This window comes from Stenella coeruleoalba, assembly GCF_951394435.1.
Source record: "Stenella coeruleoalba genome assembly, chromosome: 20".
Taxonomy (NCBI): Eukaryota; Metazoa; Chordata; class Mammalia; order Artiodactyla; family Delphinidae; genus Stenella; species Stenella coeruleoalba.
This window is the reverse complement of record NC_137166.1, coordinates 15,318,299-15,606,656: the sequence shown is the minus strand read 5'-3', so window position 1 is coordinate 15,606,656 and position 288,358 is coordinate 15,318,299. Positions and strand designations below refer to the sequence as shown.

The window sequence follows — 288,358 nt, the reverse complement described above, 5'->3', positions numbered from 1 at the left end:
TGCTGTGTATTTTTTCCTTTTCTCAGGGACTTGCAGTGGGAAAGGAAGCTGTGCCCCTGAGAAAGAATTCTCAGTATGCACCATGATTTGTGCTACCTTTGAGGCCTCTGCTCATTAAGAACACCTATGAGTTTCTTCTTTGTTTTTTAAGACGGCAGAATCCAGTAATAACTCAAGCACCCAGACCTCTCCCCAGACATCATTTTTAACAGTCCAAGAGGAGCTGATTCAAGGTCAGAGGTCATAGACTGTGCTCCATTTGCCAGCTGGCAGTAAGCTCCAAGGACAGAGGGTGCAAGAAGCGTGACGATTCCTCAAGATGCTCATTCACAGAGCACTGAGAATATCCCCACGGATACCTCAGAAATACTCATTTTATCTCAGTTTGGTGGGCTGGGAGAAAAGGGGGTCAATTTTCTGGGGTAGCTTTGCAGATCTTCACATGCTATGATCCCACCTCACTGAAACTGACTTTATTTTACACTAGCACAATAAAGCTTAAGAGAGGATACAAAGTTTCTATTATAGATAAACATTATCTGCCCTGTGACTCAGAACAGAGCAACACTAACTAAAAGGCAAACATCTGGAACCTCAGTTAAGGCAGAAACAGTGGCTAGTGTAAATACTCTATCTAGAATGATAAGGAAATTTGCAAACAGAAGGAAATGGTGATATTAAAACGTTGATCTACAATTATTTTGGATGAATTCTTTTCTCTCTCAAACTTATTCCCCTGTTTTTGCACTGGCTCTGTATCACATTCAGAATTTGACTGTTTTTCCTTTCCTAAATGGCTAAACTGAGATGTTGTGTGTAAGAAATGGAAAGTGACAAGATATGACTGAAGCATTGGAAATCAATCCAAACTAAATGTGCTTCTTAACTATAAGTGAACAGTTGAAAACAATCCTCTTTTATAGCCATGGAGATAAATACTCTGTTTTTATTAGGAAAAAATTGCTTTGGACTGAATAAAGTCTTTTGATTAACAAGTCAAAGCAGATGGTTTATTGATATTTCAGAAAGGAGTTTACAAGGTCTAGTGAAAAAAGAGACGCAGCTCTGAATTAACAAATTACCCTGGTATATAGGACATTGACAGTTCACTGCTAATAGATTTATGGGCTACTGCTGGATGTTTCATCCCTATTTGGTTTATTATGATACAATATTGGGGCATGGGTAACCTATAGCCTTATTGCAATATACTATATTGACCTTTGACCTTTAGGACCTGACAGCAAAACTATGTATTAGATTTTTAATTTGTCTTAATCTAACAGGATCAACATCACTGTTGTGTGGTTTACTTTGAAGAGGCTATTCAGTGTAACTAACACAAGGCATGCCGGCTTGGGATTTGCTAGAACTCAGTAAGTTAGCTCTCAGAGGTTATGAGAGTCCCATGGATAAGATCCAGAAGTCACTGGCAAAATGGCATGTGATTTGAGTAAAAAAAAAAGTGTCTATAAGGAATCTCACTGTTCAACACAGAAGGAAATTATTTTTGTCTCTGAAGTTTCAGACTCTTTGTATTTGAACATAAATCTTTTGATTTCAATGAACTTAATCTTTTAAAAAAATCAATTTAATTTTTTATCTCTATAAGTTCTTTTTTTAAAAATCTGCCTGGATATTTGATACTATCTGTTCTTTTCTCATGTTTTCCATTATTTCTGTCTTTAAGTATTTAGAACAGTTATTTTATATTCTCTAATAATGCTATTATTGGAAATTCTTGAGCATCTGCTACTGCTATGTTGTGTCTGTTGATTCTTAAGATGGACTACTTTCTTTATTTTCTAAGCTTGGGTTATGCGCTCATTTTTAATGGGGTTCTGTTTTTGGGAATCCCTGGATGAGGGTATGTCTCTCCAAAATTTTTGCTTTTGATTTTTATAGGTGCTACAGGGATCTTTCCAGCCTAGGTTGACTTTTTATGACAGTTTCTTAGTTTGGGAATTCCTGAACAATGCAAGCAAGGTAAATTTGATCCCAAATCAAAATGAGGGTAGGTCTGTGGCAATGGATACTAAGGAGAAACTAGATATTTATTTTCTCTCTGTTTCTTTCTCTCTCCCCTCATCCTCTTAATCCAGAGCCCAGGGCTAGTTGGACAACTTTTCTTCAGCTCTTACTGTCCCCAAAAGAAGATTTTTTTTAATGTCCTCCCTCTCACCTGAGATGTCTTAGAGGATTTCACTTTTATATATGGTGATCTTAGCTACAATTCTGTGCCATTCACAGCTCCCAGTCCTACATGGCACTTAAAACTTTAAACTCTTGGGTACTGAGACTGGCAAACTGCTCCAGGCAGCTACATGTTGGCTCATGCTTACTCAATTTCTTTATAATCTTTGTTTTGGGCCCCTGGAATATAATTTTTCTTACTTTCATATTAACCCATTTATGCATTCAAAAGGATTTTTTAAATAGTTTACCCAGAAATATTTGATAGTAGTTTTCAGGTTAACACATCCACCAAATTGTCAGGATTGGAAGTCAGAATCTTGTTTTAGAAATGTCCCTTTTCACATAAATAAATAAGGTAAAAGCAGGTAGGAAACTTAAGGCTCAGAAAATTTGTCCTACCAACTTTACTCACTTTATAATATACTTGTGAATAACCTGATTTATTGCATTAGCCTACGTATCTCAAAATTGCATGTTTCTTCTATTCAGTCTTTTTAAAAATATCCTAGATATTGTGTTCAATATTTTGGGACAGCATATAGAATGACACACTAACGACAGTATACAGCACTTTCTAAAACTCCCATGCAAGGCAACCTACTGAATGGGAGAAAATATTTAAATCATATATCTGATAAGGGTTTAATATTCAAAATATATTAAAAAACTCATACAACTCAATCACAAAAATAAACAATATGATTGAAAAATGGATAGAGGATCTGAATAGACATTTTTCCAAAGAAGATATACAGATGGCCAACAGGTACATGAAAAGATGCTCAACATCACTAACCATCAGGGAAATGCAAATCAAAACCACAAGGAGATATAACCTCATACCCATTAGAACAGCTATCATCAAAAAGACAAATAACAAGTATTGACAAGGATGCAGAGACAAGGGAACACTTGTGCACTGTTGGTGGGAATTTAGATTGGTGCAACCACTCTGGAAGAGTATGGATGTTCTTCAAAAAACAAATAATAGAAATATGATATAATGTAGTGATTACTCTTCTGGGTATGTATCTAAAGGAAATGAAAACACTAACTCAAATGGATATACGCACCCCAGTGTTCACTGAAGCATTATTTACAATAGCAAAGATGTGGAAAGAACCTAAGTGTTCATCATCAGATGAAAGGATAAAGAAAATGTGATATATATATAATATATATATATTTATATATATATTATATATATATAGACATTATTCAGCCATAAAAAATTAGGAAATATTGACATTTACAACAATATGGATGTACATTGAGGGCATTACGCTAAGTGAAGTAATTCAGACAGAGAAAGACAAATACAACGTAATTCAACTTATACAAAGAAACTTAAAAAAAAAAACTCATAGATACAGAGAACAGATTGGTAGTCGCCAGATTTGGGGAAAATGGGGGGGGGGCAAAATGGGTGAAGGAGGTCAAAGGTACAAATTTCCAGATATAAAATAAATAAGTCCTGGGGATGTAATATACAGCATGGTGACTAGAGCTAATAATACTCTATTGTATATTTGAAAGTTGTTAAGAGAGTAGATCTTAAGATTTTTCATCACAAGAAAAAAATACTGTACTACGTGTGATGGTTGTTAACTAAACTTATCATAGTGATCATTTTGCAATATATACAAATGTCAAATCATTATGTTGTACAGCTAAAACTAATGTTATATGTCAATTATTTCTCAATAGTAATAAAAACAACCCCTCCTATCCTTGAAATACAAGATCTTCTTTAAGTGGGCCATTTTATGTAAATTATCAAATCATCGAATTTTCATAGTATAGTAAACATTTAGCTTGGCATGGTATTTTCAAAGGGATTTTACATGGAGCATTCCAAATATGGAAATCATTGTATTTAATGAGCTCACAGATGTATTTTAGAAATCTGCAAGCCTTTAAACATTTCTGCTTTTCCATAGGAGCAATGACCAACCAATAAATACAATTAATGCTTCGATCTTTGTGACTCCCATATTCCTTACTGCCATAATACTGGATACAACAATTTCCTTGTGGCATAACGTATTTGGACACTATAGATTACTAACCAAAAGATGATTAAAAAGAAGTGATAGAAGGTAAGATTGAGAATTAAAGTTTTGATAGACATCCATACTCCTACCAGACGGAATAAAGATTGAAATGTGGATAAAAGGAAGAAGCCAACAAGGAATAAAATTAGAAAAAAAAAATGATGAACTAATACATTTATCATAGGTTTTCTTCCAGGAGATCACAGACATGTTTCAGAAAATGTTAATTTTATGGCATGTTCTTTAGTATAAAATATTTAAATTATTTTTCCTACTCTGTGCTTTTGGAATAGAACTTATTACAAAAATGAGAGAGAAACCACTTACTAATAAAGTAATTCAAGGGCTCTATAAAAACTGTTTTTGAAGTACAAGCAGTGAAGTTATTGTTGCCTTAACCATGTGATGAGTGAGACTATATCAATGACATTTTTCTGACCTCTCCTCTCAAAATTTTGCTTTGAGCATTCCTTGGATAGTAAGGGAAAAGCATTCATTTAGCAAAAATGTCATTTCAAGTTTTAGTTTTGTAAATATGAAAGCAAGATTATTGAATTGAATGGGAAAATTGGTACATAGATAATTCTATTCTTGCCCATTAGACTATCCCAAATAGCTCTTGCTTAGTAACTCAACTTGTTACTTGGGTATAGGGTTCTTATTCAACTTTGACATTTATACTCATCATCTGATGATTTTTGCTTATGGTTCAGTCTCTGGTTCAAAACACACACACACACACACACCTTACATACTTTATACTGAAGCTTACACTCAATTCTGCCATTAGTTTATTGCTTTCTGCTTGGTCCCCTCAAAATACTAAGAATGAAAGTAGGGCAGTTTAAAGAACATGTCCAAGAAGTTGTGACATTTTATTACTAAAGCTAGAGGAAGCAATGGAATAGAAGAACAGGTGTTGCCTTTCAAAAATTATACCACAAACTCAATATTAACTCTGGTGCAAGAACAAAAACTCACTCCTACATTTTGAAAATTTGTCTAAAAGAAAATGAATCAGATGATGTTTTCCTTAGGAAAATAAGAGGAAAAGCCTGAGTTATTCTGAATTGGTGGAAGGGAAAATATCAGAAATCCAGAAGTACATGCTAATTTGTATCAAATTTTAGCTCTGCAGTGCGGCTAAACATCATCTGCATCTGATGGTGACATAGTGATGAATGGGACGTGAATACATCTTTTATTGCCTCTACCAGTTTTCTTTAGTGGTTGGTGGACAGCTGGATACAGGAATTCTTATGATTTGTTCTGTAGGCTTTTTTCAACCCTCTACTGTAATAGGATCTGCAGAAATAATTTAAAATGCTGAAAGATAATTTAGTGTTTTCTCTATGCCTTCTCTCTTCCACCTCCTTTACACTTTCCACAAGCACTAGGTACCCTCCAAGTGAACTAATCCTACTGTAAAATATTATTTCTGTTCTTTATTCTTCTAATCTATCAACTGTCCTCAGTTTTATTTACAAGGCTTTAGATTAACTGTGACAGAAATAACTGTTCTTGATTTCTGTCTTTTCTTCAGACTTTACTCTTCTCATTTATTCTTTTAAAAGCTGCTATTTTTTCTCTCTCTCTCTCTCCACTTTTCTGTTTGTCCATGAGAGTGGTATTATATAAATATAGAATTGTAGAATTTCAGTTTTCATTCTCTCAAAATTTTATTCAAGAATTCTTACTCTTTGGAAAAATAAACCCCAATTATCAGTATGGTTTTAAATATCTGGGTAAATACATTTTTTGTAAATGAAAATGTTTATTTTATAATTGCAAATTGAAAGTGAACCTATAAAGTAATAATAAACAAGACTTGTTAAATGATATAGCCCACCTGAAATAAAATGTAGGATAAGAGGAGACGTGAACAGCTAAGAAGCTGAACATATTGCTAGGTGACTCTGGAGCACAATCTGCTATGGTTCAAGGACAGAACACTGATAATGTGATACCAAGTCTACAGAGTTAGCCTTAAACAATGGAGAGATGCAAACCTAAGCATTTTTGCTTCAGTGAAACCACTTCTAATGAGATCATAAATGTGTTTTAGAAAGGAAGTGAAGCATTTCGAATTGTGTGTATCTTTCAGATCTGAACCACTTGTCATGACTAGGGTACCTCTAGTCCTTCCTCCTTTTAAGCAATCTTTAGGAGTTGAGATATGCTTATGGAGGAATATACAATGAGCCTCCAAGTCAAAGCAACTCAGTTTTAAGAGCAAGAGTTGTGATAAAAGGCACAGGCAGATATAAGTGCCAGTATAAGTGATGCACTGAATAACTGTTTGGGTTAACGAAGTCCACCAAGTAGCTCTAGGAGGAACCATAATGCTAGCCCAATTTTCACCACTCCCAAATTGGCATAAATTCCCTTTTATCAGTTGCCCATGGCTTGTCTTTAATCTTGAGTTTTTAACCTCTAAAGATAAATGAAAGCATATTTAAAGGCAGGAAAAAACGTGGGGGTTGTAGTCACAAATTAATCAAATTTATGATGTAAAGGAGGGTTGCAGTTACAACTGTATACTTTTTGAAAAGCATACAGTTAAAATGAAGAATATTATAAATGAAATGAATAAATGAGAAATGAATTTAAGAAACTGTATAGGAAATAGAAAAGGGGAGAATGAAAGGACATAATATGCTAATCATCAAGGAAAGCAGACTTAAAATAGGAGACAAAAAACCAAAACAAAATAATGCTCAATATGGCAGTTAAAGGAAATCAAAAGGGATTAAAAATAGATTCAGAAGAGAGTGGGATAGGACACTACAAAGCACAAAAAGTGAGATCTGGTAGGAATGTTAAATAGCTCTTTTGCTTAACTTTCTGTAAAAAGGTTAATAATAAGAAAATTAAGAACATTATACAAGACACCAGCAATTGCACCCAAAAGTTGAAAAAAACTATAAACCTAAAGGGTTAATAAGGAGATTGTAAAGAACAATTTATGTAATTATATTTAAATCTACAGTTTTGTATGAAGTAGTCTCAAGAATGAAACTATGGAACACCCATAATTAATCTTGGAGTCCAGTGTTAAACCCATTATGAAAGGACAAACAAAAAACTGACAGACAAAAAGATTCTACTTCCACATTCTCAAGGTAACAGAATTTGAAACCTTGTGTTACATAGCCTGGCATAAGTTCCATGAAAACTATAAACTCATTGCTAATTCATATGTAAAGAGCGAAGAGAAAGATGACTAATTGATTACTAGCAACCCGAATTTTTCCTAAATAATCCTTATCAAATAAACCATATAGGCTTTTCATAAAACTTGGAATTTACTTAATGACAATTTAGAATGGAGAGAGCAAGAATATTTGGACATCATGAGGTATTTTGCAATACTGACTTATTATTTTAAAAACCTCTTGTGATAATGAATAGATTCCAAGAAAATAAAAGTATCATGGGCTGATTTCTACATGACAGAGTCTGTAAAGGTGACACTGAAGTCCCAGTATTTCATTTCGGTCACATATTGCCTGATTACATGCAGTTGTAATGAACTGAGCGCAAAAGAAAGTGAACTGAAAGCTCATCATACCGTATGTTAGAGTTTGATTAATAAGCCAAGAATAAGGAATAGTCATCTACGGTGAAAGGAATAATAATAGAAAAACTATGAGAAATGGAGTTAAACCCTACATTACTTTCCCTTTTTATCAGTGTCTAAACTAAGCATTGACTCTTTTTTTTTAAGTTAATGGAACACATATCCTACTCCTAGATTTTATGCACAAGGAAAAGATGCGACTCTTTTGAAATTTCTCATCAAAATTTTGTGGAAAAGATAGAGTAGTATGGGAGGAAATGAGTTGGGAAGAAAAAAAAAAACATTTTAAACTGGCATTTAGAGATATTTGTAGAACTCAGGGATGATTCAGAAATCTAAATGGGAACACCAATTTGAAAGATATTATAGATTCTATTATGAATACCTTTAATAAATGTCAACATCCCTATAAAGTAACAATAACTCAGTGAATTCAAATTATGATGAAAAGATTAGAAGATAAATAGTAGATAAAGTTTTCCAAATGATCTAAATGGTGTTACATTTTGTAACTCGAAGTTTGGAATACTTGCTTGCTTTTTTTCTACATAGTATAGGAAGTAGATTACAATAATACAAAAAGAGTGCAGAGATCTCATTTAATGATTAGAATATGTGAATGACAATAATAATAGAATGGAAATCTAATGTCATAATTAGGACAATTCCATAATTATTTTAATATTTGGTTCTAAATAAAAGTATGAAAAATAAGCAGCAATAATCTGTAGTTAGGAAAAAATTCTTAGGGAGATTCTCTGAAGAGACAGAACAACTGAGTAACATAAAAGATGAAGACAAAAATGGAAGAGCCAGACTCAAAACAAATTACCTATTTGTTAAAGTGAAATAGTAATCATATCTTTAAAATGATGAATTTCTGAAATAACTAGACAAAATGAGGCAATCAGTAGTTCTAATCTTAATTTTCATAGAAGTAGCAAGAAAATATCCCCCATCATCTTCCAAATGTTCCCTAAAAATACTTTTCAGAATCTAGGACAAACCCATATAGTAAGGTAAAGTAAATTTATATAATAACTATGGTTCCTAAACTTAATTCATTACCCAAAAGCAGTAGTAGGACCTGATAAATTAGAAAAAAAATTTACAGGTCATGAACGTCAGATCCATAGTAAGTTATAAGGGCTCCTAGAAATCTCTAACTTTCTGAGATTTGAAGGGTGGTGAACAACTAGTGACTCCCACAAATATACTTTGGCATTACTTCTGGAAACTGAGTACCATGCTGGTTCAGCTATAGGTATGACAAAGTATGGCAAGTCACATGTTATACTTATATCATAAAGCCTGTTTATACATTATGACTATATTGATTATATTCAGAATGGAATGTTGGAACATATTCTACCAAAATCTACATGAAAAACCAACATCAGAATCCAAAAAATCCAGGTCTAGCAGCAAATTTCTTGACCTATATCATACCAACTCCTTTTCCTCTTAGGCCTTTATTTCTAAATCAGAGATGTACATACAAGTGTTTGTCTATTTTAGCTGTTGTCAGGACTGAAGTTTTACAACTTCAGAATTACTGTAGTAGCAAAAAGAGAGTATTTCTCATCTTTGTGCACATTATAAAGAATCCAGAGCTTGTGTTATACTTGGCAGTAGTAAGGATGTTGGAAATAAACATACTCTACATTTAACCAAAACCTATCTTGAAGTTTACAAATATAAAATACATTTTAACAATATAGTTTATTTAAAGATGCCAGTTACATGAGATTATCCCAATCCATGCCTATATAAAGATCAATACATCACAGGTGCTGACAGCTCAAGTAAAGCAAGAAGGATGATGAAAACGAACAATGATAGCTAAGCTTCAGAGTGAATGAAAGACACAGAGAAATCTTAAGACTTCTTAGAGGGTGGATATGGATTTTGACTGGTTTATTATGGAGAGGATCAAAAGTCATAGGCTAAATGGGTCTTAGGATGAAATCTGAAGAGTCAGGAAGGCTACTCAATACTTCTTTTCAAAGGTGCTTCCAGGTGGTGGAACAAAAAAGAGAAATCTATCACCTACCATGATACAAAGATTAAAGGAAAATCCAGAGAAATCTGGAAATTTGCAAAATGAAATGGACTAATAAACTCTTCCTCCTGTAAAAAGCAAAGGAAACAGTTCAACAATTTAATTTCACTACTGTTTAACCAAGTTTGCATTCAATTGTAACAAACATCTTGCTGCTCAGTTTTTGTTTAACAATCCATCATAAAAGTTATTTGATGGAAATACAGGAAGCTGGTAAAGGCCAGAATTCACGGCTGTCATTTTAATGAAGAATAATAGGGAAATGATTAAAATGAAAGATAACTGACCCTACCTAAGATCAGGAGCCCTTCTCAACTATAAGTAGTCAAAATGGCTCCTAATATTTTGACTATAACATGGTGAAAGATTTCAAGATAAAAAGACATGCTAGGCAGCAAAGAACTCATGGTCAAGGGAACAGTCTTAGTTTCTAAGGAAGCGATACAGACTAAATAAAAATTTTAAAATAGTAACTAATGGCATCTAGGATGACAAGGATATTGAGGAATATGAAGCTTTCTAAAGAAACTAATTACATTCTAGATGAGCAAAATTAGTAAACCAGATTCTTCTATGCTTTAAATTGGTGGATATGATCAGTTTACTATCTATTGTTGAAGTGACTGTAGAAATGACAACTATGCCTCTGACAGATGGGTGAGAATAAAATTATGACAGAGTTACCTCAGGAATATAAAGAAGGTATCTTCTTGGAGTTTGCTATAAAAATATCTAAGACAATAATGAATAGTGTGAACAGTTCAGGTATAGAAGCATCATGCCCCTTTTTTATTTCTTATCATGAAGTTTTTCAAAGAATTAATGATAAAGGTGCTTATGTCTAACCTTTTAACCTCACCATCCTTCTGATATTTGGAATTCTGAATTTAATTAGAGTTAAGATTAGGCTTTCTAATAATGAATAATGTAATACCAAGCATACCACCAAGGCAACTAGAGCCCAAATTAAGGGAGTTCTTATTGTACTTTATATACTCTTGCTGTATATTATATGTGATATTTGCTATATTTTATTTTGAAGAGCTGTTCTCTAACAGTGGGGAGGTTTACTGAAATAAGTGAATGAGTGATATTCTATTTTGTTTTGTAAAGATTTCAAAACAAGCAAATTGTGTTTATACTTACAGGTATTCAAGTAGCCAAACGATTAACACAAAATATCCTCAAAGCATGAGAAGGGACCTTAGAAATGATTTGGTCCAGTCTTCCATCCAGTGTAGGATTCTCCTCAGTTTCTCAAAAACCAAAAAATCAATTTATTTTATGGTCTAACACCCTTTCACCAACCATGTGGGGGTGGTCTTTCCTTCAACTCTGTGCTGTCCACGATGTTAGGTATAAAAGGAGGAGTTTGAGACAAGATCTCAAATATTCCTTTACACTCATTGATTCTCATATATTTGCTGCCACCTGCAACTTACTGAGCTTAAACATTATGTGTGCTCTCATTATTATGAATATTTTTAAGTGAAAAGGTTAAAAGAGTATTCTTATTCTAAAACCATAAAAAATGAAGGCTCGGGCTTCCCTGGTGGCACAGTGGTTGAGAGTCCGCCTGCCGATGCAGGGGACACGGGTTTGTGCCCCGGTGCAGGAAGATCCCACATGCCGCGGAGCGGCTGGGTCCGTGGGCAATGGCCGCTGAGCCTGCGCGTCCGGAGCCTGTGCTCCGCAACGGGAGAGGCCACAACAGTGAGAGGCCCACGTACCATAAAAAAAAAAAAAAAAAAGAAGGCTCATACAGACTTTTTCATGTTGAGAAAACTTTTAAAAAGCATCAAGACTTTCCAAGATGGTGGAGGAGGAGGAGGACGTGGAGTTCATATCTCCCCACAAACGCATCAAGAATACATCTACATATGGAACAATTCTAACAGAGCACCTGCTGATCGCTAGCAGAGGACACCTAAAAGGACAAGAAAGATCCACACGTAACTGGGTAGGATGAAAGAAAGAAGAAGAGAAGAGGAAGAGGAGAGGAAACGGAACAGGACTTGCACCCCTGGCGGGGAGCTGGAAGTGACCAGAGGTTCCCGCATCTCAGGAAGCTCCCTCCCTGGCAGGGAGATCAGCGGGGACAGAAGAGGAGCTTCAGAGGCTCAGAGGAGAGACCAGCAACCGGCCTGTGGCAGACAGGACAGGCTGAGACTTACACAGATGGTCAGTGCCACAGTCCTGCACACCCCAGCCTGAGAAGGGTGTCTGCCAGTGCACACAGGGGTGGGGTGCTGGAACATGGGGCTTGGAGAGCAGACCCGGGGAGGGGACCATTGTTGGCTGGGAGGAGACAGCCTAAGGGGATGGGAGTGAGGAGTTCTGCAACTGGAAATGCTCGTGGAGAAAGCCCGGATGGCCACAGAAGAAAAGTGCCATTATTGAGTGACGTGCAAAGGTGGGGGGGGGGGGGCGCCACTGCAGCTTCTCTCCTCACATGCTGGCCCCTGCCTCCATGGGCAATCAGGGAGGGCTCCCACAGTAGCCGGCTCACATGCCACTGGCATCGCCTCCTCTGCACCGCCCCCCCCTCCCCCACCGCTCGCTACCCCAGCACCATCCTGCCTGGGCAGTCCACTCACCCCGACTGCCGCCTGATGGGCTCGTGCATTCCAATCGCTACCCTAGCACCCTCCAGCCCGGGTGGCCCACTCACCCTAATTGCCTCCTTGGCTCTTTCCTGCCTGATGGGCTCCTCCTGTGCTCTAGCAACCTCTGGAGCAGACTCCAGTGTAAGGAATACAAGCAGAGGTGGGGCTGAAATCAGAGCTGAGCCCCAGGAGCCCTGTGACTAAGGAAGAAGAGCTGAAATCTCTCCTCACAGCTGCACAAACCACAGAGCTACACCTCCCCAGACGGTCTCCTAAATTCACCACCTGTGAAACAGCCAAAAGGACAAGTGCTCCTGCTGCTGGGACAGGTCTGGCTTTAGCAGCTGTGAGCTTTGTGGGCACGAACACATGGAGGTTTGGCAAAGCCAGAGTCTGAGCTGCCTCCATAGCTCCCACTGTGGGTCCAAGTGCACAACTACTGCAGTCCTGGGACCTGACCTCAGTGGATATGCACTGGTGGCTTGGTGAAAACAATGCCTGAGAGTCACCAGGGCCAACTGCCAGCATACCCACAGATAAGGTGGGACGGAGAGCAGTGTCAACAACAGTGTACTTTGTGAGCCCACACAATGGGTGAAAGGGGACACAACAGAGCACATTCACAAGTGAAGAGCTCCAAAGGAGAATACCCAGTGGTTTCTCTCCCAGTGGGAGGGCTCCAATCCCACCTTCCGTGCACTGCAGATCAGAAAGAAAGCTAAGAAACAGATATGGGGCCTCTACTCCAACAACTAGAGAACAGACCCTGCCCCTGACAGGGCAGTGACAACCACAGAGCAAAGTGGGTGCCCTGCTCAATATCCAGGGTAGGCTCTGGTCACCAAAACATCAGTCAAACCCCCTATGAAAGGTATAATGGTACAAGCCTCTGGACCAACCTCACCCACTAGGGGGGAAGACACCAGAAGAAAGAGGAACTACAATCCTGCAGCCTGTAGAAAGGAGACCAAAAACACAGTAAGTTAAACAAAATGAGATGACAAAGAAATATGTTGCAGACAAAGGAAAAAGATAAAAACCTTCAAGAATTACTAAATTAAGGATGATATAGGGGGCCTTCCCTGGTGGCACAGTGCTTAAGAATCTGCCTGCCAATGCAGGGGACATGGGTTCAAGCTCTGGCCTGGGAAGATCCCACATGCCACGGAGCAACTAAGCCAGTGTGCCACAACTACTGAGCTGCACTCTACAGTCCGCAAGCCACAACTGCTGAAGTCCGCGCAACTAAAGCCCATGCTCCGCAACAAGGGAAGTCACTGCAATGAGGAGCCCGTGCACCACAATGAATAGTAGCCCCTGCTTGCTGCAACTAGAGGAAGCCCGTACACAGCAACAAAGACCCAACACAGCTAAAAATAAATAAATAAATAAATTCAAAAATAAAGAGAGGATATAGGCAATCTACCTGAAAAAGAATTCAGAGTAATGACAGTAAACATGATTCAAGGTCTCAGAAAGAGAATAGAGGCACGAATTGAGAAGATACAAGAAATGTTTAAAAAAGACACAGAGAAACTAAAGAACAAAGAAACAGAGATGAACACTACAATAACTGAAATGAAAAATACACTAGAAGGAATCAATAGCAGAATAACTGAGGCAGAGGAACGGATAAGTGAGCTGGAAGACAGAATGGTGGAAATCACTGCTGTGGAACTGAGTAAAGAAAAAAGAATGGAAAGAAATGAGGACACTCTCAAAGATCTCTGGGAGAACATTAAAAGCACAAACAATCGAATTATACAGGTCTTAGGAGAAGAAGAAAAAGAGAAAGGGCCTGAGAAAATATTTGAAGAGATTACAGTGAAAAAATTCCCTAACACGGGGAAAAAAATATTCACTCAAATCCAGGAAGTGCAGAGAGTCCCATACAGGATAAACCCAAGGAGGAACATGCCAAGACACATATTACTCAAACTAACAAAAATTAAATACAAAAAAAAAATTAAAAGCAACAAGGGAAAAGCAGCAAATAACATACAAGAGAATCCCCATAAAGTCATTAGCTAATTTTTCAGCAGAAACTCTGCATGCCAGAAAGAAGTGGCATGATATATTTAAAGTGATGAAAGGGAAAAACCTACAACCAAGAATACTCTACCCAGCAAGGCTCTCATTCATATTCTATGGAGAAATCAAAAGCTTTAAGGATAAGCAAAAGCTAAGAGAACTCAGCACCACCAAACCAGCTTTACAACAAATACTAAAGGAACTTCTCTATGCAGGGGAAAAAAACATAAGGAGGCCACAACTAGGAACAAGAAAATCACAAGTGGGAAAGCTCACGCATAAAGGCAAAGATATAGCAAAAGCAGGAAATCAGCCATACACAAATATGATAACAAAACAAGCAACCATGAGATGAGGAGAGAACAAAGGCAGGAAATGGAAATTGCATTTGAAAATAAGAGACCAGCAACTTAAAACAACCTTGTATGTAGACTGCTTTATCAAAACCTCATAGGAAATGCAAACCAAAAAACTACAATAGATGCACACACAAAAAGCAACCTAAACACAAAACTAAAGATGGTCATCAAACCACGAGAGACGAGAACAAAAGAGGACGGGAAGAAAAAAGACCTATAAAAACAAGCCCAAAACAATTACGTAAATGGCAATAGGTACATATGTATCGAGAATTACCTTAAATGTAAATGCATTAAATGCTCCAACCAAAAGACACAGAATGGCTGAATGGATACAAAAACAAGACTCATATGCATTCTGTCCACAAAAAACCCACTTAAGATCTAGGGACACATACAGACTGAAAGTTAGGGCATAAAAAAATATATTCCATGCAAATGGAAATCAAAAGAAAGTGAGAGTAGCAATACTCATATCAGACAAAACAGACTTTAAAATAAAGACTGTTACAAGAGACAAGGAAGGACACTACACAAGGAATAAATCCAAGAAGATATAACAATTGTATATATATATATATATATATGCACCCAACATAGAAACACCACAAAATATAAGGCAAATGCCAACAGCCATAAAAGGGGAAATTGACAGTAATACAATAATAGTGGGGGAATTTAACACCCCACTTTCATCAATGGACAGATCATTCAAACAGAAAATTAATAAGGAAACACAAGCCTTAAATGACACATTAGACCAGATAGACTTCATTCATATTTATAAGACACTCCATCCAAAAGCAGCAGAGTATATTTTTACTCGAGTGCAAATGAACTTTCTTCAGGATTGATCACATCTTAGGTCAAAAATCAAGCCTCGGTAAATTTTAGAAAATTGAAAACATATCAAGCATCTTTTCCAACCACAATGGTATGAGATTAGAAATCAATTACAGAGGGAAAAAAACTGTAAAAAACACAAACACATGGTAGCTAAACAATATGTTACTAAATAACCAATGGATCACTCAAGAAATCAAAGAAGACATCAAAAAATACCTAGAGACAACTGACAAGAAAAACATGACAATCCAAAACCTACGGGACACAGCAAAAACAGTTCTAAGAGGGAAGTTTATAGCAATACAATCTTACCTCAGAAAAAAAGAAAAATCTCAAATAAAAAACCTAACCTTACAACTAAAGCAACTATAGAAAGAACAAACAAAACACAAAGTTAGTAGAAAGAAAGAAATCATAAAGATCAGAGCAGAAATAAATGAAATAGAGACAAAGAAGACAAAAGTAAATACCAATCAAACTAAAAGCTGGGGGCTTCCCTGGTGGCGCAGTGGTTGAGAGTCCGCCTGCCGATGCAGGGGACATGGGTTCATGACCCGGTCCAGGAAGATCCCACATGCCGCGGATCAGCTAGGCCTGTAAGCCATGGCCGCTGAGCCTGCGCATCCGGAGGCTGTGCTCCGCAACGGGAGAGGCCACAACAGTGAGAGGCCCGTGTACCGCAAAAAACAAAAACAAAAACAGAAACAAAAAAAACTAAAAGCAGGTTCTTTGAAAAGATAAACAAAATTGATAAAACTTTAGCCAGACTCATCAAGGAAAAAAGGGAGGACTCAAATCAATAAAATTAGAAATGAAAAAGAAGTTATAATGGACACAACAAAAATACAAAAGATCAAAAGAGATTGCTACAAGCAGCTATATGCCAATAAAATGGACAACCTAGAAGAAATGGACAAATTCTTAGAAAGGTATAACCTTCCAAGACTGAACCAGGTAGAAATAAAAAAAGTGAACAGACCAATCACAAGTACTGAAATTGAAACTGTGATTAAAAATCTTCCAGCAAACAAAAGCCCAGGACCAGATGGATTCACAGGTGAAATCTATCAAACATTTAGAGAAGAGTTAACACCTACACTTCTGAAACTATTCTAAAAAATAGTACAGGAAGGAACACTCCAAAGCTCATTCTATGAGGTCACCATCACCCTGATACCAAAGAAAAGAAAATTACAGGACAATATCACTGATGAACATAGACAAAAAAATTCTCAACAAAAAACTAGCAAACCAAATCGAACAACACATTAAAAGGATCATACACCATGATCAAGTGGGATTTATCCCAGGAATGCAAGGAGTTTTCAGTATCTGCCAATCAATCAGTGTGATACACCAAATCAACAAATTGAAGAAAAAATCCATACGATCATCTCAATAGATGCAGAAAAAGCTTTTGACAAAATTCAACACCCATTTATGAGAAAAACTCTCCAGAAAGTGGGCATAGAAGGAACTTACCTCAATAAAGGCCATGTATGACAAATACACAGTAAAAATCATTCTCAATAGTGAAAAACTAAAAGCATTTCCTCTAAGATCAGGAACAAGGATGTCCCCACTCGCCACTATTATTCAACACAGTTTTGGAAGTCCTAGCCATGGCAATCAGAGAAGAAAAAGAAATAAAGGGAACCCAAATTGGAAAAGAAGAAGTAAAACTGTCACTGTTTGCACCTGACATGATTCTATACATAGAAAATCCTGAAGATGCTACCAAAAAACTACTAGAGCTCATCAATGAATTTGGTAAAGTTGCAGGATACAAAATTAACACACAGAAATCTCTTGCATTCCTATACACTAATAAAAGATCAGAAAAAGAAATTAAGAAAAAATCCCATTTACCATCACATCAAAAAGAATAAAATCCCGAGGATATTCTACCTAAAAGGGCAAAAGACCTGTACTCAGGAAAATATAAGATACTGATGAAAGAAATAAAAGATAACACAAACAGATGGAGATATACCATGTTCTTGGATTGGAAGAATCAATATTGAGAAAATGACTACCCAAGGCAATCTACAGATTGAACGCAATCCCTATCAAATTACCAGTGGCATTTTTCACAGAATTAGAACAAAAAATTTTACAATTTGTATGGAAACACAAAAGACCCCAAATAGCCAAAGCAATCCTGAGAAAGAAAAGCGGAGCTGGAGGAATCAGACTCCCTGACTTCAGACTATACTACAAAGCTAGTCATTAAAACAGTATGGTGCTGGAACAATAACAGAAATATAGATCAATGGAAAGGGATAGAAAGCCCAGAAATAAAACCACACACCTATGGTCAATTAACATACAACAAAGGAGGCAAGAATATACAATGGAGAAGAGACAGTCTCTTCAGTAAGTGGTGCTGGGAAAACTGGACAGCTACATGTAAATGAATGAAATTAGAACATTCTCTAACCATACACAAAAATAAATTCAAAATGGATTAAATACCTAAATGTAAGACTGGATACTATAAAATTCTTAGAGGAAAACATAGGCAAAACACTCTTTGATATAAATCAGAGCAATATCATTCTGGATTCACCTACTACGGTAATGAAAATAAAAACAAAAATAAACAAATGGGATCTAATTACACTTAAAAGCTTCTGCAAAGCAAAGCATACCATAAAGAAAATGGAAAGACAACCCACAGAATGGGAGAAAAATATTTGCAAATGAAGTGACCGACAAGGGATTAATCTCCAAAATATACAAACAGCTCCTGCAGCTCTATTTCAAAAAAACCCCAAAGGACCCAATCAAAAAATGGGCAGAAGATCTAAATAGACATCTCCTCAAAGAAGACATACAGATGCCCAAGAGACTCATGAAAAGATACTCAACATCACTAATTATTAGAGAAGTGCAAATCAAAACTACAATGAGGTATCACCTCACATTGGTCAGAATGGCCATCATCAAGAAGTCTACAAAAACTAAAGTTTGGAGAGGGTGTGGAGAAAAGGGAACCCTCCTACACTGTTGGTGGGAATGTAAATTGGTACAGCCACTATACAGAACAGTATGGAGGTTCCTTAAGAACCTAAAAACAGAGCTACCACATGACCCAGCAAACCCACTCCTGGGCATATATCTGGAAAAAAACATGACTCGAAAGCATACATGCACCCCAAAGTTCATTGCAGTGCTGCTTACAGTAGACAAGACATGAAAGCAACCTAAATGTCCATCTACAGAGGAATGGATAAAGAAGATGTGGTAAATGTGTACAAGGGAATATTACTCAGCCTTAAAAAAAGAATGAAATAATGACATTTGCAGCAACAGGGATGGACTAGAGATTATCATACTAAGTGAAGAAAGTCAGACAGAGAAAGACAAATATCATATGATATCACTCATATGTGGAATCTTAAAAAATGATACAAATGAATTTATTTACAGAACAGAAACAGACTCAGAAACTTCAAAAAGAAACTTATGGTTATCAAAGGGAAAAGGTGGGGGTGGGGAGGGATAAATTAGGAGTTTGGGATTAACATATACACACGACTATATATAAAACAGATAATCAACAAGGACCTACTGTATAACACAGGGAACTGTACTCAATACTCTGTAATGGCCTATATGGGAAAAGAATCTTAAAAACAGTATATATATATATATTTATATATATATATATATATGTATGTGTAACTGATTCATTTTGCTGTACACCTAAACTAATACTACACTGTAAATCAACTATACTCGAATAAAAATGTTTAAAAAAGACACCAAAATTTTAAAAAAGCATCTATTTTATAACACTTAATAAGCATATGTAGTCATCCTGAAAAAGAGATTTCTTTATTTATTATTCTGAAAAACTCCTTGCCAATGGGTGATAACATCTTGGGGCTACCTGATTTATGCTGTGACCATTAGAATATTGCCTTGCTAATGGAATTCTGATCTGTATTTATTTAGGTTGTTATTTACTCAGATATCAATTCCAATACTCTCCTCAGATGTTACTCTTGCTTATGCTCTTTGTACTATGGCTGCTGGTGGGGGGACAAGCATGTATTTGCAAATAAGGCTTGCAGCACTGAGATGTAGATGTGACAGAGGCAGAAGTCAGTTTTGAAAAGCAATCAAGGAAGCTTTTATTTTAATATAAATTTAAATAAGAACATATTAGAAAGAAGCAATTTGTAAATTTAATTTGGGAGAGAAGGGAGAAGATTAAAAAGAGTTAGGGAAGCTGCTCTGAGGCTTAGTATAAGTTATATATCTAAGCAAGGGTCACCTACATGGGACATGAAGTAGATCAGCAGTTATCAATGGAAAGACTAGTAAAATAGCTCAGTACAATTTGCTGAAGATCAATATACTTGTCTGCAGTGTTCTAAGGCTTAATCATTTTTATTGCTACTTCTACTTTGTCAACAGCAGTTAAGTACCAACTTGACACAAAATGAGTTCTGTCTACCTGATGTCATTTTACTAGAAGTACGAAGAACGGACTATTTTATTCTTTCTCTGTGGCATGCAGTATATGTAGTCATAATCTTCAAAATCACTATGTCATAAATTCATATCTACTTTGTTATTCATTTTCACCCTTAGGTCTTTTTGACCGTTTGACGACTTTCAGATTTCGCTCCCTTTGAATAGCTATTTTTATTGTTTTTCTCCTAAAGCACTTGTAGTTTGTATTCTGAAGAGACAGAATCTCATTTTGTTGTTTTCACTCCATATTTCTAAGCTCTCTGGGTACCTTTATATTGCTTTGCTGTCCTTACTGTTGTTTGCATCACCTCCCAATTTAATATCATCTGTGGATTCCATTAACATTCATTTTACTCCCTATTCTACATCATTAATGCAGCAGCTATATAAGATAGGACAAAACACTGATCTCTGCAGCACCTAGACGTATTCCCCAACTTGATACATTTTCCATTTATGGTTTGTCAATATTTTTTATGGTTCTCCAGCTAGTTTTGAATACATGTGACTCTGCTTATATCCAGGACCATCTGAGTTAATTGTGCATAGATGTCATGAGATACTGCATCATAGGCTCACGAAATTTCATAAATACTATATCTACCATATTTTTTCATTTACTAATATTATATATAGAAAACTCACATTCTCAGAGTACTAGCTCAATGTTTATATTCTAGTAATCTCTACATATTTATTTCTCTTTTAATATTTGCACCATTACTTTCATGTAATGACTACAAATGACACAATGATTTTTAATTTTTTAACGCTCTTTAACTTTTAATTTTGGAATAATTTTAGACTTACAAAAGAGTTACAAAGACAGCAGAGTGAGCTCCCTTATACGATCTAGGACACCACATTGCAATTAGTGGTCATGTCTCCTTAGTCTCAATGATCTGTGACAATTTCTCAGTCTTTCCTTGTTTTTCATTACCTTGACATTTCTGAAGAGTGCTGGTCAGTTATTTTATAGAATGCCCCTCATTTTCGGTTTGTCTAATGTTGTCTCACAATAAGACTGGGGTTACAACTTTTTGGGTAGACTATCACAGAGGCTAAATACTCTTTACATTTCATCATACTGGGGGTATATGGCATTAATATGACTTATCACCACTGGTGATGTTAACTTTGATCACTTGTTTAAGATGGCGTCTGCCAGCTTCCTCCAGAGTAAGTTAGAAATTTTCCCTATCCACACTCTGTCCCATGCATTCTCTGTGAGGGTTATTATAACACACCCAAATGAATAAAAGTTCTTGGGGGGAAAATTTACTTTTTCATGCATAAAACATGGATATACATATAACACATAAACAGATATAAAGTATATTTGTGGTATTAAAAATTTCATCAGGAGTGTGGGGGAGGGTGTTAAGCAAAAATGTCTAAAAAGGCTCATGTGTGTGTCTGTGTGTGTGTTTGGTGGGGGCGGGGTGATAAAAAAGAAGAAGAAAAAAAAGGACTAACAGATTCTTCTCTATTCACTGGAATCAAGTTACTAAGCCCAGCCTACATCCAAGCAGAGGGAAATTAAGTTCTACCTCCTAGAGAAGGGAGTATCTACATATGCTATTTGGAATTTTTCTCTAAAAATATTCTTTTTTTAAAAGTCAATTTTGGTCAATTTTCCATCAATAGTTTGGGTCTGTGTATTAATTTGGGTCTCCCAAAAAGTAGATGCAAAGATGGTATTAAACATGCAAGAGACTTACCTTTGAAAGACAACAAAGTGGGAGCAAGGGAAGGCAAGAGAGCCTTAGGATACGTGTGATGGAAAAATGGAAGGATGGAAGACTGGGTAGGAAGAATCGCAGACTGCAACACAGTTCTAAGAAGGTTTTGGCCCAGTCAATTGGGAGTCCTTTGCAAAAATATTCCATTAAAGGAGTCCTGTATCTCACAGAAAAGAACCTGGATTACAACCTCCACCATATGGACTCATGGCTTGGAAGGATCACTTAGGAATCATGGCCTTGGCATGAACTTGGGAATGGGTTCTAAAAGACAGCAGTACCTGCAGCCATCAATCAATTATGTTCCCTACAGCAGGAGGTCGAAGTAGTACATCTTCATGGCCACTGCAGTCAATATTTTACACAGTCTTATTAAAACACCAGAAATTATTTTTGAAATAATATTACCTAATTCTTTCCCCATTCTAGCAGGTATCTTTTTACGTCTCTAAATATAGCTGCATATAATACAATAACCAACAATTTCTTAGAAACCACACTTTTGTTTTTCCATTTAAAAATACTGCTTTAATGATTTCTGGCACTTATAAGTAGTTAAGTATCTTAAACTAGATAACTCTCCTGACAATGACAATTATAAATTCTGACTAAAAGTAAACAACTATTTGAAGGCACTGTGGAGCAATCAATAGCAGGTAGAAACTGAAGGGGATATGACCCTTGAAAGAAAGGAAGCTAATAAAACAATATCTACATTTTTCTGATTTTTCTGGTAAGATTATTTCCTTCTCTGCATGGTACATGTGGAATAGAGCTTAATCAGAAAGCAGCAGTTTTGGGGGCTGAGGAATCAGAAGTTAGAGTTTGAGGCTGCTGGAGCACCTGGAAGTTGAAAGAGGAAGTCTCCAAAAAAGGGAAGCCACCGGGGATTGAGTGAGGGGGAAGGGTAGCTCCAAAATCTGTATAATACCTCTCCTCAAATGCTTGGCTGACTCCTGAACTGTGCATGTACAAAGTGATAGCCAAGAAACCTAGAAGAAAGCAACAGCTAAAAGACTAAAATAACTAAGCAGAAATTTCAGCAGTTTGCAAGTGATGATGAGTCAGAGTTTGGAAAGTGAATCCCTAAAGGTAGAGGGTCTTGGTAAACACCTCAGACTTTCTAGAAACCCCAGAAGGGGCAGAGCTTAAAAGTAAGGTCCATGCCTAAGGCTAGGAGAAAAACTGAAATAGATAAATTTGAACCAAGTCTAAAACCAAGCATCAATAAATTCTACCAGTAATTTAACCACCTCCTAAACAATATTCAAAACACTCTTCAGAGGAAGGTAACATAATCAAGTTGTTAAACATATTATCCACAATGGTAACATACTATCAAAAAAATCACAAGCTAAGAGAGAACTTGGGAAAATACAACCCATAGTCAAAAGAAAAAAGTCAACAGAAATGGACTCAATATCTCAGATATTGGGATTAACAGACAAATATTTTAACATAGTATGATATATGTTAAAGAATGTACTGGAAAAACAGGACATAATAAGTAAAAGCATGAAGAATTCCAGTAGATATAGGAAAACCAAAAATAAAAATCAAATGGAAATACTAGAACTGAAAAATATCTGAAATGATTAAAGAAAATCACTGAGGGCTTCCCTGGTGGCGCAGTGGTTGAGAGTCCGCCTGCCGATGCAGGGGACACGGGTTCGTGCCCCGGTCCAGGAAGATCCCACATGCCGCGGAGCGGCTGGGCCCGTGAGCCATGGCCACTGAGCCTGCGTGTCCGGAGCCTGTGCTCTGCAACGGGAGAGGCCACAACAGTGAGAGGCCCGCGTACCACAAAACAAAAAAAAAACAAAAAAACAACAACAACAAAAAAAAGAAAATCACTGAATGGAATGGCAGAATGGATAGTGTAGAAGAAAGGCTCAATGACCTTGAAGGTAACTCAATAGAAATAATCTAAACTGAAGCACAGAGAGAAAAAAAGTATGAAAAAAAATAGCAGATCATCAATAATGTGTGTGTTCAAAATTAAACAATCTAGCACGCTTATAATTGGAGTCCCAGAGGGAAAGGAGAAACAGAAAAGTGCAGAAAAAATATCTGATAAAATATTGGACAAACTTTCCAAAATTGATTAAAACATAAGCCTATAGATCCAAGATGCACAGCAAACCCCAGGCAGAATACATAAACATAAAACCACAACTAGGCATATCACAGTCAAACTGCTTAAAACCAAAGATAAAGAAAAAAAAATTTTTAGTAGCCAGAGGGGGGTGGGATGGGGGAGTCTATCCAGGGTAACAACGATAAAAATGGTGATTGACTTCTCATTACAGATTACACAAGACAATAGAACCACATCTTTAAAATGATGAAGAAAAAAAATATCAGCCTAAAATTCTATTGTCAGTGAAAATATCCTTCAAAAATGAAGGTGAAATAGATATTTGCTGATAAATGAATAATGAGATAATACATTGTCAACAGACCTGCTGTACAAAAAATACTACAGGGAATACTATATTAAAATTCAGTCCTACAGGAAGAATAAAAAGTAGTAGAATAGTAAATATATGGTAAATATAAAATGCTCTTTCTTACTTTTCTTAAATTCTCTAAAAGTCAATTGACCTTTTAACAAATGGTGCTGGGAAAAAATGTATATTCACAAGCAAAAGACTGAAGTTGGACACTTACCTTACACTACATATAAAAATTAGCTCAAAATGGCTCAAAGACTTAAACATAAGGCTAAAACTATAACTCTTTTAGAAGAAAACACAGTGGAAACCTTCATGATATTGTATTTGACAACAATTTCTTTGGTATGATACAAAAGTACAGGTAACAAAAGTAAAAACAGATAAATTGGGTTATATCAAAATTTAAAACATATGCACATGAAAGGCCACTATCAAGTGACTGAAAAGGCAATATATATGGAATCCAAGAAAATATTTGCAAATCATATATCTAATAAAGAGTTAATATTCAGAATATACAAAGAACTTCGACAACTTAACAACAACAAAAATCAAACATCCTGAATAAAAATGGGCAAAGTACTTGAATATACATTTTTTCAAAGAAGATATACAAATGGCCGATAAGCACATGAAAAGAGGCTCAACATCACTTATCATTAGGGACATACAAATCAAAACCACAATGAGATACCACATCATATCCACTAGGATAACTACTATGACAACAACAAACAAACAGAAACAGCAGTCCTAGAACGGAAATCCTCACACACACACTACAACATGGATTAACCTTGAGAACGTTATACTAAATGATATAAGCCAGTCACAAAATGACAAATACCATTATGATTCCACTTATATGAGGTGTTTAAAGCAATCAAATTCATAGAGACAGAAAGCAGAATGGTGGTGGCCAGGGACTTGAGGGAAAGGGATGGGAAAGTTGTTATTTAATAGGCATAGAGTTGCATTATTGCAAGATGAAAAGAGCTCTAGAGAATATCTGTACAACAATGCAAATGTACTTAACACTGATCTGTACATTTAAAAATGGTGAAGATAAATTTTCTGTTATTGTACCAAAATCTTTTAAAGTCGATCAACTGCTTAAAGCAAAAATAATAATATATTGTGGAGTTTATAATGTATGATTTAAAATACAAGAGAAAATAGTACAAAGGATGGGAGGGAAGTAAATAGTATTACACCACTGTAAGGTTTTTACCTTGTGAGTGAAGTAGTATATTAATTTGAGGTAGGCTGTTACAACTTAAGTACAGGCATATTTTGGAGATATTACAGGTTCAGTTCCAGACCACCAGAAATAAGGAGACTATGGCAATAAAGCAAGTCACATGATTTTTTTTGTTTCCCAGGGCATACAAAATTTAGGTTTACAGTAAGTCCCCTACACACGAACAAGTTCCATTCTGAGAGTGCATTCGTAAGTCCTATTTGTTTGTAAGTCCAATAAAGTTAGCTGACTAACACAATCGACTCTATGGTACTCTACTGTAATAGGTTTATAATACTTTTCACAAAAATAATACATAAAAAATAAACACAAAAAATAAAGAAAATATTTATAATTTTACAGTACAGTACCTTGAAAAGTACAGTACAGTAGTACAGTACAATAGCTAGCATACAAGGGCTGGCATCGAGTGAACAGGCAACAAGTTACTGACTGGAGGAGGGAGAGTAGGTGGGAGATGGTAGAGCTGAAAAATCATCAGCAACAGGAGATGGAGGGCAAGCTGCAATTTCACTCACGCCTGACAACAACGGAACGCACACTCACATCTTTGAAAGTTTGCAACTTGAAGGTTTGTATGTAGGGGACTTACTGTACACTATAGTGTAGTCTATCAAGTGTGCAAGAGCACTGTGTATAAAAAAATGTACATACATACCTTAATTTAAAAATACTTTATTGCTAAAAAATGCTAACCATCATCTGACAATGCAGGGTTGCCAAAAAACTTCAATTTGTAAAAAACACAGTATTTGTAAAGTACAATAAAACTAAGTGTGATAAAACGAGGTATGCCTGTACATGTTGATATACTGTAATCTCTAAAGCAGCCAATAAAATAACAACACAAGAAAGTATGACTGAGGATTGAGACAGGATGGTGGAGTAGGACATGAGCTTACCTCTTCTGATGGAAATACTAGGGTCACAACTAAATGCTGAACAACCACCGATGAAGAAATGCTGGAACCTACCAAAAAAGATACAATACATTCAGGGTCAGAGAGGAGGCCACAGCAAGATGGTAGGAGGGGCATAATCGCGATAGAAACAAATCCCAAGCATGCTGGGTGGGCAACCCACAAACTGGAAAATTATACCACAGAAGTTCTCCCAAAGGAGTGAAAGTTCTGAGCCCAACATAAGGCTTGGCAGCCTGAGGGTCTGGCAACTGGAGGAGGAGCCCCCAGAGAATCTGACTTGGAAGGCCAGTGGGGTTTAATCGTAGGAATTTCACAGGACTAAGGGAAACAGCAACTCAATGGTTGCAGGGCACACAAAGTGTCTCAAGTGCACCAGGACCCGGGAAAAAAAGTAGTGACATCATAAGATACTGGGCCGGAAAAAACTGCTAGTAATGGAGGTCTCCTGCAGAGGCGGGGGGTGGGGGACAGCTGGGGCTCACTGCATAGACAAGGACATGGGCGGTGGCAGTTCTGGGGAGTACCCACTGGCATGAGCCCTCTTGGAGGCCACAATTTTCTCACCAAGACCTGGCCCCATCCAACAGCCCGTAGGTGCCAGTGCTAAGATGCTTCAAGGCAAACAATCAACAGGGCAGGAGCACAGCACCAACCATTAGCAGAAAAGCTGTGTAAAGTCTTCCTGAGTAAACAGCTGCCAGACAAATACACCCCCTGACACAGCCCTGTCCACCAGAAGACAAGTCCCAGCTCCACCCACCAGTGGGTAGGTAACAGTCCCTCCCACCAGAAAACCTGCACAAGTCTCTTAGACAATGTCATCCACCAGGGAGCCGACAGCAAAAGCAAGAGGAACTACGACCCTGCAGCCTAAGGAACAGAAACCGCAATCACACAACGTTAGACAAAATGAGATGGCAGAGGAATATACCCAAGATGAAGGAACGAGATAAAACCACAGAAGAACAACTAAGTGAAGTTGAAATAGGCAATCTACCTGAAAAAGAATACAGAGTAATGATAGTAAAGGTGATCCAAGATCTTGGAAAAACAATGGAGGCACAGATTGAGAAGATACAAGAAATGATTATCAAAGACATAAAAGAACTAAAGAACAAACAAACAGAGATGAACAATAGAAAAACTGAAATAAATAATACACTAGAAGGAATCAATAGCAGAGTAACTGAGGCAAAAGAATGAATAAGGGAGCTAGAAGATACAGTGGTGGAAATCACTGCCACAGAACAGAATAAAGAAAAAAGAATGAAAAGAAATGAGGTCAGCCTAAGAGACTTCTGGGACAATATTAAACACATCAATATTTGCATTATTGGTCCCAGAAGGAGAAAAGACAGAGAAAGGGACTGAGAATATATTTGAAGAAACAATAGCTGGCAACTTCCCTAACATGGGAAGAAAACATTCCCCAAAGTCCAGGAAGTGCAGAGAGTCCCAGGCAGGATAAACCTAAGAAAAAGCAAGCAAAGACACATAGAAATCAAATGACAAAAATTAGACAAAGAAATAATATTAAAAGCAGCAAGGGAAAAACAAGAAAACTCCTGTAAGGGTCTCAGCTGACTTTTCAGCAAAAAGTCTGCAAGCCAGCAGGGAGTGGAATGATATATTTAAAGTGATCAAAAGGGAAGAACCTACAACCAAGAATACTCTACACAGCGAGACTCTCATTCAGATTCGATGGAGAAATCAAAAGCTTTACAGACAAGCACAAGCTAAAAGAATTTAGCACCACCAGACCAGCTTTACAACAAATGCTAAAGGAACTTCTCTAGATGGGAAACACAAGAAAAGAGAACAAAAGAGAAAGGGAGAAAGAAGACCTATAAAAACGAACCCAGGGCTTCCCTGGTGGCGCAGTGGTTGGGAGTCCGCCTGCCGATGCAGGGCACATGGGTTCGTGCCCCGATCCGGGAGGATCCCGCGTGCCGCGGAGCGGCTGGGCCCGTGAGCCATGGCCGCTGAGCCTGCGCTCCGCAACGGGAGAGGCCACAGCACTGAGAGGACCGCGTACCGCAAAAAAAAAAAAAAAAAAAAAAAAAAAAAACGAACCCAAAACATTAAGAAAATGGCAATAGGAACATACATATTGATAATTACCTTAAATGTAAATGGATTAAATGCTCCAACCAAGAGACAGACCAGCTGAATGGATACAAAAACAAGACCCAGGGGCTTCCCTGGTGGCGCAGTGGTTGAGAGTCTGCCTGCCGATGCAGGGGACACGGGTTTGTGCCCCAGTCCGGGAAGATCCCACATGCCGCAGAGCGGCTGGGCCCGTGAGCCATGGCCGCTGAGCCTGTGCGTCCGGAGCCTGTGCTCCGCAATGGGAGAGGCCACAGCAGTGAGAGGCCCGCATACAGAAAAAAAAAAAAAAAACAAGACCCATATATATGCTATCTATTAGAGACCCACATCAGACCTAGTGACCCACAGAGACTGAAAGTGAGGGGATGGAAAAAGATATTCCATGCAAATGGAAATCAAAAGAAGGCTGGAGCAGCAATATTCATATCAGACAAAATAGACTTTAAAATAAAGACTGTTATAAGAGACAAGGAAGGACACTACATAATGATCAAGGGATCAATCCAAGAAGAAGATATAACAATTGTAAATATATATGAACCCAACATAAGAACAACTCAATACATAAGGCAAATGCTAACAGCCGTTAAAGGGGAAATCGACAGTAACACAATAATAGTGGGGGACTTTAAAACCCCATTTACACCAAAGGACAGATCATTCAGACAGAAAATTAATGAGGAAACACAAGCCTTAAATGACAAATCAGACCAGACAGACTTCATTGATATTTAGTGGACATTCCATCCAAAAGCAGCAAAACACACTTTCCTCTCAAGTGCACATAGAACATTCTACAGGATAGATGACATCTTGAGTCAAAAATCAGTCCTTGGTAAATTTAAGTAAATTGAAATCATATCAAGAATCTTTTCTGACCACAACGCTATGAGATTAGAAATCAACTACAGGCAAAAAACTGTTAAAAACACAAACACATGGAGGCTAAACAATGTGTTACTAAATAATCAATGGATCACTGACAAAATCAAAGAGGATATCAAAAAGCACCTAGAGATAAAGGACAAGGAAAACACGATGATCCAAAACCTACGGGACGTAGCAAAAGCAGTTCTAAGAGGGAAGTTCATAGCAATACAACCTTACCTCAAGAAACAAGAAAAATTGGAAATAAACAACCTATCCTCCTTACACCTAAAGCAACTAGAGAAAGAAGAACAAACAAAACCCAAAATTAGTAGAAAGAAAGAAATCATAAAGATCAGCGCACAAATAAATGAAATAGAGATGAAGAAAACAACAGGAAAGATCAATGGAACCAAAAGCTGGTTCTTTGAAAAGATAAACAAAATTCATAAACCTTTAGCCAGACTCATCAAGAAAAAAAAAAGGAGAGGACTCTGGGGCCTTCCCTGGTGGCGCAGTGGTTGAGAGTCCGCCTGCCGATGCAGAGGACGCGGGTTCGTGCCCTGGTCCAGGAAGATCCCACATGCCGCGGAGTGGCTGGGCCCGTGAGCCATGGCCAATGAGCCTGAGCGTCCGGAGCCTGTGCTCCGCAAAGGGAAAAGCCACAGCAGTGAGAGGCCCGTGTACAGGAAAAAAAAAAAAAAAAAAAAGGAGAGGACTCAAATACTAGCAATCCCACTCCTGGGCATATATTGGAGAAAACCATAATTCAAAAAGACATGCACCCCAATATTCACTGCAGCACTATTTACAATAGCCAGAACATGGAAGCCACCTACACATCCATCAACAGAGGAATGGATAAAGAAGATGTGGTATGTATACACAATGGAATATTATTACTCAGCCATAAAAAAGAACAAAATAATGCCATTGCAGCAACATGGACTGACCTAGACATTGTCATACTGAGTGAAGTAAGCCAAAGACAAATATCATAGGATATGGCTTATATGTGGAATTTTAAAAAAGGGTACAAGTGAACTTATCTACAAAACAGAAATAGTTACAGATGTAGAAAACAAACTTATGGTTACCAGGTAGAAAGGGTGGGAGAGGGATAAACTGGAAGATTGGGAATGATATATACACACTACTATATATAAAACAGATAACTGATAAGGACCTACTATATAGCACAGGGAACTCTACTCAATACTCTGTAATGGCCTATATGGGAAAAGAATCTTAATAACAGTAGATATATGTATAACAGATTGACTTTGCTGTACACCTGAAGCTAATATAACATTGTAAATCAACCATACTCCAATAAAAATTTTTTTTTAAATTGCCGCCTTTAGAAAATATATTGACAAATATTAACAGTCCCACTGGAGAACTTTCTAGATATAAGGTTTTAATATGAAAATTTTCATTATAGATATGATGCCTCATTCTTCAGATAGTTCTAATTTTACCATATGTCATGGTTATGTACAACAGAAATCCATACTAATATCTGTTCTATTAGTTATCTATATTACAGATGTTTTAAAAATGCTTCCAATGAGACCAACTATCAGTAGCACTTCTCCATGAAAAAAGGAAGATGATGGTACAAAACCAAGAAAATTTCTTATAATTGATTTGTTTTGTAGGGGGATTTTTCTTAATGAATTTTTACCCTCGTCTTCTAAATCAGGTCTCATTCTTTTCTCCAGTTGTTTCCAAGGGCTATATTTTTTCAATTTACAGACTTTACGGAAATAGAGGGTAAAAAGACAGATTATGTAAATTTCTTGTTTCTTTTGAAAATTATTTATATATCAAGCCAAGTCCATAGTAGCAAACAGATTTTTAAATGGAGTTATAGAGGAATAAAATGGAAAGTAAAGCATTTCCAGTATATACTTCTATGTAATTATACCCCTTCCCTTTTATAAACACTTGGTATAATGAAAAATGCTTGTGGACCATTTCTTGTTTTCCTTCACAAACATGTTATAATTTCTTATTTGGTTCTCATCTTGGTGCTAATAAAATAGATTACCTAATCTAAATGGGAAGTAAATTCTTTTTAACGTTTTTTTTTTTAGCTTGGAAAGCAAGATTTTGTATTTATAAGTCACGTATAGTAATGCCATAAATTTGCTTCTGTCCTAAGATGAAATTCACCCTAAGAAAGTAGCTATAGTTAGCATGTCATTTATATTTATGATCTATTTCAGGTAAACCTGATATTCCTAGGCATTTGACATTTTTAGCTGTGACACTTCAGTAACCTTCTGTAGCAGCAACATAACAATGAAAAGATTAAAAAAGAATGAAATTGGCATTAGTTTGTCTAATATGCTGATGAGAGTGATGTAATTGATGGATGATGAGGGCAAGTAACTGAGCAGTGATTCAGATACCCAAATCTCCTTCATGTGAGGATAAAAAAAAGAATGGCAAATATTCTATTATGCGGACTAATAGCTATAGTATACAGCCATCTCCCCCTAGTTAACAGGTTTTGTTTAGGCATCCACCCTTTAAAAAAGTGACAGAATCAAAAACTTGGGGATAAATCTTGATTTGTCTAAGCCTGTTCCTAGGTAATTCATAATTCCTTTTTCCTTGCCAGTGATCACATAGGAGGTGAGGATATAGCCCAGCCAATGAGTCATGAAGGCAAGTGTGCTGGAAAGTTTTGGAGAAAGATTTTGTTGTTTTTAAAAAGAAACACAGATGAAGAGATGGTGTTTTTTCTTTCGTCGAATGCTGTTTTGACTTGATTAGAATGAAACTGCAGTGGTCATCTTCTGACCATGAGGAAACCTGGTCTGAAGACAAGGGCTAACACTTTGAGGATACCAGAATGAAACAATGGAGAAGATGTGGATCCTGATGATGCCACTGAGGAGCTGAAATAACCAACCTCGGAGCTATCTTATCTTGAAACTTCTTACTTGAGAATACATTTTAGAAAATTTTGAGGTTTAAAATTTTTTTTATTGCAGTTGAAATTACTCTGAAATGTATACTTACTAGGTATCTAGTATTATGCTAAGTGCTATACCTGGATTATCTCATTTAATACAATAAACCTATGAGCTAGCTACTGTAATGCCTATTTAACAGAAAAGGAGATTTTGTCTCATATACTTAAATCACATTACCCACAGTCACATAGCTAATAAATGGCATAGTTGAGAATTCAAAACATTTTTACTTCAAAGTTAGACTCTTAGATACAGTATCTCTTGAGCTACTGACTCAATGTTTTTTATCAATATAATTCCACAAAAAATTATTGACAACATATTTTGGGGTATGTACTGTGCTAATCTCCTGAAATTTGTATTCAGATAAAAAGTTTTTTTGAGGAAGTATTATCTAAGATTGTACACGAGAACAAATATTAAGCCAACTCTACCAACAAGCCTGGTAATAGTGTTTTCTATTTGGTAAGTAACAGCCTCACTAAATAAGTAATATGCTTTATTTATTTCTGTAGCTTTAGTTTTAGAGTGGCTTGGAAAGCAGGGCAGACTGCAAAGATCTGTGTTGTGGTTTGGAGAGGTATGAATCACTTCTGTCAGGTCTGCATCTGTTGGGATATATAGGAAGGTCACCTTTGACCAATGGGAATTCTCAAGAGTGTAGCAGCAATCACGTGTTCCAAGTGACTTAATTCTAATTGCAATCATGATATCCTTAAGGGCCTATTCAGAAATCATCAATTACTAAAAGTAAACAAATGTTTACTGAGTATTTTACTAAAGAACACAGAACTGTGCTAGATGTAGAAGACACAAGAGAAACATGAGTTATGAAATACTAGCTCTCTTCAAGCAGTATACACATTCTTGTTTGGGAGATGAGATTAACCCCCACAAAATAGAGAAAGATGCAAGGAAGTATCTATCATCAAACTTTTATTTATATGATAGTGAAAATAAGCTCAGAAAAGAGAAGGGATCTATAATCACTTGCCAAATGTATATCTATATACCACCTTGCAAATTTCAAAAAGACTTCATGTTTCCTCATGTGATATTCACAAAATTGTATAAAGGTAGAAAAGTCAAATAATATTTAATTAATAATGACAACTACCATTAATGCTAATCTCCAATGGATCAGACATTGTGTAAGGCACTTTTCACTCGCTTTTTCTCATTTTATCCTCATAAGAATCTCATTTGATAGGGACTACTGCCCCCATCTCCAGATGCTGAAACTGAATTAAATGAACTGACTTAAAATATACGACTAATAATTCACGTAGTTTGTACTTAACACTAACAATGCAAATTGATGAGTTCTACTACTGAATTTTGCCAACACTGTGAAATCATGAATCTCCAAAACCTATACATATCTTGTTTATAAAGAAAAATTTTCCTTATTTTGTCTGAAATAGCCTGAAACAAAACTTCAGTAAGTCTAACCTTACTTTAAACATCACTTAGATCACTGTGAAGAAATTTTTAAAATGTAGGTCAGTCTGGAAGAGCCAGTGCTATATCCTCATCACACCAAATCTACAACAGCCTCCAAGGCAGTTAGGTTGGGACTAAATACATGGGGATTTTTCCAGCCTTTCTTACAGTTAGTTGTTGATGAGAAGGTGATGCCAGACAAATATAGGGGTTCGTTACTGTAGCACAGCCTATTCTATCCTATTAAAGAGGCAATATTAATTATGTTTTTAGAGTTATTATTTCAATAGATAATGTTAAATAGGTCATTTGAATCACGCTGTTTGTATAACAAAAGTCAGGTACTCTGTTCTTACTGGGCTTCTAGATTTACTATTACTTAGATACTCTATATTCTGGACTCTCAGCCTCACAACCCCAGCTCAGTTAAGCCTAATCGACCCATAATAACTAGGCCAGTGCACCAAATTCTTCTGAGAATGATTTGTATTTGAAAAGTATCTCATTAATTCATAAAATGAATACCAGAATAGTACTGATGCATGTTCACTATGTTTTATCCTCAAAAAAAAAATCTATTTAGAAAACCTAAATAAGATTAAAATAGGAACAAAGACTCAGAACAAAGAAAACTAAAGGCTTTTCTCATTAACTTCTAAGTTAGAGCAGTGATTCTCAAAAACAATACTTACATTGAATCCTTATATATATTATACATAAATTTTAATTGTGTTAAAATACATATAAACATAAATTTTACCACTATAACCATTTTTAAGTGTATGATTCAGTGGCATTAAGTACATTTACAATGTTGTGTGATCATCACCACTATTTCCAGAATGTTTTAATCATCACTCCAAACAGAAATTTTGTATCCATTAAGCACTAACTTCTCATTTGCTCCCTCTACTCCACCTCTGGTAACCTCTAACCTACTTCCTGTCTTTGTGAATCATACAACTTTTGGAATCAATAAAATATAGGCCTTTCATATATGGCTTATTTCACTTAGCATAATATTTTCCAAGTCCATCCATCCTGCAGCATTTTTCAAAACTGCATTCCTTTGTATGGCATAATAATATTCCATTGTATGGATATACCATATTTGTTTAACCATTCATTTGTTGATGGACACTTGTGTTGTTTCCACCTTTTGATAACTGTGAATAACACTTTTATGAACATTGGTGTACGTGAATCTGTTTACGTTCCTGTTTGGTTACACACTTTGAAGTGGAATTTCTATGTTTAACTCTTTGAAGAACTGCCAAACTGTTTTCCACAACCACTGTACTATTTTACAGTTCCACCAGCAACATAAGAATGTTCCAATTTCTCTATATACTTGCCAACACTTTCTTTCTCCCTCTCTCTTGCACTTTCTTTCCTTTTCTTTTCAATAACAGCTATCCTACTGAGTGTGAAGAGGTATCTTATTATAATTTTTTCATGGTATATCACTCTATTTTATATATTATATATGTATTGATAGTTTCAAAGTTTTTAGAATACAGTTATTTCACATCTTATATTTATTCCCACTTATTTGATGTTTTTAGTGCTATTCCTAATTGTTTTCAAAATTTATTTTTCTTCTTGATGCTTGTATATAGAAATACAATTAATTTTTGAATATTAAACTTATTTCAGTTGACTTTGCTATTACTTTTAACAGTTTATCTGTAGTGGTTTTTAAAATTTTTCTGTGAATAGAATTTTATTATTTGTGAATAAGAACAGTTTTTCCTTCAAGCCTTCTCCAGTTTATAGGCCTTTTATTTATTTTTTCTTACCTTATTGCACTGACCAATTCTTGTTCAATAAGAAATGAAAGTACTAATAGTGGGCATTCTTATTGTGTTCCCATTATTTAATATGTTTGTTCATGTGTTTTTATACATTTATCCTTATCAGATTAAAATAAGTCCACTGTACTCCTAGTTTGCTGTGAGTTTTTTCATCAATGGCTGTTGGATTTTATCAAATGCTTTACCAGACACTATTGAGAAGATAGTAACTTACTCTTTTTCCTATTAATGTAATAAATGTATTATATTTTTTCTGCTAATGTAATGAATTATAAAGATTGATTTTTTTAAACTTTTTTATTGAAATATAGTTGAACTACAATGTTGTGTTAGTTTCAGGTGTACAGTAAAGTGATTCAGTTAGGAAACAAAAAAGACCTCAAATAGCCAAAGTAATCTTTTGAAAGGAGAATGGAGCTGGAAGAATCAGGCTCCTTGACTTCACACCATACTACAAAGCTACAGTCATCAAAACAGTATGGTACCAGCACAAGAACAGAATATTGATCAATGGAACAGGATAGAAAGCCCAGAAATAAACCCATGCACCTGTGGTCAATTAATCTAGGACAATGATGGCAAGACTATACAATAGAGGAAAGACAGTCTCTTCAATAAATGGTACTGGGAAAACTGGACAGCTACATGTAAAAAAAAATGAATTTAGAACATTCTTTAACACTGGATGCAAAAGTAAACTCTAAATGGATTAAAGACCTTAATGTAAGATACTATAAAACTCTTAGAGGAAAACATAGGCAGAACACTCTTTGACATAAATTGCAGCAGTATCTTTTTCAATCCGTCTCCTAGAGTAATGGAAATAAAAACAAAAATAAACAAATGGGACCTAATTAAACAAAATCTTCTGCACAGCAAAGGAAACCATAAACAAAACAAAAAGACAACCCACAGAATGAGAGAAAATATTTGGAAACAAAGTAACTGACTAGGGAATAATCTCCAAAATTTACAAAAAGCTCATGAAGCGCAATATCAAACAAGCAAACAAACAACTCAATCAAAAAATAGGCAGAGAAAGCTCCTCAGGCAGAAGCCGCGGAGGCTCCTCGAGCGACCGACCCCGCACCTCCTGAGGCGGCGAGAAGGACTCGGGCTCAGGGCTCAGCAGGATATCGAATCCCTAACAGGAGGGCTGACTGGTTCTACGGGGGCTGATCCACCAATTAAAATGAGTAATCCACATGAGTGATTATTTTTCTTCTATGGACAAGCTTTTTGAAAAAAAAAAAATTAAAAATCTTGGTATTCATATCCAGAAACACTGGGTTTCATTTAATTTACATTACCATTCTCTAAAAGGCCAGGAAATTCACTAAAATTTGATATTACAACCAACATCATTATTTTAACTTTTAAATAAGTGTATATAGACAAACTTTGAGAAGAATCATCTCCTGCTTCAATCTGCTGCTGGATAGGAACTAATCAGAGAGAGAGAGGCGGAAGACGGAGAAGGAGGGCGTCCAGGGCTTTCCCGATCACAAATTTCACCTCCACTCCAACTCTCTTTATACTTTTCTTGCAAAAATAATAATAGAAATAAGGAGGTGGTGGGGTTTCCAAAAGCAAAAATCGTAACCTTGAACCATCTGGGGAAGGCAAAAATCCCATCAACCGCAACTCTCAGTTCGAAAGTAAAGATACCTGAACTAAGACTATTTGAGGATAGAATAAAAAAGGTGAGGAGGGAGAAGGCGGAAGATGGCGGAAGAGTAAGACGCGGAGATCACCTTCCTCCCCACAGATACACCAGAAATACATCTACACGTGGAACAACTCCTACAGAACACCTACTGAAGGCTGGCAGAAGACCTCAGACCTCCCAAAAGGCAAGAAACTCCCCACGTACCTGGGTAGGGCAAAAGAAAAAAAGAAAAAACAGAGACAAAAGAATAGGGACGGCACCTGCACCAGTGGGAGGGAGCTGTGAAGGAGGAAAAGTTTCCACACACTAGGAAGCCCCTTCGCGGGCGGAGACTGCGGGAGGCGGAGGGGGGAGCTTCGAAGCCGCGGAGGAGTGCACAGCAACGGGTGCGGAGGGCAAAGCGGGGAGATTCCCGCACAGAGGATCGGTGCCGACCGGCACTCACCAGCCCGAGAGGCTTGTCTGCTCACCCGCCGGGGCGGGCGGGGCTGCGAGCTGAGGCCGGAGCGCAGGGAGAGGGCTGGGGTTGGCGGCTTGAACATAGCCTGAAGGGGTTAGTGCACCACAGCTAGCCGGGAGGGAGTCCAGGGAAAAGTCTGCACCTGCCGAAGAGGCAGGAGACTTTTCCTTCTCTCTTTGTATCCTGGGGCGTGAGGAGAGGGGTTTAAGAACGCTGCTTAAAGGAACTCCAGAGGCGGGAGCGAGCCACGGCTAAAAGCGCGGACCCCAGAGACGGGCGCGAGCTGCGGCTGAAAGCGCGGACCCCAGAGACGGGCGCGAGCCGCGGAGCGCGGAATCCAGAGACGGGCGCAAGCCGCGGCTAAAAGCGCGGACCCCAGAGGCGGGCAGGAGACGTTAAGGCTGCTGCTGCCGCCACCAAGGGGCCTGTGTGCGAGCACAGGCCACTCTCCACACCCCTCTTCCGCGGAGCCTGTGCAGCCCGCCACTGCCAGGTTCCCGGGATCCAGGGACAACTTCCCCGGGAGAACGCATAGCGCGCCTCAGGCTGGTGCAAAGTCACGCCGGCCTTTGCCACCGCAGGCCCGCCCCGCACTCCGTGCCCCTCCCTCCCCGCCGGCCTGAGTGCGCCAGAGCCCCCGAATCAGCGGCTCTTTTAACCCCATCCTGTCTGAGCAAAAAACAGACGCCCTCCAGCGACCTACACGCAGTGGCAGGGCCAAATCCAAAGCTGAGCCCTGGGAGCTGTGAGAACAAAGAAGAGAAAGGGAAATCTCTCCCAGCAGCCTCAGAAGCAGCGGATTAAAGCTCCACAATCAACTTGATATACCCTGCATCTGTGGAATACCTGAATAGACAACCAATCATCCCAAATTAAGGAAGTGGACTTCAGGAGCAAGATCTATGATTTTTTCCCTTTTCCTCTTTTTGTGAATGTGTATGTGTATGCTTCTGTGTGAGATCTTGTCTGTATAGTCTTGCTTCCACCATTTGTCCTAGGGTTCTATCCGTCCATGTTTTTTTTAAAAAATTTTTTTTCTTAATAATTAATTTTAATAACGTTATTATACTTTACCTTCGTTCTTTCTTTCTTTCTTTCCTTCCTTCCTTCCTTCCCTCCTTTAGACAACAAATCATCCCAAATTGAGGCGGTGGTCTCTGACAGCAAGATTTATGATTTTTCCCCATTTACCTCTTTTAGTGAGGGTGTATGTGTATGCTTCTGTGTAAGATTTTGTCTGTATAGCTTTGCTTCCAACATTTGTCCTAAGATTCTATCCGTCCCTTTTTTTTTCTAAATAAGAATTTTTTAATTCAATAACTTTATTATACTTTATTTTATTTTTACTGTATCTTCTTTCTTTCTGTCTTTTTTCCTTCTTTCCCTCCTTCCTTCCTTCCTCCCTCCCTCCCTCCCTCCTTTCTTTCTTTCTTGCCTTCTTTGCTTCTTTCTTTCTTCCTTCCTTCCTACCCTCCTTTCCTTCTTTCTTTCCTCATACTTCTACTAATTCCCTCTACTTTTTCTCCCTTTTATCCTGAGCAGTGTGGATGAAAAGCTCTTGGTGCTCCAGCCAGGAGGCAGGGCTCTGCCTCTGAGGTAGGAGAGCCAACTTCAGGACACTGGTCAACAAGAGACCTCCCAGCTCCACATAATATCAAACGGCGAAAATCTCCCAGAGACCTCCATCTTAAAACCAGCACCCAGCTTCACTCAACGACCAGCAAGCCACAGTGCTAGAAAACCTATGCCAAACAACTAGCAAAACAGGAACACAACCCCACCCATTAGCAGAGAGGCTGCCTAAAATCATAATAAGGCCACAGACACGCCAAAACACACCACCAGACGTGAATCTGCCCACTAGAGAGACAAGATCCAGCCTCATCCACCACAACACAGGCACTAGTCCCCTCCACCAGGAAGCCTACACAACCCACTGAACCAACCTTAGCCACTGGGGACAGACATCAAAAACAGGAGGAACTACGAACCTGCAGCCTCCAAAAAGGAGACCCCAAACACAGTAAGATAAGCAAAATGAGAAGACAGAAAAACACACAGCAGATAAAGGAGCAAGATAAAAATGCACCAGATCTAACAAATGAGAGGAAATAGGCAGTCTACCTGAAAAAGAATTCAGAATAATGATAGTAAGGTTGATCCGAAATCTTGGAGATAGAATGGACAATAGAATGGACAAAATGCAAGAATCAGTTAACAAGGACCTAGAAGAACTAAAGATGAAACAAGCAACGATGAACAACACAATAAATGAAATTAAAAGTACTCTAGATGGGATCAATAGCAGAATAACTGAGGCAGAAGAACGGATAAGTGACCTGGAAGATAAAATAGTGGAAATAAGTACTGCAGAGCAGAATAAAGAAAAAAGAATGAAAAGAACTGAGGACAGTCTCAGAGACCTCTGGGACAACATTAAACGCACCAACATTCGAATTATAGGGGTTCCAGAAGAAGAAGAGAAAAAGAAAGGGACCGAGAAGATATTTGAAGAGATTATAGTTGAAAACTTCCCTAATATGGGAAAGGAAATAGTTAATCAAGTCCAGGAAGCACAGAGAGTCCCATACAGGATAAATACAAGGAGAAATACGCCAAGACACATATTAATCAAACTGTCAAAAATTAAATACAAAGAAAGCATATTAAAAGCAGCAAGGGAAAAACAACAAATAACGCATAAGGGAATCCCCATAAGGTTAACAGCTGATCTCTCAGCAGAAACCCTACAAGGCAGAAGGGAGTGGCAGGACATACTGAAAGTGATGAAGGAGAAAAACCTGCAGCCAAGACTACTCTACCCAGCAAGGATCTCATTCAGATTTGATGGAGAAATTAAAACCTTTACAGACAAGCAAAAGCTGAGAGAGTTCAGCACCACCAAACCAGCTTTACAACAAATGCTAAAGGATATTCTCTAGGCAAGAAACACAAGAGAAGGAAAAGACCTATAATAACGAACCCAAAACAATTTAGAAAATGGGAATAGGAACATACATATCGATAACTACCTTAAATGTAAATGGACTAAATGCTCCCACCAAAAGACACAGATTAGCTGAATGGATACAAAAACAAGACCCTTATATATAATGTCTACAAGAGACCCACTTCAGACCTAGAGACACATACAGATTGAAAGTAAGGGGATGGAAAAAGATATTCCATGCAAATGGAAACCAAAAGAAAGCTGGAGTAGCAATTCTCATATGAGACAAAATAGACTTTAAAATAAGGACTATTAAAAGAGACAAAGAAGGACACTACATAAGGATCAAGGGATCGATCCAAGAGGAAGATATAACAATTGTAAATATTTATGCACCCAACATGGGAGCACCTCAATACCTAAGGCAAATACTAACAGCCATAAAAGGGGAAATCGACAGTAACACATTCATAGTAGGGGACTTAAACACCCCACTTCCACCCATGGACAGATCATCCAAAATGAAAATCAATAAGGAAACACAAGCTTTAAATGATACATTAAACAAGATGGACTTAATTGATGTTTATAGGACACTCCATCCAAAAACAACAGAATACACATTTTTCTCAAGTGCTCATGGAACATTCTCCAGGATAGATCATATCTTAGGTCACAAATCAAGCCTTGGTAAATTTAAGAAAATTGAAATTGTATCAAGTATCTTTTCTGACCACAATGCCATGAGACTAGATATCAATTACAGGAAAAGATCTGTAAAAAATACAAACACATGGAGGCTAAACAATACACTACTTAATAATGAAGTGATCACTGAAGAAATCAAGGAGGAAATCAAAAAATACCTAGAAACAAATGACAATGGAGACACAACGACCCAAAACCTGTGGGATGCAGCAAAAGCAGTTCTAAGGGGGAAGTTTATAGCAATACAAGCCCACCTTAAGAAGCAGGAAACATCTCAAATAAACAACCTAACCTTGCACATCAAGCAATTAGAGAAAGAAGAACAAAAAAACCCCAAAGCTAGCAGAAGGAAAGAAATCATAAAAATCAGATCAGAAATAAATGAAAAAGAAATGAAGGAAACAATAACAAAGATCAATAAAACTAAAAGCTGGTTCTTTGAGAAGATAAACAAAATAGATAAACCACTAGCCAGACTCATCAAGAAAAAAAGGGAGAAGACTCAAATCAACAGAATTAGAAATGAAAAAGGAGAGGTAACAACTGACACTGCAGAAATAAAAGAGATCATGAGAGATTACTACAAGCAACTCTATGCCAATAAAATGGACAACCTGGAAGAAATGGACAAATTCTTAGAAATGCACAACCTGCCAAGACTGAATCAGGAAGAAATAGAAAATATGAACAGACCAATCACAAGCACTGAAATTGAAACTGTGATTAAACATCTTCCAACAAAGAAAAGCCCAGGACCAGATGGCTTCACAGGCGAATTCTATCAAACATTTAGAGAAGAGCTAACACCTATCCTTCTCAAACTCTTCCAAAATATAGCAGAGGGAGGAACACTCCCAAACTCCTTCTACGAGGCCACCATCACCTTGATACCAAAACCAGAGAAGGATGTCACAAAGAAAGAAAACTACAGGCCAATATCATTGATGAACATAGATGCAAAAATCCTCAACAAAATACTAGCAAACAGAATCCAACAGCACATTAAAAGGATCATACACCATGATTAAGTGGGGTTTATTCCAGGAATGCAAGGATTCTTCAATATACGCAAATCTATCAATGTGATAAACCATATTAACAAATTGAAGGAGAAAAACCATATGATCATCTCAATAGATGCAGAGAAAGCTTTTGACAAAATTCAACACCCATTTATGATAAAAACCCTGCAGAAAGTAGGCACAGAGGGAACTTTCCTCAACATAATAAAGGCCATGTATGACAAGCCCACAGCAAACATCATCCTCAATGGTGAAAAACTGAAAGCATTTCCACTAAGATCAGGGACAAGACAAGGTTGCCCACTCTCACCACTCTTATTCAACATAGTTTTAGAAGTTTTAGCCACAGCAATCAGACAAGAAAAGGAAATAAAAGGAATCCAAATCGGAAAAGAAGAAGTAAAGCTGTCACTGTTTGCAGATGACATGATCCTATACATAGAGAAACCTAAAGATGCCACCAGAAAACTACTAGAGCTAATCAATGAATTTGGTAAAGTGGCAGGATACAAACATGCACAGAAATCTCTGGCATTCCTATATACTAATGATGAAAAATCTGAAAGTGAAATCAAGAAAACACTCCCATTTACCATTGCAACAAAAAGAATAAAATATCTAGGAATAAACCTACCTAAGGAGACAAAAGACCTGTATGCAGAATATTATAAGACACTGATGAAAGAAATTAAAGATACAAATAGATGGAGAGATATACCATGTGCTTGGATTGGAAGAATCAACATTGTGAAAATGACTCTACTACCCAAAGCAATCTATAGATTCAATGCAATCCCCATCAAACTACCACTGGCATTTTTCACAGAACTAGAACAAAAAATTTTACAATTTGTATGGAAACACAAAAGACCCCGAATAGCCAAAGCAATCTTGAGAACGAAAGAAGGAACTGGAGGAATCAGGCTCCCTGACTTCAGACTATACTACAAAGCTACAGTTATCAAGACGGTATGGTACTGGCACAAAAACAGAAAGATAGATCAATGGAACAGGATAGAAAGCCCAGAGATAAACCCAAGCACATATGGACAGCTTATCTTTGATAAAGGTGGCAGGAATGTACAGTGGAGAAAGGACAGCCTCTTCAATAAGTGGTGCTGGGAAAACTGGACAGCTACATGTAAAAGTATGAGATTAGATCACTCCCTAACACCATACACAAAAATAAGCTCAAAATGGATTAAAGACCTAAATGTAAGGCCAGAAACTATCAAACTCTTAGAGGAAAACATAGGCAGAACACTCTATGACATAAATCACAGCAAGATCCTTTTGGACCCACCTCCTAGAGTAATGGAAATAAAAACAAAAATAAACAAATGGGACCTAATGAAATTTCAAAGCTTTTGCACAGCAAAGGAAACCATAAACAAGACCAAAAGACAACCCTCAGAATGGGAGAAAATATTTGCAAATGAAGCAACCGACAAAGGATTAATCTCCAAAATTTACAAGCAGCTCATGCAGCTCAATAACAAGAAAACAAATAACCCAATCCAAAAATGGGCAGAAGACCTAAATAGACATTTCTCCAAAGAAGATATACAGACTGCCAACAAACACATGAAAGAATGCTCAACATCATTAATCATTAGAGAAATGCAAATCAAAACTACAATGAGATATCATCTCACACCAGTCAGAATGGCCATCATCAATCTAGAAACAATAAATGCTGGAGAGGGTGTGGAGAAAAGGGAACACTCTTGCACTGCTGGTGGGAATGTGAATTGGTTCAGCCACTATGGAGAACAGTATGGAGGTTCCTTAAAAAACTACAAATAGAACTACCATATGACCCAGCAATCCCACTACTGGGCATATACCCTGAGAAAACCAAAATTCAAAAAGAGTCATGTACCAAAATGTTCATTGCAGCTCTATTTACAATAGCCCGGAGATGGAAACAACCTAAGTGCCCATCATCGGATGAATGGATAAAGAAGATGTGGCACATATATACAATGCAATATTACTCAGCCATAAAAAGAAACGAAATTGAGCTATTTGTAATGAGGTGGATAGACCTAGAGTCTGTCATACAGAGTGAAGTAAGTCAGAAAGAAAAAGACAAATACCGTATGCTAACACATATATATGGAATTTAAGAAAAAAAATATCATGAAGAACCTGGGGTAAAGCAGGAATAAAGACGCAGACCTCCTAGAGAACGGACTTGAGGTTATGGGGAGGGGGAAGGGTGAGCTGTGACAGGGCGAGAGAGAGGCATGGGCATATACACACTAACAAACGTAGTAAGGTAGTTAGCTAGTGGGAAGCAGCCGCATGGCACAGGGATATTGGCTCGGTGCTTTGTGACAGCCTGGAGGGGTGGGATAGGGAGGGTGGGAGGGAGGGAGACGCAAGAGGGAAGACATATGGGAACATATGTTTATGTATGACTGATTCACTTTGTTATAAACCAGAAACTAACACACCATTGTAAAGCAATTATACCCCAATAAAGGTGTTAAAAAAAAAAAAATAGGCAGAGGACCTAAATAGACATTTCTCCAGAGAAGATATATTGATGGCCAAGAGGCACATGAAAAGATACTCAACATCACTAATTATTAGAGAAATGCAAACCAAAACTGCAATAAGGTATCACTTCACACAGGTCAGAATGGCCATCTTCAAAAAATCTACAAACAATAAATGCTGGAGAGGGTGTGGAGGAAAGAGAACCCTCCTACACTCTTGGTGGGAATGTAAACTGGTACAGCTACTATGCAGAACAGTATGGAGGTTACTTTAAAAAGTAAAAACAGAGCTACCATATGACCCAGCAATCCCACTCCTGGGCACATAGCCAGAAAAAAACATGGTTCGAAAGGATACATGCACCCCAATGTTCATAGCAGCAAGACATGGAAGCAACCTAAATGTTTATTGACAGATGAGTGGATAAAGGAGGTGTGGTACATATGTAAGGGAATGTTACTCAGCCATTAAAAACAATGAAATAATGCCATTTGCAGCAACATGGATAGACATGGAGATTATCATACTAAGTGAAGTCAGAGAGAGAAAGAGAAATATATGATACTGCTTATATGCAGAATCTAAAAAAAAATGATGGAAATGAACTTATTTCAAAACAGAAACAGGCTCACAGAGTTAGGGAAGGAACTTATGGTTACCAGCAGGGAAGGGTATGGGGAGGGATAGATTGGGAATTTGGGATTGACGTGTACACAGTGCTCTATTTAAAATACATAACCAACAAGGACCTACTGTATAGTACAGTACTGGCTCAATACTCTGTAATAACCTAAATAGGACAAGAATTTGAAAAATAATAGATACATGTATATGTATAACTGAATCACTTTGTTATACACCTGAAACATTGTTAATCAACTATACTCCAATATAAAATAAATTTTTTTAAAAAATTCAGATTCATGTGCTTCACCTTGGACCAGCCAAACAGGATTTCATACATAGAGTCCAGCAACCTGCTTATTAAATAAACACCTCATGTTAATCTTAGCCACACTGTTTTGGGAACTACTGCAACTATCAAGTTTCATCTAATTCTGTATATTCTATCTTTTCAATGTTTCTCAACCATTTCTCTCCTTTCCTATGGCCTCTACCCTAGTTTAAGCCTGCTTCATTTCTTAGCTGGACATCTGTAATAGGATTTCCTTGCCTCTAGGATATTTTCCACTCTAATTCATCCTGCACACAGGGGCCTTTTTAATCTTACTAAATAACAGCTCCACTCATTTAATGTGACAAGAACTTATTGAGAGCATACTATATACCAGGTGCTCTAGGGCAGAAGGTTCTAAGTGGGGTTGATAATCAGAATCATTAAGTGGGAGAAACCTTTTAAAAACAGAGATTCTCTAGCATTCCTCCAGGCCTACTAAATTAGAATCTATAGAGCCAGAGTTGAGAAAAGTTTATTGTTAAAAAGTTCCCCAGGTGACTCTGATACTTTTGAGCAACACTAGACTGGAGCATATAAAGATTAAAACATTCTTCTATATTTCAGATTGTACTGGGGGAGTTGTGAACATATGCAAATAACTAACATACAACACATTGGTTAATGTGTACCAAGTGCTACAAGAAAGAGTAATTCTAATTGCATTAAACACTTTTAGTAACTCGCCAACCTGGAAGAAATCTTTTCCTCCTCTAATTTCCCACAGTACTTTATAATTCTCTTACAGTCTCATTTTTATCTTGCACTATAATTATTTTTGTATATGTCTCCTGTCCTTTACACTTGCATTTGAGATCAGAACCTTGGCCTTATCAGAGCACAGAATCTGACAAAGAATTTTTTTTCAGAGTTCTAATTTATTTACAGGATAAAGCTGTATCCCCCAAAATACTAAACTATGCATGGTTATGCAGTTAATAAATTATGTCAAAAATTGGATGTCCTTGTAACTCTTGGATATACGTGGCTAAATTTATGGATTTTAATCTCAGCAAGGCACTTAGTACAGTTCCTTCAATAAAGCAGGTACTCAATAAAAAAGTTATGTGTGAACCAATGGGATCTGGGGAAAATGTCTTGGATATGCAAAAACATACTTAGTATGACCAGTATCTACTTAAGAGGTTATAGATTCCAAATGAAATAATATGCCGGTGGTTTTTGCAAACCAGATCCCTATGAGCCAAAACCAATCAGCTGTTTTTCTTTGTTTGTTTGGATGACCCAGTATTTTGTTGGTGTGCTGGGATGTGTGTGTGTGTGCGTTGTGTTTTTTGTTTTTTGACAAATTTTAATTTGAATGTCTTTGGGCAAATATTCTCTGACTTACCACAGGCTCTCCCACTCCCTATTACCTTATGCTAATCTGATGTACACAATTATGTTATCTATAGGTCTAAAGATGAGAGTTCTAATGATGACAGACAACTGCTCCCAATCATTTCTTCTTTTTGAGTGTTGGTTATTGTTACGGACTGAATTGTGTCCCCCCCCCCCACAAATTCATATGCTGAAGTCCTAATCCCCAGTACTTCAGAATGCAACCATATTTGGAGAGAAGGTCTTTAAAGAGGTAACTAAATTAAAATGAGGTCTTTAGGATGGGCCCTAATCCAATATGTCTGATGTCCTTATAAGAAGAAATATGGACACAGATGTGTATGTCCATGAAGTAAAGACCATGTGAAGACAGAGGCAAAACTACATGCCAAAGAGAGAGGCTTCAGAATGAAATCAACCCTGCTGACACCTTGATATTGGACTCTCTAGCCTCTAGAATTGTGAGAAAATTAATTGCTGCTGTTTATTCCCTCAGTCTGTGGTATTCTGTTACAGCAAACCCAGAAAACTAATACAGCTACCAACTATATTTAATACTAATCTTAACTTAGGCATTTTTACATCAGAATTATGTTTACCATGTTCAAGTCATTCTGCCAGGTACAGTGGTGAATACAACTCTAAGTAGCTTAGAATCTAGCAGATGTGGCAAACTATATGTAAGATACATTCATCAACATAAATGATAATAACTTTACCAGTCCTAAAGAACAAAAAAGCCAAATAAAGAGTATATTTATAATTCTATAGGTGTTCTGGAGGGAGAGAGTTAACTATGGGTTACAGCTCAAAAAAATTCAAAATGTGACCTGGGTCGTGAGAGATTAGTAAGATTCAACCAAGCAGAGGGGAGAGGACATTTAGGTGAGAGGAATGGAGAGTACAAAGTCAAATGCTACTAGAGAACATTGTTTTTCCCAAGTAAATCTACCTTAGATTCAGGTCTCCTTTCTTGGCTTTCTAAACTCTATAACCACTATATATTTCTTAATTAATGTCCTAAATCCTTATAAAATTTAGGCACTTTCCCCCTGCAGATAAATAACAGTATAACTGACTTTGTTCAGTATAATACTGACATGCAAAGGATGGTCTGGTTCATCTCTAAAGCCTCTTGGGCTTCTGCTGAGAGTTGATTTTATTTTCAAATGGTCTATGAGGGCAATAAGCATCTCACAGAACATTCTCTTTTGAAATCTGGCCATTTTTTTGATCTCTTGCTTGTCAAATCTCATCACAGTAGATGGCTCCACAGTGCAGGTGGCCTGTGTTTTCTTAAGTGCCTCTTCTCCTGAAGAATGTGTTACTCTGTTCATTAATGTTTCATACCTAAGTATTCTAATATATTTAATTTTTTATTTAATGAAATTTCTAACCTTCAGGCTGAGTAAGTTATTTGGAATGTTTCATCCAAGCTGCTGGAAAAGTGCTCAATAGCAAGGAGTTTTAAAGATGGAATTTTAAGAAAGGGGTTGGCAGGAACCTAAACACATATAGATCTAAGCTTTCACAAATGCTTCCCTGTCTTAAGTGTAGAGGAAGAAATTCTTCTTGATAAGCAGGTAAGTTCTGCTGAATTTTTCTTTTAGATTTTGGAGACAAGAATTTAACGACTTTTGTTTTGTTAAAAGATGTGTTTCAAAGCTGTAAGTTTTTTTTAAAAGTATCATTTGTCTGTAGAAAGCCTTACTTCTCCTCCATCATTTCAACAATGCTTACGTTCTTCCATAAATGAGAGACTTATGTGAGACCATTATCGCCAAAAGAGATACACGTTGAACCAAAGGAGCCATGCATAGCACCTGGTTTCAATTATTTTAGATTCAAGTGATGATCTAAGAAAAGAGGAGCCTCAGCTGAATTAGTTTGATTCCTGAAAAGGTCTGGATTCAAAGCACCTGCCCATCTTACCATCTAACTTCAGACTTACGGGAGATTAAGAACTTAAATTAGAGAAGCTTTTAGACTGTTACATAAAATTTTTAAATTAAGCTCTTTAATACCCGGTTTAGATGAAATTTGACGGATGAAATTGGACGGTCAGAAATAACTAGAATTTTAAATTTAAGCGTAACTCAAGTTGCACCCAATATTTAAAGACTACAAACTGTGTACGATACAGTAAAAATTCACACGGTAAACCATTACTAAATGTTTAGAAATCCAAATTTTCACCTTTTCCTTTTTTTAGTACCCGCTCCCCGGGTGACAAAGTGGACTCAAGTTTCCGTTACCCCTTACCCAACAAGGGGTGATGGTACTACACGCTTACCTTGGGGAAACAACTTGCACTTTATAAATGGACAGGAAAATCGTTTGGTGAGAGAGAAGGCTAAAGGAAACGAAGGCCGGTGGCGTGACCGTAGCACAGGCCCGCGGTTACTCTTGAGGAGACGACCTCAGCTCCAAACCACCTCGACCACCTAACAGGACCGCTTTTCCCGCGGCGTCTCGCCTTCCGGCTGTAAGTCACCACAGCCCGCCCACCGGAAGCCATCGTCTTGGCAGCGCAGTTTGGTCCCACCCCATCACTTCGCCCCGCCCACCGCCTTGTACGCTTGCGGCCAGCCGGGCTTCGATTGGTCCATCTGTCCTTCACTCTGGGAGACGTTCCGGGCTACGAGGCTCTGGAACTCTTACTTGAATTTGTGGCGCGGAGAGTTCGTGAGGTAAGGAAGGCAGCTGTGTGTCTTGCTGGAGCCGACAAACTGGGTGGTGAGCGACCCTGAGGGGAGAAGGACGAAAAGGGCGGCCGAGGTGCAGGGACGCTGAGTCAAACAAGCCGCCTCGAGATGAGGGGCTTCAGCCGGGCTGCTTCCCTCCCTGAGGCAGCCCCGCTGTTCGCTTCCTCGCAGCCTCTAGCTTCTTCTCTCACGTCGTTTTCCTCGCGTCTCAGAGACAACGCGCCCGCCCCTATTCTGTCGCCCCTGGAGGGAGGCTCCTCCTGACGCTCCCTTTTCCTCTTCTTTCGCCAACGGTGTCTCTCAGTTCCTTCCCTCCCCAGTAGCGACCCTCCGACCCTGCCGTGCTAACACCTCCCCCAAGCGTACTTGACTCCCCCAGACTTCTTTCGTAATTATATCCGGCTCTCCATCACCAACACTGTCAGAAACTTTCTACCTGCCCTTGACAGTGTGGAAAAGACTCCTGAGCAACCTGGGGAGCGCCCCACATCTCACAAACTGAGTCCAGAACGTTCCTTATCAAGGAATAGGATGCTGCTGTCCACTGCTTCCCAACTGGGACGCTTTTCCAGTGGAAAGCGGCAAGTGCAAGCGCTGTATAAAGCGCTACAGAAATGTAAGATCTTGTCCCAGTTGCTGACTCTGAATGATTGGATTCCTGTCGAAAACAGGATTATTTTGTTCTTGGTCTGACCCTGTTAACACATACGTTTCGTTTTGGCGTTATGAATACTTTCCAGACCTTAAAACAGAACAAAGCCAATAGGTCTGTTGGGGTACAGTAAAACTGAGGCTTCATCGGTAACATAAAAAACAAACAAGCAAAAAAACACTGATTGAAAAGTGTTCTCTTCATTAACCTTCTGTGTCTATTATGATCTGACTCCCCCCACTACATCCCTATCGACTGAATTTCAAATTGAAATTCAGAACCACTTAAAGAGTTTTATAGCATAAATGGACATCTTTTCCTATATCCCCTGTCTATGACTATGAAAATCTTCTATTTTCTTTCTAATCTTATCATTCAACTTGATTTTCTGTATGTCCAGCCTCTGGAACAGAGGTTCTTTTTTTGTGTGTCTGTGTGGGGGGGGGGTCATAGTCCCCTTTAAGAAGCAAGGAAAACCTTGAATCTTTTGTATAGAATATGACACATACACACAAAAATTTTGTATCAATTTCAGGGAGTTTTAAAGTCCACTCTGAAGTACCGATTTCCATAGAACCTAAGTCCAGTTCTAGAAGTGTATTTATATTTCTTAAAAAGTAGAAATAGTTAAACAGCCAAAGCAGCTAAGTGCTTTACTTCTTAAAAATGGCCGTCCCTGGTGGCGCAGTGGTTGAGAGTCCGCCTGCCGATGCAGGAGACGTGGGTTCGTGCCCCGGTCCGGGAGGATCCCGCCCGTGAGCCATGGCCGCTGGGTCTGCGCGTCCGGAGCCTGTGCTCTGCAACGGGAGAGGCCAAAACAGTGAGAGGCCCGCATACCGCAAAAAAAAAAAAAAAAGGCCGTCATTTAACTTCTGAATTAAGACTTGTTCTGAAGAAAGTTGGGATGGGAAAGCTTGAAGAAGTTGTGTTAGTAGCACCACTTTCAATTGAGCACTGGGTTAATAATTTAGAGAAGTCACTGAAATGCTTTCTAAAATTAAAGGAAGGTCATTCACAGATGAGGGTATGGGCACACAGGTATACAAGAAGTAAATTGACAAGATGTTGTATCTTTTTGCATTAACATAAAAATTAGGAGAATACTTGATCAACATCAAGAGTTAAAATATTTTTTGTGCCTTAATGTTTTGGATGTCTTATAGTAAAATGATTTTTATCGTGAAATTCCACTAGCTTGTTCTGAATATAATTTACATCATCAATCATTACTTTTTCACATTAGAACTTTAGTTCACCTGAAACTTAGTTTTGTGTATGATGTGAGAAATGGTTTTAACTAAAACTTTTTTGTTGTTTTGTTGCTGTTTGGAAAACATTGGCCCATGGGCCAAATCTGACCCACTATGTTTATGTAAATAAAATTCTGTGGGAACACAGGTACATCCACTTGTTTACTTGTTATCTGGGTGCTTTTGTGCTACAATGTTGGAGTTGAGTAGTTGTGACAGAGACTATATGGGCTTCAAAGCCTGATATATTACTGTCTGGCCCTTAACAGAAAGAGTTTGCCAACCTCTGGAATAGGACATCCTTTCCTCACTGAATGGATGATGTCATGTTCCCATACAGTTTCTACATATATATGTATATATGTGTGTGTATATATATATATATATATATATACACACACATATATACATATGTGTGTGTGTGTGTGTGTGTGTGTGTTTGCCTTTGTTTTTGAGTTTTTCTAGTCTGTTTCATTTGTCTCGCCCTGCACATATAACATAGTGTTTTAAATTACCTTATCTCTAAACTAAGACAATATTCAGTAGGGTAAACTGCTCTCTTTACCCCCTATACCAAGTTGTTCTCTTGTCTTATTTATTCTTGGCCCTTAGATCTTCCATATAAATTTTTATGATCAGTTTATTAAATACCATGAGAAATCTTCTTGGGGTTTTGATAGGAATTGCTTTGAATATACACATTAATTTGGGAAGAACTGTCATCTTTACAATATTCAGTCTTTCCATCCATGAACATAGTATATCCTGATTGTTTTGTCTTTTAATGTGATCTTAAAATTTTTTTCTTTAGCGTGTTCCATAAGGGAAATTGGTCTTCGTTTTGCTTTCTTGTGATTTTCTGATTTTATCATTAAGGCAGTGCTGTCTGACTTCTTTAAATGGTCTGAGATGTGTTGTATTCTTCTCTATTTCCTGAAAGATTTTGTATAGGATTGGTATTATTTTTTGTTAAAGATTTGATAGAAAACACCAGTGCATCCATCCAGGCCTGGTGCTTTCTTTTTGAGGAGGTTTAATGAAATTAGGAAAATGAGTATAAATTCTATTGGCCTACATCTTACCATTTCTGGCACTCTATCTCTTCTTGTAGATCCAAGTTTTCATTTGTTTTCTTCAGTCTGAAGAACTTCCTTTAACATTGCTTATGGTATGGCTTGTTGGTAATGGATTCTATTAGGTTGTGTTTTTTTTTTTACTTGAAAAGGTTTTTAGTTCATTTTCATTTTTGAAACATTTATTTTTAAGCTGGATATATAATTGTGTTTTTTAGTACATTAATATTCTATTTTTTTCTGTCTTGTGTTGTTGTTAGTAAGATATTTGGAGTCATTCTGATCTTTGTTCTCCTGTATGTAATGTGTCTTTTTTCCACCCCCTGGCTGCTGCTTTTTATTAAAGTCAGTTTTATTGAGGCTTAATTTACGTATGGTAAAATTCACTCTTTTTAGGAGTATAGTTCTATGAATTTTGATAAATATAAGCAATTGTGAACTACTACCATAATCAAGATATGGAGTATTTCTGTAGTCTATAAATTTACCTCATGCTCCTTTATCATCAATTCTCAGATCCCATACCTATACCCTAGCAACCACTGATCTGATATCTGCCACTATACGTTTGTACTTTGAGAACATGATGTTAATGGAGTTCTGTAGTATGCAGCCTTTTATGTCTGGCTTCTTTCACTTGGCATAACGCATTTAAGATTCATTCATGTTGTTGCATGTATCAGTAGTTTATTCCTTTTTGTGTGTGAATAGTACTCCATTATACATATGTACCATAATTTGTTTATCCATTAGCCAGTTAATGGACATTTGGGTTGTTTTAAGGTTTTGGCTGTTAGTAATAAAGCTGCTATAACCATTTGCCTGCAGGTCTTTGTGGGGCCATAGATTTTTATTTTTGCTGGGTGACTACCTAGGAATGAAGCTGCTATGTTATAAGATAAATGTATGATTAACATCCTAAAATACTACCAAACTTTTTCCCAAAGTGGCTTTTCCATTTGTTTTCCTATCGGCAGTGTATAACAGCTCTGGTTATTCACATCAGCTCTTGGTGGTGTTAGTATTTTAAAATTTAACTATTCCATTCAGTGCGTATTGATGCTTCATTGTAATTTTAATTGCATTTCTCTGATAACTCATGATGTAGAGCATCTTTCATTTATTTATTTGCTATATGTATATCTTCTATGGTGAAGTATTATTAAAATCTTTTGCCTATTTTTTTGGACAGGTTTATTGAGTTATAATTAACATACAACAAATTGCATATTTTTTTAATTATTATTTTTTTATTGGAGTATAATTGCTTTACAATGTTGTGTTAGTTTCTGCTGTACAATGAAGTAAATCAGCTATATGTATACTTATATGCCCTGCTTCTTGGACCTCCCTCCTACCCCTCACCCCCCATCCCACCCATCTAGGTCATCACAGAGCACCGAGCTGAGCTCCCTGTGCTATACAGCAGGTTCCCACTACCTGTTTTACATGTGGTAGTGTACTTATGTCAAACAAAGTCTCCCAATTCGTCCCACCCTCCGCTTCCCACTCTGTGTCCACATGTCTGTTCTCTTCGTGTGCATCTTTATTCCTGCCCTGCAAATAGGTTCATCTGTGCCATTTTTCTAGATTCCACATATATGCATTAATATACGATATTTGTTTTTCTCTTTCTGGCTTACTTCACTCTGTATGACAGACTTTAGTCTAGGTCCATCCACATCTCTACAAATGACCCAATTTCGTTCCTTTTATGGCTGAGTAATATTCCCTTGTATATATGTACCACATCTTCATTCATCTGTCATTGGACATTTAGCTTGTTTCCTTGTCCTGGCTATTGTAAATAGTGCTGCAGTGAACATTGGGGTACATGTATCCTTTTGAATTATGGTTTTCTCAGGGTATATGCCCAGTAGTGGGATTGCTAGGTCATATGGTAGTTCTGTTTTTAGTTTCTTAAGGAACCTCCATACTGTTCTCCATAGTGGCTGTATCAATTTACATTCCCACCAACAGTGCAAAAGTTTCCCTTTTCTTCACACCCTCTCCAGCATTTGTTGTTTGTAGATTTTCTGATTATGCCCATTCTAACCGGTATAAGGTGATAACACATTGTAGTTTTGATTTACATTTCTTTAATAATTAGTGATGTTGACTATTTTTTCATGTGCCTCCTGGCCATCTGTGTGTCTTCTTTGGTGAAATGTCTGTTTAGGTCTTCTGCCCATTTTTTAATTGGGTTGTTTGTTTTTTTTAATATTGAGCTCCCTGAGCAGTTTGCATATTTTGGAGATTAATGCTTTGTCCGTTGATTTGTTTGCAAATATTTTCTCCCATTCTGAGGGTTGTGTTTTCATCTTGTTTATGGTTTCCCTTGCTGTACAAATGCTTTTAAGATTAATTAGAGTGGGAAGCAGCCGCATGGCACAGGGATATTGGCTCGGTGCTTTGTGACAGCCTGGAGGGGTGGGATGGGGAGGGTGGGAGGGAGGGAGACGCAACAGGGAAGACATATGGGAACATATGTTTATGTATGACTGATTCACTTTGTTATAAAGCAGAAACTAACACACCATTGTAAAGCAATTATACCCCAATAAAGATGTTAAAAAAATAATAATAATACACACACACACACAAAAAAAAAGACTAATTAGGTCCCATTTGTTTATTTTTGTTTCTATTTTCATTACTCCAGGAAGTGGGTCAAAAAAGATCTTGCTGTGGTTTATGTCAAAGAGTGTTCTTCCTATGTTTTCCTCTAAGAGTTTTATAGTGTCCAGTCTTACATTTAGGTCTTTAATCCATTTTGAGTTTATTTTTGTGTTTTGTGTTAGGTAGTGTTCTAATTTCATTCTTTCAAAAGTAGCTGTCCAGTTTTCCCTGCACCACTTATTGAAGAGGCTATCTTTTCTCCATTGTATGTTCTTTCCTCCTTTGTCATAAATTAGGTGACCATACGTGCATGGGTTTATCTCTGGGCTTTCTATCCTGTAACATTGGTCTATATTTCTGTTTTTTGTGCCAGTACCATATTGTCTTGATTACTGTAGCTTTGTAGTATAGTTTGAAGTCAGGCCTGATTCCTCCAGCTCTGTTTTTCTTTCTCAAGATTGCTTTGGCTATTCGGGGTTTTGTGTTTCCATACAAATTGTAAATTTTTTTGTTTTAATTCTGTGAAGGATGCCATTGGTAGTTTGATAGGGATTGCATTGGAACTGTAGATTGGTTTGGGTGGTATAATCTTTTTCACAATGTTGATTCTTCCAATCCAAGAACATGGTATATTTCTCCATCTATTTATGTCATCTTTGATTTCTTTCATCAGTGTTTTATAGTTTTCTGAGTACAAGGCTTTTGCCTCCTTAGGTAGGTTTATTCCTAGGTATTTTATTCTTTTTGTAGTGGTGGTAAATGGGATTGTTTCCTTAATTTCTCTTTCTGATTTTTAGTTGTTAGTGTATAGGAATGCAAGAGATTTCTATGCATTAATTTTGTATCCTGAAACCTTACCAAATTCGTTGATTAGTTATAGTAGTTTTCTGGTGGCATCTTTAGGATTTTCTATGTATAGTATCATGTCATCTACAAACAATGACAGTTTTAATTCTTTTCCAATTTGTATTCCTTTTATTTCTTTTCCTCTCTAATTGCTGTGGCTAGGACTTCCAAAACTATGTTGAATAACAGTGGCGAGAGTGGACATCCTTGTCTTGTTCCTGATCTTAGTGGAAATGCTTTCAGTTTTTCACCATTGAGAATGATGTTTGCTGTGGGTTTGTCATATATGGCCTTTATTATGTTGAGGTAGATTCCTTCTATGCCCATTTTCTGGTGAGTTTTTATCATAAATGGGTGTTGAGTTTTGTCAAAAGCTTTTTCTGCATCTATTGAAGTGATCATATGGTTTTTATTCCTTAATTTGTTAATATGGTGTATCACATTGATTGATTTGCGAATGTTGAAGAATCCTTGCATCCTTGGCCTTGATCATGGTGTATGATCCTTTTAATGTGTTGTTGGCTTCTGTTTGCTAGTATTTTATTGAAGATTTTTGCATCTATGTTCATCAGTGATATTGGTCTGTAATTTTCTTTTTTCGTGATATATTTGTCTGGTTTTGGTATCAGGGTGATGGTGGCCTCTTAGAACGAGTTTGGGAGTGTTCCTTCCTCTGCAATTTTTTGGAAGAGTTGGAGGAGGATAAGTGTTAGCTCTTCTCTAAATGTTGAGAGAATTCACCTGTGAAGCCATCTGGACCAGGACTTTTGTTTGTTGGAAGATTTTTTATTACAGCTTCAATTTTATTACTTGTGAAAAATCTGTTTATGTTTTCTAATTCTTCCTGGTTCAGTCTTGGAAAATTGTACCTTTCCACGAATTTGTCCATTTCTTCATGGTTGTTGATTTTATTGGTGTATAGTTGTTTGTAGTAGTCTCTTATAATCCTTTGTACTTCTGTGGTGTCAGTTGTGATTTCTCCTTTTTCATTTCTAATTTTATTGATTTGCGTCTTCTCTCTTTTTTTCTTGATGAGTCTGGCTAAAGGCTGATCAATTTGTTTATTTTCTCAAAGAACCAGGTTTTAGTTTTATTGATCTTTGCTATTGTTTTCTTTGTTTCTATTTCATTTATTTCTGCTCTGATATTTATGATTTCTTTCCTTCTACTGACTTTGGGTTTTCTTTGTTCTTCTTTAGTTGCTTTAGGTGTAAGGTTAGATTGTTTATTTGAGATTTTTCTTGTGTCTTGAGGTGAGATTAAATTGTTATAAACTTCCCTCTTAGAAATGCTTTTGCTGTGTCCCATAGGTTTTGGGTTCTCGTGTTTTCATTGTCATCTGTTTCTATGTATTTTTTTATTTCTTCTTTGATTTCTTCGGAGATCTCTTGGTTATTAAGTAGTGCACTGTTTAGCCTCCATGTATTTGTGTTTTTTACAGATTTTTTTCCTCTGTAATTGATTTCTAATCACATAGCATCATGGTCAGAAAAGATGCTTGATGTGATTTCAATTTTCTTAAATTTTCCGAGGCTTGATATATGATGTTATATCATAGATATATCTATGTTATCTATCCTGGAGAATGTTCCATGTGCACTTGTGAAGAAAGTGTATTCTGCCACTTTCGGGTGGAACGTCCTATAAATATCAATTAAATCCATCTGGTCTATTGTGTCATTTAAAGCTTGTGTTTCCTTATTTTCCGTTTGGATGATCTGTCCATTGGTGTAAGTGCTGTGTTAAAGTCCCCTATTATTATTGTGTTACTGTCGATTTCCCCTTTTAGAGCTGTTAGCATTTGCCTTATGTATTGAGGTGCTCCTATGTTGGGTTCATAAATATTTATAATTGTTATATCTTCTTCTTGGATTGATCCCTTGATCATTATGTAGTGTACTTCTTTGTCTCGTAACAGTCTTTACTGAGTTATAATTAACATACAACAAATTGCATATATTTAATCATATAGTTTGATAAGTTTTGGCATGCACCTATTAAATCATCACTACAATCAAATTAACATGCGTGCTACAACATGGATGAACCTTGAAAAACATGCTTAGTGAAAGAAGCCAGTTACAAAGGTCATGTATTGTATGAGTCTCTTTATATAACATGTCCAAGATAGGCAATCTATAGAGATAGAATGTAGATTAGTGGTTGCTAGGCACTGGGATGGGGAGAATGGGGAGTGGGTATTGGGTTTTGGGGGAAATGCTAAAAATGCTCTGCAGTTAGATACTTGTGATGGCTGCGTAATTTGTGAATATTCTAAAAACCTACTGAGTTGTACATTTTAAAGGGCGAATCTTGTGGTATGTGAATTATGTCTCAATAAAGCTGGGGGATGGGGTGGGGGGGTGTGATGAATTGGGCAATTGGGATTGACATGTATACACTGATGTGTATACAATGGATGACTAATAAGGACCTGCTGTATAAAAAAATAAGTTAAATAAAATTCAAAAATTAAAAAAAAAGAAATCAGACCCCTGCAGTTTACCCTTTTTAATTTAATATAATTACTAATGTATTAGTAATTATAAATGTATTAATACTTACCATTTACTCTTTGTTTCATCACTTCATTCTGGTTTTTTTCCTTTCCTTTCTTGCCTTCTGTTGGACTGATTTTTTTTAATTAATTTCATTTCCCTCCACTGTTCTGTATTCTTGATTTATCAAGTCTATTATTAACTTACATTTGAAAATATTTTCATATTTTGCTATTACTTTGTATTTTAATTTTCTAGATATTTTAAATTCCCTAAGATATGAACATTATTGTAGATTTACCTTTTTGTGACTTTTCATTCCTTCCTGTGTCTCCTAGCTTCCATTGGTGGGATCATTTTCCTTCTGCCTGAAGAATGCCCTTCAGTATTTATTGAATGTGGATTTGTTAAGGACACAGTCTCACAATTTTCCGTATATCTGAAAAAAGTCTTTGTTTCACCTTCATTGATGAAGGGTAGTTTTGTCAGTAATAGATCAATAGTTCAGTTTTCCCATCTCTTTGAGGATGTAATTCCATTATCTTCTGGTCTCTACTGTTTTTCCTTAGAAGTTAGCTATCAAACTCATTTTTATGCCTTTAAAAGAAACTGACCTCTCTGAGATTTTCCCTTTTTGATTTTTAGTGATTTTAATATGGTGTGCCTAGATTTATATATTTATCATAATATATACTGTTTATCCTTTTGTAGTGTTGAATCACAGCTTGATAACTTTCACCAGTTTTGTAAAATTCTTGATCAATATCTTCTCAGATACAGCTTCTTCCCCGTTCTCTCCCTTTACCCCAATAAATTCCCTGTCCCATTTTTAATCATTTTCCATCCCTTTCCCTCCAACCTTGGGCAACCACTAATGTGCTTTTTTACTTTATAGATTTGTTTTCATTTTAATGTCATATAAATGAAATTTTACAGTATGTACTGTTTTGTATCTGGTTTCTTTTTCTCAGTATTATATTGTTGACAGTAAGTCATTTTAACGTATATCTGTATTATAGTATTTGTATATATATATCTATATATTATAATTTGTTTATCCATTCAGATGTTGATTGACATTTGGGTTGTTTCCAGTTTGAAGCTATTATGAATAAAGCTCCTATGAACATTTGTATGCAATTGTTGGGTAAAAACCTAGGAAGTGGAATTGCTGGATCATACAGTAATTGTATGTTCAATTTTATAAGAAATGATCAAACTGTTTTCCAAAGTATTTTTGTGATTTTATGTTAACTTCAGGAATGTATGAAAGTTGCAATTCTCCACTGACAGTTCCATTGATTGGAACTTTCAGTCATTTAAATTTTAGCCTTTCTAGTGGGTATTTATTTATATCTCACTGTGGTTTTAATTTGTACTGTACTGATGTCTAATGACATTGACCATATTTTCCCGTGTTTATTTGGGTGTTCAAATATCCTTCATGATGTGTTTATTTAAATATTTGCTAATTTAATAATTGACTTGTTTGACTTTTTATTGAGTTTTAAAATTTCTTATATATTCTGTATAAAAGTATTTGGTCAATTACATATGTTCAGAGTATCTTCTCCTATGTGAGATTTGCCATTTTATTCTTTAATGATGCCTTTTCAAGAGCAGACATTTTTAAATTTTGATGGTACCCAATTTATCCATTTTTAATTTTTTTTTTTTTGCGGTACGTGGGCCTCTCACTGCTGTGGCCTCTCCCGTTGTGGAGCACAGGATCCAGACGTGCAGGCTCAGAGGCCATGGCTCACGGGCCCAGCTGCTCCATGGCATGTGGGATCCTCCTGGACCGGGGCACGAACCCGTGTCCCCTGCATCGGCAGGTGGACTGTCAACCACTGCGCTACCAGGGAAGCCCCATTTTTAATTTTATGATTCATGCATTCTATATCCTAAGAAATCTTTGTCTACCTAAAGATCACAAAGATATTCTTCCTGTGATTTGTAGTTTTAGCTTTTACATTTAGGTCTCTGATGTATTTTGTGTTGATTTTTGTGTGAGGGAAGTGTTAGGATTAATTTTTTCCCTATGGATATCCAATTCTTCTAACACCATTTTTACCATTCCCAATTAAATTATTATTGCTTCTGGTAATGAAGGAGTACCACCTTTTTGCACAACCCTTCTGCAGTAACAATTATAATCTATCAAAAAGATGTAAGTTCAACTACTTGAATACAATGGAGAACAACCAAAAGCCAGCAGAAACTGGAGGAGCATCTGCTTAGAAAAGGAGAATGGCACTGGGTGAATTTCCCATGTTTTTATCACCTTTTTCCCCCCCATGTGCAGGCCAAGGTAAAACTTGAATAGAATATTGACAGGCTTTTAGCTTGCACAACCAGACAGCAGGATTTGGGGTAACCTGAGCAGCTGGAAAGTGAGTAGGGAAATGACAGATCCACAAAGGGAAGCTCTAAATTCTGTTTATAAACCCACCCGTATCATCACCTGACCCCTGAACTGGACTTGCATGAGACAGTTTTCAAGCAGTCCAGCTAAACCTAAAAGATCTGAACAGAGATTTCAACTATTATTCATCACTGTATAAACAATTTGGTGGTTGACTTCAGACAGGTTAACTGCCTGTTGCAATAAAAATATCAGTATTCTTCAGAGAACCACAGTATAATTGGGAATCTCTACAACACATCGTTCAGAATGTCCATAATATAGTCAAAAATATCTAGACACACAAAGCAACAGGAAAATGTGATTTTTATTCAAGAGAAAAGGCAGTCAGTGGAATCTGACCTCAACACGATTGAAGTGTTGAATTAGTACACAAAGTCTTTAAAGGAAACATCACAAATATGCTCAGTAGTATAAAGGGAAATTTGCTTGTAATAAATTAAGAAATAGGAAGTCTCACCAGAGAAGTAAAAACTATTTTTTAAAAAGTGGTGGTGGGGCTTCCCTGGTGGTGCAGTGGTTAAGAATCCACCTGCCAATGCAGGGGACATGGGTTCGAGCTCTGGTCCAGGAAGATCCCACGTACCATGGAGCAATTAAGCCCGTGCGCCACAACTACCAAGCCTGCACTCTAGAGCCCATGTGCCACAACTACTGAAGCCCATGCACCTAGAGCCTGTGCTCCACAACAAGAGAAACCACCACAATGAGAAGCCTACACACTGCAACAAAGAGTAACCCCCTCTCGCCACAACTAGAGAAAGCCTGCGTGCAGCAACGAAGACCCAACACAGCCAAAAATAATAAATAAATATATTTTTAAAATAAATAAAATAAAAAGTGGTGGTGGAGGAGAATTCTAGAGTTGAAAATTCGGTACTCACTCCCTCCCCCCGCCCAAGAAACATCACTAGAAGGGCTTAACAGCAGATTGGAGTAACAAGAGACAGTGAACTTTGAGAACGACTAATAGAAATTATCCAATGTGAAGACAACAGAAAGAAGACTAATCAAAAGTGAACAGAATCTCAGGGACATGTGGAATAATATATCTAATATGCAACTAATTTGAGTCCCAAAAGAAGAGGTAGAGAGAAACAAAATAATGATGTGAAAAGACAATGAATGAAAATTTACTAAATTAGTTGAAAGATATAAATTTACAGATTAAGGAGTACAATGAAAAGCAGGGCAAATACAAAAGGAAGAAAGGTTTAACATAGTTAAACTGTTTGAAAAACAAGGTTAAGAGAAAATCTTGAAAGCATCTAGAGTAAAGTGACATGTTACTTATAGAACAAAGCAATATGAATTAGCATTCATTTTTTATCATAAACAATAGAGTCCAGAAACTAAAGGAATGAGGTCTTTAAAGTATTGAGAGAGAGGAAAAAAAAGCCTTATTCAACTTTCATTGTCTTCAGCAAAAACATCTTCTGAGAATGAAGGTCAAATAAATCATGTTTTAGATAAATAAAACTTAGAGAATTTTCTGCCTGCAGGTCTTCGCTATAAGGAATGCTAAAGGGAATTCTGAAATACTTGGCAACTTTGCTGAAAATCAGTCAACCTAATGTGAATTCTTCTATTTCTGGACTCATTGTTCTGTTCTGCTGATTGATATGTCTGTCCATTATACTGCTACCATATACTGTTTTGAAATTAGGTATAATAATTCTAAGTCTGTAAGACAATATCTAGTACTGTCACTCTTCCAGCTTTTTGTTTCTCTAAGAAGACACCTTTGTGATTGCTAGCCCTTTCCTATATAAATTTTAGAATCAACTGGTCAGTTTCTACACAAAGTTTGCTAAAAATCTGTTTGGGATTACACTGAATCTATGTTAGACCAACAAGTTGGTAATTATCCTAATAAGAAATATGATTATTCCAATCTATGTGGTATCTCCTTTCATTTATTTGTAATGTCTTTAAATTCTCTCAGCAGTGTTTTGTAGTTTTCCTTGTATAGATCTTGTGCAAATTTTGTTAAATTTATCTGAGAGTAGTTCATGTTTCTTGATAATATTTTGTTTTCCTTTAATTTTTTTGCTAATTGCCAGTATTTAGGAATACAATTGATTTTTTTGTATTAAAATTCTGTGACCTCTCTAAAATTCACTACTAGTTTACATTTACAAAAACTTATCTATGATGTTTTACTTCTTTCAAATATGTATGCCTTTAATTTAATTTAATTTATTGATTTATCATTATTGCATTGTCTAGGACCTCCAGTGTGATGTTTAACAGAAGTGAGGGTGCATCTTTGCCTTATTCCTGACCTTGGGGATAAAATGTTTAGTCTGTCTTCATTAAGTATGATGAAAGCTATAGCTTTTTCATAGTTGTCCTTTATCAGGTTGAAGAAATTCCCTTTCATTCCCTATTTTCCTTAGAGTTTTTATCACTAACAGATGTTGAATTTTGCCAAATGGCTTTTCTGTGTCAGTTAAGATGATCATATGATTTTCTTCTTTATACTACTAATATGGAGAATTACATTGATTTTTAACTGTGAAACCTACTTTGCATTGTGGGAATAAACTCCACTTCATTATGAAGTATTATTACTCTAATTATTTTTATGTTGCCGAGTCAGATTTCCTAATGTTTTGATAAGAATGTTTATGTCTAAGTTTGTGAGGATTATGGTTCTCTAATTTTCTTCCCTGTAATGGTTTTGTATGACTTTGGTATTGTTGATTTCATAAAATGAAATTGGAAGTGTTTCTTCCTCTTTATTTTTAAAAAAAGTCTGTGAGAAGTTAATGCTATTTCTTTCTCAGTTGTTTAGTAGTATTAACTGAGTGGAATGTAAAGAGTTCCCATATATCCCGTTTCCACTTATGCACAGCCTCCCTCACTGTCAACATCCTGAATCCAGAGAACATTTGTTACGATTGATGGACCTACATTACATATCATTTTCACTCAAAGTCCATAGTTTACAGTTTGTGTTCACTTTTGATGTTTTGTATTTCGTGGGTTTTCACACAAGTATAATGACATGTATCCACCATTTTAGCATTGTACAGAATGTTTTCACTGCCCTAAAAATCCTCAGTGCTCTGCTGATTTATCCCTTCTACCCCTAACCCCTGGCAACTTCTGACCTTTTCACTGTCTCCTTAATTTTTTAAATTAATTAATTTATTTATTGGCGTAGAGTTGATTTACAATGTTGTGTTAGTTTCAGGTGTACAGAAAAGTGATTCAGTTATACATGCATAGATACCTATTTTTTTTCAGATCCTTTCCTTTATAGGTTGTAACAAACACTGAGTATAGTTCCCTGAACTATACAGTAGGTCCTTGTTGATTATCTATTTTATATATAGTTGTGTGTATATGCTAATCCCAACCTCCTAATTTATCCCTCCCCCCCACAACCTTTCCCCTTTGGTAACCATAGTTTGTTTTTGAAGTCTGTGAGTCTGTTCTGTTTTGTAAATAAATTCCTTTGTATCATTTTTTTTGTATCATTTTTTTAGATTCCACATATAAGCAATATCATATATTTGCTATTTGTCTTTCTCTGTCTGGCTTACTTCACTCAGTATGACAATCTCTGTGTCCATCCATGTTCCTGAAAATGGCATTATATCATTTTTTATGGCTGAGTAATATTCCACTGTATAAATAAACCACATCTTCTTTATCCATTCATCTATCAGTGGACATTTAGGTTGCTTCCTTGTCTTGGCTATTGTAAATAGTGCTGCAGTGAACATTGAGGTGCTTGTATCTTTTCAAATTGTGGTTTTCTCTGGATATAAGGCCCAGGAGTGGGATTGCTGGATCATATGGTAGCTCTATGTTTAGATTTTTAAGGAACCTCCATATTGTTCTCCATAGTGGCTGCACCAATTCACACTTCCCCCAAAAGTGTAGGAGGGTTCCTTTTTCTCCACACCCTCTCCAGCATTTGTTATTTGTAGACTTTTTGATAATGGCCATATTGTACGGAATGGGAGAAAATATTTGCAAATGATGCAACTGACATGGGATTAATCTCCAAAAATACAAACAGCTCATACAGCTTAATATCAAAAAAATAAACAACTCAATCAAAAAATAGGCAGAAGGTCTAAATAGACATTTCTCCAAAGAAGACACACAGATGGCCAAAAGGCACATGAAAAGGTACTCAATATCGCTAATTATTAGAGAAATGCAAATCAAAACTACAATGAGATATCACCTCACACTGCTCAGAATAGCTGTCATCAAAATGTCTGCATAGTTTTACCCTTGCAAAATATCATATTGTTGGAATCATAGAGTATGTAGCCTTTTCAAATTGGTTTCTTTCAGTTAGTAATATGCATTTAAGGTTTCAACGTGTCTTTTCATAGCACAACAGCATCCACCTACTAAAGGGCATCTTACTTCCAAGTTTGGGCAATTGTAAATAAAGCTGCTCTAAGCATCCATGTGCAGGTTTTTGTATAGATGTGAGTTTTCAGTTCCTTTGGGTAAATACCAAAGAGCACAGTTGCTGGGGTGTATGGAAAGAGTATTTTAGTTTTTTTAAAAGAGACAAAACTGCCCAGCTGTCTTCCAACGTTGCTGTACCATTTTACACTTCTACCAGCAACAAATGAGAGTTCCTGTTGGTCCACATCCATATCAGCATTTGGTATTATCAATGTTTTGGATTTTTGGCATTCTTATAGATGTGGTTTCTAATCGTTTTACTTTGCAATTCCTGATGCATTATGATGTTTAGCATCTTTCCATATGCTTTCTTGCCATCTGTATATCTTCTTTGGTGAGATATCTGTTCAGATCTTTTGCCTCTTTATTAATGGGGTTCTTTTTTTATGGTTGACTTTCGGAAGTTATGTTCAACAACTGTCTCTGGTTGGTTTTGACAGAGTCTCTCAGGGGAAAGCACTTTTTGTACTAGTGAGCTCTGAGTAAGTTCACAAATGACAGCCTTACATGTGGAGTCTTTCGTGTCCAATAACGACCTTTCTCTGGGAATGGGGCTTTGAAAGAATTACTTCCTGGACTGCCAGATTTGATTGTGGCTGTTGTTTTTCAAGACTCCAGTGGAGCTGGGGATGGGCAGATGGGCAAAGGGCAAATTAAAATGCCATAAAGCTCATTGTTCTTATTTAGCTCTTTTTCTTGAATAATCATTCCCTAGATTGCTGCATTTCTTTGGTTAATTTCCAGCATTTTGAAAAAGTTGATTCTGACAGTTTTTGCTAGTGTTCTCATTGCTTTTATGGAGGAAAGGTTTTTAGAACTCTTTACTCTGAGATTTTCAGTGATATCCACTGTCCTTTTGTGAACAGTGACATAAAATTTATTAGTTAGAGCTGTGAGATCTGGAAGAAATTCCTTACCTGTAGAACAAGCAGGACAACAAGAGCTCAATTAAATGACCAGGGAAGGTAGTATATCATGTCAGTTTATAATTTTATGGGTGCTGGATGTAGATGAGCCAAATTTTACTCTGCAAATAATGAGTGGTTAAATCTCATCAGCATATAACATATAATGGTTTATGTCCTTTAAAATGAAATGAGGAATTACTATTTATATAAAAACTAATCTAATATCCTCTTCCACCTGAACCTTTTTGCTATCTGGAATGTCTTTGGAAGAATAGGTATGTTTGTTCCTTTCTTTGCCCTGAATATTTTATAAATAGTGTAATATTTAAGGTTACTGTCAGCTTTTCATCTGAATTTTCTAAATGTGTAGCAGGGACTTTTGATTCTTTATTACTAGATTTTTTTTTTCTCACTAGTTGTTGCTATATATGGAGTATTATGTGGAGAGAAGAGGGGATGATTGATTTGTGAATGATAGGTTGACCTGGCTAGACAAGTCATGTGTAGGTCAGATTGAGGGTGACCTGCTAATGTTGTGGAAAGATTTCATTATATTTTTATATTTTACTGGGTTTAATTATATATGTAGGGCAAATGAAAGGTGTAATATAGTTGGTTTTGTGGCATTTCATTCAGTGTGATGGGCATTTATATTATAATTACCTATACTGAAAATATTGAGGAGAGGGTTTTAAAATCTGTCTACTTTTTATCATCTTTGAATTTTACACAAAACTACAAAGTAGTTAGTCATTTAAAATTCTGGATTTCTTTTGCCCTCTGTGTCTGATTAAGTTATATTTGGGATCTAAAAGTTAGAAAGACAGTTTGCTTTTGTTTATGGATATATTGTGAAGTCTAAAATGTTTCATAGTTGTAGTTAAATCTCCTAAGGTGTTTTTTTTTTTTTTTTTTTTTTGCGGTATGTGGGGCTCTCACTGTTGTGGCCTCTCGCGTTGCGGAGCACAGGCTCCGGACGCACAGGCTCAGCGGCCATGGCTTACAGGCCCAGCTGCTCCACGGCATGTGGGATCTTCCCGGACCGGAGCACGAACCCGTGTCCCCTGCATCGGCAGGCAGACTCTCAACCACTGCGCTACCAGGGAAGCCCTCTCCTTAGTTTATAGGATATGAATTGGGGAAATGGATGGTGGAGCTGTATTTGAATAGTTTTCTTCCATCTGGTGTTATTCTTGTTATACTATTAGCAACTATTTTAATAAGTGGAACTTAATAAAATGTAGAGCAATCAACTTTTCTGAAGGATAAATTTTATAGGGCACCTAGCTTTTTTTTTTTTAACCATCTATATTTGATGCAGATCATATACTTAGTAAATTTGTAACTCTAGGACAAGTGGCAGGAAAACAGAATTTCAATATTTTGTGTGTTGGTTGCTGGAGGCTCCATTTAGGAGGCATTACAAGGAAGAAAAGCTCAGATAAGAACTGTCATTTTTTTTAAAAAACAGGCATGAAAGGAAATTTAAAGAGACAGTAATGTTGGGAGGTGTAATTTTTTTTTAATACTAACTTCTAAAATATAAAATTTATAAATGTATCGAGTGACAAAGATCAATTAAAACTTGTCTTTTAGCAAGGATCAAATCAAGGATATGACCTTCACAGCCAGTGATAAAACCTCAAACTTTATCAAGATGTCTCAGAGTGAAGTTCGACTATTGCTATGGTATCTATTCAATTTGTTTCCATTAAACAGAAAATCTTATGAAAAAATCTCTGCCTCTGATCCTTGATAGACCTAAAATTATCATAATTAGGAAGAGAGATGGGAGCCAGAGGGTCAGAAAATAAGAGGTACAGCAACCCTAAAAACGTGTAGAAGAGGGCTTCCCTGGTGGCGCAGTGGTTGAGAGTCCGCCTGCCGATGCAGCGGACACGGATTCGTGCCCCGGTCCGGGAAGATCCCACATGCCGCGGAGCAGCTGGGCCCGTAAGCCATGGCCGCTGAGCCTGTGCGTACGGAGCCTGTGCGTCCGGAGCCTGTGCTCCGCAACGGGAGAGGCCACAACAGTGAGAGGCCCGCATACCACACAAAAAAAAATCAAAAACAAAAAAAACGTTTAGAAGAGAACTGTAGATGTGGCTGTTACTAAGGAACTGACTAAAACAAAATAGATAAGAAGCCAAACAACTTTCTGAGAGAATTGTGTATTTTGGCTTAGTAGATACATCCCAGTTTTTCAAAATGGTTGCACCAGTTTGCACTCCCACAAATAGTATATTAGTCAGTCTGATCGACTGATAAGTCAAACAGTCAAATAGTGTATTAGCTAATCTTGTGGAGGTTGTAATAGTGGTTTAATTGGCATTTCCTTGATACCTAATGAGGCTGAACATATTTACATATGTTTTCTATTTTGATTTTTTTTTTTTTTTACTGGTCTATAGATAACCATTTCTATTGTTGTTTTGATTGTTCACCATGCAATAAAGTGTATCAGGTACACTAATCTTAAGTGTACAGTAACATTTTTTACATTGTTTTATATATATATGATATGTATATGTGTGTGTATGTCTTCAGATCAAGCTGTAGAACATTTCCAGCATCCCATGATTCCTTGTGTTCATTCTCAGTTACTACCACCCCCTGTCTTCACATAGATGGCCACAGTTCTAGCTGTTACCAGCATCAATCAGGTTTTTTTCCAATTTTTTTTATTGTGGTAATATATACATAGTATAAAATTTACCATCCTAACCATTTTAATTATAGAGTTCAGTGATATTAAATGCATTCATAATCTTCAGCAATAATCTATATTGCTGATATAGTCTTCAGCATAATCATCACCACCATCCATCTCCATAATTCTTTTCACCCTGTAAACTGAAACTCTATACCCATTAACCAATAACTCCCTCTTTCCCTCTTCTTCCAGCCTCTGGCAACCACTATTCTACTTTCTGCCTCTGATTTTGACTAGTCTAAGTACCTCATATAAGTAGAATCATATAGTATTCGTATTTATGTGACTGGCTTATTTCACTTACCATAGTGTTATCCAGGTCCATCTATCTTGTAGCATATTGCAGAATTGCCTTTTGGCTGAATAATATTCCACTGTATATATATACCACATTTTGCTTATCCATTCTTTAGTGTGTGGACACTTCAATTGCTTCCATCTTTTTTTTTTTTTTGCAGTACACGGGCCTCTCACTGTTGTGGCCTCTCCTGTTGTGGAGCACAGGCTCCGGATGCACAGGCTCAGCAGCCATGGCTCACGGGCCCAGCCGCTCCTCGGCATGTGGGACCCTTCCGGACCGGGGCATGAACCTGTGTCCCCTGCATCAGCAGGCGGACTCTCAACCACTGCGCCACCAGGGAAGCCCTGCTTCCATCTTTTAACTATTGATAATAATGCTGATGAGAATATGGGTGTGTAAATAACTCTTCAAGACTCTGCTTTCAATTCTTTTGTGTGTATACCCAGAAGTGAAATTGCTGATGATATGAGAATTATATTTTTAATTTTTAGGGGAATGGCTGTACTGTCTTCCACAGTGGCTGTACTGTTTTACATTTCTACCAACAGTGCACAAGAATTCTGATTTATCCACACCCTTGGCAACACTTGTTGTTTTCTGAGTTCTTTTTTTTTTTCATAGTAGCCATCCTAATGGGTATGAGGTGGTATCTAATTATAGTTTTGACTTGCATTTCCTGAATGGTAGTGATGTTGAGCATTTTTTTTTTTGTTCTTATTGGCCATTTGTACATCTTCTCTGGAGAAATGTCTTTTCAAGTCCTTTGTCCATTTTTGAATCAGGTTGTTTGTTCTTTTGTTGTTGAATTTTATAAGTTCTCTGTATGTTCTAGATACTAATCTTTTATCAGATATATGATTTGCACAATTTTCTCCCATTTTGTGGATTGCCTTTTTAATCGATGAATAGTGTCTTTTCATGCACAAAATACTTTAATTTTTTTTAATTTTTATTTAAAAAATATTTTAAAGTTCAATTTGTATACTTTTTCTTTTGTTACCTGTGCCTTTGGTGTCATATCCAAGAAATCATTGCCAAATCTAATGTCGTGAAGCTTTTGCCCAATGTTTTCTTTTAAGAGTTTTATATTTTAGGCCTTTGATCCATTTTGAGTTAATTTTGTATCAGGTAAGGGTTCAATTTCATTCTTTTGCATGTGCATATACAGTGGCCACAGTACCATCTGTTGAAAGGACTATCCTTTCCCCATTAAATGGTCTTGGTACCCCTGTCAGATATCATTTGACCACACATTTATGTAAGGGTTTATTTCTTCGCTCTCTATTCTATTTCATTGATCGATATATCTGTCTTTATGCGAGTACCACACTATTTTGATTACTGTAATTTTGTAGTAAGTTTTGAAATCAGGAGGTGTGAATCCTACAGCTTTGTTCCCCCTTTTGAAGACCGTTGTGGCTATTCAAGGTCCCTTAAGATTCCATTTGAATTTTAGGTTGAGTATTTCTATTTTTGCAAAAAATATCATTGGGATTTTCATAGAGATTGCACTGAACCTGTAGATCACTTTGGGTAGTACTGACATCTCAACAATAATAAGTCTTTTATTCCTTGAACATGGAATGTTTTTCCATTTATTTGTATTTTCTTTTAATTTCTTTCAGCATTGTTTTCTAGTTTTCATTGTAGAAGTCTTTCAACATCTTGGTTAAGTTAATTTCTAAGTATTTTATGCTTTTTGATGCTATTGTAAATGGAATTGTTTTCATAATTTCCTTTTCATATTGTTCATTGTTAGTGTATAGAAATGCAATGGATTTTTGAATGTTGAATTTGTAACTTGCTACTCTGCTAAATTCATTTATTTGTTCTAAAAATATTTCTGTGGAATCTTCATCTACTACATGAAAGATCACATCAGAACTTCCCTGGTGGTCCAGTGGTAAAGAATCCACCTTACAATGCAGGGCACATGGGTTCAATCCCTGGTCACAGAATGAAGATCCCACATGCTGTGGGGCGACTAAGGCCGCACGCCATAACTTTGGAGCTTACATGCCTCAACTAGAGAGCCTGTATGCTGCAAACTGCAGAGCCCATGCTCTCTGGAACCCACGTGCCACAACTACAGAGCCCACGTGCCCTGGAGCCTGTGTGCCACAACTGGGGAAGAGAAAACCCACAGACCACAACTAGAGAGAAGCCCACACATCACAGCAAATAGCCTGTACACCACAGCAAAAGATTCCACATGGCTCAACATAAAAGATCCTGTGTGCCACAACTAAGACCTGACGCAGACAAAAATAAATAGAATAAATAAATTAATAATAATAAAAAACTATATCTTCTTAAGAAAAGAAAGATTACATCATCTGTGAACAGATATAATGTTACTTATTTTCCAATTTGGAGGCCTTTTTTTCTTCACTAAATACTCTAACATCCCTTAGTTTTGCTTCATTGTGAACTTCATTTAAAAGTATGTAATACTTTGTGTCTAGTTTATTTTACTTAAAATACCATGCCTATAGCTCTATTTTATTCTTTCTCATTGCTGTGTAATATTCCATTTTATGACTGTACTACAGTTGGTTTATCTCTTCTTTTGTTCATACACATTGCGGTTGTTTCCAGTGTTTGGCTATCATTATTCAAGAAGCTATGAATGTTCCTGTACATGTCATTTTATAGACATATAGACTCATGTTTTTTGTATGTAAGTGTATGTATATATGTATGTGACTGTCTGTCTGGAGAATTGCTGGGTCATATAGCAGCAATGTCTTTAGCTTTAGTAGAAATTGCCAAACAGCTTTAGTATGTGTATGTGTATATGTATATATATATATGTGACTGTCTGTCTGGAGAATTGCTGGGTCATATAGCAGGAATGTCTTTAGCTTTAGTAGAAATTGCCAAACAGGTTTCTATAGTTTTTTTTTTTAATTTTAACATCTTTATTGGCGTATAATTGCTTTACAATGTTGTATTAGTTTCTGCTGTATAACAAAGTGAAACAGTTATACGTATACATATATCCCCATAGCCCCTCCCTCTTGCGTCTCCCTCCCAACCTCCCTATCCCTCCCCTCTAGGTGGTCACAAAGCACCGAGCTGATGTCCCTGTGCTATGTAGCGCTTCCCACTTACTATCTACTTTACATTTGGTAGTGTATTTATGTCAATGCCACTCTCTCACTTAGACCCAGCTTACCCTTCCCACTCCCGGTGTCCTCAAGTCCATTCTCTACATCTGCGTCTTTATTCCCATCCTGCCCCTAGGTTCGTCAGAACCTTTTTTTTTTTTTTAGATTCCATATATGTTTGTTAGCATATGGTATTTGTTTTTCTCTTTCTGCCTTACTTCAGTCTGTATGACACACTCTAGGTCTATCCACCTAGCTACAAATGACTCAATTTCATTTCTTTTCATGGCTGAGTAATATTCCATTGTATATGCCAAACAGTTTTCTAAAGTGGTTGTACCAATTTACAGTCCCACTTATATAAGAGTTTCATTTGCTTCACATCTTTCCCAATGCTTGGTATTGTCATTAATTTTGACTGTTTTGTTTAGTGTATCAGTTTATATTTACCTTTCACCAAAGACTTTTTTAGAAAGCTTTAAAACTACCTGGTGAAACAATCTTTTTTTTTTTTTTTTTGGTCTGTGTTGGGTCTTTGTCGCTGCACAGGGGCTTTCTCTAGTTGTGGTGGGTAGGAGCTACTCTTCGTTGAGGTGTTTAGGCTTTTCACTGCAGTGGCTTCTCTCTTTTTTTTTTTTTTTTGAATTTTATTTAATTTCTTTTTTTATATAGCACGTTCTTATTTGTTATCTATTTTATACATATTAGTGTATACATGTCAATCCCAATCTCCCAATTCATCCCACCACCACCACACCCCCCGCCACTTTCCCCCCTTGGTGTCTATACGTTTGTTCTTTACATCTGTGTCCCTATTTCTGCCTTGCAAACCGTTTATCTATACAATTTTTCTAGATTCCACATATATGCATTAATGTACAGTATTTGTTTTTCTCTTTCTGACTTACTTCACTCTGTATGACAGTCTCTAGGTCCATCCATGTCTCTACAAATGACCCAATTTTGTTCATTTTTATGGCTGAGTAATATTCCATTGTATATATATACCACATCTTTATCTGTTCATCTGTCGATGGGCATTTAGGTGGCTTCCATGACCTGGCTATTGTAAATAGTGCTGCAATGAACATTGTGATGCATGTATCTTTTTTGAATTATGGTTTTCTCTGGGTATATGCCCAGTAGTGGGATTGCTGGATCATATGGTAATTCTATTTTTAGTTTCTTAAGGAACCTCCATACTGTTCTCCATAGTGGCTGTATCAATTTACATTCCCACCAACAGTGCAAGAGGGTTCCCTTTTCTCCACACCCTCTCCAGCATTTGTTGTTTGTAGATTTACTGATGATGCCCATTCTAACCAGTGTGAGATGATACCTCATTTTACTTTTCATCTGCAATTCTCTAATAATTAGTGATGTTGACTGTCTTTTCATGTGCCTCTTGGCCATCTGTATGTCTTCTTTGGAGAAATGTCTATTTAGGTCTTCTGCCCATTTTTTGATTGGGTTGTTTTTTGTTTCTTTGTTTTTTGGGTTTTTTTTGCGGTACGCAGGCCTCTCACTGCTGTGGCCTCTCCCGTTGTGGAGCACAGGCTCCAGACGCGCAGGCTCAGCGGCCATGGCTCATGGGCCCAGCCGCTCTGCAGCATGTGGGATCTTCCCGGACCGGAGCACGAACCCATGTCCCCTGCATCGGCAGGCGGACTCTCAACCACTGCGCCACCAGGGAAGCCCTGATTGGGTGGGGTTTTTTTGTTTTCTTTTTTAATATTGAGCTGCATGAGCTCTTTATATATTTTGGAGATTAATCCTTTGTCTGTTGATTTGTTTGCAAATATTTTCCACCATTCTGAGGGTTGTCTTTTCGTCTTATTTATAGTTTCCTTTGCCGTGCAAAAGCTTTTAAGTTTCATTAGGTCCCATTTGTTTATTTTTGTTTTTATTTCCATTACTCTAGGAGGTGGGTCAAAAAAGATCTTGCTGTGATTTATGTCAAGGAGTGTTCTTCCTATGTTTTCCTCTAAGAGTTTTATAGTATCTGGTCGTACATTTAGGTCTTTAATCCATTTTGAGTTTATTTTTGTGTATGGTGTTAGGGAATGTTCTAATTTCATTCTTTTACATGTAGCTGTCCAGTTTTCCCAGCACCACTTATTAAGGAGACTGTCTTTTCTCCATTGTATATCCTTGCCTCCATTGTCAAAGATTAGTTGATCATAGGTGTGTGGGTTTATCTCTGGGCTTTCTATCCTGTTCCATTGATCTATATTTCTGTTGTTTGTGCCAGTACCATACTGTCTTGATTACTGTAGCTTTGTAGTATAGTATGAAGTCAGGGAGTCTGATTCCTCCAGCTCCATTTTTTTCCCTCAAGATTGCTTTGGCTATTTGGGGTCTTTTGTGTCTCCATACAAATATTAAGATTTTTTGTTCTAGTTGTATAAAAAATGCCATTGATAATTTGATAGGGATTGCAGTGAATCTGTATATTGCTTCTGGTAGTACTGTCATTTTCACAATATTGATTCTTCAAATCCATGAACATGGTATATCTCTCCATCTGTTTGTGTCATCTTTGATTTCTTTCACCAGTGTCTTATAGTTTTCTGAGTGCAGGTCTTTTGTCTCTTTAGGTAGTTTTATTCCTAGATATTTTTTTCTTCTTGTTGCAGTGGTGAATGGGATTGTTTCCTTAATTTCTCTTTCTGATCTTTTGTTGTTAGTGTATAGGAATGTAAGAGATTTCTATGCATTAATTTTGTATCCTGCAACTTTAGCAAATTCATTGATTAGCTCTAGTAGTTTTCTGGTAGCATCTTTAGGATATCTATGTATAGTATCATGTCATCTGCAAACAGTGACCGCTTTACTTCTTTTCCAATTTGTATTCCATTTATTTCTTTTTCTTCTGTGATTCCCGTTGCTAGGACTTCCAAAGCTATGTGAATAATAGTGGCAAGGGTGGACATACTTGTCTTGTTCCTGACCTTAAAGGAAATGCTTTTAGTTTTTCACCATTGAGAATGATGTTTGCTGTGGGTTTTTTGTATATGGCCTTTATTATGTTGAGGTAGGTTCCCACTGTGCCCTCTTTCTGGAGAGTTTTTCTCATAAGTTGGTGTTGAATTTTGTCAAAAGCTTTTTCTGCATCTATGGAGATGATCATATGGTTTTTATTCCTTAATTTGTTAATAAGGTGTATCACATTTATTGATTTGCATGTATTGAAGAATCCTTATATCCCTGGGATATATCCCACTTGATCATGGTGTATGATCCTTTTAATGTGTTGTTGGATTCTGTTTGCTAGTATTTTGTTGAGGATTTTTGCATCTATATTCATCAGTGATATTAGTATGTATTTTCTTTTTTTGTAGTATCTTTGTCTGGTTTTGGTATCAGGGTGATGGTGGCCTCATAGAATGAGTTTGGAAGTGTTCCTTCCTCGGCAATTTTGGAAAAGTTTGAGAATGATAGGTGTTAGCTCTTCTCTAAATATTTGATAGAATTCACCTGTGAAGCCATCTGAACCAGGACTTTTGTTTGTTGGAAGATTTTTAATCACAGTTTCAATTTCATTACTTGTGATTTGTCTGTTCATATTTTCTATTTCTTCCTGGTTCAGTCTTGGAAGGTTATACCTTTCTAAGAATTTGTCCATTTCTTCCAGGTTGTCCATTTTATTGGCATAGAGGTAGTAGTAGTAGTAGTAGTCTTTTATGATGCTTTGTATGATGCTTTGTAGTAGTCTTTTATGATGCTTTGTATTTCTGCAGTATCCATTTTAACTTCTTTTTCATTTCTAATTTTATTGAGTCCTTTCCCTCTTTTTCTTGATGAGTCTGGATCAAGGTTTATCAATTTGGTTTATCTTCTCAAAGAAGCAGCTTTTACTTTTACTGATATTTGCTATTGTTTTCTTTGTTTCTATTTCTTTTATTTTTGCTCTGCTCTTTCTACTAACTTTGGGTTTTGTTTGTTCTTCTTTCTCTAGTTCCTTTATGTGTAAGGTTAGATTGTTTATTTGAGATTTTTTTTCCTTCTTGAAGTAGGACTGTATTGCTATAAACTTCCCTCTTAGAACTGCTTTTGCTATATCCCATAGGTTTTGGATCATCGTTTTTTCGTTGTCATTTTTCTCTAGGTATTTTTTGATTTCCTCTTTGATTTCTTCAGTGATCTCTTGGCTGTTTACTAACGTATTGTTTAGCCTCCATGTGTTTGTGTTTTTTACGTTTTTTCCCCTGTAATTTATTTCTAATCTCATAGTGTTGTGGTCAGAAAAGATGCTTGATATGATTTCAGTTTGCTTAAATTTACTGACGCTTTATTTGTGACCCAAGATGTGATCTATCCTGGAGAATGATTTGTGTGCACTTGAGAAGAAAGTGTAATCTGCTGTTTTCAGATGGAACGTCCTATAAATATCAATGAAATCTATCTGGTCTATGCTGTCATTTAAAGCTTGTGTTTCCTGATTAATTTTCTGTCTGGATGATCTGTCCATTGGTGTAAGTGAGCTGTGAGGTCCCCCATATTATTGTGTTACCATTGATTTCCTATTTTATAGCTGTTAGCATTTGCCTTATGTATTGAGGTGCTGCTATTTTGGGTGCACATATATTTATAATTGTTATATCTTCTTCTTGGATTGATCCCTTGATCACTATGTAGTGTCCTTCCTTGTGTCTTTTTAACATTCTTTATTTTACAGTGTATTTTGTCTGATATGAATATTGCTACTCCAGCTTTGTTTTGATTTCCATTTGCATGGAATATCTTTTCCCATCTCCTTACTTTCAGTCTGTATGTTTCCCTAGGTCTGAAGTGAGTCTCTTGTAGACAGCATATATATGTGTCTTGTTTTTGTATCCGTTCAGCAAGCCTGGGTCTTTTGGTTAGAGCATGTAATCCGTTCACATTTAAGGTAATTATTGATATGTATGTTCCTATTACAATTTTCTTAATAGTTTTGGGTTTGTTTTTGTAGGTCCTTTTCTTCTCTTGTGTTTCCCACTTAGAGAAGTTCCCTTAGCATTTGTTGTAGAGCTGGTTTTGTGGTGCTCAGTTCTCTTAGCTTCTGCTTATCTGTAAAGCCTTTGATTTCTCTATCAAATCTGAATGAGATCCTTGCCAGGTAGAGTAATCTTAGTTGCATGTTCTTCCCTTTCATTACTTTAAATATATCATGCCACTCCCTTCTGGCTTGTAGAGTTTCTGCTGAAAAATCAGCTGTTAACCTTATGGGAGTTCCCTTGTATGTTATTTGTCACTTTTTGTTTGTTGATTTTAATAATTTTTCTTTGTCTTTAATTTTTTTCAATTTGAGTACTATGTGTCTTGGCATGTTTTCCTTGGGTTTATCCTGCCTGGGACTGTCTGCCCTTCCTGGACTTGGGTGGCTATGTCCTTTCCCATGTTAGGGAATTTTTCAACTATAATGTTTTCAAACATTTTCTTAGGTCCTTTCTTTCTCTCTTCTCCTTTTGGGACCCGTATAATGCTAATGTTGGTGCGTTTAATGTTGTCCCAGAGGTCTCTTAGGCTGTCTTCATTTCTTTTCATTCTTTTTTCTTTATTCTGTTCCATGTTAGTGAATTCCACCATTCTGTCTTCCAGGTCACTTATCCATTCTTCTGCCTCAGTTCTTCTGCTATTGATTCCTTCTAGTGTATTTTTCATTTCAGTTATTGTATTGTTCATCTGTTTGTCTGTTCTTTAATTCTTCTAGGTGTTTGTTCTTTAATTCTTCTTGGTCTTTGTTAAACATTTCTTGCATTTCTCAATCTTTGCCTCCATTCTTTTTCCAAGGTCCTGGATCATCTTCACTATCATTATTCTGAAATCTTTTAGGGGAATGTTGCCTATCTCCACTTCATTTAATTGCTTTTCTGGGGTTTAATCTTGTTCCTTCATCTGGTACATAGTCCTCTGCCTTTTCATTTTGTCTATATTTCTGTGAATGTGGTGGCTTCTCTTTTTGTGGAGCACGGGCTCTATGTGAGCGGACTTCAGTAGTTGCAGCACGTGGGCTCAGTAGTTGTGGCACATGGGCTTAGTTGCTCCATGGCATGTGGGATCTTCCTGGACCAGGGATCAAACCTCTGTTGCCTGCATTGGCAGGCGGATTCTTAACCGCTGCATCACCAAGGAAGTCCTGAGGATCTTTTTATTTATTTGTTTTTTTAATCTCTACTTTTATTGTGTGATCAGAATATTTTTATATTGTTTCTACTTTGTGGAACATTTTGAAGCTTTCTTTGAGACAGTACATTTGGTCAATTTCTGTGAATGTTTCATATGTACTTATTAAGGAAATTACTTGTAATGGGAGTTTAAAGATAAAGATATTGAGATATCTTGTTTAGTATATATTTCCATGTCCTTTTATATTTTTTTGTACACTGGTATTGAGTTTGGTATGTTCATGTTTTGTATTTGTTTTTTCTTTTTTGCATCTTTATTTCTCTTTGATTCTATTTTATCATGGTACTCACTGTGTTATTTGGTACATAGATATTCCTAACTATTATATATTTATTTTGTATTGGTCTTTAGATCATAAAATGTTCTTTTTTAGAATGTGATGCTTTTTGGTCTCACCTCCACCATGTCTGATATCAGAATTGCAATACCTACTTTCTCATTGTTTCCATTTGCATTGAATAAATTTATTTGTTGTATTTTTACTTTTTTTTTTTTTTTTTGCGGTATGTGGGCCTCTCACTGTTGTGGCCTCTCCTGTTGTGGAGCACAGGCTCTGGACGCGCAGGCTCAGCAGCCATGGCTCACGGGCCCAGCCGCTCCGCGGCATGTGGGATCTTCCCGGACCGGGGCACAAACCCATGTCCCCTGCATCGGCAGGTGGACTCTCAACCACCGCGCCACCAGGGAAGCCCTATTTTTACTTTTTGAATTACTTTATTTTAGATGAGTTTCTCTAATACATTGTAGAGTTGTTTTCCTTTGTAAGTTGATTCAAAATTGTGGGGTTTTTTTAAATTGGAAAGGTTAATCAATGTACATTTATTGTTATGATCGTGTGGTCACTATTCTAACAAAATATTATATTATTATATATGTATTTATCATTTGTATTACATTTCCCCCTTTCATTTTGTAGTATGTTCCTCCCTTTTTGTATTTTCCTTGGTATTTTGGAAGGTTTGTATTTTTGTTCTAGTGGTTATCTTTATACTACTATTTATAATGCCGTTATTTTTGTCCCTCTTTTGTTTACTTAGGATTTCATTGTTTGGTTTGTCAGTTTAAATAACATCATTTGATTCCTACCTTCCTACTATCTTCCTTTGTGGGCTGCTGCTCAGTAGTCTGATGCTTATTTGATTTTGCTTCCTTTGTAAGTGATCCCAGAAGACTTTTCTTCTTATCTTTAAAATCTATTATGTATTACAATACATCTCAGAATTTTTTGTATCAGTTTTCCCAAATCCTTCTTAGGCCTTTTTAATATTCATGTCTTCTCTTATTTTGGTTATTGTTTTTTCTTTTGTATCATAGTTTTAAATATTAGCTCTATAATTTTATGTATGTTGGATCCTCTTTCTCTTGTGTGTTAACACTTTCCCCTGATCCTTGTTACACTCTTGCTTCATTTTGTTTTGTTCCCTGGCTATTTTCATGCTTTTGTTCAGTGCGTCTTATTATATTTTCATTCAATCCTATTCTCTCTTGAATATGTTATAATTTATCCTTCATTTCTAAAATAATTTTTTTCTTGTGCTCAATTTCTTTCATGAGACCAGTTACCTCTTATTTTGCATCTTCCTGATATGAAGAGTTTTGCCCATTTCTGGTCTATTTCTGTTTTGAATTATTGAATGTTTGAGGTTTTTGAAAAAGATCTGTAAATACTTTAATAATATATAGTTCAATTTGAGATATTATTGTAGTTTTCTCTACTTTATGGTTTCTTTTTTTCTTTCTTTTTTCTTTTTGGAGAGGGGTGTTCATCAGCTGAAGAGTTTTTGTTCTGATTTTCTGTATTCTTTTATAATAATTTTTTACAGTTGTTGCCTATTGTTTTGTAATCAGTTTTGAAAGTTTTGTTTTTCATGACCAGCAATAATAGTTTATATAGAAAGTGGTGAGGGGGTTTACAAGGTTTCTTAGTTCAGAAGCACCCTATTCTATTGCTATAAATAAGTGCAGTATCTCGAATCTGTGGTGCATTTGTTTGGGAGGATGAAAGTTTTCTTTATTTTTTCCTTCCTTTCATTTCTGAAGGATCATTATTTTTTTTACTTTCTTGTTTTCTCCTTTCTCTTTACCACCAAACATCCAAGGAATATCACTTTTAAGTCACTCACTCTCCTCTCCTGTAGAAGTGGTGCTTCCTCAAGACTGTCACTTCTATTTCTTGCAATTGTAAGCCTCTTCCTTTAGGTTCCATAGTAATCAATGCTCTGATCTAACAAGTCTTAGACCTATTTTTAGGATTTCCCTAATTCCTGCTGCTTATTTTATCTGTACTGGGTCAACCCTAAGCCCCTGTTTCTCTCTCCTCTTATCTACATAGTCTGTATCTCTCTTTCTCCACATGGGCTTTAGAAATAGTTGCTGGCTTTTAGTGTTCATTTCTCTACTACACGTGTTTGAAGTTTATGGTAGTCTTTGTCTCTTAGTTATGCTGTAGATGTAGATTATGCTTTTTCACTCTGTTTTTATTTTTAAAGTTTTGTTGAGATTATGTGGAGGTATTTGGATTTAGGTGGTTGCCCTTATTTTATGGGAGACTGGAGTATCTTCTGTTTTCTTGAACATATTAACCTGAGATACTTTAAAGTCCAGGTCTAATAACTCCAATCTGTATTTTCTGTAGGTCTGTTCTTTTCCTTTTTTGTTCTTTTCTTTAAATCTTATTGTGGTTTTGTCTTCCAGTATGCTTAGTAATTGTCAGAGGAATGTCAGACATTGGATGTGATATTCTGAGGATCTGGATGATATTTACTTTTCCCAGAGAGGGTTTAATTTTGCTTCTGGCAGGTAGGTAGAGTAGAGACAATTAAATTTAATCTCATCTGGGGTTGAGTTGATATATAGCTGGGTTTCATTCTTCTGATATGGTTCTGGTTTACTGCTAGCAGTGCCCAGACTTCAAAAAATTTCCCCTCTATATGTTATTACTGCTAACAGCTCTGCTTAGCTTCTCGGCCTCCTGTCTGAGGATTGGCAAATGACTTAATAAAGCCCATGCTGAAAGTTGAGCTTACCTCTCTAAATTTCTCTTTTGTACTTCTTGGCTGCCTTTGGTAGCTCTCTAATGCCTTCACATTGTTGTTTTCCATATTTTACCTACGTTCTCTAGTTATTTTTTATTGGGAGGGTTAGTCTTTTATGAGATAATCTGCAAAAGCCTCTTTACTGAGTTTTAAAATTTCAAGTACTGTGTATTTAATTTGTATAAATATCTTGTGAACATTTTATGTCATGTGTTTTTAATCTTTTCTGTGAATATATTTTTACACTTTAAAATTATTTTAAACATATTAAACATGGTTATTATATAATCTATGATAATTCCAAGAAATGAAATCCTTGTAGGTTTATTTTTAACTGGTTCTCTTTCACAGTGCCTTGTTTACTTGTATATTTAATAGTTTGTGCCACCAGGTAACATTTGTGTTTGTTGCATTCTGGCTTGCATACCACTTTGTTTATTTCTTTTTTTGGACCCATTTGCATGATGTGAATTTGACATGTACATTTACTTGAGTGCTAGGTTGTGATTACAACTTGTTGCTTTATGTTGTCCCCTGTTTTGCTCATTTCTAAGACAGCTTTCCTTACAGTCCCTTAAGCACAGACTCCTGGATAACCTTTACTTTGGGGGGTAACTCTTTGAGTTCCCAGCTTCTTGGGAGGACAGCCTCTTGTTAGACTCTTAGGTGGTACTTGTGTTTGTTTTCTATCCATTGCAAACCAGATCTGTAGATTTTAACTCTGGTCAAAATGGGGAAAAGCAGATTCAGCACCCCACCGACCTTCACTGAGTGTCCACTTTCATTAGATTTTGTATTTCTTACTATTTTTATCAACTGGGGTGATTTAAAGATGTTTTTGTATATTACTTTGCATTTTTAGTTGTTTTCAGTGATGGAGTTGGTGCAAATATTTCTGTTATTCTAAGAATTTACTTGTTCTCTACATTGCCTGAAACAACTTTCTGTTTGATGATAAAATTTGTAAAGCCATTCCTAGGAACTTTCTTATTCTCTTACCATTTTCTTTCCACTAAGCATGCACATACCTACACACTCACCTACCCACTCACACCTTTAAAAGGAGACACATTCTTCTACTTTTTAAACTTTACTTTTAAGAAAAGGTTTATGAAATTCATCTAGTGTTGTCTGTAAAGTTGAGTTTTATTTTTTGGTGCAGGAATGTAATTATTATGGGTAACATTTTTAGGCTCTGTGAAGCCCTTGAATAGTTTACAGAAGGAGGTGATTTAGGCTACAATGAATAAATGTGGGATATTTCTGTTATTCTAGGAATTTATTTGTACTCAAGTCATATTACCTTTAATAGTGAAAAATAAGTAAAGGTTTAACATGAAAAACAGGAATAGTCTCCCTTTCTATTTATGTCCCACCCCTTAGCTCTCCATTTCCTGAATGGTTAGAAATATAGTAAATTAATGGAAGTTTTTTGAGAGTTTGTATAATTATGTGATTAAGTTTTATAAGTCGTTTCAGAATTTATTTTGTCTTTCTTAAAGCATGAATACCCCAAAGACAAGGACTTGTTTTAAGATGATTTAAATAGTTTCCTTTTACGAAAGATTTTATGTTAGTTGATGAAGAGAGATACTTTATGGTAGAGTATTACATAACTTTAATGTTCCTTTAGTACTTGGCTTTACAAATGAATATGAAAAGTGATTTTTAAAATTCACTTTCTTCTTCCTCAGAAAGTAGCAAAGCAAATGAAACCATCATTCTTTTCTAATCTTCATGAATAATTTCTCACTGGCCCTGAGTGAGAGGCTGTTTTCAGGGCTATCCCATGGTATCTACAGAGATACAGTTTAGACCTTGCAGTTTAGCCTCTGTGAAAATGCTGCTAAATTACCGAAGTGAAGAGAGCTTACACTTAATCTTTGGATAATTTCAGTGTGGACTTTAGAATGAAGCCACTAGGGGGAAAACGGTTCCTTGTTAGAAGCATAAAACCTACTGACTGTATCTTGGCCAGTGTTCCCTTTTTTCCAGTAAGCTGTCTGCTATACAGAGGTGTATAACCCTAATGGCTTGTTGTATGCCATTAAAAGGTATTGTACACTCATAAAAGAATGACATTTTGATCAATGCTGTTAAAAGAATTACTGTCTTGACACAGAAAAGCTTTCCTGCTGCAAGTTTAAAAATATGCCTTTAAAAGCTTTTTATTGAATACCTTTGCTTCCCTCAGAAATGTGCCATTTTGGCGTGAGGTTACCCTGAAGTATTACACATCACAACTTAAATACAAAACCTCCTACTTACCTTTAAAAGTAGCAGAGGTTAGGTATTTTCCTACCAAATGGAGCTTAAAGACATGGTAGCATCTTAAACCACTGTATCTGATCTAGAATTTTTGTAAAGAGAAAGCTGAAAATTAAATTATTCCTTTTTATTTTGTGAGGTATTGATTTTTTTTCATGATATTTTGTTTAAACTTTGTGGTTTTAATTTCCCTTGGATTTAGGAATCATGCCTTTCCACCCACTTCAGGAATAGATCTTTTCTAAACACCTGGGAATTGGTTCTCTTAAATGGTGATACATTGGATGTATTTTTCTACTGTTTCTTTTCTTTTTATTATATTCTTGATTAGGATCTTATGAAAACCATGTCATAATAGACACATGGTTTCTTCTATGCACAGTTGGTCTTCTACAGATTTTCTAATGTACTAATTGTATAATTTTAGCTTTATTTCACTCTTTGTAATACTTCTGATATTACCTAATTTTTGACTTTATACCATATTTTCTGACTTGTGAACTGAGCATTTTAAAATCCAGTACTCTGAAAACCACAATTTTCTTAAATAAATCACTATAGAATGATTATTTACTTGATGTATTTTAAGTTTTGTACTTTTTAAATTTGACATTTAACCCCAATCTAATGAACTTTACATACGTGAGCATATTTTAAGATAGATGGCATTGATTTTTATAAAGCATGTTGCCTTTGTTGTCTGTTTTACTTGTAAAAGCAGGTGTTTTGTTGTTGCTGTTGGTGGTGGTGGTGGTGGTTGTTTTTATTATTCACTACCCACTGAGTTCCAGGTGATTTATATATCGTATCAATAAAACTAAAACTTGTTGCAATTATTATGTGCCATGTACTTTCCATGACTCAAAGAAGTTATATAACTTGGTCAAACAACAAGTAAGTTGTGGAGTTAAGATTCAAAGGTTGATAGTGTGACTCTCAATTATTGTGCTGTTCAAACCTTTTTATATGTTGTTTATTTGTTCTAGGTGGTATTATCCCCGTTTAACGAATGAGGAGCCTGAAGCTCAGACAGAGTAAGTCCTTTGCCCATTGACACAGAGGGAAGGAGTGACACAGCTGGCTCTGTTAGACTTCAAAGTATATTTTCTACTACATAATAGTAGTTATTTTTCCTTCATCCTTCTCATCACACCTCACCTTAATTATCTTTGTGTGTTTGAAGATGGTTTTTATTAGAAATTTTGGAAAAGGAATTTGTCTCATGGTTTTCACTTATGATTTGGAGAGAAGCATCTCGAAGAGATAGTTGGAGCAGGTATCAGGAGGCTTGAATTCTTGTATTATTTCTGATTATGGTCATTATAACATCAGACAAATCACCTTTTGGGGGTCTTAAACATGAGAGCATTGGAGTGGATGATTTTAAAGGTTTTCCCAAACTCTAAAATCTAACTTAACTCTGTTCTGATTAATGTTTATACTTGTTCTCTTTAGTACAGATAGAACTTTACCACCTGTATTTTAGCCCATTAAATATTATATTTTATTAAAGTTAGGGGCAAGGAGCTCTGATTTTTATTCTCTACTTTCACTATTATATCCAATGTTGAAATTTAATAATGGAAAGAAATTCCATGTAAAGAAGTAATTAATCTTATTATAAGGACACTCTTTTAAACTATTCAAGATTCTCTTAGTTTTTCACTCAGAGAGAATAATTCTGGAAATCTTAATGTTATAAAAGGAAATAAATTGTTTTTAATAGAAAATGTTTCCATCAAAGAAGACAGGAATGGGTGATTGCCACCTTCAAGGCACTTGCAAGTTCTTACCTGTACCATATACTAATAGCAATTATAGTTATAAGTAAGTTTTATTGAGAATTAATTTTATGCTAAGCATTTTATATACATTGCATCATTTAATACTCATGAAAACCCTATGATGTAGGTGCAATCAGTATTCCCATTTTACATAGTAGGAAATGGAGAATTGACAGGTGAAGCAATTTCTCTTAAAGCTACAGTGTTGGTAAGTGGTGAAGCTGAGATTTGAACCTATAGAATGCCACAGATTTTCCTCCTATTTACAAAATGGAGCATAATTGTAAGAGGTTAACCAGTGATAATGCTTGTCAACATATGAACAAAACATGAAAGTTTTTAGGAAAGAGTGGGTCTGGTGACTTGTGATGAATGGCAGTTTCTAAGTTCTCAGATTTGATCACTGCTAGTTACATATTTTATTGATATAGTCATAAAACACGTAATAACTTTTGGATAATTTTATAACACCCCTATTTTCTGAAGAGTTAATAAATTCATTATAAGTTATAGGAATACATTCTTTGGGGTTTGGGATGTGGATGGTGAGTGTGTGGGGGTGTAAGCACCCAAGCACACGCATGTGCATGGATTGGGAGCTGTACATCAGGGTAGCTAATATCCCAGTTTGCCCAGGCTTGGGTTTCTAGATCATGGAACTTTCAGTGCTAAAACTAGGAACCTTGCAAAAACAGGTAACAGGCAAGTATATATCTACATATACATCTATGTATATGTGTGAGTGTGTCTCTAAAGTAATGGTAGTAGTTGAGCTACAAGGAATTCAGATCTTATCGAGCATAAAATAGCTCTGAATTCAGTGCCTAGACTGTTACTTGTCTCTTTTATTAGCAGAAAGCGAAGTCTCCTGTGTTTTCCCCATTTCAGATAACCTTTTCTTGTCATGAAGAAATTAATTTCTTTGTTGGAATCATTGCAAGTAAACTTGATAGCAGGAGTCCTGTTATTGAGGCAGCTTACACAGTGATTTGCTAAGTACAGCCTCTTCATAAAAGGTGAAGCAGAAATCGATTTATCGATCACTACCAGCATTTCAGTAACCCGTTGAACTACCTGATTTTTTCGCCTTCTCATAAAGCCTACTATTTTTATTTCTCTTTATACCTTGCATTTAGTTGTTTCCTTTGGAAACATTTTTTACATGTATTTTCACATCATGTAAACAATTTTTGTGTGTATTTGCTTTTTTCTAGAGTTTGAACTGTCTAAAAAACTCTTATTAGATTAAACCACATGAAATTGCCAAGATTTGGCTGTTTTTGACCTATAGCAATGGCATCGTCATATGGTTCAACTAATAGTTAATTCAACTTTTGATTATTTGAAAATATTAGGCTACTAACCTAAATCTAAGCAGAGTATTCCATTGAAACCCTGTTTAATGTTATGGAGTAACTGAGATGAACTTTGGGCTTATTACTCTATGCTGCCCATTTGCTAAAATTACATTTTAAAATGTATAGCTCATGTGGAAAAATTGAGCATTGCACAACCATTAATGTTAGGCATTTAAAAATTTATTTTAACCAAAGGTTAAGACCAAATTTAACCATCTTCTTTCTCAGAATTTTGACCCATTATATTAAGTTTAAGCTATAGTGGGTAATGTAAATGTTTTTTTGGAAGAAAAATGCTCCTTTCATGGAATATGATTTAAAATTGTTGCTGTATTACCTTCTTGGATTATTTAGGCTTCTAGAACAAACACAGGGTATAACTATTAATTTTTTTTAAGAAATGGAGCCAGTTACTACTTGTCTCAGCCTCATATGCTATCATAATTTTGAGATTCTTGTGGTATGTATAAAATTGTACATGTGACTTTTTGATGTTAAAAGCATACTTTTTTTTTTTGGGGTCTCTTGCCTCTTTCCTCCCACATTTGTCTAACACTTGGCTCATAAAAAGGGAAGGGATCCCTTTATGGTTCCTAGTTGTGGATACAGTAGACTAAGCTGACATGAGCAGTGATTCTACCTTATAAAAATAATAAGCTAATACAGAATTTTAAGGAATTAACTACAACTTTAAGACATTTGCATCTCTTACACTCTTACAATGACCTGGGAGATAGATATATCTTTTAACAGTATTTTGCAAAATTGGAACTCATAGCTGGGTCTCATTCTTTTTCCCATCATGATATTTCTTAAATACTTTTGATGGTGTCTTAATATATCTCTTGATCTGCCTCTGTCATTGATATCAAATATTTCGAGTGCCCTCACTTACTGAAGTATTGTACTCAATCTTATGTATTTTTCACAAACTATTTTGTGACTATTAAAGAGTAATATGCATGAATTGTGGTTTGGTGGGTCTTTTCAGGAATAAAGCGTCATGATTATCAAGACTATTTAAAAAATACTTTCCTAAGTCTTTAGAAGATAAATCATTCACATTGTTATAAACTATATTATGAGATAATAGACCCAAATATAATGAAACATGTTCTGTTGCTGTAATATATATCTAACTTGAGTCTATCCTTAAACAGTTTAGCTTGAAAAGCTAAAAAACAAGTAAGTGTAAAGCAGGGATGATCTTGATCAAATGGGAATTTGATACTATAGCTTTTCTCAGAGACTAAATTCATGGGACAGTTGATTAGAGGACATGATGTTTCTTGATCACAAAGCTTCTTTGGTCACAAAGATTCACATATTGTAAGTGTACAGCTCAGTGAATTTTTATAACCTGATAATACCTATGAAGCTAGCACCTTGATCAAGAAATAGAACATAACTTGCACCCTGGAATCCCTCTTAGTGCTAGCTTCTAAACTAACATCAGGCTTTATTTACCCAGCTAAATTTTAGTTGAGTATTTAGTTATCGAGATATAAAACTGTCTGAAGAGCAAGACTACTTAATATTTGCACAAATTATCCAGATAGTTACATTTTCATCTTTGGCATACTAGCTATGGCAATATTCAGTTTAAATCTACAGAAGTTTAAATGTCTACAGTTTCTTTAGTTGTCTTTGTGATTGCTGAATAAGGCTTTAGACAATTTCTGAGGATCCTGATTTTTCTGATTAACTACATTGCTTGGACAGTGACTGACATTCAAAGCTGATTTGATTGACCCCTTAAGGTTCTCTGTTTTGAGCTGCTGAGATTACAAAACTCAATCATATGCAGAGAATTTGCCATTCAGACTGACAGTTCTGTCAGGTCAGATGGTACGATTATTATGAATGCTGCGAGTGCATTGTTATTGCTATGTGGGTTTTTTTGTTTTATTTTTTCCCTTAAAATCTAGGTGGAAGCTCTTGTCTCTGAAGGTGAAAAGCTAGAACATCAGCTTATCTCCATTTGGCTTTAGTTTCGCTATTGAGTTTCCATCTTTGTGTGCTGAGCTATTCCAAACTCAGTTTTTTTTCACTAATGTTTGTCAAAGAAAGATCTGTCCTCTTTGGAGAGATTGAAATGAGTAATAGTCTTTTGACACTATTGGCAAGTGGTTTTCACAATCCATGGCAGATCTAATGAGCTACAGCTGCCTGGTTGGAAAATTCAGCTTTCGATCATGTGAAAGGATCCTTGGAATATGGGCTTGAGTTTCTGTGTACATTAAAACAACAAGCAACACTATCTTGACAAACTTATAAATGTGTTATAAATTGCTTTGTAAGCTATTTTGTAACAACATTCAGAGGTATCCAGTTTCAACTGCAGAAACCTGGGAAAATGAATAAACTATTTGACAAAGGTTGTTTTGCATCAGGAACTGGATTTTTGGTATATTAGTTCTACAAGGTCAGTTGTTCATATTTAAGAGAAAGGATAGTGTGGATTGTAAATATTGATCTTCTCTTCTTGGAGCATCAAGTTCCTTCATATACAACTAGGTATACCATGATATGGGAATAAATTGTATTTCATGGAATCATATGACAGAGTGTGATAGGCTTGTGGTTTAGTGGATAACACAGTATATATAAGCAGTTACACTCAAGGATTAGGGTTGCAACTTCAGTTATTTCTGTTATTCTGAGAATAGGGAGTGATCTCATAATGCTGATGTAGAAAAGTAACTAAAACATTTCGTCTAAGCTCATAGGAGGGAAGTATTTCATCTCATGGTTGACGGAACCCCTGTTTATGGGCTTGGAGATTGGTATTTTATTAACTTAAATAAACTACAACTTTAATGTGTCAGTTTCAGGAAGGTGTTTTCTTTTAAATGGCTTGATCATTTGTTCAAAGGGGACATTTAGTTAATTATTTTCATATCAACTAAAAGAAAGCTTCATGCAAAACCCTGTCTGACCTTCCACTTTGTAAGCATAACTACCTAGTGACCCTCTGACATGCAGTTTTTCTTCTGCTGTGGTATTTGGATAAAGGGGATATCATCGCTCTTGAGAAAGAGAATACAGATAAAAAGAAGTGCAGAGAGCTCATTCAATAACATTGTACAGATCAGTGGGAGTCACTATTAGGCATGGTAATAGTTACAACTATAAAACAGATCAAAACTTTGAATTTAATATGAGAATCTTGATAGAAGGAGGCATGAATCTTACACAGTCTGTTGTGTGGCACATGGAATGGTTTAGGACATATAGAGAATTAGCACACAATACAGAATAAGGGTGACAAAACATGAGCATCTAAAACAGGATCAGGATGGGAACACTTCCCTCATCTACACTTACTCTTGAGTAAAGAGCGGTGGGAGTTAACATCAGAATCACATTCTGTATTATTTATAATTTTTGGAATAAGTGTTGTATATATTATATGTGTATATTAATTGATTAGTAAACAAAACAAAGGAAAGAGGTGGAAAGTTGTGGCTTTTCCAAAAGAATCTATAAAAAGCTAGAGTAGAGAAAAGAACAAGGAGGAAAGTAGTAGATATTAAGATGTTAAGGAACGATCTTCATTAAGATCATAAATTGCATAACACCCCCCTGCCCCATTTCATCATAGTATTTAATCAAATCCTCCTCTCATTGCCTTCTCTTTGTGACCCAAGTTTTTCTTTTAAAAACTTTATTGAGATATAATTCAATACCATACAATTCACTCATTTAAAATATACAGTGCAATGACTCTTTTTGTTATTCACAGAGTTGTGCAACTATCACCACAACCAATTTTAGAACATTTTTTATTTTCCCAAAATGAGACCCTGTATTCATTAGCAGTCACTCCCTATTCTCCCCCAATATTCCAGCCCTAGGCAACCATGAATCTATGTGAACCATGTTTTAAAAGTTGTTGATTTGAAATTCCCTGGTGTCTTCCAAGGACATTCTAGTTCAAACCATTTGATTGATTACACAGGTACAATCAGAAAACCATGACTGTTCTCTTTGTTGATATGTCTTGTAAATCAAAGGTGACATATAACTGCATTCTTAAATATATAGCTTCTTAAACATGATTTTCAAATGGTTGTTTTTATCATAGATATAGACCTGTTAAATATATTCCTGACTCTGATCCTTAACTTAAAGATTCTGAATATTGATTTTGTCCAAGTCCTAGAGTTTTTGGACAAGATGTTCTGACTCATTCTGACAGCATTCCCAAGATACTGATATATAACTCAGAAAACTAATTAGTCAATATAATGTAAAATACATTTGCCCAGGGCATGGGACACTGTATTCCCCCAAACAGCACATTCTCTTCCTGTAAGTAAACTATAGGGCAAGCTAAAGTGTCCTCAGTAAGTTGCCTTGCATATATGGAACCAGAATAAGGAGGCTAGTTAGATGGTTCAAACATGGAGTGGCACCACTCTCTTAGTCAGAATGTGGTTGGCAGAATAATGTCCCCACCAACCCCCATAGTTACCTGTGTCCTAATCCCTACAACCTGTTACCTTACACAGCAGAGAGGACTTTGCAGATGTGATTAAGTTAAAGTCCTTGAGATGGGGAGATTAGATTGGACACCCCAAGATAATCCACCATAATCACATTTCTTTATAATGGGAGAACTTTCTGTGGTGAAAGGGTGATGGGATTATGGAAGAACAAGAGATAGGGCAGTATGGGAAGAGCTCAACCCACCACTGCTGGCTTTGAAGATGGTGGCAAGGGGCCATGTGCCAAGAAGTGCTGGTGGCCTCTAGCAGCTGGAAAAGGCAAGGAAGTAGATTCTCTCCTAGAGTTCTCAGAAGGGAATACAACCCTGTTGACACCTTGATCTTAAACCAGTGAGACTCTTGTCAGACTTCTGACCTATAAAACTGTACAACAATCTGTATTGTTTTAAGCCACTAAATTTGTGGTAATTGGCTACAGCAGCAATGAAAACCTAAAACACAGACCTCTAGATTTCTTATAATATGCATCTAGTCAGTAAGCCTTGGGCAAGCACACCTTCTCCTAGAACAGTGCAGGTGGGCCTTGCCCATGTTTGCCTCAGTGGCTCTTCTTTCTATCTCAGATGCCTTCCTCAAAGCCCTTTTTTTTTTTCTTTTTTTTCTTTTTTTGCGGTACACGGGCCTCTCACTGTTGTGGCCTCTCCCATTGCGGAGCACAGGCTCCAGACGTGCAGGCTCAGCGGCCATGGCTCACGGGCCCAGCCACTCCGCGGCATGTGGGATCTTCCTGGACCAGGGCACGAACCCGTGTCCCCTGCATTGGCCGGCGGACTCTCAACCACTGCACCACCAGGGAAGCCCACAAAGCCCTTTCTTGAATGACTTATTTATTAAAATGCATTTAATAAGAACACAAACTTAAGAGTTAGGTGGGCCTGGGTTGAACTCTGGCTCTGCCATTTTACTAGCTGGATAACCTTGGACAGGTGACAATATTCTAAGCCTTGTTTTTTATGAACAAAGTCGGAATAATAATACCTACCCTTTGGGAATGTTTGGAGAATAAAATGACATAATATATGTAAAATGGCACAATGCTTGATAAATAGTGAGCCCCTAATAAATGATAGCTGATATTATCATCTCTTAAATGCTGGAAGGAATTTGCCAATAGCGTGCATTCTAACACTTGCTCAGATACAAATATATTAAGAACTATTGGTACAGCTATTATGTTTAAGTGACTAGCCCACAGAATTCTGTTCATAGACCTCTGCCTCCTGGTACTGAGCCTTTTAACTGAAAAAGGCTTACTTTTGGAAACTTTAATGAGGAAGTTAAAACCACCTTTGGTTTATAGTACAATATATAATATCTTTTAATATTTCCTTTCTTCTTAGAGCTAACGTGAAATAGAATGCATTAAGGAAAACCTAGAATTCTGTTTCTACAATTTAAAAAAAATCCCTAATGAGTGAAATTGTTTTTTCAGTTTTTTAAATCCCTAGTGCCCGGCAAATGGCTGACACATAATAGGCAGCAATAAATGTTTATCGAACTGAACTAAACTGAGTTCTACACACCTATTCTTTCACAACCTGTTTTGAGTTCGTCTCGTTGCTAGTCTAATTTAGGCCTGTTTTTTGGGCCTTGCCTATTAACAGCAGTTTTGAATGGCTCTTTTTGCTCCTTGTCTTTTCCCTCTTGATTTTCCACAGTACCACCAAACTAGGCAATGACTGTTGTACAGTATATCCTCTTCATTTAGTCTTCTTTATCTTTCACCCATCACATACTGCCTAATAGTCATATTTTAAACTCAATGTTTCCCAACTTTTTATGGCATGGTACACTTAGAAAATGATGATATTTGTGTGGTACACTGGGGTAGGAAGCAAGCCGTCTTATGACTGGAGGTTTTGGATTCTAAAGGCTGAGTCACCCTCTCAGTACAGCCGTCACCTAATTTGGGCACACCAGTATGCCTTGGTATACTTACTGGGAAGCTCGGCTTAATCTAGCATTTCAGACTGGCTGCAGTTGGAATTCATTCTATCTTTTACATAGATATTTAATGAGCACTGTTTGTGTCCATGCTAAGCTCTGGGGGAAAGGAATTGAGAGCACTGTATCAGGTATTCTTCTACATGAGCTGTCAGTTCCAGGCAGACAAATCTGTTTACTGGCCTCCAAATGAGCCTTCAGTATTCCTCTCATGCCTTTACTCATGTCTTTTACTGTTTTTAAATAACCCGTATTTCCTTTGTCATCTCTGAATCTTCCTCCTGTCTTCTCTGTGATGCTGTCCCTAATACAGTTAAAATATGGCAGTTTTGTTTTTTGTATTCTTTTCCATTTGGTTACATCATTAACTCATTCAAGTTTGGTGCCCTCTGTAAAGCCTGGATTCTTTCTTTATATTAATTCTTATTCACTTACTTTCTGTGTTATATTTGTCAGTGTTTTCCCTTTATACATGTGCCAATTGTTTTTATCATGATATTTACCCCGCTCCCTCTCCCTACAACTTTATATCATATAAATTCTGAGAAATATTTAATACTATTACAATAAATATAAAATAATATTCATCATGTATATGTAGTTATCAGGTAGTAGCAAATGTTTTTCAAGCCCATACTTGGACCAGGCATTATTCTAATAGCTTTATGTATATTGAATGTATTTAATCTTCACAGCAGCCCTATAAATATAAACCTGCCAAAAGTTGTACACTGTTATGTATCAATGCCAGGATTGAAATGTTATCAGTTACAGCGGGCAGTGTTGACACCTTACTAAATAAACATTCTGTTATACTATGCTGCCAAAAAACCAAGTTATTTATATCTGAGCAGACCAGTAGGTACTTATACCTAATATTAAACATGCCCACTAAGGTGAGTTAAGCTATATTACAGGTAGAAAGAGAAGTTGTAGTCATAAGAAATATACAATCTGGAGAGTATGATAACATACAATCAGCAAGTGGTCAGTGTTATAGAAATCAAATGTTAATAAGAATATTATTTATGGAGCATCGACTGTATGTGCCAAGAGATGAACTGGGTACTTTACATATATTATCCCATCGAAGCCTTATGATAACACTATTGAGTAGTTGCTATCATCCCTATTTTATAGATGAGGAAAATGAATCTCAAATATGTAACTTGTCCAAAAGTTACTAAGCTGGGAAGTGGTAGAGCTGAGTTGGAACCTGGGCCCATCTGCTCTGTTTTCTTTTCACTGTGCTGTCCTGCCTCTCTGATGGTTGGTGCCCTGGCAGAAGGGCAGGAGATGGGCAGGGTCTCCTTTGTTAGAGTGTAGTTAGATCTGTGCTTAATTTTGGAAAATAGTACTGTGATAATGGTACTTTTTGTTTTCAAATTAGAATTTGAGGAAGAGTCTGTTTCTTTGGAAGAGTCTCAGTAAAAGCATTATTCGTTTTTGCTAAACCATTACCTTGAGATCTTGGCTAAGCTTCTTTCCCTTTTTGTGCTTCAGCTCTATCTTGTGCAACATATATGTGGTTAATAGGTATCTATTTATATCCAAAGATGTTTTTTATGATGTTAGGAGTACTGTTCACACTCTGGAAGTAAGTAGTAAGTACTACACAAAAACTAAGTTTTAGTTCTTAGTCTGAATATTGACGTTTGACACCACCATGTTTTTCCTTTATAGCATCACACCTTTACTTTGCTGTCTTTTTTTTCCCTCCTGACACTGACAAAGATATTTGTTCAGAGAGAACTGACTCTGAAGATGACACTCTTCATTGTATCTCAGTGGCTTAGGCTCCACATGCGGTTTCTTCTGTCTTTAATTAAACTTGTTTTTTTCAGTGCTATAGCTGGGAGCACTGTGTTGACACAAATCATTCTTGTACAGAACAGATTAAAATATCAGTGTTCTAATGTTCTCATCTGTGGGAAAAAGAAAATATTTGGGATATTTTATTTATAACTTTTAAAAGACTCCTCTGTGGAGAAAGATTACTTGTAGGCTGGAAAGCCATTTGACAATTAAAGGGACAGAACTCTTTAATATTAGCCTAACAAAAAGGGGGAAAAAGTATGAAAGCTTACTAAAACTCTTTTCTAGGGACTTAGAACACATTTTTCTTTCTCTTTCCTTCTTAATTTTCACTTAATTGTATCTTTTAATTCCCTAGAGTTCTGCTTAATCCTTCTAGATGCTGTGTATGCAGAATATTGACAGTTTCTGCAAAAGGCAGTTAGTCATTACAGTAAACACATATATTATGTGGAAGAGGGCTACTAGTCAAGGGAAATGGAGCTGGTGTATTGAGCCTTTAACCTTCAAATCACACTTCTGAATGTATCTGTTTTTACAATGGAGCCATTAATATTTTCTAGCTAGCTATTGGTGAATAGGCCAGCAAATTCACCGTGCTACAGCTTGAGACTCTTTTCTGCCTATCAGGCACTCACAGGGTATAAGCTACATTAATTAATGCTGGGTGCTGTGCAAATTTTAGAAGTCATGGAGTTAGGCTTGCTGCAAATTGATAAGGTAGGGACTTAATAAGAGACCTAATACTAATAGAACACTTGCATGTATCTGAAATATTTTAAATGTCTATATGTGTTGATGTATTGACTGTCTAATCCACACAGCTCTATGAATAGGTGATACTATCTTTGCTGTACAGATGGGAAACTGAGGCCTGTAAATGTAAAGTAATTTGCCCAAGGCAACACAAGAAATGGAGAAGCTGGATTTTGAATCCAGGGAGTTTGGTTCTGTAGCCTATTCTATTAGAGAGTTTCTGAAAGTTTACTAACTTTAGATATTGTACAATTTGGGAGATTTTACATTGTTAAACCAACACATAATATTGAGTAGATGAAGAAGATAGATATTAAAATGATGAGGCAAGTCCCTTCTTATGTTCATGTGCTAGGTGGTGGCCAGGCAAAATTTCTAGTCGTCTTTGGGTATATCTTATCAATAATTGGCAAAGGAATTATGAATTGTTCTGGTTTGTCCATATAAAGGCAAAAGGTAGCTTTCCAGAAAGGCAGACATTAGCATTCCAAGTGCCCATTCCATACTCCTGGTTTTGGAAGTTAGCTGACCTCTAACAGAGCATCTGCCTTTCAGACCTTATTTAGAGATTTGCTCGATTTGAGTTGTCCCCTGGGTTAACAGCAGTGGAATCTGTATTTCTTTGGCATTGCTCCCTTCTATGTAAATTACAGATGTTCTCCAATGCCCTTTTGTGTTGCTTTTGGAAAAAAAGAGGAAAGATTAAAAGCTTTTTTTCTTTTTAAAGGAATCTAGCCTAGGTTCTAAGTAGGAGGAAATATATTTACTGAAATTTTCCTCATTTATGTTTCCCTTCAATCTTTGAAACTACTCCCTGCAGCCCTGCTGCTATGGGATCAATTTGTTGGCAAGGGTTATTCAAACATGAGCAGAATTTGTGTCCTCTTTGGATTAAAGTGCTAAAGCCAACAATAACAATTTTCATGTGGGAAGTGGTGCTCGATATCCAAGTCAGACTATACTTGGTGGTCTGTAATTTACTCCAGATTAAAAACAAGCATTTGAGGGGAACGAGGGTCTTTTCCCAGGTTTTTGTTTGTTTTCATTTCCAGTCTTTTTGTTACTTTTTTTTTTTTAACCTGTTGTTTTTAAATAGACATTGTTTTAGAGGTACTTTTTTGCCTCTTGATTTGAGGGTGGAAGGGGTAGGGCACTTGAAATGAGATGTATAATAGAGTTCTTTTTTAAAAAGTTAACATTTATATTAAGGTATAACTTAAAACAGTTGAGTGAACAAATCTGCCTAAATGAATATAGCTTAAGTGAATTTTCACATATATATAACTCATTTCTCTTTTCTCCACTTCCATTTTATTCACCTGTTACTCTTTTATCCTGTATGGCTGGAGGGAAAAAAATCACATAATCTTGAAGACTGCTATACTTAGTTTAGATTTTTGGATTTAACTTCATTTGGACCACTGGACCTCCAGGGAAGTCCCTCTTCTTATTCTTTTAAGTTATTTCAAACCTTTGTCACTGTCCTCAGAGTTTCTTTCTTATGGTTTACATATTAACTTTTAGCATGTGACTTCACCTCTTAGGTTACCAAAAAGTTGAGGCATTCAGGAGGGAGCTAGCTCCCTTATCTCCTGGCAGCCCTCTCATTGCTCCCCTTTATTTATATACCCTTATCTGTTCTTCCTTTCTGAAGGTGTGATTACATCCCTTTTGATCTCAATGATTCACTTTGTCAGTTTATCCTCTTTTTCCCCTTTAGCTTCTCTGTTGACTTCTACTCAGTATATATGCATGGTTGAGACTTCTCAATTAAACAAGTTAATACAAATTTTGCCCTTGACCTTGAACCAATCTCTAGTTGCTATCCAACCTTTCTTCTTCACCTCATGGTCAAGCTTCTTGACTCTTCTCACTGTTTCCACTTCTGATCTCTCATTTGCTCTTCCTCAGCTCTAGGACGGCTTTTCATCTCTTTCTTCACTGAAACTGCTTCTGCCAAAATCACCAGTTTTTGAAGTCCCTTCTTTGATATTTTTTTCTCTGATTTTTCCTTCTTCCTCTCTAAGCCATCCTCAGACTCCTTTTGGGAACTCCACTTATTTTCCCTATCCCTTAAATGTAGGAGTTTTCAAAGATTCAGTCTTTATTTGGACTTACTTCTATTTTTTACGTTTTGTGGACAATCTGGTCCACATGCACAAGGTTTTAATTATTGCCTGTACCTCCTACATTCTGATACTAATTCTATTTTGAATCTCTCTCTTGATCTCCAATTTCAGACTGACAGTTATATTTGGATATGTCACAGTCACATATGAAAAACGGACATTATTATCTTACCTCAGCATATCCCTTCCTCAGAATAAACCTGCTTCCCTTGTTGTATTCTCTACCCTAGTTGGTGGCACCTTCTGCATCTTTCTTTAGTTCATACGTTTTTTTCTTTCTTTCTTTTTTTTACAATGTTCTGTGCCAGGCACTAGGTTCTGGAGTATAGAACTACAAAGACGTTATGAGATAAGGTCCCTGCCCTCAATCACAAAGACTAGTAGAGAGAAGACACATGAACAGAGAATTACATTACATTACAATTTAGCAAATACAATGGTAGAGGTGTGTGCCATATGCATTTATAACACAAAAAAGGAACATAGAACTCAAATTGTGGATTCAGGAAAAGCTTCTTGGAGGAAGTGATGCCCGAGTAGAGTCCTCAGAAGTAGGAGCTTGCTATGACTCCTCCCTTTCCCTTTCCTCTTCCATTACTTGCTGAGTACCGTTATTTCTAGACTCTTAATGTCTCCCAGATTTATTGCCTCTTTCCTATCACACCTGCTACTGCCTTAGTTCAGGCTTCTTTGGGATATAGCGCAATCTCCTAATGTCTTTCCTTTTTCCATTCTTAGTATCCTCTCCCCCCAGTTGATTATCCACATTGACACTACAGTAAATCTTTATAAGAAAACATTCTGATCATAATCTTCACAGGTTTGACTGTAAAGTAATACATAATTATATGCATATGTCACATTTTACTTATCCATTCATTAGTTGATAGATGTTTGGGTGGTCTCTACTTTTTGGCTATTATGAATGCTGTTGTGAACATTCATGTTAAAGGTTTTGTGTGGACATAGGTTTTCATATCTCCTGGCTATATACCTAAGAGTGGAATTGCTGGGTCATACGTTTTGCAGACTGTTTTACAAAGCAACTGTGCCATTTTACATTCCTACCAGCAATGTATAAGGGTTCCAATTACCCCATGTTCTTGCCAACACTTGTTATTTTCCTTTTTAATTTTTGATACTAACCAATGGTACTAATACTAATGGATGTAAAGTGGTATCTCCTAGTGTTTTTGATTTGCACTTCCATGTTGGCTAAGGATGTTGAGCATCTTTTCTGTGCTTTTGACCATTTCTATATCTTCTTTGAAGAAATGTCTATTCAGATCTCATTTTTAAAACTGAGTTATTTTTTTATTTGAGTTATAAGAGTTCTTTATATATTCTAGATACAAGTCCCTTATCAGATATATGATTTGCAAATACTCTCCCCTTTTGTGGAATTGTCTTTTCACTTTCTTGTTTTTTTTTCTTCATTTTCTTGATAGTGTCTTTTGAAGCATAAAAGTTTTTAATTTTGATGAATCCCCAAATACCTATTTTTTTCTTTTGTCCCATATACTTTTGGTGTCATATTTTAGAAACCATTGGTCACCCTAAGGTCATAAAGATTTACCCCTAAATATTGTTCCAATAGTTATAAAGTTTTAGTTCTTATATTTAGGCTTATGATCTATTTGGAGTTATTTTTGTGTGTATGGTGTGAGGAAAGGGTCCAGCTTAATTATTCTGCATGATATCCAGTTGTTCCAGCACTATTTGTTGAAAAGACTGTTTTCCCCTATTGAATTGTCTTGGCACCTTTGTTAAAAAAACAAAAAAACCTGTTGGGCTTCCCTGGTGGCGCAGTGGTTGAGAGTCCGCCTGCCGATGCAGGGGACATGGGTTCATGCCCCGGTCCGGGAAGATCCCACGTGCCGCGGAGCAGCTGGGCCTGTGAGCCATGGCCACCGGGCCTGCACGTCCGGAGCCTGTGCTCCGCAACGGGAGAGGCCACAACGGTGAGAGGCCTGCGTACTGCAAAAACAACAACAACAACAAAAACCTGTTGACCATAAATGTAAAGGTTTATTTATGGAGTCTCAGTTCTATGTGATAGATTTATACATCTGTGCTTAAGTCAATACCACATTATCTTTATTATTGTAGCTCTGTAGTAAGTTTTTAAATTGGGAGGTGTGAATCTTCCAATTTTCTTCTTCTTTTGAAAGGTAATTTTGGCTATTCTGAGTCCTTTGCATTTCCATATGAATTTTAGGGTCTGAAAAATTCAGCTGTTATTTTGATACAGGTTGAACTGAATATGTAGATCAATTTGGGAAGTATTGTCATCATAATATTGTCATCCAATCGATAAATGTGGGATGTCTTTCCATTTATGTAGATATTCTATAGTTTTTCAACAGTGTTTTATAGTTTTTATTCTATAAGTTTTAAATTCTTTTGTTAAATTTATTCTAAAATATTTTATTCTTTTTGATGACATAAGTGGAATATTTTTATTAATTTCATTTTTAGATTGTTTAAGTGTATATTAGAAGTACATTTCTACAACCTTACTGAACTGATTTATGGTATCTACTGGATTTTTAGTGGATCCTTAGGATTTTTGATATGTAAGATCATCTTGTCTACAAATAGGGATAGTTTTACTTCTTTGCTTTCAACTAGGTGCCTTTTATTGTATTCTCTTGCCTAATTACCCTGGCTAGAGCTTCCAGTACAGTGTTGAACAAAAGTGGTTAGAGTGGATGTCTTTGTTTTTTTTTCCTTTTCTTGGAGGGAATACATTGTCTTTCACCATCAGGTATGATGTTAGCTGTGTGTTTTTCTTAGATTTTCTTTATCAGGCTGAGTCACTTCTATTCCTAATCTGTTGTGTGTTTTCTTAATCATGAAAGTGTGTTGGGTTTTGACAAATGCTTTTTCTGTTTCTATTTAGATAATCATGTGATCTTTGCCTTTCTATTCTATTGATATGGGTGTGTGTTGATTCAGATGTTGAGCCATTCCTGCATTCCTAGGATGTATCTCACTTGGTCATCAAGTATAATCTTTTCATGAGCTGCTGGATTTAGTTTGCTAGTATTTGTCAGGGATTTTCTCATCTATATTAATAAGAGACATCAGTCTGTAGTCTTCTTTTCTTGTGATGTCTTTGTCTTGTATTGTTATCTTGTAATGCTGACTTCATAGAATAATTTAAGAAGTGTTTCCTTCTCTTGAATTTTGGTACAATTTGTGAAGACATAGAATTAATTCTTTTTCAGATGTGTAGTAGAACTCACTAGTGAAGCTGTCAGCCTGGGCTTGTGGGAAGTTTTTAAACTACTAATTCAATCTCTTTACTAGTTTCTCAGAGATATTCAAATTTTCTATTTCATCTTGAGCCAGTTTCAAGAAGTAGTTTCTGTCTTTCTAGGAATTTGTCCATTTCATCCAAGTTATCTAATTTGTTGTTTTAAATTGTTTGTAGTGTTTTCTTCAAATCTTTTTTCTTTCTGTATGGTCAGTAGTGATGTTTCCTCTTTAATTTCTGCTTTTAGTAATTTAAGTCTTCTCTCTTTTTCTCTTGGTTAGTCTAGCTAAGGATTTGTCAATTTTGTTAATCATTTCAAAGAAGTAGCATTTGGTTTTGATTTTTCTCTGCCTTCTAAAAAACAAAAATATATATATATATATATTTTTTGGCGGTACGTGGGCCTCTCACTGTTGTGGCCTCTCCCGTTGCGGAGCACAGGCTCTGGACGCGCAGGCTCAGCGGCCATGGCTCACGGGCCCAGCCGCTCCACGGCATGTGGGATCTTCCTGGACTGGGCCACAAACCCGTGTCCCCTGCATCGGCAAGTGCACTCTCAACCACTGCGCCACCAGGGAAGGGAAGCCCTAAAAATATTTTTTATTTCATTAATTTCCACTATTTACTATTTAATTTTTTCCTGCTTGCCTTAGGTTTAGTTTTCTCTTCTTTTTTCTAGTATGTTATTGTGGAAAGTTGATCTATTAATTCGAGATCTTATTTAATATAGGCATTATAGCTATAAATTGCTATATAAGCACTTCTTTAGCTGTGTCCCATAATTTTACCCATAATTTTGCTATGTTTTGTTTTAATCTCATTCTTCTAAAAGTATTTTCTAATATCCTTTGTTATTTCATCTTTGATTAATTGACTATTTAATTGTGTTGTTATTTTCCACATATTTATGGATTTCCCAGATTTCCTTATGTTACTGGTTTCTAATTTCAGGCCACTCTGTATGGTATCAGTCATTTAAAATTCATTGAGACTTATTTTATGGCCTAACGTAAGGCCAAATATTATTCTGGAGCACATTTCATGTGCGCTTGAGAAGAATATATGTGTTGCTGTTGCTGGGCAGAGTATTCTTTAGATGTCTCTTTGGCCCTGTTAGTTGATATAGTGTTGTTCAAATCTTCAGTTTCCTTACTGGTCTTTGTAGTTGTTCTATCCATTACTGAAAGTGGGATATTGAGATCTCCAAACATTATTTTTTTCCCCAAACATTATTTTTTTAATTGTTTATTTCTCCCTTCAATTCTGTCACTTTTTCCTCACATATTTTGTGGCTCAGTTGTTAGGAGTATGTATGTTTATAATTGTTAAATCTTCCTCAGGGATTCACAGTTTTACCATTATAAAATGTTTCTATTCATCTCTAGTAATATTTTTGTTTTAAACCCTATTTTGCCTAGTATTAGTATAGCTGGTCCAGTATTGCCTATAAACCCTATTTTGCCTAGTATTAGTATAGCTGGTCCAGGGTTGCTGTGTGAATTTATATATATTTTTTCTATCCTTTTACTTTCAACTTATTTAAAGTATATCTCTTGTAGAGAACATATAACTGGATCTTTTTTTTTTAATCCAGTTTGACAATATCTGCATTGTCATGATTTATAATACTATATTTGTGCTGTAAATTGTTGGTTGTGCTTCATTGCCTAAGTAAACCCACTAAATACAGTGGTGCTCATGGAAGGTTTATATTGAATACTTTCTGAATTTCTTCCTCTTCCTGTCCCTATTTTAGCATTTTGAATGCTGCCATTGTTAAATATAGATATAGGTATAGATATAGATATATAAAACCAATGTAACTCATATCATGTAGGTTGTCTGAGCAAAAAAGTGAGTTATCTGTTAGCTTTGAAACCAGAGTGCTCAGTGTTAGTGGTTGTTGGATCACATTCCTTTGAGTCAGTAAAGTATAGCATATATATTAAGCAGAACTTTTTTCCTTTAGCAGCAATCTCTCTCTTTTAACCCTAACTATGTTAAAGTCAGAGTTTTGGCTTTGGAATTGCCAGGAATAACTTTACTTTACATGGATAATTAACCAGATTGAATAACAGAGCAAAAGAACATGCTTTATTTCCACACTGTGGTAATAATAAAACAGTTACTAATTTTTGAGCTGCACATTATTTCCATAGTTGGATATGTCTTAATAAGGGAGTGGTTTTGTCTCACTAACCTCAAATCACACCAAGAAACCTGCTTCTGCATAAAGGAGGTTTAACTTATTTTCTAAGCTAAATAATTTTTCAGCATAGGATGTTTAGGTACATATTTTTCTTCAGGCTACAATCTAGAATCTGTTAGTAGGAAGGTAAGGTTGAGAATTCCTGCTTTGGTTGATTCAGTGCTTTACAACCTGAACTGTTCCTTGAGGCAAGCTATTTCTCAATTCCATTTTTTCTATGTATATTCTGAAAATAATAAAGACACCATAGCTATGAGGTAACTTCAGTGTTATATCCTACTTGTTTAAAATCAGGGACTTTTTGTGGGGTGGAGGAGGAGGGGAAAGTACTGGGAAAGAAGAGTAAAAATATAATTTAAAAATTTTATTATCCAGAATTCTATATAGTAGTGGCATTTAAAAATAAAACTAGAGAAAGGGTTCTTAGTGATATTTCTTGGTTTCCATTTAATTTTTGGTTGAGGATATTCAATGTTCTATCAGTTTCTTTGCATTTTTAAATAAAAGCCCACCAAAGAGTTCAAATTTTGATCCTTGAGATGATTAGGTACTTATTTAGATAAAGGCTTAGTTATGTATCACCCTCAAATTTAATTGTTTGTTCTGTGTTCACTGGAATTTTGAAGCAAAATCAAAAGAGCACTGAACACTAAATCAAAAGAGCACTGAACACTGCTATTTTTATTTATGTTGAAAAGCTATTTAGCTTAAGGGAGAAAATTAAAATATCCTGGTAATTACTTTGTTCTACCTGTACTGTCTTGATAATGATTTATCTTATTCAGATAGAATATGGCAGCAAACACATGATTTCATTTTAACAATTTGTTGGTTGAACCTAATCATCTTTAACTTTAATAGATTTGTATCAATTATATACTCACAATGAGAATGCCTCACAAAAGGTCTTCTTTCCAAACTACTAACACCTTCCATTGGAGACCAGAAGGTATCACTCACTGCCTATTAGCTGATATTTGTTCCTTTTCTGCTATCTTTTTTACATCATATGTCAGTGCCCACTGTGAAAGGTACTAGAAGCCACCTAATCAATAAGATACCCTTAATTTTCTGCCTTCTCTCTCTTTATATATTTTTGAGGTATAATTTATAAACAATAAAATAAATTAAACAAATTACATAAACATTTTATTTTTTAATTTAAAGTTATTTTTACTTAAAATTGTTTATTTTATTAAACAAATTTACACAAATTTTAAGTGTACTCAAATGTAGATACTAACCCAATTTAAGTATACAGTACTTACATCACCTCAGAAAGTTCCCTTATGCCACTTTTCTGTCAGCCAGGAGGTGAGTGTTTCAGTTCCAAACTCCATCTGAATGCTTGCTTTCTTGAATCACTAATGGTACTAACTGTCCCTGGCTGGCTCCCCAGGATGTAGACTCTGAAAGGGAGTTTAGCTTGCAGGGTGTTTATTAAGGAGTGCCCTTGGGGTCAACATTTGTGAAGGCAGGGGAAGAGAGCAGGACTGGGTAGCAGGAAAAGTCAAGCTGCCGGAAGGCCAAATGCCATCCTGGACTGACCCCATGAAGAACTCTGGGCCTTGACTAGCTTTGTAGAGTTATCTGGAGTTGGGGCAAGAGGGTCAAGCCTTTATATTCCCATTTTGATCTGTTGTTGGATGCAGGCTGCCCTGAGAAGAGACTCAACCTTAGAGAATGTGGGTTTCTGCAGTTGAGGCCATCGTAGAAGGGCCTGTCAGATGATGGTTGACCACTCTCTCAGCAGCTGGGCAACAAATCCTTCATCCAAGTGGAATTTGAAAAGTATCTCACATTGTCTCTCACATTGCTGTTAAGGAAATTCAAGCTGCTTGGAAGCGCAGGTGTTTTTTATTCAAGTCTAGAAGGAGGAAACCAGAATTAGAATAAAGAGTAATTGATAGCAGCTAAATACTAGAAAATTCATGATTACATTATTTAAAACTTATTCTAATAATATTTTTGAATATGTTTTATGATTTATTCATTCAAGAAATATTTGAGAGCTTATATTAATGGAGACATTTATCCTTCATCTTGGCCATCTACTAGCTGAATCCCTTATATTTGGGAACTCCTCTGTATGAATCCAAGCTCATCTACCACAGTAGAGGCTGAAAATGCAACGTTATTGAAAGGGCTGCAGGCCTCAAACCTAAGCTCTGCCAAACAGACACATTTTTTAATCAGACCTCGTGTTGTGAAGGACCAGAATTTTGTTTTTAATGGTTTGTTGTGTCAGCAGAATAGTGAGTAAAGCCATATCCACTTTCCAGAGATGGCAGACTCCACTTCGGTGGAGTCAGCAGTGTAAACACCCAGAGCTAAAGACAGTAGTTTCCTCACCAGCCCGGTTCTGTGGCATGCTTCTTTGGGTTTTGTTTCTGACTGGGTAGCCTATCTGCTTAATTAACTAGGATTGGTGTCTGTTGCTTGCCCCTCAAAATCCCTGGCTAATATAACTTACCCTCCACCAAATGCTCTAGGCAGTAGGATTATCATGGTGAAAAGAAAAACGTTTAGTGGGGAGAGATTGATGGTTAGTAAAAAGATAAATTGACAATATAATTCTAGACTATAAGTAGCACAAAGGAAGTGAACAGGAAAAAGATAAATAAAGGAGGGGAAATTGGAGATGGGGGGCAAGGGATCCTTAAAGAAGGCTAGGAAAGTAAAATGATTGCCCTGAGACCAGTAGGCTGAGAGGAAGAGTGAGCTGGGTGAAAGGGGAACGGGTGTGATGAAAAAGAATTTTGCAGCCAGAGACAAGAGCATTTGCAAAACGGGTGAGAATGAACTTGAATTAACTGTTCAAGGAACCAAAAGGAGCATTGTGGTTGTCAGTTGTGTTTGTTTAGCTAATTTAACAGAGTTTCTCTTTTTAAAGAAAAATACATTTTGATATGAAAACCTATGCTATAACTGATGGCTCTCTATTAATTCTGAAGCAGTACTGTTTAAATCCAAAAACTTGTCTGATTGACTACATTAGAATCACCAGGGAAGTTTTCAGTAAGTACAGATTTCTGGGACCTACCCATAGAGAGTCTAATCAGCCAAATTTGTAATCATTAGTGTTAGACTGCAATGTTATATGAGGTAACACTGTCAGCAAAGCAGAAGCTTACTTTAGTTTCAGTTAAAGCACACTTGAGTAACAGCGCTGGTTACTGCAAATGCTGTGCAAGTCTCATGCATGTGAAATTGGTATATACCCCTTTACTTGATAGACATAAAGCTTTTACCTGACTAGAAATAAAACAGGGAGAAATCAGTCTTTCTTTCATTAAATTTTGCCTTTTTATGTAGAAGTCTATGCTAGTTGTGTTGTACAAGGTAAAAAAAAAATTATTTGGAAGTCTAGTTGCTAGCTGTATCTGACAAGGTGAAAATCCTAGTAATTCTTAGTAATATTCAGTATTGAATGAAACCCCAGATGCTAATATATTGAATCCTGTTGTGAGGTTATTGGTGATAACAGATTAAAGACTTTTTTTAATTGTCTATAGGACATGTTTTTATCCAGAGTCTCTAAGAATACTATGGATTAGCTTCAGGTTCAGCTAATTTGAAGGTAACCCCAGTCCAGGTTTTATTAACAGATATAATTCGAAGTATATCTTACCAAAGAGTCAACCTAGTTAAAGAACTCTGAGCAGAAGGCAAGCTGTTTTAATTATGAGGTCATTGATAACTTGGAGCTTTTCTAGGTGAGAACCAGTGTATCCAAGTAGAAGCCATGCTATGCTTATTCTGATCACAATCAGACAATTATGCAATTTTGTCTCCCTGAGTATAAATTTTTACCAAAAAACCCCATAAATGTTATATTAAAATATGAGAAAATTGTTGTCTAAGATTCTGTGTTTGTCACACTCAAACTGGTGTCTTGTACATTTTATTTCACTCCCCTGAGGTGGGAATAAACATGGCACTTCTTTCTGAAGCATCACTTTCCCTTGATGCTCGTGATATAAAACCTTATTTTTGTATGGAAACAAATATGTATATATTCTAGAATAGGGAATTTATTATTTTCATAAAAATGTGTCATTAATATGTAGTGATTTATTGTTTTAAAATGATTTAGTAAATGTTTTTAAATTTTCTTAATTTCCATTATTGCAAATATTAATTGTTATAATCACATAAACAAACTCTTTGGAGTTCTCAATAATTTTAAGAGCATAAAGGAGATCCTGAAACCACAAAGTCTGAACCAGAACTACTGGACTAGGTAAAATACTACTTTCCCCCAACTTAGCTAACATTTAAATATATCCTCACAGCCTTGTCCATGGAAAATATTTACAGCTTCTTGTTTCACTTTCATTTTTACTCCTTATTTTCTTTCAGTTTTGCAAAGAGTTAGATAAAGCAAAGACCTGGACTGGGAATGGGAAGCGAGTAAGGAGGCAGATAAGCATGTTTCCATTATAAGAAGATAGCTTAAAGTATTGGGAGTTGTCAAAGCATATCTTTTGTTTCTATGATTCTGACTTAAAGAAGTAGTAATTTCTGATGTATTTTAAGCCTAGGCAAAGTATATTTTGACTATATCAATGTTTTATTTTTCTTTGAAAACATTTACTTCATCTTTAAGGAAGCAGTGTTTTTAAAATTAATGTTGGTTTTTTTAAAAAATGGTAACTCATTTCCAGTTTTTAGTAGAAGTTATGAGGAAATTGATTCCATTCACTGTATTTGTTCTGCTCTGAAGCCTTCAAGAATGGTTCTGTATATTCTTCAGAAGTGAGATAGACTGATAATCAATGTTAAATCTTTTTTTTCAAACTTTCTGATATAAAAAAAGATTACTGTCTAGAAAGAACCAATTCTTTTTTCTGAAAGAACTTTAAAAATATAATAATTGTCAGTTGCAGGAATAAATACCACCAAAACTCTCATATGTAGATGTAGAAATTTGGCAATTATTTCACCATTATTTGGAAAATTATCTGTGGAAACATTTATTTGCATTTCAAGGGGATGATTTTTTTTTTTTTTTTTTCCTTCCGGTATGCGGGCCTCTCACCGTTGCGGCCTCTGCCGCCGCGGAGCACAGGCTCTGGACGCGCAGGCTCAGCGGCCATGGCTTACGGGCCTAGCCGCTCCGCGGCAGGTGGGATCTTCCCGGACCGCGGCACAAACCCTTATCCCCTGCATCGGCAGGCGGACTCTCAACCACTGCGCCACCAGGGAAGCCCCAGAGTTAGATTTTTAATAAAGTCTAACTCTTCTCTTCCAAAAGCAGTAGCTTTAGTGACCACATGTTAGACTGGGAGTCACCACCAAGAAATGCCAGTAAGTGTCAATGGGTACCACTTGGGAGGACAACAAAGAAATAAAACTACCATGGGGTAAAAAAGTATAAGAGAGAAAAAAAGAAAAAGTGAGGGGTGGTAGTGGTAGAGTCCTTCAGTAGTATCTAGTGAGAATATTCAAAATAATTTAGGGCCATTACGGGTTTCAGGCACTAACCAACAAATAGATAAAGCCAGCAAATCTCTACTGTGATTTGTCAGTTGGCTGGTAAGTCCCCTTGGTCAGCATCACTAGCATGCTGTTGATTCCTCTGAGTGCATGGGTGATATTGTGAGGAGGGTCAGGAAATACTTGATCATACCAGCCAAATATCAGATGCTGGCTTAAGTGTTTTGCGTGATATGTTTTTTTAACTGAACTTTTTATCTTGGAATAACTTTAGATTTACAGAAAAGTTGCACAGATAGTACAGAGTCTGGGTATACCCTTTCCCAGATTTCACTTTCCCCTCAGGTTATCATCTTACATTACTGGTTGGTTTCTTTTAATCCTCACGAACAACCTTTGATAGAAGCTACTATTATTTTGTTTTCTGTAAGAAGAAACTTTGGCCATATTGTGAGGAATAATATATCTATTATTTCAACAAATATTTGAGTGCATACTATGTGGCAGGCGTTATTTTAGGGTTGGCCATGGGCATACATTGGTGAATAAGATGGTATGCCTGCCTTCATGAAATTGTAATATTTATGTCATTTGTTCTGCATAGTACTACGTTGAACTAATTTCCTTTTTGTTCCTCTAGGAAGTCATTATAGGAAAAGCACTGAAATGTTTATCTTATGGGTGAAGTAGTATTGACTATCACCCACCACCCAATTTGTTTCCTCAAAATTATGAGATGTAGTTAGCTCAAGATCTCTCCACTTAGCCACCTTCTCAAACTGCTCCGTAATGTTAATATATTCCAGTTTGGATTTCTGATTATCTGTATACCCAGTTATATTTATTGCTGTATATTGTCATCCTCAAAACATCCTTTGTTGGCTTACAACCTAAAATGCATTGGCTCTGTAGGTAGTATAGATTATGTGAAAATATAGTTCTCAGCATCAGAAGCCTGGGTTAGATTTTCAGTGATGGAATATAGCCTTCAAGTCTGTTAACAGAAATGGGAATCCCATGACTACCTCACCACACTCCTTGCTGAAAATACTACTGTTCCTGAGGAGGGGGGTCATTGACCTTTACATCCATTATAGAGGTATGGGAGGAGCAGGGAGGAAGAAGTACCTTAAGTAATATGTTAGCCACAGAGAGACGAAAGAATAATCAGAGCACTTAAAAGCTGGAGGAAGCTTATGAAAGAATGGGGAGGTGAGCTTCTTGTAACAGGGATCCCTGCTGTTCTCTATTTTCAGTGTGGCAAAGCAAACCAGGCCCCTATGGACTCTAAAGAATGAATTATGGACCTGGACCTGAATAGTAATGTGGTAGTGCTAATGATTTCATCAGTGACCATGGCCTTTGTCATTCTGTTTTGGGTGTATGTGTGTTTATGTGTGTGCATTTGGGCCAATTAACTTATTAAATAACTTATTTGGCTTAAAAAATAAATTGTAGTTTTTCAAGAATAATTTAGTTATTATGAATTTGGCAGGGTGGGAAATGCACTTTACATGTTTCTACAATCATACTGACTGAACAAACAAATGGGTTACATCATTTTTTTGTGTGTTTAGTCCCATGTACATACTGCTTTCAGCCTAGTCCTTTTTCTGTCAGTCTTTTAGATCTTTCTCCAAATTATTCTATCAAAAACTGAAATTTTCACTTTTTTCCTCTAAATTGTTTTCCCATTTTCTCCCATCATCCTTTAATTCATTCTCATGCATTAGTTTTTATAACCTTCTAGAGGGAATCAGATTTCCTTTTGTTTGTATTTACATTTTTTTCAGAAATCTAGTTTTTTGGGTTTTTTTTTTGTGGTACGCAGGCCTCTCACTGCTGTGGCCTCTCCCGTTGCGGAGCACAGGCTCCGGACACGCAGGCTCAGCGGCCATGGCTCACGGGCCCAGCCGCTCCGCGGCCTGTGGGATCTTCCTGGACCGGGGCAGGAACCCGCGTCCCCTGCATCGGCAGGCGGACTCTCAACCACTGTGCCACCAGGGAAGCCCAGAAATCTAGATTTTAATCTTTATATTTGTGAGTTTTATTAAGTGTCTTTTGTGGCAGTAATGATTTATAATAGACTCCCAGTTGTCAATGGAGATGTTATACCACTATTAAGTCTAAAAAATATAATAATGAAATGAATATTTCTTCTAGACATGTATTTATTGTTCCTCCAGACCAGTATCTAAGACTTAATCCAAAGTTCAGTTAGTTTTAGAAGAGACATTTTACATCTTTCCATACTTCCTCATCTAAAATATTCCTGAAAAGTTTATATGCTTTTCATGCTCTCTTTCTCCCAACTGTACATTTATGACATTAATGTTCTTAGAGTTTAGTGTTTCATTAGTTTTCTGGAATCTCATGGTTTTCTCAAACCTAATTTTGATTTCATACTACTAACTTTAAACTTCTCTAAGATTCTCTCAAGAGATCCTTGAGGGAGTTGGACTTGTTCTTGAGGCACTCAAGAATGATTATTCAATCTGTTCTTAAGTATGTGATGTGGGTCAGCATTTCATTGAAGACAAATGAAATATCTCTTAGTTTTAAGGTGAAAGTTACCTTATTCTCTTCATACTCTGCTAAATACCAAGCTACAAACAACCACAGACCACACGTGGATGGAGACATGATGCTATGCTATGCTAGGCTTCACTACACTACACTGCACTACTTTACACTAAGTGAAAAGTGCAAGGATGGGCTACTGTCCTCAATTTATATGAAGATTTGTGTGAAAGAAATGTACCTCGAAGAGGTGGAGATCCTCCAAAAACCCTCTTTTACCTAAGGGTGTTCTTTGCTATTGACATTAATTAGCAACTTTGAGCTGGTTTTATGCTGCCCAAAATGAAATGGAGAATTAATAATTTTCTCTAAATCTGAATTCTCTTCTAGATCATTTCGGACATCAATCTATTTTTTTATTCTTCTACCTAGAGCGTGGCCCTTGTGCAAGTGACAGAATTTATATTTCTGTTAAGCTTGAGACTTCTAAGAAATCCCCTTTCTTTTCTACAAAGGGACAATTTAAGATCTCTCACTGAGACTTCCCACGTTGTCTTATGTGCTGGATACTGCTTGCTGAGTTTAGATTGCCAATTTCTGTCTAATGGTTTTATCTTCTAGAAATCTCAAAAGCAAATAATTCTGTTGCCATTTTTCTCAAGGTGTGTTTATGCCTTTCAAATATTTGGTTGGAAACAGAAGACTGTCCCTGTCTTGCTCATCTGGGTAGAACTCATTTACTGTTTTTCCTTTTAAACTGTTAGCTCAAGTGACCTTACACACGAGTCCCAGCTGTGCATTAGCATTGCTTGGGGATGTGTTTGTATCTTTTGTCTAAAAATACCCAGCCGGTAGGATTCATGATCCATGAAAGCTAATTGAAACAATTTCTCTTCAAGTTTTGGCAAGCGAAGCATGCATTATAAGCATTAATATCTATAAATTGAATTGTTAATGAATCTAGACACTAATAATGAATGCCATTTTGCAGGCTTAACTAGAAACACTAAAATTAGCAGGATCTGGAGCAGAATTTTCGATCATTTTTGCTTATTAAATAGCAAAGCTATGCTTTTAATAAGCTAATCATTTTTATTTGACCCCATAGGAGTAGCTCAGTTGATTAGAAACAGGTTTCTAAGTGCAAAACAATGTTGTTTTTCTCTTACCAAAGCACTGAAATTTTAAGATGGATATTTGATCTCACAGTCTGTATCTTCTAATCACATCTGTACATACATTTCAATGCTTTATGAAATACTTACTCCATTTCTCCTACATTAAGCTGTATGTTTGTGTGTATGCATATGTGTGTGTGTATGTGCACATGTGCATCCTCTTCAGTTTTTAAAGTCACTGTCACAATTGGCTTAAACAAATGGTCTCATTTTGCATGAAAACATTTGAGAAGATTGCATTATTAAGGTGTAATACAATCTGGAGTGTAATGGTTGCCTGATAGCTTTATTATTTTCAGAGCCTTTGATATATATATATACACATATATATTTGCATTTGAATATCATCTCCTAAAACTTTTGCATAGACCCAGTTTAAATAGCAGCAAAATCTAGTATTGGGTTGGCCAAAAAGTTTGTTCAGTTTTAAGTAAAAAGACATTTTTCATTTTCACCAAGAATTTTATTGAACAATGTAGTCACTAACCGAATAAACTTTTTGGCCAACCCAATACATAATGTTAAACAACAATGGAATGTTTTTCCCCTAGTGCTTGAGTGACTTGAGATAGTAAGTCATGCGCTGAAGGGTACATTTAGTGCCTTTCAGTAGCTATATACCAAATAGTTACCAAGTGGCCTGAAAGAGTTAACGCACCTTTCTGTGTCCTTTCGCTTACTACCAAGGAATGACTTAACCACTAGGAAGAATGAAATGGTACTAACTAGGAATATGTGACATCTTTCTCTATATTCTCATGGAGGTGACTGAAACTGGAAGTCAAAGTACCTTTTCTGATTGCTTCTTTCCCTACAAATCTTAAGGATATTGACCACTGCTTTGGCTTGAACTAAAAAAAACTAAGATCATAGATTATGATCCTTTGTATTTCTATGGTGTCAGTTGTAACTTCTTTTTCATTTCTAATTTTACTGATTTGAGTCCTCTCCCTTTCTTTCTGGATGAGTCTGGCTAAAGGTTTATCAATTTTGTTTATCTTCTCAAAGAACCAGCTTTTAGTTTTATTGATCTTTGCTATTGTTTTCTTCATTTCTATTTAATTTATTTCTGATATGATCTTTATGATTTCCTTCCTTATACTAACTTTGGGTTTTGTACATGTATACAATGGAATATTACTCACCCATAAAAAGGAATGAAGTTGGGTCATTTGTAGAGACGTGGATGGACCTAGAGAGTCATACAGAGTGAATTAAGTCAGAAAGAGAAAAGCAAATATAGTATATTAACGCATATATGTGGAATCTAGAAAAATGGTATAGATGATCTTATTTGCAAAGCAGATGTAGAGACACAGACGTAGAGAACAAATATATGGATACCAAGGGGGAAAGGGGTGGGGTGGGAGGAATTGGGAGACTGGGATTGACACATATACATTATTGATACTATGTATAAAATAGACAACTGATGGGAACATACTGTATAGTACAGGGAACTCTACCTAATGCACTGTGGTAACCTAAATGGAAGGGAAGTCCAAAAGGGAGGGGATATCTGTATGTGTATGGCTGATTCATTTTGTTGTGCAGTGGAGGCTAACACAACAGTGTAAAAAGCAACCATTCTCCAATAAAAATTAATAAAAAAAAAAAGAAAGAAAAGAATACTAAGAAGCCAAAGTGTAGAAGCTGAGTCTGATAGTAATTTTTGCTTCAGAGTTTATAGGTTGGAATTTTTGTGGAAAGGTAGCCCGGAAGGGTTATTAGGATTCTTTGGTATTGTTTTTTTGTTTTTTTTTTTTCTTCAGCATGTTGCATATTCCTTTTTACTACCAGGTCTAAGAATCTATAATACATTTAGAAGAATGAAATGTATAACCAATGTATGTCATACATATTTTCTCAGGAATATAGTGTGTATTGTATTATCATTTATGAAAGTGTTTTCAGGATTTGTCAACCATCATAGATGTGATAATTACAGTCATGCACTTTTTTCCCCCTGATGACTACTTTCTTTAGTTAACTAAGGCTTATACCTTAATTCTTATATACATGGCTTCATCAAAATGGAAATTGAATAGTCTTAGAGCATTTGGTACCACTCCTCCCAAAAGCTGATGATCAGCCTACATGTATGTGACTGAATCAGCCCAAGAAAGTCTTCCTAGTCACAAAGCCCAAGAAAAAAACAAACAGCAAAACAAAATCCTTCCTCAAAGGACTGTTTAGAGAACACTCATTTCTTAGTTAATAAGCTTTCAGTACTCTGGCATTTTGATCAATATTTTAAAATGTTTTAATTGAATTCAGTCTTTCTTTTCCTGTTAGAAATAAAATTTGGATGGACTATATTTTTCATATCAGTAAATCTTGATTAAATGATTCCGTGGATTATAATCCTGCCTGGATTTGACTATCTACTTTTATTAATTTCCAAGAACATGTAATTTTAAAACTGTATTACCAATCTAAGTTCTGATATCAAAATCTTCTCCAGAATTGCCTAAGTCATTTTGCAACCATTTGACATGGCCACTTGTAGCACAGAAATAATATATGCTCCTGAATAAGCAAGAGTTTTTGCCTATTCAAAACTTCTTGCTATTATCTGGTCAATTTCATGGAAATGAATTCCACAGACAAGTCTTAATAGTTAAGGTCAACCTATTATAAGTGATTATACTTAGAGCAGAGTAGGAATCTTCTACTTTTCTTTCTTATCCAAATACTTGAAAAAGTTTTCTACATCAGTTCAGTTTTCTTGAAGTTTTTACAATATCCTGGGCATGTGATAGTTTACATTACAAACATGACTTAAAATCTTTAAAATAAAATTTATTTCTATTTTTAGTTAGAAGGAAATGTGCTGACATTATCATTGCAGTATTTGATTTTTACACTAGCTCTGTTTCTCAAAAATGTTTCTTTTAATATCTGCAGTGTTTATAAATAGAAGGACCAAACTCTGTGTTATACTGAATGACATACCTCATTCCAAAGTAGAGAGGGGTTGAAAGGATGTCTCTAACACAAACATTTTCTCTTCTTATAAGTGCTTTTGGAAGATAGCATTCTATGAAAGAAATTAAAAACAGTAAGTCAAACTTGAACATAAGAATAATTCTTATTGCAAGCTTACTTCTTAAAATATCATCATCTTCATCTTAAAATGTATCCTCATTGTCATTATCTTAAACTATTCCTCTCCGTTAAAATAGTAGGACTTGAGGCTTTGTAATGTTAAAAATCTATTCTGCAGTGCTTATTTTAAAAATACAATGTTAACAGAGTGATTTTAAACCAAATCCTGAGCTGTATCTAAAGGTTATGGTTTTACATGACCAAGAACCAGAATTCTCTTTAGATCCTCAAGCCTATGCTTTTCACAGTATCTTTCCATGACTTACATAAGATAAGAAACCAATAGGGACGCTTACACATTGCTTATGTGAGGAATCCAGGAAAACAAACACATACAAGAATGGGTAAATTATGAAACTTTGAAATTATGATTACTTGTTAATACTATCCTGTTTTTAAAAGTTAACTTAGAAGTACCTTGGGGACATTATGTTCCTTATGACACATTTTACTGTTGTTGTGACCACCCATTGGTTATATTATAGTACAAGCTTTAATGTGGGTTCTAAAACTATATCAGTTACAACTTTATCTTAACTACAGTAGATTAATCCAATATTTTATCCAATTTCCCATATTATTTCCTTATTTTCAAATAAGTAGTCCAGGGCTTCCTTGATGACGCAGTGGATAAGTATCTGCCTGCCAATACAGGGGACACAGGTTCGATCCCTGTTCTGGGAAGATCCCACATGCTGCGGAGCAACTAAGCCCATGCGCCACAATTACTGAGCCTGCGCTCTAGAGCCCATGAGCCACAACTACGGAAGCCCACGGGCCTAGAGCCCATACTCCGCAACAAGAGAAGCCACTGCAGTGAGAAGCTTGTGCATCGCAATGAAGAGTAGCCCCCGTCCGCCGCAACTAGAGAAAGCCCACGTGCAGCAACAAAGACCCAACACAGCCAAAAAAAATTTTTTTAATTAAAAAAAAATCAAATAAATAGTCCAGAAGTAGGCAGTTCAGAGCTGGTTCATCTACTTGAGGAAGTCATCAAAGACCCAGGTTCTTTCTGGTAATTTCCTGCTCTTCCATAGTTAGTGTGCAGCTTTTGTTTTTCCAGTCAAAATGCTTGTTCTGACTGCAGGCATTGTATCTACATCCCAAGTAAGGAGAAAGGAGAAATAACAAAGGGCAAAATTTATCTTGCTAGCCTTGTGTTTATCAAGAAAGTGAAACTGTCCTCAGGGACTTTCATTTATATCTCATTGGCTAGTACTGTCACATGATCATGCCTACTTGTGAGGGAATCTGAGGAGGTGAGTACTTTTTTTATTGAGGTATAGTTGATTTACAATATTATATAAGTTTCAGGTATATAACATAGTGAGTCACAGTTTTTAATGATTATACTCCATTTATAATTATTATAAAATATTGGCCATATCCCTTGTACTGTACAATATATCCTTGTAGCTTATTTATTTTATACATAATAGTTTGTACCTTTTAATCCTCTATCCCTATCTTGTTCCTCCCCCCTTCCCTTTCCCCATTGGTAACCACTCGTTTGTTTTCTGTATCTGTGAGTCTCATTCATTTTTGTTGTATTCAGTAGCTTTTTTTTTTTTTCAGATTCCACATACAAGTGATAACATATAGTATTTGTCTTTCTCTGTCTGAGTTCTTTCACTAAGCATAATACCTTCCAAGTCTATCCATGTCATTGCAAATGGCAAAATTTCATTCTTTTTTATGGCTGAGTAGTATTCCATAGTGTATGGGTGTGTGTGTGTGTGTGTGTGTGTATGTATACACATACATACCTATGGAAGGTGAGTATTTTTTTAAATTATTTCTTTTTTCTTTTAAATAGCCAATACAGTCTCAAACTTAAAACATCAAAGTATAGAAGGGTAGATTAGTGAGAATCTCCCTTTCATATCACACCTCCTTCATCCTTCCACTTTCAGATACTGCCCCCCCAAGAAACAGGTAACCACTGGTATTAGTCTCTTTTTTATCCTTCTACAAATTTTTTAAATGTATATGATTCAAATATGTGTTCTCTTCTCCCCCCTTTTTTTAAATATCGTAAGTGGTACATGAGATAAGTATCTTTAACTGGTCACATAGCTGCCTCAACCAAACTAAACTAAAAAAACAAACCAGGATTCTTTTAATAAGGAGGGAAGGAGAGTAAAAACATCTTCCTTGGACTGTTTTATTTATTTATTTTTGTCTGAGTTGAGTCCAGTATTATACAGTTAGCTGTGAAACTATTGATTCTGTTTAGCAACTGACAAAGGCATAAGTGTTCTTCAGAACAGGTACCTGTGTCATCTGTGTAGCACAACCCTGTATAGAGGAGTTGATCAATAAATGTATAATATAGAGCTCATGATGTCTTTTACCCCATAACTGCTCATCTTCAACTCAATTAATGAAACTAACATTTGGTAAATTTTTCAGGCCAGAAACTAAGTGGTCATCCTTGATTCCTTTTTCTCCAGCCTCCAGATGCCTCTCCTTCTCTTGTATGCCACATCCATTCAGTCAGTCAGTCAGTCAGTCAGTCCTGCTGCTTCTACTTTCAAAAAATATCCCAACCCCTCCACCACCTCTATCCTGAACCTGACCACTGTACTTGTCTCCCTACTTCCCTTCTTGCCCTCTACAATCCATATAATAAACAAAGTGACCTTAAAAATAAATCATTTTCCTGCATAAACCTTTCTAAAGGCTTTCAACTGTAATTAGAATGAAATCCAAAGACTATTCTGAGGCCCATGAAGCCCTAGTGATAGGGTGTTTGTCTGCCTCTTCTTTGTCTCCTCCTACTCCTGCCTCAGTGTCATTGTATTCTCAGTTTTGCATAGTATGGTCTTCTCCCAGCTGCATGCAGGGCTCTTTATTTGGACTCAGCTTACATGGCACCCCCTGTTGACAATTTTTTAATCATCTATACACCCTTCTTCCTTGTACTCCAACATTTTCTGTTTCATTCCTCTGTTTTATTTTCCTCATAACACTCACAACTATCTAATTATTATTATTTGTGTAGTTGTTAACTCACTGGCTTTTCCCACTAAAGTGTTAAGTTTCATGAGTGCAGGGACTTTGTATTGTTTATTTATTCATTCAGCAAAATGTTTGTTGAGTACCTGTTATGTGCCAGATCCTTTGTCATGCAGGGATGATAACAATAAACAAAATGGACAAAAATTACTTCCTTCATAGAACTTTTATTTGTGTGCATATGTGCATGTACATTTCTGTATGCCGGAGGATAGACAATAAACAAATAAATAAAATATATAGTAGTTTAAACTTAAGTACTTCTATGAAGAAAAATAAATAAGGAAAGGAGATGAGGACCATCTGGATGTTGGCAGTTGTTTTCACTTTCTCTTTGCTATTTTCACACTAATGTTTGTACCAAACCACCTAAAAATCAGTGGCCTTTCAACACCAGACATATCTGTGGGTTTCCTGAGGTTGAAATAATCCAGGCTAGACTTGGCTCCAGTTTATGGCTCAGTTTCAGGTATGTTCCATGTGTCTCCCATTTTTCTGGCACCAGTGGAATATCAAATCATGTTAGCCTCCATGGCAAAAAGCAGGAGTATAACAGCCCAGGACTAGTAGTACAAACCATTTTAAGTCTGCTTGAATCATGTCCAGTAACTTCCCAGTGGCAATAGCAAATCACATGGTCAAGTCTAAAGTCTAGGGGCAAGGATGTACATTTTGGCCACCATAAGGCCAGAGTGTGGATATGTAATGCTACTACAGAGGAGTGAAAAATTGAGACTGATAATGTAATCTAATGTAAGGTCAGGGAAATCCTTGCTGTCATTTGAGTAAAGTGAGAGGTGAAGGAGGGAATCATGTGGCTATCTGGGTGATTCAGGCAGAGAGAACAGCAAACACAAAATTCTAAGGTGAGAATATTCCTGTCCTGTTAGAGGAACAGCAAGAAAGCCAGTGTAAGCAGAGCAGAGTGAGAGTGAGAATAACAGAGAGAAGGTCAGAGAGATTGTGGAGGATGATGGGAAGGTAGGCTTGTATATCATGGTAAAGACTTGGGCTTTTCTCAGAAGGAGATGAGAAACCTAAGAGGGTTTGAGCAGAAGCATAACATGATCTGACCAGCACAGAGCCTGGCATGTGATGATTGCCCAGTATATATTAGTTAAGTGAATGCATGGTGATAACACTTATTCTGACTTAAGTAAACCTTCCCAAAATAATGAAAGAGGGAAATACTTAGAGAGTGAATGGAGTAAAATAACCAAAGCCTTAGAAATGATAGTTATTAGCAATCAAATAGAAATGACTCACAAAAAGGGGAGATCCTGGTGAGACAGGAGTAAGGTATTGCTTGCCAAGTGAAAGCTATTTGGTGGAATCTTTTCAACCCAAAGAAAAGCCCATTGTGTTTGAAATTGAGCTAGTTATCCAAAAAGTACAAGACTGAACTTGGTGGCCATCCTTTTGGGATTCTGAAGGGGTCAGGGATTCCATCATTGTAAAATGATAGGAAGGAGGTGATTTTAGATAGAAGCAATTCACTGCAAATTAGCATATAGTAAGCACTTAAATACTTACAGAACTAAGCATATAATTGAATTGCAACAGTTTTTTGGCTGTGACCCAAAGAAATCAAGCAAGCCTTAATTCTATTCTATGGCTACTGTTAATATAAGAGACTAAAAGAAACTTGTCAACTTTATTAATCCAGGATATTAGTTCTCTTCCTGGCCTAGTGGGCTAGCTGTCTCCAAAACAGTTTTATTCCTTTACCTTTCTGTCTTCTGTCTGATCGCATTTCTACACAAGAATATTATAAAAAGATAGAAATTGTTTTACAAATACATAACATACTTAATTTCTGGTTGAATATCCAAACTAGCCATCCATGAAAAATTTGCTTGAACAATATGAAGATTATCTTTCTGAATATCTTTCGCTTAAGACTTGTAACAAAAGTTCAACGGGTCTGAAAATCACACTTGTCTTTCTTTTTAGCCCCTGTATTGATCTTCTGTTGTTGATCTATTAAAGATGACAGTTAGTCAACAAAGACAAAAAAAGTAAATTATATTCCTTTGATGTCATGAGTGTTCTTTAGTCATTATTTTTAGTTTTAAGGGGAACTTTGGTTCGTATTCAAACCCAGTCTGGCTTCAGAGTCTGTACTCCATATAGGATACCCTGTACTGTCTCATCACACAAGTTTTTAAACACATTCTTATTGTTATTATACTTACTAATTTTACAATCAGTTATTACTGATATTCACTACCCTGTTATGAATATCCTTGCTCATTTTTGCTTTGTTCACTGCTTCCTCTTGGGTTTGATTTTCTTCCTGTTTAAGTACATCTTTAGTATTGCTTTCAATAAAGGCTGCAGATAGTAAAATTTCTCTATAAAAAAATTTATATTACCTTATAAAAAGCTTTTAATGTCTGAAACTATTTTTTTTTCACCCTCTCTCTTTTGCAATAGAATTCTAAGTTTACAGTTATTTTTTGCTCCACATTTTGGTAATATTTTCTGTTACTACTGATGAGAAGTTGCTGTCAATCTGATTGTCCTTTGTAGACAGTGTATTTCTAGAAAGCATCTTTTATGTTTTTCTCTTTTTCCCTTAATGCTCTGTGGTTTCATTATAATGTGGGTCAAACTGTGATTATTTTTTTTAACTTCCAAATGATGCCTGCTGGCCCTTTGTAATCTGACGATTCATATTTTTCTGCATGTTTGGAAAATTCTCAGCCATCATCTGTTCAAATATTGCTTCTTTAGTTTTCTCTATTCTCTTCTCCTGGTGCTTTCTATATTAGAGCTCTGCATTTTATCCTCTATATCTACTGACTTCTCTTTCATATCCTCCATCTTTTTATTTCTCTTACTGCACTTTGGGGGATTTCTTTCCCCTTATTTTGAAATTCACTAATTCTCTCTTTAGCTTTGTCCAGGTAACTATTTACCCATTTAAATGGATTTTAAAATTACAACATCTGTTTTTTATGCCCAGACATTCATTTTAATATTTGCCTGTTTTATGATCTCTCATTCTTATTTTATCAGTGTTCTTTTTCTTCCCAGTAACTCTTTGGATACTTATAATCTAAAGTTCCTTTGAAATGTTTAGCTACCACTGTTTCCTAGGATGAAATGTCTCTGTAAGTTATCTTTATTGATATCGTACATTTTTAAAAGTAGTTTTCATATAAAAGAGAAACGTGTGTGTGTGTAATAAAACATATATCCATGTACATACTACCCAGCTTGAGAAATAGAACACACCAGTATGTTAAAAGCACCTGTGTGTTGCTCCCTGTTTTATCCCACTTACTTTCCTCAGAGTTAACCACCATACTGAAATTTGTTTTAATGAGTCCCCTACTTTTCTTTATAGTTTTCCCAACTATATTTGGATTCCTAAATGACAGAGTCTTTAGTTTTGCTTGATATTGAACTTGATGTGCATGGAAACATCTTGCATATATTCTTCTGTGCTTGCCTCTTTAATATATTTACAATCATGTTTGTAAATTTCAGTCATGGTGGTAAATATAGCTGTACTTTCATTTTCATTTCCACTGCCATATAATATTTATCCATTCCATTATTGATGGAAAATTAGGCTCTTTAATGGTTTATGTTGCTATAAATAATGCTGCTAAGAAAATTTTGCATATGTGATATATACACACATCTAGGCTATATTCTCTAAGCTCTGTTCACTTGGGAATAGGATTACTGGGTTGGAGAATATGTGCATGTTCAGTTTTACTAGAAATTTCAAACTTATTTTCCAAAGTGCCTATACTGGTTTTGTTTTCACTAACAATATGCATAAATTCCTCTTGCTTGACATTCTGGCAACACTGAGATTTGTTAGGATTTTAAAATATTGTCATTATTTTATGGGTCTCTTGGGTCTGAATTGGTATCTTTTGGTTTTAATTTGCAGTTACATCATTAATAATAAGATTGTCATGTGTTGATGAACCATTTGTGTTTTCTCTTCTCTGATGTGCTCTTCTCTTTTGCAGATATTTCATTTCTGATTGATTTGTGGGGGTTATTTAAATAGTCTGCATATGACTTCTTTGTTGGATGTATATGTATGCATATTACAGACATCTTTTCTTCGGTTATGGCTTATCTTTAAAAGCTTTTTTAATTGTTCCTTGTTTTACAAAAGTTCTTAATTTGCTGTGGTCCAATTATCAATCTTTGTTTTTTAAATGGTACTTTGGTCTTTTGATTAAGAAATCTTTCCCAGTGTAATATAAAAATTCTGTTACAGATTGTCTTCTAAAACTTTTGTAGTTTGTCTCTCACATTTAGGACTGTAATCTACCTGGCAGTGATTTCAGTATATGGTGAGAAACAGGGAACCAGTTTGATCTTTTTCCATATTGAAACCCAGCTGTCCCATTGTGGGACTGCTTAGTCGGACATTTTCTCATTGATCATCAATGCCAGCTATGTTAAAAATGAAGTTTTCATAAGCAATTGGTCTATTTCTGAGTTCTCTCTTTTGTTTCTTGGTCCCTGTACTGTGACCACTGTGTGTTTATCTTGGGTTTAGTAAGTGTTGGTGTTTGGAAGACGATTTTTGGTAGGACAATCCCCCTAACTTGTTCTTCTTCATGAGTATATTGGCCATTCTTTGCTCTTTGCTTTTCCATGTATATTTTATCATCATTTATCAAATTCAAGGAAAAAGCTATTGAAATTTTTTACATTTATAGATTAATTTGGGGAGAATTACTCTCTTTAAAATATAGAACGAACCTTTCTTTCTTTATACATGCACTACTATCCCTCCATTTATTTATATTGATATCTTACTGTCTTTTAATAAAGTCTTATTTTTTTAATAAATCTTATATATTTTGCTGTATTTATTACATATACGTCTTGTGTTGATATTGTAAATGGCTTATTTATTTTACGGGTAAATACTTTAAATATATAGGTAAGAATAGAGAATAATGTAATGAACAACTATGGACCTATTCCCAGGTTTGTATAATATTACCACTATGACTGATTTCCTGCTGCTGCTCTTTCTCCTCCAATTAAGCATTATAAATACAATTACTGTTCCCACTGTGATCCTCTCCTATCTCATTCTCTTCCCTCCCTCCTTCTCTAGTGTTTCACACATCCAGTGTTTTCATTCTTATACATGTTTTTATATTTCCACTATATGTTTATGTATTTGTTAGCAATATAAAGTATTATTGTTTTATAATGTGAATGGCTTGATGTCCTTTATTAAAACAATAGTTTAATATTATTATATTAGTAGAAATAGTCTCTAAAGAAGGTCTTTCTACCTACAGTATTGGTAATTTGTATTTTGCTCCTAGGTTCTAGCTAAAACATTGCATCTTTGGAACTTATACTGTTTTCCTCTTTGAGAAACCTCTAGAGAGAGGAAGGTATAACATTTTCAAATGAAGGAATATATTTGAGCATAATCATGTATGTTTCCCACAGACATTTCCATATCATATGAGAAATATTTGAGTTAATTATTTTAACTATAACTCAATGAGATGAAATTTTGCTACCATTGATTTTAGGCATTTTTAGTTCTTGCCTCATTCACCCATAGCCCAATTTCTTAAACACTTGGCCAAAATAAATAAATGATAGACAAATAAAATGTAACCTAAATTATACATAGTATATTCCAAGTCCACAGAACCAAGATCAGTCTGGTTTTATACATAAATTTTCTCTTTAGCTTTGACACTGAAGATAGAGAAGAAAGGCAAAAGTAGTCACTTTTTTGGTTGGATAATTGCTGATGACTGGAAGTAAATTGAAGAATTTTCTTTATTTATTTAGAAGTCTGGTTCAGCTTTCCCTGGTTGTGGATGTATCCTTTCCCAAAGTTTAAACAAATTCAAATGATGTTTTGCCTACTTTGAGCTAAATATCAACCCATGTCCATGTTCAAGAAATGACACATGGATACATGTTTGCTTTTTTTGCCTACTAATGTAATGCTTATTTATATGACTACAGGAACTAATTACTGTCCTGCCTGAAAAGAGTATAATAGTTTACCCATGGATGAAGGAAATAAATATGAGACTTAAATGGAGTACTTCAAGGAGAACTTAAGAATTCATAAGACTTCTGTCACAATGCTTTTTCTGTAGTAATGGTACTGTTAGAACAAATGAATCAAACAAGGACTATTTATCTTATGGGTGATTTTAATAAGACAAGTTTAGGTCCTTTACACAAAGACTCATCAAGATGGTAATTCAGTTTTTGTAGCCTTTTATAAAATATGCTGCCCCAAGAGTGATAGAATTTATATTTCTATTTATTAAAATAGAAAAGATATTTAAACCACACCGCAAAAAAGTTAGTTTCATAGGATAGATCCCATGCTAGGCCAAAAAACAAGCCTAGTAAATTTAAGAAAACTGAAATCATATCAAGCACCTTTTCCAACTACAACATTATGAGACTAGAAATCAACTAAAAGAAAAAAACTGCAGAAGACACAAACACATGGAGGCTAAATAATATATTACTAAACAACCAGTTGATGACTGAATAAATCAAAGAGGAAATCAAAAAATACCTAGAGACACATGAAAACAAAAACGCAATGATCCAAAACCTACTCAGCAAAAGCAGTTCTAAGAGGGAAGTTTATAGTGATACAAGCTTACCTCAGAAAACAAGAAAGATCTCAAATAAACAACCTAAACTTACCCTAAAGGAACTACAGAAGCTACAAACAAAACCCAAAGTTAGTAAAAGGAAAGAAATCATAAAGATCAGAGCAGAAATAAATGAAACAGAGATTTTAAAAAAAAACAGTAGAAAAAATAAATGAAACTAAAATCTGTTCTTTGAAAAAATAAACAAAATTGATAAACCCTTACAGACTAATCAAAGGAAAAACAAGGAAAGGGCCCAAATCAATGAAATCAGAAGTGAAAAAGGAGAAGTTAGAACCAACACCACAGAAATACAAAGGATTACTTTTGTATTTCATTTTTTTGTATTGAGACTACTATGAACTATTTTGTATTAAGAGACTACTCTGAACAGCTATATGCCAAATCAGAAATGAAAAAGGAGACATTAGAACCGACACCACAGAAATACAAAAGATTGCTTTTGTACTTTTTTGTATTAAGAGACTACTATGAACAACTATATGCCATTAAAATGGACAGCCTAGAAGAAATGGACAAATTCTTAGAAATGTACAATCTCCTAAGACTGAACCAGGAAGAAATAGAAATAATGAAAAGACCAATTACCAGTAATGAAATTGATTCAGTAATTTTAAAACTCCCAAGAAACAAGAGTCCAGGACCAGATGGCTTCACAGGTGAATTCTACCAAACATTTAGAGAAGAATTAAGACCTATTCTAATCAAACTATTCCAAAAAATTGCAGAGGAAGGAACACTTCTGAACTCATTCTGTGAGGCCACTATCATCCTGATATCAAAACCAGACAAAGATATCACAAAAAAATAAAATTATAGGCCAGTATCACTGATGAACATAGATGTAAAAATTCTCAATAAAATATTAGCAATCCAAAGCCAACAATATATTAAAAGGATCACACACCATGATCAAATGTGATTTATCCCAGGGATGCAAGGATTTCTCAGTATCTGCAAATCAATCAAGTATGATACACCATATTAGCAACAATAAAAGAAGAATAAAACAATATGATCATCTAAATATATGCAGAAAAAACTTTTGACAAAATTCAACATGCATTTATGATAAAAACTCTCCAGGAAGTGGGCATAGAGGGAACACACCTCAATGTAATAAGGGCCATATGGCAAACCCATAGCTAACATCATACTCAAAGGTGAAAAGCTGAAAGCATTTCCTATAAGATCAGGAACAAGACAAGGATGCCCACTCTTGCCACTTTTGTTCAACATAGTATTGGAAGTCCTAGCCATGGCAATCAGAGAAGAAAAAGAAATAAAAGGAATCCAAATTGGAAAGGAAGAAGTAAAACTGTCACTGTTTGCATATGATATGATACTATACATAGAGAATCCTAAAGACACTACCAGAAAACTACTAGAGCTCATCAATGAATTTGGTAAATTTGCAGGATACAGATTAGTATACAGAAAAATGTTGCATTTCTATACACTAACAATCAACTATCAGAAAGAGAAATTAAGGAAAATCCCATCTACCATCACATCAAAAAGAATAAGATACTTAGGAGTAAAATTACCTAATGAGGTAAAAGACCTATACTTGAAAAACTAAGACACTGGTGAAAGAAATTGAATACGACACAAAAGGATGGAACAATATACCATATTCTTGGATTGGAAGAATCAATATTGTTAAAATGACCAAACTACCCAAGGCAATCTACAGATTCATTGCAATCCCTATCAAAATACCAACGGCATTTTTCACAGAACTGGAACAAATAATTTTTTAAAAATTTGTATGGACACGCAAGGGACCCTGAATAGCCAAAACAATCTTTAGAAAGAAGAATGGAGCTGGAAGTATCATGTTCTCTGACTTCAGACTATACTACAAAGCTACAGTAATCAAAACAGCATGGAACTGGCACAAAAACAGACATACAGATCAATGGAACAGATAGAGAGCTCAGAAATAAACCCACACTGTTATGGTCAATTAACCTATGATGAAGGAGACAAGAATATACAATGGAGAAGAGACAGTCTCTTCAATAAGTGGTGCTGGGAAAGCTGGACAGCTACATGCAAAAGAATGAAATTAAAACATTCTTTATCACCATATATGAAAAAAAAAAAGCCCTCCAAATGGATTAAAGAACTAAATGTGAGACTGAAAACTATAAAAGTCCTAGAGGAAAACAGGCAGAACACTCTTTGATATAAATCATAAATGTTTTTTGGATCCTTCTCCTAAAGCAAAGGAAATAAAAACAAAAATAAACAAATGGAACCTAATTGAACTTAAAAGCTCTTGCAAAGGAAACCATTGACAAAACAAAAATACAACCTACCGAATGGGAGAAAACACTTGCAAATGATATGACTGATAAGGGGTTAATATCCAAAATATATAAACAGCTCATACAACTCAACATCAAAAAAACAACTCAATTGAAAAGTGGGCAGAAGGGGCTTCCCTGGTGGCGCAGTGGTTGAGAGTCCGCCTGCCGATGCAGGGGACACGGGTTTGTGCCCTGGTCTGGGAAGATCCCACGTGCCGCAGAACAGCTAGGCCCGTGAGCCATGGCCACTGAGCCTGCGCGTCCGGAGCCTGTGCTCCACAACGGGAGAGGCCACAACAGTGAGAGGCCCGCATACCACAAAAAAAAAAGAAAAGAAAAAAGAAAAATGGACAGAAGACCTGAATAGACATTTTTCCAAAGAGGACATACAGATGGCCAACAGGCACATGAAAATATGCTTAACACCACTAATCATTAGGGAAATGCAGATCGAAACCACAATGAGATATCACCTCACACCTGTCAGAATGACTATCATCAAAAAGAGTACAAATAACAAATGTTGGCAAGAATGTGGAGAAAAGGGAACCCTAATACACTGTTGGTGGGAATGTAAATTGGTACAGCCACTATGGAAAATAATATGGAGGTTTCTCAAAAAACTAAAAATAGAACTACCATATGACCTAGCAGGTCTACTCCTGGGTATATATCTGAAGAAAACAAAAATGCTCTTTTGAAAAGATACATGCATCCCAATGCATTATTTGCAGTTGCCAAGATAAGGAGGCAATCTAAGTGTCCATCAATAGATGAATATGATAGAGAGGATGAGGTATATATATACAGTGGACTACTACTCAGCCATAAGAAAAAGAATGAAATTTTTTTCATTGTGCAACAACATGGGTGGACTTGGAGGGCATTATGCTAAGTGAAATAAATCACACAGAGAAAGATAAATGCTGTATGATATCACTTATATGTAGAATCTAAAAAATGCAACAAACTAGCGTACATAACAAAAAAAGCAGACTTACAGATACAGAGAACAAACTAGTGGTTACCAGTGGGGAGAGGGAAGGGGGAGGGGCAATATAGGGGTAGGAGACTAAGAGGTACAAACTATTAGGTATAAAAATAAGGTACAAGGATATATTGTACAGCACAGGGAATATAGCCAATATTTTATAATAACTATAAATGGATTATAACCTTTAAAAATTGTGAATCACTGTATTGTACACTTGTAACATATAATATTGTACCTCAACTATACTTCAGTTTAAAAACGTTGTTTCAGAAGAAGGTAACAAAATCAGAGATGTGAAATTATTCTAGAAGATAAAATAGAAGATGGCTGTTTAGAGAACTATAAATAGAGTCACACTATTGTAGTTCTGAACACAGAGGGTAACTTTAAATTTAAATTCTGGAGAATTCAAACATTTTATGCAAGGAAAGGTCAATGTTTTTATTTTACTTCCTGAAAATTGCTTTTATCTGTGTTTTTGACACAGTGAAAACACCACAATAACAAGTTCTGACCGCTAGCTTTCATGACTACACTGTGTATGTGGTCATGAAACAATTCGTGTACCATTCCTTTTAGATACAGAACAAAGGATACATGGCACCTTGGATGGAATCTGCAGCCTCAAAGAAAGATGCCTGAGTTTGGGTAACTTTATCAGTAAATAGAGACTCCTATTAGCTTGTCCATCTGTACCTTTTTAATCCCTTTAGTTATATATATAGCAAAGGAGTTGCCATGTTTGCTTTAGACACAACTGTAAGGGTAAAGAGAAAAGGGTCACAGAAGCTCTTTGATTTTTCTGGCTATCCTATCTAAGCAATGGCCTGCTTCCTCAAAGGAGACTCCATATATATGAAAGCCAAACTAACCTATCAAGGACCTCTGACTTCAATCCTTTTTACTTTTCTTCTTGTTATTTCATGATATTTTCTACCTTTTTTTTTTTTAACTTAAATATTTTGGGGGAATTCCCTGGCGGTCCAGTGGTTAGGACTCCATGCTCTCACTGCCGAGGACCCAGGTTTGATCCCTGGTCAGGGAACTGAAATCCCATAAGCCACGCAGCACAGCCAAATATATATATATTTTTGAATCAGTATTAAATTCTAAAGGGGAAAACAGTACTAAGTGAAACATAATACTACCCTTGTATCCAAACCACGTAGGCCTCTTCTCCAGAAGCAACCACTATCACCAGTTTCTGGTGTGTGTTTCCAAGATATTTTATGTGTATGTGAATATATAAAAACATACACTCATACACACATTTTTTAAAAAGTACACACCTACACATATTATAGTATTCCTTTTATATTGTTACGCACCTTGCCTTTTTAACTTGACATCTCAGATCATACCACAATAGTTCCTATAAAATTGCTACATTAAAAAAAAAAATGAAGCATAGCATTTTGTTACATAGATGTCTTTATCTAAATGGTTCCTTCATTTCTGACATTTAAGTTATTTTTAGGTTTTTTAAATTATGAATTCTGTTACAATGGCTATCACTACATGATGATGATTTTTATATATGTATATCTAGGAACTACAGGTTTAAATGTATGTGCATTTCTCTGGTTTTCTCTTACTGCTATGTTTTTCTGTTTCAGTGATGTCCACTCATATATTTATTATTTCCTCCTCTCTGCTTTCTTTGATTTAAATTTGTGTGCTTTTTTTCCCCACTTTTTAAGATAGAAGCTTAGATGATTGATTTTGAATATTTTTTTCTAATTAAAGCATTTAGAGCTATGGATTGCCCTTCAAACACTCCTTTAGCTGCATCCTAAATTTTTCATATGTTGTGTTTTTATTATTATTTCAAAACATTTTATGATTTTCCTGTAATTTCTTATTTGACATATGTGTTATTTAGAAATATGTGGTTTTAAATGTCAGCACTTGGGGCTTTTTGAGATATCTTTGTGTGATTGCTTTCTAATTTGATTTGGTTTTGGTCACAACACAAACTGTATATTTTCAGTCTTTTAAAATTTGTGACTTCTCAAAATTCATTGAGACATAGCATATGAATTGGTGGATGTTCCTTCTGTACTTGAAAAGAATGTATATCCTGCAGTTTATGGGTTTACGCTGCTTAACAGTTAATTAGGTCAATTTGGTTTTTCAAGTTTTCTATTTCATTTATTGTCTAATTTTCCTATCAAATACTAACAAAGGGATATTAAAATCTCTAATTATGACTGTGGGTTTGTCTATATCTTTATTTCTGCCAGTATTTAGAAATTTATTTTGAAGCTCTCTTAAGAGTTGGATACATGTTTACCATTGTTATGTCATCTTAATGAATTGATCTTTTATTATTATGAAATGTCTTTATCTCTGATAATATTCCTTGTTCTGAAGTCTATTTTGTCTGATCTGAATATAACCAATTTAGCTTTCTTATGTTTAATGCTTGCATGGTATGTTTTTTTCTGTTCTTTTACTGTTAATCTATCTGTATTTTTATGTTTAATGTGTGCTCCTCATAAGTATTGGTCCTTGTGTTTTTTATTGTCAGACAGTTTCTGACTTTTAATGGGAATGTTTTGTCCACTTATATTTAATTTAACTTTGAATAAGCCTTTGGTTAAACCTACCATCTTGCTATTTGTTTTCTTTTAAGACCTGCTTAAAAGATCTTTTCTCTGTGGTTTTTTTTTTTTTTTTTTTTTTGCTACCTTCCCTGCCTTTTGAATTAATTCATAGTTTTTAATATGTGATTTTTTTCCTCTTTCAGCTTATTAGCCATATCTTTTATATTATTATTTTCAGTGTTTACTCTAGGGTTTATAATTTAATCTTTAGGTTATCACATCTGCCTTCAAATAATATACGACATCACATATAATTTTACACCCCCACCATTCTTTGTTTTTGTTAAATTTTATTTATATCATATTATAAATCAACTTTACAATGTTCAAAGAAATAAAGATATGAAAGAAAATATATTTTGTATTTACCCATACATTTTTCATTTCCCATGCTCTTCATTCTTCACTTAGATCTGGTATTGTCCTTCAGCCTGAAGAACTTTCTTTAACATTTCTTATAGTGCAAGGCTTCTGAAAACAAATTCTCTGAGCTTTTGTTTGTCTGGGATATGAAATTCTTAGAAAAACATCTTAATCAAACTGCAGATTTTAGACAACACCCTTGATGCTTCTAGATAAAATACCCAGTTTACTTGTTTTCCTTTACCCCCCTTTCTTCCTAGCTCCCTTTGAAGCCAAATGTTTCATTTCTAAATTACAAGATGACTCTAACCTTCACATGATTTGGAAAATGAGTTTCATTAACTCTCTCCAGACTACTTCACTTCATAGCCTCTCTCCTCTTTTTATCATTCCTATTATTAGGAATACCAATCCATGTGAAATTCAATGTAGGTGACCTGCTTAAAAGGTCTCTAGTCTCATCGACTTTGAAGATTTGGTCTGGTGGACCCAGCCATCTCATTGCACTACAGTCTGCCCTCTGTATCTGTGGGTTCTGCATCAGTGGATTCAACCAACCACAGATTGAAAATGTTTGAAAAAAATTCCAGAAAGCTCTACAAAGCAAAACTTAAATTTGCCACACACTGCAACTATGCAATACTATGCCATTTTATATGAGACTTGAGCATCCGTGGACTTTTGTATCCACGGGGGACCTGGAACCATACCCCCTTCCCTCGTGGATACTGAGGGATGACTGTATAGGCCTTTTTAAGAAGAGGGAACACTAGGGCATGAAAAGGCACTCTGTAAGACTAGTAGAAGTGTATTTTAAAATTTCCTGTAAAATTGTCTGCAGTGATTAAAAGTTCTATTCTTGTACATGAGCAGTTGAGGCCTTAAAGGAAATTTAAGGGAGGAGTTTTCAAGTTACACAATATTCATTTTCCTATTTTATAGTTAATATCTTTTATCTCTTGCTGTCAAGAAATAACTTTAGCAGAAGTATATACTAACCAATTTTATCTCCATCAACTTTAGGAGACTGTTCTTCAACTGCCAGTCTTCTCTCACTGTATATTCAATCTATCAGCAAAAGCTGTCAGGTTTACCTCCAAAATATATCCCAAATCTGACCATTTTTCTTCATCTCTAGTGCCCTCCCTTAGTAAAAATATTTTGATCTCTTATCTAGACGTCTCTAACAGCCTCTTAACTTGTCTCTTTGCTTTTACTCTTACCTCCTAAAAGTCTATCTTTACACATCAGCCAAGTCATCATTTTAAAATCAAAGTCAGATCATATTACTTCTTTGCTCAAAACCCTTTAATGGTTTCCCTTCATGCTTAAAATAGCAGCCTGTCTTCATCATGGTGTACAGTGCTCTGCATAGTCTGGTTCTACCTCTCAATGCCCTGCCATTTTACCGCTCACTGATTCTGCTCCAGACACATTGGCTTTTCCTTGAACATGCCGAGCATGCTGCATTTTCTGGGCTTTATTCTTATTGTTTCTTCTGTATGAATGTTCTCCCAGGTATTCTCAAAGTGTTGGCATCCTCTATTTACTCAAGCCTCTTCTCAGAGCCATATCACAGAGCACTTCTAAAGTAGCAACTCTCCCACATTGCCCCCTTGCTAGCATAGTTACCTATCTCTTTGTCCCTAATAAATGAAGAGAGACATCAAGAATATGTCAGGCTAAGTGAGGATTTCCAGCAGAAGCCCCTTTCTGATCATGTATGAAGTGCACATATACATTTGTTGTGTGTGCGTTTTATGCTTCTTAAAGAATTAGTTCATTACCTAATGTACATTATGAATTATATTACTGACAAAATTACTAGAAAACTTAGCCAGTTATTAGGAAAGTTATCAGAAAACTTTATAACCTACCTATAGTGAATGTGTATCCCTGCAATATAGAATACATTATTTATGGTTTCATTGTTTCCACCCTTGTTTTTCCCTCTTTTGTTTCACATTTAATTTATGTTCTGCTGTTACATAATGTATTTTTTTTCCAGCTGTCTTAAATTCTTTCTGGATCAAGGTAGAATATAAATAAATAAACCCAGATGTTATAGCATTGCCCACAGAAATTTAAGTTGGTAGAAATGCCAAATAAAATGAGATGAGTTCTGTCTTCTGTATAGTCACTGTTTTTAGTTCAACAGAAAAAATACATAGGGACATTGATAAATTTTAATATATGAACTTATGGGAGAGAATTTGTTTTTTTTAGGGTAGAGAGCATCTGTGGGATAGTGTGTCTAGCATATCTCTTTTGGAAATTTTTTCCCCATTCATATGTTTAACACTTTTGGTCCTGGATATGTACTTCAGGGATTATTTGCCCAAGCTTGGACACAGTTCCTTACCTACCAAGGCAAAGTTAATTTGTCCAGGAATAGACACGTGACTCATTAGTTAGGTCAATGAGAACCTTCCCTAATAATTTTGTGTTTAGGACTAAAACACTATGATTTTTTTTTAAACATCTTTATTGGGGTATAATTGCTTTACAGTGGTGTGTTAGTTTCTGCTTTATAACAAAGTGAATCAGTTATACATATACATATGTTCCCATATGTCTTCCCTCTTGTGTCTCCCTCCCTCCCACCCTCCCTATCCCACCCCTCCAGGCTGTCACAAAGCACCGAGCCAATATCCCTGAGCCATGCGGCTGCTTCCCACTAGCTATCTACCTTCCTACGTTTGTTAGTGTGTATATGTCCATGACTCTCTCTCGCCCTGTCACAGCTCACCCTTGCCCCTCCCCATAACCTCAAGTCTGTTATCCAGTAGGTCTGCGTCTTTATTCCTGTCTTACCCCTAAGTTCTTCATGACATTTTTTTTCCTTAAATTCCATATATATGTGTTAGCATACGGTATTTGTCTTTTTCTTTCTGACTTACTTCACTTTGTATGACAGACTCTAGGTCTACCCACCTCATTACAAATAGCTCAATTTCGTTTCTTTTTATGGCTGAGTAATATTCCATTGTATATATGTGCCACATCTTCTTTATCCATTCATCTGATGATGGGTACTTAGGTTGTTTCCATCTCCGGGCTATTGTAAATAGAGCTGCAATGAACATTTTGGTACATGACTCTTTTTGAATTTTGGTTTTCTCAGGGTATATGCCCAGTAGTGGGATTGCTGGGTCATATGGTAGTTCTATTTGTAGTTTTTTAAGGAACCTCCATACTGTTCTCCATAGTGGCTGAACCAATTCACATTCCCACCAGCAGTGCAAGAGTGTTCCCTTTTCTCCACACCCTCTCCAGCATTTATTGTTTCTAGATTTTTTGATGATGGCTATTCTGACTGGTGTGAGATGATATCTCATTGTAGTTTTGATTTGCATTTCTCTAATGATTAATGATGTTGAGCATTCTTTCATGTGTTTGTTGGCAGTCTGTATATCTTTTTTGGAGAAATGTCTATTTAGTTCTTCTGCCCATTTTTGGATTGGGTTGTTTGTTTTTTTGTTATTGAGCTGCATGAGCTGCTTGTAAATTTTGGAGATTAATCCTTTGTCGGTTGCTTCATTTGCAAATATTTTCTCCCATTCTGAGGGTTGTCTTTTGGTCTTGTTTCTGGTTTCCTTTGCTGTGCAAAAGCTTTGAAGTTTCATTAGGTCCCATTTGTTTATTTTTGTTTTTATTTCCATTACTCTAGGAGGTGGGTCCAAAAGGATCTTGCTGTGATTTATGTCATAGAGTGTTCTGCCTATGTTTTCCTCTAAGAGTTTGATAGTTTCTGGCCTTACATTTAGGTCTTGAATCCATTTTGAGCTTATTTTTGTGCATGGTGTTAGGGAGTGATCTAAACTCATACTTTTACATGTACCTGTCCAGTTTACCCAGCACCACTTATTGAAGAGGCTGTCCTTTCTCCACTGTACATTCCTGCCACCTTTATCAAAGATAAGGTGTCCATATGTGCGTGGGTTTATCTCTGGGCTTTCTATCCTGTTCCATTGATCTATCTTTCTGTTTTTGTAAAACACTATGATTGAAGCTGTGAAATGTACAACTCTCTAGCTCTAGGCAGCCATGTTTCTCTTTATGTGGAAAAAGGCAGACTTGCAGTGATGTTTGAAAACTAAGCTGGCCTGTGGAAATAGATATAAGAAAGAACCTTTACAAGTTTCAACTGTATCTTTATCCTTCATTTTGTACTTCTTCCTTGTACAGTTTTGCTAAGCCAGTTCAAGATAGTTTTGGTCGCTTGTAACCAGAAGAGTCCTAACTGATAGAGTTAGTTATAGGCAAGGTGAGTAATAGGAAGTACATGTGGGAAAAGAATCCATATCCTGGGAATTCCCCAGTGGTCCAGTGGTTAATTCCACACTCTCACTGCTGAGGACCCTGGTTCAGCCCCTGGTCAGGGAGCTAGGATCCCACAAGATGCACAACGCAGCCAAAAAAAAAATGAATTCATATCCTTACCCTGAACTACCTGAACATGAGAGTCTGCCCAAATACAGAAAGCTGTTATTCCTAGAATTAAATTGTGAAGGTATGCAAATTGATGAGTATTTAAGAATATGTAACACTTCTCATTAAAACACTTTTCTCCAAACTTAGCCTGTTTGGGGTTTTTTGTTTAATATTATTATTTCAGAATCTCATGCCTATGCTTTTATAGGCAGGAATGAAATCAGAGATAATAGTAACATTAGGCTATATTCGGTCATTTCGATGAAAAAACCCTTGGAATAAAAAGAAGTTTTGTGTAATGTACCTTGTATCATGTGACTGAATGTTAGCCAAGTCCCCAGGGACAAAGCTTTTATCACTGGCAGAGTGTAGCAGCAAAAACTTTTGTCTTATGTTGCAATCAGCACTTCGTGTTTAATGTTTTAAAATATTTGGCAAATACAGCAGAAGAAAGGTTGTAGATGTTACCTTTAATTGGACTTTAAAAATTAATACAGTGAAACAGTGTTCTGATTTTTGCCCTTTGCCATTGACCATATCTGGTCTATCGAGGGTACTTTTCTCAGCTCTATTTTGTTCTTAATGAAGGTAGTGGTATTAAGAAGAAATTATTTGCTCTAAATGGTACTGTGATCAGTTGCATTTTTAGTGGGTTTTTTTCTGTGTATATAATCTATGTACAATAATATTGATATATAATGGTTATTTATATACGAGAGGGATTATTCCAATAAACATAATCTCATTTCCACCAATAATCTCAATTTTCTCCCCAAAGATGCTAGATGCAGAATAACTGGTTTAGTTTTTATCTGCTCTTCTGAAGCCCTTGCCAATTTCTAATGGATGTACAAATGAAACATCAAAACAGAGAATGCAAAGTAGTCTAGATAACCAACAAAGCAAAAATTAATTTTTCAGTTTTTTAATTAACTAAAGTCAAAACGCATATTTCCTCAAGCTTCAGAATTAGATTGATGCCATCACAAGGTAAAAGAGGGTCTTTCATGGGAACTAATAACTTTTGACTTCTCTGGGATTAATGTTCCAAGCCACCAGTCTATGCCACAGCCAGCTCCATTGAGAAAGTTCTTCTACCCTTTAGGTGCTCTTATGATTTCTACCAAGACAGAAGTCTAGGAAATGAACCACTCTTTTCCCAGTATATCTTGACTAGGAATTTTTTGGCAGCACCAACAGAATCTGTGCAAAGATCTTTGCTGGTCAAGCCCTCTACACTTAACTGAATCCTCAACTTAAACAAGTCCTACTAAATTTGCATCTGGAACCTAGAGCATCTGGTGGGCATAATTATAAAAGTAGAACTAAGTAAAAATCATTACTCCTCTCTTTAATAGCTATTTAACCTTGAAAAAATTATTTAGCTTCTTGGTCTTTTCTGGTCTACCATAAAATGTTGTTATGAGATATTATATCCGAAGTATCTTCTATAGTACCAGCCATTTTTCGTTTCCCTAACATTCCTTATTTCACCATGTTTCATATTTATATCTTCATTGTTCATGAGCCCAAATACTATCCCCGTAAACTCCTTTCTTTTACTGTAAACTGTCATTCATGTAATGCTCTGTGCGTAGTCTTATGATCTTTCGCTGCTTTTGCTCCTCCTCATCCCTTCCATTGTGCCTGGTGGAACTGGTCCTATGAGAAAAAATTACCTTAGGTCCTCAGGCTTTTCTCGGAATTATTCTGGTACTGGCTTCTATTTGGAGCTACACCAAGAATTTGACTATCCCTGAATACACTCTAGAGTGGAAACTCTTTGTCTTCTTCATTATATATCCATATGTCTGAGACATTGGTTACTCAGTATTGTTCAGGTTGGTTTTTGTTGCTTATAATTCATCATTCCTCTATTCTCTGCTAAAAATAATCTCCTATGGCACAACTATCTTTCAACAATATGACTATCTTGCTTTCTTGTGGTCTTCTACCAGTCTCCAAGTTACTTTTCCATATTCTGTGCTAGATGCCATCACTAGACTCAATGAAATGTTCTGTCTGATAACATAGTCACATAGTTTCTTGACATCCTTCTATATCTTGATGACTCTATCCCTGAAATCTTATCTGTTATTGTACAAAATCTGGAGATATTGTATAAGAAGTGAATTATTTGCTACATGTATTCCATCTCAGTGTACCCAGGTGAAAGTCTTAACGGTTGCCCTGCACAACATACCAGGAATCGCTGATCACTAGTTTTGTCCTTACTGACAGACAGCCAGTCAGTGAGTGAATCAGCTCTAGAGTCTCATCCTTAGAGTATGCTTTGTAGGGCCACTTATGTCACCAATTCTCTTAGGTTGGGTCCCCTAGAAGCAGAGCTCAAGAAAGAGATTCTTGTGCAGTGATCTAGGAAGAGGATACTCTTCAAAAGAAAGTAAGGAAAGCAGGAATGAACAGAAGCTAGACAAAGATGTGGTTTTAGAAGTCTAGCGTCATTTTGACCCCATGGGGAGCTCTGGAGAATGAATGGTACCACAAAATTATCCTCTTATGGGACAACCCCTCTGTGGGACCAAGATGTGATGACTTGGCTTTTGTAGCCCTGTATTTGTTACTCAACTGTTGTGGGCCACCCCTAGTTAGTTGACTCATATCACAGATATACTGTGTAAAGAGACTGTCATTAACAAAGGGTAAGATTGGCAATCACTAATTTTAATTAGGTTCCTAGTATTCCGATGTAGGATTATACCTATATTTTGTTTAGCAAGAGTCCTAATTATTAGACATTTTGATTGTTTTCATTTTTTCTATTGTAAACCAGATGAAGATTAACATATTCTCTAAATAATTGAGATGTGCAATTTTTTAAAAAGCAATAACAAGATAATTGGAAAAATATGAAAAAAACCTAGACTCATCAGCTTTTTATTGTGTAATACCTATATAATTTAAGGATGAAATTTGAGTTAAGTTTTGGATTAAAAGATGAAAATATGTTAAAGTTGTTACATAGATATAGAGATGAGAAATGGAAATTAAAATGGAACCAAAAACTATGCAAGGAAAATTTTGATAAGAAAGAGTAGAAGTTTACATTTGTTAGAGAATAAATATAGTTCTTATTTTTAGGTACCTGCATACATTTGCTAATCTCTTAACAAATGTATTGACATACAAGACTTGGCAGAAAAGCAGGTTGAGAGATCTTCTTATTGGTTTAAGCAGGTGAAATTGGACCTATATGCCATAATTAGACCATAATAAGTAATTTAAGAATATGTATACACCCATAAATGAGAAAGAGGCAGCATCAAAAAATGGTCCAAAAATATATAAGTGAAGGGGAATGCATTGAAGAAGAAGAAGAAGAAGAAAAAAGTTGTATGTAAAGGTAACACTAAGGATTTAGGTAAAGGAAGAATTAAAGAAAAAAATGATTGCTTTCTTCCAAGATTATTGTGAACATATCACAAGATATTCATTATTCATGCAGGGAAAATTCAATATTTAGAAAAGAGAATAAATTAGTATAAGATGGAAATAGATAACTAAAATGCCTGAGATAGTTAATTCTTGAAAAAATACATCTTAGCTATAAAGATACTTAGATAACTGTATAAACAAAAAACATAAATATTTTCATAAAAGCAGTTGCCCCTAAGAGAGAGAAAGAGGTGTGCAATTGGAAAGATGTATATAGATAGCTGCTAAGGTTACTGGGGATGGCATTTTTTAATCTGTGTGGTGGGTACACACATGTTGTTTTTAATATTATGTTTTCAAAACACACTTAGAGAAGTCTGACATATTTCCTCAAAAAAATAAAATTAAAAATATGTTTTAATACATCAAAAAGAATTTTAAATAATCAATAAATTAAAAAGAAATTACAGAACTTCCCTGGTGGCACAGTGGTTAAGAATCCGCCTGCCAGTGCCGGGGCTGGGGACACAGGTTCAACCCCTGGTCCAGGAAGATCCCACATGCTGCGGAACAACTAAGCCCATGCACCACAACTACTGAGCCTGTGCCCTAGAGTCCGCACGCCACAACTACTGAAGCCTGTGCACTCTAGGGCCCGCGTGCCACAACTACTGAGCCCGCATGCTGCAACTACTGAAGCCCACACGCCTAGAGCCCATGCTCCTCAACAAGAGAAGCCACTGCAATCAGAAGCCTGCACACCGCAACAGAGTAGCCCCCACTCGCAGCAACGAAGAGCCAACGCAGCCAAAAAAATTTTTTTAATTAAAAAAAAAAAGAAATTACAGTTGTAAATGTAAGGAGGAACAATAGTTTTGTTCAATTCACATGAACCATATTGATCTTGGTTCAACTTATCAATTCCAAAATACTTAAAATAGAAGCATTCTATTAATCTTTATTCATATAATATAACAACATTATCATGGTAAATTGGTATCTAAAATTTAAACAACTCATTACATAACAACAGAATTTGGAATAAGATATCTTTGTAAGTTTACATCATGGATGTGAGAACAGCAGAGTGAGGCTTCCATGCCATTAGACTGCATTTATGAAAAACATAGCAATTGCAGGAGGATAGAAAATTGTCAGTAAAAGCATTGTTATTCTGCTGAGAAACAATCATAATAGTAATTTAGTGCTAATATTAAAAAAAGAAAACCAGTGACCCTGAGCATGATTCTGTTTTTAGTCCACCATCAGCCACTCCTAAAATAATGAAACAAATATTAAGTGGCAAAAAAGTGGTATGTTCTTAAGAATGCAGCAAGACTATAAACATTGAACAGCCTTAGAATCTAAAAACATAAAGCGTAGAAGAACTTTATTAATGATTTATAAAAGAGGATACACATCATGTTAATTAAATTTACAGATGATGCTAAATTGGATAGTGTTGAAAAAACCAGTGAGGGCAGATAAAAGGGACCTAAAGTGGTTAGAAATATGGGCAGGAAATGAAATGTGATTCAACCTGGAAAAATGTAGCTAATACATCTGGGGGAAAATAATCAGAAACACAGCCATTCAATTGGCAGGATATACAGTACTTGGAAAGCAGTAATACCAAGAGACTTTGAGATGATAGTGGGTAGCAAATTATATATGATCTAGTAATGTAATACGACAATAAAATCAGTCAATGAGATTTTAGTCTGTATATGCAAAAGCTTCACATTGTATGGCTGGAAGATAAAAGTTATTTAAATGGTACTGCTGAGATCACAATGAGAATACCAGTTTAGGGCATAAATACCTCAAATAAATAAATTGAGTAGTGTTCAAACTGGAAAATAAATATACAATGGGCTTCAGACTTTAACTTGTCAGAGAAGATTAAAATAACAAAACATACAAGATTTGTCTATCTCTGACTGAGTCCAATTTTGATAACATTTCACAAATATTTGATATATATTTATAATCTTTCAAATATAAACATAATGGAAGCCAAGTCGTTTTGAAAGGTAGAATAAGGGGTTTATAGTCAAGTAATGGGATGAAATTAAGTAACGGAAATTTAAGACTGAATCGGTGATATGTTTCCTGACAGTGAAATCTATTAGTCTCTGGAATGGATTCCCTAGAGAGATGAGGGGAAGTTCCATTGCTCTAGTCATTGGACTAGATCAAGGCTTGGACAACACATTATTTAAAAAAAAAAAAAAAGTAAAAACTAATTCAATCAGTTTGCATTGGCAGGACTGCTCACAATAACAATGTTGGGTCTCATCCAATTGTCTTAGATGGCCTCAGACTTCTCTGACATGTTATGTCCTATCATTAAGGAGCTGCATGTTACTTTTTTAATGAATGATTTCTAAAAGACAAAATTCATATTTTCCAGCTCATGGACTTCAATTTCCTGGATAATTATTTTTTTCTTCCAAGTCATAGGAGTGCTAGAAAACACCCCTCCTTTTCCCTATTGATGAGCTTTGGCCTTAAATATTCCAAGCCTTTCGGAACAAATCAGGTGAGGTAGCTGAACTCTGAAGTCTCTCTTATACCAGTGCATTGAAAACATATTTTTACTGCAGTTTTGCAACCACAACTATGCAGTATATAAAAATTCATTCACTTCCTTTTCTCGGTTAATCCACAGAGAGATTTTTACCAGATGGTGTCCTGGAGGTACTATTTACTTTTAGCAAGCAATATAACTGAGTTTGAAAAATATAAAGTATGCACTTTATCCCAACATTAAAACATTCTGTCAGTTTTACTTTTAAGTTATGTAGGCTAAAGTTTGTCTATAATTTTGTTCTGTGTCCCCACTGAGTGAAATGAATGTGGAAGAATTCTTTTAAATGATAATCAATTTTAAACCAAAGTGTGATTCTTCTAAGTAAAAACAAAAACAAATTAAAATTATGTACCAGACTTTGAGGTAAACTTTATATATATGCATATATTTATGTTTTAAGGTATGTATATACACTATATATTTTACATTATTAGTTCTTGTTATCATCTCTGTAGAAAGTAAAGAAAACAGAGACTTCTGTCCTTGAAGTGCTTAACAGAATAGCTGGAGAGAAATATGTGAGAAGTAAATATAGGTGTTATAGATAAATATTAGTAATTTTGTAAAAGCATTTAAATGGAATTGTGCAAATTATGTAGAAGGTGACAAATAGATTGATTCAGTGGGGTGGAGAATCTGTTGAGGTTTAATAAGAAATGAGCTGGTGAAATGGGACTACAGAGTTAGAATAGACATAGTGTATTAGGGTTCTCCAGAGAAACAGAACTAATAGGATCGAGAGATAGAGAGAGAGAGAGGAAGGGATGGAGGGGGAGAGAGAAAGAAAGGAGGGAGGGAGGGAGGAAGGGAGGAAGGAAGGAAGACAAAGGGAAGGAGGAAGGGAAGGCAAGGAAAGGGAAGAAAGTGGAAGGGAAGGAGGTCTAGATCACCTATCTATCTATATATCATGATTATGGAGGCTGGTGAGTCTAAAATCTGCAGAGTTGATGTTTTAGTTCAAAGGCCATCAGACAGGAAGACCAGATATTACAGTTTGGTCATAAGCCACAAGTATAAATAGAGACTACTAATTTGAGTTTAAAGATATATATCAGTCTGGCGATTTAATAGTTGTTAAATGGAAATGGGGAAGTTGAGAAGATTATTTTGCTTTATTTGGTTTCTAAAAAAGATTTCTTTTGTCTACCTCTGAAAAAACAATTTTGAAAACCACAATTTTATTCCACTTTACTCTTAAATATATTAAAAATATTTTTGAGGGAAATAAATGATCAGTTCTGATTTTGGTATAATTAAAACATATGCAGTATAATATGTCATGTAGAGGTGAGTTACAAATATTACATAAGTTCAGGTGAGTTGAAAACTGCCTGGTTTTTCTTCTTGACTGAGTAAATAGTATTGCTCTAGGAAAGCAGCTCTTCTAACATCACAAAATTAGGATACTTATTTTTTAGTTTTGGGGTGTTTACATATATTTTGTTATAAACAAAATTCAAAAGTCCCTAATACAACTAGGTGAGAAAAAATAGCCCCACATAAGTTAGAGATAAATCTTGACTTTAGAACAATTCACACTTCTAAACAACACGCCTTAAATTTAATCATAGATGTAGAATTCACTTACATAAATAGAATTCATATGTTTGTATATTACTAACATAAGACAGTTCTGAGCAATTGTTGTATGGTAGCTTGCTGGGTAGCAGACAGTTCAACTTGCAGAGTTTTTACTTAGCTGTATTTACTCTTTGTGTTGCCTTTTGCTGGAACTTCCAGCTTCTTCCATGAACCTGTAAGAGGTTCCTTAGATGCCAATATTAAGAAAGGGCAGGAGTCTGAGTGGGAGGAATCTGAATCTCCACTCTGTTTCAACCAGGGCAACTCCAGATTATTTTTGCTTTATTGGGTTTTAGCACTGACATATATACACTACCAAATGTAAAATGGATGGCTAGTGGGAAGCTGCTGCATAGCACAGGGAGATCAACTCGATGTTTTGTGATGACCTAGAGGGATGGGATAGGGAGGGTGGGGATATGGGGATATATGTGTACATATAGCTGATTCACTTTGCTGTACAGCAGAAACTAACACAACATTGTAAAGCAATTATACTCCAATAAAGATGTGAAAAAAAAAGATCTCTTTTGTCCACTCCTAAAAAAAAAAGTTTTGAAAACCACAATTTTATTTCATTTCTCTTTTCTCTTAAATAATATAAAGCTCTGTTGATTTAAATAGTGTGGTAAGAATCTATGAGTAGACAAGCAAATTGATTGCATAGAAAGTACAGAAATAGACTGAAATACATGTGGAAATTTAGCATATAATAAAGGTAATGTTTTGACTTAGTATGAGAAGAATAGATTATTCAATAATAAATGATGATATGACAACTGGTTAGCCATTTGTATACACATAAAATGTTGTCTTTTTGCCTCATACTTTACAACAAAAATTTCAGATTTAATATTGAAAAATAAAAACATAAAAGTATTAGCAAGATCCCTGGAAGAATTTTTTTTTTTTAATCACAGAGGTTTGAAGTTCTTTCTAAGTAGGACACAAACCTCAAAAGTCATAATGGAAAAGATTAATTAATTTGACTAAACAAAAATAAAAGAAAATAATTCCACATTAAAAAAAACACCAGAAGCAGAGTAAAAAGGCCAACTAAAAACTGGGGAATTGAATTTACAATTCTATGTTGCTGATAAAATATAACCTTGATATATAAGGAGCTGTTACAAATCAATAATAGAAATACCAAGAGTCTGATAAGAATGTATACAGACAGGTGATGAAAAAGGAAATATAGGGACTCCTAAAATTCTGAACAGATGAGAACTTTGAATTAAAACTACAAGAGGAGTCCTGCATCATTGTCTATGAACACCAAAAAGAGTGCAAACAAGATAAATGTCTACCAGGAGAGGACTATTTAAAGAAACTCTGATATAATTCTATGCATAATTCCTCATAAGTAGGGAAGTGTTGTCATTATAACAGAAGTCATGGTGATTCTAATGTGATTTTCATTAGCATGTTAATGCTTTGCGCCAAGTAGCGGTGGTTTCAAGTGTTTTTTTATAAACTGTATCTAGCCCATTAATAATGACTGCGGCTTGAACATTGCCTGGTAGCCCCCAACCAGCCCTGACTGTTGAAGAACCTACAGGCTGGAAGCTGGGAAGAGGAATGTCTTAGTTTGGGTTGCTCAGAAAAGACCCTGAGACAAGAATTAGAATAAAAGGATTTGAAGACTTTATTTTGGAGGTCATCCCTAGGGACACTGGTAGAGAAGTAGGGAAATAAGTAGTCAATAAAGAATGCAGTATCAAGTTAGAGGAGTCCTGTGTATAAATTCTGGGTAACAGTGGAATATAGTGCTTAAGAGTTATTCTCAAATATAGGTGTAGATTCACACTGAATCCCATCAGTCATCGGTAGAGAGCTTTAACTGTTTGTTTTGTTTTTGTTTTAATTCTCCTGCCCTTCCAACCAGCTGTGTACAAGCTGTGTACATGAGAGCCTTGGGGGAAAGCCTTCATGCTGTGTTAAGCCCTCTGCCAAGAGCAAGGGATGTTTGTGGGGAGGAAGGGGCAGGATGGCAGGAAGGGGGGATAATATCCACTTCTGTAGGCTGTAAGATGGGTTGTAATCTGCCATGATAAGCTGCAAAACTGATTGCCAATGCCAGAAGGACTAGGAGAGAGGAAGCTGGCTTAGTCTTCAAGTCTGCAAACTCCCATTCTTCAGGGTATTTCCCCACCGATATTTTTCTTACCACCCTGATTTTGCAGAAACTCGGTTGTTTCAGAACTGTCGTAGCAGAAATACCTGTATTTATTACAGTCATTCAGCTTAGATGGAAGATGCACCTTCCTAGTTCAGGCAGAAATGCTTGTACTATGCAGCTATTCAAGTTTTTACCTAGGTCAGCCATATATGAACTATTGGAAACATCTCTAAGGTAAATTAAGCAAACACACACACACACCCTGTGGAGTAAAACAGTTTGAAGAATGTATGTTTAAGAAACAGCTACTCTCCAAAGATTTATGCTACCCTTCCATAGAGTAAAGTTGACTAAGTGCCAAGCCAGGGACTAAATTTCCCAGCCTCTCTACATCTAAAAGGACCACATGATTTATATCCAGTAGAATATGTTCAGAGACATCTGGTGACTTCTAGGCAAGATGGTTGAGAAGCAGTTATGCTTTCTCTTCTCTTTCATTTTCCCCTATTTGTTGTTGAAGTGAAGACTCTAAAGCCCTGAGCTGTGGCAGAACTTGGGCTCCTGAAGCACACATGGAAGGCTGCCCACTGAACATTGGACTGTCTGTGTGAACTAACCTTTTGTGTTAAACCACTGAGATTTCAGGGTTTAGTTATTGTGGCAGCTAGCATTACCTTAGCCTAACAGTATGCTGCCATTTGAATGTATCTATAAAACTGAATATATAAATATATGTTTCCATATGTATAGAGTGTGATTGAAGAAATACATAAGAAACTGAGAATGGTGGTTCACCCTGGGGTGATTTCAGTTTCAGCATATGTGAGAGACTTACTTTTCAGGTTCTGCCTTTTATACCATATTGTTTATATGTAATATCTAGCCAAAAAATAAAGAAAAGATAAATATTTGAACTTAAAAAGAAAGGAAACCATGAGGGGAATATTAAAAATATTGGAGAAATAGTGAATAATTGAGTAAGTAAGTTCAAATGCAGTAGGAGGAAACTGAGTCAAAGGCATAAGTGGAAACATAAATCAGGAAAGATTCCTCATCCTCTGACATACGAGGTAGCAGAAATAACAGTTATATTGCCCAGAACAAGACAAATGCAAGTGAAAACTGTACTGAGACACAATTTCTCATCTATCAGATGGACAAAACCCCCAAAGTTTGCAAAATCCCATACCCCTTCACAAGGTTATTTTAAAGTCAATCTCAGGCATATTATTGAATCTATAAATATCCACAAGTATTTCACTATGTATCTCTAACACGTAAAAACTATTTTTAAACAATCATCACACTACAAGTGTTACAATTTCTTATATATCAAAGAAATTTAAAGAATATCTAATTAGAGTACACTTTTATGAACATTACCTTATGTTTCAGTTGCCCTGTTTGCCTCTCTCCTTATAAAGTGTGAGTTTATTGTGGGGCTTTGTAGTACACTTTATTGATAAATTTTCATTTGTAAATAACTTTCTTCTATTTATTTATTCATTTTTTTATTTTTGGCTGCATTGAGTCTTCGTTGCTGTGTGCAGGCTTTCTCTAGTTGCAGAGAGCAGGGGCTACGCTTCGTTGCAGTGCGCGGGCATCTCATTGCAGTGGCTTCTCTTGTTGTGGAGCATGGGCTCTAGGCACACGGACTTCAGTAGTTGTAGCATGCAGGCTCAGTAGTTTTGGCTTGTGGGCTCTAGAGCGCAGGCTCAGTAGTTGTGATGCACAGGCTTAGTTGCTCCTTGGCATGTGGGATCTTCCCGGACCAGGGCTCGAATCCGTGTCCCCTGCACTGGCAGACAGATTCTTAACCACTGAACAACCAGGGAAGCCCTGTAAATAATTTTACCATATACTATTCACCCTGGTACCCAAATTGTTAGCATATTACTATATTTGCTTTCTATCATCTCCTCTCCACCCTTTCTCTGAATATATCTATGAATTATGTGCATGTATTTTTTTCTGAACCATTTGAGAATAAGTTGCAGACATAATGCTTCTTTACTCCAAAATACCTCAGTATGTATTTCCTGAGAATATTCTGGTACATAATCACAGGAGGAATTAACATGATACAATACTATTATTTAATCTATAAACTTGATTCATAATATACCTATTTAACTTTGTGATAGCCTTCATAGAAAATAAAATAAATTTTTTCAGATCAAGATCCAATCCAGGATCACACATTGCATTTATTGTCATATGTCTTAGTCTCCTTTAATCTGGAATGATTTCTCTGTCAGTCTGTTTTTTCATGAGTTTGACATTTTTTAAGGAGTACAGGGTAGATATTTTTAAGGATAGACTTCAATTTGGGTTTGTCTGATATTTCCTCATGATTAGATCCAGGTTATGAAGTTTTGGCAAAGATATCACATAAGTGATGTTTCTTTCTCAGTGTATCATATTTGGAGACATTTGATGTCTTTTTGTCCCATTATTGTTGATGTTAACTTTGATCATTTTGTTTAGGTGATAGTTGGCAGGTTTCTCCATTGTAAAGTTAATTTTTTCCCCCTTGTAATTATTAAGAATTTTGTGGGGGGTAATTTGAGACCATAGAGGCATCCTATTCCTCATAAAACTTTCACCCACTAGTTGTAACATATATTGATGATATTTGCCTAAATCTATTATTACTTTGCTGTTTGTCAAATAGTGATATTCTGCTTTGTAAATAAGTTGATTTGTATTATTTTTTTAAGATTCCACATATAAGTGATATATTTGCCTTTTTCTGTCTGACTTACTTCATTTAGTATTATAATCTCTAGGTCCATCCATGTTACTGCAGATGGCATTATTTCATTATTTTTTATGGCTGAGTAATATTTTTATATATATATATATATATATATATATATATATATATGCCACATCTTCTTTATCCATACATCTGTTGATGCACATTTAGGTTGCTTCCATGTCTTGGCTATTGTAAATTGTGCTGCTATAAGCATAGGGTGCATTTTCAAATTAGTTTTCATCTTTTCCAGATATATGCCCAGGAATGTAATTGCTGGATCATATGGCAACTCTATTTTTAGTTATTTAAGGAACCTCCATACTGTTTTCCATAATGGTTGCACCAATTAACATTCCCACCAACTGTGTAGGAGGGTTCTGTTTTCTCCACATCTCTCCAGCATTTGTTATTTGTAGACTTTTTGATGATGGCCATTCTGACCAGTGTGAGGTGATAGCTCATGGTAGTTTTGCTTTGCATTTCTCTAATTATTAGCAGTGTTGAGCATCTTTTCATGTGCCTATTGGCCATTGGTATGCCTTTGGAGAAACAGAAATAGACTCACAGAAACAGAAAGCAAACCTATGGCTACCAAAGGGGAAGGGGAGGAGAGGGATGAATTAGTAATTTGGGGTTAACAGATACACACTACTATATTTAAAAAAGATAAACAACAAGGACTACTGTATAGCACAGGGAACTATATTCAATATCTTGTAATAACCTGTAATGGAAAAGAATCTTAAAAAGAATAGATACATATATATGTATAACTGAATCACTTTGCTGTACACCTGAAACATTGTAAATCAACTATACTTCAATTAAAAAAAAGAATTGTCTAAAACATAAGACCATATGGTCAAAAAATAGTGATATTCTAACTCTATTATTCCTTCTACATTTATTAGTTGATGTTCTACCCTAACGAAAAACTTTTCCTTCCCTCCAATTTAAAAATAAATTTATATCAGTATGGTTCGTGGATTTAACATTATTTCAGTGCTTATACTGTCCCAAATTTAGCCTGTGCAAACGTTTTCAACCTGGCTCTTGTGTCTCTTTGAATGTCTCCAGAATTTTTTTTATCATTTTCTTTCTTTCTGGTCTAACAAGATGTTCCAGGTTTATCTTATACATTCCTTCTCTCAATCCTTCAATAAGCCATTTCTCCAAGGAGTCCTACTTTCTTTTAATGATTGAAATCAATATCTACATACTAGGTATGCTTATTATTACCAGGTTTTCAATTCTTCTAGGCCCAGTATTGACTTTTGAATCATGTAAATATATTGCCTTTTAAAAATTATAATTTGAAAGTTTAAACCTGAATACACCTGATACCACAAATAGATTGTAAAGCCAGTGAACACAACATCAGGAAAAAATTTTAATATACTGTTTGAAGATGCAGGCTTTAGAGTTGGTTAGCTCTGGGTTCAAATTTATCAGCACCACTTAACAGTTTTGTAATTTCATTTTATTTACCAGCTAATTGGGGATGAATATGTATCTAAATGGGTTGTTGTGAGGATTTAATGAGATGTAAAACTAATGACACATAACACACATTTAAACATAGCTGTTGCTTTATGAATAACTATATTTATACTTAGCACAGTTTTGAACATTATATGCAGGAAGTACTTGTTGAGTTGAATTGTAACACTCTTCTCCCTTAACTCTGAGATACATTTCTAGATTCACTAGTACTGGAATGTTCCTGAACGTTCCCTCAAACCATGAAAAAATATGGAGTCAACTAATTTACAGACATGGGACAAAAGACAAATTGGAGTTGATTTCAGCTCTAGGATGTTCTGAGTTGAAAAAAACTTGAGGTAACAATGTCTAGATCAGACTTGTTAGATACAGACAAAAGTAATTTATTAAAACCATTTAGTCTAGGTTAAGCCTGTACGTGCCTCATTACTAAATTTCCTCAGGTGTACTATTATAGTATTTTATACTTTGCCACTTTAAGAGTAGAGGATGAAAGCAAGAAGCAGGAAGAATAGCATTGAATTTAATATAATAATAGAACTCATGCAGTTTATCATAGAGAGGAATAGAAAGGAGAATGTTATTGTAAATTACATTTTCAGCTGGTTCATACTTGACATACAAGGTAGGATTGTTCAGATAGATTCTCATCAAGTTCAGGAAGATGGCAAGTTCACTGCTTTTGCAGCCACAACTATTATATTTTTTTATTCCCCAATAGTTATGAACCATTTCATATTCAAAATACAGAAGTAGCCACTGATAGAAATACTATTATTGTCACTAGTATTCACTTCTACCCTGCCAAATCAGCAGTATATTGAACATTTTGGATGGGGAAAAAAGGGCAAGCCACTGCAACTATGGTGGTGGTTAGTCACATATACTATAGCAAAGAACAGGCCTGGAGAAGGACTTTTCCTTCAGCATAACTCTCTATAGTTCATAACCGTTTTTCATGATTATGTTAACCAGCAGAAAAAAAAAATTCTAATTTATAAAATGGTTACCAACATGAATCAGATGTTTCTCCTTTTTCTCTTTACATGGTTTACCTTGAAGGAATACATGTTCTTGGGGTGGGTGGGTAGAGTGTGTGCATGTGCATGTGTGTGCACATGTGTGTATGCATTTTAGAAATAATGAAGGAATACAGAAAACATAGATAAAAATTGTGATGGGGAGCTAAAAGTGTTCTTTCTATAGACAAGTAGGCAAAACTATGAAGGGGAAAATAAGGAATTAAGGTAGCTATCATATGAACATTATGTAATAACTATGTAATAGGATTTCATATATATTCTGACAGATTTTTAAAAACTACGAAATAAGCTAAGATTTTCTTATATTTGGACTTATTTTCTGAGCAGAATGGTAAGGATTAATGGGTTATTGTCTATATGGTACTTTTAGGTACACAGTTAAAAGATATTATGAAATAATTACTGCTCTTGTAAAAAAGCATTGCCACAAACTTGTGGCAACATTCGCAGCTCTTCTCAGAAGTCAGTGCTGAGTGGTATAGGTTTGTTACTGCTCCAAACTTATCAGTAATTACTAATGAATATTTCAACTTGCACACTGTAATCTAGATTGCATTGTCTCAGGACAAAAAATTTGTTAGTGGAATGTTCAGGTTTTCAATTTTTATCTGGAAAATATCATCCACTCTGATAGTTTTAACTATACATACATGGCAACTTAAACCACACCTCACTACCACCATTTCTACTATAGCAATTCAGATACACTCTTTTAATTCTTCATACTCTTTGCTTTGCCAGAAACATCTGATTCTCAGAGGCCCCACTGTTCCACTTCAGGTCTTACTTAACTAACTTTTTTTTTTTTAAAGAATGTATTGGGGGTAGGAGTTTATTAATTAATTTATTTATTTTTGCTGTGTTGGGTCTTTGTTTCTGTGCAAGGGCTTTCTCTAGTTGTGGCAAGCAGGGACCACTCTTCATCGCGGTGCGCGGGCCTCTCACTATCGCGGCCTCTCTTGTTGCAGAGCACAGGCTCCAGACGCGCAGGCTCAGTAGTTGTGGCTCATGGGCCTAGTTGCTCCGCGGCATGTGGGATCCTCCCAGACCAGGACTCGAGCCCATATCCCCTGCATTAGCAGGCAGATTCCCAACCACTGCGCCACCAGGGAAGCCCCCTACTTAACTAACTTTTACTCATACTTCAAAATAGCTTGCAAACCATCTCTTCTAGAAAGTTTTCCCTGACTACCTGCTACCACTGATGGACTTTGTTCCCATCACCACCATGGATGGGGAGGTGCCCCAACTTTTTATTCTTATAACACCTTCACTTCCGTGTTTCATTCCTCAAAGCATATTGAATAATAAATTTTTGGATAATTGGAGACTACATTGCATTATTTTATTTAATTTTTATTTTCGTAGCTTTATTGAGCTGAATATAATTGACAAATGACACGTTATTTTAAATGGAAAAAAAGTACAACCTATATAACAATCCACTAAGGGTATGTGTAAAACGTAAAGCCTTTAAAAACTAACTACTTCTAGGGCTTCCCTGGTGGCGCAGTGGTTGAGAGTCCGCCTGCCGATGCAGGGGACACGGATTCGTGCCCCGGTCCGGGAAGATCCCACATGCCACGGAGCGGCTGGGTCCGTGAGCCATGGCCACTGAGCCTGCGCGTCCGGAGCCTGTGCTCTGCAACGGGAGAGGCCACAACAGTGAGAGGCCCATGTACTGCAAAAAAAACCACAAAAAACTAACTACTTTTAAAATGGATAATGAACTCAGTGAGCATGTTTGTATGCAGTATGAAATGATAAATGCATAGTATCAGATATGAATTTCATTATCCTTCTATATTGCAAAGAACATGTATTAAAACATAAATAAACATGAAATAATACTTTTAAGATGAATAATGTAAAGTACTTTTGGAATGGCAGAGTAAAGACCTCCATAAACCATCTCCTCCACTAAATCAATGAAAAGTGTGGTGGAAAATTGTCAAAATAAACTTTTGGAGACAATTGAAATTTAACCAAAGACTTGCAACAATCTGAGGAGCACTTAATCAAGAAGAATGGCTGAATCTCAATATGAACAACAAGCTCTGTGGTGTTTTCACTTGCTTTATATCTATTATCCTCTCCCAGACTTCATGGTAGCCTTGAAAACCAACACCCTCAAAACCACAGTAGCTGTGTAAACTTGAAGCCTAATAGCTAATAAAAGAGGCAGAATGGTTTTGGCATTCTCCAAGAAGCCCCATCCCCAGAGAACTGTCACTATTTGACCTGTCTGACAGCTTCCTTGAAAAGCATTGTTCACAGAGCTTATCTTTATTTCATCTGACTCAGAGCGTACCCAGTGAGAAAAGCTCTATTGCTGGGGCATTTTTTGAAAACATTTAGAAGCAAATCTTTAATATCATAGCTGCCCAAGGTAGTGACATAGTTGGAGCCAACAAAAGGTTGACCAAAATATGTAAATGGAAAACCTGGGGAATGAGATGTCTATAGTATGCTTTGAAAAGCTTGAAAATACTCCTGGAAATCTAGAAGACCACATTTCATGTGAAGGCTCTTTGCAGGCCCCAGAAATACCTGAGCATCCCTTAAGATCTCATCTCTGTTTGGTTTTGATGCTCTGTATTAGCAAGAAGAGAAGAAGACAGTGATAGAGGAATGAAGGAACAGAAGAGTTACAAGACCTGTAGAAAGCAAATAGGCAAATGATGAACCTAAATCATGTGTTATCAGTAATTACATTAAACAAGAGTAGATTAAATATTTGAATCAATAGAGATTTGCAGAATGGATAAAAAAGCATAATCTTACCATATAATATCTATAGGAGACATACTTTAGATTCAAAGACACACATGGGTTAAACGTAAAGGATGGAAATATATAAACCATGGAAACAGTAACCAAAATAGAGCTGAAATGGCTATCCTAATAATAGACAAAATAGACTTTAGGACAAAAATTGTTACTAGAATGAAAACAGGATAATTTATAATAAAATGTCACTCCATTAAAAAGATACAAAAATTATAAACCTATATGCACAAATACAGAAAGCAACAACTGATAGAATTGAAGAGAGAAATAGACAAAGAAAAAATGATAAAGACGTCATATCCCACTTTCAATAATTGATAGAACAACTAGGAAAATGATTAACAAGGAAATGGAAGACCTAATGGCATGACCAACTAACAAGAACTAATAGACATCTATAAAACACTCCACCCAACAACAGCCAAATACACATTCTTCTCAAATACACATGCAGTATTCTCCAGAGTAGATCATCTATTAGTCCATAAAACAAATCTCAGGGCTTCCCTGGTGGCGCAGTGGTTGAGAGTCCGCCTGCTGATGCAGGGGACGCGGGTTCATGTCCCGGTCCGGGAGGATCCCACATGCCGCGGAGCGGCTGGGCCTGTGAGCCGTGGCCACTGGGCCTGCGCGTCCGGAGCCTGTGCTCCACAACGGGAGAGGCCACAGCGGTGAGAGGCCCGCGTACCGGAAAAAAAAAAAAAATCTCAATAAGTTGAAATGATTGAATTCATGCAAAGTATGTTTTCTGACACATTGGAATGAAATTAAAAACACGTGAAGGAAATTTAAGAAATCCCGAAATACCTGAAAGGTAAATAACACACAATAAAAAAAAATAACAAAGGAAATTAGAAAATGCTTTGAGATGAATGAAAATGAAAACAAAACATAGGAAAAGTTGAGATGCAGCTAATGAAGTGCTTACATGGAAATTTATAGGTGTAATGCCTATATTAAAAAACAGACCTGAAATCAAAACCTAATCTTAAAAAGTGATAAAAAGAATAAACTAAGCACAATGAAGTAGAAGAAACTAAATAATTTAGAGCAAAAATAAATAAAAATATGGAATAGGGAAACAATAGAGAAAATCCACAAACCAAAATTTGCTTCTTCAAAAAGATCAATAAAGTTAACAAAAGTTTAGCTGGACTAACAACAGAAAAGAAGACTCAGATTACTAAAATCATGAATGAAGCATGATTCATTCCTGAAAACATGTTCAACACTAATGAACACGCGGAAATTAAATGAAAATGTAATCTAAGGTAACACTGTAAACAACCATATACCAACAAATTAGACAAAATAGATGAAATGGAAAAATTCCTAGAAAGACGAAATGAAAAATCTCAATAGACCTGTATAATAAGTAAATAAATTACATTAGTAATTTTAAAACTTCCCACAAGCCCAGGCACAGGTAGCTTAACTGGTTAATATACCAAACGTTTAAAGAACATTTAACACTAGTCCTTCACAAATGCTTCTTACCAAAACTACCTGAGGAGGGAACACTTCTCAGTTCATTCTGTCAGGCCAAGATTACACTGATATCAAAATCAGAGAAAGACAAACTTAAAAAAATGATGTTGACCAGTATCCCTCATGAATTTAGATGCAAAAATCTTCAACAAAATAATAGCAAACCAAATCTAGCAACATAATTTTTTAAGTATATGCTCTGATTGAGATTTTATCCAAGGAATGCAAGTTTGGTTTAACATTTGGTAATCAATGAATGTAATACATCAAATTAATAGAACAAAGGATAGAAACACATGATCATTTGAATAGATGAAGAATAAGCTTTTGACAAAATTCAACATCCTTTCATGATAAAAACATTTAACCAGCTAGAAATAAAAAAGGAAATCCTTTAACCTGAAAAAAAAAGTATCTATGAAAAACCCACAGCTAACAACATACTTAATGGTGAAAGACTAAATACTTTCACCTAAAATCAGGTACAAGATGAGATTGTTCAGTCTCAACTTCTACTTAACATTGTACTGGAAATTCTAGCAAGTTTAAGCAAAAAAAAGAAATAAAAGGCATCCAGATTTGGGGGAAAAAATGGTATGAAACTCTCTTTGCAAATGGTGTAATCTCATATATAAAAAACCTCTAAAGAATCCACAAAAACAACTGTTAGGTCTACTGAATGAGTTCATTGGGTTGCAGGATAAAAGACCAATATATAAAAATATATTGTATTTCTATACACTCATTCCTACAATGTAGGCCCAGTTTCAAAACTTACTACAAAGTTTTGGTAATCAGGACTCTGTGATATTGACATAAGGACACAAGTAGACTAGAACTGAAATCCCAGAAACAAACTCTGACATTTGTTGTTTGCTTGATTTTTGACAGTGACAGGACAATACAGTGGGGAAAAGAATAGTATTTTCAATAAACTGTGCTAGTAAAACTAGATATCCACATGCAAAGGAATGAAATTTGACTTCTACGTCAAACCATACATAAAAAGTAACTCAAAGTAGATCATATGCCTAAATGTAAAAGCTAGAACTCTTAGCAGAAAACACAGGAGTAAATATTGATGACCTCGGTTTAGGCAATGGTTTTGTAGTCACCAAAAGCACAGTGACAAAAGAAAACTATTATGATGTGAATAAAATGGACATCACCAAAATTAAAAACTTTTGTGCTTTAAAGGATTCTGTCAAGAAAGTGAAAAGACAACCCACAGAATGGCTGAAATTATTTGCAAATCACATACCTCATAAAGGACTTATGTCAGGCATATATATATTTTTAAAACTCTTACATCATAACAATAAAATACATCAAACCACCCCATTAAAAATATGCAAAGGATTTGAAGTTTTTCAAAAGAAGACATACAAATGGTCAATGAGCCCTGAAAAGATACTCAATATCTTGTCATTAGGGAAATCCAGGTGGAATCCACAGTGAGATACTACTTCATTCCTGCTTATAAAGGCTAAAATGAAGAAGACAGACAACGACAAGTGTTGACAAGGATGTAGAGTAATTCGGACCCTACTAGTGGGAATCCTACTAATGGGAATGTAAATGGCACAGCCACTTTCGAAAGGAGTTTCACAAAATCTTACACAGAATTATAATATGAGCCAGGAATTCTACTTCTAGGAATAGAATAATCAAGAGAAAACATAAAAACTTGTATGCCATGTTCATAGTAGCATTTTTCATTGTGTCAAAATGTGAAAATATATGGGAGGTAGACATGGAAAGTAAGCCCAGTAAGATTCTGGGAATATATCAAAACTGACTTCCTAGGAACTGGTGGAATCAGCCATTATTTCTGGGTAGATTCTGGGCAGTTGCAGCTTATGTTGAGAGCCGTTATATTGCATTGGGTCCTGAGGTAACCTTGCTTCTGCCATTAGTAGGGTGCCATAAGACTGGTGTTTTTCTGAACTATGAGTTGGGTGAGGGTTCAATATGAATTATAGGTCTCTTCTCTGTACTTATAATGATTCTTTTACAGAAGCTGTTTGGCCCTATTTCTGTACTGGAACAGCTTCTGAGCCTCTTAAAAATGTCTTCAGTAACATATCATGAAAGATGTAATACTTGGGAAGTGATTGTGTTTCAGTTTTTTGGCCAGTAAATTTAGTCTCAATAATTCTGAATTCTTTTTAAGTTTTACCAGTGAAAATCAGAATAGATTTTTCTCCTTGATTTTCAATAACTATAAAAATATGATAATGATGCCAGTTTCATAGATGTAAGGGGTATCATTTATCCAGTGCTTTGAAATTCTAAGATAAAATATTTGAGAATTACATTCCTTAACATATTTAAGAAAATATTTTTTAAGTGAAAATAACCTGAAGAGTCATCAACTGATGAATGGAAAAGTTAACTGTGATATCTCCATACAATAAAACATTATTTGACCATAAAAAGGAATGAAGTAGTGGTACATGCCATAACATGGATGAATCTTGGAAGCACTATGCTTAGTGAAAGAGGCCAGTCAGAAAAGGTCATATGTATGATTACCTTTACATGTAATCATTGTATGATTACATTTACATGTAGCATTGTGTTTCTTTTTTTTTTTTTTTTTTTTTGCGGTACGCGGGCCTCTCACTGTTGTGGCCTCTCCCATTGCGGAGCACAGGCTCCGGATGCGCAGGCTCAGCGGCCATGGCTCACGGGCCTAGCCGCTCCACGACATGTGGGATCTTCCCGGACCGGGGCATGAACCCGTGTCCCCTGCATCGGCAGGCGGATTCTCAACCACTGCGCCACCACGGAAGCCCAAGCATTGTGTTTCTTAAAGCATTCAGCTCTTTTGGATAGAGATGACTAAGTGTTAATATTATACCTGTTTCATTTGTATCTTTGGTAAGTGGAATAATGACAAATAGATTTACTCCATTTGAGTAGCTATGAAAGGTCGAAAGTGAAGATTTTCTATTTATTTAGCTGTCATATGTATTGCTGATATAAAGGAAAACTAGAGGGATTTCTTTTAGTGCAGTGTGAAAGTTCATAAGGTTAGAAATAATTTTCATCCTGACTTAAACCCATAGGTAATTTTTTTTTAAAGATTTAATTACAGTTGTCATTTCTGTGATTTCTACTGAGAAAACAGTAGGGAGAATACCCCCACTGAATGTTCTCTCTCATTCTTGAATAATTATTATATTCTTGAAACAGTGACCTTGTCAGGTGACACATATTGGTAAGGCCAGAGAGCACCTGATTTTCAAAGTGTTTGAATTCATGTATGGCAATTTCACCTTTTAATAAAATGTAACATTTTGACTAAATGAATCATTTGACTTTTAGTAGTACTCTAATGCTAGCTCAAGTAAGTAATATTTGCCCTTGATATGTTGACTGAAAAACAGAAAAATCTTTTTGAGGAGCTTTACTGTTTGGGGAAACTTTAAATTTATTGGATTATTGCCATTTTTTGTATATTAAAATATATTAACATATTATAAAAAAGAGACTGATATAAGCAATACCCACATGCCTATTTTACAGGTTAATAAATTCTTACCATTTTGTCATGATTGCTGCAGAATTTTTAAATAATAATAATGATGCCTTATAGGTACAATTCATGTCTTCCCAAATCTCATTACCTTCCTTCTCAGAAGTAGTTCCTACCTTGAAGTTAGTGGGTTTTATTCCTAAGAGTTTTTTCATTATTATTATACAGTTATGTATCCAAAATTGTTACATAATATTATTAAGCATGTTTTTGAGTCATAAATGGTATCACACTATGTTTGTCATTCTGCAATTTGCTTTTTACCTCAACATCCTATTTTTGAGATTTATTTTCATTGACACATTTTTATGGTATTCCATTTAAAGAATATGCCCCAATTTATCCATTCATCTCTTCATAAACATTTGGATAATTTCTCTTTTTCTCAGTGAACATTCTTGGGCCTGTCTCCTTGTGCTTACATGTAATATTTTTTGCCTGATCATATACCTAATTGTGGAATTGCTGGGTATATGTGTATATTTAACTTTATTAGATGTTGCTGAGTTGTTTTTCAAAGTGATTGTACCAGTTTACATGTCAGCCCCATCCTCAGCCATTTTATAAACATTTTATTGTAATAAAATTAACGTGCCATAAAGTTCACCTGTATAAAGTGTACAATCCAGTGGGTTTTAGTATATTTACCTAGTTCTACAGCTGTCACCAAAAGCTAATTTTAGAATATTTTTATTTCATCACTCCCAAAGAGACCTTGTACCCATTGGTGGTCACTCTTCATTACTCCTACTTCCGTTTGCTTATGACCTAGCCAACCACTAATCTACTTTCTATCTGTATAGATTTACCTATTCTAAACATTTGTATGTATGGTACCATATAGTATGTGATATTTTGTAACTGGCTTTTTTCAGTTACTATAATGTTTTTGAGGTTCATCAATGTTTTAGCATGTATCAGTATTTCATTCATTTTTTTTCTTTTGCTGAATAATATTACCACATTTCATTTATCCATCCATTCATCATTTGATGGAATTAGGGTTGTTTCCACTTTCTGGCTATTGTAAATAGTGGTGTTATGAACATTTATGTACAGATTTTTGTGTGAATATATATATATTTTTTCATTTCCTGGAGTATATTCTGGAATTGTTGGGCTGGGTCATATGATAATTCTATGTTTAACATTTTGAGGAACTGTCAAAAGTGGCTGCACTATTGTACAATGATGCCAACAATATATGAGGGTTCCAGTTTTTCCACATCCTTGCTAATACTTGTTATTGTCTATCTTTTTATTGTGATTATCCTATGGGCATGGAATGACATCTTGTTGTGGGTTTTGGTTTGCATTTTCTAAATGACTGATGAGCAACTTTTCATATGCTTGTTGACATTTCTGTATCTTCTTTAGAGGAATTTCTATTCAAACCTTTACCTTTTTAAAAATTGGGTCTTTTGTCTTTATTGTTGAGTTTTATGTATTTTGCATATATATTTCTTATCAGATAAGTGATTTGCAAATGCTTTCCTCCTTTCTGTAGGTTGTTTTTTCACTTTCTTGATCATGTCCTTAGAAATACAAAAGTTTTTAATTTTGATGAAGTACAAGTTATCAAACTTTATTTTATTACTTGTGTTTTTGGTATCATATCTAAGAAACCATCGCTTAAGCCAAGGTCAAGAATATTTACTCCTATGTTTTCTTCTAAGAGTTTTATAGTTTTAGCTCTTATATTTAGGTCTTTGATCTATTTTGACTTAGTTTTGCATATGGTGTGAGGTACGGACCTGCTTTATTCTTTTCCATGTGGATATCCCTTTGTCACCACACAATTTGTTGAATGGGGAATTTTCTGCCATTGAATTATTTTGGCACCCTTGTTGAAAATCAATTGACCATAAATATAAGGTTTTATTTCTGCAATCGTAATAACTGTGTTTCATTGATCTATATATCTATACTTATGTAGTACCACATGGTCTTAATTACTGTAGCTTTCTGGTAAGTTTTGAAATCAGAAATTATGAGTTGTACAGCTTTATATTTCTTCCTCAAGGTTGTTCTGGTTATTCAGGGTCCCTTGCATTTCCATATGAATTTTAGGATCAGCTTGTCATTTTGTGCAAAAAGGCATCTGGAATTTTGCTAGGGATTGTGATGAATCTGTAGATCAATTTGGGGAATATTACCATCTTAACAATATTGTTTTCCAATTCATGACCATTGGATGTCTTTCCATTTATTTAGGTCTTTAATTTTTTTTCTGGTACGCGGGCCTCTCACTGTTGTGGCCTCTCCCGTTGCAGAGCACAGGCTCCGGATGCACAAGCTCAGCGGCCATGGCTCACGGGTCTAGCCACTCCGTGGCATGTGGGATATTCCCGGACCGGGGCACGAACACGTGTCCCCTGCATTGGCAGGCAGACTGTCAACCACTGCACCAGCAGGGAAGCCCTAGGTCTTTAATTTTTTTTCAACAATGTTTTATAGTTTTAGTGTACAAGTCTGCCCTTCTATTGTTACATTTATTCCTAAGTATTTTATTTTTGTTGATGCTATTGTACATGGAATTATTTACTTGATTTTATTTTCAAATTGTTCTCTATACATTAGTAGTGTATAGAGATACAACTGATTTTTTTATATTGGTCTCATATCCTGCAGCGTTGCTGAACTCACTTAATATTTCTAATAGTCTTGTGTTATTGTTGATTCCTTATGGTTTTGTATACAAAATCCAGTCTAGAGTTTATCCATATTGAGTTTTTAATTTCATTGACTGTTTTTACACTTCTAAATTTTTTTTCCATGTCTACCTGTTCTTATTTTATTTCTGCCTCTTTCATTTCATAATTTCTTATTTTCTTTTGCTGGAAATTATTTCTTCATTTATGTCTTTAAACATCCTAAACTTACTTCTCTTAAAGTCTTTTTCGTACTATTTCAATAAAACTTATTTTATGTGAATTTAATTTGTTTTCTATGATTTTTTGCTTCTGTTGGATACATATGTTAAGATTAGATTTCTGTGAATTTTGGTTTGCAGGCCTATTTTGAATGAGAAGTTTTATGAGTGTTTTGTTCTTTCTATTTGACTCTACTTATTCCTCCCTATGATAATCTTTCAGTTATCTGCATCTGGTTCCCCAAGGCTCCTGTCCAGATGTAGATCTTGCAAGGACAGAGTGATATTAGAAGTTCTACAGTTCTACAAATTCAGCCCAGAGTGATATTAGAAGTTCTACAGATTCAGTCACTGAACCATCTTTCAGATGAGGGGGAGCCCCACGCCACCCCGCAATGTCAAACCCTATGACTTTCTATTCCTTGTTTCTGTAAAACCTGTGTCGTCTCCTTTACCACACTGGAGCCTAATTTCTGGCTACCACTATTTCTCTCCAGAGTGCAGCAAGCCAGTAGCCTAAGCACTGCACACTGTTTTGCAGTTCACTTTTCATTCTGGTCCATGAAGGCATATATCTTGTTTATAAGCCTATTAATGTCTTTTTTTTTCTTAGTTATTTATATTTTATCTCCTTCTACTATGTTTCCTATTTTGAGCAGAGGATGTATGTCAAATTTTATATCAAATTATGAAGTCACTCTATCTTCAGTACTGAAAACCCAATAGTATTTATTCTTTAAGTTAATTTTAAATTGTCAATAGGTTGAAACTAAATTATTTGTTCTTCTATATGGAATGTTATTTTGTTATAATAAAACAAGTCATATAAAGTGAATATTATATTTACATTATCAGATAGGTCTCCCTCTCTTCCATGAAAATCTTTTTGGTAATAAGTATCACTGCTCTATGACAGGCACTGTGCTGAGCATTTCACTTATTTAATCACAACAACCCTACAGAGTTGATATTGTTGTTATTATTATAGAAGAAGAAACTGAATGTTAGACTGTTCAAGAACTTGTCAGTTAGTAGTCAGTAGAACCAATATTCAAATCTAGGTTTGTCTGATTTGAAAGCCTGTGCTTTACATCACTTTTTTATGCTTTTATATTTTAATTGTTGAGAAGTTTGCATCCTCTTCTCCCTCTTGATAAAGTAGTACAATTTGAATGATGTTTTGGTTCAAAAAATGAAAAAACTTTCTCTGAGAAGGGAACAGACTGGATGTTTTCAGCATTTGGTCAGAGCTTTAGCTAGTGTTTACTGTAGTATAAGATTTCAGAATATGTTTGAGGGAGATTCCCTGAACTGGTGGGATCTTTCCTGATAAATTGTCATTTTTGTCATTGTTAAAATTTTCAAAGGGTGTCCCATGTTCATGGATAATAAAAATTAATATTGTTAAAATGTCAATACTACCAAAAGCCATCTATAGATTCAATGCAATCCCTATCAAGATTCCAATGACATTTTTTACTGAAGTAGAAAAAACACTTCTAAAATTTATTTGGAACCACAGAAGACCCCAAATAGCCAAAGAAATCCTGAGAGAGAAGAACAAAGCAGGAGGCATCACACTCCCTGATTTCAAGCTATAGTATGAAGGTATAGTAATCAAAACAATATGATACTGGCATAAAAACAGACAAATAGACCAATGAAACAGAATTGGAAGCCCAGAAATAAACCCAAGCAGTCAACTAATATTTGACAAAGGAGCCAAGGATACTCAGTGGCGAAAAGACAGTCTCTTCAATAAATGGTGCTGGAATAATTGGATAGTCACATGTAAAAAATGTAATTGGAGCCCTATTTTACATCACTCACAAAAATTAACTTGAAATGTATTAAAGGCTTAAATATAAGACCTGAAACTATGAAACTCCTAGAGTAAAACATAGGACTAAAGCTGCTTCACATGGACCTTGGAAATGGTTTTTTAGATATGATACCTAATGCACTAGTAACAAAACAAAATAAACAAGTGGGACTATATTAAACTAAAAGACTTCTGTGCAGGAAGGAAACCATCAACAAAATAAAGGCAACCTATGGAATGGGAGAAAATAATTACAAATTGTATATCTGACAAGGGGTTAATATCCAAAATATGTGAAGAACTCATACAATTCTATAGAAAAAAAAGAAAGAAAGAAAAAAACCACAAACAATTCAATTAAAAAATGGGCAGAGGAACTGAATTTTCCAAAGAAGACATACAGATGGCCAACAGGTACCTGAAAATGTGCTCAGCATCACTAGTCATCCGAGAAATGCAAATCAAAACCACAATGAGATACTGTATTACCTCACATCTGTTAGATTGGCTAGAGGCTGTCATAAAAACAGAAGAAATAACAAGTGCTGGCAAGGATGTGTAGAAAAGGGAACACTTGTGCACTGTTGGTGGAAATTTAAATTGATGCAGCCACTATGGAAAACAGTATGGAGGTTCCTCAAAAAGTTAAAAATAAAACTACCATATGATCCAGCAATTCCACTTCTGGGTATTTATCCAAAGGAAGTGAAATCACTATCTCAAAGAGATATTTGCACCCCATATTCACTGCAGCATTATTTACAATAGCCAAGACAGGGAAGCAACCTAATTGTCCATCAATGGATGAATGGATACAGAAAATGTATACACACACACACACACACACACACACACACACACACACGCACACACACACACTGGAGTTATTCAACCATAAAAAAAGAAAGAAATCCTGCCATTTGTGACAATATGGAGAAACCTGGAAGGCATAATGCTAAGTGAAACAGGTCAGACAGAGAAAGACAAATACTGTATGATCTCCCTTATATGTGAAATCTAAAAAAAACAAAAAACAAATTAAAAAAACCAAAACCAAACTTATAGAAAAAGAGATCAGACTTGTGGTTACCAGAGGTGGAGGGTGGGAGGATGGTAAATTGTAGGAAGGTGCTCAAAAGGTACAAATTTCCAGTTATAAGTTAAATAAGTACTAGGGATGCAATGTACAACATGATGACTATAGTTAACACTGCTATATGTTATATAGGAGAGTTTTTAAGAGACTAAATCATAAAAGTTCTCATCACAAGGAGAAATTTTTTTTCTTCTTTTTTTTAAATTGATTTACAATGTTGTGTTAATTTCTGCTGTACAGCAAAGTGATTCAGTTATACATATATATACATTCTTTTTTTAATATTCTTTTCCATTATAGTTTATCACAGAATAATGAATGTAGTTCCCTGTGCTATACAGTAGGACCTTGTTGTTTATTCATTTTATATACAATAGTTTGCATCTGCTAATCCCGAACTCCCACTCCATTTCTCTCCCATACCCTCCCTCCCCCTTGGCAACCACAAGTCTGTTCTCCCTGTCTGTAAGTCTGTTTCTGTTTCATTAAAGTTTGTGTCATATTTTAGATTCCACATATAAGAGATATCATATGGTATTTGTCTTTGTCTGACTTACTTCACTTAGTTTGATAATCTCTAGTTCCATTCATGTTGCTGCAAATGGCATTATTTCATGCTTTTTATGGCTGAGTAGTATTCCATTTGTATATATGTACCACAGCTTCTTTATCCATTCATCTGTTGATGGACATTAAGGTTGTTTCCATGCCTTGGCTGTTTACTTTCTTTTCTTTATATTGTATCTATGTGAGATGATGGATGTTAGCTGAACCTATTGCAGTAATCATTCCACAATATATGTAAATCAAATCATCATGCTGTGTGTCTTAAACTGATACAGTGATGTACATTGATGATTTCTCAATGAAACTGGAAAATTTTTTTAATATAAATCAAATCAAAAGTAACAAAAAATTTTCAGAGATGATGTTGAGAGAATTTTTTTCTGGATGTCCATTTTGATTACTTTTATATTGTAAGGTTACTTGTGATTATGTGTCTTTGGGAACTTTATTTTTCTGGAATAGGGTTAATTTTTTATAATTTTACTTTCTAAGGGAAGTGCTAAAGGATAAGAGGCAAACCTAATTACAGAAGGACAAAAGAAAGTCTGAGAGTTGGCATTAATGAATTCAGTGATATCTTTGGAAGTTTTTAGCAAGATTCCTGTAGTAGGAATCTGTAGATGAAGAATTAAACTGAAACCTTGTATCTGCCAGCACTTATTAACTAAAGAAATATGTAGGTATTTCCAGTAATTAAAAAAGAAGCTTCAGAAATTTTCACCCTATACTGGATAACTGAACTTAAGGATAAAGAATAATAATGACTGGGCAAAAGTAGTATTGTAAAGGGTTTTAATTTGTAATAAATCGAGAATTAAGATAGGTGTCAGAATCAAGTGACTAAGAAGGAAATACGTATGCCAGTGCTCTACTAGGCTGATTTTGAGAGTTTTAGTGCTAGTATGGAGTGGAGCACTGGAGGGACATGATTTCAGTTAGGGTTTTAGTGATGAAATAAGTAAGAAGGAATAGAATAATTCTTAATGGATTGAAACTATCTGCTGAAATGAATCTCCTCCATGCCTTTCCTCTAATCGTAGGAGATGGTTTATTGGAAATCTCAATTTTGAACTACTCAGGTTCTGTATCCCATCCCTCTAGGGCCAGCTCAGCCCTTCATCCTGTCAAAGCAGATAAAACGGAACAGCCTGCAATTTGCTATAAAGGGGTCCTTGGGATGAAGCATTTTAATGTCCATGAAGAGTAGACAAGACCTTCATTTTTAAAGACTCCCATGGAACATTTCAAATGGCATGGATTTGTCTTGTTGCCCTTTGCCAAAATTAATAGATTTGGGCTGCAGACTTGGAGGGAAGCTAAGCATTTAGGTCTGCTTATTATCCAATAATATTTTGCTATATTTATCTTATTTTTGTAAAGATGCCCTAAAACCGACAACACATTGAGTAAATAATACTTAAATAAGAAGGCTACTAATTTTTAGATCTGTGTCAACTAAACATAGGAGGAATACAGAGTTACAATAATATTATCTTAGAAACTAAAAATCAAGTATAATCATCTAGAGAACAAATTAAATTAAATTGATCTAATTCGGCTATTGTTTTTTAAAAATTTTACTTCTATTTATCAGTCTGGGGTTGAACTGCTTTTCCGATTCCCAAAGGCTATTCCAACAAAGAGCCTTCTGATGAGGAAATGACACAGGGATTGGAGTGTAATAAAATACCAAGTGTGTTATTTTGAATTCTCCTCCTGCTTGAGAACAGAAATATCTTAAGCTTTGACAAAATGGTGCAATTTTATATTTTCCATTTGACTATTTTAAAACCTTCATTGTCTTTTAATTAAACTACAGGGGGCAAGAGCAGAGATTAAAAGATGTTGTACTGTAAAAAGGATGGCTTTTAGCTACTAGTACTTGAGTGAAGACCCTACAATAAAGCAAGATGGAGTGCAGCAACAAGTTTTGTGCCTTGAAGCCTCCTCTTCTCTGACTGTGGCAGTAATTTGGAGTTAATTTGTGCAGCTTCTCAATAAAAGACTTTGTGTTTTATATTCCTTGATTCTTCCTAGCATCTTTTCCCAGCTGTTCTTTTACCTTCCCTTTCATGCGATCTGGTGCAGCTTATACAACTAGATGTGATAATGAGGTAAACCAGTTTAGGGGAGAAGCTTGGACCAGGCTCAGTACATGGATATTTCCTATTCATTAGCTCTTTTTACTTTCCACAGAATAATCACCTCAACTAGCCCCTTCCTCTAATTTCCCACTTTCTGTTCTTACTGATGAGTGGAGGTCTCCTTCCTCCTATAGTGATTTGTAGTTTTAGCGTGGAGTAAATGTTTGGGTTTCTACATTTGGGAATATTATTGCCTGGTAGTTCTTATTTTCCTTTGTCTGCACAAAAATTTTTTTCTTTGTGTCTGTTTTTCTCCCTTTGGTTTCTACTCCCCCACATGTCCCCAAGTCCTTCAAGCCAATGAGGCTGTGGTGACACCTTCTGGGCAGTACTGGGAGTGAATTACAGCCATAAGTTCCATGGCGGTGTTAGCATACCATAGATTTGGTGTATACTACGAAATTTAGTTTTCTTCATCAAAAGAACTGATACAGCATTCTGCTTCAGCTCAGTTTCTAAAACCTGTTAAATATTGATGTTATTTCTTACAATGAGCAGGGGTTTGTAGTTAACTAAATAAAAAGGCAGTGAGTATGCCTGCTTAATAAATATAAGGATATGGTACTTGGTTGGGCCTGAAAATAATGTTAACAGAGGAAAAATTAACAATTGCATGTAATTAGAATATCAGCACTGTACACTATTGGTCTTTTCCATGCTCTGTTACAACAGTATCATAGCAGTGGGAAAATGCCCTATAAAAAGTCTCAGTAGAAACAAGGTCATACATCATGACCATCCACTGCTGGGACAGCATAGGATGAAGGTTCTCCAGAGACATTCTTGTCCTCCCATACCATTCATTAGTTTTAAGAAACATGTAAGAAGTCTTCTGTGTAGGTTCTATTGGATCCTTGATTTTTTTCTGATCAGATTTCATTCCTTCCATCTCTACTTCAAAGCTACTTTAACCCTTGTATTAAAAAATTTTTAATTATAGATTTTTCATATACAGCATGAAAAATAAGAGATTAGTGTTACCAATTTATTTATTCATTTTTAACCTACCTTTGTTTGGACACTGAACATGCTAAAAGCTACAGTTTTTAAGAAAATCACTAGATAGTTCTAGCAAACCTTATGAAGTTTGTTACTAAGTAATTTCAGAGTTCTCAGGAATCTTTCCTCTATTATCTTCAATAACTCAATAGCAAATGCAGAAGTATCGAGCAACAAAGATGTGACTGGCTGTCAAAGCAGCCATAAAGCTAGCCATCTATAACATTACCTTAGTGCAGTGTCAAATGGGAAAGCACAAGACATTAGACATAAGGACAAAGACAACTGGTACAGTTGGTTATACAGCCTTTAAAATGGCACTGCATGCTTTTCATAGCTCTTTGCATCATTCTTTGATCAAATATTGCATATTCCATATGTGATATATGCATTTATACTTGGTATAGAACCCAATATTTCTATTACTACTACATAATAAAATTAAGGCATGGACACATTGCCTTGTAATTTTGATTTGCAAACAGATGGTAGATAGCTGAAAAATAGACTGGGGCTATAAAAAAAATTGGGGAAAATACTTTTCTGAAGTTAAAATAAAATAAAGCTAATTTAAAATACTAAGAGTGTGAATGAGTAGCAAAAATCATGTAGTAACTGTGGAGATGATAGTTTTATTTGAAGGGTGGGGGAGGGAAGAGAAAGCTAGAAGGAAGCAAAACCATAATTTGGCCTAAAATTGAATTTCTCTGATAAGGCATTTCAGAAGTGGCTTGTCTTATTCACTCAGCAGCAAAATAATCATATGCGCTTTAATAATCTTTATTTTACAGGAGTGTGTTGCCAGGGTAACCGGATGTAAGCAGGGGAACAGCACCTTGCAGATCACAAAGGCAAATCTGTGGAAAGAAATTTCACTGAGTTTCTCTTTTCCTTACCAGTGTAATAATGACTCATTTTTCCTGCACCATTTAATAATCTCACATAAACATTCTTTTCCCTTTCCATTTCTGTATCTGTTTAAACATGGACAATAACATAAATCTGGAACTGTCAAGCTCAGTGGGTTAAACAAAAAAACAGATGTTATATCTTTAACATTTTTATATAATTACTTTTTATTACTGTTTTACCCCATCTCCATCCCTCCCAACCTTATTGTTATTTCCTTCTCTTCTGTAAACCAATCTGATGATAGTATCTCAAGTAGGGCGGGCCTGAGGTAGGAGTTGGTATTTGGCTACATTAATCAAAATTTTTTATTAGCTAAGCTTGCCTGCATGAAGATTCTAAAGAGGCAGGAATTGCAACTTAAACCATCTATCTTTTTGTAAGGGGGTAAATTGAATTACAGCAAGTAGAGTGACAAGCATCCAGGCCAAAAGCTGCAAAAATAATGTTTTCATTACATTCATGCACATACAAACATATATACACATACATAAGAGAGGAGTGAAGAAGGAAAGAAAGCAATATTAGATTCCTTCAGCTTTCCACTGGGCACTGGAACCTCGGTTTGTTCTAGGAAATTGGCTGGTTTGAAATTAACAAAATGACAGTTGCCATTGCCTTTGAAAAGAAATAGAAAACTAGCAATAAGAATGTGCCTACTACTAATAATAATGGGGCTTCCCTGGTGGCGCAGTGGTTGAGAGTCCGCCTGCCTATGCAGGGCACGCGGGTTCGTGCCCTGGTCCGGGAGGATCCCACATGCCGGGGATTGGCTGGGCCTGTGAGCCATGGCCGCTGAGCCTGCGCGTCCGGAGCCTGTGCTCCGCAGCGGGGGAGGCCACAGCAGTGAGAGGCCCGCGTACCGCAAAAAAAAAAAATAATAATAATATAATAATAATGATTTCCAACTAAAACAAAAAGAAAGAATGTGCCTACTGATCATTTGATTGGATCAAATCTATGACAAAGCTATGGCTTATGTTTATCTGCCATTATCCTTGTCAAAAGCCATAGGCTGTGAAAGTAAATACAGAAACAAAGTAATATTAGGCTGTGGGACTGGAAAAAAATTTTTTAAGGAGGCTTCATGATATTAAATATGAAAATCTATATTCAAATCATGATTAAAGGTTTGAATTCTGCGAAGATTTTTAAGTCAATGCTGCCTCTTAGTTTTAACATGCTCACTGTGTACCCAAGTTGTATAGCTCATACAGTTCTTTATCTAGGTCTATAGAATAATCAGCAACCAAAAACAGGCACTGAAAAACCATTTCTGGATGGATTTCATTATAAATTATATTCTTTCTGGGTTTTGGTGAAATTTATTGAAATGTAGTTTTAATTATTATTAATATTAGTATTTTTCCTAGAAATTATTCTTTCATCTTAGATAACCCTGCACAAATACTTAAAATTCAAACTAATTAGAGCGACCTTAAAAACAGATAATGGTAAAAGAAAAAGTAAAATATTAAAAGGCCAAACAAGGTTCATTAAAATGGCAAATTGTAAAGAAAACATTCCATAGTGGTATGGCTATTGTATCTCAGATGTTCAGAAAAATGGAAAAGGGTTAGGTAGAAACAGTAAGATTTCTGATGTTCCAGAAGTAATTTTAAACCCAAATGCTACAGGAGTCAAAGCTTGATCATCATTAAGCACCACTGAATGTTTTTGAGAAAAATTTTAAACTTGAGTCCATTTAAAATTGTTTCTCCATATTATAAAACTGTTGATTTAAACTCAGCTCGTGATTATTCATTCTACATAGAGTCAATTTATTTGGGTTTTTTTTTAGAGCCAATATTTTCTTTGATACAGAATATCTATTAAATGTCTATAATGTTAATTATTTCTTAAGAGCTTATAAGTTCCCTAAGATAATGTAGCCAAAAGGGAAGACATTTTTCTCTCCTTGGACTCTTGTTTACATCTTAGATACAGCATTCAGTGGAAATACAGTTAGCAGCTTGGGGCACAGAGTTGCATGTCTATTTTCTTAGAATTTGAGCCATAATTTATTCTTGGTACATGAAAATCACCAATAACTACATTTGTATTTAATTGTTTTGAAGATGAGCATATGGTTGGCAAATGAAAGCATGGTGGTAAGTAAATACTGTTAATTTGGTGATCTTACTTTGGCTATAATAATTTTCAAATCATCTGCTAGTATTTGCTGTTCCTTATTTGGTGAAAAATAATTATTTCTCCTTACCACCTAAATTTCGTGTAGTTTGGAATTGTGTGTAACAGGATCTTAAAATGGGACTATCCCTGTTTGTTTTAGCTGAGTCTTAAGAAAAGATTTGCCAGTAATATACGAAAACACACTCCAGTTTTTACATTCAGAGGAGGGAGAAAACCATTTATGTGATTCTTAAGCCTCTTAACTTTGTCAAGGATATAAAAGAATTGGGAGGGTGGAAATTAAGAAAAGGAAGATTCTTGGAGAGAGTTGGTGTGCTGAGTGTCCCATCACACCTCCATGGAGGAGGAGTATGGATGCATCTCCTTTCATCTGAATCCAAGAGAGAAGCTTCTTGGAGATGACCTAGAAAGCTTAATAACTGACACCTGCATTTTAAGAACTGTTCTCTGACTAATGCCTGAAAGATCTATAGCTTGATATTGATTGGCCAGCTGCTGTAAAGGTGGAGTGATGAACATGTGGCTGTATTAGGTAACCTACAATTTCAGGTTTTTTTGGAGCAAATGTTGCTTGAGTGTATGTCATGTCATGGATCAGAGGTAAGCCATATGCACAAGAGAGATGATACAAGGTTGTCTTAGACCTATAGACTGCCTGGAGGAGCCCAGTGATCCCAATAATGAAGTGAACTGCCATTTTGTCAGTAACAGTAAGCAGAAAGAGAACTTCACCCAAATCAAAGGATCTGCAAGTGAGAGTCAGACACCTTCTTTACCGCTGCAAGCAGACAGCCTACGGCAGAACTGAATTGGGAAAGAAAAGTAGCCATACGTTAAAATATAAAGTTTTTATTACCAGACTAGACTAGACGTATTAATTGTTGAGTATTTTTAATACCTGTAAATAAACAGAAACATGAAATCTGCCCTAAATTTCATGCATGGGCATGGGAAGTCCCATAGAATAAATTATCATATTGAAAGGCAACAATAACTTTTTTTATTATTACACTTGTTCAATTTAATGATTGTGTGTGTGTGTGTATTTATATATATATATATATATATATATATATGGCAAAATGGTGATCTTGAAAGAATAGAAGAGCTGCGTGTTGGAGAATACCATTACACGCTTCTTTTGATCTCTAGCTTGTTACCTCTATCTCGGCAGACAGTATTTCTACCCAGTCTACTTGACCCTATCCATACCTCAGTGAGAAGGTACTAAAGCCAGGCAAAAAATAGTAGACAGGAAGCCTTTTTTTTTTTTTCTGGTACGCGGGCCTCTCACTGTTGTGTCCTCTCTCATTGCGGAGCACAGGCTCCGGACGCGCAGGCTCATCGGCCATGGCTCATGGGCCCAGCCGCTCCGCGGCATGTGGGATCTTCCCGGACCGGTGTACGAACCCGTGTCCCCTGGATCGGCAGGCGGACTCTCAACCACTGCACCACAAGGGAAGCCCGACAGGAAGACTTTTGATAGACCGTTTTATCCATGTGATTTTTATCTCTTTTCCAAAACTTCTTTTACAGCCTTTCTTGATTTAATATTTTGCCACATCTTTCTTTCTTTGTCTAGAGCTCAAGAAGGGGTATTAAAAATCAAGGGGCCTTGAATAACTTGCAAACTGGATCACACATTATTAAACATTGGAGAGTTAATGGTAGTATTTTTAGAAGGACATGATCAAGTTCTTAATACAGTATATGGATTAAATAAAAAATAGATATTGTAAGTTAATGCAATGTTTTCTAAAGGTTCTAAATAATCTTTAATAAATTTTAAATACATAAGAAGAATGTCTAAAACATCCAAACACACACATGTTATTTTCATTACTTCTTCCAGTTTGATTTCCTGGGGATGCTTTGGCCTCTGAGTTTTGCTGGGCTTGATTAGGCTATAGCCATATTATGCCTTTTATTTAATAGTCAGATGTTAGAAAACCTAGTATTGAAGTGGGAAAAACATAGAACTCTTTGGAGGGCATTTGTTTGAAAAATTGGAAGCCAATGCTGATGATGTGTGAATGACAAAGGAGAGATGATGTGAATATCTACTTTCATAAATTAGGTCTCATCAAGCCCTCTAAGGGTGATCCCATAATGCTCTCTACAAAAAACTATTGTTCTTTTTTGACCTTAATAGGAATTATATATCTCAATTCAGACAAAGAAATCAACATATTTTTTAAAGTGTCTCTCTCTCTCTCCCTCTCTCAATCAATTTTTAAATATAGTTGGTCTCAGTTCTCTTATACTATTTAATAATTCTTATTAGTTGAATGAGATTTTGTTTATTATTTACAAAGTGATTTATATTACAAACTATACAAATATCAGTGTTTTTTCCACCAAAGTTCATTTATTGTATACAAGTGTATTTGTATATAAATACATACAAATATTTGTATTTACTATAAAAATTAGTACAGATATTACTAAAAATTGTTATTGAAACATATAATTAAGGAAATTGACTCTTTATTAAACATTTCTAACTGTGCTTATAATTTTATCACAGTGAAGCAGACTGAAAATAATGTCTAACCAGTTCAAGTCTTGACTCTGCCACTTAATGGTTTTGAGACTTTGGGGCAAAGTGTTTTCTGTCTCTCACCTGTAATTTGGGAATCGTATTGATACTTCTTCCCCTGCTTAAATGATAGAGTTATTGAAAAGGTCAAGATAAGGAAGTATATAAAGGGTAACGTATATCTATATAATACAGGTATTCTTTTATATATTATATGCTTTTTATTATATGATTTAGTCATATTTATGATATTCTTTTTCATTATAATGATATTAAATACACAGAAGTATCCAGTTGTGCTTCCTCCTTTCCACTACTGAGAATTGTTTGTTGAGTGAAGATATAAGTATATTTTCAGTCAACAAGAAGATTCATCATGTCCCACAATTAAAGGCAAGTCTTGAATTTGAGGGGAAACAGGACCTTCAGTAGTTTTCATTCATTCAGAAAAAAGCTGAATAGAATAGGGACAAAGCTGTTAGAATAGGGACATAGCAAGGAACAAATCTTATTTAGAAGAATGCTGAAAGAACTATAAAGAGCTTTCCTGAATATTCTATTTAGACATCTAAGCCTGCAGTTTGGCTTTTGGATAACAGATCTCACTATCTCAGTAGTGGAATAAAGTAAAATCCTTAAACACACACACACACACACACACACACACACACACACCGCACTTTGCTTTTTTCTCAGGGAACCCACACACATCCATAGAAGTCTGTTAAAATAAAGAGGATACAGCATGTCTGACTAGAAGTGAGAATAATATAATTAATCACAGATAAAATATTCAGACTCTTAGGAGCAAGTTTTGAGACTAGTGCTAAACTTGAAACTTAGTTCATTTAATTCAACAATGGAAATAATTTTTAGAAATAGTGTAATATTATTAACCCTGAGAATCCCTCCCTCCCTCCCCCAACTCTATACCCTCTTAATCACAAGTGGTTGAACAAATGTGAGTAATTTGATATTAGAAAACTGATGGACAAGTTATTATCTTGGCTTTAGTTTTAGCCCAGTGTAAAGTGTGATAGCCAAAATGTGTTAACCCTTCCAAATAGAAAACAAACCAGAAATGTTAGCCAAAAAACAGGGATAAGTGACTTCTTGAGACAACAGTAAGCACTTGTCCAGTTCCCAATTTTAAGATCACAAACTAAGAACTTTTGATGTGAAGTTAGAATGCAAGACAAGAACCTTCTAACATCTTATGCTTAGTTCATAAACAAGATTTTTTTAACAAGAAGTGTTACATATTTTTATTCCTTTAGGGCATAGCCTATTTATAATGCTTCTTCCCTCATCAGAGAATAGTATAGGCTTATAGGATATTTTTTCCCACAAATTAGCTTAGGCATGCATGTACAGGTCAATTAAGAATCCCTGATAAATAATTCTTTTTCAGATTTTAAAAACTATTTCATCCTTAATATTAATTAACATTTTATAGTGTCTTCTATGTGAATGATTTCATTTTCCTAAGGATAGGAAAAATATGTTCCATGAACTCCAGGAATTTGCACCTTAGGAAGTTATTTCTGTGCTCCATTTAGATAAGAGAAAATCCCCTTTGTTTAATGTCCTCAGCTTGAATTAATATTTCTCTAGCTTTGATATATTTTGTATCATGGACTAAGGGAAAAGCAAATTTTTATTTTATTGATAATATGATTACTTTAACCACTATGATATGAACCATCTACTTATTTTGTAGATGGTTAACTGAGATATGAATAAGATTGTAATTGGATGTCTGGGTTGCAATTCAAATCTTTTGATTCTCAGTATGCTAGGCCACATACACTGGTAATAATTGTGGGCTTTTTGTGGCTGTTGTGTTTGAAATGGTTGCTGATCTCTTGTAGTTAGAGGGTGGATCTTGGCATGACCTACTTCAATATAATATAATTCCTATTAGTAACTCCATTGAAGTGTTAAATGATAAATCCTTTGAAATTTTTTCCTTGGATAATCCTAACTTAACCATATTATGAAAATAGAAATAGCTCTCTAAGGAAGTAGGTGGTGTGGGGGTGTGTGTGTGTGTGTGTGTGTGTGTGTGTGTGTGTGTGTGTGTGTGTTAGCCTTTAGTCCTTCTGAAGAGCAGATACTTTGGGCTTCCTTTTGTCTCTAGGAATGTTATTTAAAGCTGTAGGTGACATTTTCCTATGTAATGCAAGGATCTGTGAATGCTTTTTCATTTCAGGACGTGTATATAAAATGCAAATATCACAAAACTTAAATGATCCAGTTTCTTACTCTAAAGCAGAGGGGCAACACATCTTTATCCCACCATAAAGTATCATGATGAGGGTGATGTACTCCAAATGTGATAAATCATGGCAGAAAATAGCTTGTCTTTAAACTTTAAGTGTATTTACACCTACATTTTGAGACAGTGGGAATCATCTGCAAATATCAGTGATCAGCTAACGAGTTCTCCATTGAAAGCAAAGATAACTGTATATCTTAGCTAATTACAGAACTCCAAACTTAAGGATGTTTTGTAGATCATTATAGCTGAAAAGGAATATAAAGAAGGAACACTAATGAAATTGCACAAGGGAAATGGATTCTCATCATTATAACCAAGTATTTGTTACTGACTGCCTTCTCTCCTCTTCTTCTCCACCTCCCTGTACATCTTTCCTTTTCAGGAGAAGAAGTGAACATTTTTATGATTTTTTTTCTCTCATCAAGCTCCATTATCTCTTGAGTGAATAATGAGGTGACAACCTAGTTGTACTAACATAGTTGTACTTACATGCCGGAGATTCTTTAGCTATCATTCCTATTGAGGGTCTGCTTCTTCTCTCTCTCTCTCTTTTTTAAATCTCTTTTAACTGGGGAAGAACTAACTCATAATCGACCTTAATTTTCACAAGTAAAGGTAAAGTTGTTTTTATTTAAATAAGCCATAATATTCTCAAAAGTTTAAATTAGACGATTTACTTTTTCCTGGTGTGGTAACCTAGATTCTCCTGTCTTTTGAAATGGAAACTGTCCTAACCCCATAACTTCAACATCACTGTGAGTAAAACTCTTTCTAATTATATGACTGCATTGTATGCACATTAGCATTGCTAATCAGCTTACTGCAGTGGAATTGTATCTTTACTACTGATGTTTGTAGAATGTCCATTGACATAATTGCAGCTCTCTTCCAGTGCTTGGGTGCTAGTGTATTTCAAACCACAAGTCTGAAATTCATAGTGCAAACCACAGTATATGGAAAAATTTTAAGCCATGTGTAATTTTATGTCACTCACTGGAGTTTCCATACAATTTTATTTATCCAAAATGTTCATGGTGTCTAATGCTATATTACACCGGATCTTTAACTTAAAAAATTGAATTTAAATGAACACTTGATCTCACTTGTTTTTACTGTATGTTTGTTTCTTCTTTGACTGATAGGCAATCATCTCTTCTGGGAGAAGATTTTTTAATCTGTGTTAAAGAATAGCTGATGATTTCTGAAAATCACTTTCAAAAAGCCTGTGTGAGGTCATCATGATTGCCACAAATGAATATTTATTAATGTCCATTGGATTCTTGACATTCTACTAAGTTTTGCAGAGATTTCACTGAAGATAAACAGTGGTGTATAACATTCAGGATTGAGCTAAGGTGTATAGGGGGAAAGATTTATGTGAATATAATTTTATACACATATAAATTTGAAGAAAATTATTACATAATTAGAATGTATGTTTTAGGAAATATACGGTATATCCCTAATGCATATGAACATGGCAGAGATATGATGAAAGAGCCATATATGGAACAATTTCTATATTTACTCCTGGAAACTAAACCAAAACCTGTGTAAAATCTCTCTCAAGTTAATGAGATACCAAGAATAAAGCAGAATATAATAGAACCAAATAATTAAGACTCATATGCTCCCCACATTTGGCACTGCCTTATTTAATGGAAAGTATAGTTGAGTATAACTGTTGAAAGAAGAGTTTAAAATGGTAAAAGCAATTAAAAAAAAAAGATATTTGCAAGTCCATTGGCAGTAAAATGATATGGCAAGAGTTTCATGTTAAAAAGATAACTGGCAGTTCTACATGAGGCAAAAAGAAAGGAGAAAGAAGTTAAGGATGGATTACCATGACTACTATAGTAGTCAATGTGAGAAAATTATACTAAATGAAGTCCATAAAACATAAATTTACAAATTTATAATGAGGGATTTGAGAAATAAATGTTCGATAAAAAGAATTAATGAAGGAAAGGAATACTGATAAAGAATAATAATTGATTCACTATATCTCTCAATGACACATTTGTTTGCACTGCTCTCTGCCAGCCACGATGCTAGGGGCTAAGTGAAGAATAAAAAAATTTATAAGAGAATTCCTGGACAGGGAATCTACTATTAAGTTGAAAATTCTCCCACTACTCAACATCCAGAAGTGGTAGCTAAAATGCAATAAATATCCCTTTGAGTCCATAGCTGTGCTTGTCAGAAAGAAAAATCCTCAAGACCTAAAAATGGAGAGGGTTTAAAAAATAAGAGTGGCAAGTATGAGTAGTAACATGGGCTATCCTGGGAATGGGATGGGGGTGGGGGAATGTCCTGGCCCAAACATATAGGTTTAATAGCCAGTCAAGATTGGGAACCCTAGGAATTTGTTCAAAGAACAGAATTTTAAAAAAAAAAAAATCTCTCCAGCATAGGCAGACCACAAGGTAGATTTTTTCTGAACCTGGACTGTGTGTCTAAGTGAATAAAAAAGCTTCCCTGAGAATTTCTAACCAATAGGCGTAACATTTTTTAGGTTTGAGGTCTAAACTTACACTCCTTACATTCCGTATGTTGAGAAATCAATATAAAAATATTAATTGAACATAAATATTCCCTAGGTGCCTTACAAGAAACTAAGATAAAAGCTATTCTAGAATGAAGCACCCTCAACCCAGGCTACACTGTATTTCCTCAGAAAATGAACTGCTCAACATGGTTTCACTTTACAAAAGTTACAAAATATGCAAGGATACAGCCAATATGAATAAGAGTCAGTAGACCCAATTACACACTAGGATTAGCCTCTATTAACTTCAGATAATTGTATGGAGAATATATATAGAAAAGTATAAAATATTTTCAACAAAATCCCAAAACATTAAAGTAGAATATCTAAAGGTAAAAAATAATTGGCCGTTGAAGAGAGAATTGACAACCAGAAGATAGATCTGAGAAAATTACCCTAAAGGCAGTAGAGTTAGAAAAATTGAAGTGGAGTTTCATAGACACGGCAAATAAAATGAGAAGATCCAACATACATATAATAGGAATTGCAGATTGAGACCATGGAAGAATGAAAGAGAGACAATATCTGATGATGAAGTTATTGAGAGTTTTCCTAACAGTTTTGCAAACACCTAAATTTCTGTAATAAAGACTTTTTATTTTAAATTTATTTATTTAGTTAGTTATTTTTGGCTGCGTTGGGTCTTTGTTGCGGCGTGCAGGCTTTCTTTTCAGTTGCAGCGAACGGGGGCTACTCTGCATTGTGGTGCACAGGCCTCTCATTAAGGTGGCTTCTCTTGTTGCAGAGCACAGGCTCTAGGTGCGCGGGCCTCAGTAGTTGTGGCACATGGACTCAGTATTTGTGGCTCGCGGGCTCTAGAGCGCAGGCTTAGTTGTTGTGGCACATGGGCTTAGTTGCTCTGTGGCATGTAGGATCTTCCAGGACCAGGGCTCGAACCTGTGTCCCCTGCGTTGGCAGGCAGGTTCTTAACCACTGCACCACCAGGGAAGCCCATGTAATATAGACTTTTTAACTTTAATTATCTGCAATAGTTTCACTTTTCCTGGCTGACCATGATTGATACATAATCTCACCTAAGCTATTATTTAAGAATGAGAGCATAATAAATAAATTTTCAAAACAAACAATTAGTGAAAGAGTTTATATACTTATAGACTCTCTGAAAGAATTAGTAAAGAATACTTCATGTGATAGGAGAATGATCCTTGAGGGAAGAATGGCATTATTCTGAGTGAAAAAAGCCAATCTCAGAAGACCATATAAAGTGTGATTCCACTTATACAATATCTTGAAAGTGACAAAATTGTAGTGAAGGAGAGCATGTTCATGGTTGCCAGGGGTTAAGGATGATGGGTGAAGGGTGGGCAGAGAGGACTGAGGTGACTATAGAAAAGTAGCATGAGAGAGAACTTTGTGATGATGGAACATTCTGTATCTTGATTGCAGTCATGGTTACATGAATCTACATATGTGATAAAGTGACACAAAACTATATACAGATGTTTTACCAATGTAAATATCCTGTTTTTGCTATTTGCCACAGTTATTTAAGATGTAACCATTGGAGGATATTGGATAAAGTGTACATGGACCTCCCTGTATTATCTCTACAACTTCTTTTGAGTCTGTAATTATTTCAAAATAAAAATTTCTCTAAAAAGGAAATATAAAAGTGGAACTGGAACAAGGAAAAATAATATCATGTAAGAAGGGAGAAGATTTTCCCTTAAGAGTCTTAACTTCCTTGTATTATTTGAGAGGAAGATATACTGATTGATTTTAGATTTTAAGTCAGTTTTCTATATTAAAAGCTTAGGTATATCCATTAAAAATATAAAACTAATTAATGTGTGATTTCTAAACCAGTATAAAGAAAGGGAATAGGGCAGAGTAAAGAAAATTTAGGAGATGAATTTTATTTCTGGCAGTGTGGTTAGCTAAGTACTAACAGCAACTTCCCACTAAAAACAATTAAAAATGCTGAATAAAATTTTTTTTTACTTAATTCTATCCATGAGTTGGTAAGAAAGTGAAGGAAATTCCAAGAACTGTCCAAGTAAATATCTTAAGGCTGGGACCTGAAAGGAAAAAAGAAGGGAACAAAGTAGGTGGAATTAAAAGTTAAGTTTCCTCTAATCTTTAGAAGGAAGGATTGGATATTTAGATCTTTATTAAGCTTGGGCTGTGATAATGTAGGTATGTGTGCAGAAATGTGTGTGGAATTACTAAAAGAAAGATAATGCCATATATATATATATGTGTGTGTGTGTGTGTGTGTGTGTATATATATATACACACATATATATTTTTTAAATTTGAAAAACTATATAAATTTCACATAGACTAAGGGAAAAACTGTATTAGAGGTAAGGAAATGTTACTATATAAGTATAAAAGTTTCACTACTAGAAGGATACAACATTTCTAAATGCATATGATAAGAGAGGTTAAAAATAAATATAGCAACAATTGACAGAACTGTAGGAGAAATAGACAAATTCACCAGCCTTCTTTGAAGTGTTTAACATGTATCTCTCAGTTTTAGCAAGATTCATCTTACATTAATAAATTAGTTACTGTAATTAGCCACTCATTAAAATCAAGAGCTAGACATATTTTTCACATGTTTTATAGGTATTCTTTTTATTCCCTCATTATTTAATATAATTTTTAAAATTAAAAAAAACTTTGTCAAGGCTTCCCTGGTGGCGCAGTGGTTGAGGGTCCGCCTGCCAGTGCAGGGGACACGGGTTCGTGCCCCGGTCCAGGGGGATACCACGTGCCGTGGAGCGGCTGGGCCCGTGGGCCATGGCCGCTGGGCCTGCGCGTCCGGAGCCTGTGCTCCACAACGGGAGGGGCCACGGCAGAGGCCAGCATACCGCAAAAAAAAAAAAAAAAAAAAAAAACTTTGTCAACAGAAGGCAGAAAAAAACAAGGAAGTTCTAAGGAAGAGCAAAGTAAAAATATTAAGTACAAAATAAGATGATAGAAATATACTCAAATATTAGTTTTCAGAAATGTACTAATCTTATCAGATTAAAAGACAATGTCAGATTTTTAAAAATTTATCTACATTTTACTTATGAGAGGAATACTTGACACATTAGGACACAGAGATTAGAAGTGAAGAATAAAAGAAATGTATGAGGCAAACACTAATAAGAAGAAAGCTAATATAATATATAGATATCAGATCCAGTGTTCTTTAAGGCAGAGGCTTTATTAGAGAAAAAGAGCCTACTACAAATTATAAAATGAAAAACTCCAAAGAAAATATATAAGAAAAACTTGTATGCACCTATTAACTATATACAGCAAAAATTGACAGAATTACAAGAATAAAATGACAAATCTGCAGTCATAATGGGAGATTTAATACCCTTTTCTATAGTTGCTCAAGCATACAAATTATTAGTAAGGCTAGAAAAGATTTGAACAAAACAATTAACAGTGTGATCTAATGGATAGACTAACACAGTGATTACAATAGTTAATGAATATTGTTTTCAAATAAATGTGTGATATTTGTAAGAACTTACAACACATTAGGGTACAAAGCAAGTCTTAAAAAAAAGCTTTAAAAAAATCAGTATCACACTAACTGTATTCTCTAACCAACATTATTAGAAATCAAAACCAACAAGATAATCTCAAACATCCCTTAGCCTTGGAAATTTAAAACCACAGTTCTAAATTCATGAGTCAGAAATAAAAATTGCAACAGAAGATTGAAATTACTTAATATGGCACAATAATAAAAAATATAGTATTTCAGAGCTTGTGAGATGAAGCTAAGGAGGTACTTAGAGGAAAAGTTATAGCTGAATATTTAACTTGAGAAAGAGTAAACTGAGAAAGTAAAAGGAAGGAAATAAAGAACAGAAGTTGAGGAATTAGAATATAGATAGAATTAAAAGATTTTTCTTTGAAAAGAATAATATAATAGAGAAACATGAAGCAAAACTGATCAAGAAAAGCAGAAAGCTTTTATAAATAATAATTAGGAGTGAAAATTTAATAAAATTTAAATAATTAGGAGTGAAAAGGGAGTCATAGCTAAAGGTACATTCATATTTAAAAACATAAGGGAATACATTTGAGGATCAAGGATTACCTAGCTCTGTTCCCTTGGAGTTACAAATAATCACCACAGCTGACTTTTGGAATGTGAGCTATGTTTATACCAGGCATCATTGCTTATATTAAAAATGACACTTGATGAGTAAATCACATTGACCTGGGAGAGCTGTAAACAAGCTATTAATAACTGGTAGGAAATCATAGCTTTAAACTTCTCTGAGTGTGGTGACTTTAAGTTATCCCTATATTAAAGGAAATATCAGTTACTCCTTACTCATTTACCCACCCAATGTGATTTTTCATTTTTTTAACATCTTTATTGGAGTATAATTGCTTTACAATGGTGTGTTAGTTTCTGCTTTATAACAAAGTGAATCAGTTATACATATACATATGTCCCCATATCTCTTCCCTCTTGCGTCTCCCTCCCTCCCACCCTCCCTATCCCACCCCTCTAGGTGGTCACAAGGCACAGAGCTTATCTCCCTGTGCTATGCGGCTGCTTCTCACTAGCTATCTATTTCACATTTGGTAGTGTATATATGTCAATGCCGCTCACTCACTTTGTCCCAGCTTACCCTTCGCCCTCCCCATGTCCTCAAGTCCATTCTCTACATCTGCATCTTTATTCCTGTCCTGCCCCTAGGTTCTTCAGAACCATTTTTTTTTTTAGATTCCATATATATGTGTTAGCATATGGTATTTGTTTTTCTCTTTCTGACTTACTTTACTCTGAATGACAGACTCTAGGTCCATCCACCTGACTACAAATAACTCAGTTTTTTTTCTTTTTATGGCTGAGTGATATTCCATTGTATATATGTGCCATAACTTCTTTATCCATTTATCTGTCGATGGACACTTAGGTTGCTTCCATATCCTGGCTATTGTAAATAGTGCTGCAGTGAACGTTGTGGTACATGACTCTTTTTGCATTATGGTTTTCTCAGGATATATGCCCAAAAGTGGGATTACTGGGTCGTATAATAGTTCTATTTTCAGTTTTTTAAGGAACCTCCATACTGTTCTCCATAGTGGCTGTATCAATTTACATTCCCACCAACAGTGCAAGAAGGTACCCTTTTCTCCATACCCTCTCCAGCATTTATTGTTTGTAGATTTTTTGATGATGGCCATTCTGACCAGTGTGAGATGATACGTCATTGTAGTTTTGATTTGCATTTCTCTAATGATTAGTGATGTTGAGCATCCTTTTATGTGTTTGCTGGCAATATATATATTTTCTTTGGAGAAATGTCTATTTAGGTCTTCTGCCCATTTTTGGATTGGGTTGTTGGTTTTTTTTGATATTGAGCTGCATGAGCTACTTGTATATTTTGGAGATTAATCCTTTGTCAGTTGCTTCGTTTGCAAATATTTTCTCCCATTCTGAGTGTTGTCTTTTCGTCTTGTTTATGGTTTCCTTTGCTGTGCAAAAGCTTTTATGTTTCATTAGGTCCCATTTATTTATTTTTGTTTCTATTTCCATTTCTCTAGGAGGTGGGTCAAAAAGGATCTTTCTGGGATTTATGTCATGGAGTATTCTGCCTATGTTTTCCTCTAAGAGTTTTATAGTGTCTGACCTTACATTTAGGTCTTTTTTATTTTTTAACATCTTTATTAGAGTATATTCCTTTACAATGGTGTGTTAGTTTCTGCTTTATAACAAAGAGAATCAGTTATACATATGCATATATCCCCATATCTCCTCCCTCTTGCGTCTCCCTACCCTCCCTATCCCACCCCTCTAGGTGGTCACAAAGAATGGAGCTTATCTCCCTGTGCTATGTGGCTTCTTCCCACTAGTTATCTATTTTACATTTGTAATGTATATATGTCCATGCCACTCTCTCACTTTGTCCCAGCTTACCCTTCCCCCTCCCCGTGTCCTCAAGTCCATTCCCTAGTAGGTCTGCGTCTTTATTCCCTCTTGCCCCTAGGTTCTTCATGGCCTTTTTTTTAGATTCCGTATATATGTGTTAGCATACGGTATTTGTTTTTCTCTTTCTGACTTACTTAACTCAGTATGACAGACTCTAGGTCCAACCACCTCACTACAAATAACTCAATTTTGTTTCTTTTTATGGCTTAGTGATACTGCATTGTATATATGTGCCACATCTTCTTTATCCATTCATCTGTCAATGGACACTTCAGTGGCTTCCATGTCCTGGCTATGGTAAATAGAGCTGCAGTGAACATTGTGGTACATGACTCTTTTTGAATTATGGTTTTCTCAGGGTATATGCCCTATAGTGGGATTACTGGGTCATATGGTAGTTCTATTTGTAGTTTTGTAAGGAACCTCCATACTGTTCTCCATAGTGGCTGTATCAATTTACATTCCCACCAACAGTGCAAGACGGTTCCCTTTTTTCTACACCCTCTCCAGCATTTACTATTTGTAGATTTTTTGATGATGGCCATTCTGACTGGTGTGAGATGATATCTCATTGTAGTTTTGATTTGCATTTCTCTAATGATTAATGATGTTGGGCATCCTGTCATACGTTTGTTGGCAATCTGTATATCTTCTTTGGAGAATGTGTATTCAGGTCTTCTGCCCATTTTTTGACTGGGTTGTTTCTTTTTTTTATATATTGAGCTGCCTAAGCTGCTTGTAAATTTTGGAGATTAATCCTTTGTCAATTGCTTCATTTGCAAATATTCTGTCCCATTCTGAGGGTTGTCTTTTCCTCTTGTTTATGGTTTCCTTTGCTGTGCAAAAACTTTTAAGTTTCACTGGGTCCCATTTGTTTATTTTTGTTTTTATTTCCATTTCTCTAGGAGGTGGGTCAAAAAGGATCTTGCTGGGATTTATGTCATTGAGTGTTCTGCCTATGTTTTCCTCTAAGAGTTTGATAGTGTCTGGCCTTACATTTAGATCTTTAATCCATTTTGAGTTTATTTTTGTGTATGGTGTTAGGGAGTGTTCTAATTTCATTCTTTTACATGTAGCTGTCCAGTTTTCCCAGCACCACTTATTGAAGAGGCTGTCTTTTCTCCATTGTATATTCTTGCCTCCTTTATCAAAGATAAGGTGACCAGATGTACATGGGTTTATCTCTGCTCTTTCTATCCTGTTCCATTGATGTCTATTTCTGTTTTTGTGCCAGTACCATACTGTCTTGATTCCTGTAGCTTTGTAGTATAGTCTCAAGTCAGGGAGTCTGATTCCTCCAGCTCCGTTTTTCTTTCCCAAGATTCCTTTGGCTATTCGGGGTCCTCTGTGTTTCCACACAAATTGTGAAATTTTTTGTTCTACTTCTGTGAAAAATGACATTGGTGGTTTGATAGGGATTGCATTGTATCTGTAGATTGCATTGGGTAGTATAGTCATTTTCACAATGTTGATTCTTCCAATCCAAAACCTGGTATATCTCTCCATCTGTTTGATTCATCTTTAATTTCTTTCATCAGTGTCTTATAGTTTTCTGCATACAGGTCCTTTGTCTCCTTAGGTAGGTTTATTCCTAGGTATTTTATTCTTTTTGTTGCAATGGTAAATGGGAGTGTTTCCTTAATTTCTCTTTCAGATTTTTCATCATTAGTGTATAGGAATGCAAGAGATCTCTGCATTAATTTTGTATCCTGCTACACTACCAAATTCACTGATTAGCTCTACTAGTTTTCTGGTAGCATCTTTAGGATTCTCTATGTTTAATATCATGGCATCTCAAACAGTGACAGTGTTACTTCTTCTTTTCCGATTTGGATTCCTTTTATTTCTTTTTTTTCTCTGATTGCTGTGGCTAAAACTTCCAAAACTATGTTGAATCATAGTGGTGAGAATGGCAACCTTGTCTTGTTCCTGATCTTAGTGGAAATGCTTTCAGTTTTTCACCATTGAGAACGATGTTGGCTGTGGGTTTGTCATATATGTTCTTTACTATGTTGAGGTAAGTTCCCTCTATGCCTACTTTCTGGTGGGTTTTTATCATAAATTGGTGTTGAATTTTGTCAAAAGCCTTTTCTTCATCTATTGAGATGATCATATGGTTTTTATCCTTCTATTTGTTCATATGGTGTATCCCATTAATTGATTAGTGTATATTGAAGGATCCTTGCATTCATGGGATAAACCCCACTTGATCGTGGTGTATGATCCTTTTAATGTGCTGTTGGATTCTGTTGGCTAGTATTTTATTGAGGATTTTGCATCTATGTTCATCAGTAATATTGGCCTGTAGTTTTCTGTCTTTGTGACATCTTTGTCTGGTTTTGGTATCAGGGTGATGGTGGCCTCGTATTATGAGTTTGGGAGTGTTCCTCCCTCTCTGATATATTTTGGAAGACTTTGAGATGGATAGGTGTTAGCTCTTCTGTAAATGTGTGATAGAATTCACCCGTGAAGCCATATGGTCCTGGGCTTCTGTTTATTGGAAGATTTTTAATCACAGTTTCAATTTCAGTGCTTGTGATTGGTCTGTTTATATTTTCTATTTCTTCCTGGTTCAGTCTTGAAGGTTGTGCTTTTCTAAGAAGTTGTCCATTTCTTCCAGGTTGTCCATTTTATTGGCATAGACAATTGCCAGTTGCTTGTAGTAATCTCTCATGATCCTTCATATTTCTGCAGTGTTAGTTGTTACTTCTCTGTTTTCATTTCTAATTCTGTTGATTTGAGTCTTTTCCCATTTTTTCTTCATGAGTCTGGCTAATGGTTTTCCAGTTTTGTTTATCTTCTCAAAGAACCAGCTTTTAGTTTTATTGATGTTTGCTGTTGTGTCCTTCATTTCTTTTTCATTTATTTCTGGTCTGATCTTTATGATTTCTTTCCTTCTGCTAACTTTGGGTTTTTTTTTTTATTGTTCTTCTTCTTCTTTCTCTAATTGCTTTAGGTGTAAGGTTAGGTTTTTTATTTGAGATTTTTCTTGTTTCTTGAGGTAGGATTGTATTGCTGTAAACTTCCCTCTTAGAACTGCTTTTGCTTCATCCCATAGGTTTTGGGTCATTGTGTTTTCATTGTCATTTGTTTCTAGGTATTTTTTGATTTCCTCTTTGATTTTTTCAGTGATCTCTTTGTTATTTGGTACTGTATTGTTTAGCGTCCATATTTTTGTATTGTTTACAGTTATTTTCCTGTAATTCATATCTAGTCTCATAGCACTGTGGTCGGAAAAGATACTTGATATGATTTCAATTTTCTTAAATTTACCAAGGCTTGATTTGTGACCCAAGATATGGTCTATCCTGGAGAATGTTCCATGAGCACTTGAGGAGAGAGTGTATTCTGTTGTTTTTGGATGGAATGTCCTATAAATATCAGTTAAGTCCATCTTGTTTAATGTGCCATTTAAAGTTGTGTTTCCTTATTTTCATTTTGGATGATCTGTCCACTGGTGAAAGTGGGGTGTTAAAGTCCCCTACTGTGATTGTGTTACTGTTGATTTCCCTTTTTATAGCTGTTAACATTTGCCTCATGTATTGAGGTGCTCCTATGTTTGGTGCATAAATATTTACAATTGTTATATCTTCTTCTTGGATTGATCCCTTGATCATTATGTGTTGTCCTTCTTTGTCTCTTGTAATAGTCTTTATTTTAAAGTCTATTTTGTCTGATATGAGAATTGCTACTCCAGCTTTCTTTTGATTTCCATTTCCATGGAATATCTTTTTCCATCCCCTCACTTTCAATCTGTATGTGTCCCTAGGTCTGAAGTGGGTCTCTTGTACACAGCATATATAAGGGTCTTGTTTTTGTATCCATTCAGCCAGTCTATGTCTTCTGGTTGGAGCATTTCATCCATTTACATTTAAGGTAATTATTGATATATATGTTCCTATTCCCATTTTCTTAATTGTTTTGGGTTTGTTATTGTAGGTCTTTTCCTTCTCTTGTGTTTCCTGCCTAGAGAAGAAGTTCCTTTAACATTTGTTGTAAAGCTGGTTTGGTGGTGCTGAATTCTCTTAGCTTTTGCTTGTCTGTAAATGTTTTAATTTCTCCATCGAATCTGAATGAGATCCTTGTTGGGTAATCTTGGTTGTAGGTTTTTCCCTTTCATTACTTTAAATATTTCCTGCCAGTCCCTTCTGGCTTGCAGAGTTTCTATTGAAAGATCAGCTGTTAACATTATGGGGATTCCCTTGAATGTTATTGTTGCTTTTCCCTTGCTGCTTTTAATATTTTTTCTTTGTATTTAATTTTTGATAGTTTGATTAATATGTGTCTTGGTGTTTTTCTCCTAGGATTTACCTGGTATCCGTATTTATCGTCAGAGATGTATTGGTGATTAGAGCATTGTACATGTGGTAGCCTCTCCAAGTTATGAGATCCTCTTGTATTGGACATGAAATCAGGTCCTTTCTACCTTGTCAGACTGGCTTCTGTTCAGGATTTCCAAGCTGCTATAATTCTGAGTCATTCTCATCTCTGCTCTTCTCCAGTCCTTCTGAAAATTTTGAACCAGGTACTAATCTAGGTCCATGGATTTCAGTAGTAAAAAGCAGTCAAAAATGTCTGGCTTCATGGAGTTTATACTGGTCTTCCTAAAGCCGGGCTACGTGCAGTAGCAACTTCTTCCAGCCACTCTTCCATAAAGCCCCCAATATGATTTTGTTCCCTCAGTTCTGAGATTAGCTCCTTTTTGGCTTAGTGGCCTGTTGTGATGACTTCTCCTACTCAAGAAAAATGCATGATATTGCCCTGCCAGTATGCTGTATATCCTGACATGTATTCTGCTAAAAGAATTTATGCCAAGAGTGGCCTATAATAGTTATGTGCATGTAATTGTAGGTTAAGCACAGAAAAACTTCCCCTAGTGGGCATAAATTACTTCAGGCCAATAAATTTGAAAATGTAGCTGAAATGGACAGTTTCCCATTTTAGAAAAATAAAAATTTTAAAAAATTGACTCAAGAGCCATTAGAAAATATAAATAGAACTGTAATTCTATAAGAAATTAATATATCCATAACTTTTTAAGAAATTAAATTTTTTGTTCACTAGAAGATATGATAAACAGTGAAAATACAATCCAGACACTGGGAAGTGATTTTGATACCATGTCAAAAGGGCAAAAATGATCATACTCTATGGTAGAGCAAATCCACTTCTAGATAGTACCTTAAGGAAACTCTCATATATATGTGGGGAGACATGTACAAGAATATTTGTTACATCACTCTAAGAGTGAATAGTTGCAACAAACTATCCCTCAAAAAGAGAATAAATAAATGTCCTGTGATCAGTTAATGTAAAAGTGTATTATATACCCAGTTAATAAATGAACTAGAGCCATTTACAGCAACATGAGCAAGTATGGTAAGCAATGTAGAGCACAGTAAGCCAAAATATAATGTGTACATTGGGGTGTCATTAATATAAAGTTTTAAAATGCAGAGATAGTGGTATATGTAATAAAAGTAGGAAAACATGTGTAAGAATTTACGTTAACCATTACCTCTACTAGGGGAAGGAGTCGGGATGGAGAGGACTGCACAGGTACTTCAGTTTTATCTTTAACGTTTTATTCCTTCAGCTGGGTGCTAGTTAAATTTCTCGTAACTTTTTTGGAAGCATTAAATGTTGTATTAAAGAAAGGTATATTCGGTACGATACCAATTTTAATGTCCTTATATTACAAGAAGGGCTATAAGATGATAACGAACTATTATCTTAAAAGGCATTACATAATCACCATAAGAATAGTCAAAAGAACAGGTATTGTACGGTTTTAGATAAAATAGCAATGCTTCTCTGTTAGCGTGATAAAAGAAAATTTCATGGAGATGGAGGCATTTGATATTGGTAAAATTCTGATAGATTTGTTTTTAAGGTTCTATTTTGTCCTTTTCCCTTTATTGTATATTTAGTGAAATCCCTATGGCATATCTGCAAAGACAGTTGGCAAAGCATGGGGTGTGTTTTAAGGTAGGACAATTAGATTAATTTGAGAGGATTAATGGAATTGTGAAGGAAGAAGTGAACAGTAAGGATATAACAAGTAGTTAGGGATAAGATTGTGATAAGTCTTGAATGTCTGGTGTAGAAATTTAGACCTTATTCTTTAAGACATTGTTTTTCAATTTTTTGTTTTTAACCATGATTCACAGGATACATTTACATTGTGACTCAAAACACATGACTAGGAAAAGAAGTTTCACAAAATATTATGTACCCTTTGAAAACATTGTTCTTAGCAAATGGAAAGCAATTGAATGCCTTCAAATAGCAATGTGAGATGCAAAAAATTAAAAATAAGCCAAACATGTGTCTGACCATAGTCTGCAGTCTATTTTAAAGTGAAAAGATTCTGGGTATAGGGAGATCTGATAAGAAGCTGTTTCATTAGGCTAGACATGATGGCCTTGTCAATTGAAAAAACAGTTGAGAGAATTGTGAAGGAAGAATTAGCAGAACCTGTGACTTTGGAAGTCCTGAAAGAGCTTTTACTACCAAGTGTCAGAACCTTTAACAAAAATGGAAGAATGTGGCATCTGGCCTTTGTCCTAAGGTGTTCACATTCTCATGACACATTGTAAAGGTACAGATTGTGACCCTGATTTGAGGTTGGTGGTCTGCCTTTATGTTAAAGAAAATGCAAATGACAGAAGAAAAATACTGAAAGCATTAGGGCATTTAAAGGTACTTGGAGTCCTAATATGAAGTTAACATTGGAAACAAGTAATTTGGGAATTAGTGGTGTCATGGAAACTGAAAACTAGTGAGGTTAAATAGACTGCAGATAGACACTTAGTCATTGATTAAGTAAGGGCAAATAAAGCAGTAAGTGTAAACTGGGTGGGAATTGGGTTATGGTATTTAAAATAACCTGCACTTTGGAGTGAAAAAACAGAAATAAAAGATGGTGAAACATTCTTCTAATTTAATATGAAATAAAAGTTAAAAACAGAATTTCTGAGAGAAAAGAGAGAATGACCCAAGTGTCAGTTACAGAACTGAGTCTGAAGCAGTTTGCAGAGGGGAAATTTTATAACAGCATACTGATGATTTGCTTTCTTAATATTGCAGAAAGAGAAGAATAAAAAGGAAAATGATATTACTTTTAACACCATTTCTTATTTCACTTATAAGAAATATGATAAAACACTTCTTTGTCAAAAGGGAAACTACAGCTTTAAATAGACTGAATTTTATTTGGGGCTACATTGACATCTTTAAGATGATGCTTCTTGGGTTTTTTTGTTTGGTTGGGTTTTTTTTTTTTGTTTTTTTTTTTTTCTTCTTTCTACCCCCTGCCCTGCCCCCATGAAGCAGATCACTTTTTTAAATTAAATTTTTAATTTTGAGATAATTGTAGATTCATATGCAGTTGCAAGAAATAATATAAAGGGATCCCATATACCCTTTATTCAGTTCCCCTCAATGGTCATATCTTGCAAAACTACAGTACTATATCACAACCAGGATGTTGACATTGATACAGTCAAGATACAAAACATTTCCATGACTGCAAGCATTTCTCATGCTGCTTTTTATAGCTAAACGTCCCTCCCGTCTCCAGCTTTCCTTATCCCCTGGCAACTACTAATCTGTTCTCCATTTCTCTAATTTTGTCACATCAAGAATATTTTATGGGGCTTCCCTGGTGGCGCAGTGGTTGAGAGTCTGCTTGCTGATGCAGGGGACATGGGTTCGTACCCCGGTCCGGGAAGATCCCACATGCCATGGAGTGGCTGGGCCCATGAGCCATGGCCGCTGAGCCTGCGCGTCCGGAGCCTGTGCTCCGCAACGGGAGAGGCCACAACAGTGAGAGGCCCGCGTATCGCAAAAAAAAAAAAAAAAAGAATGTTATATAAATGGAATACACAGTATATAATCTTTTAGGATTGGCTTTTTCTTTACTCAGCATTATTCTTTGCAGATTCATCCAGGTTTTTTTGCATGTATCAGTTGTTCTTTCCCTTTTATTGCTGAGTGGTATTCAGCAGTGTGGATGTTCCACAGTTTAATGTTTAATGTTCCTTTGAAGAACATCAGGGTTGTTTTGTTTTGAGCTGTTTCTGAATAAAGCTGCTTGTATTAGTTTCCTGTGGCTACCATAACAAATTACCACAAACTTGGGCTTAAAACACTGGAAATTTATTCTCTCATATTTCTCTGAGGCCCAGAGTCCAAAATCTGGCAGGACCCTACTCCCTTTGAGAGTCCTGGGGGAGAATCCATTCTTTGCCTCTTAACAGTTTATCTGGCTTTCTTGTAGCTCTATCACTCCAGTTCCTGCCTCTGTCTTCATATCGACTTCCTCTCTCCTATCTGTCAACTATCCCCTTTGTGTCTCTTATAAGGACACTTGTGTTTAGATTTAGGGCCCACAGATAATCCAGAATGGTCCCTTCATTATATCTCAAAAAACCCCTTTTCCAAATAAGGTAACATTCATAGGTTCCAGGAATTAGGACATGAACATATCTCTTGGGGAGCCATCGTTCAACCCAGCACACTGTTCTAAACACTCAGGTACCCGATTTTGTTTGAAAGTAAGCCTTCATTTCACTGTGATAAATGCCCTGGAATGCAGTTGCTAGGTTGTATGGTAATTGCATGTTCAGTTTATTTTTTTTCTTTTAGAAAATGCCAGGGTATTTTCCAGAATTGCTTTACCATTTTACATTCCCACCAGCAGTATATGAGAGATTCATTTTCTCTGCATCCTGAGCAGCAATTGATGGTGTTGCTATTTTTTATTTTAGGCATTCTGATAGGTGCATAGTGATGTCTTATTGTGGTTTTACTTTGTATTTCCTTAATGGCTAATAGCTAATGATGCTGAACATCTTTTCATGTGTTTATCTGCCATCTGTATATCTTCTTTTGGGAAATGTTTCTGCATGTCTGTTGCCTGTGTTCTAATTGGATTGTGTGCTTTTTTTCACTGTTGAACTTTAAGCATTTTTTATATAGTCTAGATACTAATTCTTTGTCAGATATTCCTTTCCAATGCATATGCTATTTGTTTCCTTTTCTTGCCTTATTGCACTGGCTAGAACTTCCAGCCATGTTAAATTAGAGCAATGAGAGCAGACATCCTTCTCTTGTTTCCAATCTTAGAAGGAAAACATTCAATCTGTGACCATTAAGTATAATATTAGGTGTCGGGATTTTTTTACAGATGCTCTAAATTCCCCTCTCTTTTTGTCATTCTGAAATTTTGTCGTGAATAGGTATTAAATTTTGTCAGATGCATCAGTTGATATGATCATGTTATTTAGCCTTTGAATTTTGAATATTTAACCAGTCTCTATCCCTGTAATAAATCCCACTTGGTCATGGTTTCTAATTCTTTTGGTATATTGTGAATTGTATTTGATAACTTTTGTTAAGCATTTTTGCATCTATGTTAATAAGAGATATTGGTCTGTAGTTCCCTCCCCCCTCCTCTCTGTCTTTCTTTCTCTCCTTCTTTCTTTTCTTTCTTTCCTTCCTTCCTTCCTTTTTTCTTTTTGGTACTGTCATTGTCTGGTTTTGGTATCAGGGTAATGCTAGCTTCATAAAATGAGTTAGAAAATGTTCCCTCTTCTTCTGTTTTCTGAAATAGATTGTGTAGAGGTGGTGTTAATTCCTCCTTAAACATTTGGTAGCATTCTTCAGGGAAATTGTCTGGGCCTGGGGATTTCTTCTTTGGTGGTTTTTAAAATTATAAATTCAATTTATTTAATACTCACAGGGGTATTCAAGTTCTCTCTTTCATACTGAGTGATTTTTGGTGGCTTAAGATTTTTTGGAATTAGTCCATTTAATCTGAGTTGTCAAATTTATATTTGTAGAGTTGTTCATTATCCTTTTGATGTTTGAAGGGTCCGAAGGGGTATTCTCTGTTTTATTCCTGATATTGGTAATTACTATGTTTGTCAACTTTATTGATGTTTTAAAAAACCAGTTTGTTTCATTGATTTTCTCTATTGTTTATCTGTTTTCAATTTTATTGACTTCCTATCTACTCTTTATTATTTCCTTCCTTCTGCTTCTTTTAGGTTTATTTTTATTTTCTCTTTCTAGATTGAGCTTAGATTACTGATTTGAGAATTTTCTTCTTTTCTAGTGTATATAGTTAGTAGGATAAATTTATTGCATTCCATTTACTATACCAAAAACTATCTATATCTATATAATTTTAAAAATTTGCAACAACAATAAAAAATATAAAGTATATAGAGAGGAATAAATCTACATAAGGGGGTATATAATCTTTACAGTCAATGATAAACCTTATTAAAAGTTTAAAAATCTGAATAAATGGTCAGAGAAACTATGTTCATTAATAGGAAGACTAAATATGATAAATATAATAGTTTCCCCCAAACTAGCCCTAGTCATTGCAATGGGATTCAAATATTGGGCATTTGAATTGAGTATTTCATACTCATCAGATTGACAAAAAAATAAGATTACAAATATTTATAAGCACAGATATGGAGAAATAACCTCAAAAACTATAGGTGGTAGCAATAAATAGGTGCAGTCACTTTGAGGAGCAGTTTGGCAACATCTAGAAAAGCTGAAGATGCTCATATGTACCTTTACAAAACTCTCATATATGCCCACAAAGAAAGTTAAAATTAATGTTCATTGCTATGTTGTTAATAATAATGAAAAATTGGGACGCAATGAAGAGTAGCCCCCACTCACCGCAACTAGAGAAAGCCCGTGCGCAGCAACAAAGACCCAACGGAGCCATAAATAAACAAATAAATTTTTTTAAAAAATGAAAGCAGATAGTATTTTGCTAATGGACCCAGGAACCACATACAGAATAGGAATCCCAAAGTAAAAATTATCAGACCACTGTGAAAGAAAGTGATATAGTCAGTGTATGTAAGGTTAATCAGTTTGTACCTGTGTAGCTGGCTAATAAATGTTCAGTTTAAACCTTTATATTTGAGGCACTGGGTACCTGTGGAGCCCACAGACTGAGCCTCACATGACAGCTATTCTCTTTTGCTGTTCATCTCTCTTTATCTATGTTCCAATCTCTCTTTCTCCTCCCTCTTCCCTAGATGTGATGCTAGTCTAATGTTTTGTCCTTTCATCTGTTGATGAGAAGCAGGAAACATTTCTTTATTTCAGTTGATCCCTTTTCTAAGTCAAAGGGCACACACACACACACACACACACACACACACACACACACACACACACGAGAGACTTAAAGCAAGTCTCTGTGCCTGTAAAAACCCTCAAAGGGGCTTTTTTTTTTTTCCTAAAAAGTGAGAGGTAATATTTTCAGGATCTTCCAGTAGAAACCAGTTCTCTTTTCCCTTTTATCTCTAGCCTTCCTCACATAGAAAGCTCTCTCTGTTGAAGTTCACTACCAGGACAGGTATGTGTGTCATGTGTTTGTGATCTATTCAAAGAGCTACTAATTTGATAATATATAAGTCTTAAACATATACACAAAAAATCCTTTGTTAATTCCTATAGGAGAGGATCAGACCCATTTAATGTAATATATTACATAGAATGTGATTCTGTGAGGATTCTACCTGATTCGTCTTAAAATTGAAAGACTTTGTTATTCTATGACATGGTTTTCCAAGCCAGCACAATAAGGTAACAGGACAAATTTTCAATCAGCAATCATATTTAGTAAAGCCCTATAGATTCTGTTATCACCGATAGACAGATCTATGTTCTTTATGCTAGGTGGTGATAAGTGTTATAGAGAAAAATAAATCTAGGTAAAGGAAATAGAGAGTACCATGGGCAGGGAGAGATTGCTCTTCTATAATGGGTGATCAGGAATGATACCAGAAATAAGAAAGAGAGAGAGACTTGTGACTCTGAGGAAAGAATATTTCAGCTAGAGGGAGCAGCAGTTATAGGGCTCAGAAAGTGAGCGTGTACCTGACACGTTCCAGGAACAATGAAGAGACCACTGGAAGCTGGAGTAGAGTGAAGAAGATGAAGACTAGTAGGAAATGAGGTCAGAGGAGTGCAGGTGGGGGTGTGGTCATATCAAGTAGGGCCCAGTAAGTCAAGGTAAGTACTTTGGCTTTGACTTCAAATGAGACAGGAGGCCACTGAAGGATTTTGATCAAAGAAGGGACCTTTGGCTGTGGAGAAAAGAAGATGCCTGTAAGTCAGTCTTCCTTTATAAATTTATAAATTTAACAACAACAACAATAATAATAATAATAGTTAATATTTATGTGCTAATAAATATTAGCTGTACTGTATTTTTCAAATATTCATGTATTTAATCCTTACCACAACACTATGAAATAGGTCATAATTATCTCCTATTTTCCTAATGAGGAAAGTGAAACACAAAGGGGTTCAGTAAATCGCCCAAGGCCACACAGCCACTAAATGGCATAGCTTGGATTCCAACCCAGGCAGTCTGACTTCATTGCTTCCACTCTTAATTAACAAAAATGCCATACTGCCTCTTGTACTTCAGGGTGGTACTATGAGGAATGTGTGGGTGTGTATATCTTAAAAATGTTAAAAATCCACCAAGTACATAAAACCAATGAAGTAATGGAAAGAATAGAATTGTAATAGAAATAAATTCTGTAGGTAGTCTTAGTTGTAGAGGATGGCACTTGTGGTAGATCACTGACTCGAGGGGGAAGATGGCTTGTAAAAGATACATGTATGTGAAAAGAATTTTATATTGAAGGAATAAAATTTCTGTAAATGTTTAATTAAAAGGCTAACTTAAAGGGTAGGAAAGAATTAATCTAAGTGGCAATAATTTGGCCAGTGAGGATTGCTGCTGGATAAAATTAAATTTGAATAACATCAGCAAGTATCATAAAAAAACTAAAGAACTACAAGTTTTTCTGTTATTCTGTAGAAGACTGATCTCTGACATGCCACAATATGTCCTGAAAGTACCCACTTCAGTTATTCTTTACCTATTTGCTGGATTAAACTGGGTTTCAAGATCAGTTCCATTTGAAAGGAAAATGTTTCTAGTGGTGGTTTAAGACACTTTTTTTCCTATTCGGTATTTAAACTGAGTCATCCAATTTGAAACTATTGTGTCACATTTTCCACCTTTCATTCTCCTCAAGAGGCAGGAGTCAGGAGAAACACAAATGATGAACATTAGTGGCAAAGTGTGTAGTTACAAGAATCAATAAACCACAGGATCCTTCAGATTCTGAAACAGTTTTTTTTTAAAAAACAGGTGAGGCCGCTATGTGGAGTCCACAAAGAGTGATTATCTAAAGGTGGTACTCAGAGTGTGAGAACCAGCCTATAATTAAAGCTTCCTTATCCCATTATAACTCCTTCTTTTACGAAGACATCCTGAGAGAACCCATAACCTTGACTGCCTCTGAATGTTTTACAGAATTTATGTTTTACAAAATAACAATGCCGTTTAGTAAAGAAATTAACACATACTGTATAGTACTTAAACTGTTATTGCAACAGTGTTAAACAGTCTTGCATGCAGATTAAAGAAAACCTCCATTATCAGATTTTAAGACTTTAAACCAATTCACTCTAATCTCTCCAGTCTCCTGTGATCATGTAAAGCATCACAGCTTCAAAAAACTTGTTTAGGATTTGTATTTTGAATTTTTATTAAAATTCTTTCTTGCTCCTGGACTGATTTTTTAAGTTTATTTTAATTTCTTCCATATTTGATTGTATAACTCAGACTGATAAACTTTTCTTGCCCGCTCTTTAATTGGTCCTTTAATTGAACAGATATAGGCTGTACTCTGTGAATTCTAGATTAGCCAAACAAAAGAGAAAACTAGGAAAACCCTGACAGTGGTACCAGTTTTAACATATCCCTTGTCCTCATTTCTTCAATTCCAGCTTTTATCCACTTAAAGTGAGTGGTGTTAGCTTAGATGGGGCCTTCATAATATAAATAGATTCTAAAAGCAGAGGACTTTTACATTGTTTCAGGAATGAGACAGAAAATATGACAGATAGGAAACAGCAAGAATAGAGATGAACTACAACCCAATCAAAAAATGGGCAGAAGACCTAACTAGACATTTCTCCAAAGAAGACATAGAGATGGCCAAGAGGCACATGAAGCGATGCTCAACACCACTAATTATTAGAGAAATACAGATCAAAACTACAATGAGATATCACCTCACACCCATTAGAATGGGCATTATCAGAAAATCTACAAGCAATAAATGCTGGAGAGGGTGTGGAGAAAACGGAACCCTCTTGCACTGTTGGTGGGAATGTAAATTGATACAGCCACTATGGAGAACAGTATGGAGGTTCCTTAAAAAACTAAAAATAGGGGGCTTCCTGGTGGCGCAGTGGTTGAGAGTCTGCCTGCTGAAGCAGGGGACACGGGTTCGTGTCCTGGTCCGGGAAGATCCCACATGCCGCGGAGCGGCTGGGCCCGTGAGCCATGGCCGCTGAGCCTGCGCGTCCAGAGCCTGTGCTCCGCAACGGGAGAGGCCACAACAGTGAGAGACCCGCGTACCGCAAAAACAAAACAAAACAAAAAAACTAAAAATAGGGACTTTCCTAGTGGCACAGCAGTTAAGAATCCGCCTGCCAATGCAGGGGACACAGGTTCGAGCCCTAGTCCGGGAAGATCCCACATGCCGCGGAGCAACTAAGCCCGTGAGCCACAACTACTGAGCCCACGCGCCTAGAGCCCATGCTCTGCAACAAGAGAAGCTGCCATAATGAGAAGCCCGCTCACCGCAATGAAGAGTAGCCCCTGCTCACCACTACTAGAGAAAAGCCGCGCGCACCAACGAAGACCCAATGCAGCCAAATAAATAATTTAAAATTTAAATAATTAAAAAAAAAACACTAAAAATAGAATTACCATATGACCCAGCAATCCCACTACTGGGCATATACCCAGAGAAAACCATAATTCAAAAAGAGTCATGTACCACAATGTTCACTGCAGCTCTATTTACCATAGCCAGGACATGGAAGCCACCGAAATGTCCATTGACAGATGAATGGATAAAGAAGATGTGGTACATATATACAATGGAATATTACTCAGCCATAAAAAGGAACGTAATTGCGTCATTTGTAGAGACATGGATGGACCTAGAGACTGTCATACAGAGAGAAGTAAGTCAGAAAGAGAAAAACAAATGTGTATTAATGCATATATGTGGAATCTAGAAAAATGGTACAGATGAACTTGTTTGCAAGGCAGAAATGGGAACACAGATGTAGGGAATAAATATATGGACACCAAGGAGGGTGGGATGAATTGGGAGAATGAGATTAACATATACATTAATATGTATAAAATAGATAACTAATGAGAAACTGCTGTATAGCACAGGGAACTCCACTTCGCTGTACAGTAGAAACTAACACAACATTGTAAAACAACTATACCCCAATTAAAAAAATAAAATAAAATGTTACATTTCATTATTTAAAAAAGAATAGAGATGAACTAGTTTAAAAAGACAAAGTCTCTGGACTAAAGAAAAGAGGGATGTCAATGGGGGCAAATTGAAGGAGTCTTTCAATTTGATAACAGTAAGTATAGTTGTTCTTGTGTGTATTTAAGATGAGCAGGGCTTTAGCTTGCCTATGCAAAGCTGACATTAACTGAGCACCTACTATGTGCCCAACAGTACTTTACTTGTCTCAACTTACTTAATCCTCATAACAACTCTATGAAGTCATTACCATTATTTCTTCCATTTTATAGATGAGTAACTGAGGCATAGAGAATGTAAGTAACTTAACCAGTGTTATGTGCCTTGTGAGTGGTGGTGCCCGGTTTCAAACTCATTCTAGCACCAGAGCCTGTGCCCTTTACCACTACACTAAATCAGCTCTAAGATAGCAATTCTGTATTTCATTGCTATACAACAAATTTAAAAGTATTTTTTGCACAAGTCTTAATTTGTCATATATCAGAGGAGAGGATAGTTTCAATGTAGAGATGTGTCAAGATACTGGACCTACCAAACATGTAACAGAAGCTTTCTGAATTGGGGACCATAGTATAGTGTCACATCTCATTGGTTGAGAAAGAGAGGGGAATTTCATTTCACACATTCAAAATTTTTCCTAATCTTTTTGCTCGTTTTGTAGTGATACAAGCTATAGAAGCTATTTTCTAAATTTATCTTTAAATTTAGAAATTTAAAGATACTTTAAATTTTTTATACATTTTATACTTTTTTAATATATTTTATACTTTTTACAAAAAGTATAAATCTTTTTATAATACTACATAGAGTGAAAAAATATGCACAGATGAAATTAATAGGAAATACTGACTATGAAATTTTCTACTATAAAGAAAATGTGAGAATGAATACTTTGAAGATTATCTAATTTCAACAAAATTTAAATGTTAGTAAATGGTTATATTTCCTGGTGTGGCTACAAGTGATTTTGCACCTTCTTTGTGCTTTTCTTGAATTCTAAAATTTCTTTCATTAACTTGTTTTCCCCATTATAACAGAAGTCATTTTTTTAACGCTTCATGAATTTGAATGTGAAGTTTAATTAAAGATTATTCTGTAATTAATTTGTAATTTTTTAAAGTGACTGAGTTAGCTTACTGCATTATAAACTCATTGAGGGCAGAGAATATAAGTTCTCCTTCTTTTAATTTCCCACAATACCTTTTCTTGCAGATGGTACCAGGCTAATATGTAATCATTGACAAAAAAATCCTTGCTGTGAACGCTTAAATTCACCAGAGGGAGGAGTAAAATGAAATTTAGAAAATTTAGATGAATCTTCAAAAGATGGTATAATAGAAGCAAGTGCTAGGGGATAGGGAGTCATGAAACTTAGGGAACTTAGAGCAGAGTAAGAAAAACTCATAAGTATCAGAGTTCCCTGTGCCATCATAATAAAGTACAGCAGCTCAAGTTTTCACTAAAATTTGCAGTTTGCCAAAAGTAGCTCTTGTGATTTCACCAGAAACTTTTTAAAAATATAAGAGAGTTGATATTAAAACCGAACAAGATTACCACAAGAAAATTACAAACTGATCTCTCCCATGAACATAGAAATAAAAATCCTAAACAAATGCCAGCAAATTGAACCCAGTAATATAGAGAAGTTATTATAAATTATGACCAAGTGAAGTTTATTCCAGGAATGCATGGGTAGTTTAACATTTCAAAATCAATCAATGTAATACATTGTATTAATAGAAAAAGAAAAAGGAGAATCACGTGATCATCTCCATAGGGTTTTTTTTTTTGTCTTTGATAAACTTTAATAACCATTCATAATACAAACTAGGAACAGAAAGGAACTTCTTTAACCTGATTAAGAGAATCTACAAAAATCCACGGCAGAATTCAAAACAAGACAAAGGTGCTCACTATCCATCATTTCTAGTCAGCATTGTACTGGAGTTCCTAGCTAGTACAACAAAACAAGAAAATGAAATCAAAATCATAAGCACTGGAAAGAAATAAAATAGTCATTATTCACAAATGACCTATTAATACACGTGAAAAATCCAAATGAATTCACAGTCTTCTTGGAATAGGCCCATATTTCTTAAACAGAGCACCGAATGCTAACTGCAAAGAAAAATATAATTTATTGAGCTATGTCAAGGTTAAGAACTTCTGTTTATCAAAAGACACCCTTAAAAAGAATATAATGGCATACCACACCTAGAAGATATTTACAAAAGAGGACCTGACAAAAGACATATCTATAATATACAAATAACTCCTACAGATCAATAACAAAAAGCCAGATAACCCAATAGAAAAATAGACAAAAGACTTAAATAGAAGCTTCATAAAAGAGAATACCTAAATGGCAATGAACATATGAAAAAGTGCTCTCAGCCTTATTAGACATAAGGGAAATGCATATAAAAAGAACAAGAATAGCTAAAATACCAAAAGTTGTCAAGAAAAAGAGCAATTAGAATTCTCACAAGAGGGAGGAGGTATGGGGATAAATGTATATGTATAGCTGATTCACTTTGATATAAAGCAGAAACTAACACACCATTGTAAAGCAATTATACTCCAATAAAGAGGTTAAAAAAAAATACTTCTCATGCACTGCTGGTAGGAGTGTAAACTGATAAAAAAAAAAGCACTATGGAAAACTGCTTAGCAACAACTATAAAACTGAACATATACATACCCTATACCCAGTAGTTCCACTCCTAGGTATGCGTATATTCACAAAAGACATGTTCTAGAATTTTGTAGCATATATTTATAATAGTCAATACTAGAAATAGCCCAAATGTCCTTCAAGAGTAAAATGAATATATTGTGGTATAGTCACACAGTGGAACACTTTACAGCAGAGGTTAGCAAACTTTTTCTGTGAAGAGGTAGATAGTAAATATTCTAGGTTATATGCCATGCAAGTTTCTACTCCAGCTAGTCAACTCTATTGTTGTAGCATGAAAGCAGCCATAGATAGTACTTAAACAAAAGAGCATGACTGTGTTTTTTTAAACTATTTATGGGCTTTGAAATTTGAATTTCATATAATTTTCATATCATTAATATTACCTTTCTTTTGATTTTTTAACCATTTAAAAATGTAAAAATCTTTTTTAGCCACAGATCATACAAAAACAGGCAACAGGACAGATTTGGTTCACTGGCCATAGTTTGGTGACCCCAGATCTGCAGTAATAAGAATGAAGGAACACAACTACATACATCAATGTAAATTAACTGCACATAATTTTGAGTGAAAAATCTAGACACAAAATAGTACATACTGGATGATATCATTTATATAAAGTTAAAAAGTGGGCACAGTTAATCTGTGACATTAGAAGTCAAGATAGAGACTACCCTTGGGGTAGTTGATAGTGACTGCACAAGAAGGCTTCTGGGACACTAGTAAGACATTCTGCTTCTTGGTCTGGATGCTGGTTACACAAGTATGTGCAGTTAGTGAAAATCCATAGATTATACTTTTGATTTGTGCACTTTTCAGTATTTATGTTACTTGAATAAAAACTTTATTGAAATAAGAGCCTGTTAGTTATGTGGGTTTGGAGAGGGGGAAAAAGAGGTTTACATGACAGTAGTTCTCTACCAGGAAAAAAAAAAACATTGACAGAAAAGGCACAGTAATCAATGGAAGATTTTTTTTAAAGGATCGTTGAAAAAGGTTTAAAAAATTATATCAGTGACAAACAAAATTTCAAAACAAAAGAGGGCCTGTGAAGATGAAGTATTATTATAAAGTGGCTGAAGTTTTTAACTCCTCTTCAAACACTCCATTTTAGGAGGTAATTTGTCTATTTCTTAAGGAAAATGATGTAGATGGATTTTTATTGCTGAGGAAATCTCCAAAAGGAAAAAAATCAGAGAATCATTCGAGCTTTCATTAAACCTCTAGCCTTTTCAAGCATCTCTGAATATGGACTGATTAGTTCCCTTCTTATGTCTTTGGATCCTGCTAGTACTGTAGTTAAAACTAGGTCATACTTGAAGTGAGAGAGTGACATGGGCTTAAATATACCACCAAATGTAAAATGGATAGCTAGTGGGAAGCAGCCGCATAGCACAGGGAGGTCAGCTCAGTGCTTTGTGACCACCTAGAGGGGTGGGATAGGGAGGGTGGGAGGGAGATGCAAGAGGGAGGAGATATGGAGATATATGTATATGTATAGCTGATTCACTTTGTTATAAAGCAGAAACTAAACACACCATTGTAAAGCAATTATACTCCAATAAAGATGTTAAAAAAAAAACTAGGTCATACTAAGTCCCAACCATGCAGCCTTGAGAAAATATAGCCCTTTCATTTTATGCTATAGATGTAAAATTTAATTTTCATTTTTTATATTCAAAGAATGAAAAATATTTTATCCAAAGACATTATGTATATTTATACTTGTAGTGATTTAAGTTCCCATGGGTTGATTCCATTGTTTCAGTGGTATCTGTGGGAGACTAAAGAACTTGTTTGGGGGTTTACTGCAGCAGCCAAGAGGCAGCTTTAGCTACTGGAGTCCATGAAATTTTAAAATAATTTTTTAAACTAAGAATGTACAGAAAGTTAAGCAAGCTGTTACATAATTAAAAACCTGTAAGAATTTTTACTCTTTGTCACTGAACTTTGAAATAAGATAAATGTAGCTTTTTTAAAAAACTAGAATACTGTACTTGCTGAGCACTCTCTTTACAGCTCCTTAGAGTATTTGCATAATGTAACATTAACTTATTTTCCATTGCTTTTGCAATTCACCTTTTGTGCAACATTACTGAGAATTTTTTCACCAAATTCCCTTTGTTTAAAACCTGCTTTATGTGTACACACACACACACACACATAGTCCTCTTGAATTGTCGTCTTCATTTACAGACCAGCACATACAAACCATTCCAGCCTGATTTCTAGGATTTTTTATAGTTTAAAAAAATCCTGCTGCTTATGGCTGTGATACCTGGTATTTTTTATGGGTTTTCATAAAAAACTGGGGTGAGAAAAAAAATACAGTACTCTCTGGCCTTTCTCTACTTTCTCCTCCTTCTCTATTCCCCCTCTACACAGAGGAGTTTAATTTTAAATGATAAATGTGGAAATTAGAGACCATCGAGAAAATCCAATTTGGTGAGGAGTTTTAAAAATCCCATAATAAACGCAGAGTGAAATGTATGATTTAATGCAGGGCGCCAATGGCTGCTATTATGGGCTATTAGCAAATCGGGGCTGAGAGTGAATCTTTATCACTTGGTGAGTGCGGGTTGGTCCTGCCTTTCCCTCTGCTATTGATTTGTAGCCGCTTGTCATAATGACACCGGGAAGCAATGAATGGAAGATGTGCTTTTGATAGGATTCAGGGGGTCTTAGAGGGGGGAGGGAAAATTCAGCAAGTTTTCTATCTCTTCTGCCTGATTAGATTTTTTTCTTCTTTTAAGAGCTTTCACATTCCAATAAAAATGCTAAATCAGCTCTGTACCAGAATTGTTAGGGTGTAAATAGCTAGTCACATTCAAAGGAGGAAAAGATATAGAAATAGCAACCATACTATGGAATGTTAGATGAGTTTGACTTTATAGAAATGCGGTTCTGTGTGTGCGCATGCTGTGCGTCTGAACACATGAGCAGTGTGAAGGAGTGTCAAGGCATAATGCTATTACATGCACTTACTATATAAAGTACACCTATATTTTTGTAAGGATGTGATGGTTTGCATCTAAAATACCGTAGAAGGTGATCTAGCTTTATATGAGTGTCCATTTTATGAAAAGGATACATTCTGTGTGTGTGTGTGTGTGTGTGTGTTTAACTCCATAGAGGACACATAGAAAGAGGTATACTTGTACTGCTGATTAAGAAAATTAAACTTTCTAAATCTAACTGCTCATAGTGGAGATTTACTCAAAATTTTCAAAATAAGGAAAGCACACTGAGAACAAAGGCACTCATAGGGTGATCCAATGGGGGGAAAATTCTCTATAGAAAAACTACTTTAATTTTTCTTTAGAATAAATAAAATAGAATAAAATTTTCCTTAGCTGTGGTGATATGGAAATGGTTAGGTGCAACCTGAGTATATTTCAGTTCTACACTTTTACGAGGAAACAATTGCTTTCCTTCCATGTTCTTTTAATCCAAGATAATGCAAGTCCCTGTCTTTGCATGCAGAAGTGCATGAGTACAGGCAGTATTATATTAAAGCAATGAATATGGCAAATGCGAGCATGGAGGTAGGGACACATTCAGTGAGCATATTAGGCCATCTTGTTGGTTAAATCATATGATAAAACCCATCTTCTCACCTGCTTTATTTCTCAGGCAGGTCAAGATGAGACTTTTAGTAAGAATAACACAAATATTTCTCCTACAATGAGTAGATACCACTGTTAGATACTTGTTAAATCCTTATGGTTATAATGTATCCCTTTATCTTTACTAGCTGAGGAAGAAAAGACGGCAAAATACACTTGCACTTAAGCAGGAACCAGGTAAGGAAAATAAATACCGTCTGGATCCTTAGGACAGCAAACACCACCAGGTTTTCTAGTCTATTGGAATATACCATGAAAAAATTAAATAGGCCTGGTTTATAGTATTTAATGTCAGGGAACCAAAAAGCAAAAAGTTTTGATTACTTTTTGAAAACAATCGAAACTATTAAAATAAATGTATTTCTCACATCTGTGAAGTGAAAAAAGTTGTGTCTTACTCTACGTGTTAATTTCACTAAAACTGTATGTGTGTGTGTGTGCATGCGTGTGTGTGTGTGATTTAAAACCAATAGTAAGTGATATTGACCAAAAACAATTTATCTGTAGTTAGAACTTTGTGTCAAATAGGGACTGCTTCCTGTTATCCATACACCACCTACCTGAAAGGACCTTATGAGAGCCTGCACCTTTTCAAACCTGGAGAACAACGCCCTTTAACAGAGAATGTTTCACAGGCTATGTAAACAGCTGCCAGAGTTCATACACTCCCATTCCCCATTCAAGGACTATGCCTAAACTCTGATAAATTAGAATGTTGCCATTTATTATGTATCATTTATTAAAAACTAATTAGTGACAGAAAGAGGAATTTCTCCATTTTCAATGGGGTTTTTATTTTATTGTATATAGTAGGTGATTATTGTTTGGTCTATATATGGCTATTTCATACTACAATGAATTACCTGTATTAAAGTAATAATACCATATGTTCACATAGCTTTTGTTCTTAGGTTAAAGCATAATTAATCATTCCAAGAACACAATGAGGTAGTCCTTTCCATATTTTATATATGTTAAGTGATTTCTACTGTTATCCAACCAAAAGTAATAGAGTTGAAAATAGAAGTGTGAAATATTTTTATTTTTTTACCCTGAGGTTCTATAAGATATAAATATAATATATCTCATTTGATAAATAGGGATAAATAAATATTTTATAACTTGAAATTTTTCCAAAATATCTGTGCTGTTATTTGCTAGCAAATCTTTGAAAAATTATAATAATGTTTACTGTGAGTTTATTATGTCATTGGTTATTTCCTCTTTCAAAGTGACAGGATAAACATTTTCCTACTATTGAAGATTTTGTCTGTTTGGGGCTTATAAATAATATATATATATAAACTATCAACAGTTTTTCTAATTGACACTAACTTGAGTAAATAAATGAAATGAGATTATAGTTTGTTTACAAAGCACTTTCACATATATTAAGTGCTAGGATCATTGTTACAGTTGCTTTTATTATAGTTGAACAACATAGAAATGAATAGTAGAAGAAAAATAGCCATGTCTACTCATATAAATATAATGAGGGAAGGGAGAAACTTGAGACAAGAATAACTCATTGTTTTGTGTAAATAAAAGACTAAAAATAAGGCAAATAAGATAGAAGAGAAATTAGAAATTCCCGGACATAAAAATATTAACAAATAACACATAATAAAAACAGCACATTGAAGAAATGATCTAGATAAATGGAAATTAAGATGTTTTGCAGAATTTAACCTCATGTTTTATATATCTGCTATCTTCTCAAGTTTTTGTGGGGTAGTAAAAGAGCAAGATCTTTTCCAAAAGTGTTCACAGTACAGTAACATTTCTATAAGTTCTACACATTATCACACTAATCCTCCCATTATCAACATTCCTGTGTTGTTTCTGGCAAGAATTACTGCTCCTGTTTGTTGGAGAAGCTGAATCACAGTGGTGATCACTGACTTTGTCAAGGTCAGTGGTGAGTCAGGAACAGAAACAGAGACCAGAGGTTTTTTTACTCTTTAAGTGTTGTGGCCTGTTTACACGCATTTCTCTGTCTAGTGCTGTCATCTGTTTGTTAGAGCTCCTGTTCTAATTGGACACTGTTCAAGGATTTAGATAACACAAGTACTTGAAGACTATGTTTCAAGAATATTTCATCTCTAAACGTTGTCCTATACTAGAAACATTAGGACATGTTGCCTTTTATTTGTACCAATTATATTTTTGGATTGGTATTATTTAACCTTTTTTTTTAATTGAGATATAGTTGGTTTTCAGTATTATATAGATTTCAGGTGTACAACATAGTGATTCACAATTGTTAAACATTATATGCTTAAAATTTTGTTTAATCACTTTATCATGCATAGTGCACATTTAAACTTATTTAATGTGCACAATGCAGAATAACATACCTCCCCCCCACAAAAAGCCAAACAAAACAAAATTTTTAAATGAAACAGAACTAATAGATCTATGAATTCTAGTTTTTCCATCAGTGTTGTTTCCTCATTCATCAGAACACAGTTTCAGAGATCTTATACGTACCCATGTTCTCAGCCAGGTATCTGATTGACCCTCACTTTATTAAACAGAATGACAACAGTACATAAACAAGCATACGTACACAGACATACCACACACATATACATGCTTAACCTGCTTATTAGTCCTTTAGCTTTTTCTCATCTTTTTCATGCTCTGGCTTTAATTCATTGTGCATATGGTCTTTTAAAAGGGAAAACATTATGCCCAAGATAAAGTGGTAGTCAATGGAGTTACTGGTCTCATGGTTAATATTACTTGGTGTGTATTAGACAATGAAAACAATGATTTCCTTCACTCCTTTAAATTTCTTTGTGCTAGTGTCAAAACTGTTTAAAGGAATATATTGCCATTATTTAATACTGCCTTTTGAATTATCTCATGTTTGTTTTTTTCCTGGAATTTAAAGATATACTCACCTTATAGTCAGGTAATTTGTTTTTCTATGTTTTCGCTTTTGGATTTTGATTAAGCATGAACAAAATTTTTTATTCAGAAATAAAAAGTTAAACACAAACAAGTTTTAAAAAATGTTTTTAGGATACCACCAGCCTAAGTAGGTGAGTTTCCAGAGACTGAGGTTGAGAGAAGCAATTATTGTCACTTTTAACTTTTTTTTCTGAGAAAACAAACTCCTCTTTTTATAGGTACTATGAAGCACACTAACATTTTTGCAAATTATTTTCTTTAAAAGCTAACCCTTCAACAAAAAGCCCGTTATTTTTAAAATAGTTGTACCTTATTTCATAAAAGTTAAAAAAAGAAAACCTTCTCCCTCTTTAATATATTATGATAGTCTTACTTAGATGGAATTACAAGCCAGAAAATTGTTCTAAAGCATCACTTATCTTTCTTGGCCCAAGTTGCAAAGAAAACCTAAGGTCCAGTATAAGCAGAACAATTCATGAAAAAATTGATATGAGCACATTTCATTTGCAAGATAGCACTAGAGGGCGCTCTTCAGCAGGTTGCAAGAAAAGGTCTTTCTTACTGGTTTCAGAGCCTGACTTCGTAATGGGGGTTTGAGGAGCTGGTTCAGTGCGTGGGGGAAGATGGCATTTAACCTTTTATAAGCTATAACCTTTTATAAGCTCTACTCCAGAAAGACTAGAAAATTGCAATTAATGCCAATAGTACAATACATACTATGTTTCTTAAAAACATTGTTTTAATTTTCCATGAAGCATGCAATTTTTAGAAATTAAGAATCTCAATTACATCCAAGTGTCTCATCTTTTTAAGAGGGTACATTTATTTTTTTAATTAAGTGTTGTAAGGTTGTTCCCCCATGTTTCTGTTTATGTCAATATTCTTTTCTACATAGATGAATAGGAAAAAAATTATTGGTACTTCATTTCTGGAATAGGAAACGCATTTATTTCTTCTCTTAATTTAAAAAAGCTGAAATTAAACCTAAAGTAACATTCTTTATCTTCTCTGATAAACCTTTTTCCTTTCTTCTCCCAGCCATAGATGAAAATATTTTCCTTTTTTTTCTTTGGAGTTTGCTTTGAAGCAACCTCTTTGCATACTATCCTAATCACTATTCTTATTATTTTATCCTAGTCCACAAAAGAGATATGTTCTCTAAATCATATATTTTCTCTTATAATCCTTTGTTTTTTCCTTCTCTCTTTTCTTTGTCTTACATTTTCATTTTCCCTTTCTTAATACACCATGCTATAAGGCTGCAGGAAGAGGGTAGTCTATCTAAAGATTATTAATTCAGTTTTTCTAACAAGAATTCTGAATCTATGTAAAGAATTGGCATTTAGATTTCTACCTATCGTAGAGATACAGTTGACAGATCACCAGTGTTAATGGCTATAGTTGGGAGGCAGCAAAGCATATCAGATAAGAGGTTGGGCTTTGGAATTAGATCAACTTGAGTTCCTACTGGCTTTGTGAGTGTGAGCGAACATCTATAAACCTTAGTCTCCCTACTGTAAGCATGGGGATAATAATAATAATACTTTAATTCAGAGTTGATGACTGAAATATATATATTCATCAATCACACAATAAGCACTAAGAAAGTATTTGCAATTAGTTATCATTATTTGGATTTAGCTGTGATTTCTAATTGTTAGTATTACCCTACTTGTTTAATTTTTATGCAATGCCTATTTGTTATAGAGTCTTAAAATTATTTACTTGATTTTTATTAACTTTCAAACACAACAAAACAATGTGAAAACAGATAGCATTGCCTTGACTCTTGAAAGACCTTTGGGAGTAAAAACCAGGGATAGGACCAGGACCAGGGTCGGGATTGCAAGGTGCCTATGTAGCAAAATATAAAGAAGGAGCTACTCACTCTCAGATGCCAACCCTGTACTTCCATGACCCTGAGACTGAGTGCCTCCTTAAATTTTGAACCCTAGGTATTTCTCTTGCCTCACTCCAGTCCTGGCCCTGATAAGAACCTCAATTTTTACTTCGACTTTTGCCTTAAGTTCATGGAATCATTGCTTATCAAAAAAGGTAGCTTGCACATGGCTCAGCCTGTGTGCAGGGTCTGGGCATAAACAAGTTTAAAGAACCTTATCCAAGACCTTCCAATCTTATGGACTGACTTGAAGACTCAAAATGTCTTTGTTATTCAGATGGGTATTTTAACTCATAATAATGGAATGCCTTAAATATCTTGAATATTAAATATGATATAATAACCCTTTTTATTTATGTCAGGCATATTATAACCTAAAAATCCAACTTAGCCTTTAATTCTTTTATTAAATTTATCTCTGACACAGCATGTTTTAGGCCATTCTAGTAAGGTTACCAATCATCCTGATTGCACCCAACTCATTTCAGCTGCAAATGACTAAAGTAAAATAAAAATCACCAGTGTTATATCCAGAAGGTAAAATTACATGGAGGTTTGGGCTGTAAGTAGCTACACTGCAGTTTAGTAAAGTGACAAAGCTAGTGTTTGTTTTGGTCATCACTGAGAGATATACCTCTATAAGGGAACAAAGATCACCTTTTTGTGTTCTCCTGCCAGACTAAAAGTTCATATCTGATCACAGAACCAGCATTCCTGCTCTTCAGAGACACCGTGTTCTCCACATTCCAATCAGTTCCAAAGCATTCTTTGTGCTAATAGTGGAAATACTTATTCTGTTCATTACTTTCATTTTAAAATCTGACTCATTAAGCCTGCATGCAGGGTCTGGGCATAAAGAAATTTAAAGAACCTTTAACTTTAAAGCTCATGTGTTTGCCTAATTTTACCCCATTCTCAAACTTTATGGGGACCTCATCATAACAACAATTGTAAACATAAAAGCATATGCATAGAAAAGACTATAAGCTTGAAACAAAATTTCTTGATTAAGTGATAATACCGAAGGCTATCTACTTAGAAGCCTTTCCTAGATCCTCTTGATTTATAAATTCTTATCACTCAGTAAGCTTTCCTTCTCTTGTTGAGTCCAGTAAACTGAGTTAGATTTTCATATAGCTCAAGAAAACTAAGTCTATTGACATTGGTGACTTTCTAGGAAGTATTCCCTCCTCTGAGCCAAACTGAAACCACTTCCTAAACAGAGTTACTGTTGGACTGACATCTTGCTGAAGATGATACTTGTAAAACAATTTAAGGTAACTGAGCAGAAGATTAATTTCTATGTCATTGGACAAACCACTAAACTCATTTGATATTCTTGAAATCTTTGTTCTGCTCACACATTATATGAGAGTAAAGCTGTCATCCTTTGTTCGTACATTATTACTATAAATGTGCAGTGCTTACTCTCTATATAATAAGTCTTCAAAAGATGTTGACTGCCGTAGTTGCTACTGTTTCTAAGAGGGAGGTTTACTAGAAGATGTACTGAGAAAATAGCCTAATAGAATGGTTAGGAGATCAGCCCTAGGTTTGAACTCTGGCTCCTAAATGAGTTAAATTATTTCTGAAAGACTTAGCTTCTTCATATGTAACATGAGAAAAATGATAGTACCTACCCCAAAAGGTGATTATGATAGTCTGTTAAGATAATACATTAAAACACTGATTATTATTTGACATCAGAAGGCTCATGAGAATTTGGTACAGTAAATGTGTTCTTTTCTCTAAAAGGCATTAAAATTAATTGGATTTTTTAAATTTTTACTTTAAATAAGTGGAGGATCTTCTCTCTCCTAGGAGCTTCCATCTCAGTTGAAGCTCTCATCCAGGTTTCAATTATCTGCCTTTAATTCTGTTTGGTTTTTTTTTTGGCCTTTGATTCTTTTTTTTTTTTTAGCATCTTTATTGGAGTATAATTGCTTTACAATGGTGTGTTAGCTTCTGCTTTATAACAAAGTGAATCAGCTATACATATACACATATCCCCATATCTCCTCCCTTTTGCATCTCCCTATCCTTAAATTCTATCTCTAGTCCAGATTTCTGTTCTACTTGACATTTCTAAACTTAGCCCCAAATCAGCATGTCCAAAACTGTACTCATGATCTTCAAACCCCCATCCCTTAAAAAATAAAAACAAAAATCTGGGGCTTCCCTGGTGGCGCAGTGGTTGAGAGTCCGCCTGCCGATGCAGGGAACACGGGTTCGTGCCCCGGTCCGGGAAGATCCCACATGCCGCGGAGCGGCTGGGCCCGTGAGCCATGGCCGCTGAGCCTGCGCGTCCGGAGCCTGTGCTCCGCAACGGGAGAGGCCGTAACAGTGAGAGGCCCGCGTACTGCAAAAAAAAAAAAAAAAAAAAATCTGTTCTTTTGTCTTTCATTCCTTACCTTTTGTAAATGACTTCGCTATCTATCCAATTGCAGAAATGTAAGAATTATTTTTTGTAACTCCACCCCATGTCCAATTCATCAAGTTCTGTTAATTTTACTTTACAAGTATCTTTTCAATTCAACCACTTCTATCTATATCCATTGCTACCACCCTAAGTCAAGTTACTATCATCTTTCACTTGGTCTACTGCAGGACCCCTGTTTTTTCCACATCCATTCTTCTGACAATCACTTCTCCATATCACAACCAAGATGATCCTTTTAAAAAACACAAATCTGATTATTTCTCTCCTGTTCGTGAAACTTGAGGCTTCCCATTTCTCCTACGATGAAGACTTGACATCCTTAATGTGGCATTCCATGCCAAGCATGATCTGGACTTTGCCTGACTCTCCAATTTCACTATATCACATTCTTCCCTTTATTTTCTGTATCAGTCACATACCTGTTAAATAGGATGTTTGCACAAATCTTTCCTTCTGTATGTAATGATCTTTTTCCTCTCATCTCCCTTTTTCCCTGGGTAACTCACTCATCTTTCAGATCTCAGCTTAGCTTTGAATTCCTCAAGGAAATCTTCCCATACTCTTCCCACCAAACTGAATCAGTTCTCTCTATTCTATGCTTCTATAGATACCTATAGTGTTCTTTATACCACTCATGCAATTTTTGATAACATATAACTGTTTGATTAAAGTCTGTAAACTTTGGGAGTGGGATCTACGTTTAGTTTTGCTCACAGTTGAATCACCTGAACCTACAAAGCTGGCTAGAACACAATAAGTATTGTCACATGAGAGAGAGAAAGTAATCTTACTTGATAAAAGAATGGCAATACTCTATATCTTTAGATACCAAGAAACCTTAGAAAGCATTTAATCATATATATTTGTCTTATAGATTAAGAAGCAACATTCTGAAGTGGAAATTTTATCTTGGAAAAAACTTCTCAATTTCTGCTTAATGAACCAGTAGGAGTCATTGCAATTACTCTGTATTCCATATAGCTTCAGTAGCTAGTAATATATTGATTATCTGTTCTGCAATTGCCTGACTTCTTCATTGCATCCCAAAATAATTATATATATATATATATATATATATATATATATATATAGAGAGAGAGAGAGAGAGAGAGAGAGAGAGAGAGAGGTGTGTGTACATATATATATGGGTATCTATGAATATATCTTCCCCCTCTTCTTCCCTCTCTTTATCCCCCATTCACCATAGAATCTATATGTTGAAGTATGGCATAAAGGTGAAAGGTGACAGGAATAAAGTGCAGGCTGAATTTAGAGAGGGACTATTTTACACTATAAAACCAAGAAAGAAAAGTAAGAAGGCAGAGTGTCAGCAAGGAGAAGGTATCACAAAGAGTTTTAATGACTTACAGTACAACGTAGAAAGCCAAAGAGACATCGCTCCCACATCCTAACGATGAACAAAAGCCAGATAATCTACAAAATCATATCTTTGTTGAACCCATCAGAGAGTTGAGCTTGTGAGACAACCAGATGAACTGAATTCCAAAGAGTGACAAGCTCCTGCGAAGTAATGGGACACACAAGTTGTTTCAACTTCCTCATAGTGAAGAAAGAATACATGGCCTTTATTAGAGTATACAAGAACAAAACCACAATTTTACCAAGTTCTTAAAGGCCTGGTGTGGGTAACTGTGACATTGTAGAATCCCTCAGAGTCCCAGACACAAATGGTGTCTGCATTTATTCACAAGCTCTTTTCCATAGACTCTTCTACATGCTCATGAGAAAGATTGGGTGCAGGGTGGAGGGAGGAGATTAGTAGATGAAAGAGATCTTCTCTTTTTTACATTCAGGCATGTAATCCTGCTTACTTCCTGGACAGTTTTCTCATACAAAGCAAAAGTCTTATTAAGTGGTGGACAAGAAACTCTCCACTAAGATTCAACAAAGATTCACTGCTTCTGGGGAAGGGGTAGACATAAAAGCCAGCACCCCCTCTAGGATAGGAGCTGTCATTACAGAGGAGTTGAGTCAATTTGGTTAGTAGTCGAGGATAAATATTTTTTACCTGAATCTCTACTGTACTACACATGGTGTCCATGATTCAATCGATAAAAAATTGACACACAATCTCAAGGGAAAACAGTTTCCAGAAGGAAAGCTGTTAAAAGAACTAGACTTGGAGAAGACACAGATGTTGGAAATTTTATACAGGGACTCTAACTATGATTAATAAAAGTGAATGTAGAAAGGGTGAATGCCATTCATGAACATGTAGGAAATTTCAGGAGAGATGAAAACTGTAAAAAAGGATTCAATAGATATGCTAAAAAAAAATCACAGATAAAGAATTCCTTTGCTGGCTTATGAACAGATGGTACACACCTAAGGAAACAGTCAGTGAACCTGAATATAGATCACTAGAAATTATCCAGAGTGAAAAACAGAGAGGAACAAAAGTAGGGGTAAAAAAAAAATTGAACAGGGTACCGAGAACTGTGGAACAATATCAAACTGTCCAATTTATATGTCATGGGAGTCACAGAAAGAAGAAAGAGAGAGAGAACTAGAGAGACGAGTAATTTGAACATATAAAATTGAGTATTTTTCTAGAAATAAGTAGACAAAATAACACAAATTGAATAGAACCTCAAGTAGGATAAAACACAGACACATGCCCCTAGGGACATCATATTCAAACTGTTTAAAAAAAACAGATATAATCATGCAGGCAGGCAGCCAGAGGGAGAAAGGAATATTACTGAGAAACAAAGATCAAAATTACAGCAGACTTCTCATCGGAAACAGTACAAGTTGAAAACCAATGTACCAGTATCTTTTCTGAAATAAAGAAACTATCAATCCAGAGAGGAGAAACAAAGACGTTTCAGTAAACAAAAGCCGGGAGAATTCTTTGTCCGCAGACCTGTGTGACAAGAATATTAGAGGAAGTTGTTCAGGTAGAGTCAGTACGGTAACAGATGAAAATTTGGATCTACACAAAGAAATAAAAAACACCAAATATGGGGAAAATGTTGGTAAATATAAATAAACTTTTTTCTGATTTTTAATCTCTCTACATATAATTGACTATGTAAAGCAGGGGTCAGCAATTACAGTCCCTAGGCCAAATGTGACCCATGGCCTATTTCTGTATAGCCTGTGAGTGAAGATTTTTTTTTTACCTTTCTAAAGTGTTATAATAAATAAAAAGAATATATGACAGAAAACATGTGTGACTCCAAAAGCCTAAAATATTTACTGTCTGGTCTTTAAAAAAAATGTTTGCCATCTCCTACTCTAGAAATAGTAGCAATATATTGTAGCATCTAAACATATGTAGAAGTAGAAGTAAATCATGTGATAACAGTAGCACAAGAGATGGGGAAGATGAACTGGAAGTGTACTGATAATATCATAAGTCTCTAACACTGTAAATGAAGTGATATAATTTTATTTGAAGGAAGACTGTATAAAGTATATATATTATAAACTCTAGAGCAATCGCTTCATTTTAAAAAAGGCATAATTATTAAGCCAGTAGTGGAAATAAAATGGAACCATAAATTAATAGTTAATCCAATAGAAAACAGTATAATGGAGGGGAGAGTGTTGCAGGGAGGGGAGAGAAAACTAACTGCAAAATGGTAGGTGCAAACCAACCTTATTCACAGACAATGATTGTCTAAGTAGAAAATCCCAAAGAATCTACAAAATTAAGTGAGTTCACCAAGTTCATAGGATACAAGATCACTAGACAATCACCAATTATATTTCTGTTTATAGTAGCAATGAAAATTTGGAAATTGAAATTTTTTAAATACCATCTACAGTAGCATCAAAAAGCATGAAGTAAGGGATAAATTTAATAAAACATATGCAAGATTTTTACACTGATAATTGCAAGACAGTGCTGACAAAAATTAAAGAAGACCAAACTAAATATAGAGATGTACCATATTTACCTATAGGTTTGCCACAATTCCAGTAAGAATTCTAATAGGCTTTTTAAGCATAGAAATTGACAAATTAATGTGGAAAGCAAAGAAACAGAAGAAGAACAAAGTTGGAGGGCTTACATCAGTTGATTTCAAGAGGTGCTACAAAGTTGTAAATAGTAATCAAGACAGTGTGATATTTACATACTGTTAGCTCTACAGATCAATGGAACAGGATGGAGTACAGAAAGAATCCCATATGTATATAGTCAGTTGATACTCTTTCAACAAATGATGCTGAAACAGTCAAGTATCTATATGCAAGGAAAAAGGAAGGGAGGGAGAAAGGAATACTATGAACCTTGACTCGTATCTTATACCTATGCAAACATTTTATAGAGGAATATGTAGAAGAAAATCTTTGTGACCTTATATTAGACAAAGATTTCCTTAAAAGGAAACAAAGACACCATAAGAAAAATGGTGAATTGGATTTCATGAAATTTTTTTTTAAACTTGCTCTTCAAAATGTTAAAAGAAAATGAAAAGAGAAGCTACTGACAGAAAATCTTTTCAAAACACATAGCTGATAAAGGACTCCTATCTACAGCGTATAAAAACTCTAACAACTCAATAATAAAAAGGCAAAACCCACAAATTTTTAAATGGGAAAAAGATTTGAACAGACACATTGTCAAAGTAGATATTCAGATGGCAAATAACCATAGGAAAAAATGCTCACCATCATTAGTCCTTAGGGAAATGTCAATTAAAACCCACAATGCTATAACACTACTATATCTAATAAAAGGTCTGGAAAAAAATTTCAAACCATGAGAATCCTAACTGCTGAAAGGATGTAGAACAACTGGAACTGCCATACATCGCTGATGGAAATGCAAAATGGCACATCCACTTTGGAAAACAATTTGCAGTTGAAAAGTTAAATACATATTTTAATAGATGACCTGGAAATCCCACTCTTCAGTATTTACAAAAAAAAATGTGAAAACCTGGAAAAGGCAAAACTATAGGGACAGAAATCAGATCAACAGTTGCCAGAAGCCAGAAGTGGGAAGAGAGGATTGACTATATAGGGTCATGAGGAACATTCAGGGGTGATAGAAGTATTATGTACCTTGATTGTGGTGGTGATTTCGTGACTCAATACATTGATCAAAACTTATGGAACTGTACACTTAAGCGTGAATTTTATCGACCTTAAAAGAGACAGAAATCTTGCCATGTGACAACATGGATGATTCTGGAGGATATTATACTAAGTGAAATAAACCAGACACAAAAAGACAGATATTGTATGATCTCACTTATATATGGAATCTTTTTTTAAGTCAAACTCATAGTAACAGAGAGTAGACTGGTGATTGCCACAGGCTAGGGGTAGGAGAAAAAGGGAGACACTTATCAAAGGGTACAAATATTCAGTTATAAAATGAATTAGTTCTGGAGACCAAATGTACAGCACAGTGACTATAGTTAATAATAGTATACTGTATATCAAAATTCGCTAAAAGAGTAGATATCAACTGTTCTCACTACAAAAAATAATGGTGACTATGGGAGGTGATGAATAATGTTACTTTGTGGTAATTTATTTGTAAAAATAAAATCAAAACAAAGATGCATTTTACTATACGTAAATTATATCTCATTGAAGCTGATTTTTTTTAATAAATAACAGGAATGTGATATTTGGCTAATAACTTGATACCAAGAATTGACTATTGAAGTTTAAATGACATCATCAGAGTAAGAAACCATGCTGCATAATCTCTATCTATAAAGTTGAATACTGATTTTCAACTCTGATTTCTAAGATTCAGTGTTACACCTTAAGTATTATAAAAGTATCATACATAGGTTTTTGCTTTTATAATTTTATGAAGTCTGTATTATGATTGGAGATATTGCTATCAGGCAGTGATGCTGCTATTTCCAGCCCCAAACATGGTATAGTTTCTCTTTTGATAGACTATTTGCTTCTTTAGCAATTTGTATCCCTGAACCACTGTAACAAGGGGCTCCTATTACATCTAGTTAGGTAACAGGGGTTTCTATCACATTTAAAATTTTCCTTAGCTATAATTAATTATGTTTATAATACAGTAATAATAGCTACTATTTATTGAGCACCTCTGTGTTTTAAGGGCTTTTTTATTCTTCTATATCTTTGCTGACTTTCAATCTACTTGTTCTATCTATATATACAGAAAAGAGTGTGGAAATCATCAATTTATACTTGTGTATTTGCCAGTTTCTCATGTCAGGTTTATCAATTTGTCCATCCTTTATGTTAGGGTTCTGTTATCAGGTACAAATATATTTAGGATTTGTACGTCTTCTTGATGAATTTACCCTTTTATTGTTATGAAATGCTCCTGTTTGTCTCTGGTAATGTTCTTTATCCTGGTGTCATTTTGCCTGATGATTAACATAGCCATGCCAGTTTTCTCATGATTAGTATATGAATGTTTTATAGTTTTTCATCCTTTTAATCTATGTCTTGGTGTTTGAGTTAGATTTGTTGTAGGCAGCATATAGTTAGGTTTTGCTTTTTTATTCATTCTGACAGTCTCTGACTTTTAATTGTTTAACCATTTACATTTATTTTTATATTACATTTAATTTAATTTATATTATCAGTATAGGTGATTTAAATCAACTATCTTGTAGTATAATTCTGTTTCATCTGTTTTTTTCCCTTTTTTTTTCCATTCTTATTTTGGATTATTTCAGTATTTCTGTTTTATCTCCTGTATTATCTCAGTAGCCAAATTTATATGTTTAATTTTTTTAGTAGTTGTTCTAGGGTTATAATACACATTTTAACTTTTTACAGTCTACTGTAAAAAGATTGCCACTTCCTATATAACAGAACTATTTTACAACAGTGTACTTCTGTTTCTCTTCCTAACCTTTACGCTGCTGTTACCAAACATTTTACTCCTGCATAGTTACAAAGTGCACAATGCAATGAGACTAGTTTTGCTTTAAACTAGTGGTCAGCAAACATTTTCTATAAAGGTCCAGATAGTAAATATTTTTGGCTTGGTGAGCCGTATGGTTTGAAATGCTCAACTCAGCCATCAGCCATACACAATATGTAAAAGAATGAGCTTGGCTGTTTTGCAGTAAAACGTTATTTTCCAAAACAGGAACAGATTTGGCTCTTAGTCACAGTTTATTGACTACTGCTCTAAAAAGTCAGTTGTCTTCTAAAGAGATAAAAAATAAGAAAAAAATGTTATATTTATTCCACATTTTAAACTATTTCTTGTACTCTCCATTTTTTCCCCTGTAGATTCACATTTTCATCTTCTGTGATTTTTCTTCTAAAGAACTTGCTTTAATATATATATTTTTTAATTTTAGGTCTTCTGGGAATGGAATTCCTTAGCTTTTATTTATTTGCAGATGTCTTTATTTTACTTTCATATTTAAAGGCTATTTTTGCTAGACATAGAATTCTAAGTTTAAGGGCTCCCCCCAGCACACTGAAGATATCCCCACCTTTTCTTTGGCCATGCCACACAGCCTGTGGGATCTTAGTTCCCCAACCAGGGATTGAATCCAGGCCCTTGGCAGTGGAAGTGCGGAGTCCTAACTACTGGACCACCAAGGAATTCCCAAGATACCCCATTTTTATAGCTTCTTTGATTTTGAAGAGAAATCAGAAATTGTTACTGTCTTTATTTGCTTGTCTGTAATGTGTCTTCTTTTCCTAGTTACTTTTAAGATTTTCTTATTCTTGCAGTGTTTTTGACAATTCAGTTATGTTTTGCTTTGGTTTGTTTTTGAGTTTATCATGCTTCCGTTTATTGAGCTTTTTGAATCTGTGGCTTTATACTTTTCATCAACTATGGAAAATTTTTAGCCAATATTTCAATATTTCTATGAGCCTCTCCCTTTTCCAGGAACTCCAACTGCACATATGTTAGATCAGGTGATATTGTCCCTCATGTCATTAATGCTCTGTTCATTTTTTCTCATTTCTATTTTCTCTGTGCTTCAGTTTGGATTGTTTCTACTGCTGTGTCTTCAGTCACTCTGCTTTTACACTCATCTAGTGAATTTTTCATTTTGAATATTGTGTTTTACAACTCTAGAATTTCCCTTTGGTTCTTTTTGATTTTTCCCATTTTTCTCCTCATTATGTTCATCTTTTTTCTTTAAGTCTTTGCACACATTAACAACAGCTGCTTTAAGGTTCATGTATTGTCATCTCTGTTGTTTCCAGGTCCTCTTCTATACACTGATTTTTCTCTAGGTATTGAGTCACATTTTCCTGCTTCTTTGCATATCTGTTTTTTTTTAATTGGATAAGATTTACACTATTGAGTCTGGATTTTATTGCCTTCAACTACAGTGTGCTTAACGTGTTATGAGGCAGCTAAATTACTTATGGATCAGTTTGATGCTTTTGATGCTTATTTTTAAAAAGCTGTTTTGGTCAGTCTACAGTAGTGTTTCCTCAAGAGTTTAAGTTTAGCCCACTACTAGCTAAGGCATGGTCCTTCTGAGGGCTTTACTGAATGTCCTACATGGTCAACAACTTTCTCCACACTATTGGTTAGAATTCAGATATTTTCCAATCTTCTGTGAGCTTTGAGAATTGTTGAAATTAGAGTTTCTTGGTAGTTCTTTTCCTGGCCGTGAGGATTTTCACCCTATACATATGCAGCATAGTATTTGGCCAAAGACTATAGGGCATAAAGTGTGGGCCAGAGCCCCATGGGAGTCTTCAGTATCTTTTAGGAATCTGTAAGTTTAGAACTACAGTCGTCCCTCTGTATCCACAGATGCAGAACCCATGGATACAGAGAGCTGACTGTACTATGCCATTTTGTATAAAGGACTTGAGCATTTGTGGATACTGAGGGATAGCTATACTTTATTATAATACCAGGGCCCATGAGTTCAAAACTATTTTTATAATTATACTAAGATGTTATTAGCCTTTCTACTCTCATTCACTTAGTAGTATACAGTAGAGTTTTCCAGAGGCTACATGACATGTGATGTTGCAAAAAAATGAACTCAGAAACAGGTATGAAAATCCACATGTCTCCTCTTAAGCCAGAAAATAAAGAGAACTACCAAAAAAAGTTAAATGTTGCTACTATTCTTACTATCACGTTTTTATTTTCATAAAATGTATTTTTCATTAAAATATGTTAACATATGTGGCTTTCATATTTAAATGAATTGATGAACAAATATTACAAATAATTTATAGAGTTGCCAGTTTTAATTTCTAATACACTAAATATTGATAAATATAATCCACAGAAATAAAATCTCTTTTTTTTTTTTTTTTTTTTTGCGGTACGCGGGCCTCTCACTGTTGTGGCCTCTCCCGTCGCGGAGCACAGGCTCCAGACACGCAGGCTCAGCGGCCATGGCTCACAGGCCCAGCCGCTCCGCGGCATGTGGGATCTTCCCAGACCGGGGCACGAACCCGTGTCCCCTACATTGGCAGGCGGACTCTCAACCACTGTGCCACCAGGGGAGCCCATAAAATCTCTTTGATGTCCTCAATTTTTAAGAGTGTAAAGGGGTTCTAAGACCAAAAAGTTTGAGAACCACTGTGCTAGGATATCACTAGGCAGCTTTTTGGACTTCTTTCTCATTCCATCTCCCTCCTTTTGGGTATAAATTCCCGGTACTTCAGTTTTCCTAGACTTTTGTTTCTGTTTCCTCAACCACATGAAACTGCCATGCTCTGCTTGTTCCATCTCCCTAGGCTTTGGTCTGAAAAGTGCCTCCAGACAGAAAGCTGGGGAGATTGTGGAGCTTGTTTTATTTATTTCCTTCTCTCAGGGATCATAATCCTGTGCTGCCTTTTCTCCAGTGTCTAAAACAAGTTGTTTCATATATTTTGTCCAGTTTTCCCACAAGCACCCCAGCTTTCTGTCTGGAGGTACTTTCCAGACCACAGCCTAGGGAGGAGGAACCAAGCAGGGCATGAACATAAGGCAAATCTGATACCAGTAACTCCGTTGGTCATCTAAGAAAGTTGTTAAATGCTTTTAGATGAACATTTAATTTCCATAAGAACACTATAAGTGAGAATTATAATTTTTCCCGTTTTAATAGAAAAGAAACTAAAGTTTTATGGAGGGAGGTTATGGTTAAGCCAGAGTCTGAGCCCTGGCAGTCTAACTTCAGAGTCTTAAACTCTATACTACAGTGCCTTCCATTGATTAAGTTGATATGTATTGAGTGCATATTATTTGCTAGGTACACGACACGACAGTAAATAAAATAAACAAAATTCCTGTCCTTGAATAGTTGATATCCTAGTAAGGAGAGACAAGGAATAAGTTAGATAAGCAAATCATATTTTTGTTAGGTAAGTATTCACGAGAAAAAGAAAACAATAAAGAAGGATATGGAATGATTCTGAGGTGGGGAGTATTGTCGATTTAAAATAGTGTATCAAGGAAAAGACTGCATTGAGAAGGTGACATTGAAGAAGGTGAAGAGTAAACTGTGAGAATAACTAAATAACTAGAATAACAGGAGGAGGGCATGGCTTATGCATGGGCTATGGGGCAAGAGTGTACCTGGCAAGTTTGCAGGAGTAAAGCGCACAACGGAGAAAGCAGTGTAGTGGGTGAGATCTTTGAGGTTAGTGGAGGACCTGATTGTGCAGAGCCCTATAAAACCTTTGTTTTTCACTTGAAATGAAATGAGACCTCACTGAAAGTTTTTAAGCAGAGACATGACATGAACAGATTTATTTCTATGGCCATTATGCTAAGAAATACACTGTCTGAGGGGAAAGGCAACAGTGGGAACAAGAAGACCAGTTGGGAGGCTCTTGCGATATTCCAGGCAAACCCTGATAATAGCCATGGAGACGGTGAAAAGTGGCTTGTTTTTTCTTGATAAGGATAACAGTAACAGTAATTGTCTGTATGACAGTTATGTTATTTTTGTTGTCATTTGTATTAAATTCCTTAAATTATACTTTCCTTATCATACATCATCTATCAATTATTAAGGTAGTTTTTAGAATCCTTTTTATCAGATATTATTTCTATCAATATTTTACAAATTTGGTGTATTTAAAAATAAACAGGCACACACACACAAAGCCTCCTTACACCATCACCCACAAACAGTTAATAACGTGCTGGTGCTCACTTTACACATAGGCCATTTTGGCCAATACACTCACCCCATGGAACCTATTGTTCATTGTTTGCAAACATTGCCTGAGGATCCATATCTTTCTCTGAGGATTAAGTCTATAAAACACAGCTTGTCCCTTCTTACCATGTGTACATGGGAATTATCTGCTTTAATGCTATAGCTTTCTCTGAGACCCTATTGGGAATGAGACAGTTCCCTCTGTTTTAGTTTACAGGGAGAAACTTGACATTGGTGGTCATTCTTCAGAAACAATAGCTTTATCCTTATACCCAATTTTCCCTAGGGACAAAGAAGCAAGTACAGCCTTGCCTTAAAGGGCAAAATGAGGAAAACAAATAGAAAACAAAGGGAAAAAATCTATGGTCTTCAGTTGTCTATGAACATTTGGCTTATCTAGTGGTTTAACAGTTGGCTTTGAGAGCTTATAATAACAGCGCCTACAATTACAGTTTTAGTTTGTGCTTTTTATTTTCGTGGTAGTGAATTTATCTTTGTCACATTGAGCTGAAAACCCTTAAGACACAAGAAATTGGTTCTCAAACCTACTAATTTACTGTCTTCATTAACACATCACCTTTCCTAATGGATCTTTATACCTTGGGTCCAAGATGGTAAAAGAGCTGGTTTTCAACCCTGTTACTCATTTTGGGATTAGTTTTCAAGACTATACACAAATGAATATTAGTTGCCCTTGTGGTTTGGAAGTGTGGAAGGAAATACAGAATCTGAGTCCTAATAAATTCCTTCAGAACGGTACCAAATAGCAACAGCTTTTAGCTATTATTTTCTGCAATAGAGTTTTTACTTTTAAGACTATTGATATAGATCTTAACAGCATGGTTTATTACTGTGTGAGTCACAAAGTAACATCCTCCTAATCTTCGACCTTGATTTCTTTAAAGCTGTTAGATTTTGCCTTGTTAAATTTTGCATTGATTAAGTGCACTTAATCATACTTACTTTCCTCCCATTGAAAATGAAGACAATTAACATTTATAACAACATATAACTGCCATACAGAAAATATCATAGGATTCTGACTCCTAGTAACAGAAGGATTGAAGCGTGGACTGTTATGTTACCAATCAAGAAAACATCCCAGTTTCCCTTTAATAATGTATTATGAATCTCACATCCGTTTATTTCTTTAGATTGTTTCAAAACCTATTTATTTTTTTATTGAAGTAACAATTTCTGAAACTTTACTTTGTTATGTCAAGTAATCCTGTTTCATTTCATCATGTGTGTTCTAGGTTTACCACTTTCAAACTTCAAGAGATGCCCCTAATTCTAGGATAAACTGGTAAATCAGTTTTCATCCTGTTAGAACCTTTATTATTCTCAGCTTTCCAGAGCGAGGCATCCTAACCATTTCAAGTTTGTCTCCCCATTCCCTAACCCCATTGACTTTTAGTGACCTATAGTGTTGTTTTTTTAAGGTTCCAGAACTACGCATGGAATATCAAGCATGAATGCCCTATAGTTTCATGCAAAAAGCCCCTTTGTGGATTTATTCACATGGATTTCAATGCCAGTATTTTAATTTAATTACAGTTGTGGCTGCTGGGACACACTGAGCCAAACTCTTCAGAGAACACTTAGTAACCACTTAAGAAGAAAAGTACTCATTAACATAATGGATCATTTTTTGGAATCTAAACGTTGAATCACCCTAGTTAATGTTTTTCGCAGTTTTGTTTCTGCCATGCATTTTTTTTGTCTCCTCAGCCTGTAGATCCAGTTCTGACAGAAGTTAATTTTGAATTACATTTTTACTTTATCTAACCAATTGAGCTAACTTTTTAGATACATTTAAAATAGCATTATAACTACGTATACACTCATTCATACCTAGTATCTACAAGGTAAATTGAATTTCCTAGTACCTCCCATATTAGGAAACCTTTGGAAGGGAAAATGGCTTTTGTTGTTTTCTAGAGTGATTTGCCTTAATTTATGGATATCTTTATTCCTACTTGAAAGATAAAGTTATTCCCAACTGTTAACCAAACATTGTTTTTAGTTATGTTCAATTACAATACCAACTAAGTGTTCATTTTATCCTGTATATCATTGTTTTTTATCATAGACAAATTTTGAGATATAAATATAGTTGTTTTTCTGTATTGAGAATAGGGAGAATGAGGGAACTTGAATACCAAAAATAGTTGAGTTATTCTTTCTTATGAAGAAGCCTCTGAATCATGCTTTATAAAGAAAGCATCTAATATAATTCAGTGGATTTTCTCTGTGTGATATAACTTCATAGAAATTCAGATATTACTATACTTATTTTTTAAATGGCGACAGGGTTATAGGCAGAGGCATCAGTGGTTCAGTGTTTACAACCAAACTACGTAGTGCTTTGGCTTCCATATAGGCACAAAGGATTTGATCCATAATTTTATTTGACTCACAATTTGTCTGCTGTCCAATCTGAAGACAGCAAGTAGAACTTCAAGCTCAATTATATAGAAACCAAATGATTGTTTAAATCTGAAGGCAGAGAATAGAATTCCAAATTAGTGTATCCAGAACATATAGTCTCATGACTTTCACAAAGTCGGGAAGAGATGACTTCCTCTGGCATTTAAAATTATGAACACCTTTAGGTCTGAACCAGTCACTCTCATAAAGGATGAAAATAATTCATCCTCCCAGCTAGTTAGTACATGAAAGAATGCCATATCATCAATTTATCCAAGAAAGAGCCAACATTTCATTAATAGCATCCTATTATCTCAAACTCTAGAATGACTTTGGAGAAGTAGATTAAATTGTCCATTTCTCTCAAAGAATATATAAAGTTTTATCCTCTTAAAGCTTTTTTCTCTTTTCCCAAAACCATTGTCCAAACTGGATTGAAATATAATTTTATGAGAGAAACTCACAATTTCTAACTGGAGGAATGATTTTATGGACAGAAAGAGTTCATCATTCTAATTTTAAGAAGGGATTGGAATATAGATATAGAAAAACAAACTAGTGGTTACCAGTGGGAAGAGGAAAGAGAGGAGGGGCAAGATAGGGGTAGGGGACTAAGAGGTACAAACTACTGTGTATAAAATAAATAAGCTACAAGGGTGTATTGTACACCACAGGGAATATAGCCAATATAAACTATAACTATAAATGTAATCTTAAAAAATTTTGTACACCTGAAATATATGATATTGTAAATCAACTACTTCAATTTAAAAAAAGTGATTGGGAAAAGAAGATGATGCTATGGAAAGAATACTGATCTAGGAGATAGGAGGCCAAAGTTTTAATCCTGATTCTGTTATTAACTAGCTGTGTGAAATTGGATGGATCACTTAACCATTTTACAACTCTGTTACCTCCTCTCTAAGGGGATTAGGTTAGGTGATCTGATGTCTCGTATATAATTCTGTAACGAAAGGAGGAATATCTTTCTTTGAAATTCTATAGCCTTATCTACCTAACAAGAAGAGTCAGAAGAAAATGAGGTGAGTTATGTGGGTATCTAGGTCTAACATCTATTAATTTGGAACTGAATATCCATAAAGCCGTTGCCCAGGAGTTCTGTGTGCTTTGCAGTCCTTTCCCCTATATTGGTGAAAAGATCAAAGCAGAAGTATACATTTTGTTCGCTCAAGGCCTTTAGCATACACAACAGCTTGAGTTGGTGTGACACTGCTGGCTACTGTGTCCTATTTTGCTAGTCTGAAATTCATAGCTAACTTAGGGATTTTATAAAGCATTTTCACTCTCCATTCTTTATCAATCACTGACAGACTCATTGTTTTATAATGTACTTCTCAGCAAGCTGTTTGCGACTCATCGCCTGCCTTGCTGTATAGTCTATAAATATTTAATTCTTTAATAAACTGCTTATATGTAATATAAAATGACTGATGCTATTCTCTCTTCCTTCTTTTAATAGTGCTGCTATTTGCAAAACAATTCTTTTTTTTTTCCTAAATAGCAATATGTTTCATAAATGTTTGACTTCCCTTTTTCTAAGTAGCAATTTATTCTGGGAGGTTGGTGGAATGACAGGCAGGAAAACAGCCCCTTGCTCCTGGGAACACAATATAACTCTTCCCTCACCCTTACCCCTACCAAGCTGCATACTGATGAGGTAAAGAGGGTGGACTTTGGAACTGTGACAGAGAGCAATCACCTGTCTCTCTACAGACCCAGTGTGCAAAACAGCCTTTAAATCTGTAGACTAAATATATACTTACAGTGAGCAAATATGGTTCCCTCTCTGCTCTGACATCTTTGTCTAAGGGAATCATAAAAGATAGTCAGTGATAGTATACCAGCACCTTAGTGTTCTCATCTTCTTTGTAACTGTGTACTTTATTTTTGCGTGTTGGCTTGATTTGCTTTCTGTGCCATGAAATGATTTTCAATATTTAATGACTCATTTTTAAAAATCAGATAAGGCAGACATTTATTGGGGGTTTATTGTGTGCACTGCACAGCTGTTAACATGTTTTCAAGCAAGCTCCTATTATTTTTCTATAATATTTCAATATAATTTATGAACTCTTAAAAATCAGGAACTGCCTTGGGGGCAGGCAGGGAGGATGAATTGGGGAATGCCAGAACAAATGTTTCTTCAGTGCTTACCACTAATCAGGTACATGTATTATCCCATGGCACTAACTCAGTTCTGCATTTCTTTAATACACTGCCTTTCACTTAGAATACATTCTAAATGTTCTACTAGAACCCAGTATATTTGATTTGGAAAAAGCATGAGGAGTATAGGGGTAGAACATTTGTTTACAAGTTTTAAAAACTTGATTTATATGCTACTTCTACCATGTATTAGCTATTACTTTAGATTTATCATCTAGCCTTTCTTATCTGTAATAAGAGAATAATAAAAATTATATAGTTTATATAAACACGTATATAATGGGCCATCAAATAATTGTTAATTCTCTAATTGTTCCACTCTAAAGAAGAACATCAAGACAAAATCAAAATGAGTGAATGTTGTTAATGCAAAGATGGTATAAATTTTATGTAAACAGGAAACATAATTTCAGTTGTTTATATAATAATAGTGATGGGTTACTTTAAGCAATAAACACTTTTAACTGAGGCTCCTTGTTTAACTGACAGCACACATTTGTGAAGAGACTTACAGGGTCTTTTTACTCTGGAGCAGAGAGGATTTTTAATGCAAAATTGTGTGGGTCAAGTTTTTATCCTTGTTCTTGTAATACCTATGATCAATCTAAGTGAGCTAATTTGCTTATACAAGTGAAATTATTCCAGCTTCATGTTGCCTGTACCCCACTCCATTTTATATGATACTTTCCCTTATTTCATAGATACCATTCCATTTTCTTATTTCATTAGACATTCACAGCACAAATGTGCTTCCATTTTATTTTTCCTAAAACAGAATTGCCTGTGATGCTCTCCATGTAACTTTCTACCCTATTTAAGCATCATAAATTTGAACCTGCCTAGGTGAAATCTTAGATTCCCTAATGAGTTCCATTTCCCCTGGTTGTACTGTCTAATTTGCTTCTGAAACAGACTTTAACTTCTACCTTTCTTCCTAACTTGATCTATCATATTTGACCAGTCATTGTCTCATATCTAATTATTTCCTTTGCATATTAAGGTGTATTGAAATGTTATGAAGGTCAATGAGAAAGAATAGATCATTTTAATCATAATAATTATATTATTATTGTTATTATTGAGTTCCTACTATACACTAAGTATTTTGCTTTAGGATATGTAAACTTTTTCCCTTCATCTTACTCTATGAGGTCAGAATTTCCAATTCACAGATGAGGAAAACTAAACATATGCAGGTTAAGTAGCTTACTTAAGGTTACATAGCTAGTAAGTAAATCAAACTAGGATTCCAACATAGGTGTTATTGACTCCAAAGCCTGTGCTTTGCCTTAATTGCCTTTTGAGAAGCTGAGCAAAAAAAAAAAGGTGCTGTTTTTGTACTATAAAAATGATAGGCGTTATTTCTTTTTCTGTTTTAAAAGTACCACTATTCATTGAAAAATAAATAGCATCAGTTCATGTTCTTATGGTGCCTTTCTTTTAAAAGCAGCAGTATATGTGAAAGTGCTTTGTACATTGTAAAGTCCTAGATAAATGTAAGGTATAATTGTAATAATAGTAATGAATTCAAAGTACTATTATAACCTTGTCAATAGTTATGGCATTTTTATCCCAAATATAGGTATATCATGCTCTGTGTAAAAAAAAAAGGTTTTCTGAAAAGTTATAAGTAATTTAAATTTTTAAAAAAGATAATACCATTTTAAATATATAAAAGAGCTTATGATTTCTGGATAGAGCCTATAGCAAAGTCAAGAATTAGTTTGTAATGTGACTAAATCCCTAATTATCTGTTTTGAATCTTAAATTTTTTAGTATTAAAGTCTTTAAAGGAGGGTACTCTTAAATAATGTTGACTGACACCTACAATCTCTTGAAATAATTGCCAAAAAGACATCATGAGAAGGCTACTAACTTTTTTTTAAAGATTTTTTGATACAGACCATTTTTAAAGTCTTTATTGAATTTGTTACAATATTGCTTCTGTTCTGTTCTTTTGGTTTTTTGGCCCTGAGGCATGTGGGATCTTAGCTCCCCAACCAGGGATTGAACCTTCACCCCCTGCATTGGAAGGCAAAGTCTTAACCACTGGACCGCCAGGGAAATCCTGGCTGCTAACTTATTTTTGAGGTCAGGAACCATTGTAAGAGCTATACATTACGGAATCCCTAGGTTTCTGTTAATCCAAAGCCTGAACTATTATCCCTACACATTAATGTCCACTAAAATATGGAAAACCAGACATATTTCATTAGAAAAAAATTTAGGTACCCACCTATAAATCAGCTCATATATTTTATGTATGCAGTGAACACATTACTGTGCAATACTCAGATTTGAAAAATATTATGAGAGGCCATATGATATTTCTGTATTACCTATCATTCATTTTCAGACAACATAACATCAGATTCTCTCTATTAAAATAGTATTATTCTATTTTTTTTCTAAAAACCCAATATAAACTTAAATCTTCTCTGGTAATTCTATAAAGATGTATAGGACATCTTTCACTTAATAAAACTAAATTCCTTATACCTCACTCACTATGTTTATTAACCTTCTGATTATTTCTCTTTCACACAAAGTTATGAAATACATATATTATGTATGAATGTATCTGCACACATAAAGAAGCATATACGAGCATTATAATAATGAGTTAAAAGTCATGTTCTTAATCCCTAAGTTGGCCAATTGATTGCAGTATCTTCCATGATCATAAACTGCATTCCTGACTCTAGATATAGCACTCGTTATTGACTATTATGTCAACAGGGGGTGGAATTTGAGTGAAAACATGGTAGAAAGCATCTGGATAAGCTTAAAAATAGGAATCAGAAGTAAGTGCTTAGGGTGGATATTCTACAATTTGCGAGGCCAAATGAAGAATATATATAGCAATCCTGATTTAGATGCTAAAAAATATAAACTCATGATATAATGATCATATGGAGTCAACTATTCAAATCCATTTTCAAAGTCTCATGCCACTAAAAGTAAAATTTCTGATAGATTCATGGTTGGCCTTGCTAGTAATTTGCATCCTCAGTAGTTGGAAGAAATGATAGGAAAACTAATTATATGAGCCTAAATTTGCTCAACAAGTGAGAACTTCTCAGAGAGGTAGAAAAAAAAATTAGCACCCTGGAAGAAAGTAGTCATTTAATATTAGAGCTTAAAAGAGCCAGGAATGGTGAATATTGAACATAATCAGACATATACCCTATAGCTACCTGTCCAATAAGTTAGTCCATTAAATTAAAATTAGTTAAAATTTAATAAAATTAAAGATCAGTTTCTCAGTTGTACTAGCTAGCAGCTACCCTTTTGGACATAATATTTCCATTGCCAAAGTTCTTTCAAACAGTGTTATCCTAGACATCAGAAAGGCAGATTTTTAAATATTTACATTAAGGATAAATATAATTTTATGAGCATCATCTCTAAAAAGTTAGCTCAAGAAAAATAAGGAGGCCCTCCAAAATAACATTAAAATTGCACCTAACACATAACACATTGTTTTGTAATTGGTTTATTGCTTGTATTGCAATAAGGCAGGAGTGTGTGTCTCTTTCACTGTATCTGCCACATAGTAAGTGTATTGGTAGGAACTTCAGCTAGTAGATAAAATAAAGAAATTCTCAGGCAAAAAAGGAGGGGGGATAAGTAAAGAGCAGTGTGATTTCACAGGGATCTGTTTGATTAAATTTAGATAATTGATTGTGTATAAAAGATATAAGGAGGAACATATAAAGGAGATAATTTGAGACTTGCTTCTAGGGGAAAGTAAAAGAGAGAGACTTGCTGCAGGATTTTAATCTTCTGTTAAGAAATTACTAAAAGAGAGAGTAAGAGGAATAGATGGAGAGAGAGAGAGAATTATTCTCTAAATTCTTTTACTCTACCTTCTCTGTCAATAAAAAGATTTTCAGACAAGGAAGAAGAAAATAAATCTGTTATTGAGGGGTGTATCCCAAGATCAGGTAAAAAGATTAAAAGAGAGCACTAATTGTTGGAATTCAAGTCTCATATCCCAGATATATTACTTTAAGAGGTGCTATGAGAATTTGCAGTTGAGCTTGAAGAACTACAGATGTTTTTGAGAAAATATACATATTGGGAGATGTGCTCGAAGCCTGAATAAGAGGGGAAATTTTCCCAATTTTCTAGAAATGTTTTGTTGATTTTAAAATCAGTTATTTAAAAATTATTTTTGTAAACACTTGGGAAAGGGAATTTTGATCACTAGGAATAAATACAGGTTTACAAAGAACAAATGTCTTCACTTCCTTTTTTGATGGAATTATTTCAGAGAGCTTCTGTAGTCACAGTTTAGCTCAGACTTTCAATTTTCCTTGCTTAGATAAGAGGCTAAGAAGCAGAGCAGAAAGCTGATGAAAGCCAAATGGAGCTTTCAGCATTCTTACAGTGATGGGAAGACAAAAATTGGAGTTCAGGAGGAAATGGGACCTGGGAGATAAAGTGAGCTAGATGTAATCAGAGCCTTACAAAGACTATGTCTAGCTTTAAATTAACTTACTCTTTTATTAGATTGGGGTGATTTGTACTTTTTCTGTCCTACTGCTTCCCAGATGATAGGGTACATTTTATTCAGAGAAAGCTATGACCATTTGAAGCCTCTAAAATTTTCACACACAATATCTGGCACCCATTCTATACTTTCCAGGAATATCAAGAAACAGGACCGAAGGGAGAAAAAAAAGTGTACAGTAGAAACAGACACAGAGTAAACCAGATATTGGAGGTATCAGAAATAACTCCTAAACTCCAAACTGATAATATTTTGAAGAACAAAAAAACTGCAACTCACAAAAAAAATCAAATGAATATTCTAGAACTGAAAATGCAATAACTGAAATTAAGGCATCTATAAATACATTTAACAGCACAGGTTGGAAACAGATGAAGAGAGGATTATTATATGATAGATCAGTAAAAAATATTCAAGCCAAAGCAGGAAGAGCTAAAAGGGTGGAAAATGAACAGCATAAAATACATATGAGATACGGTGAAAATATCTAACATATGTGTAATTGGAACCCTACAAGGAAAAGAGAGATTGTAATAAAAATAATATTCCAACTGATAATAATTTCCAAAAGGGTGGAAAGATATCAAGCCACAGATACCTCAAGCAGGATAAATACAAAGAAAAGCACACCTAGGCACATCAATAGGACTGCTGAAAATGAAAACTGAGGAGAAGAATCTTAAAAGAAGGTAAAGAAAGACGTTATTTTATAGAAGCAATAGTAAGACTAACAGCTGATTTCTCGACAGAAATTATGGAGACCAAAAGCCAATGGAATGACAGCTTTAATATGCTGAAAGAAAATAATTGCCAATCTGGAATTCAATACTCAGTGAAAATATAATTCAAAACAAGATGAAACAACTTTATAGACAAACAAAAACGGAGAGAACTTAGCATCAGCACACCTCACCTAAAAAAAAAACAAACAACAACAACAAAAAAAAAGGAAGGGAATTCTTTAGAAAGAAGAAAAGCAACCCCAGAAAAAAACATGGAAATAGAGGAAAAAACAAAGATCAATGCACAAGGTACATATGTTAGTAAGTCAGAATGAATCTTAACTATACATTAAAAAGAAAAAAAGAAAACATCTTGTGAGGTTTAAAATATATAAACAATAAAATGCATGTTAACAATAACATGAAGGGTGGTAGAGGGTCAACAAAATGAATCTAATCTAAGGTTCTAGTATCATCTGGGAAGTGGTAAAAGTACTAATTTGTAATTAATAGATTATAGTAAGTCAGAGGTGCATGTTGTCATATTTAGGGTAACACTTAATAGTAAAATAATGTATTATTAACAAGCTAATAGAGAAGAAAGTGGAATAACAAAAATACTTGATTAATCTCAAAGAATGCAAAAAAAAAGGAATGAAACAATATAAATCAGGTAAAATAGGAAACAATAAAGTAATATGTATATAATTTTAAATGTATAAGTAACTGCTTTAAATATCAGTTGACTCAGTTCTCCAGTTAAAAGTCAAAATTGTAAGAGTGGATAAAAGATAAAGTCTAACTAAAAACAGGTAAAGTTGAAATAACAAGATAAAAAATAACCCACCTATACCAAAATATGACTAGAACAACTGTAATAACATTAAACAAAATAGATTTTAAGGCAAGAGATAAAGATGTATATGGAATAATTTTTAAAGAGTCAATCCAACACAATATAATTTCTTAATTTGTGTCCACTTAATAACATAGCCACAAAATATATAAAGCAAAAATTGACAAAACTAAAAAATATGTACACAAATTCACATCATGGTGTAAGACTTTAACACACTTTTAACACACCTCGCTTGTGGTAACAAATAAAACAAGTATACAAGCAGACAAAAAAATTAGTAAGAATATAGATGAACTCAACAACATAATTATCCAACATAACTTAGTTATACATAGAACACTGCACCTAACAATCTCAGGATTCATTCTTTTCAAGTGGACATTTACCAAAATTGACCATAATATCCCTTTGGACTGTGTATTTTTATTTTATTTATACTTCTGCAGCTCAGAGAAGTGCTGTGTTGTTGCTTCAGGGCAACACATAAGAGCCTAGTTCTCGTGCCTCAGTGCACTCACCACAGTCTCCCTTGGAACCTGAGGAACCAGCATGCAGCGAAGGCAGACAAAGCCATGAGAAGGTGCTTTCCCCGTGGGGAAGAAAAAGACATTTCAGACACCTTGAGAAGGAAAAAGACAACTGTCTTTTCTGTGCCTGGCCACCCTGGGGATTTAGTGCTACAGCAATCATGTACATCAAATAGGAACTATCTGGTAGGTTGTCTGAGAAGGGATCTCAACAATTTTCTAAACATATGATGAGAATCAGGGACCCAAATAAATGGTATTAAGTCAAAAAAAAATTGACCATAATACAACTCTCAAAAATAGTCAGATTTAAATCATTCAGAGTAGACTGACCACAGAGATCTGGAAAGCACTGACAAGAAACTAAAAATCAATAACACTAAGATAACTAAAAGTTTCGTGAATCCCCAAAGGTGTGGAACTTAAGCCATATACTTCTAAAAAACTATGTTGCAAAGAGGAAATTAGAAAATATTTTGAATCAAATAATAATGAATATATGACATATGAAAAGCTAGGGGTTATATCTAAAGCTATGCTTAGAGGAAAATGTATAGCCTTTAAAGGAATGTTTAAAAAGAAAAAGAGGTTAAAAGTCAGTGATACAAATACCTTATCAAGAAATTAGAAATAGAATAGAAAAGGAAACCCAAAGAAAATAGAAGGAAGAAAATAATAAGGACAGAAATGAACTAGATAGAAATTAGCTGTATAATAGAGGAAATCAACAGCAGCAGAATATTCATTTTTCTCAAGTGCACACAGCATTTCAAAGAAATAGACCGTATGTTGGGCCATAAAACAAATCTTGAATTGAAATTACACAGAATATATTCTCTGAATACAGTGGTATTAAATTAGGAATTCATAGTAATAAGATACCCAGAAAAATAACTGAATGTTTGGAAATTAAACAACACACTTCTAAACAATACATGTCCAAGAAGACATCACAAATCACAAATAAATGATAATGAATACCCATCCTATGAAAGTATATGGGATACAACTAAAGCAGTCCTTAGAGGGAGATGTATAGATCTACACATCTATTTTAGAAAAGAAAAGTGTAAAATTAATTATCTAAGATTCGACCTTGTGAACCTAGAAAAAGAGAAGCAAATCAAACCCAAAGTAAGTAAAAGAAAGGAAATTATAAAATTAAGAGTAGAAATCAAAAGAAGATCAACATATAGAATTTGATTCTTCAAAAGTTTAATAAAATTGATTTTTAAAAGAACGATCAAGAAAAAAGAAAACACAAATCACTAATATCACAAATGAAAGAGGGGACATTACTAAAGTTTTGAGAGACAAAAAGTAGAATAATAAGATATTGAACAACTTGTTCTAATCAATCCGATAACTAAGATGAAATGGACAAATTCCTTGAAAAACACAGCCTACTAAAATGGACACAAGAAATTAAAAATTTGAATACTCCTAGATCATTTTCTTAAATACTGAATTTATAATTGAAAAACTGCCCACAGTTTTTAGACCTATAGCTTCACTGGTGTATTCTATCCAATGTTTAAGGACAAAACAATGACAATCTTACACAAACTTCTTCAGAGTATAGAGGCAGGGGACACTCTCCAACTCAGTCCTTAAAGCCACGAAGACCCTGATAACAATACCTAAGTCATTTCAAGAAAAGAGAATTATAGAACACTCTCTCTCGTGAACATGAGTTCAAAAACCCTTAACAAGATATTAACGGGTAAAATGTTGCAATGTGTAAAAAGATAAATACATCATGAGCAAGTGGGGTTTTCACGGATTGCAAGGTTGGTTTAACACAATGAAGATCGGTCATTGTAATTCACCATGACAACAACTTTGAACTATTACTTATTTCAATAGAGGCAGAAAAGGCATTTGACAAAATTTAACAACCATTTAAAAAAAAATTCTTAGCAACTGAGAATAGAAGGATCCCTCTTCCACTTGATAAAGGGCATCTTTCTTAATGATGAAAGACTGAATTCCTTCTCTCCTAAATTCAGGAACAAGGCAATGATGTCTCCTAAGATTGGAAGCAAGGCAAGAATGTTCACTTTCACCACTCACCACTTCTATTCAACATTGTTCTAGATGTCCTTACCAAGTTAAAGACAAAAATTAGTGGACATGGTTACTGGAAATGAAGACTTAAGCTATCTATTTACAGATTAGTTCATTGCATTTGCAGAAAATTATAAGGATTCCTTGTAAAAGCTACCATTTGTGTAAAACAATGGGAGGGAAAACATATCTGAGTATAATATATCAATATCTGGAAGGATAAACGAGAAACCAGTAACTGATTACCAATTTGGGGGTGAGGTTAGAAAATCATGGCCAGAAGAGGAGCAGGAAGGAGACGTTTTGCTTTCTACATTAAATTATCAATTCTGAAAAATAGTTAACGTATTACCTATTCAGAAATACCTTTTTTAAAAAAAGACTGAGGGACTTCCCTGGTGGCGCAGTGGTTAAGAATCCACCTGCCAATGCAGGGGACACAGGTTCAAGCCCTGGTCCGGGAATATCCCACATGCCGTGGAGCAACTAATCCCGTGTGCCACAACTACACTCTAGAGCCCACAAGCCACACTAGCCTGCATGCCACAATGACCGAAGCTGGCGTGCCTAGAGCCTGTGCTCCGCAACAAGAGAAGCCACTGCAATGAGAAGCCCACTCATCGCAACGAAGAGTAGCCCCCGCTCGCCGCGACTAGAGAAAGCCCGCACGCAGCAATGAACACCCAATGCGGCCAAAAATAAAATTAATTAATTAAAAAATATATATGCTGGGCTTCCCTCGTGGCTCAGTGGTTGAGAGTCCACCTGCCGATGCAGGGGACAGGGGTTTGTGCCCCGGTCCAGGAAGATCCCACATGCCACGGAGCGGCTTGGGCCCGTGAGCCATGGCCGCTGGGCCTGCGCGTCTGCAGCCTGTGCTCTGCAACGGGAGAGGCCACAACAGTGAGAGGCCCGCATACCGCAAAAAATATATAATAAATAAAAAAATATATGCTAAAAAATAATTTTAAATAAAAAAGACTGAAAGTTGGCATTGCCCTATCAATTTGGTAACTAATGAGCACCTCTCAGTTCTACAGCTCTCCTCTTAGTTCCCATAGCCCTCCACCGCAAACAGGATAGGACTCTCTTATTAGATATTATGCAACATGATCATCATTTCAGAATTACACGTACATTTTTAAAGGAACACTTTCATGGGTATATCATGAACTGCATTAATATGAGCTGTAGTTTGACTTTTGATTATTTATAATTTGTAATCTATCTACCATAGATACCTATTTAATGCTTTCTCACTAAATCTTTTACCTGCATTGCTATTTAGTAGTAGCAGTAAAGACTGAATTTCATTTCCTTTACCTTATTTCTCTCTAATACTAACCAATACACTGAAATAATAATAATATAGCAACAATAAAATGTAACATTATTAGTGCTTATTATATGGAAATACTGTGCTAAATTCTTTACATGCATTGTTTCAAAATTTAATACCCATAATTCTGTCAACAGAGATAGAAAAGATAAGAAGTTACAGGCCTGATTCAGATTAAATAGCCATTCTCCACATTAATTCATTGTACTCTGTAGTTTGGTACACTGTACCAGTTAAGAAGCATGTAACAATTGAGGGTGTGTTATAAAGGACACTCATAAATGGAAGTTTGGGCGAAGAGCAACAGAATTTAGAACATGCTTACATGCTCATATATAAACAGAGGACAGTTTCAAGTCAACATTATGCCATCAAATAGAAATCTGTGCTGGTATACAAACCAGAGCGAAACTGTCTCTGTCTCTAGGTAATTTAAACAGAGGTATAAAATTGTTTTAACCTGAATTATTAAAGTAATTTGAACTATGTCCACCTGACTAAGGGAAGTAATGAAATCTCTTTTTTTCTGACTGCTGCTTCTTGCTTTGTTTTTCTTTATGAATTCTTTGAGGCCATTAGTAATATTCCAAATATTATATCAGTTCTGAATCCACCCAATAGGTTTATTCACTATTTGTTCATCTCTATTCATCATAAACATGCATTAATCCACACTGGTAATTTTCACATCCTGAAAATGTTAGAAAACCACAGTAATCTTTACTCTGAGAATTAACCAGCACCAACATTATCAGGCCTGCTTAAGCACCCAGATGATTCCACCTGCTCTTTAGCAACATATACTATGATAGCACCAAGAATTCCCTCTGTCACAAATACCTGGACCAGGAGGCACTCTACTGCATCCCCAAATTAGGAGTAGCTGTGCTTTTGGCTTCCGAGCTGTAGACAGCTGCGGGGGGCAGGCACCAAGTTGCCGCTGCTTTCCTCAGCCTCAGACCTAGAAGGGCCTGTCTCGGTGCTCATCTTGGCAAACCCTGATAGCTCCCTGTAATGGGAGCCCCATCTGAGACCAATGAAGAAGCAAAGATGGTTTCTGAAAACCTCCTGTACTACGAAATATTATGCTGTGGCTCTGAATGTACTCCTCTTCGTATATTCTCTCTTCTCCCCTCCCTTCCATATCCATGCCCTTATTTAATTCCGGTTTCCATTAAAATACTATTTGGGTAGCAAATTTCACAGATTGGATCCATCTCGATTCTGCCATGCAAAGAAAACACATCTGTCTTACTCTTCATTTAAAATAAGGAAAAAATTGAAATAGCAAAATGCTGTAGTCGCTCTGAGCTATCTCCTAATGAACCAGTTTGTCCCATGAGCTGTAGTGAGGAGCTTCTTCTCCACGGTTCGAACTCTTTATGCATATTAATATTATGCATGTTTTCCATGTAACTCCTTCTGACTTGCTCTCACCCCATCCTTTGAATTGATTTAAATAAAAATAATTTATGTGGACATTCCTTCAGTCAGGATTTTCTTTCCCCTTCTTAAAGACATCCATAATATTTCATTGATGCTTTGCATCCAAACCGAGTAGTTATGCTTTTGCATATCATTAGAGCTTTATAAAGAACAACAGCGACATCTGCATGTGCTGCAGCGCCAAGGAGATAGGAAAAATACCGAAAACAAACTCCGTATTGGCTTGGAGGCTGTCTGGCTCTCTGCCTCCCCAGCAGCCCCTGCCACCACCATGGATAGGAGTAATTGTACAGTGTAATCACATCATGCCTCATCTGAATATTCATAGCAGAGACAAAGCTTTAGAGGATAAGGGAGGAGCGGGGATAATTTGAATATAAAACAGCATCTCATTTCCAAATCAACTTGTGCCAGTTAGACTGTGCACCAGAATTCAATATTAAGCAACATCGTTTTACAGTTTGGAAATTGTAAGGGAAAAAGATGGAGGAGAGAAGACACTCAATAAAGAAGAGGTGACATTATATTCTCATCTTGACTGAGGAAAAACAAAACAAAGCAACAATAACAACAGCGACAGAATAAAAATACTTAAAGTGTTATTTGAAGAGTCACCAACAGTGGCTAACCAGCTGCTACTTTTCCAGGAATGAAATAGCCTATTGAGGGAGCTTTAAAAGCTCCCAATTAATATGTTGTGCATGTATTGGATCTACAAAGAACTCACTGTATTCCTTCTCTCCCCACAAATCCCCCCAATACACACATATTCCCTAACCACCACCTTTCTTTCCTGTCGGGTGCAGGGGAAAAAATCAAAGCTACAGAATAATTGACTAATCACTTTAAAAGTGACAACATCCCTCTTCAAAAAGAAAGGACAAAAAACAAACACGCACAAAAGGTGACTGTTCATTAATGAAGGGATAAATTACCGATGGCTTCTTCATTCTGTTTAGTTCATTACCCCCCAAAAGAAACAAATATAATCCACATGTTAATATTGGAGTCTTCGTTTTCTTTGCTTTAATATGATGCTCTTTTTAATTTTTTTTAAGTGTTGGTATTTGTAGAAGCCTCTGCCACTGCATTCCCCAAAGAGCTACTAGTTTCAACCCACTGGAGTTTATATTCCTTTAATTGTCTAGTGCAGGAACATTTCTGCTGTTTTTAAAAATATACCACTCTGCAGGCATTAGAAGAATCCAAGGTTGTATCCAACTTCAAAGGTTTCCAAGTCATAATGATTTTAGCAAAAGTAGAAGACAGATCATGGAAAAAGTACCCCGTTTGAAGATAAGCATCATAGGGACCTTTTTTTCTTCCCTCTCTCCCCAACTTTGTACTTCTCCTGGCTCTGAATGCCACTCGCTAACACAGTTTAATGATATGCAAATGAAATATGCATAAAACCATTCTACTGTATGATGATTAAACACTGGAGACATTAGCAGCGGAGGCTTCACTCTTTGTAATAATCCTTCCCGACCATCCACTTTGATTGCGGAGTTATGGAAACCCATAGCAGTTGGCAGAGAGTGAAAGAGAGAGAAGGAAGGAAAGACGCAGGGACACATCACCCATCTCGGTGCTTCTCCCACTCCAGGAGAGGTTCCCCCCCTTTGTACTGCGTTCCTATTGCTGTCTTTTGTAATCCATCCATGCAGTCGCACCACAGCGATTAACGGAAAAAAACCTCTTTTCTCTTAATGTTTCAAAGCTCATTAGCCAAACGATTATTCCTCATTAACAGCGAAAGCTCTTTCATTAAAAGGAAGAATATGCCCAAAAAATGCCAGCACGGTTAATCCTGAGTCCCATTCTGGGCTGTAAATCCCATACTACTTGTATATTCCATGCGAAAGGGACACGCGCCAATCCACATTTTTTTAAAAAAAGAAAGAAAAAACAGTTTGTGTGTTTTGTAAAATCCACAAGAGCAGCAATTAATATTCCCATTGAATGACTTTATTTATTTATTTTTTGTCTCTCCCTTTTGTTTCCAGCACCTGCCCCTGGCTCAGCGCCCGGTGCCAACAGAACACCTTTCAGGATCCACAGCAACGCAGACAACGTAAGTACCAGTCGTTTCCAGAAACCCTTATTCAGAATTTTTTTAAAAACAACCACCTAAAACATAGAGAGAGACAAGCCTCTTTCCCCTTCTTCTCCCCTGCGTTATGCCACCAGGGTTTCCTAAGTAGCACCTTCCAAATCCCTCTGCCTTCAAGTTTGTGCATGTCTGTGTGGCATCCCTCCTCCTCCTTCACTCCCATAGTGGATCTTGTAAAAGGGCTTCAGATCGGCCCCATTCATCTCCCTGGTGATAGCAGTGAATGTAGATAAATCTCTGACTGCCTGCCTGCTGCTGGAGTATGATTTTTATTTTGCTTTCTGTGTATACCTGGATCAAAAAGTGGGATGTATGCACACACATACATGCACATACACACATTTCCTTCTCTCTTTCTCTGCCTTCCTCTCCTTTTTCTCACACATGCATACATCCCACATATGTGTGTATATGCATAAACATATACACCAATATACATACGCATACCTACAACACAAAAATATATACACATCTAAATGTTTAAATTGCCTGAAAATATGTGTATTTATATACACATACAACCTTACACACGTGTCTATATGCAATCGATAAGTGCCTATCCTTTAATTTATACCCATCTATATCTCCATTTGAATATTCCCTCTCTCCTCCCAGCAGAAGCTGCGTGCAATTGCAATCCAGGATTGTAGAAGCGGTATTCTTTCCTTATGATTTCTGTTTGTAGATCTCTCTGCTCCTTTTTCTGCCTTCTTCCAAGCTGTAGAATTGGCATCTTTCCCTGAGGTTTTCCGAATGGCAAGTGGCACCGGCTGTGGCATGCATTCATGCCGCTTCCTATGGCATTTCTCTTCCGATGTCTGCTTTTTCTCTTTGTTTGTTGTTGACTAGGCTGAATGGTGTTTTTTTAAAGTTAATTATAAACGAAGTTGAATAGCATACAAGCCAACAGCTTGCCCCCACCCAAAAAAAAAAAAAAAAAGCCCAACAGAAGTGCCTTCTGCTGCAACAGATGCCCAGATGATCACCCCTGGCATGGGCAAATGGGCACACAATTTTTGTGGTTGTTAATTTTTTTGTTTGTTGCTGTATTTGTTGTATGTTTTCCTTGTTTCTTTCTGATTTTTCAAGGAGTCCAGGATCCCGGCCTCTGCTTGGAACGGAACAGTGTCATGGCGGAGACGACGGCCTTTGTCTTGCTGGGTGTGAAAGCATTCGCTGTGCTGGCTCCAGTGCGGCAGAATCAAGTTTAAAGGAAAAAAGTGATTAAAGTCAGCTTTGTGCCTCTTTGGTGTGGAAGACCCCCAAACCCCAAGTAGCCGAGTCCCTGGATCCGAGGAAGGGCTCATAGTTGGAGCCAGCCTAGGCTGTAATCCTGGCACTTGCGCCTTCGGTTGCTGCTTGCTGTTCGCTCCTGGGGGTCTGGATAATCTCCCTTGGCTTTACCGCACTGTCTGGCCCGCGTACAGGGCCCCCGTAACATATACCCGCTGCTCCTATCACACGAAACTGTGGCGTTGCCCCTGAATGGATGGCACTGTGCCAACTCTTCTGCCATCCGCCCTTGCAGCTTTTTTCTTTCCTCCCTCCCTCCCCTTCTCCTCCTCCTCCTCCCGTCGACTTGACGTTAATTAACACACGGGTTAATTGGTTTTAAAAGCCGAAGAATTACAGTTAACTTTTCCCACAGGGTACAGACGCCAGCCGCTTGGCACACTCTGCTTTTCGCACTGGTGCAGGGGGGCCGGGAAAGCCCGCAGCAAAACTAGCAACTGCTGAGGAACGTTGCCTGCTTATTGGAGTAGAGCCGATAGAAGTCGACGTGGTGCTGCCTCATCCTTACAGTATATAGCCATTCTATATTTTGTTAAGTAATCAAAGCACAACTGTATCTTCTTCTCCATTCATCTTTCAAAACAGGAAAACCCTTCAGAAGTTCTTATGGGGGGAATAAACCCTCCCCCAGACCATTTATTTCATCCATAATATGCTTGTTTCCAATAATAAGCAAATACCTGGTGCTTTTTTTTTTTCCAAGTCATAAGGAGGAAGGCTACCTCTTTCCTAAATATCACAGGCAAAGGAGAAGATTTTTTTTTTTTTAAGGAGAAAGTTCCATAAAGTTCCTTTCTCTCTATCAGTGTTTTGTTTTGTTGCTGTTCCTCATGACCCAGATTCGTTATTTATGGTGAAGAATTTCACTAAGAAAGTAGGTACATTGTAATTAAAAACGAAATTCATATGAAAACTGTTTGCTTTTTGTTTATAAGTGTGGATTTTTGTTTTCTGTCCCCTTCACCCCAGTCCCCTGTAGAAAATGAAAGCAATTGATACTGTAGTTGGGAAGGAGACATGCAAGGCTGGAAACTTGATGCTTTCACCTTTTCATGCTTTCATTTTATTTCATTTTGTTTTTTAAAAGCATGTGGCAAGTGAAGCGACAAAAGGAATCCATTATGCAAATCATGTCACTTTGCATAATGTCTCATGACTGGAAGATGCAGATGAGCTGTATAATTTATGAGTGCCAGTGTCTGTCTAAAAGTGTTGCACACAATTTACCAAGTGAGCCTGAGAGACATGGGGAAGGCAGCTCTTCCAACTCCATTGCCAGGAAAGCTCTATATATTTTCCTACAAGTGTTCCCTAGTAATATTAAATGCTATTTAAAAGAAATTAAGGTGCGAAATGTTTATGAAAGATGAAGACTTTCCTTTCACTCCCTTCACCCAAATTCTTTGCCTAAAAGTTTACAAGAAAGTATTAGACTCTAAAACATTAATTTTTAGATTCAATTTGGAAAAGAAAAGTTATTTGAGCCAAACATGCCATTTGTATATGGATTTTCCTTTCTACGGCAAGGAATGTCTTAGAGAAACAGACACTTTATCCATTTGTCTGGATCTGTGTAGGCAGAGAAATGGGATATCTCATTTTGGTTGGTTTTGTGTGTGCCCTGCTGTGTACAACATTTTATAAGTTATAGTCTCTTGGATGTATTAGATATGTAATATGGAAGACTGATACATTCATTATTCTTCTGATGACGTAATTCTGCTTTCATAGAAATCTTCAAAATAGAAATTCTATTCAATAAAAACTACATTTTAGTTAAGTCAGCTTAGTTGGTCACTCCATGTCTCATTTTGGTAACTTTTTTGAAAAGATGATTCTGTACCTTTTGAGAAGTTATAACATCTTTGATAACCTGACTAATCTGGCCTTATATTTTTCGTTTCAGTCATAGCAAGGTGTGTGAAAGAGAGGTACCGTTTGCCATGAGAATGTATACCAGGAGGATCTAAACTTTGGGGAGCATGTCAGGAAAGGCTTCCTGAGGAAAGTGAATTCAAGATCACTTCTGAAAGTTGAAGAGAAGTTAGACGAAAAGAGAGAGAAAGTATTCTCCATGCAAAGAATATGTTCAGTAAATCCTGAGACAAGAAAAGATCATGGTTGCTTGGAAGAACTAAAATAAAACCAGTGTGGCTAGAGTATAGATTATGGGTCATTGGATCATACTGGAAACAGATCAGGAGGTAAGCATGTGAGTAAGAGGTAACTTATTCATTACTTGCGTCTATTTTCTGGTGCTTGGTCTCTTATGTCATTATTAATTGTATGTACATACACATCATTAAGTTCATACTGAGAACTACTTACCGTTATAATACTTTTTATAAAATAATTTTTAGATTTTTCAAAATCAACTTGTGCATTGAACCATGAGATTTCTGAATCCAACCTTATGTGACATATTTCTTCTTTTTGTGACGTTTTATTTTCAAAAAGTTAATAACCATTTAAGAAAATAAAATAAGAACACTCCACCTAATAAGAGCAAAATACAATTTTTTTTCAAGTATACTTGGAACATTGGCAAACATAGACCACTTTCTGGTTCATTTAATACAAATTAAAATTATTAAAGTCAAGCAAAATATATTTTCTGACCACAAACAAACTAAACTAAAAATCAATAACAGAAAGACGTCTGGACAAACCCAAATTTTGGGAAATTAAACACATGAGTCACAGAGGCAGTCACAGGGAAATTAGGAAAATTTTGAATTGAATGACAATGAAAGCACATTACAGAATTTGTAAGCTGCAGCTAAAGAAGTACTTACAGAGAAATAAGCTTTAATGCCTTATTTTAGAAACCAAAAAAGTTTTGAACTGATAATCTAAGTGTCTTAAGGAAACAAATTAGGCCCAAAGCAAGAAGAAGGAAGGAAATAATAAAGATAAGAACATAAACCAATGAAATTGAGAAAAGTAGGGAAAATCAACATACCCAAAAGCTGGTTCTTCATGAAGAATACAAAAATTGATTAACATATAGCCAGACTGAATAAGAAAAAAAGTGTGAAGACACAGATTATCAAGACCTTCAATAGAAGAGGGGACATCACTACAGATCTGACAGATAGTAAATGGATAATAAGGGATAAATAAATTAAAACTTTGTAAATAAATTTGATAACCTAATTGAAATGGAAAAATTCCTTGAAAGACAGACTACCAGAATTCAAGAAGAAATAACCTGAATAGTTTTAGATCTATTAAAGATATTGAATTTGTAGCTAAAAATACTTTCCTATAAAGAAAACACAGCCCAGATGGTTTCACTGGCAAGTTCTTCCAACATTTAAAGAAGAAATAATGTCAGTCCTAAACAACCTCTTTTAGGAAATAGAAAAGGAAGGAACCCTTTCCAACTGATTTTATGAAGTCAGCATTACTCTGATGCCCAAACCAGACAAATACAATATAAGAGCCGAGAACTACAGACCAATAACTCTCATAAGCAGAAGCACAAAAATCTTTAACAAAATGTTAGCAAATTGAGTTGAATAATATGCAAAAAGAATGCATGACCAAGTCAGGTTTATTCCAAAAATGAAAGGTTGGGTCAACATTCTAAAATCAGTTTGACTTACCATATCACCAGATTTGTTAAATCATGAATTTAATGGATGTAGAAAAAAGTGAGCCACAGTAATCAAAACAGTGTGATAGTGAGGTAAGGATGGACATAAAGATTAGTGGAGGAGAAGAGAAGGCCCAGAAATAGACACAACTTTTTGATAAAGGGTCAAAGATAATCCAGTGGAGAGACAATAGTCTTTTCAATACATGATGCTGTAACCAAATAAATAAATACCTTTACCCATGCTTTACTATAATATAAATGTTAATTTTAAATGGGTATTGAAACAAAATAAAAAATACTGTAAAAGTTCTTGAAGAAAGTATAAAATAAATATTTGTAACCTTGGGCTAGGCAAAAGATTTTATAGAGAGGGAAGATTTTACAGCAGGGAAAGAAACCTGGACCATAAATGAAAAAGATAAACTGGACTTTAGAAAAGTTGAAAACTTTTGCTATTGGAATGACAATGTCAAATAAGTGGGAAAAAAAAGCTATGGACAAATATTTGCAACCCATAATGAGATAAATTAATCTAAATCAAACAAAAAATGACACAGAAGATAGAATTAGTAGATGAAGACATTAAAACAGCCACCACGGGCTTCCCTTGTGGTGCAGTGGTTAGGAGTCCGCCTGCCAGTGTAGGGGACACAGGTTCGAGCCCTGGTCCGGGAGGATCCCACATGCCATGGAGTAGCTAGGCCCAAGTGCCACGGCTGCTGAGCCTGTGCTGTGGAGACCACGAGCCACAACTACTGAGCCCACGTGCTACAACTACTGCAGCCCATGCACCTAGAACCCATGCTCTGCAACAGGAGAGGCCACTACAATGGGAGGCCTGTGTACCGCAGCGAGGAATAGTCCCCGCTCAACACAACTAGAGAAAGCCCACGCACAGCAACAAAGACCCAATGCAGCCAAAAATTAAAAAAACAAAGAAGCAAAAAAACAAACAAAAAAAACAAAACAGCCACCACAACTGAATTCCATATATTCAAAAACTTAGAAGAAATCAGGAACATATTAAATGTGGATATGAAAGACAAAATAAAAAATACTCTAATTGAACTTGTAGAGAGTAAAACTACCATGTCTGAGATGAAGAATACCATGTCAGGAAGGGATTGACAGATTAAATATTTCAGAAGAAAGGATTAGTCAACTTTAAGACATATAAATAGAAACTATCCAAAATGACACACAGAAAGAAAAGTAACACAAAAATAATGGACAGAGCAACAGCGAATTGTGGGACAACTTCATGTGGCCTGATATATGTGTAACTGAAGCCCTTGAAGGACAGATAGAAGGGGGACAAAAACTATATTCAAAGAAGTAGCTGAAAATTTTCTAAATCTGGTGAAAATTATAAGCCAATGGCTCCAACTATCTCAATGAACTCCAAGCACAAGAAACATGAAGAAAACTACACTAAGGCAGATCATAATGAAATTGCTTAAAATCAGTAAAAAGTAGAACATTTTAAGAGTAGCTAGAGAAAAGAAGATACATTATGTACAGAGGGACAAAGACTAAAATGACAGCAGATTTCTTGTTGAAATTAATGCAAGCCAGAAGACAGTGGAGTAATATCTTTAAAGTGTTGAAAGAAAAAAAAAGTTACACTGAAATTCTATAAACAACATAAAATATCTTCCAAAAGCAAAAGTGAAATACAAATTTTTCATATGTACAAAAGCTGAAATAATGCATCATTAGCAGACATGCACTACAGGAAAAAAAAAATAAAGGAAATTCTTCAGACAAATGGAAAATTATACCACATGAAGAAGATCCTTCGAAACGGTAATCATGTTGGTAAATTTTTTTTAACTTAAATGTATTTAAAGGTAATTGATATTTAAGGCAAAAGTAGTAACAAGATACTGTTTTTATAACACGTAACAGTAAAATCCATGACACAGGGCTTCCCTGGTGGCGCAGTGGTTGAGAGTCCGCCTGCTGATGCAGGGGACACGGGTTCGTGCCCCAGTCCGGGAAGATCCCACATGCCGCGGAGCGGCTAGGCCCGTGAGCCATGGCCACTAAGCCTGTGCGTCTGGAGCCTGTGCTCTGCAACAGGCCACAACAGTGAGAGAGGCCTGCATACCACAAAAAGAAAAGAAAGAAAAATCCATGACACAGTAGCACAAAAGCTACTGAAGAAAATGGAGAAATGAAAGAATTATGATAAAACGTTCTTATATGTGAAGTGGCATAACATTACATGAAGGTAGGCTATGATAAGTTAAAGTTGTATACTATAAACCCTAAAAAATAAAATGACATGCTAAAGATATATTTAATATGATAACAAAAGAGAGAAAATTGAATTATTGTTGCCAGATAATCTCTGCTATTTCTGGAACATATTATTCACATTTATAGAAGAGATTTCATTTCTGCAACACATCACCTTCAAAGTCCCCACCTACAGAGGACAGTCACTACTAAGTTACTCAATGATGCTGGTTAAGTGAGTCATCTTCCAAATCCTTCCAGGGTACATAGTAAGCAGGGGTTTGGTCTTATATAACATGTCCACTCCAAGATACCCACTTCTCTGAGGTTTTTATTACTTCCTGAATAATTTATATAATCACTTGTCATATCTCTACTTTGTTTAATGTGGGCTACCACTCTTCAGGTTTCCAAGAACTACCCCATCAGTGTATTAAAAACTGAGTGTAAGGACCCTTATCAAAGCATTAAGTCTGAGTCATAGAAAAGTTACCCCATTAAAAACAGCTTTGTATTCCACTTCCCTGGTCCAGTGGCCTCAGAATCTACTCCCCGGGATAGTCTATAAGTTTCTACAGTACTTATTAGCCAGGTGCTGCAGTCTCTGTTGGCATTCAGTCTCTCTTCTCCCTTAACAGGCTCAAGATTCCTACAGTGGGGCCATGCTGAGAATTAACACTACTATCACTCTGGTGCCCAGGAGGTGAAGTGAAGTCAACTTCTGAGAAAGGAAACCATTATAAGCCACTTGCCTCACTTGAACCCTCTGCATGGTCATCAAGGAAGGTGGAGTCCCATCCCCTAACAGGTAGAAGTGGGTCCCTTCCACAGGCCCAAAGGATTGAGGGTAATCTGAGTGTTCCAAATTCTTAACTGCACCAATCGTAATATCCCCAGCCCAAGGCTCAGGGTTCCACTTCTCTTTCAGGGTCCTGACTTTGGCTTAGATTTGTCTGGGATGAGAAATCAACCTTCTCTTTGGCTCTGCCACTCATAATTAAGTCACATTCCTAGTCATAAATCATGCTTGCCGTCTGATTTTTATTTCACCTTTCAATTTGTGCTCAGTTGACCTAAGTCTGTCATTCTCTTTTTCAATAAATCAGTGGTGCTCAGCAATAATCACTCAGTTCCACAGTCCTAATACTTAACTTTCTCCATCATTGATCTGAAATGCCAAAGAAATTACACAGGCTGGTACATTTCCTTCCACCTGTATCACATCCCCATTTACCACAAGTGGAAGTCTTAATATTTGCAGTACTGCAACCTGTCAGACTCTAGGACCTTTCCTAGACCATGCTTCTAATCATCAGTCCTGGTAGCAACTGTCCTAGGTAGGGTTCCCTAAAGTCAGAGCCTTTATTGGGCAGAGCCCCAAAAGCATCTACAACAATAACCAAGTATCCAGTAAAGATATGAAAGTGGGTTTATGCTCATTAGTTATGAAAATGGAAATTAAAACCCAATGAGATAACACATGTTCCATATGTATTTGGAAAAAAAATTATATTCTGCCATTTTTAGATGCATCGTTCTAATAGGTCCAGTTGGTAGCTGTTCTCATCTATATCTTTTCTGATTTTCAGTCATCTTGTTCCATCAATTACTAAGGAAGGAGTGTTAAAATCTTCAGTTTTGAGTAGATACTTTTATATCTTTATTTCTGTCATTTTTGTTTCATGTACTTTGAAGTTTTATTTTTTTGATGCATACACTTTTAGGACTGCAGTGCATTCCTAGTGAATTGAATGTTTTATCATTATGAAAATATTTTTCTTTGTCTCTGGCAATACTCCTTGTTTTGAAGTTTACTTTGTGATGTTAATTGACTAATCGTGTTTCCATAATATATCTTGTTTCACTAAAGTATAGTTTTTAGTAATGCATAGTTAGATGGTATTTTTATTAGGAAAAGCAGGTAACTGGAGAACCTAAAAATCAAGGCATTGGTTTTCTTCAGGTGGGGGTGAGCATGTGAGCAGGGAAGACATGATTGGAACATAGCACTTGGGATATTTTTCTGTCACTAGCAAGATTTTATTTTTTCACCTGGATAGTGGTAACACAGGAGTCTGCTTTATAATAACTCACTAAGCATATAATTATATTTGGTGCACTTTTACATGTTTTATAGTTCACAATGAAAAAACTTCAGAAACAAAAAAGAATTTTCATTATGTCATGCATGCAAGGAATATTTACAAAAACCCACGTGCTTTGTCACAAAGAAAATCTCAATAGATGTCAAAAATGTGATATCATTCAGATTGTGTTTTCTCAGCAATACATAATCATATTCAAAATCAACCATAAAAAGTAATTTTAAAAACCCCATGTGGCTAGGATATATAATACAAGTAATGAGTTATAACTCATAGCATAAATAAATATCCATGATACTACACTGATATTTAAAAATTTAAATAAATTGGGATAAAAGGATAGCTCTTTGTTTTAGTAAAATCTCAATATGTAATGTAGAAAGAATAATGGAAATAGAAAGTCCCCATAGCAAATACTACAGAAATAATTACTGCAGGCAGTAATCATCCATGGATGCTAAAATTGCTGGATCGAAGTATGACAAGAAAGAGACTGTTTATCCTTTACTTGCTTATTTTATCCCATCTCAAAGTATATTCCCTTCAAGATATGAATTAATTGCAAAGCTAAAAATCATAACTTTACTATGGGGAATCCTGGCAGACACCATCTTAATAAGTTTTCAGAGTTATTAAAAGTATTGGGGAACTTCCCTGGTGGTCCAGTGGTAAAGAATCCGCCTTCCAATGCAGGGAACGCAGGTTCAATCCCTGGTCAGGGAACTAAGATCCCACATGCCGCGGAGCAACTAAGCCCATGCACCACAACGACTGAGTTTGCGTGCCTCAACTAGAGAGCCTGTGTGCCACAACTACAGACCCCAGGCACCCTGGAGACTGCATGCCACAACTAGAGAAGAGAAAACCCACATGCCACAACTAGAGAGAAGCCTGCGTGCCTCAACGAAATATCCCACATGCCTCAACGAATATCCCGCATGCCGCAACTGAGACCCGATGCAGCCAAAAATAAATAAATAAATAATCTTTTCTAAAAAAGTATTGGGACATTTTGACTTTGGGTACCTGCTCTTATGATGCACTCTCACTGTGTGCTCTTGAGTTTAGCATCACCTTGGCAAAAATGTATAATCTCAGTCTAATCATGAGAAAACTTCAGACAATGTCAAATTGAGAGATGTTCTATAAGACAACTAATCAGTATTCTAAAGTATCAAGATCATGGGAAAACAAGGAAAGATTGAGAAACTGTCACAGATTGGTGAAGACTAAGGAGACATGATAACTTAAGGCAACCTCTTCTTCCTATACAGACACTTCAATAAGGGTTTTGTCCCTACACTTAAACCATAACTACCTTTCATATCTAGTAGGAGATTCTCTATAAAATATACTAAGGGCTTCTCACATACACGAGTGCCCTTCAACACTGTGAAAATATTCCTTTCTTTATCTATTGCTGCCTGTTCATGGATCATAAGCCCTTATGGCATGCCTTTTCCACTAATCAGAGGTAGTAGTCAGCCAGTTCATTGGTGGGGAGATCCTGCTGGATAAACATATGACACAGAGGTACAAGAAATTCATGCTGACCACTCATCACAGACAACTTTGTTCTTCATTTATAAACCATAATACACAAAGATCACCATAATATGAGGAAAATCAGCAAAATGAATATGAAAGAATAAAACAAGAAAAAAGAATTATTGACCCCAGAGGAAATAAATGATGCAATAAACACAAACTTTTAAAACTGTAGTTTGAAGCAACCTAAATGTCCATCAGCAGAGGAACAGATAAAGATGTGGTACATATATACGATGCAATATTACTCAGCCATAAAAATGAATGAAATTGGGTCATTTGTAGAGATGTGGATGGACCTAGAGACTGTCATACAGAGTGAAGTAAGTCAGAAAGAGAAAAACAAATATCATGTATTAACACATATGTGTAGAGTCTGAAAAAATTGGTATAGACAATCTTATTTACAAAGCAGAAATAGAGACACAGATGTAGAGAACAAACAAATGTATGGATACCAAGGGGGAAGGGGGGGTGGATGGGATGAATTGAGAGATTGAGATTGACATATATACACTACTGATACTGTGTATAAAATAGATAACTAATGAGAACCTACTGTATAGCCCAGGGAACTCTACTCAGTGCTCTGTGGTGACCTAAATGGGAAGGAAATACAAAAAAGAGGGGATATATGTATACATATAGCTGATTCACTTTGCTGTACAGTAGAAACTAACACAATATTGTGTTAGCAACTATACTCCAAGAAAAATTAAAAAAAAAAACTGTAGTTTTTTTTTTTTTTTTTTTTGCGGTACACGGTCCTCTCACTGTTGTGGCCTCTCCCGTTGTGGAGCACAGGCTCCGGACGCGCCGGCTCAGCGGCCATGGCTCACAGGCCTAGCCGCTCCGCAGCATGTGGGACCTTCCCGGACCGGGGCACGAACCCGTGTCCCCTGCATCAGCAGGCGGACTCTCAACCACTGCGCCACCAGGGAAGCCCCGTAGTTTGACTTTTTAAATTCACTGAGAGAAGCTTTCATGCAAAGGAGAAATCAGAGCAGGAAAGTATTCTTTTTTTTTTTTTTAACATCTTTATTGGAGTATAATTGCTTTACAATGGTGTGTTAGTTTCTGCTGTATACAGGAAAGAATTCTTAAAGGTTAAAAAGCATGACACTCAAAACAGAAAATTCGATAGAATTGATTAAATGACATGACACTGACTGAATTAGTAATGTGAAAGGAAACCCCCCATAACGTAGAGCAAAAGACATATAAACAGAGAAGCGTTGAGATGTAGTATCAATGTTTATCTCATTGTTAGTTTCCTTTATTTTAGAGTATTCCTTTTAGTCATTTCAATTTGGAAAAGGCATCTCATACTGTTTTTCCACTGTGAACCCAGAAGTCACAAACTTATAAACATAAAAAATATTCAAAATGTTTAAACTGACGTATAAAGTAGCTTTTCTATAGCCACTAAGTCTATGTATTTACATTGTTCGCATTGCCTTTTTCCAAAACTGAATGTTTATTATTTACTTAGAAATTAACAAATTATTGTTGTAAGACAATGAGGCTTATATATATATGTGAAAAAATAAAGTATACCCCATCCCTGCTATCCTCATTGCCACTCTCTGAGAGGTAACTATTGTTGACAGCTTTCTGAATATTCAAGTTTTCTATGTATGTACAACTACATAAGCAAAATGTTGAACAAAAATGGGATCCTACTTATTTTTCAGCATCTTGCATTTTTCATGCAATAACAAATCATTGGATTATTTTCTTGTTTATGTTTACATATCTGTTTCATTTTTAACAACTACATAGAATTCCACACTAGGAATACATAAAAGGTTTTTTATTATTTCTTTATTTTTATTAATTAATTTTTTTTTTTGGCTACATTGGGTCTTCATTGTTGTGCATGGGCTTCTTCTCTAGTTGTGGCGAGAGGAGGCTACTCTTTGTCTTGGTGCACGGGCTTCTCATTGCGGTAGCCTCTCTTGTTGTGGAGCATGGGCTCTAGGTGCGCAGGCTTCAGTAGTTGTGGCACGTGGGCTCAGCAGTTGTGGCTCGTGGGCTCTAGAGTGCAGGCTCAGTAGTTGTGGCACACAGGCTTTGTTGCTCCATGGTGTGTGGGATCTTCCCGGACCAGGGCTCAAACCCGTGTCCCCTGCATTGGCAGACATATTCTTAACCACTGCACCACGAGGGAAGTCCTATTTCTCTTTTTTATTTGAAGTATAGTTGATTTACAATATTATATTAATTTCAGGTGTAGAGCATAGAGATTCAGTATTTTTATAGTTTATACTCCATTAAAGGTTATTACAAGATAATGGCTATAATTCCTTATGTTATAGAATGTATTCTTGTTGCTTATGTATTTTATTTTATTTTTATTTATTTATATATTTTTTGGCTGCATTGGTTCTCCATTGATGTGCATGAGCTTTCTCTAGTTGCGGCGAATGGGGGCTACTCTTCGTTGTGGTGCACGGGCGTCTCATAGTGTGGCTTCTCTTGTTGCAGAGCATGGGCTCTAGGCATGCGGGCTTCCGTAGTTGTGCTTCATGGGCTCAATAGCACAGGCTTAGTAGTTGTGTCACACTGGCTTAGTTGTTCTGTGGCATGTGGGATCTTCCCAAACCAGGGCTCGAACCTGTGTCCCCTGCATTGGCAGGCGGATTCTTAACCACTGCGCAACCAGGGAAGTCCCTAAGGATTTTGTATATAGTAGTTTGTTTCTCTTAATCCCGTACGCTTAGTGTGCCCCTCCCTGCTTCCCTCTCCCCACTGGTAACCACTAATTTGTTTTCTATATTGGTGAGTCTGTTCCTGTTTTGCTGTATACCATCATTTGTATTATTTTTTAGTTCCACATATAAGTGATATCATACAGTATTTTTCTTTCTCTGATTTATTTCACTAATCAGAATATTCTCTAGGTCTATTCACATTACTACAAATGGCAGAATTTCATTCTTTTTATGGCCGAGTAATATTCCATTGTGTATATATACCACGTCTTCTTTATCCATTCTTCTATTGATGGATGCTTGAGTTGCTTCCATATCTTTACTACTGTAAATACTGCTTCTGTGAACATTGGGTGCATACATCTTTTTGAGTCAGTGTTTTCATATTTTCTGGATATATACCCAGGAGTAGAATTGCTGGGTCATATGGTAGTTCCACTTTTAGTTTTTTGTGGAACCTCAATACTGTTTTCCATAGTGGCTGCACTGATTCACACTCCCACCTAAATGCGCAAGGGTTCCCTTTTCTCCACATCCTCACTAATGTTTATTTGTAGACTTTTTGATGATAGCCATTCTGATATATGCAAGATGATACTTCATTGTGGTTTTGATTTGCATTTCTCTAATAATTAGTGATGTGATTTACATTTCTCTAATAATTAGTGAGGTTGAGCATCTTTTCATGTGCCTGTTGGCCATCTGTATGTCTTCTCTGGAGAAATGTCTCTTTAGATCGTCTTCATATTTTTTGATTGGGTTATTTCTCTTTTTTTTGTTATTGAGTTGTATGAGCTGTTTGTATATTTTGGAAATTAAGCCCTTGTCAGCTGCATCATTTGAAAATATTTTCTCCCAGTCCGTAGGTTGTCTTTTCATTTTGTCTATGGTTTCCTTTGCTGTGCAACAGCTTTTAAGTTTAATTAGGTCCCATTTGTTTATTTTTCCTTTGCTTTTACAGACAGATCCCAAAAAATATTGCTACGATTTATATCGTTTATGTCAAGGAATATTCTGCCTTTGTTCTCTTCTAGGAGTTTCATGGTTACAGGTCTTATATTAAGGCCTTTAATCCATTTGAGTTTTCTTTTACAGGGTGTGAGGAAATGTTCTAATTGCATTGTTTTAAGTATAGCTTTCCAGTTTTCCCAGCACCACTTATTGAAGAGACTATCTTTTCTCCATTTTCATAATCTTGCCTGTTTATCATAGATTAATTGACCATAGGTGTGTGGGCTTATTTATGGGCCTTCTATTCTGTTCCATTGATCTTTGTGTCTGTTTTTGTGCCAGTACTTTGCTGTTTTTGATTACTGTAGCTTTGTAGAGTAGTTTGAAGACAGGGAGCATGATACCTCCAGCTTTGTTCTTTTATTTCATGAGTGCTTTGGCAATTCAGGGTCTTTTGCTTGGTTCCACATGAATTTTGGTGTTATTTTTTCTAGTTCTATGAAATATGTCATGGGTGTTTTGATAAGGATTGCATTAAGTCTGTTGCTTTGGTTAGTATGGCTATTTTAACAATATCAATTCTTCCAATCCAAGAGCATGGAATATCTTTCCATTTCTTTTTCCATTTCATTTTCAATTTCCTTCATCAGTGTTCTATAGTTTTCAGCATAAAGATCTTTCACCTCCTTAATTAAGTTTCTTCCTAGATGGGACTTCCCTGGTGGCACAGTGGTTAAGAATCCACCTGCCAATGCAGGGTACATGGGTTTCAGCCCTGGTCTGGGAAGATCCCACATGCCATGGAACAACTAAGCCCGTGTGCCACAACTACTGAGCCTGTGCTCTATAGAGCCCGAGAGCCAAAACTACTGAGCCTGCATGCCACAGCTACTGAAACCTGCGTGCCTAGAGCCCATGTTCCACAATAAGAGAAGCCACCACAATGAGAAGCCTGCACACTGCAACAAAGAGTAGCCCCTGCGAATCGCAACGAGAGAAAGCCCATGCACAACAATGAAGACCCAATGCAGCCAAAAATAAATTAATTAAAAAAAAATTATTCCTAGGCATTTTATTCTTTTTGACATGATTTTAAATGGGACTTTTTTTTAACTTTCTCTTTCTGATAGTTCATTATTCGTATATAGAAAAGCAACAGATTTTTGTATATTAATCTTATATCCTGCAACTTTGCTGAATTCTTTTATTGGTTCTAATAGTTTTGGGGTGGAGACTTTAGGGTTTTCTATATAAAATATCATGTTATCTGCAAATAGTGAGAGTTTTACTTTTTCCCCTCAATTTAGATGTCTTTCATTTCTTTTTCTTGTCAGATTGCTATAAAAATCAGATCAGAAATACATGAAAAAGAAATGAAGGACACAATAGCAAAGATCAATAAAACTAAAAGCTGGTTGTTTGAGAAGGTAAACAAAATTGATAAACCATTAGCCAGACTCATGAATAAAAAAAGGGAGAACACTCAAATCAACAGGATTAGAAATGAAAACAGAGAAGTAACAACTGACACTGCAGAAATACAAAAGATCATGGGAGATTACTACAAGCAACTATATGCCAATAAAATGGAAAACCTGGAAGAAAATGGACAAATTCTTAGAAAAGCACAACCTTCCAAGACTGAACTAGGAAGAAACAGAAAATATGAACAGACCAATCACAAGCACTGAAAATGAAACTGTGATTAAAAATCTTCCAACAAACAAAAGCCCAGGACCAGATGGCTTCACAGGTGAATTCTATCAAACATTTAAAGAAGAGCTAACACCTATCCTTCTCAAACTCTTCAAAATATAGCAGAGGGAGGAACCCTCCCAAACTCATTCTATGAGGCCACCATCACCCTGATACCAAAACCAGACAAAGATGTGACAAAAAAAGAAAACTACAGGCCAATATCTCTGATGAACATAGATGCAAAAATCCTCAACAAAATACTAGCAAACAGAATCCAACAACACATTAAAAATATCATACACCATGATCAAGTGCGGTTTCTCCCATGAATGCAAGTATTCTTTAGTATATGCAAATCAATCAGTGTGATACACCATATTAACAAATTGAAGGATAAAAACCATATGATCATCTCAATAGATGCAGAAAAAGCTTTCGGCAAAATTCAACACCCACTTATGATAAAAACCCTCCAGAAAAGGCATAGAGGGAACTAACCTCAACATAATAAAGGCCATACATGACAAACCCACAGCCAACATCGTTCTCAATGGTGAAAAACTGAAACCATTTCCACTAAGATCAGGAAAAAGACAAGGTTGCCCACTCTCACCACTCTTATTCAACATAGTTCTGGAAGTTTTGGCCACGGCAATCAGAGAACAAAAAGAAATAAAAGGAATCCAAATAGGGAAAGGAGAAGTAAAACTGTCACTGTTTGCAGATGACATGATACTATACATAGAGAATCCTAAAGATGCTACCAGAAAACTACTAGAGCTAATCAATGAATTGGGTCAAGTAGCAGGATATAAAATTAATGCACAGATATCTGTTGCATTCCTATACACTAATGATGAAAAATCTGAAAGAGAAATTAAGGAAACACTCCCATTTACCACTGCAACAAAAGAATAAACTACCTAGGAATAAACCTATCTAAGGAGACAAAAGGCCTGTATTCAGAAAACTATAAGACATTGATGAAAGAAATTTAAGATGATACAAACAGATGGAGAGATATACCATGTTCTTGGATTAGAAGGATCAACATTGTGAAAATGACTATACTACCCAAAGCAATCCACAGATTCAATACAATTGCTATCAAACTACCAATGGCATTTTTCACAGAACTAGAACCAAAAACTTCCCAATTTGTGGAAACACAGAAGACCCCGAATAGCCAAGGGAATCTTGAGTAAGAAAAATGGAACTGGAGGAATCAGACTCCCTGACTTCAGACTATACTACAAAGCTACTGTAATCAAGACAGTATGGTACTGACACAAAAACAGAAATATAGATCAATGGGACAGGACAGAAAGCCCAAAGATAAACCTGCACACATATGGTCACCTTATTTTTGATAAAGGAGGCAAGAATATACAATGGAGAAAAGACAGTCTCTTCAATAAGTGGTGCTGGGAAAACTGCACAGCTACATGTAAAAGAATGCAATTAGAACACTCCCTAACACCATACACAAAAATAAACTCAAAATGAATTTAAGACCTAAATGTAAGGCCAGACACTGTAAAACTCTTCAAGGAAAACACAGGCAGAACACTCTATGATATAAATCCCAGCAAGGTCCTTTTTGACCACCTCCTAGAGAAATGGAAATAAAAACAAAAATAAACAACAAGATGAAAAGACAACCCTCAGAATGGGAGAAAATATTTGCCAATGAAGCAACTGACAGAGGATTAATCTCCAAAATAATACAAGCAGCTCTTGCAGCTCAATATCAAAAAAACAAACAACCCAATCCAAACATGGGCAGAAGACCCAGATAGACATTTCTCCAAAGAAGATATACAGATTGCCAACAAACACATGAAAGGATGCTCAACATCACTAATTATTAGAGAAATGCAAATCAAAACTACAATGAGGTATCACCTCACACCAGTTAGGATGCCCATCATCAGAAAAACTACAAACAGCAGATGCTGGAGAGGGTGTGGAGAAAAGGGAACCTTTCTGCACTGTTGCTGGGAATGTAGATTGATACAGTTACTATGGAGAACAGTGTGGAGGTTCCTTAGAAAACTAAAAATGGAACTACCATACGACCCAGCAATCCCACTACTGGGCATATACCCTGAGAAAACCATAATTCAAAAAAGTCATGTACCACAATGTTCATTGGAGCTCTATTTACAATAGCCAGGACATGGAAGCAACCTAAGTGTCCATCGACAGATGAATGGATAAAGAAGATGTGGCACATATATACAATGGAATATTACTCAGCCATAAAAAGAAATTAAATTGAGTTTTTTGTAGTGAGGTGGATGATGGACCTAGAGTCTGCCATACAGAGTGAAGTAAGTCAGAAAGAGAAAAACAAATACCGTATGGTAACACATATATATGGAATCTAAAAAAAAAAAAAGGTTCTGAAGAACCCAGGTGCAGGACAGGAAAAAAGACGCAGATGTAGAGAATGGGCTTGAGGACACAGGGAGGGGGAAGGGTAAGCTGGGACAAAGTGAGAGAGTGGCATGGACATATATACACTACCAAATGTAAAATAGATACCTAGTGGGAAGCAGCCACATAGCACAGGGAGATCAACTCTGTGCTTTGTGACCACCTAGAGGGGTGGGATAGGGAGGGTGGGAGGGAGGCACAAGAGGGAGGGGTTATGGGGATATATGTATACATATAGCTGATTCACTTTTTTATACAGCAGAAACTAACACAACATTGTAAAGCAATTATACTCCAATAAAGATGTTAAAAAATAAAACAAAGTTGAGAAAAAAAAATAAAGTCATTTTTGATAGGTGTATACTTTGCCATTATATTACTTGTTTTGTAGTTGTTTTTGTAGTTCTCTGTTTATTTCTTCTTCTTTTTGTTTATTCTCTTGTGGTTTGATGATTTTCTTTAGTAGTATGTTTGTGTTCCTTTCTTTTTGGTTTTTGTGTATTTGTTGTAGGTTTTTGATTTGTGGTTACCATGGGGTTCATATATGTTGACCTATATCTACTTGTCTTAAACTGGTAGTTCAAACACATTCTAAAAGATCTATATTTTTTACTACCCCCCCCCCATTTTGTGTTTTCTATGTCATATATTACATCTTCATGCTATCCCTTAACTATTTATCATAGTTATACTTGCTTTTACTATTTTTTGTCTTTTAATCTTCATACTGGGTTATTTAAGTGGTTGGATCTCAGTGCTTACTATATATTTGCCTTTCCTAATGGGAATATCCCTTATAGATTCTTACTTCTTTTCCGCTTAGAGAAGACCCTTTAACATTCCTTTTAGTGTAGGTTTAGCATTGATGAACTCCTAGTTTTTGCTTCTCAGGGAAGTTGTTAATCTTTTCTTCTTTTCTAAATGATAATCTTGCTGGGTAGCGAATCCTAGGTTGCAGGTTTTTCCCTTTCAGCACTTTGAATATATCTTGCCATTCCTTTCTGTCCTGAAAAGTTTCTGCAGAGAAATCAGCTGATAGACTTATGGGGATTCCTTTGTTTATGACTCTTTGTTTTTCTCTTGCTGCCTTTAGAATTCTCTCTTTATCTTTAACTTTGCCATTTTAATTATGATATGCCTTGGTATGGATCTGTTTGAGTTTATCTTTTTTTTGGACCTTCTGTGCTTCCATATCTGGATATCTGTTTCTTTCTTCAGTTTTGAGAACGTTTCAGCCATAATTTTCTCAAATACATTTTTTGTTCCACTTCTCTCTCTCTTCTCTTTCTGAGGCTCCTATAATGCAAATGTTGGTATGCTTAATATTATCCCAGAGATCTCTTAAATTGTTTTCATTTTTTAAAATTTGTATTTCTTTTTGCTGTTCTGATTGGGTGGTTTCCATTATTCTATCTTCCAGATCACTTACACATTCTTCTCTATCACTTAGTCTGCTATTCATTCCTTCTAGTGTGTTGTTTATTTCAGCTATTGAATTCTTCATTTCTGATTAAGTCTTTTTAATATTTTCTGTTCCTTGTTAAGTGTTCACCATGTACATCAATTTTTTTCTCTATTCAGTTAACTTTTTTTTTTTACCAATGCTTTGAATTCTTTAACTGGTAAATTGTTTATTCTGTTTCATTATTTATTCAGGTATTTTCTCTTGCTTTTTCAATTGAAAGTAGTTCCTCTGCCCTTTTATTTTGCCTAACTTTCTCTGCTTCTGTGAATTTAGGGGAAACAGCTATCTATTGTGGTCTTGAACGGGTGATGTTGTGTGAGAGTATCCCTATACAGACTGTGTGTGCCTAATGCCTATGGTGGGGAAGCTGGATCTGACGTGGATGCAAGTCACATCTTTCCTCAGGGTGTGCTGACAGCTCTCACCTTGGTCGGGGATGGAGCTAGAGATGGAAGGGCTAGAGCTGAAGCCAGGTGTAAGACAGGACTTCCCCTCTGCGCAGTGGCCATCACCGCCCCATCAAGGGTGAGGTCTAATTCCAAATTGCTGAAGCAGAATCCCTACGGGTTGGGCCAAGCTGGCTCTCTTCCCTTTAAGTGTGTGTTTTTCCCTCTCCCTGCACCAAGACCCTTGCTCCAGAGGAGAGTAGTGCTGAAATAAGGAGGTCCAATGTGGTCTCTCACCTTGTGTTGGCCACAGATAGAAATCTGGTGTGTTGCCTGTGCGGTTACCCATAGCTCCACTCAGACACAGCCTCAGGTGCAAGTCCACTTTATCCTTCACAGCAGATCACTCTGCCCCCAGCCTCTGCCATCCCTGCCCTGTGGTGGAATCTCTCTACAGGGCAGGTGGGACCCACATGGCCTCTTGGCGTGTATGGGGGTGTTGTTGAGCTGTGGTTGAACAGCCACCATCAGAGATCAAGGCTGTTTCTGAGGTGCTGCTTGAGGAAGGGCCAACAGTGACCTTTTCAACTACACCCTGGCTGTTAACACCCAAGTTATTCTCAGGGGTGTATTTCACATTCAGCCAGTTTTTAGCGTTATTAAGGATGTTGGAGTGCAAACCCATTTTAACCTACCAGTTTCTATTTGCATTGTTATAACATGGTTTGGGTTAAGACTGAAATTAGCATTCAAAATTGCTTTTTTGTGTGCTGAACTGTGAATACTAATGATATGTCCCTTGCCTAAAACTAAGTATTATGTATCCTCCCTTTATACATAAATAATTTTTTCCTGATACAGATCTTAAATCCATTTGCACGTCTAAAGTATTTTGAGAATTCCGTTTGGCAGCAAAACTTAAACCAAGGAATAAATTTACACTGCTTTTTCTTAATATAGTACATCACTTTTAACCTCTTCCTTCAGTGGTTGTGGGATACTGCAGTAAAATGCTGAGATCACCTCAGTGTATTCCTCAAATACTCATGGCTTTCTGGCCATGCACACTGCCTAAGGGTTCAATCAGTAGGTTAATTCTTTCTTCAGGGTTGGCCTGAGGGTTAAAGTTCCTGATGAGCCAAGTAGATCTTGCATGTAGGACGAAGGTGGGTAGATTAAGTGTATATGAATGCTGGGGGACAAAAACTACTCATGTGCAGCTGAAGTCACAACATGATCTTTATTTTGTGTATATTATCTATCTGTTTTCATGTTGATTTGTTGTTTTTGGCTTATTTTACAGCCCTATTATAGCCAAGCTCTTTCAACATCTGACAAATGATTGCTTTGAAAACATCTTGTATTTTCATGCAGTTTTTTTAGTGGAAGTTTTGCATCTTGTTCCTTTTTACCTTTTAATTTATTCCAAGCCTGTTTCCTATTTTACCTTTTTATAAATAAGATGAACTAAGGAAGGGGAAATCATGATAATATGGAAAAGTTTAGTTTTATTTGATTAAATCTTTTTTCTGTGACATCTCTAATAGTAATAGTGATGATCTCCATATATGCTGATATTTTATTTACTTTATGTATTAGTTGTTTATTAATATTTTAATAGACTTTACATTTTACCATGGGGAAGAAAACACAGATCCCCTGAATTTAAGTAACTTACCCAAAGTTACTTAAAGCTAGTAAGTAGCAGAGTGAGAGTTAATAGCTAAGAAATAGATTCAGACTCAGATCTATCTGTCCCCTAAGCCAATGCTTTTTCCTCCATGCCAATATTTCTCAGTCTGGGAATCCTAAAAGGTTGGGGTGTCCCAGATGTCATCTTTTGACAAGTTTTTTATTCTTCCAAGTATTTACTGAGTGCTAATTATGTGTTGGATGTTATTCTAGGCACTTGATGTACATTATGGAAGAAAGAAAACAAAATGTTGCTCCTCTAAGAGTTTACATTCTTGTGGGAATGGGGGATATAGACAATAAACAAAGACATAATGTATATAATATGTTAGAAGGTGGTAAGTGCTATAGAAAAGAATATTCTCTGACAGTTTTATATTGTGCTTTCATTGTATTGATTATAAATATTTAATATAATGATATTGTAAATAATCTTAATGACCTCCTATAACAAAGTACTGACTTGTGATTTCAGAGCAATTATTTATATTTGTGTTTTCTCTCACATAATGGGTAGTGAATTCAAAAAAAAATGTTATGGTACAATCTTAAAATGAAGGAGTCATACTGGTTCAAAGAGGATTGATTCATAACGGCATGAATGTAAAGATGCCATGAACCCTAAAGAACATACATTGCAGAAGTTGGTTTTATACTGAATTTGAAATCGCTATTGTATCGCACAGACCGTATCTTTGTATGTACCTCCTTTAAATAATTCTACAGTGTTTAAAACCCTGTTCTAAATCCCATTAATCAGATTGCTTAGTGCACACTTAAATCACAAGAATATTTAAACATATCTTCAAGTAAAAGATAGCTCTACAATGTTAACAATGATACCTTGTTAAAATAGGCACTCAAAGATTGTTTATGGCCAGATGTTGGTTAAATATAAATCTGATCATAGTATACTGTCAAACAAAGCCTTTAAATGGTGAAAAAATATTAAGGTTTAACTTACATATATTAAAGTACAGAACACTTTAGTATGCAACTCAGCAAGCATTAAGGCTGTTTTATACAGCACAAATTTTTACTTCTGTAAAGAGACAGGGTCCACATTAGTAACATTAAAATTTTAAACTACAGAAACACATTAAATGTACAACCAGACTGAAGAAAAATCACCTTATATTAAATCCAATGATAGCAATTGAATTTTAGTAAAACAAAATAACTTACCATTCAATTACTTTTATTTATACGTTATTGGGTTTTCATTGTTTTAATTTGTAAATTTGCTTTAGTTTTATTGTTATAGGAGCTTAAGAAAATGCATTATACCTAATTTATGATTTTATGTTTGTACATACTTAAGTAATATAGCATTGAGATTCTGTGAGATTTCATTTTTAAAGCTCCATATATTTCTGACATTTGAGAAACACTGCACTATGCATTGCTGTCTCCTTCTAAATAAAAATGTATTTGATAAACAATCATTATATTTGAGCACCTTTAATGCACCACCCATATCTCTTCTTTGATTGCCAAGTTACCATCTAGTAGAATATTGTCTAATATAGAAACTAGGACCTCTATATATCTAGTTCCCATTTGTATTGCTCTCAGCAAGTAGTGTTCATTCAGGTTGGTGATGAGATTCAAACTATGAACATTTCAAAAATTCCATTTAGTTGGGAATTTTTTACGCATATTAATTCTTCCTGTATAGGTCCTTATTATAGAAACTTCAATCATTCTATCCATTACTGTGTTTTCACGTTAACATTTTTACAATTCTAAATTTTTGAATTTAGGTTTAAGGGACTGGATTGAATTAGAATTAAATTTTTAAACATAAATTATATCCAATAAATAATCCATGTTCCCCAGGCCAGTTTGGGGGAAGATTTGGAGAGGTAAACTGGAGCACCTGTTTACATCATGGCAATGAAAACAACTGCATGTTGTTTAAAATGTCTTTGCCACCTACTGTGAATATAATTAAAGCCACTGAATTGTATGCTTTAAATGGGTGAAATGGGTGAATATAATCTGAATTATATCTCAGTGAAGCTGTTGTTTAAAAGTAGAGCCATGCAACAGTTGACTTTCATTTACCATCTTTTCCTTTGTGATACCAATTTCATATATAGTACATCTGTATATATTAACTCATAGTTCAATGTTATATTTCCATCAGGTAGTCAGATTGATGGAAAAATATACTCCTTTAAGTTTACCCAAATATTTTCTATTTCTTGTTCTCATCATTTCTTGCTATATATCTACGTTTCCATCTAAATTTCCTCAGCCTGTAGAATTTCCTTTAGAATTACTTGTAATACAGCTCTGCTGATAATAGGTTCTCTCAATTTCAGTTTTTCTAAAAATGTATTTATTTTGCTTTCATTTTTTAAGATAATTTTTTTGGATATAGAATATTTTTTTAACATCTTTACTGGAGTATAATTCCTTTACAACAGTGTGTTGGTTTCTGCTTTATAACAAAGTGAATCAGTTATACATATACATATATCCCCATATCTCCTCCCTCTTGTGTCTCCTTCCCACCATCCCTATCCCATCCCTCTAGGTGGTCACAAAGCACTGAACTTATCTCTCTATGCTGTGCGGCTGCTTCCCACTAGCTATCTATTTTACATTTGGTAGTATATATAAGTCCATGCCACTCTCTCACTTCGTCCCAGCTTACCCTCCTGCCACCCGTGTCCTCAAGCCCATTCTCTACATCTGCATCTTTATTCCTGTCCTGCCCCTAGGTTCATCATAACCTTTTTTTCTTTTTTAGATTACATATATATGTGTTACCATATGGTATTTGTTTTTCTCTTTCTAACTTACTTCACTCTGCATGACAGACTCTAGGTCCATCCACCTCACTACAAATAACTCAATTTCGTTTCTTTTTATGGCTGAGTAATATTCCATTGTATTTATGTGCCACATCTTCTTTATCCATTCATTTATCGATGGACACTTCAGTTGCTTCCATGTCCTGGCTATTGTAAATAGTGCTGTGATGAACATTGTGGTACATGACTCCTTTTGCATTATGGTTTTCTCAGGGTATATGCCCAGTAGTGGGATTGCTGGGTCATATAGTACTCCTATTTTTAGTTTTTTAAGGAACCTCCATACTGTTCTCCGTAGTGGCTGTATCAACTTACATTCCCACCAACAGTGTAGGAAGGTTCCCTTTGCTCCACACCCTTTCCAGCATTTATTGTTTGTAGATTTTTTGTTTTTTTGTTTTTATTTGCGGTACGCGGGGCTCCCACAGCTGCAGCCTCTCCCGCTGCGGAGCACAGGCTCCGGATGTGCAGGCTCAGGCGGCCATGGCTCACGGGCCCAACCGCTCCATGTGGGATCCCACCAGACCAGGGCACGAACCCGTGTCCCCTGCACCGGCAGGCGGACCCTCAACCACTGCGCCACCAGGGAAGCCCTGTTTGTAGATTTTTTGATGATGGCCATTCTGACCAGTGTGAGGTGACACCTCATTGTAGTTTTGATTTGCATTTCTCTAATGATAAGTGATGGTGAGCATCCTTTCATGTGTTTATTGGCAATCTGTATATCTTCTTTGGAGAAATGTCTATTTAGGTCTTCTGCCCATTTTTGGATTGGGTTGTTTGATTTTTTGATATTGAGCTGCATGAGCTGCTTGTATGTTTTGGAGATTAATCCTTTCTTAGCTGCTTCGTTGGCAAATATTTTCTCCCATTCTGAGGGTTGTCTTTTTGTCTTGTTTATGGTCTCCTTTGCTGTGCAAAAGCTTTAAAGTTTCATTAGGTCCCATTTGTTTATTTTTGTTTTTATTACCATTTCTCTAGGAGGTGGATCAAAAAAGATCTTGCTGTGATTTATGTCATACAGTGTTCTGCCTATGTTTTCCTCGAAGACTTTTATAGTGTCTGGCCTTACATTTAGGTCTTTAATCCATTTTGAATTTATTTTTGTGTATGGTGAAAGCAAGTGTTCTAATTTCACTCTTTTATATGTAGCTGTCCAGTTTTCCCAGCACCACTTAATGAAGAGGTTGTCTCTTCTCCACTCTATATTCCTGGCTCCTTTATCAATGATAAGGTGACCATATGTGCGTGCATTTACCTCTGGGCTTTCTATCCTGTTCCATTGATCTATATTTCTGTTTTTGTGCCAGTACCATACTGTCTCGATTACTGTAACTTCGTAGTATAGTCTGAAGTCAGGGTGCCTGATTCCTCCAGCTCCGTTTTTCTTTCTCAAGATTGCTTTGACTAGTCGGGGTCTTTTGTGTTTCCATACAAATTGTGAAGTTTTTTGTTCTAGTTCTGTGAAAAATGCAATTCGTAGTTTGATAGCAATTGTATTGAATGTGTTGATTGCTTTGGGTAGTATAGTCGTTTTTACAATGTTGATTCTTCCAATCCAAGAACATGGTATATCTCTCCATCTGTTTGTATCATCTTTAATTTCCTTCATCAATGTCTTATAGTTTTCTGAATACAGGCCTTTTGTCTCCTTAGGTAGGTTTATTCCTAGGTGTTTTATTCTTTGTGTTGCAATGGTAAATAGGAGTGTTTCCTTAATTTCTCTTTCAGATTTTTTCATCATTAGTGTATAGGAATGCAACAGATTTCTTGCATTAATTTTGTATCCTGCTACTTGACCCAATTCATTGATTAGCTCTAGTAGTTTTCTGGTAGCATCTTTAGGATTCTCTATGTATAGTATCATGTCATCTGCAAACAGTGACAGTTTTACTTCTCCTTTTCCGATGTGGATTCTTTTTATTTCTTTTACTTCTCTGCTTGCTGTGGCTAAAACTCCCAAAACTATTTTGAATAAGAGTGGTGAGAGTGGGCAACCTTGTCTTTTTCCTGATCTTAGTGGAAATGGTTTCAGTTTTTCACCACTGAGAACGATGTTGGTTTTGGGTTTGTCATATATGGCCTTTATTATGTTGAGGCAAGTTCCCTCTACGCCTACTTTCTAGAGAGTTTTTATCATAAATGGGTGTTGAATTTTGTCGAAAGCTTTTTCTGCATCTCTTGAGTTGATCATATGGGTTTTATCCTTCTATTTGTTAATATAGTATTACATTGATTTATTTGCATATACTGAAGAATCCTTGTATTCCTGGAGTAAAACCCACTTGATCATGGTGTATGATCCTTTTAATGTGCTGTTGGGTACTCTTCACTCGTATTTTGTTGAGGATCTTTGCATCTATGTTCATCAGAGATATTGACCTGCAGTTTTCTTTCTTTGTGCCATCTTTGTCTGGTTTTGGTATCAAGATGATGGTGGCCTCGTATTATGAGTTTGGGAGTGTTCCTCCCTCTCTGATATATTTTGGAAGACTTTGAGAAGGATAGGTGTTAGCTCTTCTCTAAACGTTTGATTGAATTCACCTGGGAAGCCGTCTGGTCCTGGGCTTTTGTTTGTTGGAAGCTTTTTAATCACTGTCTCAATTTCAGTGTTTTTGATTGGTCTGCTTATATTTTCTGTTTCTTCCTGGTTCAATCTCAGAAGGTTGTGCTTTTCTAAGAATTTGTCCATTTCTTCCAGGTTGTCCATTTTATTGGCACAGAGTTGCTTGCAGTAATCTCTCATGACCCTCTTTATTTCTGCAGGGTCAGTTGTTACTTCTCGTTTTTCATTTCTAATTCTATTGATTTGAGTCTTCTCCCTTTTTTTCCTGATGAGTCTGGCTAATGCTCTATCAATTTTATTTATCTTCTCAAAGAACCAGCTTTTCGTTTTATGGATCTTTGCTACTGTGTCCTTCATTTCTTTTTCATTTATTTCTGATCTGATCTTATGATTTCTTTCCTTCTGCTAACTTTGGGGGGGGTTTTGTTCTTCTTTCTCTAATTGCTTTAAGTGTAAAGTTAGGTTGTTTATTTGAGATTTTTCTTGTTTCTTGAGGTGAGATTGTATTGCTATAAACTTCCCTCTTAGGACTGCTTTTGCTGCATCCCATAGGTTTAGGGTCGTCCTGTTTTCATTGTCATTTGTTTCTAGGTACTTTTTGATTTCCTCTTTAATTTCTTCAGTGATCTCTTGGTTATTAAGTAGCATATTGTTTAGCCTCCATGTGTTTGTGTGTTTTACAGTTTTTTTCCTGTATTTGATATCTAGTCTTATAGCATTGTGGTCGGAAAAGATACTTGATACAATTTCAGTTTTCTTAAATTTAGCAAGGCTTGATTTGTGACCCAAGATGTGATCTATCCTGGAGAGTGTTCCTTGAGTACTTGAGAAGAGAGTGTATTGTGTGGTCTTTGGATGGAATGTCCTACAAATATCAATTAAGTCCATCTTGTTTAATGTATCATTTAAAGCTTGTGTTTCCTCATTTATTTTCATTTGGATGATCTCTTCCTTGGTGAAAGTGGGGTGTTAAAGTCCCCTAGTATGATTGTGTTACTGTCTATTTACCCTTTCATGGCTGTTAGCATTTGCCTTATCTATTGAGGTGCTCCTATGTTGGGTGCATAAGTATTTACAATTGTTATATTTTCTTCTTGGATTCATCCCTTGATCATCATGTACTGTCCTTCTTTGTCTCTTGTAAAAGTCTTTATTTTAAAGTCTATTTTGTCTGATATGAGAATTGCTACTCCAGCTTTCTTTTGTTTTCTATTTGCATGGAATATCATTTTCCATCCCCTCACTTTCAGTCTGTATGTGACCCTAGGTCTGAAGTGGGTCTTTTGTAGACAACATATATACAGGTCTTGTTTTTGTATCCATTCAGCCAAACTGTGTCTTTTGGTTGGAGCATTTAATCCATTTACATTTAAGGTAATTATCGATATGTATGTTCCTGTTACCATTTTCTTAATTGTTTTTGGTTTGTTATTGTAGGTCTTTTCTTTCTCTTGTGTTTCCTGCCTAGAGATGTGCCTTTAGTATTTCTTGTAATGCTGGTTTGGTGGTGCTGAGTTGTCTTAGCTTTTGCTTTTCTGTAAAGGTTTTAATTTCTCCATCAAGGCTGAATGAGATCCTTGCTCTGTAGAATAATCTTGGTTGTAGCTTTTTCCGTTTCATCACTTTAAATATGTCCTGCCAGTCCCTTCTGGCTTGCAGAGTTTCTGCTAAAAGATCAGCTGTTAACCTTATGGGGATTCCCTTGTATTTTATTTGTTGCTTTTCCCGTACTGCTTTTAATTGTTTTCTTTGTATTTAATTTTTGATAATTTCATTAATATGTGTCTTGGTGTGTTTCTCCTTGGATTTATCCTGTATGGGACTCTTTGTGCTTCCTGGACTTGATTAACTTTTTCCTTTCCCATATTAGGGATGTTTTCAACTATAATCTCTTCAAATATTTTCTCAGTCCCTTTTTTTATCTCTTCTTCTTCCAGAACCCCTATAATTCGAATATTGGTGCATTTAGTGTTGTCCCATATGTCTCTGAGACTGTCCTCAATTCTTTTCATTCTTTTTTCTTTATTCTGCTCTGCAGTATTTATTTCCATTTTATCTTCCAGGTCAGTTATCCATTCTTCTGTCTCAGTTATTCTTCTATTTATTCCTTCTAGAGAATTTTTAATTTCATTTATTTTGTTGTTCATCGTTGTTTCTTTGCTCTTTAGTTCTTCTAGGTCCTTGTTAAATGTTTCTTGTCTCAATTCTATTTCCAAGATTTGGGATCATCTTTACTATCATTATTCTGAATTCTTTTTCAGGTAGACTGCCCATTTCCTCTTCATTTGTTAGGTCTGGTGGGGTTTTGCCTTGCTCCTTCATCTGTTGTGTGTTTCTCTGTCTTCTCATTTTGCTTAACTTACTGCATTTGGGGTCTCCTTTTCACAGGCTGCAGGGTCGGAGTTTCCATTGTTTTTGGTGTCTGTCTCCAGTGGCTAAGGTTGGTTCAGTGGGTTGTGTAGGCTTCCTGTTGAGGGGAACTAGTGCCTGTGTTCTGGTGGATGAGGCTGGATCTTATCTTTCTGGTGGGCATGTCCGCATCCAGTGGTGTGTCTTGGGGTGCCTGTGACCTTATTATGATTTTAGGCAGCCTCTCTGCTAATGGTTGGGGTTGCGTTCCTGTCTTGTTAGTTGTTTGTCATAGGGTGTCCAACACTGTAGCTTGCTGGTCATTGAGTGGAGCTGGGTCTTAGCATTGAGATGGAGATCTCCGGGAGAGCTTTTGCCATTTGATATTACGTGGAGCTGGGAGGTCTCTGGTGGACCAATGTCCTGAACTCGGCTCCTCCACCTCAGAGGCACAGGCCTGACATGTGGCCAGAGCACCAAGACCCTGTCAGGCACACGGTTCTGAAGAAAATGGAGAAAGAAAGGAAGAAAGGAAGGAAGAAAGAAAGATAAATGAATAAATAAAATAAAATAAAGTTATTAAAATAAAAAATAATTATTAAAAATAAATATTAAAAAGTAACAAAAAAGGAAAGAAGAGAGCAACCAAAGCAAAAAAGGAAATCCACCAACAATAACAAGCACTAAAAAATATACTAAAAAAAAAATAAAAAGACAGACCCCTATGACAAATGGTAAAGCAAAGCTATACAGACAAAATCACACAAAGAAGCATAAACATACCCACTCACAAAAAGATAAAAAGGTAAAATATGTATACATATCATTGCTCCCAAAGTCCACCACCTGAATTTTGGGATGATTCCTTGTCTATTCTCAGGTATTCCACAGACGCAGGGTACATTAAGTTAATTGTGGAGATTTAATCCACTGTTCCTGAGGCTGCTGGGTGAGATTTCCCTTTCTCTTCTTTGTTCACAGAACTTCTGGGGTTCAGCTTTGGATTTGGCCCCGCCTCAGCATGCAGGTCGCCTGAGGGTGTCTGTTCCTACCCAGACAGGATGGGGTTAAAGGAGCAGCTGATTAGGGGGCTCTGGCTCACTCAGGATGGGGAGGGAGGGGTATGGAGTGCAGGGAGAGCCTGCAGTGGCAGAGGCCTATATGACATTGCAACCTCCTGAGACGTACCATGTGTTCTCCTGGGGAGGTTGTCCCTGGATCACAGGACCCTGGCAGTGGTGGGCTGCACAGGCTCCTGGGAGGCGGGGTATGGATAGTGACCTGTGCTTGCACACAGGCTTCTTGGTGGCTGCAGCAGCAGCCTTAGCGTCTCATACCCATCTCTGGTGTCCACGCTGGTAGCCACGGCTCACGCCCATCTCTGGAGTTCATTTAGGCGGTGCTCTGAATCCCCTCTCCTCGTACACCCTGAAACAATGGTCTCTTGCCTCTTAGGCAGTTCCAGGCTTTTTCCCGGACTCCCTCCCAGCTAGCTGTGGCTCACTAGTCCCCTTCAGCCTGTGTTCACGCAGCCAACCCCAATCCTCTCCCTGGGATCTAACCTCCGAAGCCCAAGCCTCAGCTCCCTGCCCCCACCCACCCTGGCAGCTGAGCAGACAACCCTCTTGGGCTGGTGAGTGCTGGTCAGCACCGATCCTCTGTGCAGAATCTCTCTGCTTTGCCCCCTGCACCTCTGTTGCTGCACTCTCCTCCATGGCTCCGAAGCTTCCCCTCCCTGCCACCCCCTGTCTCTGCCAGTGAAGGGGCTTCCTAGTGTGTGGAAACTTTTCCTCTTTCACACCTCCCTCCCAGTGGTGCAGGTCCTGTCCCTATTCTTTTGTCTCTGTTTTTTCTTTTTTCTTTGCCCAACCAGGTACTTGGGGAGTTTCTTGTCTTTTGGGAAGTCTGAGGTTTTCTGCCAGTGTTCAGTAGTTGTTCTGTAGCTGGATATAGAATTTTAATTTAACATTTCCCACTCCCCCAGTATTTTAAAGATGTTGTCCTATTCTCTCCTGCCCTCCATAGTTTCTAATGAGAAATCAGTTGTCATTTGTATCATTTTTCCCATTTTTAATGGGGCTTTTTCCCACTGGCCACTCTTCTCTTTATCTATGTTTTCAGCCAGTTGATGAGAATTTGCCTAAGTATGGTTTTCTTTTTATTTATGTAAATTGGGATTCATTGATCTTCTTGGATCTGTATTGATCTTCTGGGATCTGTAAGTTTGTTTTTTCGTCAGCTTCGGAAAAATTTGGCCATTATTTCCACAAATATTTTTTCTGCCCAATTTTCTGTCTCCTCTCTGAGAATACAGTTAAATATAACTTAAATCATTTAAATATGGTCCCACACATGACTGAGTCTTTGTTCTGTTTTTTTCAGAATTTTTTCTTTCTTGTCTTCAGTTTTAAAATTTTCTATTAATCTGCCTCAGTTTCACTGTTTCCTTTATTTGGCTATCTCTAACCTACTCTTATTCCCATCCAGTAAATTTTTCATTTCAGAAGTTGTATATTTCATTTCTAAAATTTTTATTTGGTTCTTCTTTTTGATAGTATGTATTTTCCTTCTGAAATTCTCCAACTGTCTGTGAATTTTGACCACATTTTTAATTCCTTGAACATATTTGTATAAGCTGTTTAAATATTTTTATCTTCAAATTCTAACATCTGGCTAGTTTTAGGATTGGTTTCTGTTGAGTGTTTTTTCTCTTGAATATGGGTCACATTTTTCTGTTTCTTCACATATTTAGTAATTTTTAGTTGTACCCTTGTAGAGACTATAGATAGCTTCATCTGTGTACTATTTATTTTGTTCTACCAAGCAATTCAAGTATCTGAGCTCGAACTCCAAACTCTCCCCTGAGCTAAAATTGTCACTTATTTTTTTCAGCCTTCCAGTTGTTGCTTTCTCCCAGGCCCTTGGCACATACATTAATCAAGGTCAGCCAAGAATTTGATGGAGTATATATGTAGATTTTGCTCCCCCTATTTCCTTAGCTTCCTCCTTTCTGAGATTTTCCATTATTTTATAGCCATTCCAGCAGTCCCAGGCTCTTCCCTCTGAACCTTCAAATCAGTCAAGACTGCATTTTTCTGCTTGAGTTCCAGCTACTTCATGCAGTGCAGACTGGGAGGTGCCTTTAGGTGAAAAGCCACGTAAATGCAGAATTAGTGCAGTTTCCTTCTTTCAAGTGTCAACTCCCAACAGCCACTTTAAGTTTCTCTCAAGTACCTTCAAACAATTGTTTGTATATTTTTCCCCAAGGTTTATTGTTATCTGTAAGGTTTATTGTTATCTGTAAGGTTTATTGTTACCTTTATGATGGTTAACCTAATAAGAGTCACTCCCCCAATACCAAAAATGTAACTTCTGTATTATATTTTTTAACTTGAAGAATAACTACCTAGAGAACATTCCTTTTTTTAGTCTCTTGTTCTTGTCTCATGAATACAATCAAGATGTTTTCTTAATTCTCTGAGAATATTCATTATAGGTCTTATGAGGTTATTTTCTCCTTGTTCTTTTATTTCCTCAAAGGTCCTTTTTTCTCTTAATTGGCTTTTCAATGTATCAAGAGAAGACCTTTACTCAAGTGTCTATTCCTTGACTTTCAATTTGTATTTGAGTGTGAGGTACTAAAAACATCTTTGAAAACTCTCTCTGCATGAATGTGGATTGTTATCTGTTAGTGTCAGGTTAGGCAAAATAACTGGTCATTTTATTATGAACATCCAAATGTCAGTATTTCTAAATATTTTATCTTATGATGGATTTTTCAGAGAAGGTTTTTCTAAGCTCCTCTTTTGTGAGTATGAGCTTGGCTTCCAGCATTGTTGGGACCAAGTTTGGGAAAGAAACTAGTATTGTCAGCATTTAATACATAGAGTTTCAAATAATTCACCTGTTTTCAAGATAAAGATACAGTCTTCAGCCCAATCTGGTGTTCCACTTCACAGTCTCACGGTTGTGCTTCTTAAGAGTAAATCTCTAGTCTTCTCCATGGACAAATGAAAGACAGTTTGCTCAGCTACATGATTGGCAAAGGCTATATGTAGGTCTAAGTCTTTCTAATACAGACTTTTACCCAATCCCCATTGCTTCCTACCTTAGCTATACCCCCACATTCTGAAGTATCTAGGACCTACAATTTATGTTTCTTTATGAGATTCTGGAGTGTGAATTGACTTGTTTCTGAGCTGTCTCCCCTTCCTGGCTTAACTTTCTCCTTTCAGACATTTGTTGAATCAGTTTTGACTTAATCCATCTGCTTTCTGGCTTCTAAAATTTAAAAACTTTTTTTTCCTTTTCTGTTACCTTTGGCCTGTGGGTCTATTCCTTTTTGATCATTCTACTGTCATTTTTATGCAGTTTTCAAAGGGAAAGGTATAAGTTTTTATGTTTAAGCCACTGTTTTTAACTGTAAGTTAGTCTTCATCTATTGCTTGGGACTATTATGATAACTATCTAATCTACTTGTCATTATTCTCCTTCCTCCAATACATTTTTATATTTACCTTCCCCCAACTTCTTCTAGTTTTATTTTAAATTTCCAGTGGCCAAAGACCCAGACTTAAAAAATCTTAATTCATTTTGGAAAGGGCACTGCCCTTATTAGGCATAAATAGTTCTCCTTGGCTTACTGTAGTTTTTGTGGTCTGTAACTATAAATTTTTTGTCATTAGTCAGCAGCACTGGAGAATAAGTGTTTTATACTGTCATCCCCCAGCAGGTCATTAATTTTGACAGTAATGCACAAATGAAAGTACCTTTGTGGGAGTCCAGGAGTCCAGTGGGGAAGTTTCAGCCCACTGTTGAAGCAAAAAAGTCAGAGGATAGATGCATTGAAGAATAGTTTCCCTTTATGTGGCACCTAACCCCCAAGGCAGCACAGTGCAGTACCAAGAGACACCCCCTTAGCCAGCAGTTTATTCCACAAAACAAATCTTAAGAAATTTAGGGAGATTATTAGGTTACAAAACAAGTCTTAATAAATTTAGGAAGATTGAAATCATACCAAGTATCTTTTCTGCCTACAATAGTATGAAACTAGAAGTGAATAACAGGAGGAAAGCTGGAAAATTCATAAATATGTGGAAATAAACAACACTCTTCTAAACAATCAATGAGTCAAATAAGAAAACAAAAGGGAAATTAAAATATCTTAAAACAAATGAAAATAGAAAAACAACATACACAAACGAAGCGGATACAGCAAACCAGTTCTACATAGCAGGTTTATAGCAATAAATGCCTACATTAAGAAAAAAGAACTATCTCAAAAAAAAAAAAACCCTTAACTTTACGCCTCAAGGAACTAGAGAAAGAAAACAAAACTTAGCCCAAAGTTAGCAGAAGGAAGGAAATAAAGATCAGAGCAGAAATAAATGAAATAGAGAAGAGGAAAACAATAGAAGAGACCAATAAAACTAAGAGCTGGCTTTTTGAAAAGATAAACAAAATTGACAAACCTTTAGCTAAACCATGAAAAAAGAGAGAAGGCTCAAATAAATGAAGTCATAAATGACATGAAATGAAACAAAATGAAAGAGGAGACATTAAACTGATGCCAGATAAATAAAAAGTATCATAAGAAACTGCTAAGAACAATGATATGTCAACAAACTGAATAACCTAGAAGAAGTGGATAAATTCCTAGAAACCTACAACTGTCCAAGACTGAAACATGAAGCAGTAGGAAATCAAAACGGACTGGTTTAGGCAATTGAATTAGTAATCAAAAACCTCCCCAAAAAAGAAAAACCTACGGCCAGATGGCTTCACTGGAGAATTCCACCAAACATTTTAAAGAATTTATGGCAATCCTTCTCAAACTCTTTAGAAAAAGTGAAGAGGATGGAGTACTTCCAAACTCATTTTATGAGGCCAGCATTACTCTAATACTAAAGCTAGACAAGGACACTACAAGAAAAGAAAATTACAGACCAATATCCCTGATGAACATATATGTAAACATCCTCAGCAAAATACTAGCAAACTGAATTTAAGAGCACATTAAAATAATCATATACTATGTTAAAGTGGGATTTATCTCTGGGATATAAGGATGCTTCAACATACACAAATCAGTAAATATGATACAGCACTTAACAGAGTGAGCTATAAAAGTCATATGATCATCTCAATAGATGCAGAAAAAGCATTTTAAAAAAATTCAACATCCTTTCATGATAAAAACTCAACAAATTATAAAAGGAATGTACCTCAACATAATAAAGGCCGTATATGACAAGCCCACAGCTAACATTATACTTAAAAGTGAAAAGCTGAGAGTTTTCCTGTATGATTAGGAACAAGACAAGGATGCCCACTCTTGCTTCTTCTATCCAGCACAGCATTGGAAGTCCTAGCCAGAGCAATTAGGTAAGAAAAAGAAATAAAAGTCTTCCAAATTGGAAAGGAGGAAATAAAATTGTCTCTGTTTGCATCTTAAATGATCTTAGAAATAGAAAACCCTAAAGATTCCAGCAACAACAACAACAAAAACTGTTAAAACTAATAAAGAAATTCAGTAATGTTGTAGGATACAAAATCAGCATAAAAAATCAGCTGTGTTTCTATACACTAGCAAGTTTGAAATGAAACTGAAAAAGAAATAAGAAAACAGTCCCGTTTAAAATAGCATCAAAAAGAATAAAACACTTAGGGATTAATTTAACCAAGGAGGAGAAAGACCTATACAGTGAAAACTATAAGACATTGATAAAAGAAATTGAAGAAGATGCAAATAAATGGAAAGATAACCCATGTTCATGGATTGGAAGAATTAATTTTGTTAGGATGCCCACACTACCCAAAGTGATCTGCAGATTCAGTGTAATCCCTATCAAAATTCCAATGACATTTTTCACAGAAGTACAAAAAACAATCCTAAAGTTTGTGTGGAACCACAGAGGATCCCAAATAGCCAAAGAAATCTTGAGAAAGAATAAAGCTGGAGGCATCACACTTGCTGATTTTGAAATACGTTACAAAACTATAGTAATATTAAAATTATGGCACTGGCTTAAAAACAGACACATGAATTAATGGAACAGAATAGAGAACCCAAAAATAAACCCACACATATATGGTCAACTAATCTCTGACAAGGATTCCAAGAACACACAGGGGAAAGGATAGTCTCTTCAATAAATGGTGTTGGGAAAACTAGATATCCGCATGCGAAAGAATGAAATTTAATCCTTACTTACACCATACACAGATATTAACTGGAAATTGATTAAAGACTTAAACTTAAGACCTGAAAGCATAAAACATAGAGAAAAGGCTCCTTGACATTGGTGTTGGCAATGATTCTTTTGGCTATAACACCAAAAGCACAGACAACAGAAGCAAAAATAAGCAAATGGGACTACATCAAACTAAAACGCTTCACAGCAAAGGAAACAGTTAACAAAAGGAAAAGGCAACCTGTGAAATTGCAGAAAATATTTGTGTATATCTGATAAGGGGTTAATATCTAAAATTTATAACAAACTCATACAACTCAACAGCAAGCAAATAACCTAATTAAATAATAGGTAAATGACCTAATGGTACATTAGGTCTAATTTCCAAAGAAGACATACAAATGGCTAACAGGTAACGAGAAAAGAAGACATACAAATGGCCAACGGGTACAGGAAAAGATGCTCAACACCGCTAATCACCAAAGAAATGCAAATCAACACCACAGTGAGATATCACCTCACAACCTATTAGAATGACAATTATCAGAAAGGGTTAGGGTTAAGGTTAAATGTTGATGAGGATGTGGAGAAAAGGGAACACTTGTACACTGTTGGTGGGAATGTAAATTCATATAGCCATTATGGAAAACAGTATGGAGTTTCCTCAAAAAATTGGAAGTCGAACTTTCACATGATCCAGCAGTCCCACTTACATATATATGTAAATCCAAAGGAAACAAAATCATTATCTTTAAGAGATATCTACACTCCTATTTCATTGCAGCATTATTCACAATAGCCAATATATGGAAATAAGTGTCTGTTGACAAGATGAATGGATAAAGAAAACACACACAATTGAATATTATTCACCCATATAAAAGAAGGAAATGCTGCCATTTATAACAGGGATGAACACGGAGGACATTATATTAAGTGAAATAAGCCAGGCAGAGAAAGAAAAATACCTTTTGTCTTCCTCATATGTGGAATATACAAGAAAGAAAAAGTTGAACTCATAGAAACAAAGAGTACTGTGGTGATTGCCAGGGACTTGGGAGTGGGAGAAATGGGGAGATACTGGTCACGGCGTACTAACTTTCAGTTATAAGATAAATAGGTTCTGGGGATCTAATGTATAGCATGGTGACTATAGTTAATAATACTGTATTGTATACTTGAAATATGCTAGAGAATAGATGTTAAGCAATCTCACTACAACAAAAAAATGATAACTATATGAGATGATGGATGTGTTAATAATTTGATTGTGGTAATTATTTCACAATGTATATTTATATCAAACCATCATGTTATACACCTTAAATATATATAGTTTTATTTGTCAATTATACCTCAATAAAGCTGGAAAAAAATACTTTGTCATCTGTAATGAGGTGCAAAATTCCAGATGCAAAGAATGACATGAACTGAAAAAATGCTTAGAGTCAGAAAGTGTAAGCTATGTTCTAGGAACAGCAAGTAACTAGTTCTGTTATACATAGGGGATCTGATAAAATAAGGCAAAGTGTGATGGGGCTGATTAATTAATGATCTTTAAAGGCAAGCTGAACAGGAATGGATTTGTTAATAATACTGTTTTCAAATTATAGCTTTAGAGACTACTATTAAACTAGAAGTTTTATTTGTCTGAGATTTGATGCACATCTTCTTTTAATTGCCACATACTTTTCTCTAGCATATTTCCACATAGGTGTAAGTAGTCAGAACTAATGAAAGACTAGAAATGCCAGTATTTGTTTCTTCTAGCCCTTTTAGTGGAGCTGGGTAAAGATGTTGAGATTACAGACTTGGTCAACCAAACAACAGTGTCTCTACATGTACCTATCATGGTAAAGACTGCAAAAAAGAAGAAATTGATTGCCTGGTCCCTAACACTAGCTGGGTATATATGTAACAAGGTGACATTTTTCCCTTGAAAGCATTGTTATTTGTCCTGGAGTAGAAAATGGAAGTGATCTTTGGAACCAAGAGGGGACATATCTTTTGTTCTTGGAGCAGATATGCAAAGACCAACAGAAGATAAATTTATATTAGTCCAGTAGTAGCTGAATCTGGAAATCTCTTCAAATTTATCTACTCTGATACTACTGGCAGCCTTAAAGAAAATATTTCTGTCTATATTTGAGTACTGACCTCAAAGATCTGAAGCCTAGTCTATTAGTACATGAAGAAGACCTGGCTGTGAGCCAAAGTCACAGAAGCAAGGTGGATAAGTGCAGCTTGAGTTCTTTCCACACACTGGGAGTACTCATAGGCTCATAAGTTAGGCAGGCTTGCACTGGGCAGAGTGGCCAGGTTTTCACCAGAGTCATGTCCAATTTATTGTGCCTCATCCAGTACTGATCAAGGGGTACGGCTAGAATATTTTAATAGTTAACAACAAAGACTGTGCTGGGGCTGCTTAGTTGTCTTTGTTTCAACAGGTGTATCTTGTGCCAGTGACATTAGTAACAGCTGAAAAGAATTCATCTCCTTGGTTGACTAAGCAGAGGATGGTTACCAGAACTGACCTGTAAGTCTGAATAAGCATCCCTAGAGTTCTTAGAGTTTTTAACAAAGGGAGCATCCTGAGGAGAGAAGAAAGAGATAGAGGCATTGAATTTGAAAATTAAAAGGAATGTGACATTATTTTGTATTCTAGTCTGATGATAAGAAATGTGTATAGACACATATAACAAACATGTATGTACTGAAACATATGTACTGAAAAGTACTTGATATAATACAGTATCAACAGTTGCATACAAAAAGAATCTAAATAAGGATCACAGATATGGATTAGAGGGCATATTTTAACCGTCGGCAGTCAGTATAGGAAACATTCCTGAAGTTACATTCTGAACTAGATGTTGAAGAGGATGAAGCTTATGAATATTTAAAGTAAAAGAGGGCAGTGGTATAAAGTTAACTTCTAGGCTACCAAGCACTCCCCCCAAAAAAAATCCAGGTGAATTTCCTTTTTTGATTGCAGAACAAGTGATCCTCTGCAGTTTTTCCCTTCTTTTTGATCTCCCACTCTTACCATGGTAATTAAGGTGTTCTTTCGGTCACGTTATGCTTATGGCAGACCCGAAAGCATGGAAGGCAAGAAAAGTCAAACTTGAGAATAGCAAGGGTAGTAGAGCAGTTGAAGTGAAATATTTTTATGGAAGTAAAATTGTGGTTAGCAAAATCGTAGTTCCAAGGATGAAGAACTTTAAGTGATAGACTTACTAATTAAGATTTTATAAAATAAGGAATAGGCAGCCACTATGAATACTTGGGTTGAAGCATAAATATTGTACAAATATTCTCAAAGTTTGGTTAGTATGGGAAAAGTTAAATGATGAGAATTCCTAACAGGTCATTGTAGTAAAATCCACACGTGAGATAGTTTAGGCCCAAGAGCTGGGAAGTGGCAAAATTGGGGAGTGGGGGTGTTGTGGGTCCATGATGTTGATGGAAAAGTGAATCTCAAAGTTATGACAAAGAAAGCATTAGCAGAATTTGTAACTGTAGGTCAAAATAGGACTAAAAAAAAAAGGAAGAAAGAAAAAAATCATGATACCAAGGTTATAAGCCTTGAAACACTGAAGGGGTTTTTGATAATTATGGGAAAATTTGTAAAGACAGCTCTTGGAGGGAGATGGACTTGTTTTTCAATATGTTTCAGGAGTTGTGGCATTTAAATTAAAATGTTCAGTGGACAGTGGTGTATAGAGAACTAGAAAGAAGGTAAGTGTATTTGTAGATAGGTGTATGGTAGCCCAAACTTGGTAATATCTGAAGCCATAAGACTCATCTAGAACCTTCAGAAGGTGAGTGTCAAAGGAGTGAAAATTTTAGAATTTAACCTTGGGAAATGCCCAGAATTATAGGAAATGGACTAGTGATGGACGCATCAGAGAGTGCTGGAAGAAATTGTTTAACCTCCAAAGACTCACATAATCCACAATACCATGAATTCACCTCTAAAAATCTACAAAAGTAGACCTCCAGTCTGCCGTTAAGAACCTAAAGGCACATTGTTTCATTTAAGCAAAAGCAAGAGAGAGAGAGAGTGGAGAAATAATAACTTTGATAGTTTACATTTTATGACATTATGAGATTGTACAGGGCTTGCCTAGACAGTATCTTTATTTCTGCAACAACTCACTGAAAAGACTGTTGTTATCCCCCGTGTGCTGATGAGAAACTGAAAGAAGGGCTAATTGTATAAATTTCTTTAAAAATGAAAACAGAGTGGGGGAAAAAATGAATTTGGACAAGGAAGTCATTTGAGAGAACATTGAGTTTTTCAAATTTTCGTGATTGGAAAAAATTATTTCCACATAGACCTTTTAAAGATGGGAACTTCTGCTCTTTTAAAAATCCTTGCTGATGGTGGAAAACTTTCTTTAGTTTGTCATGGAACAATCTCTCATAATGCAGCGGAGTAATGAGCAAATCAAGGCATCTACTCCATTCAAAGTGGTGAATGAACTGTCTTAATATTTTATTAAAAATAAATGTATGTTTAGTTAGAGATATTTCATTTTGATATGACTTCATATTTCTATGCCTTCTATTCTTGAGGAACGTCTCTGTTTTTCCACAAACTACTGATTTTAACAATAGATAGGGACTGTTTATAGAAAATGCCAGAGAGAAAATTTATAAGTATAATAGGGAAAATACAACTACCCTCATTTATTGTAGATTCAAAGAAGCACATGCAACCCTTAACCCCTCCTCTTCCTTCTAAACTGTCCTTAACATTGTCTTCAATTCATTGTACTTCTCTTTCCCACTTTGTAGTATTTTTCTGTTCCCTCTCTCTCCTTCCCTCCCTCTCTCTCTCTCTCTCACTCATTTAAACCTTCCCCAGGGTGGATTTTTCTTACCATGGTGTACTCAATCTACAGGGAATGGCTACTCAGACAATCACCCCAGTATGTAACCACAAGCAGCCTTCATAGTTGGAAGATGGGATGTGAGCTGAGAGAGGCTTACTTTCTAAGCTAAACACAGCTTTTTACAAACCTAACAATTAAAAATATTTTCCCTGTTATATGCACTGACATATTTAAATATGTGCATATTCACCTATTTCTATTGTGGTATGTTTAATCTAAGCTTCAAAATATATTTGTGGACTTCTATACAGTCATACTATTCACTACTAGCCTGCCCCAAAATTATCTGTAATCTTTGTAAATTCTTAAAATCTGCCTTTTTCTTGGTGTCCTCTATGTTTTCCATTAGTTAAGTGACTCTTGAAAACTACTGCTAACATAAAATACTCCCACATATCCTTTATGCAGATTAGCCAGTTGTTTATTTTTTATACCCCAAAAGCTCTAGATCCATGGATCACAAACTGCACCGAGGCACCCCTGGGCACTACAGTCAACTCACAGGTGCACTGCAGGATATTTTGAATTTTTGAGAGAAACACAGCGACATCTGTTGGGCATGACCTGAACTACCACTGTTAAATTGTTGGGACTTGTTTTCTAGGCTACGCCAATCATGAAAAAAACAATTACAACACTAAGGGCCCCATAAACTGAGAAAGTTTGGCAATTTCTGCTCTAGGCATTAAGATTTCTTTTGTATTAAATTAGGATTACAATTATTTTTCTACACAGTTGATCAAAACAACTTAAATACATTACCCAAATTTTTATAGTTATTAAACAAAAAAGTACATTTTTATCAAAACCCATCTGTTAATGAGATGCATGGGACATTTTCCCCCCAATTTTTCATGTGCCTATATATTAATTTTACTGACTTCACTGAATCATTTTTTTTTATATTTTTGCTTTGTTGTAAGCCCTGAGAAAACTTGTTTATATAAGTAAATAGATGGAAATAGGAAGAGATTTATTATAGCAATGTCCTTATGCTTTGAACTCCTTTTGAGTTATATACCAAATATGTAAGCAAGGAATTGGAAAACTACCATACTTGTAGAAAAATTTGTTGTCTAGACCTGTATTGACCAGTAGGCATTGGCCACATGGCTATTTAAATTTCAATTAATTAAAATTAAATGAAATTTAAATTTCAGTTCCTCAGTTGTACTAACTATACTTCATGTGCTCAAAAGCCATGTAGCTAGTGGCTACTGTATTAGACAGTGCAGATGTCTAGACCAGCACTGTCCTGTAGAACATTTCCATCATTGCAGAAATTTCTGTTGGATAGTGCTGGTCCAGACATTTAAAGCCATCCTCTTTCTCAACACTTACACCAATATTTTAAATAATTTCTGTTTTTGGTACCCCAGAGGTTTTTCCAGCCCAGGGTAAATGCAGCATAGATATTTATTTTAATATACACGTTATCATACCAATGTATTTTTATTAATTTGTCTCCTTTTTAATGCATATCAAATGTTTATTATGTATCAATACCTGTGTATACATTATACACATCATATTTAATCTTAAATGAAATCCTTATCTTAAAATTCGAAGCACAATATTACTTCAATTGACTTACAATATTAGTTTCAGGTGTACAATATAGTGATAAATATTTTTATAGATTACACACCATAAAAAGTTATTGTAATATTATTGACTATGTTTCCTGTGCTGTACCTTACATCCTTGTGACTTATTTATTTTATAACTGATATTTTGTACCTCTTAATCCCCTTCACCTATTTTGCCCATCCTGCAACCCCACCCCCACTCAGGCAACCACTAGTTTGTTCTCTGTATCTGTTAGTCTATCATATTTGTTCGTTTGTTACGTTTTGTAGATTCCACATTAAGTGAAAATATACAGTATGTGTCTTTCTCTGTCTGACTTATTTCACTTAGCATAATACCCTCCAAGTCCCTCCATGTTGTTACAAATGGCAAAATGTCATTCTTTTTATGGCTGAATAATATTCCTTTGTGTATATATACCACATCTTCTTTATCTGTCAGTGGACACTTGGGTTGTTTCCATATCTTTGCTTTTGTGAATAATGCTGCAGTGAACACTGGCTGCATATCTCTTTTTGAATTAGTGTTTTTGCTTTCTTCAGATAAAATATCCAGGAGTGGAATTGCTGGATCATATGGGACTTCTATTTTTAATTTTTTGAGGAACCTCCATACTGTTTTCTACAGTGGCTGTACCAGTTTACATTCCCACCAACAGTACACAAAGGTTCCTTTTTCTCCACATCCTCACCAACACTTGTCATTTCTTGCCTTTTTGATGATAGCCATTCTGACAGTTGTGAGGTGATACCTCATGGTTTTGATTTACATTTCCCTGATGATTAGCGATGTTAAACATCTTCTTATGTCTGTTGGTCATGGCCATCTGTATGTCTTCTTTGGAAAAATGCTTATTCAGTTTCTCTGCCCTTATTTAATTAGATTTTTTTATATTGAGTCATAGGACTACTTTATATGTTTTGCACATTAACCCCTTATCAGACATATCATTTAAAAATAAATATCTTCTCCCATTTGGTAAGCTGCCTTTTCATTTTG

General features: G+C 35.7%; 1 protein-coding gene and 2 long non-coding RNA genes across 3 annotated transcripts in view; 2 read left to right on the top strand and 1 right to left on the bottom strand.

Moving 5' to 3' along the window:
- The window catches only part of LOC307178670, a 150,191-nt gene extending 123,541 nt beyond the window's left edge, over positions 1–26,650 (bottom strand). Inside the window, exon 1 of the long non-coding RNA XR_013825257.1 lies at positions 26,581–26,650. This is a non-coding gene — a long non-coding RNA (uncharacterized lncRNA). The remainder of the gene's footprint in view (positions 1–26,580) is intronic.
- Positions 26,651–49,478: 22,828 nt separating this feature from the next.
- On the top strand, positions 49,479–245,378 carry LOC307179118 (uncharacterized protein; the record flags this gene model as incomplete). Its single annotated transcript, XM_079907892.1, has 6 exons — positions 49,479–49,491; positions 49,644–49,771; positions 49,883–50,121; positions 85,432–85,479; positions 243,702–243,769; positions 244,898–245,378. The coding sequence occupies 6 exons, from the start codon at positions 49,479–49,481 to the stop codon at positions 245,017–245,019; spliced, it is 618 nt and encodes a 205-aa protein (XP_079764018.1). The 3' UTR covers positions 245,020–245,378.
- Positions 245,379–252,220, top strand: LOC307178668. The gene is made up of 3 exons (XR_013825255.1): positions 245,379–245,610; positions 247,008–247,305; positions 251,582–252,220. It is a non-coding gene; the product is annotated as an uncharacterized lncRNA (long non-coding RNA).
- Positions 252,221–288,358: the final 36,138 nt, after the last annotated feature.